At 35.1% G+C, this 288,358-nt stretch overlaps 1 protein-coding gene and 1 pseudogene across 1 annotated transcript; both read right to left on the bottom strand.

Annotated features, from left to right (window-relative positions):
- Window positions 1–91,616: 91,616 nt before the first annotated feature.
- Window positions 91,617–258,382, bottom strand: CCDC7 (coiled-coil domain containing 7). The gene is made up of 35 exons (XM_039839666.1): window positions 258,104–258,382; window positions 256,818–256,910; window positions 250,008–250,091; window positions 229,305–229,325; window positions 228,887–228,919; window positions 214,678–214,844; window positions 211,425–211,486; window positions 210,298–210,354; window positions 200,348–200,423; window positions 191,565–191,595; window positions 191,040–191,129; window positions 182,426–182,511; window positions 180,522–180,573; window positions 169,664–169,729; window positions 166,078–166,296; window positions 161,859–161,896; window positions 150,640–150,934; window positions 148,218–148,329; window positions 131,176–131,283; window positions 120,871–120,978; window positions 118,807–118,914; window positions 116,725–116,832; window positions 114,645–114,752; window positions 112,572–112,679; window positions 108,628–108,735; window positions 106,546–106,653; window positions 104,476–104,583; window positions 102,412–102,519; window positions 100,310–100,417; window positions 98,211–98,318; window positions 96,109–96,216; window positions 95,351–95,458; window positions 94,339–94,446; window positions 92,278–92,385; window positions 91,617–91,705 (listed from the first exon to the last, which is right to left on the bottom strand). Exons 1-35 carry the CDS (start codon window positions 258,380–258,382, stop codon window positions 91,617–91,619), a joined length of 3,678 nt encoding a protein of 1,225 aa, XP_039695600.1.
- Window positions 256,264–256,382, bottom strand: LOC120584160 (uncharacterized; annotated as a pseudogene).
- Window positions 258,383–288,358: the final 29,976 nt, after the last annotated feature.

Here is a 288,358-nt window from a genome sequence, read left to right as displayed (position 1 = left end):
TATATTTCTTTGCAAAATATCATCATCATCTACCCATATATCTATCTTCTTGGAAAACAGAAAACTAAGATTTAAAATCTAAATGAAATTGGTGCTCTCATAAGAAAATGCAAAACATGCTTTCCATTTTAATTTATCTTGTGTTTTTTGGCAATTCTTTTATTTCAAACCTTTCTGAGTCAATTTGCCTTAGGTAAGTATTTCTTAAAAACCTTATTTACTATATTACGTCAATTTTCTAATGCACATTTTTTTGACATTTAACATTTCTAAAATTGGGGTATGTTACAATAGATAGAAAAGAGTGCTGTATCATAATTTAATTGGTAACATCTACATCTTTATGATACTTAAAATAACATTTTTAGTTAATCAACAGCAGCATCTTCTTAATGAAATATAGTAACTGCATTATGAATTTTTTCAAGAAATTTGAGACACTTATTATTTAAAAGGTGATTTTAATTTTCATATTTATTTCAATAAACTATATTTCTTTTACTGTATGTGTTTCATTATAATGCTTTATTATTGTGTCTTAATTTTGACCCCAGATTTTTGTAGACCTTTGTATTTTCTTTGATCTTCTTATTCACATATTGTTGAACACTTACATATCACAGTTCAGTTTTATAAATGGACTACCTTTAAGTAACTAGTAAGTTTGAACTTATTTCTCTATTAATATCAAGAATTCAATCTTGGAAATAGAATTACTTAGTCCTATTAAAGAATGCAAAAGTAGTTACAAAAATCACATACATAATTAAATATATCTCCTTTATAGATTAAAAATCCATATGTAAAAATAAACAAATATTAAAAAGAAAACAGGATAATAGTCATATAACCTTAGGATTAAGGAGACATTTTTAAAAATGAATAAAGAAAGCTAGAAATTATAAAGTAAAATATAAACATATGTGACTATATAAAAATTGAAAAATGCATCAAAATAAAATGTAAAAGATAAAACTATAAATTGATAAAAATATTTATAATCTTATTCTACATATTTTTGCTAATATACAAAGAACCTTTAAAGTTCTAAGAAAAAGCAAACAACCAAATAGAAATGGGAAAAGGATAAAACAAGAAATTAACAGAAAAGAAAATGAAAAGAGATGAGAGTGTATGTATTCTGCCTCACTAGTAATCATAAAAATGCAAGAAAGACAGAAAAACAGAGAGATGATTTTTCAGCCATTACATGAATAACAATGCTATTAACTAGTATTGGAAATATAAAACATTTAATTCAATACTGATGACTAAACACACATATTCAAACTCACTAATATTTCAGTGTTTTTATTACTTCAATGAGTTAGAGTGAAACGTGATTTAGGAGCAAGAGTATGAGTGGAAGTAAAACACATCTAATGTTTTTTTATTTTTAGCTAAGCTAGAGAGATTTGATTAACTTTAGATTTAGCAAAAAAAATATAAGCTTAAGTACGTGTATTAAGATAAAAACTAAGGGCAAATCAAAAAACAGAAAATAAGCTTTAATATGGTAGAGGAGAAAAAATGAAATGAGAACTCAAAAATAAAACATAAAGCTACAAGTGAATAAATAGAAACAAAGAAAAGGTATGCTGAAACAAATTCCGCAATAGTAGCCAGCCGTTAAATTCAATTCTATGAAATAACATCTATTATACTATTCACACTTTAAACTATGCAAAAACATACCATGTATTTTTATGGAATAAAGGATGCATATGAAAATAAGATTAACAGCTATCTCTGAAGGGATGAAAGGTAACTGGTGATGATGGTTGTAGTAGAATGATGGTGTGGGAAAATTATTAGTTTTATATGTAACATTCCAATAGGGAGAACATAGTATATAATATTCATGTATTTACTAATGTAAATAGATGATAGATGATGGATGGATGGATGGATGGATGGATGGATGGATGGATGGATGGATGGATAGACAAATAGATGATAGATAGAGAGACAGATAGATAGACAGAGAGATAGATAGATAGATAGTAGCTAGCTAGATGGATAGAGACAGACAGACAGACAAAAGCTTAATATGATAAATAACAGGCTATTTCTGTGTCCAGGTGGTAGGGATATTAGTGACTATTTTTTTTCTTGGTACTTCTTTTGTTGTTCAAATTTGCCACTAATAAAAGGAAACACAAACATGAGCAGATCTGTAGTAAAGATGAGAGTTTTGTTTTGAATATATTGAGTTTTAGGAGCCTGTGGATTCTAAACTACCTCTTGCAAAGTTGGGTATGAATGTATCAAGATGGATGTCCAGCCAGTATTGTACATACAGCTAAGATTTACCTAAGAGTTTTGCAAATGGTTCCAGTTTCTGTAATTAAAAGATTTTTTTTCCCCCAAAAATGCTTTCCTGACAGAATAAGAGTAGGCAGGTATGAGGGGAAAAGGCATGCCTTTAGAACTGAGGATTATAAAGTGAAATAATAATTAAAGGCAGTATAAAATACTGTTGATGAGGTAAGAATTTAAAGTAAAAGGCAAACACAAACAAGCAAAACCTAGAAAAAAATCCTATATTCAAAAATTGCCTTCTATTTAGTAACTGTGATGATACTGGCCAAATAATTTAACCACTTAAATTTCAAGTTCTTTAGGCCTCTCTGTAAAATGGAATCCCATAGTAAACCATGGTACATAGTAAACATATTAATGAACTCTAATTATTCTCATTGCTCCTTTTATAAAGAGGGATAGGCTGGATAAAAAGATAAAGCTAGACAATACTAAAATAAAATGAATGAAATAAACCGGAGTTTTATAATAAAAGCAGAGGAGAATAATGTGTTGAGATGACATACTGAAATTTTATTTTTGGCTGTAGGTTGATAAAGATATGTATAATTAAACAATGATAATCATGACATATTAATTTCATTAGCCTACTATATATATCTATCATGTTTTATAATTTATTATGTTTCTGACATTTCATAAACTTTCTGCTCTTAGACTCTGGGACATTATAGTGTTATTTTAAAAGGTCCATTCTTTTTGCCATATCAAAATTATAACAGAAATATGATTATTAACTAGTTTTTAAAAAATATGTTTATATAAATACAACATAAATAATATATAGCAAATAATAATAATAATAACAACAAATAGTTTATGGAGCTTAATATTATCCAGGCACTATTTTAAGCACCTTATAATTCCTGCAATAACCTTACAAGGTAGATACTATCTATAGCCCTACTTTTCAAATGAAGAAACAGGAATGGAGAGATTAACTAATTTACATTAAGTAAGAGAGAGAGGTAGATATTAAAGACAATGCAATATATAGATGATGTATTATAGGGTTATACACTTGAAACCTATATAATATTATTAAATGTCACCCCAATAAATTTAATTTTAATAAAAGACAGGCAGTCTATTTGCAGCATCTGAACTGCCCCTATATTGCCTCTCATAAAAAGATAGGCATCTCCTAATGAAAACAACCCAAATATCCACCCAGAATAGACAAATTAATTATGATATATTTATAAATCAGATCATTACATGGCAATAACAATAAATGAACAAGAGCTAAAATTATCAACAGTGAAAAATTTCTCACAAATTTTGAACCAAATAACCTAATTGCTAAAGAAGCAAATAAGCACACTACAGTTTAACCATATAAAATAATAACATAAATCATTTACAGAGACAAACATCTCTAGCAAAAGTATAAAAAAAAATGGGGATGATAAACATCAAAAATTCAGAATAGAAGGAGGTAATACTCTGAAAAAGAAAAGGAAAAGAGGGAACTTCAACATTTTATATATATTATATATATTAAACTGGGACACAAATACATGAGTGCTCATTATGTTCTTATACCTTTCCATGTTTCAAAATAAAATTAACAAATACTTAAAATGCCTGAGTTTTATTTGGTTCATAAGATCAAAGGTAAATGAACTCTATCATATTAAGTTAAAATCCAAATAAAATTTGCTCAAATTCTTCTAATAATGTTCTATTTCTCTTCAAATCCATTTTTAAAGCAGAGAAAGTAGATCAGATAGATAGATAGATAGATAGATAGATAGATAGATAGATAGATAGACAGACAGACACATGATTGATGATGATAGATGATAGATAAAATATATCATTATAAAAAATTCTAGTAGAAAATATATAACAACATCAAGATTAAGTGCCAGTAGATTTTTAAAAATGTTCCTTTCCCTTCTTGAAATTATATAACAATATTTACAGTAAAGCCTACTGAATGATAACCAGTATGTTTTAGCAGGTAATGATACTTGATAAGAATTGAAATGTAAATACTGGGTGAATGTCAGACTTTTAAAAATGTAATAAGTATAATATAGCTCTTAAAATATCTATAAAATTGTTTCCTAAATTGGTACTCCCTGAAACACTATTCCCAGAATAAGAAAAGGCAGGGTTTTGGTCAATAAATTAAAACAATGTAATATAATAGATTATTAAAGACTACGAGAAGTTATAAGTTGTGTTAATAGCGTTACAGCATTTACTAGTTCTGCAGAACTCCAATTTTTGGTAAATTACATTAAAAAAAATCCAACCTAAAGAAAAATTCAACTATAAAGCCATAAATTAGATTCCCATTTAATAAAGCAGATTCACATTTAAACTGTATTTTTAAATTGTCAAGTGTTTTATGACTGCTATTTTTAAATATGTTTATCAATTTCATACATACCTCTCAACCTTTGGGCAGGTAGTTCTAGATCTTCAAGTATGTAACTCTTATCTGAGAGTTCATTCACATCCTTATCTACCAAGATAAGAAAAGCTTTTAGTAAATTAAATACAGAAACTTTTAATACGTTAAATATAGAAACACCACTGAAATCTGTCAACTGTGACCTAATTCCAAGAACATTACAATGTCCAAAGGGTAGGAAAATTTCCCATATGTTACGTCAAGTAAGAAGAGAAAAATAATAAATGTCAGAAAAACAAATTTCAACATCTATTCCTAAGGTAAACAATAATATGAACAAAGGCCACTTTAAAATAGACCCAAGCTGCCATGCCAGAGGATCTGCCTCACAGGTCTCATGCATCACATCTTCAGAATGTTAAAGCAGGGCAAAATAACCTTTGGATGGGCCTAGGCAACCTGTGCTTTGACTATTTGCAAAATAAGAAGAAACAGTTATGACTACTGGACTAAAAATTTAAGACATCGTTTAGAACTAACATCACTATATTATGTTATCAGCACCAATAGAAATGGCTTCCTTCTATTGATATAATTGTTCTCGTTTCCTTTCTCATAAATTCCAATTGTCTTTGTCTCCTAATTGAAACACCATTTGGGCTTCTTCCTGAATCGGTGTGTCCCAAATAGCTATTCTTATCAATATCAATAAATGTTTCTTGCCTCTCACTTTAAAAGGCCTTTCTTTTTAATGTTAACACTAACAAAACTCTTTAAATAGTTAGAATTATAGATTTACTCCTAGACATTTACTCACTTCAATATAGAATATATTTCTATCTCAACCAAACAGCAAATGCCTTGATTTATGGTAAAGTGCCAAAAGATATTCCTATTATAATTATGAACAAAACAAAAATGTGAACCATTTAAACAATACCTAGTTCTGGTAAAGTTGGTAATATATGATGCAGAAATTATGATTTTTAGCTAATATTTCTTATATGACTAAACATATAGATTAGTCATATAGATCTTTATTATAAAATTTTTTTAAATGAAAAAAATACATCTGAGTCAAAGGGACTGCACAGTTTTGATATCATTGATATCTATAAGTATATTTTTAAATATAATTGATATATATTTTCACATAGTTTTCTTAAAAATGTTTAGTCATTACATCTATTTACCTATAATATTCAGATATGTTTCTTCATATCCTTCCCAACTGCTATTATATACTTTTGGTATTTGTAATTTTATACATCATTTTAATTTATTTTATTATTACTATAAACCTATTTGATTAGTGCGTATAAAAAATCTGCCATCTATTTTTCTGTTGTTTGTTTTCTCTAATTTGTTTTAATATATTTTTTTGTTAAAGAACTAATCTAAGTATAAATATTTAAATTTTTTCATAGAAAGTATTTTATATAAAGAATATAATATTGATTTTCACAAATTTTTTTTCAGGTTTATTGTTTGCTTTTTAATTTTGACTTTGGTGCTTCTGTGTACAGAAATTTAAATTATTACTTAGTTAATTTTTAATGATCTTTCATTAAATGACTATGAAATCATGCTTAGCATAGTTTTCCTCAAAACAAGATTAATTTATGTTTTAATTTTTCAGTTCCCAAGAGAGTTATTTATAAAGTTAAAAAGTTATTTAAAAAGTTAGTCGAATAGCGGAAGACAAAAATTCTACTTTATTTTTTTCCCATTTGTATTACTCTCATTAGTTAAAAAATTGATTTTTAAAAAATGACTCATTCTAATGACTATCAAATGATATTCTTTGATTAGTTTCTAGAATTTCTAGCCTGCTCCATTCATCTGAATGTTTATTATTAATTACTACAGCTTTTAAGTAGATCAAATGCCAGTGTCCCAGCTCTACCCTCTTTTTATGTACTGGATTATTTTTATATTGAAATATATTATTCTTTTCAAGATAAATTTTACCATCATTTTCATAAAATTTCAGCTACAAAAATGAAATACAATCACTGGCATTCAACTGGAAATAATTTATTTATATCTTTCACCAGAAGCATGAAATGTCTCACTATTAGGTCAAATTTTCATTTTTGTCATTAAAGTTTTTTTTTTCCATCATCTGAGATCAGCATATTCCTGATGTTTATTGTCAGTTATTTTATTACATTTTTGTTTTTTTCAGCGTTGGGGTATGTAGGAATGTTGTTTTCCTCTGGCAAATTTGTGTTAGCCATTTAGCTGAAATTTCATGTCGACATTACATAGCCTTTTATTTGATTATTTTAGGTTTGAAAGCTAAAAAATCTAATAATCTTTAAGTAACAATTATGTTGCATCATCTCTTCTTTTATAACATGTCATTTTTCTTTTCATATTATATTGCTTAAACATTTTACAATGTTTTCTTTAGCAGCAATTTTCTTTTGTTGCTAGCTTTAATTGGATATTTTATTGCACCATTAAATATGGCATTGGGGTGTTAGAGACATATTTTCTTTATCACATTAAGAAAGAATCATTTGTGTCATTGTTTTTTAAAATCAGGAACAAATATATCTCTACAGGAAAAAAACAAAATTTATATAATAAGCAATTAAAAACACATAAATGACATTTCGCTTACCATTTTATCAACATTTCTTGTCACTTAAAGATTTGAAATTGAGGAACATACTGTCTCCTCCCTAATTGTCATGATAATTCTATGTCATGATATAGAAGCAACCTAAGTGTCCTTGAAAGATGAGTGGATAAACAAGATGTGGTACATATATACAACGGAATATTACTCAGTCATAAGAAGAATGAAATTCTATCATTTGCTACAACATGGATGGACCTAGAGAGTATTATGCTAAATGAAATATGTCAGGCAAAAAGAAAAGATACTACATGATTTCATTTACATGTGGAATCTAAAAAACAAAATAAATGGAAAACAAAACAGAAACAAACTCATAGATATAGAAAACAAACTCATGGTTACCAGATGGGAGGAGTGTTAGGAAGCTGGGTGAAAAAAGGTGAAGGGATTAAGGAACCAAGAGGCTTAGATGCCACCTACTTGAAACCAAAAGAAAAGCACCTTCTATGCAACGGGCTAAAGAAAGACCTTTATATAATAAATCTTTTCGGAAAATAGCAGAATACACTTCCATTAATGCCCAGGTGGAGAAATAGTCCATTAAACACTAACAACCAAGGTGACAAGAGATCTCAGAAAGAAAGAGAAAAGTCTCCAGAAAATAAGCTTACAGACATAGTATTATGAAACTTAAATGACAGAGAATTCAGGAAGGTACTTCTGAAAAAACTCAGTGAGTTCTGAAACAAGTCAAATCAACAATTCAGAAATTGAAAAGACAACTAGATGAGCAGAGCAAGGAGATTGAAACCCTCAAAAAAAACCAAATAGAACTTCTGGATATATTAAAAAAAAAAAAAAAACATACTGCAAGAGTTGAAAAATGAAATAGCAGGCTTTGGAAACAGGGTCGACCAAATGGAGGAAAGGATCAGTGATATCGAAGACAGATCTAGAAATAAATCAGAAGAAAGAAGAGAGGAACCGAAGAATGAAAAATAAGGAAAGAGAAATACAAGAACTAGCTGATACTATCACAAGAGGAAATATAAGAATAATGGACATTATCAAAGGCAAGAAAAAAGAGCAGGGACTAGAAAGCATTTTTACACAAATAGTTGACGGGAATTTCCCAAATCTAAGAAATGAGCTGGTGCTTGGAATTCAAGAAGTCAACAGAACACCCAATTATCTCAACCCAAAAAGGCCTTCACCAAGACATATTGAATTAAAGTTATCAAAAATCAATGACAAAGATAGAATTCTCAGGGAAGCCAGGGAGAATAAAACGAGACTTACAAAAGTAAACCCATTAGATTATCCTCGGACTTCTCATGCAAATCTTATAAGCCAGAAAGGAATGGAATCAAATATTTAAACTATTAAGTGAAAGAAACTCCCAGCCTAGAATAATGAATCCAGCTAAGTTCTCCTTTAGATATGAAGGAGAAATTAAAACCTTTCCAGACGTACAAAATTAAGGGAATTCTTCACTATGAGGCCTGCACTACAGGAAATACTAAAAGGGGTCAGCTCACCTAAAACAAAATGACAAAAAATAACTAGGAGTAAAGTTACTATCTGGCAAATAGAAGCAGAGGAGAGCATTTCTTACTAATAACAGGGTATTATAAGCTTAAATAATAATAAGAGAATTGTTATAGCAAGATAATAATGAACATTTAGTATACATAAGGACAAATTGAGATAACAATGACTGAAAAGGGAAGGATTCTAATATCCAAATTCCCAAAGGGAAATGGAGATAAGGCACACGCAGAAGAAAATGGATGACTGTATGTGTATATATATATACTATATATATATGTAATATATATGTAATATATATATGTATATATATATAGTATGTATATATATATATATATATATATATATATATATATATATATACACATACAGTCATCCATATATATATATATACTATCCTTTACATATTCGTAATGGTAACCACACGCCAAAGATTCGGAACTGAAGTATATAACGAAACCCACAAAAGCCAACCAAAATAAAGAAAACAGAAACACGAGGACAAGGAAGCAATGGAAACACTGAGCTACCAGAAAGCAAAAGATAAAATGGCTATAAGAAGACCTCATATTTCAATAATCACCTTAAATGTAAATGAATTGAACTTGCCAATAAAAAGGCACAGAGTTGCAGAATAGATCAAAAAACCAAACCAAACCATATGCTGGCTCCAGGAGACACATCTCAGCTCCAAAGACAAATATAGACTCAAAGTGAAAGGGTGGAAAATATTTCAAGCAAATGGCATTCAGAGAAAAACAGAGTAGCAGTACTAATGTCAGACGAATAGACTTCAAAATAAAAAAGGTAAAGAAAGATATGAAGGGACAGTTCATAATGATAAAGGAAATCATGCACCAAGAAGATATAACACTTATTAATATCTAATATCTATGCTATCAATCAGGGAACCCTGAAATATGTAAAGCAATTACTAACAGAACTAAAGGGAGAAACAGACCAAAACACTATCATAGTAGGGAACCTAAATACCCCACTGCTGGATATAGACAGATCATCCAAACAGAAAATCAATAAGGAAATAACATCCTTAAATGACACATTAGCCCAACTGGACCTAATTGACATATACAGAGCTTTCTATCCCAAAACAGCTGTTTATACATTCTTTTCTAGTGCACATGGAACATTCTCAAGAATTGACCACATACTGGCACGCAGAGATAGCCTCAACAAATATAAGAGGGTTGAAGTTATACCAACAGTATTCTCTGATCATAATGCTTTGAAACTAGAGATCAACTGCAGAAAGAAATCAAGAAGAACCGCAAATACATGGAGATTAAACAACATGCTACTGAAGAATAACTGGCTCAGAAAAGAAATTAAAAGAAAGATCAAGAGATACATAAAAACAAATGATAATGATAGTACAACATATCAAAAATTTTTGGACACGGCAAAAGTGATCATAAGATCATATGATTACAGGCCTATCTCCAAAAATAAGAATGAGCTCAAATAAACCACTTAATGCTTCATCTTAAAAAAAATAGAAAAGGAAGAACTAATGAAGCCTAATGTCAGCAGAAGGAAGGACATAATCAAAATTAGAACAGAAATAAATGAAATTGAAAACAAACAAAAAAGAACAATAGAAAAAATAAATGCAACAAGGAGCTGATCCTTTGAGAAAATTAATAAAATTGACAAATTCCTGGTTAGACTCACTAAAGAAAAAAGAGAAAGGATGCAAATAAACAAAATCAGGGTTGAAAGGGGAAATTACGACTGACATTGCAGAAATACAAAGAATTATACAAGACTATGATGAAAAAGTATATAACACCAAATATAATAACCTAGAAGAAATGTACCAGTACTTAGAAAAATACAACCTTCCTAGACTGAATCAAGAAGATCTGGAAAATCTAAATAGACCGATCAGCAGTATGGAAATGGAAATAATAATCAAAAACTACCAAAAATAAAAGTCCAGGACCAGATGGCCCACCAGTGAATTCTACCAAACATTCAAAGAATATTTGCTACCTATTCTCCTCAAACCCTTACAAAAAATCAAAGAGGAGGCAATACTTCTCAACTCATTTTATGAGGCCAATATTACTCTGATATCAAAACCTGGTAAAGATAACACACAAAAAAGAAAACTACAGACCAATATTTCTCATAAATGCATATGCAAAAATCCTAAATAAGATACTAGCGAATGGAATACAGCAACATACTAAAAAGATTATATACCATGATCAAGTGCGCTTCATCCCAGAGGCACAGGGATAGTTCAACATATGCAAATTGATTAATATGATAGACCACATAAACAAATTAAAAAATAAGAATCATATGATCTATCAATAGTGCAGAAAAAGCCTTTGACAAGATACAGCATCCATTTATGATCAAAATACTTCAAAAATCGGTATTGAAGGGAAGTACCTTAACATCATACAGGCCATATATGACAAACCCTCAGCTAACATTATATTTAATGGTGAAAAACTAAAAACCTTCCTTTAAGATCAGGAACAAGGCAAGGCTGTCCACTATCGCCACTTTTATTCAACGTAACATTGGAGGTCCTAGCAAGTGCAATCAGGCAAGAGAAAGATATAAAAGGCATTCAAATAGGAAATTATGTCATCACTATTTGTGGATGACATAATTCTCTATATAGAAAACCCTAAAGACTCCACAAGAACACTACTAGAAACAATAAGCAAATACAGTAAAGTCTCCGGATACAAAATCAACATTCAAAAATCCATAGTGTTCCTATGCTCTAATAATGAAGTGTCAGAAAAAGAAGTGTAAAAAATAATTCCTTTTGCAATTACAACAAAAAGAATAAAATACCTAGGAATAAATTTAACTAAACATGTGAAGGACCTATATAATGAAAACTACAAGACCCTATTAAGAAATCAAAGAAGATACAAAGAAATGGAAAAATATTCCGTGTTCTTGGATTGGAAGAATCGACATAGTTAAAATGACCATATTACCTAAAGCATTATACAGATTTAAAGCCATCCCCATCAAAATCTCATTGGCATTTTTAAAGAAATAGAATAAAAAATCATCAGATTTGTATGGCAGCACAAAAGTCCCTGAATTGCCAAAGCCATTCTGAGAAAAAAGAATGAGGCTGGAGTTACCACTCTGCCTGACTTCAAATTATACAAAGCGAGTGTAATCAAAACGGCATGGTATTGGCGGCAAAACAGACACACAGACCAATGGAATCGAGAGCCCAGAAGTAAATACATATTTATATGGACAAATAATTTCAGACAAAAAAGCCAAAAACATACAGTGGAGAAAGGAAAGCCTTTTCAGTAAATACTGCTGAGAAACCTGGAAAGCCACCTGCAAAAGAATGAAATTAGACTGTTGTCTATCATCACATACCAAAGTTAACTCAAAATGGATTAAGGACCTGAATACATGACCTGAAACAATAAAATACATAGAAGAAAAACATAGGAACTAAGCTGAAGGACCTTGGACTTGAAGAGGATTTTATGAATTTGACCTCAAAAGCAAGGCAAGTAAAAGCATAAAAAATGAATGGGACTACATCAAATTAAAAAACTTCTGCTCAGCAAAAGAAAACGTCAACAAAGGGACATCCATCTGATTGGGAAAATATATTTGCAAGCAATGCCTCCGATAAGGGCCTAATATCCAAAATATACAAAGAATTCATATAACTCAATAACAACTACAAAAAAAAAAATCCAATTCAAAAATGAGCAGAGGACCTGGGCAGACACTTCTTCCTAGAGGACATGTAAATGGCCAACAGATATATGAAAAGATACTCAACACGCTAGCTATTTGGGAAATGCAAATCAAAACCACAATGATACACCATCTCATTGAATAGCTATCATCAACAGAACAAGTAATAACAAATGCTGGAGAGGATGTAGAGATATAGGAACCCTCATACATTGCTGGTGGAACTGTAAATTGGTACAGCCACAATGAAAATAGTATGGAGGTTTCTCAAAAAACTAAGAATTGATCTACCCTATAATCCAGCAATCTCTCTACTGAGCATTTACCCCAAAGACTTGAAAACCAATATTCAAAAAAATATTTGCACACCGATGTTCATAGCAGCATTATTCACAGTGGCCAGGACATGGAAGCAACTGAAATGTCCTACGATAGATGATTGGCTAAAGAAGTTGTGGTACATATATACAATGGAATATTACTCAGCCATAAGAAGAGATGAAGTACTGCCATTTGCGACAACATGGATGGACCTCGAGATAATCATGCTAAGCGAAATAAGCCAGACAGAAAAAGATGAAAATCACGTGATACCACTTATATGTGGGATATGAACCTGAAAGCAACAAATGAGCAGGACAAACAAACAGAGACTCATGGACATGGACTATAGGCTAGTGGTTACCAGAGGACTATAGACTAGTGGTTACTAGTGATGTAGGAGAGGAGTGGGGCGGTATATGGGGTAAAGGGGATCAAATATAGGATTTAGTTGGAGGGTGAAGTGGGTAAAGGGGATCAAATATATGGTATCTGAAGGAAACTGGACTTTGGGTGGTAAACACACAAATAGAATATACAGATGTCAAATGATAATGTATACCTGAAAATTATATAATTGTATTAACCAATGTTACCCCAATAAACTTAATCAGAAAATAAAATAAAATAAATAAAATAAAATGTTAGATAGATAGATAGATAGATAGATAATTTAGGGATACAAAAGGAGGACATCCTGCCATTTGTAACAATATGGATGGGCATTGAACACATTAGTCTAAGTGAGATAAGTCAGACAGAGAACAGCAAGCACTCTATGATATCACTTATATGTGGAATCTAAAAAAGCGGAGCTAAAAAATAAAGAGTAAAATGGTGGTTTACAGGAAATAGGGGGAGGATGACAAGGCTGATGTTTATAGGGACAGACTTACAATTAGTATTAAATAAGCTAAGAGATCTAATGCACAATAAATACAGATAATATTGTACTATAATCATCAAAATTTCTAAGAGGTTAGAACTTAATTGCTCTAATTACAAAAATAAAAGATAATTACATAATGTGATAGAGATGCTAATTAGCACTACAACAGCACTCACATTTCATATATCAATTTAACATGTTGTATACCTTAAATTTATATAATTTGTATGCCAAATATATTCAATAAATAAAAAAGAGAAAAATGTATACAAAATAGGCAACTGAGTTATAAGTAATAGAAATTAAACTATAAAGGATATTAAAATGATAAAAATCAAAGTAATGGGAGAACTTCCACTTATTGCCTGAAAAAAAGAAAAACTTTTAAAATTAAATGTTTATTTACACCAATTGAGGTCACAAGTCAAAATGCTACCCCCAAAAGTAAAGAGAGAGATGGATATAAGAAGCAGAAATTTTTGTCAGTATAAGCCCAGGAGCAGAAGCCCACTGCTGGAACCAGTGGAGGAGCACTTAAACTGAAATTGATGAATTGCTGAAAATTCAGTGTGTACTAACTTGAGTCTTAGTGGTGTTCCCACATTATCATGTGTTTAACTCTAGGAACTCAACCAAATTTTCAGGGTAGAGATCTGAGAACAACCTTAACATGCTTCCAAAAGGGGGAAGAAAAAGTAACTATTTTTAAACATGCCCAGGGGTTTCTGTTCTACTTAATAAAACACTGTTCTCAAGGGAAACTATTTTACCAGAGCTTAACCAACACAGGGTTTACAAGAACCTGATATACCTTGGGGAAGAAAAATATTCAACAAGGGGGTAAGCAGATATGCAATTTCATTACCTTCTAAGCTTCCTGTCTTACCAAAGGGGTGGGAGAGACATGGGACACATTTGAGAAGGATGGGGCCCAGAGGCACAGGATTACTAACAGGGAACTCATTGGAGAATAACAGAATGTTTTCCCTGCCCTGATACCTTACCACCACATTAAAAAGACTCCTATATAAAAATAGCAGATTATAGCTTAAAAAAAAAAAAAAGCCAGCTAGCCTTAGACCCTATTTAAGAAGGAGTCTGATGTGCTCATCGATACACTGAACACAGTCAAGAAAATAATCATTGATCTTGAAGATATGTCATTAGAAATTTCCCAAAGTGAAAAGAGAAAATAAATGGAAAAAGTGAACAGAATATCTGAGCTGTGGGACAATACACACAATGAGAATATCAGAAGGAGAAGAAACAATGAAACAATAAATATTTGAAGTAATAATGGCTGAGAGTTTTCTAAAATTAATGACAGACACCTAATCACAGATCATAGAAGCTAAGAACATCAAAAAGGATCAACACACACAAAAATCTATGTCTAATCATATCATATTCAAATTACAGAAAATCAAAGACAAAGAAAATCACGAAAGACTTCAGAGCAGAAAAACTTTTATCTGCAAAGGAACAAGGATAAGAATTACATCATAGTTCTCATCAAACCATGCAAGTAAGAAGAGAATGGAGACCATGTCTAAAGTGTTAAACACACACACACACACACACACACACACACAAAAATTATTTTTTAAAACTGAAAGAGAAGCAATGACTTTTATAGATTAAAAAATATGAGGGAATTTGTTACCAGTAGACCTGCATTGCAAGAAAATTAAAGTTCTTCAGAGAGAAGTAATATGTCATAGATCAGAAATCAGATCTATATAAAGAGAGGAGTGGCATTAGAGAAGAAATAAATGAAAGTAAAATAAAATATTTTCTTTTTCTTACTTTTAAACATGTAACAGATAACAGTTTGTTCATAATAATAGGAACAATGTATTCAGTGATTATAGTTTATAAGTAAATGAATGACAGCAATGTTATAAAAGACAGGAGGAAGGAACTGGGAATACACTATTATAAAATACATGCACTACCAATGAAGTATATAGTGTTGTTTGAAAGTGAACTTAGATTAGTTGTAAATTTATACTGCAAATTCTAGGACAACTGCTAATTTTTAAAAAAGAAATATAATTGCTATGCTAAGAAATGAGAGAATATGGAATCATATTTAATATGCAATTAAAGCCAGAGAAGGCAGGAAAAGAACGTAAGACTGAGAGGAAACAAAGTACTAGGGCACTGAAGAGAAGATAGTTACAAATACATTTGATATTAAATAAAATATATCAATAATTACATTAAATGTGAATGGTCTAAATATATTAATTAAAAGACAGACTGTTGGAATAAATAACTAAACTAACCCAACTATATGTTGTCTACATGAAACTCACTTTAAATATAAAGATAAGGTAGACTAAAAATAAAGGGATGGAGCTTTATGCTAAAACCAATTGAAGTAAAGCTGGAGAAGCTAGACAAATTAGACTTCAGATCAAGGACAATGATCAAGGATAAATAGATACATAATGATAAAAGGGTCGATATACGAGAAAATGTAATAATCCACGAAATATAGTTGAAGTAAGCAGCATAGTCAACCAACTGGATTTAATTGACATTTATAGATTATCCAACAGCAGCAGAATATACATTCTTCCCAAGTTCCCATGGAACATTCACTAAAATATAACATATTCTGGGCAATAAAACATACTGTAACAAATTAAAAAAATAGAAATCATATAAAATATGCTCTCACGCCATACATCATATTATAAATTATATTAGAGAGTAGGACAAAGATGGCCAAAAGACATATGAAAAAAGACAACCAACATCACTAACCATCAGGGAAATGCAGATCAAAACCAGAATGAGATACAATCTCACGCCAGTCAGAATAGCTATTATCAAAATTTCAACAAATAACATGTTGGCAAGGATGTGAAAGAAAATGGAACTCCTACGAATCACTGGTTGGACAGCAAATTGGTGTAGCCACTATGGAAAACAGTATGGAGAATCCTCAAAAAAATTAAAAGTAGATCTACTATATATGACCCAGCAACACTTCAGGGTGTTTATCAGAAGAAAACAAAAACACTAATTCAAAAAAATATATGCACCCCTACGTTCACTGCATCGTTACTTATAATAGCCAAGGTATGGAAGCAACCTAGGTGCCAATAAATAAATAAATAAATAAATAAATAAATAAATAAATAGTATATATTTATAATGGAATATTACTCAGCAATAAACAAGAATAAAATCCTGCCATTTGTGACAACGTGGATGGATCTGGAGGAAATTATGCTAAGTGAAATAAGTTAAACAGAGAAATACAAATATTGCATGATTTCACTTATATGTGAGATTTTTAAAAAATCAAAACAAAACAAAAACAAACTCATAGAAACAAAGAACAAACTGAGAGGAGGGGAGTGGAGGGATGGGTGAAAAATGGTGAAAGGGAATATAGTCAATAATAGTATGATAACTTTGCACAGTGACAAATGATTACTAGACATAGTGTGGTGATCACATTGTGAGATATATAAATGTCAAATTACTATGTGGTACACATGAAACTAATGTAATATTGCATGCTAACTATATTTTAATAAAAATATTAAAATAATTTTTGGAACAATGCTAAAAATAAATGAATTATATTGCCAAATCTAAACAAAGACATTATAAGAAAGGAAAACTATAGACCAATATTTCTCATGAGTAAGATAGAAAAATTATCAACAAAATATTAACAAATTGAATACGACAATGTATAAAAATAATTATAAGCCATAGCCAAACAGTATTTATTCCAGGTATGCAGCAGTGTTTCAATATTTAAAAATCAATATACTCTACCAGAACAATAGACTAAAAAACATGATTAATCACATACAGAAAAGTCATTTGAAAAAATCCCAAACCCATTCATTATAAAACTCTCAGCAAACTAAGAAGAGTGGTAAATTTCCTCAGTTTAATAAAGAATGTTATGAGATGAAATACTGCTGTTTACAACAACATGGATGGACCTTGAGATAATCATGCTAAGTGAAATAAGCCATACAGAAAAAGTTGAAAATCACATGATATCATTTACATGTGGGATACAAACCTAAAAGCAACAAATGAATAGGACAAACAAACTCATGGACATAGACAATAGATCAGTGGTTACCAGAGGGTAGGGTGAAGGGGACAGATGGGAGGTAGATGGAGGAAAAAAATTAAAATCATTTCTTCAATTAAAAAAAAGAATATTTACAAAACCTCAGCAGATAACATCACACTAAGTGCTAAGAAACTAAATGGTTTCTCTCTAAGATCAGGAATAAGTCAAGAATGTCCTTTCTCACCACTCCTATCCAACATCATATTGGAAATTCTAGCTGATATAATAAGGCACCCTCCCTCCAAAAAACAGGAAATAAAAGTTACACAGATTGATAAAAATAAATAAAATTGTTTTTGTTGAACAACAACAAAAATAAAATTCTAGAACTATAACATTATAGCAAAGTTGCCAGAAACAGGTTTATATACAAAAGTCAATTGCTTTTCTATATATCAGAAATAAACAAGAGATATTTGAAATTTAACACAATATTATTTATAGTAGCACCAAAAAGTAAATACTTAAATATATATCTAACAAAATAAATACAAGAGCTATATGAGAGAAACACTCTGATGAAAGAAATAAAAGATCTAAAAAGATGTTTACAGATGAGAAGATTTAATACTGTTAACATGCCAGTTCTTTACAATTCGATTCAATGTAATCCCAATCAAAACTCCAACAAGCTAGGTTGTGGGTATTTACAAACTGATTCTAAAGTATAAAATGCAAAATACCCAGATTATCCAATACAGTACTGAAGAAAAACAAGGTCAAAGAACTGATGCTACCCAACCTCAAGACATCTTATATAGCTACAGAAATCAAGACAATGTGCCATTGGCAAAAGTGTGCACAAATAGATCAATATAACAAAATAGAGAGCTATAGTCATTGGTATTTCACAAAGCAGCAAAAGCAATTCAATGGAGAAAGGGTAGTCTTCTCAATAAATAGTACTGGAAAAACTGGACAGCCACATGAAAAAATATTAATCTAGACAGACGTTACACCTTACCAAAAATTAACTCAAAATGGATCATAGACCTAAATGTAAAATGCAAAACTATAAATCTCCTAACATAGATGAAAGCATAGGTAACCTTAAGTTTGGTGGTGACTTTTTAGCTACAACCTCAAAATCACAATCCATGAAAAAAAAATTTAAAAACTGTCAGAATGGCTATTATCCAAAAGACAATAGATAATAAATGCTGGTAAGGATATGAAGAAAAGGTAACCCCATGCCCTGTTGGTAGGATTGTAAGTTAGCGTAGCCACTATGGAAAACAGTATGGAAATTCATCAGAAAATTAAAATTAGAACAACTGTGTGACCCAGCAATTTCACTTTTGGATATTTGTCTGAAGAAAATTAAAACAATAATTAAAAAAGATATATGCATCCCTATGTTCAATGAAGCATTGTTTACAATAGCCAAAATATGAAAGCAACCTATATGTCCATTGATAGATGAATGGATAAAGAAGATGTGGTACACGTATATTATGGAATATTATTTAGCCATAATATGAGTGAAATCTTGTCATTTGTGACAACATGGGTGGACCTAGAGAGTATTATGTTAACTGAAATACTTCAAACGGAGAAAGATAAATACTGCATGATTTTATTCATATGTGAAATCTAAAAAAACAAAACAAAGAAACAAACAAAAAGAAATAGAAAAAAACTTATAGATACATAGAGCCAATGGTCGCCAGAGGGGAGTGGGTGGGGTTTGGGCAGAAAAAGAGAAAGGGAATAAGAAGTACAAAATTTAAGTTACAAAATAAATTATGGTCATATAATGTACACCATAGGGAACAGAGTCGATAATATAGTAACTATGTACAGTGACAGATGGTTACTAGATTTATTGTGGTGATCATTTTGTAAGATATATAAATGTTAAATTACTATGTGTACACTTAAAACATATAATATTGTATGTCAACTATAATTAAAATTAAATAAAAAATAAAAAATTTTAATTATTATAGCTATCCTAAAAAAATTCCACTCTGTGAAACACACTATTAAAAGAACAATAATACAAGCCACAGGAAGGGAGAATATATGCAGAATATGTATCTGAGAAAGAAAAGTTATTCGAGATATACAAAGAACTCTTAAAACTTGACAATTAGAAAACAAATAATCCAATAACAACATGGGCGAAAGATTTGAACAGACACCTTATCAAAAAAGTCATATAGTGGCAAATAAGCATATAAAAAGATGTTCAACATATGTCATCAAAAATTGCAAATTAAAGCAACAATAAGATACTATTACACATCTATTAAAATGATTAAAATCCAAAACACTGAAAACGGTAAATTCTGTCAGGGATGTGAGGCAATGGGGACTCTGATTCATTGCTAATGAGAATGTAAAATGCTACAGACACTGAAGACAGTTTGTCATTTTCTTACAAATTAAAACAATGAAGTTAAACATATTTTTAGCATATAATCCCACAATTGTGCTCCTATGCATTTACTTAAAACTGTTGAAAATTTATGTTCCTACAAAAGTTATGCAATATCCAACAGGTGCTAAGTTGTTTGTACAAGACATTAAGAAACTGTTGGGGTTTTCTTTTGATCTGTGATAATTATGAAAAAATTACTGAGTTCATATAGGCACCTTAAACTTCTGTCTGAACTATTTACAAAAGACCATCCAAATACTTATAAAAAAGAAAACATAACTGTAATATTATCAGACAAAATAAGCAGTTGGTGAGGGGAGCATTTTTAGAGGTAAAGGATATACCTTTACAGAGGATCCATTTAGCAGGTAAATGTAAGAAGTATAAATTTGTTCACATTTAATAACACAGTTTCCAAATATATAAACCAACCTGGCAAAACTACCAGGGAACAAAGATATCCATAATCACAGAGGGAAAACTTAACACACATCTCTTAGTAACATAGAATAAACAGGCAGAACTTTAGTGAAATTAAAGGAGAACTGAACAACACAATAAACTCATTTGATTTAATAGATGTATACAAAAGACATGATTGATTAAATATTTACAACCTAAGAACAATGTTTTTCTGTATATTTAATTAAAAATAAATGATGTTAAAATTATTATACTTACTGCTTAGTATTTGCATTCTGACAGTTCCAAGTTTCTTAGTTTGAGATTGGCTTTTTGACAATGCAACTCTATCCTCCGGTAAAAGATTTTCATGTAGTAGTATGTCTTTCACTTCAAGAGTTACAAGAGAGATTCTTTTAATCCATTAAATAGAGATCTGGATTTATCTTAATTTAAATATTTTTTATAATTTAAATATTTTCTTTCATTTTTTGAAACAGTATAATCAAATAACACCTTGTTGAGATAGTAAATTATAGAGTATGTAATGTGTAAAAGTAATAGAGGTAATTTTCAAGAGAATAGTTCTATAAAGTATTCACATTTTAGTATTAAGTTCAGTATTTTATAAATATATGGGTGAGGAAAAAATTATAAAGAATATATTCAAAATAAATTGAAAAATCTATTCAAAAACTGATTAGGTAAGAAAGAGAAAATGCTAGTAATGACAAATTTATCTTCAACATATCTAGACTTCTATTAAATGTAAATGTATTAAATGTTTTGTTTAAACCACAAAGGTTGGGGAGGGGATCCAAGATGGTGGCATAGGAAGATCATGAGCTCACCTCCTCCCACTAACATACCAAGTCTACTTATGAATTATTTCCCTCTGAAAAAGATCTGAAAAACTGAATGAAGTGCTTCTCCATGACAAAAGGTGAAAAGACTACAATGAGACAAGTAGGAGAGACAGAAACACAAAAAATTACCCTTCATATTGCAACACACAATAGAGAGAGATTTCACCAGTCCAGCACTTCTAGAGAAGCAAGTGGTTTGTGCCCCACATCAGGTACCCCAACCCTTGGAATCTGCACAAAAAAGACAAGCCTCTAAAACGTCTGGTTTAGAAATCCAACAGGGATGACATACATGGGGCCCAAAAGGCCATGGGAAACTAAGAATTTTTCTTGTAAAGAGCTTGAGTATAGTCTCACTTGCCCTGGGATCCAGCACAAAAGAAGAAGTTTGAAAAATGCCTAGACAATATATGAAGGAGTTTCATTTATTAAATTTAAAGCATCTGCCAGATGAGCAGGAACAGTTGAAACTCTCTCTGGAAATAGAAGCACTGGCAGATACCACTTTTGCTAGGACAGACAGGTGATCTCAGACACAGCAACCTCCCACTGCCTTGCTAGGACAGGTGGGAGCGAGTGGTCAAGGCACTGTCCCACTGCCTTGCTGAAACAGGAGAGCACCAGTTTCAGCACTCCCATATTCTGGCTGGGGCAGGCGAGCATAGTCACGACACTCTCCCACTCCCTACCTAAAGCTGGCATGTGTGCACAGACAAAACCCTTTCCTGCTGCATCACAGTAACCCATGGTCTCATGCAGTAAGGTATTTTCCTGCTGCCATACTGAAGGTGGCAAGTGTGCCCTACTCCCTACATTCTCCAAATGCCTCATTAAAGCCAGCAGGCATGCACAATCCACACAGGGGAAATCCCTTGATTACCTGCCCCTGGTGGCCAAGGGGGCTGGTGCTACTGGGCTCCAAAGGACTATGATAATCTTAAAGACAGTTCTTATTACGCTACCACTCTCAGGGCACTGAATAAAGAGCAAACTAAAATATATCTTCAGTCTTCCTGTGAAAAAGGCCTACTTATTTATCCTAGAGCTTCAGCCTGAGTGACAGCCTTCAGGTTTCCTATATTTTTAGAGGCTACTGAGGAACTCCCAGGGAATATAAACAAAGAGACACCACCCCTGCTTACCCACTTGGTCTCGCTACAGCTCAATGATACCTCCCAGAAGGGTGCTTATACACACTGGATTTTTGTACCTGTCACCCAGAGGAACCTCCAGAACTGGTTTTGAGTCCAGCAGGATTTATGACTACAGCCCCACAGGACTATATATATCTGCATATTTTAAAAGCTACTGCCTGAAGGTCTGGCTTCCAACCAGCCTGAAACTAAATGCTAAAAGAGATTCCTTTCCTTGGAACACTGACAATTCTTGGCATAAAATCAACAATTGAGAACCTATTAAGAATAAATCAGGCTTTTTAGAAATCATAAAGGTTTGAGAGTATAACCAAGAGTTATAGCACAGTTGAATAATAGGGTTCTTAGTCTTGAAGGACACTCCTTCAAGACTGAGACAGGTAACTGTTTTGCCTAATACATATAAACAGAGAGAGTCAAGCAAAATGAGAAAACAAGGAAATAGGTTTAAAAGGAAAGAACAAGACAAAACCTCAGAAAAAGACCTTAACGATATGGAGATAAGTAACCTACCTGATAAGAAATTCAAAGTAATGGTCATAAATATACTTGAAAAGAAAATAGATGACCAAGCAAGAATTTCAACAAAGAGATAGAAAATGTAAGAAAGAACCAAGCAGAAGTCATGGAACTAAAGAATACAATAACTAACCTGAAAAATATACTAGAGGGGTTCAACAGCAGATTGGATAAAGAAAAAGAATAGATCAGTGAGTTGAAAGAGAAAGCACTGGAATTCACACAAACAGCACCAAAAAAACCAAAATTTTTTTAGAGTAAAAATGGCTTAAAAGACTTATGGAACAACATCAAATAAACTAACATTTATGTTATAGGGGTCCCAGAAGAAGAAGATAGAGAGAAAAGTGCAGAAAACTTATTTGAAGAAATAATGGCTGAAACTTTTCTACCTTGAGAAAGGAAAGGTCCGGGTCCAGGAAACTCAGAGATTTCCAAACAAGATAAACTCAAAGAGATTCACACCAAAACACATTATAATTAATAGGTCAAAGAGAAATTCTTAAAAGTAGCAAGAGAAAACTACTTGTTATACACAAAGAAAACCTGATAAAGCTATCAGCAGATTTTTTTTTTTTAAGCAGAAAATTTGCAGGCCAAAGGGAGTGGCATGACATATTCAAAGTGCTGAAAAGAAAAAGCAACTTCCAACTAAAATACTCTACCACACAAGGTTATCATTTAGAATTGAAGGAGAGTTTTCCAGACAAACAAAAGCTAAAGGAGTTCATCATGATCGAACCAGCCTTATAAGAAATATTAAAAGAACTTCTTTAAGCTGAAAAGAAATGGTACTAATGAATTACAAGGAAACATATGAAAGTAAAAATTTTCCTGACATAGGTAAATATAAAGCAAAAATGGTGGATTAAACACTTATAAAGCTAGTATGAAGGTTAAAAGACAAAAGTGGTAAAATTAACTGAAACTGAAAAAAAATAATTAATGAATACATAAACAGATGTAATATATGACATCCACAGCATAACGTAGGAAGTAAAATATAAAGCTTTGGAATGTGTTCAAATTCATGTTGAAATAGAATGTTTTATACATAGGGTATTATAAATGAACCTCACAGAAATCATAAAGGAAAAAATCTTATAGTAAATACAAAAAATAAATAAGAAAGGGATATAAACACAACAAAAGAAAGTGCACAAACCACCAGGAAAGACAAAAAGGAGCAAAAAAGAACTGCAAGATCAGCAAGAAAACAATGAACAAAATGGCAACAAGTACTTACTTATCAGTAACAACTATAAATGTAAATGGCCTAAGTTCTTCAATCAAAAATCCATTGGCTAAATGCATTTTTAAAAAGAATCATTAATATGCTGCCTAAAACAGACACACTTCAGAATTAGGACACACACAAATTAAAACTGAAGAGATAAAATATTTTGATTACTAAAAAGACCTCACATTTGTGTGGGGCCCAATTAACGGAATATCATGGGTTGAGGGAACTCTGACAAGTATCACAGACTGGCCTTCCCCTAAGCCTCTCTGATTCTGATTTACTGTTTAAGTTATAGATCTCAACAACCTCTCAGTTTTTCAATTGGAGCCTAAAGCAGAATGACATTGCTGTAGGTCAAAAGTGTCCACTGGCATAATTTCTTGGAACTTATCATTCCCAGAGTCAGATGAAAAGTACACATCCTTCCAGATACTACTGGAAAGTTATTGAATCTTGGTGGATACTGATTTCATGACCTATGGCTGTGAAACAAATGTGTGACTAGAAATTCCAACCTGAAGGTATTAATGCCTTTGCTTATGTTTTCTAGTTATCTTAAGGTATTCACACTTTAGGTAAGAGTGTAAAATTTTTATAAAATACATGCTCAAGTACATATTCATAAACCAAAAAAAAAGGTTTTTCTGATGACTTCATTTAAAGTCATCCAGAATTTTTATACTTACTATGGTGTCTCTCTCCACCGTAAGTTATTTGTTTTTCTCCTTGTATTTGGAGTTTTGATCTGAATCTTCATTCACAAGCATAAGATTTTTATCTGACACTTTAAAATGAGCTACATGAAAAGATGCATTTAGTCTACTAAGTGAAAAAAAAATCTACTGTGAACACTTTAGATTTCAAATTTATAACAAGTGTGCAGTAGCATTTTCTCTATTTTTATGTTCATGAAAATTGCCATAATAGTAGATATGACATAAAAATGATTTTTTGAAAAGTCTGAATGGGTGCTACTGAATGTTTCTCATTATTTCAAAAATACTCTGAGGTAATAAATATATTTTATATTAATCTCTCCTTCTGGATTATTTATACACTAGGTTAATACACAATAATAGACCAAATTATGAAAATGCATACACACAAGATTATTCCTCACAATATTGCTTGTAACTTCTAAATATTTAAAACCATCCAAATGTTCAAGAATAGGACATTGGTAGAATAAATTAAGGCCTATACTATAAATTATGGTACAGAAATACTATGTTATATAATGTGGTACAAACTGCTTTATACATTTATGTAAAAATGATGAAAAAGATTTCTATAATTTGACATGGAGGAATTTCTAGAAGACAATGTTAAGTGGAAAGGTCTTTTAAAAATATCTATGTTGTCAGCTTTTTGGTGAGAAAGAGGTACCCAGAAAAAAATTAAGGCAGAATTAGAGAGATATTAACTTTACAAAATGAATCATGGGAAAGAAAAGCAAGAAAATAAAGTAGTTGGTTACCTATAAGAAGATAGAGGTGAGAGCGAAGGATAGAGAACACAAGGAAAATGGGAAGAAATGATACTCTTAAGAGTACCCTTTGCATAATATTTACCTTTAGATGTGGATTAAAGTTGTACACATTCCAAAAATGAAATTAAATCGACAAAGATGTAAAGAGAAAACTGAGACTTCTGGTCAAGATGGCAGAGTAGGTAAACGTAGTGCTCAATTCTACCACAACCACATCAAAATTACAACAAAACTACAGAAAACACATCACTCAGTATCACCTGAAGTCTAGCTGAACAGTAATACTAAAACTAAGAATATACCAGAAAAAGCCACTGATAGGAGAGACAAAGACATAGAACAAACAGGTCCCAAACTAATGCATGACAGTTCAAAATTGAAAAGGAATTCTCAGATGTACAAGTCCCCCTGAGGTGCGAGGGGTCTGGCCCCACATCAACTTCCTAGCCTAATTTTCCAGCGCCAGGAAGAGAAGTCCTCACAACTTCTGACTGTGCAAACCAGTGGAGATTGTGGATGAGTGAGAAGGAGGGTAATGGGAGTACTAGAAGCTTCTCTTAAAGGGCTCACCAACACATTTACTCACTGAGGACTCATTCACTCTGAGCTCCAGCACTGGGGCAGCAGTTCAAAAAGTGCCAAGGACTTTTGGGGAAGAACCAAATTGTTTGGCTTCAGGGCAAGGGCTGGAGAAGCAGCTTCCTTCCAGACAGAAGTGCTAGAAGAAGCCATGTTTCTTTTATTGAGCCCTCTCTCCACCCAGCCTGCACACACAGATGGGTGCCATACCTGAGTCTCCATTGAACCCAACTAATGCCATTTCCCCTGCTCTGGTGATTCCCTGAGATCTTGCCCCACCCAAAATGTGGGCACCCCAAACAACTTCCATTGGCTTTTCCATATCAACAGTCTGTCTTAGCTCATGCTGCAGACTTTCCTAGAATTTTTCAAAGCTTCACAAACCCCAAACGAACATCATCTGGGCTCGGCATGCCTATACCTCTTGCTAAACAGCCTCAAGCCTGGCACTAGCAACAGCTACCCTCAGTTTGAAGCTTAGCCTCTCCCAGGCATGTTCAAGCCCAGCACAAGTGGCAAGCATCTGCTGATCACTTCATAGCTCATACAAAGTGGCCCAAGACAGGGCACAGGCAGTAGCTGAACTTGGCCTGAACCAGAGCCCCTCCCAGTACCAACACACCTGGTGACCAGCTTCAGACCACATCAGAGCACTACTCAATCACCTCCGCAAATGACACAGCCAAAGGGCAGACTGAGCAGGTAGGTACAAGAATCTTGCTAAAGCAAATCCTACTCCAAGGGGAAAATCCCTGCAAAATAATTCCACCACTGTGGTCACAGCCAGTCCTCACAACCAATTAGCTTGAGGGTCATTTCTTCCCGTTGACATGCCAACAGCAATCAAGGCTCAACTACCACAGGAGGGCAGGCACCACTCACACAAGGGATATACATAGAGCATCAGGCTCAGGAGGCCAGGGGGACTGAGTCACTGGGCCCTGCAGGGCACCCGTTTACATAAAGCCACTCTACCAAGACCATGACACAAAACAGCTCTAACACATAGAAAAAAACACAGGGAGACAGCCAAATAAGGAGACAAAAAATTTTGTCCCATATGAAAGAACAAAATGAAGCTCCAGAAAAAGAACTGAACAAAATGGAGACAAGCAATCTACCAGATGCAGAGTTCAAAACACAGTTTATAAAATGCTTAATGAACTCAGTGAGAATTTCAACAAAGAGATAGAAAATATAAAAAAGAAGATATAAACCATAAAAACAGTCAGGATGAAGAATACAATAACTGAAACAAGAATGCATTAGAAGGAATCAACAGCAGGTTAGATGAAATAGAGAACTGAATAAGTGATTTGGAAGACAACATAACAGAAAACACCCAATTAGAACAGCAGAAAAAAAATAATCCAAAATTATGAGAATAGTTTAAGGTACCTCTGGGACAACATCAAGTGTACCAACATTCACATCGCAAGGGTACCAGCAGGAGAAGGGAGAGAGCAAGGAATTAAAAACCTATTTGGAGAAATAATGAGAGAAAACTTTCCTTACCTGGTGAAGGAAATAAACATACAAGTCCAGGATGTGCAGAGTCCCAAATTAGATGAACCCAAAAGGCTGACACTAAGACACATCATAATTAAAATGCCAAAGGTTAAAGACAAAGAAAGAATTTTAAAAGTGGTAAGAAAAAAGTAGTTACTTACCTAAAAGGGAGCTCCCCTAAGACCATCAGCTGATTTCTCAAAAGAAACTCTGCAAGCCAGAGGGATTGGTACAACATATTCAGAGTGATGAAAAGCAAGGACTTGCAGTCAAAAACTCTACCCAAGAAAGCTATTTTTTAGAATTGAAGTACCGAGAAAGAGCTTCCCTGACAAGAAAGAGCTATAGGAGTTCATCAAACACCAAACTAGTATTACAAAAAATGTTAAAGGGACTTCCTTAGAAAGGAGAAAAAACAAAAGATCAAAAATATGAATAATAAAATAGCAATAACTACATATCTAGTAACAGTTACTTTAAATGTAAATGGATCAAATGCTCCAATCAAAAAACACAGGGTGGCTGCATTGATAAGAAAATAAGACCCTTGCACATGTTGCTTATAAGAGACTTACTTCACAAAGAAAGACACACACAGACTGAAAGAGATGGAAAAAGATATTTTATTCAAATGGAAGTGAAAAAAAGGCCGGGATAACAATAGACTTTAAAACAAAGGTTATAACAAGAGTCAATGAAGGACCCAGTAATTCCACTTCTTGTTATTTCTCTGAAGAAACCCAAAAGATTAATTTGAAAAGACATATGCATCCATACTTTTAGTGTAGCATTCTTTACAATAGCCAAGATATGGAGGCAACCTGGATGTCTATCAATAGATAAATGGATAAAGAAAAAGTGGTACATATATACAAAGGAACATTCAGCCATAAAAAATAATGAAATCTTGCCATCTGAGACAACATGGATGGACCTAGAAGGTATTATGCTAAGTAGAATAAGTCAGACAGAGAAAGACAAATACCATACAATTTCGCTTGTGTGAATTCTAAAAAAAAAATAAACAAACAAAACAGAAACAGTTCCACTCATACAAAGAATATTTTGATGGTTGCCATATGGGAGAGGGGTTTGAGAGATAGGTGAGAAGGGAAAGGTATCAAGAAGTATAAATTGGTAGTTACAAAATAGTCATGGGGATGTAAAGTACGGCATGGGGAATATAGTTGATAATATTGTAATAAGTATGTATGGTGTCAGATGGTTACTAGACTTAAAGGAGTGAACCACTTTGTAAGTTATATAAACGTCTAATCCTTATGTTGACACCTAAAACTAATATAAGATTTTATGCCAACAGTAATTGAAAAGCAAAAACAAAATTAAGAAGAGTAAATTAAAACTGAAAGCAAATTAATTAGATGAACCTACTAAAAAGATAAAACAGCACTAATCCAATGAGTCATAAATACAGTGTTTGGAACATACTCTCAATCTTGGGCAAGTGTATGGGGCCTGACTACAAACAATTCAGTAAATCTTTTTAGTAGGTTTGTTTTAGTAATGGTATGTGCTAAGTAATTCCATAAGGAATTCAAGGTTTGAATTCAAGAATTCAAGGTTTGAATTATTGTAGGATTTAACAAATAAGATATCTGTCGATGTTTTAAAAGTCAGGATTAACTGGAAGAAAGAACACACACAAACAAAATGGAAGAAGGCAAGAACAAAACATAAGAGGCTAGAACTGAAGTTGAGTTCTCATAATTCTAAAATATGTGTACACATGACATGTGCATGTATAGTCACATATATGTATACATGAATATACGTACATGCATGTGTATACATATAAAGCATATGTGAATAAAATAAGGAGTGCAGATCTAAATAAAAATTCTACATGTGATATTTCGGGCCCAATCATAGAAAAATTATATAAGCTTTACCTGGCAGTTACCATGGGAGAAAGCTTCATACCTTACACTAGATCTAATACAAAGCCAGTATACTGGTCTCTGGAAGTATGTGCAATCACGGCTTCAAGCCTCTCCAAGCCAACCATGCTCTTACAGACATATATGGATTCTCAGCCCAGGGGCTCAACTGAGTCACTGTACTGTTTGTGTGATTCAACTTAGATTACTTTATTAGGGAGCCTTAAAGACAATTTTCTTCTCTTCTGACTTAGTTTTTGGTACTTTTCCACTTTTAACCCTTACCACATCCCCCCACATCCTGGGTCTATAAAATGGCAAGAGCCTCTTGTTTGGAGTTCCTTCAGCAGTGAGACAATCCACCCCCTCCCCTGCCATCCCCTACCACCACTATCACACCTGACATTTCTGATGAAATATCTAACACTTATCTGTTGTCAAAGGAACAGGGATAAGGCTGAGCCATTTCTTGTTTAGTCTCTTGCTTATACTATCACAATAATAGAACATAGACTTAAGTATTACTTTCAGTTTGGCTTCTTATTGTAATTAATCAGCTCAAAGTGGTGCAGTGAGCACGGTGGTTAACAAAGCACACTGCCTTTCTAGAAAAGCAAACACCCTGAAGATCCCATGAGGAACTCTTGGAAGGTATTAGAGAAGTCCATTAGACACTCAAGTGATGGTAGTAGATCATTTGCAAAAGTCTGAGAGTGCCATGGGCACTTCATCAGCCATGCCAATGTCTCAGAAAGTACTAGTGGACACAGGGGGTGCTTTGGAGAGTAATGGTAACTGTTTATATAAGTTTTTCAGGTATAAAGGGACCACTGATCCTTCTCTTTAGCCTCCAACTCCTTGGCCAAACTCAACTTATGGGATAAATTACAGATCCAAAAGGGAGACTCTAGGAAAGCTATGGAAGCAATTTGCTCACTACTGATACAGTCCTCCAGAGATGGGGACAAAATTCATCAGAGACCCTGAATGTTGAGTTGTTCCCCATTACTACTGTTAATGGGTAAGCATGTCCCTGGAACCAAAAGACTTCAACACAGCAAATTCTTGTTGAAATTAATGCTTAAAATGGAAAAGAATGTAGAGCCCTTTGGAATTACTTCACCCAGCAATATGAAACTCTTAGAGACTTGGATAGTTTGTCTTCATGATGAAGGAAGTAATCTTGCTAAACTTAATGAGTGAGAGTGATACCTCTGGGGTGTGTCACTATAGACCCCCACATTTGGAGTACAATTACATGAGCCACTTTACCTAAGGAAAAGGATGAAGAGGGCATTGAGATAAAAGGACTTAAGCACTCAAGATGATCTACATCACCAGCTGGGTATAATGTGGACTCTGACAGATTTGACCACTCATATGATGAGTTTCTTGCCACTGAATAACATGGTTGGATAATCCTTCCAGTGGATGTAGTCTACCTGTGAGCCACCCCAGTGGTCTTTTAGATATACAAATGAGGGGTGAGAACAATAGATGATGAGAATGTTAACAAGACTCAGATTACTAGGTTTGTTCATGCAATCCCTACTGGTTACTGAACTTAAATTAAGCCACCTAATAAGGTCATGTTGATCAGTCTGCAACATAATCCACATAATCATTTACAAGTCATCAAGTTTGTAAAACAGAACTGTTACCCAGATAGCAAAGAATGACCAGCAGAAAGAGCAATAAAAAATGGTAAATCTGTACCCTCTCTTAGATTATTCGTGTTAAGGCTTACCCAAAGAGATCTCTGTGTCTGGCTACTCGACAATAGGTTCCCAGAGGAGACTGATGGGCTAGCTCACCAAGGAACTCATGATCAGGTAGTGATTGGACCATAGGATCTAGTAGGCTCCTCCACTAATGTCTGCAAAATGATGGCCTTTATGATTAACACAAGTGCTATTCCCTCTGCTCTTTCTAGTGAATCAGGAGGTGAATTTGAGATCCCTGTCAACTTTTAACCAGATGTCTCAGCTTTCAAAAATAAACAAGACTAGGGGTTCAGCCAAGGTCCTTATACTTAGTTTAGACTTCAGTGAGAAAGTAGGAGATAATTGCATTTATTGGGTCTTCTTGATACTGGTGCCCAGTTGACTGTGATCTCCACAATCCCTTATGATACAATGAGGGATTGAATTGTGCCCCCTTCCTCCGAAATTATAAAATTTCTATCCCTCTTTATCTCAGAATGTAACCTTATTTGGAAATAGGATCTCTACAAAGGTAATTAATTTAAAATAAAGGCATTAGCTATGAATGGTATCCTTATAAAAACGAGAAATTTGAGCACAGAGACAGACACATACATGGGAAGAATGCACATGAAGATGAAGGCAGAGATCAGGGCAATGTATCTACAAGCCAAAGAATGTTAAGTATCGCCAGGAAACCATCAGAAGGTAGGACAGAGGCATAAACCAGACTTTTTGCTAAAGCTCTCAGAAGGAAAAAAAACCCTCTCAATATCTTATCCTGAACTTCTAGCTTGTGAACTGTAAAACAGTAGGTTTTTGTTATTTAATCCACTCAGTTTGTGGTGCTCTGTGGGAGCCCAAGCAAACCAATACATATTTTTGTTATTTGGAAGTGAGATACTGATATAACAAACATCTAATAATGTTGAAATGACTTTAGAATTAGATAATAGACAGCAGCTATAAGAGTTTTGAAGTACATGATAGGAAAAAAAGCTAGAGTGCTTTTATAGTCTTAGAGAATATATATATCGCCATGAATAAAGTGTTACTAGAAATATGAATGTTAAGCATGCTTCTCCTAACAATACATTAAAAGGATCATACTACATTTTCAGATGGAATTTATTCCAGGGATGCAAGGACGGTTTGACATCTGTGAATCAATCGATGTGACATATCGCTTCAATAAAGTGAAAGATAAAAATCATATGATTATCTCAAACAATGCAAAAAAAGCATCTGACAAAATTCAACATCCACTCATGATAAGGAGTCTCAACAAAGTGGGTAAAAAGGGAATGTACCTCAACATAACACAGCTAAGATCATATTCAATAGTGAAAAGCTGAAAGCTATTGCTCTAAGATCAGGAACAAGACAAGGATGCCCACTCTGACTACTTTTATTCAACACAGTCAAAGTTCTAGCCAGAGAAATTAGGCAAGAAAAAGAAATAAAAGGTATTCAAATTAGAAAGGAAGAAGTAAAATTGTCAACATTTGCAGATAATATAATATTCTATATAGAAAATCTTAAAGACTCCACCAAAAAAAGATCTGTTAGAACTGATAAACAAATTCAGTTAAGTGCAGGATACCAAATCAATATACAAAAATCAATGTCATTTATGTACACTAATAATAAACTATCAGAAAGAAAAAATTAAGAAAATAATTCTGTTTACCATAGCACTAAAAAGTATAAAATATCTAGGAATAAATTTCACCAAGGAAATGAAAGACCTGTACACTGAAAAGTATAAGATGTTGATAAAAGAAACTGGAGAAGGTTCAAATAAAGGGAAAGATATTTTATGTTCATAAATTGAATGAATTAATATTGTCCATATTATCTAAAGCAATCTATAGATTCAATGCAATCTCTATCAAAATTCCAATAATATTTTCAAAGAAATTGAAAAACAATCCTAACATTTGTATGGAACTACAAGAGACCCAAATGGTCAAAGCAATCTTGAGAAAGAACAAAACTGGAAGCATCACACTTCTTGATTTCCAAGTATATTACAAAGCTATATTGATCAAAACAGTATGGTATTGGCATAAAAACAGACACATAGATTGATGGGACAAAATAGAGAGCCCAGAAATAAACCCACACATAAATGGTCAATTAATTTATGACAAAGGAGCCAGGAATATAAATAGGGAAAAGATAGTCTCTTCAATAAATGGTGTTGGGTAGGAAAGATATTTCTGATGAGGCCTCAGATAAAAATAAAGAACACGTTATTTGAAACTAGAGGAAAGGTAGCCCTTGTTATAATGGCAGAGAGCTTGACTAAATTGTGTTTTGTTCAGTGAAAAGTAGAACTTGTAAATTATCAACTTGGATATTTAGTTCAGGAGATTTTTAAGCAAAGTGTTTAAGGCACAGCTTGATTTCCTGCTTGTTATTTTAGTAAAATGCCAGAGGAAAGAGATAAGTTGAAGAAGAAATTATTAACCAAAAAGGAACCAGAAGATGAAGATTTAGAACATTTTTAGCCCATGCATATTGAAAAAAAAAATGAGAAAGCATGCTGTGGAGAGATCAAGAAGCTTGTGCCTAGATAACAGTTCCCTAACGAGAATGGGTGTAAGCTGTGGAGCTAATCAGTCATTTCAGTAGAAACACTGCAAGCTTGGACTGAAGGAGACAGAGATTGGATAAAATAAAGGAAGGCTCGTCAGACATCTAAGATTCTAGAGACAGAAAATGGGTTGATAAAGTTATTTTTATGTAAACACATGTTATCCTACAAGAAAAGAGAAAAACGAGGGCATGCTTAGGTAGTACTAGTGGATCACTTGCATGAGTCTGAGGGAAAAACAGGGCACTTGACCAGTCATGCCAATGATTTTCAGAAAGTGCTAATGTATGCTACAAACTCTCTTGAAGAGTTTTAATGCATTGTTTACATAAGATTTCCAGTTCTCAGGGAAATAACTGATTTTTCCCTTTAGCTCCCAACTCTCTGGTTGAACTGCCATGGTAAGTCAAATTGGAGAACCAACAGAGGGACTCTAAGGAAGCTAAGGAAGCAATTCCCTAACTACTGGTTACAGTTCTCTGATGATGGGACAAACAAGCATCAGAGACGTTGTGAGTTGAGAGGTATCCAATAACTATTTTAATCTCTACACTTGTCTCTGGCACCAAAAGACAGCCCACAAAATAGCGAATTATTAAAACTCATGATTTTAATAAAAAATAGCATAGAGGCCTTTAGAATCACTTTTCCTAGTAACCTAAAGAGACCTTAGAGATTTGGGTAGGTTGACTCCATGATGAAGGAGGCAATTTTGTTAAACTTAGTGAAAGTGGCACCTTGTGAGGTATATGACTATAGTCCTCCTGTTTCAGAGTTTGCCTAAATACAGAGATTAAAATGTACAGGAATATAAAAGAATGCAAAAACTGAGATTTCCTTCATTCTCAGTTGAGAACTATTTGGGCTCTGAAGGTTTTGGTCCATACCTAAGTTCCTGGCACTGAAAAACATATGACTACCTTTCCAGAGAGTACAGTATCCTGGCAAGCCACCTTGGTCCTCTTGGGTACACAGTGAAGAAATGAGAATAATAGATGACAAGACTGCAGACCAGACTCAGATTTTCAGGTTAACTAGTATCAGTCCTATTGATTATAGAGCTCAAGCAAACCTCCTCACAAGATCACATTAATCCATCCATGACACAATCCAGATCTTAACTGACAAAGTTTTGGACATGGTAAAAGTGGCTGCCCCTAGATATCAAACACTGACCAATGTAGAGAGTGACATAAAATGGAGTGACATAAAAATGGCAATCGTGTGCCCTCTGCTAGACAATCCAGGCAATAGCCTTATAGAAGAGACAGATCTGGTTACAGAACAATGAGGTCTCTCAAAAGAATAAATTGATGGAATTTCCACCAAGGACTCATGACCAGGTTGTGAGCCATGAGAGTCCTAGCAAGCACTAGGGGCCATACAGTGATGGCTACTGTGACTAATACAAGTGCTATTTCCTTCAATTGTCTCAGTGAATCTTGAGACTTGGATAGTTTGCTTCCTTGATGAAAGAGGTCATCTTGTTAAACTTAGTAAGAGTGACACCTTGTGGGGTCCATCAATACAGACCCTTCCAACTTATATTGTGTATGACACAATCTCTCTTGAAGAAGTTCTAATGTATCATTTACATAAGATTTCCAGTTCTCGGGGAAATAACTGATTTTTCTTTTAGCTCCCAACTCTCTGGTTGAACTCTCATGGTGAGTCAAATTGGAGAACCAACAGAAGGACTCTAAGAAAGCTAAGGAAGCAATTCCCTAACTGCTGGTTACAGTTCTCTGATGATGGGACAAACAAGCATCAGAGACGCTGCAAGTTGAGATATATCCAATAACTATTTTTATCTCCTAGCATGTCCCTGGCACCAAAAGACAGCCCACAAAATAGCGAGTTATTGAAACTCATGATTTTAATAAAAAATAGCATAGAGGCTTTTGGAATCACTTTTCCCAGTAACCTAAAGAGATCTTAGAGACTTGGTTAGGTCGCCTGCATGATGAAGGAGATAATCTGTTAAATTTAGTGAGAGTGACACATTTTGAGGTCCATCAATACAGACTCTTCCAACTTATATCCAGACCTCTAAACTTTCATAAATGTACGTGAATAGAGGTTAGCCAAGGTACCTATGTTTCCAGTCGGGCCCTAAGGACCTATGCTAAGGCCAGAGTTCATACTAGAAGTGGGGAAAAATTCCATTTCCTGAACTTTTAGAATTCTGATGAACACATTTCTCTGATCTCCACAGTCTCTGACAAAGGATGAAGGGAAAACAGATCATTCTCTGTAATTTTAGTTCTGAGGACATCACCACCAGGACTCTTTTCCAGACCCAAATATGGGTGAATTCTCTTCAGGGTTCTACAAACCCCCCACTATTATGGCTTCTACTACTGAATGTAGTATTATGGGTAGAAATGTACTTTTTATATCAATCAGCACTTGCATTTATCCCTAACCCTTGATTAGACTTGATGAAGTTAGGGTATTTTAGTGGTATGTGGAAGCTCATGACCTACCAAATTATTGGCACCAAGCACAATTGTCTGTGAAAAACAATGTCAAGAGCCTAGGGAATATAAAGGAATGACTGCCCTCATTTTGAGCTTTAAAAGCCCACAATATCTGTAAACTGTTTCTCTATTCAGTAGCTCCATCTGTACTGTGTGCAAGACCTTTGATGCCTAGACTTTAAATTAAATAGGGCATACAAAGTGTTTGAGCTGCATTTGGCACCAGTGGTACCTAACATTGTGACAGTAATAGAGATTATTACCCAAGATAAAGGAACTTGGTATGCTGCAAATGACATCATAAATGCCCTTTTCAGCATCCCTCTCCATGCAGATGGTCAGGATTTGTTTGCTGAATACAAAATGGGTTGCTTTACTAATATCTTTCCACAGACTTCCTAAATTCTCCAACTATCTGTAATCAATATGTAAATCAAGACCTGGAAAAAGTCCCCCTCCTAGAGGGAGTTAGCCTTCTTCTCTATTGATAAAATGTTCCTAGTGGTCTCAGACAAGGCAACATCCAAAATGAATTGGATGCTCTGTTTACCTACATGCAGCATGTAACTGGGATAATATTATCAGTTAGGTACAAGGTCCTAAAACCAAAGTAAGATTCCTGGGACGATATGTAAGGGGCATAGTGCATCATTTCAGAGAAGATGATTGTCATGTTTTGTCCCCTCTCTACCCCCAAAATAAAAATAATATAAGCAACTGGTGGGACTGTGCTGATACTGCCACACTTTCACAGGGACCAGATAGCGCCCATCTATCAGGTTATCATAAAGACATCTACCTTTGACCAGGGCCCCTCATGGACAGGATTCCTTGCAGGCCTTTCAACTATCCACCTTAGCTGCTTTTTTTCTGGTCCCTCTGATTTCCATTTGCTGTTTCAGTTACAGACCTCAGCAACATATCTCTTTGCCTACTGGGGCCTACAGCAGAAGGCCACAACCACAGGTGAGGGGTATTCATTGGGCTTTGGGTCCACAATCAACCAGAATTGGCTAAAAAGAGCATATCCTGTACAAGCCAATTATTGGTCTGTTATTGGCCTGGGTGGATACTAGAGCATACCTTGATCATATAATAATCTTATGACAAGAAATTCCAACTAAAACACATTACTATATTTGCTTTCGTTTTCTAGTTAGGATATTCACACATTAGGTCAAAGTTCAAAATTCTATAAAATATATATTCAACTACATATCATGAACCAAAGAATGTTCTTCTGATATGTTTAATTGAAAAGAATGTAAAATTATCTATAATTATTATACTTACTATTGCGCCTTTCTCCTGTGGAAGATTTTTGTTTTTTTACTTGCTCTTGAGTTTTTGACACTGAATCTTGATGTTTGAGGGTAAGTATTTTATCTGGTACTTCATCACGAACTACAAAAAAGAAATAAATTAAGTGCTTTAATAGAAAAATAGATCTACACTAAAAATCTAGAAGTCGATTTTGTAACAAATATGATTAGCATTATTTACTCTCTTTTATAAAATCACAAGTAAATCATCAGAACTGTTAACCTGATATAAAAATTCTGAGAACTTTTGTAATGGGTGTGTGTTGAACCATCTCTTCATTTTATAAATATCCCCAGCATCAAATGTTTATGTTAGACTCTAATTTTCTTATATTTATTTACACTTTAGTTAATACATATTTATAGACCAATCAATGCATATGCATAGATTAGTCATCACAGCATTATCTGTAACTGCAAAATATTCAAAATCATCTTATTGTTTAAGCATAGAGGATTGTTGAATTAACTGATGTATGTACCACAAACAATAGTATAAGACCTTCCACAGTTTATGTAAGTCAATCATTGTACTGTACATCTTAAACTTCTATAGTGATCTATGTTAATTATAGCTCAATAAAACTGGAAAAATAGTATAATATCAATTACAGTATATAATGGTATGTATGTGTGTGTATAAACATATAGCATAAATAGTATAAAGGGATCTAATGAGGTACAAATAACTGTACATGCAGTGAGACATTCCCCTTCCATCTACACTGATAGTCTGACACTTTCCTGATACCATTTTATAGGAAAATGAAACATTGGTTGAAGCATTGGTGGTGATAGTGCCTTTCATGTTTAGACTCTTGCTTATATTATTACTACAGTAAGTGAATAAAGGCTTAATTTCAATCTGATTTGTTGTCTTAAATGACCATGTTCTCAACTGGCAGCTCTCTCTTTCTCTCTCAGTGACAAATAGTGGCAAGCCAGGTGCCCAATTAAACACAATGTTTTTCTGGAAAAGTGAAAAGCATGAAGATCCCCAAAGGCATATTTAGAAGATGCTAGAGAAAACTACAAGGCTTCTTGGGGAGTAGTAACTGGTCATTTACAAGAGCTTCAGGGTCCAACGATGCCACGTCAATGAGATTCAGGAAGTGTTATCTTAGGAATACCATGGGGCACTCAGAGAGTGCTAGCAAACTGTTTTTGTAAGCTTTTTAAGTTTGAGGGATAACAGTGGTCCTTCTTTTTAGCCCCAGACTCCCTGGCCAAGATGCTTGGTGGGTCAAATTAGAGCTCCAACAGAAGATTCGGGGAAATCTAGATGCAATTCTTTGGCTCCTGCTATTGTCCTTTGATGACAGGACTAAAATTGTCACATATTCTGCAAATTAAGTTGCACCAATGATTATTTTTAGCTCTAATGGGGTCCCAGACAACAATGGACAGCCTACAATATAGCAAGTTATTGAGACTTGTAGTTTAACTGATTAAATAGTATTCTTTGTGATTGCTTTGCCCAGTTAACTCAAGAGACCTTAGAGACTGGAGTTGTTTGCTTGCATAATGAAAGAGGTAATCTTCTTAAACTTAGTGAGCAATAGTGATACTTTGTGGGGTGTATCACTACAGAATCCCTCCTTAAGAGTGCCTTGACAGCACAAATTTTGGTCAAGAAAGCTAAGGGGAACACTCAAATCTTCTTCTCCCCCACATGGTACTATTTGAACTTTGACAATTTTGGCCCACTCATAATGAGTTCCTTATAACTAGAATATATGTTTGGACCAAGTTTTCAGAGGTGACAGAAGCTCTGAACTATACTGGTTGTCCCTTGGTTGTACAATGAGTGAAGTGTCGTAGATGACAAGATTGCTACCAAGACTACCATTAGTGCTATTCCTGCTGGTTATCAAGCTTAATTTTACCTCCTCATAAGGTCCATTCAATTTATCAGTGACATAATCTACATCATAACTGATAAATTTCTGGACAGGAAAAAGAAACTACTTTCAAAATAACAAAAAGAGACCATCACAGTCAGTGACATAAAATTGTTAATCTGGCAGATACTACTGGATGATCTGAATAAGGGCTTTTCTTAAGAGGTCTCTGGGCTGGTTACTAAACAATAGGAGCTTGAAAGAGGGGATTAATGGGCTCTCTACCAAGGAACTGATGGCCATTAGTGGCCAAATGGCAGGCCCTCTCAGGTCTGCCTGGTAATGATCCTTACGACTAATATGAGTGCTGATTTTTCTCCTTCTAGTGAATTCTAAAATGAATCAGAGAGCCCTGCCAACTTTTATCCAAACATTTTGGCTTTTAGAAAAGAATATAATAAAATGGTTGATGTCCCTATGTCCACAGTGAGGAATGGAGGCCCTATGCGAAGGTCAAAGTTCAAAGTCAACATGGGAAAGAACTTCATTTCTTGGAACTTTTGAATAACAGTGCACAAGTAACTGAGACCACCCCAAACCCATGGCATGAGAATGAAGGGGAAAGTGATGTCTGACACCACTACCACCAAGACCCGACCACGGGTATAACATAGTACCATTGTTATGGCTTCCTCTACTGAATGGGTTATTGTTATACATGTGTTGTCTATGTGCATCTTTGATGGTATCTGCCCAAAGCCCTGAAGGGAATTGCTGCAGTTAGGACCATTTTAGTGGGGACAAGTAGAAGACCACAAACCTACCAGACTACCAACACCTAGCACTTTTGTCTCTCAAAAACAGCATCATTTGTCTCAGGGATAAAAAGAAATAACTGTTCTCATTGCTGTGAAATGCTGTGAAATTGCTATTTGTATCACATTATTTACCATACATTTATAAAACATCATAATATATACTATACACTTCAGTTATTTAACCAATCTCCTCTGCTTGAAAATTTATGTGGTTTTGAATATTTTGAAATTACAAATATGCTGGAATGAATTACCTTGTCCATATACATTTTCATTTTTAGTACATATTAAAGTATAAATAACCCAGTAGAGACCATATATATGATATATGTACATATATATATAAAATGCCTAGAAATGTTAGTAATACAGCTTTAATATATACCCATTATGTTCTACATATATCAAAATAAGATTAAATAAGGATAAGGATAAGAAGTTGGAATCAAAATAGAAAGCAAACTTAATTAAATAAAACTGCTGAAAGAAAAATAAAAGCAGTAACTTATCATTATAGTATTTAACATAAACCCCTACTATTGGACAAGAGAGTTGAATAGGGAAAGGGAGATAAACCACAAACAAATTATGAAATCTTTTCAGTTGTTTTGTTTTTCTAGTGGTATGTTGTAAGCAATTCTGAAACTATTTGAGAAGTATGATAGAATTGAGCAAATGAGTAAATATGTTGATGTTCAGAGCTCTAGCTACCTCAGTCCTGGGGTCCATAAAACAGCAAGAGCTTTAGTTTAGAGTTCCTTCAGCTGTGAGACCATCCCCTGCCTCTGTTTTCACTGAAATATCTGACCCTAGTCAGGTGCTTTTCCATGGAATAAAATAAAACATTAGCAGAGCAAGTGCCTTCCCCTGTCTAGACTATAACCTATATTCTATGGTAGTATGTGAATAAAAGTTAATTGTCACTTTAAGTTTGACTTGTTATATTAATAGACCAACTCAAAAACCAGCATGTCTCTCTCTAGCAAATTAGCACAAACAGCAGTGTGGTTAATGAAGCACAATGCCTTTCCTGAAGAGATACTTTGGGAGGTGCTAATGAGTGTGCTGGACATGGTAGGGAGGGAGGTACTACGGAATTATTTGCAAGAGACCCACAGGAAACTTTGCCAGTCAAATGAGTCTCATAAAGTATTAGAGGATGTCATGGAGTTCTCTAGAATGTTATTGTTATTGTATTGTTCACGTAAGTTTTTCAGTTCTGTATTTCTCTTTAGCCTCTGATTTACCTACCAAGATGCCCAATGAGTCAAATGAGAGACTATATATGTGTGCTGGGAAAACTAGAGAAATAATTTTATAGCTACCGATGTGTCTAAAAAAGTTGGAGACCATGCATGCTGAGTTGTACCCAATGACTATTGTTACCTCTAGCAGGCTCCTGAAACTAATAGACAATCTACAATGAGTGATTTACTGAGACTTGCATTTTAATGAAAAAGAATGTAGAGTCCTAAGGATTCCTTTGCCCAGTAACTCAAAGAGACCTTGGAGACTTAGAGTGCTTTGCCTCCATGAAGAATGAGGTAATCTTGTTAAACTTAGTGACAAAGAGGGGCACATTGTAGTGCTCATCATTGTAGAACCCCACCGTAGAACTTGACAGTACCTATATTTCCCAAGGAGATAGAGGAGAAGGGGGATGAAAGACATGAACATCTGAGACCCTTCTCCTTCCTTAGCTAGATACTATTTTGGCTTCAACAAGATGGTCATCCCATTATGAGCAGGGTCACATGAAGTGAGGATAGTAATAAGATTTTTAACCAGACTCAGATTTCTAGTTTCATTCAGGCCACCTTCACTGGTTACCTAGCTCAATTAAACCCCCTTGTAAAGTTATATCAGTTGATTTGCAGCACAATCCATATCTTAAATGACAATTTTACAAGCATGGAAAGAATAGCTGCCAACAAGATAGTACTGTGTGACCAGTGAACAGAACACCCTAAAAATGGTAATCAGGTCTTTCTGGACAATCTGGTTAAGGGTTTTCCTGAAGAAATCTTTAGGTGTAGTTACTGACAATGGGGTCTCAAGCAGGACACTGATGAACTCTCCACCAAAGATGTCTTGGACAGGTAGTGGGTCATGGGTCCCCATACACATCTCCACTAAAGTTGAAATTGTGATAATCCCTATGACTAATAATAATACAAGTGCTCTTCCACCTGCTCCTCCAAATGATACTGAAATGAATCAGATATACCTCCACTGCTTTTACCCAGACCTTTCAGCATTCAAAAATAAACAAAATTAAGAGTTAGGTCAAAATTCCTGTTATTACTGGTGATCTGAAGATGTATGCCGAGGTAAGAATTCAAAGGGGTGGGGTGAGAAAAATTGCATTCTAGGACTGTTAGAATATTGGTTCACAGATGGCTGTGAGCTCTAGAACATCTGACACCAGGTACTAGGGGAAAGAAGGCCCTCTAATTTCTCATCTGAAGTCATCACCAAGGCAACCCTCTGTCAAATACTACTATGAATGTATCCTTTCAGGCCACTACAAAACTCCATTTGTATAGCCCCACTACAAAAAGTATATTGCTATAGATGTATTTTCTTTTCTTTTAAATTATTTTATTTTTCGATTATAGTATACATTCAATATTATATTAGTTTCAGGTGACAACATAATGATTAGACATTTATATAACTTACAAAGTAATCTTTCTAATAACTCTTGTACCCACCTGACACTATACAAATTACAATATTCCCTAAGCTGTGCTTTACATGCCATGACTATTTTATAATTGCCAATTTGTACTTCTTAATCCCTTCATCTTTTTCACTGAGCTTTCTTACCCCCTCCTATCTGACAACCATTTCTCTGTATCTCTGAGTTTGTTTCTTTTTTGTTTTGTTTATAGTTTCCACATAAATAAAATGATACAGCATTTGTCTTTCTCTGTCTGAATTATTTCACTTAGCATAATACCCTCTAGATTCATCCATGTGGTCACAAATGATAAGATTTCATTCTTTTTTATGGCTGAGTAATATTCCATTGTATATATGCACCACTTCTTTATCCACTCATCTTTTGATTGGTGCTTTTAATACATTTACATTTAAATCAATTTTTGATAGATATGTTTATTTCTTGTATATTTCTTTTAGATTTTTGTTTTGTGGTTAGCACGAGCTTCATATATACCAAGATATGTTTATAGCAGTCTATTTTAATTTGATGGTCACTTAAGTCTGAACACATTCTAAAGTCCCTACCATTTTTACTCAACCCTTTCACGTTAATGTTTTTGTCATTATTTTTTACTTCTTGTGTGTGTGTATTTATGTCTCTTAATTTACTATTGTAATTGCACATAACCTTCCTACTTTTGCCTTTTGAACTTTGTACTAGCTTTAGTGTTGGCCGATTCACTGCTTTTCTTATGTGTTCACCTTTGTCAGTGAGAATTATTTTTTGTGACATTTCCCTATTCATATTTTTTTATTTTATTCTTTTTAAGGAAGTCCTTTTAACATTTCTTATAATAGTGGTTTGGTGGTGATGAACTCCTTCAGCTTTTTCTTGTCTGGGTAGCTCTTTATCTCTTTTTTTATTCTAAATGATAGCCTTGCTAGGTAAAGTAATCTTGGTTGTAGGTCTTTGTTTTTCATCATTCTAAATATTTTGTGTCAATCCTTTCTGGCCTGCAAGATTTCTGTTGAGAAATCAGCTGACAGTTTTATGGTAGCTCCCTTGTAGGTAACCAACTTCTTTTTTCTTGCTGCTTTTAAGATTCTCTCATTGTCTTTAACCTTTGGCATTTTAATGATGATATGTTTTGGTTGGGCCTCTGTGGATTCATCTTGTTTGGGATCTTCTTTATTTCCTAGACTTTCATGTCTATTTCTTTGTTTGGGAAGTTTTCTTTCATTATTTCTTCAAATGAGTTTTCAACTCCTCACCCTCTCATCTCTTCATGCACCCCCCCCCTTTGATGCAAATGTTATTATGCTTGATATAGTCCCAGGGGTCCCTTAAACTATCATAATTTTAAATTATTTTTTTTCTTGTTGCTGTTCCAATTGGGTATTTTCCACTACCTTGTCTTTAAAATTGCTGGTTTGATCCTCTGCTTCATCTAATCTGCTGTTGATTTTATCTAATGTGGACCTCATTTCAGTTATTCTTCATTTCTGACTAGTTCTTTTTTATGTTTCATATCCCTTTTTTTATGTTTCCTATATCTTTATTGAAGTTCTCATGGAGGTCATCAATTCTTCCCCTAAGTTCATTGAACAGTTTTATAACCAATGTTTTGAACTCTGTCTGGTATATTGCTTATCTTCATTTTGTTTAGTTCTTTTTCTGGAGTTTAATTTTGTTCTTTCATTTTGGGTATGTTTCTTTTCCTCATTTTGGCTACCTCCCTGTGTTTTTCTTTTTCTACATATTAGGTAGATCTTCTATGTCTCTCAGGCTTGGCGGAGTGGCCTTATGCAGTTAGTGTCTTGTGGGGACCAGTGGCACAGGCTCCTGGTTCACTTGAGACAGGTGCTCCAGGTATGTCTTTTGTATGGGTTGTATTGCTCTCCTGTTGTATTTGAGGTTTAGTTGCTGTTAACACATCAGAGGGTATGATTGACCCTCACTGACTGGCTATGAGGACTGGCTGTGACTACAGCAGACAAGCTTTTGTGTGGGAGCTGATCCTATGGAGAAGGAAGGGAATTCCCTAAAGTAGGAATTCTGCTAAATCAAGGCTCTGGTACCTGCTAAGTCCACCATTTGGGTATGTCATTTGTGGTGCTAATTGGGCGGTGCTTTGGTATGTGCTGAAGCTGACCAACAAGTAAGTTGGTTCTGGGGCCTCTTGGGAGGCACCCAGGTACAAGCCAAAGTCAGTTGTTGCCTTTATCCATCCCAGAGCCACCTGGTAGAAGCTGCAAAGTTATCTGTGCTTGGTAGCTGTCTGTACTTGGTTTAGAGGTGCTTGGACAGGCTATGCTATGAATTAAGGTCAATTGCCACTAGTGCTGGAGTTGGGGATGCCCAGCAAGAGGTACAGGGCATGCTGAGGCAAGCCACTGCTTATTTGAGGTTTATGGACCTTTGAGAAATTATAGGAAAATTCAGAGCATGGGCTGAGGCCAGCCACTTGTGAGGAATGGTCACTAAAAGAATTTGGGTCAGTGTGCAAGTTGGGTATAGTAGAATCTTAGGGAATCACCGAAGTGAGTTGAGATCAGTGTTATCCAGGTTGATGGATACTCAAATTTAACTCCTGCCTTTAACTGCAGGCTGTGTGGGAGGAGGGCTCAACAAAAGAAAAATGGCTCCTGACTGCACTTTTGTCCCTAAGAGATATGCCCCTCCAGTCTCCACCCTGAAACTACACAATTCATTTCCTCCTCACATGTCCCTGGCACTTTTCAAGTTTCTGCCCCTTCACTGGAGCTTACTTAGAACAGTGTTTCTGAGCATATGAGTCTGTGCACAAGCCCTTTAAGAGAACATCTGGAACTCTAGCAGCCCTCCATCTCACCCAGACTGAGTCCCTGATGATTTTCACAGGCAGATATTGTTTGGACTCCTCTTCCCAGTACAGATGCTCTGGCCTGTGGAGCCTAGTGTGGTGTTAGGACCTCTTGTTCCTCAGTAGGGACCTCCATAGCCAAGATATCCCTTCTGATTTTTAACCACCGCACATGGGTGTGGGACCAGCCTGCTTCATGTCTACACACCTTCTACCAGCCTCAATGTGGTTTTTTCTTTACATTCTTAGTTATAGGAGTTCTTTTCAGCTAGTCTTCAGGTGGTTTTCAAGGGTGGTTGTTCTATAATTCAGTTGTAATTTTGATGTGGTTATGGGAAGAGGTGAGCAGAGCATTTACCTACTCTGCCATCTTGACCAGAAGTCCTAGTATAAATGTATTTTCTATGTGCACTTCCACTCACATTCAGCCCCAAGTCCTAATTGGAACTGTTATATTTAAGGCCATTTTAGTAGGGCATGTGGAAGACTGCTAACTTCTAAACTAACAGGGCCTAGCAGCTGTGTCTCCCAAAACAAATTTCTGGAGAGAAAATGAAATGACATCTGTCATTTCTGAACTTAATGAAGCAAAAATTTTCCATGAGACTATTTCCCATTTTAATAACTAAGTTGATCTTTACACATGCCTTGGGTGCACAGTGACTCAATTGATTTTGGTAGGTCAATGCTATAGTACAGTCCTGGGCACTGGTGGTACCTGACATTGTAGCAGGCTACTTTTCAAACTAAAGGAACAGGCTATTTTCCAAAGGAACTTGACATGCAACAACTGGCATCTCAAAAGCCCTTTGTTGCATCCCTCTCCACACAAACAATCAAAGTATTTTTAATCTTATGTGGAATGAGTTGCAATATACTACTAATGTCCTTCACATGAATATCAATACTCAATTATCTGTCATCAGTGCATAGGCCATGACTTATAAACAGCCTGCTCCCAGAGAGAGGACTAGTCTTCACTTAAGTGAGCCAAAACAAGGGCACCACCCAACAAGGAGTAGATGTCCTGTTGACCCACCAGTAGCTCTTGGCTAGGCGAACAGTACAGACAAGGTACAGTTACCTGGTACCCAAGTGAAATTCCTGGGCATTATCTCTAAGGGGTATGACATCTCATCCCAGAAGAGAAGACTGCCAAGCTTTGGCCCACTCAATTTCAACAAATAAAAAGAGGCCCAGAAATTAGTTGGACTCTTTAATTACTTGCATTTTCATTTTACCCAGGTGGAGTCCTTGATGACACCCATTTATGGGGTTACCAGAAATGCTACTTCCTTTCAATAAGGACACAACCAAGAGGATGCCATGAAAGCCCTGTAACAGGCCTCCTTGGCTGCCCTTTCCCTAGGCTCTACTAATCTCCATTTGATGTTTGAACTACAGATCTCAGATATATGTTTGCCAATTGAGGCACATGGCAGAAGGCCACTGCCATGGTCAGAAGCATACCTTGGGCTTTTGTACATATAGTTACCTGGAGTCAGCTGAATAGCACATCACTTTGTAGAAACAATTATTCACCTGCTATTGCCTGTTTATTGGGCTTTGGGGGATACTGAGTATATGTCCTGTGGTCCTGATATTACCTTAAGACCAGAAATATTAACCAAAGGATATTAATATTTTTGCACTTTTTTATCTTAGATATTCACACTCTAGTCAAAGTATAAAACTTCTATAAAATACATATTCAAATGCATATTCTTGAACCAAAATAAAAGGATTTTCTAATGAGCTTAATTTAAAACATTTTAAAGTTATCTGAAATTTACAAAAATGAAACAGAAGGAAATATAAACCAGAAAATAAAAATATTTGGTCACCAAATGTCATTGTGAACACTGCCGTCTGATTTGTACCCAGTGACTATTAACTCTAAGCATTTCTCTGGCAATGATGGACAGGCTATGACAGTTAGTTTTTGAGACTCGTGTATAAATAAAAACAATGCAGATATATCAGTTTTCTTTTACTAGCAATGTGAGGAGATTCGAGACTTGAGATGTCTCCTCCATAAAGGAGGTAACTTTGTTAACCTAGTGAGAGACAGTGGCACCTTATTGAGTGTGTTATGGCAGACTCCCTGGTTCTGAGTTCCATGCAGCAGCCAGTTTGTTCGAGGACAGCAAGGTGACAGGGAGAAAATAAACACAAACACCTGATATACTCTGCTTCCTCTGTTGGCTACCATTTGGTATCTGAAGAGTTTGGCCCACCCATATGAGTTCCCTGCCACTGAAAACATTGTCTAGTTACTCAATAATGGAGTCTTGAAAATAAATATCTTCTGGCCAGGTAGTGAGCTTTTGGAGGCTATTGCCCAAGTTCAGAGAAGTAGATATGAAACAATTCATATTGCAAATATCTTTTTCAACATCCTGTCCACACAGATGATCAGAATCAGTTTGCCTTATGTGTAATGGGTTGCAATACACTCTATAATATCCTTCCCACAGGGCCAGTAGCTGGAAAAAGTCTCATTTTGAGATTGAGCAAAATCTTGTTGATGGAATCCTCCTGTTAGGCCCAGGCAAGAGTACTAACCCATAAGGACTAGATGCTAAGGTGACCCACATTCATTAACATAGCTGAGTCATTAATATGCACATGGTACAAAAACCTTGTACCAAAGTGAAATCCCTGGTAAGGGGATATATGTCTCATTCTAGAGGAGACAACTACCAAAGGTTTGTCTCTCTCAGTCCAACAAATGCAAAAGAGGCCTGGAAATTTGTGGGACTATTCTGCTACTGACACTCTCACATTTTCCTCAATGGGATCCTGATTGCAGCCATTTATTAAGTTACCAAAAAGGCCTCTGAATTTGAGTGGATGCTCTGGAGGCTATACAACAGACCTCCCAGGAGACTCTTCCCCTTGGCCACTCTGATTTGCATGTAAGTTACAGGTCTCAGCAACTTCTCTTCACTAAGTGGAGTTCTTTAAAAGAAGCAGCGAATTAAATTGGGCTTCTCAACTCCTAACTTCCTGAAGTTGACTGAAAGGCACACACCATTTGAAAAACAACTGTCCTATTATTGGCTTTGGGAGATACATGAGCACATGACCAAAAATATTATCCAAAAGTTACAAATACTTTAGCCTTTGTTCTCTAGTAATCTTAGGGTATTCACACTTTAAGTCAAAGTGTAAGATTTCTATAAAATATGTGCTCAATACATATTTGTGAACCAAAAAAAAAAATGATCTTCTGATGAGTTTAAAATAATTTAAAGTTACCTATAATAATTATACTTACTATTGAGAATTTCCCCTTTAGAAATTCTTTGCTTCTTTATTTGCATTTGGGTTTTTGACATTGAATCTCGATGCTCAAGCATAGGATTTTCATCTGGTACTTTAACATGAGCTACATAAAGAGAGGCATTTAGTTCAATAAATGAAAAAAAAAGTAAATATTGTGAATTCCATCCTATCAAATTATTGACAAATGTACAGTAGCATATTCTCTCATTTTTAAAAAGCTGTAAGTAAATTAACATAATGCTAGATCTGATATAAAAATGATGAGAAGAGTTTAATGGATGTGTATTGAAACTGCCTTATTTCATTAATATCCATAAGTTTCAAATATGTTTCAATTTAGTCTATATTTTTCTTACTTTTCTTAATATTTTAAGTTAAAACACAGTCATAGAATAAACAATGAAAATGTATACGTACAAATATATATGAAATTTGCACAAATTACAGCAAATTTGTAATTACAAAATACTAAAAACCACATGGGGGCAAATGTAGAAGATTGGTTCAATAAACTAAGGCATGTGCTATAAACGATGGTATGTCAACTGTAGTATACAGTATGATCCAAACAACTGTACCTGCAACTGTAAAAAGAATAAAAAAGATCCCTTCAAACTGACTTGGAGGAATTTCTAGCACTTAAAGTTCAGTAGAATAAAAAATTGATAGGATATCTACTATGTTGTCTTTTAGTAAAGAAAAAAAAAGAAAAAAATAGATAATTATCTTTACATAATTAAACACAGAAAGAAAAAAAAAACAGAAAACAAAGTAGTGTGTTACCAAAGTCACTGCAGATTGTGCTTGCTGACTGCACTCAATGACTATTGTTAGCACTAAGCATGTCTCTGGCACTGATGGACAAACTATGACACAGTGGATTTCTGAGAAGACTCGTTTTTAATGAAAAAGTATGTAGAGCCCTCAAGATTGCTTTTTCAGTCACATGAGGAGACCGCTTAGATTGGTGTAGTTTGCCTCCATCATTAAGGAGGTAACTTGTAAAACTTAGTGAGGAGATATATCACAATAGACTCCCTCATTCGGAGTGCCCCAGAAGAGGCCACTTTGCCTAAGAAAGAAAAGGAAGAGGGGAGGGCAATGATGTGAACATTTGATAGCTTCTCCTTCCTCAACTCTTTTCTTCCTACCAAGATAGTGTTATACTGCTCTAGCTCAGTAGGTATAGGAGACAGCAAACAGCTTTACTGGTCATCTGCCTGCTTTGATTTAATACACTGGCTTAGTACAATGTTTTATAGAACATTATTGACCAGAAAGCATGGATGTTCCATCTCTAGAAAGAAGAAAAAACATAGCAATTCAATTTCCAATATGTACTTTAGATTATTTTTAAGTAAAAATAAGAATTTGTACTGACTTTTCACTTGCTTTAAATTCTAGTTTTAAAGGCTGAGCTATAGGCTAGGTGTTTTCTATACTGATATGGCACTTATTAAATACTTTTGTACCATGAGTAAAATTTGAAGTGTTTTGCAAGAAAATAAAAAATAAAATAATTTAAAGTTATCTATAATTATTATACTTACCAGTGAGTTTCTCCTCATCAGAAGTTCTTCGTTTCTTTACTTGCGGTTGGGTTTTTGACATTGACTCTTGATGCTCAAGTACAGGAATTTCACCTGGTACTTTATCGTGAGCTACATAAAGAGATGCATTTAGTCCACTAAGTAGAAAAACAAATCTATTGTGAAATTCCTAACTTTTAAATTTATAACAAGTCTATAGCATCATTTTTTCCACATTACTTAATAAGTAATTAAGGAAATTACTATAAAGTAGATATGACATGAAAATAGCAATGTTTTAATGGCATACTATAAATTCTCATAAGTAGTGTGATAAATAAAGATCTCTATAAACTGACTTAGAAGGGTTTCTAGGAGATAAAGATAAGTGGGGAAATAAAACATGGAAAACGAATAACCTATATGCTACCTTCTGGTTATAAAGAAGGGAAATTTAAAAAAATAGAAATAGAAAGACACCTTTAAAACAGGAAACATATAAGAAAACAATATAGTTGGTTACCTACAAGATGAGAATGGAATACTCAGGAAAAAAATGATAATATTCTAAGTATACCTTTTAATTTTCTACTTTTAGAAGTAGGTTCATTTCCATATATTTCAAAACTTAAAATCCACAATTATAAGAAACTAAAATTGAAAGAAAACTTAAAGAAATGGATCTACTGAAGAAAAAGTACTGATCCAAGTAATTCATCAATACACAAAATCTTTTCAGTAGGTTTATTTTTTAGTGGCAACTCTGAAACAATTTCAGAAACATTATAATATTAAACAAATGAATAAATGTTTTGATATTCAGAGTCAGGTTTATACCGTGGAAGAAAGGACATACACACATGAAATGGAGGAAGGCAAGAACAAGTCTTGAGCAAATGAACTGAAATTAAAGGTGGACATGAGAACTCATGATTTCTAAATATTTCTCTGCGTGTACATATACATGTATATGTGCACATGTATGTATATGTGTGTTTAAATATGTATATGAATATGTGCATGTATTTCTATATGTATGTATATATAGGAGTCCAACTCCAGGCCAAAATCCTGTTTACTATTTCAGGCCCAAAGTCTCAACCTAACAGTTCTCATGGGGAGAAAACTTCTCATCCACACCAAATTTGATGCATAGCCAGTGAACTTCAGACACTTAATCAAGGACTAAGGCCCATCCATGCCATATTCTTTATGGTCCACATTCCTAGACAAGATATCTCCATCAGAGGTCTCCTTGTGAAAGAGGGAAGAGTCAGCTAGCTGATACACTGTACTTTGTAGGTGCCTCTGACTAGACCACTTTCCTAGGGGAACCTGAAGATACTTTTCTCAGTTCCAACTTAGTATCAGGACTTTTATACTCCTAGCAGTCTCATATCAACATCTGCAAGGTTCTCGGATTCATAAAAGGGCAAGATCCTTTTGTTTCAGGCTTTTTTGGCTATGAGATAATCTTCCCTCAACCCACTCTTCTCATCTGCACTGATACATTTGGTCTTTGCCTGGTTCAGTTCTGGGGGGGAAATGGAATATTTATATAGCTGGAGTCCTTTCCTATTTATACTCTTGTTTATACTGTTGTAGTACGTGAATAAAACTTAATTGTGGAGGCTCGCAAGATGGCAGACTAGGTAAAAACACGGTTCGCCTCCTCCCAGGTGTGCATTAAAATCACAACCAAATTATAAAATAATTAATGTGGAGAATCACCTGAAATCCAGCTGATCATAACACATTAGTCTGATAATATAAAGAAGAAGACACCTTGAAGCCGGCAGGAGGGGCAAAGTTGCAAACTGGGCTGGACCTGCACCTGCGGGTGGTGGTGGAGCACCGGGAGGGAGAGTGAGGCTGTAGAGGCTCCCCTAAAGGAGAGAGGGGTTCTAGCCCCATACAGGTGCTCCCTAGCCCAAGGTCTCAGCCCAGGAAAGAGGAGTTCCAAAAAACTCTAACTGTAAAAATCAGAGGGATTCTAGCTATCTGGGTGAGATGGAAGAAGACTGAAATCGCAGACGCCCCTTTAAAGGGCCCACACAGGCTCTCTCATCCACGGACACACACTCTGGGTGCCCACAGAGAAAGAGAGGCTCGGGCAATAGTCATATGGGGAAAGACTGCATTACCTGGCACTGGAACGAAGGCTGGACAGACAGCGCCATTGTGCTTCAGTCAGGACGCCCCCCTACAGGGCAGTCTACAGACAGGTGCCAGCTTGTCTGTGCTGATCCCTCCCCCAACATGGCCAATTCTAAAGCTGCACCTGCCTGAAGAGATCAGACCACCCTACCCAACCCACAGGTTGCCTGGGGCGACTTGTCACAGGGTGGCTGCCCCTGTAATGCCCCTTTCTGGGGCCACGCATTCTGCACAGCCACAAACTTTGGCTAGTGCAGTGCACGTATTTTGGAGAAATCAGTTGCAGGCAGACCACTGCTGCCTGCGTAGCTGCAGTATCCTACGGGGGGATCGCAGGAGTCTATTGGACCACCTTAGACAGCAGCTGGTCTCACTGTGATCTGTGACTACTGCAAGAATGTGCGGGCACAAAAGTTGCAGCGAAACAGGCTGTTGGCCTGAGGGCCCTTGTCTCGCTGCAATCCTGTCACACCCAATTCACAAAATGCCCACAGCCAGTTGACAGGCAGATGCCCCCACCCTGCCCCTTTCTGGGGTGCCTTGATAGACCTAGAGGGTATTGCACTGAATAAAATGGGTTGGATAGAGAAAGACAAATATCGTATGATTTCACATACATGTGGAATCTAAAGAACAAAATTAACAACAACAACAGCAACAACAACAAAAGCAGAAATAAACTCATAGATACAGAGAATATTTAGAGGACTACATGAAGCGTACCAATATCCGTATCATAGGAGTACCAGAAAGAGAGAAGAGAGAGCAAAGGATTGAGAATCTATTTGAAGAAATAATGACAAAAAAACTTCCCTAATCTCGCAAAGAAATTAGGCATACAAGTCCAGGATGCACAAAGAGTCCCAAACAAGAGGAATTCGAACAGAACCACACCAAGACGCATCATAATGCCAAAGGTCAAGGACAGAGAGAATCTTAAAAGCAGCAAGAGAAAGGTTGTTACTTATAAGGGTACCCCCATAAGAATATCTGCTGATTTTTCAATGGAAACTTTGCAATCCAGAGGGGACTGGCAAGAAATATTCAAAGTAATGAAAAACAAAAATCTGTAATCATGAATATTCTATCCAGCAAGGCTTTTGGTTAAAATGGAATGTGAAATAAAGAGTTTCCCAGACAGGCAAAGCTTAAGCAAATCATCACCAACAAGCCAGTATTACAGGAAATGTTAAAGGGGCTTCTGTAAAAAAATAATAATAATAAATTTAAAAACAAATAAATAAATATAAATAATAAAATGGCAATAACTATGTACCTATCAATAATCACTTTAAATGTAAATGGATTAAATACTTCAATCAAAAGACTTAGGGTAGCTGAATGGATAAGAAAACAAGACCGATGTGTATGCTGTCTACAAGAGACCCGCTTCAGATCAAACTACACTCACAGACTAAAATTAAAGGGATGGAAAGAGGTATTTCACACAAATGGAAATGAAAAAAAAAAAAAAGCCAGGGTGGCAATACTGATATCAGACAAAATAGACTTTAAAACAAAGGCTATAATAAGAGACAAAGAAGGTCAACATATAATGAAAAAGGGGTCAATACATCAAGAGGACATAACTCTAGTAAACATATACACACAAGGAGCAGGAGCACCTAAATGCATAAAGTAATTATTAACTGACACAAAAGGAGAGATCAACAGTAACATACTCATAGTAGGGGCCTTTAACACCTCATTGACACCAATGGACAGATTTTCCAGACAGAAGGTGAGGAAAGAAACAATGGACCTAAAAGACACACCAGACCAGATGGATTTGATAGATATTTTCAGAGCATTTCATCCCAAAACAGCAAAATACACATTCTTCTCAAGTGCACACAAGACATTATCTAGGATAGACCATGTATTGGGCCACAGAACAAGTATCAATAACTTTAAGAAGATTGAAATGATATCAACCACCTTCTCTGATCATAATGTTATGAAACTACAAATCAACTACAAGAAAAAAACTGGAAAATACATAAATGCATGGAGCCTAAATACAGGCAACTAAATGAATGGGTTATCAATGAGATCAAGGAAGAAATAAAAAGATATCTAGAGACAAATGAAAATAAAAACACAACAACTCAAAATCTGTGAGACACAGCAAAAGTAGTCCTAAGAGGGAAATTCATAGCAATACAGGCCTACCTCAAGAAACAAGAAAAAGCTCAACAATCTAAACTTATACTTAAAACAACTAGAAAAAGAATAGTAAACAAAGCCCAAAGTGACTAGAAGAGAAGAAATAATAAAGATCAGAGCAGAAATAAACTAAATAGAGTCTAGAAAAACAATACAAAAGATCAATAAAACTAAGAGCTGGTTCTTTGAAAGGACTGATAAATCCTTAATCAGACTCATCAAAGAAAAAAGAGAGAGGTCACAAATCAATAAAATTAGAAATGAAAGAGGAGAAATAACTACCATTTCCACAGAAATACAAAGGATCATAAAAAAATACTACAAGCAATTATACACCAATACATTATACAATCTGGAAAAAATGGACACATTCCTAGAAACATATGATCTCCCAAGACTGAGTCAAGAAGGAACTGAAAATCTGAACCGACCGTTTACCACCAAGGAAATAAAATCAGTAATCAAAAAATCTGTCAAAAAACAAAAGTCCTGGACCTGACTGCTTCACAGGAGAATTTTACTAAACATTCAAAGAAGAATTAACATCTATTCTTCTCAAAATATTCCAAAAAATTCAAGAGGAGAGAAGGCTCTCTAACTTTTTTTATGAGGCCACTATTACCTTGATTCCCAAACCAGACAAAGACATTACAAAAACAAACAAACAAACAAAACAATAAGCCAATATCTGTAATGAACATTGATGCAAAAATCTTTATCTAAATATTAGCAAACCAAATTCAGCAATACATTAAAAATATTATACACCGTGATCAAGTTGGATTTATTTCTGGGATGCAAATTTGGTACAATATCTGCAAATCAATTAATGTCATATAACACATTAACAAGTTGAAGATAAAAATCATTTGGTCATATCAATAGATGCAGAAAAAGCATTTAACAGCAAAGTGGAAATAGAGGGAACATACCTCAACATAATAAATGCCATATATGACAAACCCACAGCTAACAACATGCTCAGTGGAGGAAGGCTAAAAGCATTTTCCTCAAGATCAGGAACAAGAAAAGGATGCCTACTTTCACCACTTATGTTTAATATTGTATTGGAAGTCCTAGACACAGCAATCAGACAAGAAAGAGAAATTAAAGTTACTCATATTGGAAAAGAAGAAATAAAACTCTCATTATTTGTTGATGACATGATATTGTATATAGAGAACCTTAAAGATTCCACCAAAAAACTGTTAGAACTGATCAAGGAATTCGGTAAAGTAGCAGGATACAAAATTAACATTTGGAAGTCAGTTGCATTTTTATTCACCAAAGATGAACTTTCAGAAAGAGAATTAAGAAAACAATCCCATTTATAATTGCATCAAAAACAACAAAATACTTAGGTATTTAAGTTAATCAAGGAGGTAAAAGATCTGTTTTCAGAAAATTATAAATCATTGAAAAAGAAATTGAAGAAGATACAAATAAATGAAAGCATATACTGTGCTCATGGGTAGAAAGAATCAACATCATTAAAATGGTAATACTACCCAAAGTAATCTATAGATTCAATGTAATTCCTATAAAAATACCAATGACATTCTTTCAGAGAGCTAGAACGAATAATCCTAAAATGTATATGGAACCATATGTGATCCTGAATAGCCATGGCAATCTTGAGAAAGAATAAAGTTAGAGGTTTCACGCTGCCTGATATCACATTATAATACAAGGCTACAGTGATCAAAAGAGCATAAAAACTGGCATAAAAACAGATACATTAATCAATGGAACAGAATAGAGAGCCCAGGAATAAATCCACATCTATACACTCATTTAATACCATGACAAAGGAGGCAAGAACATATAATGGGGTAAAGACAGTCTCTTCAGTAAATGGTGTTTGGAAAATTGGACAGACATATGCAAAAAAAATGAAACTGGACCACGTTCTTACACCATATACAAGACTAAACTCAAAATGGATTAAAGACTTAAATGTAAGACCCAAACCATACAACTCCTAGAAGAAAACATAAGCAGTAAACTCTCTAATATTGTTACTAGTAATTTCTTTAGGGATATATCTCCTCGGGCAAGGGAAACAAAAGAAAAAATAAACAAATGGGACTACATCAAACTAAAAAGTTTTTGTACAGCAAAGGAAACCCTCAATAAAAGAAAAAAAAACACAACAACCTACTGAAGGGGAGAAGAAGGGTTAATATCCAAAATATATAAAGAACTCATTCAACTCAACAACAAAAAAAACAATCCAATTAAAAAAAAAAATGGCCAGAAGACCTGAACAAATATTTCTCCAAAGAGGAAATACAAATGGCCAGTAGACATATGAAAAGATGCTCAAGGTCACTAATCATCAAAGAAATTTAAATTAAAACCACAATGAGATATCACCTCATACCTATCAGAATGGCTATGATCAATAAATCAAAGAACAACAAGTGTTGGAGAAGATGTGGAGAAAAAGGAACCCTCATACACTGTTGGTGGGATTGCGAATTGGTATAGCCACTATGGAAAACAGTCTGGAGGTTCCTTGAAAAATTAAAAATGGATCTACTTTTTGACACAGAAATTGCATTTCTAGGTACTTATACAAAGAAAGCCAAAACAATTCATAAATATCTATGCATCCCTATGTTCATGGCAGCACTATTTACAATAGCCATAGTATGGAAGCAACCTAAATGCCCATCAACAGATGATTGGATAAAGAAGTTATGGTTCATATATACAATGGACTATTACTCAGACCTTAAAAAAATGAAATCCTATCATTTGCAATAACATGGATAGACCTAGAGATTATTATGCTAAGTGAAATAAGTCAGATAGAGAAAGACAAATACTATATGATCTCACTTATCGGAGGAATCTAAGGAACAAAATGAACAAACTAATCCAAAACAGACTCACAAATATAGAGGACAATCTGGTGATGACTAGAGAGGAGGGAGATTGGGGAACTAGGAGAAAGGGGCAAAGGATTAAAGAAGTACAAATTATCAGTTGATAGATGGTCACAGGGATGGGGAACAGGGCATAGGGGATGCAGTCATTAGTAATGTAATTGCTATGTGTAGAGCCAGAAGGAAGATGTAGTAATCATCAGGATCGTTTCATAAACTATATAAATGTCTAACCAATGTTAGACACTTGAAACTAATAATAAAATAAAATGCTAAAAAAAAAAGGTAGATTGTGCAAGCAATAAATATATGAGTAGGGGGAGGCTGAAGTGGGTAAAGGGGATCAAAAATGTGGTAGCTGAAGGAAACTGGGTGGTAAACACACAATAGAATATAAAGATGTCAAATTATAATGTATACCCCAAAATTATATAATTGTATTAACAAATGTTACTCTGATAAACTTAATTTAAAATAAATAATAAAGTTCAGAGCAAAAAGAATGAAGTTACATAAATGTTTTTAAAAATTCAATTGTTATTTTTAATTTGGCTTGTTACCTTAATTGTCCAAGTCAAAACTGGCAGCTTTCTCTCTGACAAATTGGCTCAGCAAACAGTGCAGTCTCTAAGGTAAAATTACTTTCTGGAAAGAGTACTTTGGGAGGTGCTAATGAGTCCATAATACTCTTTCATGGGATAGATATTACTGGATCATTTGCAAGAGTCAGAGGGTCCCACAGGGCACATCACCAGTTAGGCCAATGCATTTCCAGAAGTGCTAGTGGACACCATGGAGCTCTCCAGAATTTTGTATTATTTACATACACTATGCTTTTCAGTTCTAAGCATGAACAATTGTCATTCTATTTAGCTCCTGATTCACTGACCAAGATACACAGTAGGTAGTCAAATTAGATATTCAATAGATCGGCTTTGAGGAAGCTAGGAAAGCAACACCTTGGCTACTGCTTATTATGGTCCTCTGGCAACAGAACATAAAGTAATTGGAGACCCTTCATGCTGAGTTACACTAATTACTATTATTAGCTTTAAGCATTCTCTTAGTGCTGATGGTCAGCCTATGACTCTAATTTGAGATCCACGCTTTAATGAAAAAGAATGTAGAGTCCTGAGGATCACTTTGTCCAGACACCTGAAGAAAACTTTGAGACTGGGTAATTCCCCTACTCAATACAAGAGATAATCTTTTAAAACATAGTAAAGAACACTGGCATCTATGGACAAGCGAATAAAGAACTCCTTAGGAGAGGCTTGAGAACAGTTACATTGCCCAAGGAAGTGGAGGGAAAGAGGTAAATGAAAGAACATAAATATCTGAGACCCTCTCCTTCCTCAGCTGGGTACTATGTTGGCTGCAAAGGAAGGATCCACTTGTGATGAGTTTCTTCCACTGAAAAACATTTTGGATCACTCTGGTAAAGGCTACAGTGGCCCCCAAATCCTGCTGATGGTCCTTAGGGTCTACAGTGATGGAGTAAGGAGAGAGTAATTGTGAGACTTTTAACTAGGCTATGATTTCTAGGTTTATTCATGTCAGAATTTTGGAGTATCAAGCTCAATTAAACCTCATAAGGTCCAGTCAATTGGCCTACCATACAATTTGTATCTTAACTGACAAATTTTGAGCATGAAATATCATCTACTGTAAAGATAGCAACCACTAGCCAACAAAGAAAGTGATGGGAAAGAATAGTATTTGGGTACACCTGGACAAACTCAGCAAAGGCCTTCTCTAAGAGAATTATGAGTGTGGCTACCCACCAATGGGTTCTCAGATGAGGAGATTGATGGGCTCTTCAAGGTACTCATGAACAGATAGTAGCCACAGGGCCCTCAAAAGCCTGTGCCATTGTGATAGTCACTATGACTAAAACAAGTGTTATAACTTGATTCCTTCCAATGAATCTTGACATGAATCAAAGAGCGCAGCCAGTTTTCACCCTAGCTTTCAGCTTTCAAAAATGAACAAGACCATGAGATAGGCCAGGTCCCCATGTCCCCCAGTGTGTACCAGAGGACCTCTACTTAGGAAAGGAATCAATTGGGAAATGTTATAGAATTGCATTTCTTGGGCCTTTTGAATGGTGGTACAGAGGTGGCTGTAAATCATGACAACCCTTGACAGCACTTGACAGGGAAAGTAATAATGCTGTCTAGCTGTCTAAGGCCAATACCAATGGATCCTTACCCAGACCCAACTACAGGTGGGACCCTTTGGGCCAAAAAAAGCAACTCAACTTTATAGCACCCTAAAATGAATGTATTATTGTTATAGATGTATTGCCTATGTGCAACTCCACTCATATTCTTCCAAGCCCTGATAGAAATTAGGGCAGTTAGGGCCATTTTAAAGTTGCAATAGAAGGTTGTGCACCTATCCAATTACCAGCACCTAGCACATTTGTCCTGCCCACCCACACACACCAAATATGCCTGGGAAAGAAAAAGAAATGACTGCCTTCTTTGCTGAACTTAATGCAGCAAAAGTCTCCTTGAGACTATATCCCCATTCAATAATTCAGTTGACTTGTGCACTTGGCCTTAGAGTTCATAGATACTCAATTGATTTTGGCTATATAATCCACAGGACAGCTCTTGACACTAGTGGTATCTGACGTTGTGACTGCTGTAGAAACTATTATCCAGAATGTGGGAACTTGTTATGTAGCTATTGATATTGCAAATGCCATTTTCAGTATTCTTCTACATGGGCATGATTAAGGTCAGTTCATCCTCACATAAGCAATGCATAGAGCATAATCTGGAAAAGATCCCACTACATAAGGAAGGACTATCCTTCTACTCTATTGCTAATATAATTCTATTGGGTCAAGGGAGCTACCCAACAAGGGCTGGACACCCTGTTGACATCCAGGTAGCAACTTGCTGGAACATTATTATAGATATGGGACAAGTACCTAGTACCCAAGGGAAATTCTTAGGAATGATTTATAAGATATATGGTATCTAATTCCATGGGATAAGACTAGCTTTGGCTGTCTCTGGTCCAGCAATTTAAAATGAGGTCCAGAAATTGATGGGACAATTCATCTACTGGCATTTTTAACCCCATTTATAGGGTTACAAGAAAGGTTATTTCTTTTCAATGGGGCAACAACTGGGAGGAGGACCTGGAAGGCCCCCAGCAAGGTACCCAGGCTACCCTTCCCCTAGGCTCTTCTGATCCATTTTGTCTTTTGAGTTACAGACCTAAGCAACCTCTCTAACTTCATCAATTAGAGCTTAAGGCAGAAGACACTGCCACAGGTCAGAAGCATCTGTTGGACCTTCAAATTCACCATCTCTAGGAATAGCTAGCTGAAAGGTACACACCCTTTCTGAGACAATTATTGGCCTACTATTGGGCTTTGGTAGATACTAAGTACATGACCCATGACTATGGAATAGTCTCAAGACAAGAAGTCCAATCAAAAGTTATCATTATTTTTGATTTTGTTCTCTAATTATCTTAGAGTATTCACACTTTAAGTCAAAGTGTAAAAATTCTATAAAATATATGCCCGAATACATATTTATCAACAAAATAAAAAAAAATCCTCTGATAAGTATAATTTAAAATAACTTAAAGTTATTCATAATTATTATACTTACTAATGAGTCTTTCACCTTGGGACATTTTTTGTTTCTTTGCCTGCATTTCTGTTTCTGATATTGAGTCTTCTTTCTTAAGCAAAAGGTTTTCTTCTGGTACACCATCATGAGCTACATAAAGATAAGCATTTAGCACACTGAACAGAAAAACAGATCTATTGTGAAATTCTTAGAAATTAATTTTATAACAAGTGTGTAGCAGTATTTCTCTTTTTTATAAACATAAAATATAAATAAATTACCGTTATGCTAAATGTGATGTAAAAATGATGAGAAGAATTTTAAAGTGTATTTGTGTTGAAGCAATCTCATTATTTTGTAAACATTTCTTGGCACCAAATATATTTTATATTAGCTCCTACTTATTTTAGATTATTTATAATTTAGGTTAATATATAGTCATAGACCAAACAATGAAAATGCTTATGTACAAGGTTATTTATTATACTACGTTTTTAATTGCAAAATACTCAAAAGCTCCTAAATGTATAAGCATATGAGACTGGTTGAATTATAAGCTATGTACTATCAATTATGGTACATAATGTGGTACAAAAATCATGCATACACTCTGAAAATGATAAAAAAAAGTTCTCTATAACCCATCTTGGAGGGATTGCTAGGAGAAAGGTTAATTGGAGGGTCGGGGGAAACAGAAATAGAAGATATCAATTACGCTATCTCTTAGGAGAAAAAAAGAATAGAAAATAAAAAAAAATAGATACTTATCTTTACAAAAAGAACACAAGAAAGATCAACAAGAAAACAAAGTAGTTGGTCACCAAAAGTTGTATAGACCCTGCACACGGAATTGTACACAATGACTGTTGTTAAATCTAAGCATGTCCCTGGAATTATGAGGTAGCAAATTCTTCTCATGTTTAATGAAAAAATATGTAGAGCCCTCAAGATTGCTTTGCCAGAGACCAAAAACAAACAAACAAAAAAAACCCCATAGAGATTTAGGTAGTTTGCCTCTACTGTAAAAGAAATAATCTTATTAAACTTAGCTAGGGACAGCAGCACTGTAATGTGTATCACTACAGACCCCTCATTCAGAATGTCTTTCAGTGGTCACTTTGCCCAAGGAAGATAAAGACGGAGGCAGGTAGAGGAAATGTCATGTATCCATGAGACCCTCTACTTCCTTAGCTAGCTGCTATTTGGTCTTGGACTGATTTGGTTCACTCATGGTGAATTCATGCCACTGAACAATTTTTGTGGACTACACTGCAAGGTCCTCTGCAGCCACTGGATAGTCCCTGGTTCAACAATGAAGATTGAGAATAGTAAATGATGATATTGTTTAACAGATTCAGATCTAAATTCATTCTTGCCACTCTCATTGGTTACCTATATCAATTAAATCTCCTTATAAGGTGATGTCAATTGATTTATGGCACAATCCAGATCTTAACTAAAAATTTTCCAAGCAAAGAAAAAGCAGCTACTGGCAATACACCAACTTTTCACTAGCAGTCAGAGTGATGTAAAAATGGTAATTGAGTACTTACTCCAGGATCATCTGGTTAAGGTCTCTCCAAAAAAACATATAAGGGGTTTTGTTACAAAACAATGGGGTTCAAGGAGGAGACTGATAGGCTCTCCATCAGATACTTGTGACCAGATAATATCCAACACAGAACCCCACTAGAGTCCACATCGTGATGAGTCATAGGACTAATATAAGCACTATTCCCTGCAATCCTCCTAGTGAATCTTGAGATAAATCAGAGAACATTGCCCTAATTTTATCCAGGCCTCTCTACTTTAAAAATAAATGGAGAGGTGAGGAAGAATTGCATTTCTTGGGCCTTTTGGATCAAGATTAGGGGGAAACAGATGATACTCTCTGGTGCCGAGTTTGAGACAGTTGCCTAGAAGACCCTTACCCAGACCCTTCAAGCCACTAGAAAACTCCATTACTATGGCTTCCATTACTATGTTGTTGGTAATATATGTAGTGTCTGTGTGTGTATTCCTAACCCTCTATCCTCATCCCCAAGCCATGACAGGAAATAATGCAATTGAGAACATTTTCAATGGCCCCACGTAAAAAAATCTGAACTTAACAGATTACTAGTGCGTAATGCCTTTGACTACTAAAACAACTACCTGGAGGAGAAGAGATAGCTTCCTCATTACTGAGTTACTGAGGCAGAAATTCTCCATGAAACTGCTTTCCTCATTCAGTTACCCCATCTGGCATGTGGATTAGGCCTCAGGTGCATGATGACTCAACTGATTACAAGAGGCTCACTACAGTCTTGCTACGCTGAAACACTAGTGTCACCTGATATTGTGACTGCCATAGAGGCTAATGCCCAAGCTGAAGGGAATAAGTATGAAGGAATTGACATTGCAAATGTCCCTTTTAGCATCACTGTCCACATAAATAATCAGGATCAGTTTGCCACATGTATAATGGGTTGTAATACACCTTTAATATCTTTTTACAATGCCATGACCTGAAAAAAGTCCTACTCCTACATGGAGCAGTAGCCATATATTAATGATATCCTCCATTGAGACTGGAGAAAGTCATTACTTAACAAAGAGAGAACACGTGGACTCACATGTGGCAACAAGGCTGGGTCATTAATACAGAGGAAGTACAAGGACCCAGTTCCCAAGTGAAATCTCTGGTAGTAAATTGCAAAGGGACAGTATGTCTCATTCCATAGGAGACAATTGCCAAGCTTTAGTTACTCTAAGTCTCAACAAATACAAAGGAGGCCCAATACCTGGTGGGACTTTTCAGCTATTAGTGCTTCAACATTCACCATGTAGTTATCTTGAAGGCATTCATCTATCCAGACACCAAAAAGGTCTCTGCCTTTTAGTTGGACTTAACAATAGGTTGCCCTGGAGGCCCTCCAACAGGCTTCTCACTGTCCATCCTTTTGGCCCCTCTGGTCCCCACTTGTGTTTGGGTTACAGATCTCAGCAATTTCTCAGTTTGGTGTTTGGAACATGTTGCAGAAGAGTTTTGGTGCCATAATCTTCTAGAGTCAGATGAAAGGTAAAATTCCTTTAAGAGACTATTATGGGCTGTTTTATGGTCTTGATGACCTATGATCATGAAATACTCTTATGACTATAACTACCAACCAAAAGATATGAATACTTTGGCTTTTGTTCTGTACTTATGCTGGGGTATTCACATGCTAAGTTGAGAGTGAAACTGCTATAAAATATGTGCTCAAATATATGCTCAAATACTGATTTATGAACCAAAGAAAAAAATGTTGTGATGAGTTTAATTTAAAATAATTTAGAGAGTGACATCAGAAAGATGACAGACTAGGAGATTCCAGTCCTATAAATCATGGAAACACTGATTTATCAACTATCCATAGACAAAATACATTTATGAGAGCTCAAGAGTCCAACTTAGAGGTTCCAGCACCCCGATGGAGCACAACGTCATAGAACAGCCACATTAAAACAGGTAAGAACAGTTTCACTTTACTCATGTCAGCCCTTTGCCAAGCCAGCACAGCTTAGTACTGAGAGAGATACTCGTACCCACAATTTCTCCCATGGGAGAAAAAGAAAGGGAAGTGTTAGGCTTTCAAAGCCTTTCAGGGTGCTGCCTGAGAGGTTCACTTCTATCTCACCTCAGATAGAACATGAAGAAATTGGCATGGGTAGATTGTCTGTCAGCAGCAAAAATGAAAGATCCCAGATTAAAAAACTTACTTCACACCTCAAGGAACTAGAAAGAGAAAAACAAACTTAGCTCAGAGTTAGCAGAAAGAGGGAATAATAAAGGTTAGGGCAAAAATAAATAAAATAGAAAAACAATAGAAAAAATAAAACTAAGAGTTGGTTTTTTGAAAAGATAAACAAAATTGACAAGCAATAGCTAGATTTAAAAAGAGAGAAGACTAAAATAAATAAAATCACAAATGAAAAAGACATGTTACTACTGATATCACAAATTTAAAAAAAAATTAATAGAATATTATGAACAATTAAATAACAACAAATTGGGCAACCTAGAAGAAAGGAATGAATTCCTAGACACATACAACATAACAAGACTGAATTTAGAAGGAATAAAAAGTTTGAATGATCAATAACAAATAAGGAGATTGAAACAGTAATCAAAGCCACACCACACAACAAAGAAAAGCCCGAAACAAGATGATTTATAGGTGAATTTTACCAAAATTTGAAGAACTAACACCAACTCTTTTTAAACTCTTCCATAAATTAATACATAAAATAATTAATTTTTAAAAAGAACACATATCTTAGTCCCTTCAAGCTAATACAACAAAGTTCCACAAAATAGGTAGCTTATAAACAACATACATTTATTTCAGGAGGCTGGGAAATCCAAGGTCAAGGAGGTAGCAAGGGTCACATTTTGGTGAGGGTCTCCTTCCTGATTCATAGCTGGCACCTTCTTGCTGTGTCCTCATATGGCAGCGGAGGTGATGAATATCATGACCTAAGCATTTCCCCAAAGCCCCACTCCTAATTTCATCACATTGGGCATTATGATTCAAAACATAAATTATAGGGAGACACAAACATTCACCAATAGCAACTCCTAAATTCACTTTATGAGGCCAGCATTATCCTGATACAAAAGCCAAAGATACCACAAGAAAAGAAAATAGGCCAATATTCCTAATAAACATAGATGCAAAAATTCCCAACAAACTACTGGCAAACAAAATTCAACAGCACATTGAAAAGATTGTACATCATAACCAGGTGGGCTTTATCCCATAGATACAGAAATCAATATGATACACCACATTACAGAGAAAAGAATGAAAATAACATGATCATCTCAAGTTACAGAAAAAAAAATGTGAAAAAATTCAATACTTTTTTATGATAAAAACTCTCAATAAATTCAATGTAGAAGGATTTACCTCAACAATAACTGCCATATATGAAAAGCCTACACCTAACATCATACTCCGAAGTGAAAATCTGAAAGCTTTTCCTCTAAAATCAGTAACAAAAATGCCCAATCTCACCACTTTTGTTCAACATAGTATTGGGAAGTCTTAGAGCAATTAGGTAATAATAAAAATACAAGGCATCCAAATTGGAAAGGAAGAAGCAAAACTGTCTGTATTTGCAGATAATATGACATTATATTACAAAACCGTAAAGACTGCACCAAAAAAATGTTAAAACTAATAAATAAATTTAGTAACACTGCTGGATACAAAATAAACATACAAAAATCAATTACATTTATATACACTAAAAATAAACTATCAGAAGGACAAACTAAGAAAACAATCCCATTTATAATTACATGAAAAAGAGAGAAAATACCTAAGAATAAATTTTACCAAGGAGATAAAACATGCATACACTGAAACTATAAGATGTTGTTGCAAGAAAGTGAAGACACAAATAATGGAAAGATATTCCATGCTTATGAATTGAAAGAATTAATATGGTTAAACTGTCTATACTACCCAAAGCAATATACAGATTCAATGCAATCCTTATCGAATTTCCATTGACATTTTTAAACAGAAACAGAATAAACAATCTCAAAATTTATCTGGAATCACGAAAGACCCTAAATGGCCAAAGAACTATTGACAAAGAAAAAATAAGCTAGAAGCATCACACTTCCTGATTTCAAGCTATATTACAAAGCTACCATAGGTCAGAACCACAGCAGTCAAACTGTACACTGGGAGAAACAAAGAAGCTTCCTGTCCCAGCTGGAGCTCCCTTCAGGAGAAGGGAAGGGGAGAACATGCTGTGCATTCCCTGAACTGCCCTGCCTGAGAAAGCTATGAGCTCCACACAGTGGCAGTGACCAGGGATTAGGGCAGAAAACAGAGAAGTGGGGACTGCAGAGAAGTGAGGAAGGCAGAAAAGCAACAGTTGATTACCACCAGTTGTGGTTGCAAAAAACGAGACTGAGCCTCACCACCCATACCTTAACCCAGAGGGAACTACATTGCTGTCTATCACCACACACAAAAATTAACTCAAAATGAAACAAAGACCTGAATATAAGACCTGAACAACAAAATATGTAGAGGAAAACATAGAAACTAAACTCATGGAACTTGGACTTAAAGAGGATTTTATGAATTTGATCTCAAATGCAAGGGAAGTAAAAGCAAAAATAAGTGGATGGGGCTACATCAAACTAAAAAGATTCTTCACAGCAAAAGAAACCATCAACAAAGTAAAGAGACAACCATTCGAATGGGAAAATATATTTGCAAGTAACACCTCCAATAAGAGCCTAATATCCAAAAAATACAAAGAACTCACACAACTCAATAACAACAAAAAAACAAATAATCCAATTTAAAAATGGGTAGAAGACTTGAACAGACACTTCTCCCAAGAAGACATACAAATGGCCAACAAATATGAAAAGATGCTCAACATCATTAGCTATTAAGGAAATGCAAATCAAAACCATGAGATACCACTTCACACCTGTTAGAGTAGCTGTTATCAACAGGACAAGTAACAACAAATGTTGGAGAGGATGCGGAGAAAAAGGAACCCTCATACGCTGCTGGTGAGATTGCAAATTGGTATAGCCACTATAGAAAAACAGTACGGAGGTTCCTCAAAAACCTAAGAATTGATCTATCATATGATCCAGCAATCCTTCTACTGGGTATTTACTTCAAAGACTTGAAAATCCATATCTGAAAAGATATTTGCACAACAATGTTCATAGCAGCATTATTCACAGTGGTCAGGACATGGAAGCAACTGAAATGTCCTACAATAGATGATTGGATAAAGAAGCTGTAGTACATATATATGATGGAATATTATTCAGCCATAAGAAAGGATGAAATACTGCCATTTGCAACAACATGGATGGACCTTGAGATAATCATGCCAAGCAAAATAAGCTAGACAGAAAAAGTTGAAAACCACATATCACTTACATGTGGGATATAAACCTAAATGTAACAATGAACAGGACAAACAAAGACTCATGAACATGGACTATAGACTAGTGGTTACCAGAGGGTGGTAGAGAGAGGTGAGGGGGTAGGTAGATGGGGTAAAAGAGGTCAAATATGTGGTAACAGAAAAAAATCTAACTATGGGTGGTGAACACGCAATGCAATATATATATTCAACAGTAAGGTGTGTGTATGTGTGTGTGTGTGTATATATATATATACATATATATATATACACACACACACACATACACACACCTTACTGTTGTATGTATATATATATGTATATATATATATGTATATATATATATATATTATTACATATATATATACATACATTACGTATATGCATGATGTTATATATGTATATATATATATATATATATATACATATATATATATATATACACACACACACACATACACACACCTTACTGTTGAATTGTACACCTGAATCTTACTGGATTTAATTAACCAATGTCACCATAAGAAAAATAAATTTTCAAATAAATTTTCAAAAAAAGGAAACTTTTGTACACTTTTTATGGGAATGTAAATTGGGGCAACTGCTATGGAAAACTGTATGAATCTTCCTCAAAAAAATTAATAATAGAATTACTATGTGATCCAGCAATCCCACTTCTGGATATGTTTCCACATGAATTGAAATCAGGATCTCAAAAAGGTATCTACCTTCCTATGTTCATTGCAGCTTATTCACAATGACCATAGCATGGAAGCAACCTAAATGTCCATCAACAGATGAACGGTCAAAGAAAATGTGGTATTTACAGACAAACAAAATATTATTTAGTCTTTAAAAGGAAATCCTGTCATTTGTAACTACATGGATGCACCCAGAGGACATTAGGCTAGGTGAAATAGAGCCAGACATGGGAATACAAATACTACATAATCCAACGTATATGAGTAATCTAAAATAGTCAAACTCATAGAAGCAGAGAGTAGAATGGTTGTTACCAGAAGCTGAGGGGAGGGTAAAACAAGCAGGTGTCAATCAAAGGGCACAAAGTTTTATTTAGGCAAGATGAATCAGAGTACTCCACCAACTTTTACCAAGACCTTATGGCTTTCAAAAATAAACAAGACTGGATTAGGCTTGGCCCCATGTACCCAGTGGGGATGTGAGGACTTATGCTAAAGTCAGAGTTCAATGGGGACGTGCAGGAGAATTGCATTTCCAAGCCTTTGGGATATTGGTGCATAAGTGACCGTGATCTTCACAACATCTAACACCAGAACAAGAGGGAAACTAATAATTCTCTTTGGCTTTGGGTCCAAAGCCACCACCAATGGGAATCTTACCTAGACTCGACAATGGTGTGCCCACTCAGGACACTTCAGTACTCCATTGTTATGGCCTTCACTATTAAATGCATTACTGGTATAGATGTATTGTCTACATGAACCCCTACTTGCATTCACTCCTAAACTCTGATAAAAATTGTTTGTTTAGGAAGACAGGTGGAAGACTGTGAAACCAACCATCAGCATCTAGTGCCTTGTTTCTCAAAAATAACTGCCAAGGAAAGAAAAAGAAAAATAACTGCCCATATTGATGAGCTTAGTGAGACAATTTCTCCATTTAATAACTCAATGGATTTGGACATATGTCATTGTGTGTATAGAGATCCAGTAATTATAGGCAGCTCAGTGATATAGAACTGAGGAATTCGTTGTATTGAATATTGTGACCATGAAAGCTACTGTCCCTAATGAGGGTTTGAAATTCTGTACTAGACAATGCCAAGACCCTATGAAACATCTCTGTCCACATGGATGATCGAGATCAGTTTTCCATATGTGAAATGGATTGAAATGCATCACTAATATCTTTCCACAAGGCTACATAAATTCCTTGTCATCAATGCATAGTCATGACCTAGAAACATCCTACACCCAGAGTGAACACTTTAGTAATCAGTGGTCCCCAAACCCCAGGTACCGGTCCATGGCCTGTTAGGAACAGGGCCACACGGCAGGAGGCGAGCAAGCAAAGCTCATCTGTATTTGCAGTTGCTCCCCAGCACTAGCATCACCATCTCAGCTCCACCTCAGATCATCAGGCATGAGACTCTCATAGGAGTACTGGTTCCTGGTGCCAAAAAGGTTGGGGACCACTGCTATTGAGAACATCCTTCAAGTGGGCCCAAACAAGGATATCACTTAACAAGGACTAGATACCTTATTGATCCACATGTGTCAACATGGCTGAACCATTTTTACAGACAAGGCACCTAGTACTTAATTAAAATTCCTGTGAATGATCTATAAGGGCTACAATGGCTCATTCCAGAGAATAAGACTGCCAAGCTAGGCCCATGACCATTCTGCTTCAGCAAATGAAAATGAGGCCCAGCTATTGGTGTAACTATTTGGCTACTTGCAATCTCATATTCTTCATGTAGGTTCTCAAGCACACATCTATTAAGGTATCTCGAAGGCCACTCCTTTCAGTGGGGCCACAATCAAAAGAATGCATTTGAGGCTCTCCAGCAGGCTTCTCGAGCACCTTTCCTATTCACTCTTTGAGATACAATTCTCAGCAACACCTCTGTTTATCAATTAAAGTCTGGGGCAGAAGGCTACTATCACAGGTCAGAGATACCTACTGGGGTTTTGGACCTATAATCTGACAGTCTACTAAAAGGTATAAATCCTTTGTGAGAAAATTATTGGCCTGTAATTGGGCCTTGGTCTTTGAGTGTATCATCTATGCTGTAAAGAAATATTACAATTAAAAATACAAATGAAAGTTACACATACTTTGACTTTTGTTCTCTAATTATCTTAGGATATTTATAACTAAGGTCAAAAGAACTATCAATGTTCCATAAAATATAATCTTAATACATATTTATGAACCAATGAAAATAATATCTTCTACTGAGTTTAATTAAAACAAATTAAAGTTACCTATAATTATTATACTTACTAGTGTGTTCTTCTTCTTTAGACATTTTTTGTTTCTTCACTTGCATTTGTGTTTTTGATACTGAGTCTTGAACCTCAAGCATAAGCTTTTCATCTGTTACATCATCCTGATCTACATAAAAAGAATCATTTAGTCAAATAAATTAAAAAAAGAGATTGTGAAAACTGTTTTCACTTACTGTTCAACTCCTAACTTTCAAATTTATAACCAGTATACAAAAGAATTTCTTCTCATTTTTATAAAGTTACAGGTAAATTAACACAATGCCAGATATAATATAAAATAGAGGAGTTGTAATGGATACGTGTTGAAACTGTCTCACTATTTTATTAGTAATTCTAGGCATCAAATGTACTTCACATTATTCTCTATTTTTCCTAGGATTTTTATACTTAAGTTAAAACTTAATCCTAGAATAAGACAACAGCAAAATGGAGGACTGGGAAGCTGCAGGCCCTTGTTCTCCCATGGTGATACTGAGTTAATGACAATATACAGACCAAAATGCCTTTTTGAAAACTCTAAGAACCAATTAAGAAGCTGTATCACTCAAGCAAATTTTTACCGAGAAAAAAACTGCACCAAAAAGGGTAGGAAAGGTTATGGCATTTTGTCCACCTAAGCCTCAGCTTCTCCCTGTCACAGTGTGCCAGAATCACAAGAAATTCCCCCAGTTTTTAGCTTTCACTCAACTTTCAGACATGTTTAGGAGCTGCCTGAGTGACTGCTTTCTGTCTTGCCTGACTTGAAATGCTGATGAGAACAACTGCATAATTGGATACTAGGTTGGAGGCTACTGAGACCAAAGGAAAACATCATAGCACATTAGAACTGCAGGGATTATGCAGTTTTGCAAATAATAGGAGAGCAAGAGATTACAGGCAGAGGAATAATACAGAAAACAAAAACAAAAGCTCCTGAAAAGAAAATCTTGTCATTTCCTTAGGAGCCTCTTAGGAAAATTAGCAGTTAAATGCAACCATATATACTGGAATAAAAGAGCACACACAAACTCAGAGAAGACACATCCCCCAGGAAGGTTTGAGAAGTATCAGAGCCTCTATGCCATGGTGATTAGTCAAGGTATTCTCCTGCACAAAGCTAATTTGTAAAGACTGAGAGAGGTGACTGTGTTTTCAAATTCCCAAATCTCAACAAAACATGACAAAGTATACAAAAAATAAAAAGGAAAATGTACCCCTAAAGAAACAAAATAAGCTTTAGAAACCAACCCTAAAAAAATCCCACAGGTTTCTGTCTTAAAGATTCTTAGTGAGCTGAAAGAGAACACAGACAACTAAATAAAATTTTTTAAAAAAATGATGCATGATGAAAATTAGGATATCAACGGTTATAGAAATTATTAAAAAAAAAAACAAATTCTGGAGCTGAGCAATACAATAATTGAATTGAAAAATTCACTACAGGGGCTTAACAACAGACTTGATCAGGAAGAAAAAGCAAACCTCAAGACAGGTCATTTGAAAATATTGAGTCTGCAGGGCAAAACAAATTAAGAAAAGCGAAGAGAGAATAAAGACTTATGAGAAAATATCAAGTGGACTCATTATGAAACCCCCAGAAGAAAAGATAGAGAAAAAAGGAACACATTTATTTGAAGAAATAATGAAAAAAACTTCCCAAATTTAAAAAAAAAGAAATTGATTTATAAATTCAACATGCTAGATGAACTCCAACTATGAAGAACCAATGAGACCTACACTGAAACACATTATAGTCAATCTGTCAAAAGTCAAAGAGAAAATCTTAAAAGCAATAAGAGAAAAGTAACATGTCACATACAAGGTAGAATACTAGTGGACTTCTCAGCAGAAACAATGCAGGCCATAAAACAATAGCCAAGAAGTGGAAACAACCTAAATGTTCATAGACAGATGATTGGATAAACAAAATACAGTACATCCATATAATGAAATATTATTCATCCTTAAAAAGGCAAGAAATTTTGTCACATGCTGCTAACGAATAAACCTTGAGGACATTATATAAATAGACATGTCGTATAAACAGAAAGTAGAATAGTGGTTGCCAGGGACTGGAAGGAGAGAGAAATGGGAAAATGTTTTTTAACGGATATAGAAATCATTTTGATCTATTGCACTATGATGTGAATATACTTAACAATATTAGACTGTATCCTTAAAATTATGGTGGCAAATTTTATGCATGTGTTTTATATCATAATTGAAAAGGAAAACAATTTAAAACAGATCAATCAAAATGTATACTCACAATGGGAATCATCACAGCATATTTTTAATTGCAAAGTAAACACTACCTAAATGTATAAGTATAGAAGATTGGTTGGATGCACTATGATATATACCATAAATTATGGTATCTACTATGGTGCACACAGTGATACAAACTGTTTTTCATACAAATGTGAAAGGAATAAGTAAGATCCCAGTAAACTGACTTGAGAGAGCTTTCTATGAGATAATATTAAGTAGAAAGAAACCTGAAAGATATCTAGTACGCTACCTCTTGGAAAAGAAAGAAAGAAACATAAGAAGAAAAAGGGAGATTGATAGTTATCTTTACAAAATGAAACACTGGAAAAATAAACCAGAAAACAAGGTAGTTGGTCATAAGTCTGCAGACCTTTCTTGCTAAATTCCACCCAATGACTATTGTTAACTCTAAACATGTCCATAGTACAATGTGCAGGCTTTGACACATCACGTGTTTGAAACTCATGTTCAATGAAAAAGAATGTACAGCCCTCAGGATCACTTTGCCCAGCATCCGAGGAGATCTTACAGACTTGGGTAGTTCACCTTCACCATAAAAGAGGTAATACTGTTAACTTAGTAAAGGACAGTGGTACCTTGTTGGGTACATCATGACAGACCCTCTCTTTCTGAATGCCCTGACAGTGACTACTTTGTCCAAGGAAAGAAGGTTGGGAAAAAGAATATGAACAACCAAGGTCTGCTTCAGATGGATACTATTGGGTCTCTAAGTGGGGTGGCCCACTTGTGATGAGTTCCTTGCAACTAAAAAAACTTGTTTAGTGAACACTAACGTAAACTATGGACTTTGGGTGATTATGATATGTCAATGTGGGTTCATCAATTATAACAAATGTACCACTTTGGTGAGTAATGTTAATAATAGGGAAGTCTGTGCATGTGTGGAGGCAAAAGGTATATGGGAAATCTCTGTAGCTTCCTGTCAATATTTCTGCGAACCTAAAACTTTTCCTAAAAAAGTTATTAAAAAAAAAAAAAACTTGTTTGGACTGCACCTACAGCCATTTGCAAAGTGTGTGGTAAGCCATCCTGATGGCCCTTGGTTCAATAATGAGGAGTGAGAACAGTGGGTGATGAGATTGTTAAACAGACTCGGATTTCTGGATTTGTTCATGCCATACTTGCTATTATCTAGTTCAATTAAATCTCATCACAAGATCAAATCAATTGGTCCATCACACAATCCAGGTCTTAACTGACAAATTTCTGGACATGAAAATGTGGCTACTGCTAGAGAGCAAAATTTGACAAGTAGAGCGTCTGACCTAAAAATGGTAATTGAGCATTCACTCCTGGATGATCTAGTTAAGAGCTTTTCCAACAAATTTTTGGGTCTAGTTACTCAACAAATCTCAAGATGTAGATTTATGGACTCTTCACCAATAATCTCCTGGCCAAGTGGCAGTCCAAGGAAGACCCAAAAGACAGCCCAACTAGAGTCAGATGATGATGACACCTATGACTAATACAAGGACTCTTCTCTTTATACTTCTCAGGGAATTTTGAAATTAATCAGAGAACCTGTCTAGTTTTACTCAGACTTCTAGGCTTTAAAAAATAAACAATTTTAGAGTTTTAGTCAGGTCCTTATATTTGAGGAAGAGATCTGAGGACCTATGCTAAGATCAGAGCTCAATAGAAACATGGGGGAGATTTGAATTTGGGGGCCATTTGAAAACTGGTGGTTATTTGACATACACCTTCAATCTTAGACAAGAGAGTGGGGTACAAATAAATTCACGAATCTTTTTAGTAGGTTAATTTTTTTTGTACTATGTGCTAAGCAATTCTAAAACAAATCTAGAAATATTATAGTACTGAGAAAATGAATAAATGTGTTGATTCATGCTCTGAAAGAAAGGATATACACATATAAAATGGAGGAAGGCAAGAACAAGCCCCGAGGCATGGACAGGAATGAAAGTATCTGTGAGAACTCATGATTTCTAAATATGTCTGTGCATGTGTATATACATGTACATGTGCACATGTATGTGTATATATGTGTGTATATGAATATGTATATGTGTGTAAATGTGTAAGTACATATGTACATATGAAGAGTACAGCTCCAGGTCAAAATGCCACATGTGATTTTTTTATGCTTGATCATGGACAGTTACAAAGGCTTATCATGGTAATGCCTAATGGGAGAAAGCTACTTTCTCTACATCACACTGGGTTGACAACTAGTGCAATGCAGTCTCTGGAGGAGTTGCTGTCAAGGATTCAAGTCCCTCCAGGCTGTCCAAGTTGTTACGCATATCTTTATTCCTACACTAGGTTCTTGCATTCAGAGGGCTACTTATGAGACATTTGCAGCCTTAGATGAGATATTGTTTAAGTACCTCTGCCAAGACCACCTTATTAGGGGACCTTGAAGACATATTTATCCATTCTAACTGAGTATATAAGTACTTCTCCCTCTTAGGCTTTTCACCTCCTTCTTTTCCCAGTCTGCAGTTCCACTTATTTCTGGGACTCCCTCAGAAGTAAAAAGATTTCCTTTCTGTGCTGATACAACTGGCATTTGCTTGGTGTCAGTCCATGGAAAAATGTGAACATTGGTAAGATGTTCCCATTTCTGTTTAACCTTCTGTTTATATAGTCACAGTAAGTGAATAAAGGCTTAATTGGTACATTGAATTTGGCTCATTGTCTTATGTAACCTCATAGACATCTGGGAACTCTTTCTTGGTGACAAATTGGCACATATATTAGGATAGTCGACTAAGCACAAGTCATTCTGGAAAAAAAAACCAAAAAACAAAAAAACCCGAAATCCCACAGGGTCGCTTTTGAGAGATAATAGAGAAGTCCACAGGGTCTCTTGGGGGCTGGTAGTAGATTATTTGCTGGAGTTTGAAGGTCCCATGGGCACTTCATCAGCTATGCCATGGGTTTTATGAGTTGCCCCATGGACTCTGCAGTTTGGTCTTAGAGAGTACTAACAAACAGCTTATGTAAACTTCTCAGTTCTGAGGGAAACCAGTAGTCCTTCTCTTTAGCCTCTGTCCACAAGACCAAAATGCCTAATGGTCAAAATAGAGATTCAACAGAGAGGCTCTGAGAAAGCTATCAAAGCAATTCCTGGGTTATTGCTTATAGTCCTCTGGTGATGAGATTAAAAGTCATCAGAGAGCCTTGTAAGTACAGTTGTACTTAGTGATTTGTTTACTCTAAGCAGGACCCTAGCACTGACGGACACCCATGATGCAGTTATAGAGACTTGTTCTTTAATGAAAAAGAATGTCGATCCCTTCAGGATCATTTTCCCCAGCTGTCTGAATATACCTTAGAGACTTGGGTAGTTCACCTCCACAATGAAGGAGATAATCTTATTAACTAAAGTGAGGGAGAATGGCACATTTGGGGGCACATAACTATGGGCTACTTTGTCTAAATAAGTAGAGGAAAGGGAGTGGGTGAGAGGAAAATACTTGAGACTCTATCTTTCTCAACTGAATATTAGTTAGGCCCTGAAGGATTTGGCTCACTTCTGATGAGTTTCATATGACTAAAAAACATGTTTGGACCACTCTTGCTGAGGCTATACCAACCCTGTGAACCACACTGGTGGTTCCTTGGTTATACAATGAGAGAATGAGAAGAGTCAATGATACGACTGTTAACCAATAGAAAGAGATCTAACAATGGGAGGTGAACACACAGTGTAAATATATATATGCCTTTCTGTTAAAGTGTACAGATGAAATTTATTGGATTTCGTTAACCAATGTCACCATAAAAAAAATTAAAAAATAAAAATTAAAAAAGACTGTTAACTAGACTCAGATTTCTTGGTCCACTCATGCCACTCCCAATTATCAAGCTCAATTAAACCTCCCTGTAAGATCAGGTCAATTGGTCCATGACAAAATTTGGTCATAACTAACAAATTCCTGGGCATGAAGAAAAGCAACTACTGCCAAAATAGCAGAGAGACCATCAGAGAGAATGACTAAAAAATGGTAATCAAGCACATACTCCTGGAAAACCTAGGCAGTGTTCTTCCTGAACAGATCTCTGGGTTTTTTTACTTAACAATGTTTTCTCAAATGAAAGGAGAGATGGGCTGTCTACCAAAGAGCTCACGACCAGGTCATATGCCACTGAGGGTGCAATAGGAAGCCTTCTTCGGTCTTCAGGATGAAGGCCCTATGATTTATATACATGCTGTTTTTCACCTGTCTCAGTACATCTTGAGATGAATGAAAAACTCTGCCAAATTTTAAACAGAACTCTAAGCTTTGGGACTAAGCCAAGGGCTTTATGCCCCCACTAGGATTAGGCCTTGGGGGCATAAAGTCAGAGTTCAATGGGGATACAGGAAATAATTGCATTTGGGTTCTTTTGGATACTGGTACAAAGATGTCTATGATCCACACAATCTATGACACTAGAATGAGGAGAAAATAGATAATCCTCTATGGTTTGGGATATGAGGCTACTATCAATAGGACCCTTTTGACTACAGGTAGGACATCAGACCACCAATAATGTCCATTGAAATGGTACCCATACTAAAGGCATTATTGGTATAAATGTATTATCTATATTAACCCCTTCTTGCCTTAAAGAGAATTGCTGCAGTTAATGTCATTTTAGTGAGACATGTGCAAGACTGTGTACCTACCTATCTATCAGCACCTAGGAATATCTTTGTCTCTCAAAAATAACTGCCTAAGCAAGAAAAAAAAATACCTGTCCTCATTGCTGTGCTTAAGGAAGCCAAGTTATCCAACTTGCCTGTGCACAAGATTTTGGGTTTCTGGAGTCTCAACCAATTACGGTTTGTTGCTGCAGCACGGCCCTTGACACCAGTAGTACCTGACACTGTGACTTGTCACAGAGGCTAGTTCCCAAGATAAGGGGACTTGGTATGCAGCAACTGACTGCAAATGACCTTTCAGCATTTCTATCCACAAAGATGATCACAGTCATTTTACCCTTGTGTGGAACAGATTGCAATAGACCATTACTGTCCTTCTATAAGACTTTTTAATTTCCCTGATGATCTGATATAAAGGTCATCAAGGTCATGACCTATAAAAAGTCCCACTGCCTTCTAGTCTATAGGTGACATCATCTAAGTGGGCCTAGAAAAATGTATCAGCAAACAAGGACTGAACACCATGTTAACCCACATTAATACAGATAAGCACCTGAAGGGGTACACTGTCTCACATGAGAGCAGAGAGGGCCAAGCCTATAGCTCTCTCTGGCCCAAAAAATTCAAGGAATTTGTGGCACTACTTGTCTACTGTCAATCCACACTCCTCATATAGATATCTTCATGACACCCAAACATCAGTTTATCAAAAAGATCTCTACATTTGAGTGGGACTAGATAAACCTTGTGCCCTGGAGGTTCTCTAACAGACCTTTTAGTCACCCTTGCTCTTGATCACTAAGATCCACAATTTCCATTTGAATTACAGGTTATTCAGCACTTCTCTATTCACCAATTGTAGGCTAAAGAACACTGCTGTAGGTTAGAAGCAACTGCTTTACTTATGGACTTATAACTTCCTGGAGTGAGCAGATAAGTACATACCCTTTGAAAGTCAGTTAATGGCCTATTATTGAGTCATACTGAGTATATGACCCATGGCCATAAAATAATCTTAGTACCAGAAATCCCAACCAAAGGTCTCAATAGTTTTGTTTTTATTCTTAAATTATCTTACGGTATTAATACATTAGGTCAAAGCGTAAAATTTCTATAAAATTTTATAGAAATATTCATGAACCAAACAAAAAAAAGATTATTTGGTGAGTTTAATATAAAATATTTTAAAGTTTTCTATAATTACTATACTTACTAATGAGTTCCTCCCTTCTGAGAGTTCTTTGTTTCTTGACTTGCAGTTGGGCTTTTGATGCTGAATCTTGATTCTCATGCATAAGCTTTTCATCTGACACTTTATCATGAGCTACATTAAGAGATATATTTAACCAAGCCAGTATTAAAAGAAATTATAAAGGAGTTTCTTTAAGAAAAAAAAATCAAAGATATGAAGAATAAATGGCAATAACTACATATCAACCAACAATTGAAATTGTAAATTAATTAAATACTCTAATCAAAGATATAAGATTGCTAAATGGATAAGAAAACAAGACCTTTACATATGCTGCCTACAAGAGACTCACTTCAAATCAAAAGACACACACAGACTGAAAGGGATGGAAAAAGATATTTCATAAAAATGAAAACAAAAATAAAACCTGGAGTAGCAATACTTATATCAGACAAAATAGACTTTAAAACAAAGGTTATGTAAGAGGAGATAAAGAAAGACCCAATAATCCTACTTCTGGGTATTTATCCAAAGAAATACAAAACATTACCTCAAAGGGACATGTGCATTTATATGCATTCGTTGCAGTGTTATTTACAATAGCCAAGATATGGAGGCAACTTGAATGCAATCGATGGATAAATGGATGAAGAAGAGGTAGTACATACATGAAACAGAATATTACTCAGCTTTAAAAAACAATGCAATCTTGACATCTGCAATAACATGGATGAACCTAGAGGGTACTGTGCTGAGTAGAGTAAGTCAGACAGGAAAGACAAATGCCATATGATTTCACTTATATGTAGAATCTAAAGAATAAAATAAATGAACAAACAAAACAGAAACAAATTCATAGATACAGAGAATAAACTGATGATTGTCAGATGGGAGGGGGTATGGGAGACGGGTGGAAATGGGGAAGGGATTAAAAAGTACAAATTGGTAGTTACAAAATAGCCACAGGGATGTAAAGTATAGTGTAAGAAATAATGTCAATAATATTGAAATAACTAAGTATGGTGTCAGATGGGTACTGGAGTTATTAGGGTGATCTTTTTATAAGTTATATAAATGTCTAATCACTATGTTGTATACCTGAAACTAATATAATATTGTATGTCAACTGTAATTGAAAAGAAAAAATTATTTTAAAAAAGAGATATATTTAGTCCACTAAATAGAAAAACAAATTTGTCGTAAAGTGTCTAGACTTAAAGTTTGTAATAAACAGAAGCATTTTCGCTCATTTGTATAAAGTTTTAAGTAAATTATCACAATGCTAAATCTACATGAAAATAGTGAGATTAGTTGAAGCTGTCTCATTGTTTCCTAAATATTCCTAGACATTAAATGTGTCTTATATTAGACTAGTTTTCTTGAGTTATTTATACTTTAATAAATACATATTCATAAATCAAACAACGAAAATGCATATATACATGTTTTTTCACTGCAGTATTATTTGTTATTGTAAAATATTGAAAACCACCTAAATATATAAACATAGAAAATTGGTTGAATAAACTAAGGTATATATTACAAATTACAATATAGTATGTTATAGTTTATAATGTAGTACAAACAGCTGTACCTACTGCTGTAAAAAGAATGCAAAAAAATCTCTAAAATAAATTGGAAGGACTTTGAGGAGATAATGTTAAGAGAAAAAACACTACACTAGACAATGTATATCATGTGGAAGAAAGGAAGGGACATAAGAGGGAAATACATAAAGAGAGGAAAGACGAGATTGGGTGCATTCAGGGTGATATGGCTATAGATACCCAGAGAAAAGACAAATTAGAAAACAATTACATGGCTATTATAAGAGGAGGGTGAGGACTGGGAAAAGTAAGAGAAGAAATGATACTTTATATCTAACTTTTTGGCATATTGATTAATTTTGGGAAAAGGTTTATGTTTTACATATTCTAAAAATAAAATTAAATTAAAAATTAAAGAGCCGACTTAAAATTAAAGCAAACACAATAAAACCACCTAAGAAAAAAATAAGCACGAATCCAAGTAACTCATCAACATTAGTTGATATGACCCCATCAGTCTTAAGCAAGAGAGTAGAGTGAAAAAAAAATTCACAAAAAATTTTAGTAATTTTTTTCCTAGTGGTATCAGCTAAGCCATTGTGAAACAGCTTTAGAAGTATTATAGGGTTGAGTAAATGTATAGATGTGTCGATATTGCTCAAAGTCAGGATTGACACTGTGGGAAAACACATATGCACATAAAATGGAGGAAGGTAAGAACAAGCCCTAAGGGGATTGACTGGAATTGGAAAGTTGTCTGTAAGAACCCATGATTTCTAAATATGACTATAAATGTGTATATGTATATGTATATATGTGTGTGTATATATATATATATATATTATTGTATGTATATATGTATGAATGGATATGTAGGTACATATGCATGTATGTGCATATATACAAATATTAAACATATATGTATATAATATAGACTGATGTTACAACTCCATGTCAAAATTCTATGTGTGATCATTCAGCCCTTACCACAGGCAGTTACAAAGACTTTACCCATCAGTCTTTATGATGGAAAGCTACCTAACCCACAGTGGCTTGATGCACAGTAAATGCCTGTAGGCAGTGAAAAAACTCAGGCTGACCCTTAACCTTCACTCCTGGCTGACTGTGATCTCATGAATTCTAGCCCAGGCATCTCCATTCAAAGGACTCCTTATGAAGGAGGAAGCCTCAACTGAGACATTGTACTGTTCAGGTGCCTCGACCTAGACCACCTGTATCAGGTGGACCTATAAGATACTTTTCTCAGTCTGACTCAGTGCAAAGTACTTACCCATTCCAATCTCTGCATCCTCTTCCTTTCCCTGGGCCCAAGGTCCTTAAAACAGAGGAGATTTTTGTTTGGGGCAGTGAAATGCTGCCTCCCCCCCACTCATGTCTACGATGAGATATTTGACCCACAAGCAGTGCCGTTCTGTGAGGAAAATGATAATCGGTGGAGATTCAGCCCTTTTAAGTTTAGGCTCTTGCTTATAATATCACAGTAAGTTAATGAATACTTAATTAAATTTTGGTTTCTTATATTAATTGACCGATTTGAACTTTTTTTCTTTCTGAAAAATTGGCAGAGTGAACAAAGTGGTCAATGAAACATAATGCCTTCTATAAAGGCAAAATCCCTGTAGATCCTAAAATGCACTTTTGGAGGTGTTAGAAAAGATTTGGAAGACTCTTGGACTGTGGATGTGGATCACTGCAAGAGTCTGAAGAAGCAGTGGGGTACTTTGCCAGTCAGGCAAATGAGTATCAGAAAGTACTAAAAGATGCCACAGAGCACGTTTAGATAGTTCAGATGGGAAATTAAAAAAGACATTCAGTATGGGGGGAACACTGGTATTACAATTAGGTACCTCAATAAATATCATATAATACTTATGAGTAGGTCCTTCCTTTCCAGTCCTTTTATTTTTTTCTTGCATTTGAGTCTTTGACAGTGACTCTTGAGTCTCAAGCACAACCTTTGAATCAGGTACTTCTTCATGAGCTACATAAAGAAATCCATTTAGTCAACTAAATAGAAAAATCAGATGTATTGTGAAATACCTATGCTTTAAATTATACAGTATGCAGCAAAAGATTCTCTCGTTTTCATTGAGTTATCTAGTATATATACCAAACTCTAGCTGAGTTTCCCTGGTGAGTCAAATGAGAGCCATAACTCTAAGAGAGCTAAGGAAGCAATTCCCTATTAATGCTTACAGTTCACTGAGATGAAACCAAAAGCAATTGGACCCTGCAAGCTGGGTCATACTCTATAACTCTTGTAAGCTCTAAGTACTGAAACTGGTGGACAGCACATATACCCACAAACTGTTGAGACACATGCCTTTAATGAAAGAGAATGTAAAGGTCTTTAGAATCATGTTGCTCAGTGACCTGAAGAGACCTGACAGACTTGGGGAGGTTGACTGCATGACGAAAGAGGCAACCTTCTTAAACTTAATGAGTGAGAATGACACCTCGTGAGCTGTTTTACAAGAGACCTTCGATTTCAGGGTGTGCTGACAGTGGCCACTTTGCCTAAAGAAGTGGTGGAAAACAGTAAGGAATATAAAAGGATGCAAACCTAAGACCATCTCTGTCCTCAGCTGAGCACCTTTTGGGCTCCAACAGTTTTGGCCCACATGAGGTGGGTGAATTTCCACACTGAAAACATGGATGACTACTTTTCCAAACAGCGCAGTATCCCGGGAGCCATTCTGGTGGCCTCGTCTATAACAATGGACTGAGAACAACAGTTGGAAAGACTGTTGCAAAAACTCAGAATTCTAGATCTGCTATTATCAATCCTGTGGTTGTAGAGGTCAATGAAACTTTCTCATAAGATGTGTTAGTTGGTAGACAAAATAGATCTTAATTCACAAACTTCCCGGCATGCACCATTGACTCCTGCCTGGATGGAAGAGTGATGTGAAAATGATAATCATGTGCCCCCTACTGATGATGTGGGCAGTGGCCTTACCAAAGACCTATGGGTCTGATTACCACACAATGGGGTCTCAAAAGATATAAACTGATGGTCTCTTCACCAAGGTACTCATAGTCAGATTATGGACTATAAAGGACTAAACATGTAGCCCCAACTAGGGTCCACAGTGTGGTGGTCACTATGAAAAATAAGCGCTAGTCCCTCTATCTCCACCACTGAATCTTGATATGAAACAGAGCAACGCATATACATTTACCCCAATCCCAGCTTTCAAAAATAAATAAGACTAGAGTTTACACCCAGGCAGCCGTGTCTCCAGTAGATATGAGGAAGTATGGCAAAGATAGAGATCAATGGGCAGGTGAAAGAATGTTGCACTTCTTGGCCTTTTTGATATTGATACACTGGGAACTATGATCTCAACAATCCCTAGCAACAGGATGAAAGGCAAACATACAATGTTCTCTAGTTTGGGGCCGCCATTACCAAGGGAAACTTTTTTCCAAGCCTGTCTAAGCAGATTAAATTGTTATTGCCTCTACTATTGAATATATGTATTATTGGTATATAGCTGATGAAGAAGTACCTGATTCAAACATGTGCTTGAGACTCAAGAGTCAGTGTCAAAGATCCAAATTCAAGACAAGAAAATGGGGACTCGAAGGGACGAACTAATTTGTAAGTATAAATTTGATAAATGAGTTCATAGTTTGATTTAAAATGTGAATATCCTAAGAAAACTAGAGAACAAAAGCAAAGTTTTTCATACATTTTGTTTGAATGCTGTGATCCTGAGACAGTTTTATACTCATGATTCATAAAGGACTCAACATGTAACAGCACCTAGGATCCACAGGGTGGTGGTCACTATGAATAATAAGTGCTAGTCCCTCTACCTCCACCACCGAACCATGATATGAATCAGAGTAACGTATATATATTTACCCCAATCTCAGCTTTCAAAAATAAATAAGACTAGGGTTACACCCAGGCAGCTGTATCCCCTGTAGACATAAGGAACTATGGCAAAGATGGACATCAATGGGCTAGTGGGAGAATGTTGCATTTCTTGGGCCTTTTTGATATTGATGCACTGGGGACTGAGATCCCCACAAGTCCTAAAACCAGGATGAATGGCAAAAATATAAAGTTTACTTCTGGGGGGCCAAAACCACCAAGAAAACCTATTTTCAAAGCCAGCCTAAGGTTAATTCAATTTTTATTATTTCTACTATTAAATGTATGTATTATTGTCATATAGATTCATTATGTATAAGATTCATCACTCATATGAGTTCCAAAATCTTACAGAATTTGCTTCAGTTACTGTGTGCTCTAAGGGATCTCCAATCGGACATCCAGCCAGCCATCACCTGGAGCCCACTCATTCCCATTTGGTTGTTGAGCTTCTGGTCTCTGTGATAGCTCTCATCCATCCATTGGAGTCTATTTCAAACAGACACTGACACAGGTCAGTCAGAGGAACCCATTTCTCTTGGACTACTAATTTCCCAGGGTTTGCTGAGAAGTACATACCGTTTATGAGAAAATCATTGGTCTCTTATTGCCCTTGATGAAAACTAAGCACATGAATCATGAGGAGAAAAGTATCAGGATAAGAAGATTCAAACGTATCAAAACTTTGCTTTTGTGCTCAACATATCTAGGATATTCACATTTTAAATCAAACTGTAAACTCATTTATGATATTTATACTTACGAGTAAGTCTGTCCAATAGAGTCCTCTTACTCTTTTCTTGCATTTCAGACTTTGACACTGACTCTTGAGTCTCAGGCACAACCTTGGAATCAGGTACTTCTTCATGAGCTACATAAAGAAGTGCATTTAGTCCACTAAATACAAAATTCAGAAGTATTGTGAAATATCTATATTTCAAATTTATACAAATATGCAGCAAAAGATTCTCTCAATTTCATAGAGTTGTATAGCATACATTCGCACTCTGGCTGAGTTTCCATGGTGAGTCAAAAGGGAGACCTAATACTAAGAGAGCTAAGGAAGCATTTCCCTATTTAATGCTTACAGTTCACCGAGATGAGCCCCAAAGACAGAGGACTCTGCAACCTGGGTCATACACTATGGATCTTGCGAGCTCTGAGGCCTGATGGACAGCACATGTCCCCACTAGCTGTTGACACTCATGCCTTTAATGAAAGGCAACGTAAAGTCCTTTGGAATCACGTTGCTCAGTGACCTGAAGAGACCTGACAGACTTGGGGAGGTTGCCTGCACAACGCAAGAGGCAACCTTGTTCAACTTAGCGAGTGAGAATGACATTTCGTGAGCTATATTACAAGAGTCCTTTGATTTCTGAGTGTGCTGATAGTGGCCATTTTGCATAAAGAATGGAAGGACAATAATAAGGAATACAAAAGGATGCAAACAGCAACACCATTTCTGTCCTCTGCTGAATTCTATTTGGGCTCTAACAGTTTTGTACCACTAGTGGTGAGTGTTCACACTGAAAAACATGGATGACTTTTTCAGAAAGTGCAGTGTCCCAGTAAGCCACTCTGGAGGCCTCTTTGGTCCACATGGAACTGAGAACAACATATGGCAAGACTGTTTCAAAGACTCAGATATCTAGATCTGCTTTTGTCACTCCTACGATTCTAGAGTTCAATGAAACTTTCTCATGAGACATATCATTTGATTTTGACAAAATCAGGTATTAATTCACAAATTTCCAGGCAAGCACCATTGACTCCTGCCCAGAGAAAAGAGTGATGTCAAAATGGTAATCATGAGCCCCCTACTGATGATGTGGGCAATGGAAAGACCTGTAGTCTGATTACCATACAATGTGGTTTCAAAGGGATAGACAGATAGACTTCACAAATGTACTCATGTTCAGATTATGGACCCTGAAAGACTCAACATGTAGCCCAAATTGGGTTCCTCAGGGTACTGGTCACTATGAATACTAAGCCCTAGTCCCTCTACCTTCACCATTGAATCTTGATATGAATCAGAGCAACACATATACATTTACCCCAGATCCAGCTTTTAAAAATAAATAAGACTAGCGGTTATACTCAGGCATTCGTGCCTCCAAAAATATGAGGAAATATGGCAAAGATAGAGATCAATGGACATTTGAAAAAATGTTGCACTTCTTGTTTTTTTTGATATTGATGCACTGAGAACTGTGATGCCCACCAACCCAGGAATCAAGATGAAGGGCCAACATATAATGTTCTCTGGTTTGAGGCCACCACTACCAAGAGAAAATTTTTTCCAAGCCAAGCTAACGTAGATTCAATTGTTACTGTGCCTACCATTCAATGTATGTATTATTGGCATATAGATGTATTATGTTAAAGACACATCACTCGCATAAATTCCCAGGTTCTGACAGAATTTGCTGCAGCTATGGTATGCCCTGGAAGACCTCCTAAGGGACATCCATCATGCCTTCACCTGGAACCCTCTCATACGCATTTGGTTGTTGAGCTTCTGGTCTCTTTGATAGCTCTATTTACTCCATGGAGCCTACTGCAAAGAGACACTGACACAGGTCAATCTGAAGCATGTGTTTTTTTTTTTGGACCAGTAATCTCCCAGAGTTGGCTGAAATGTACACAGTCTTGATGAGACAATTATTGGCGGGTAATTGCCTTTGGTGAAGACTACTTACATGAATCATGGGTATAAAACTGTCTCAGGATCACAGCATTCAAACAAAATGTATGAAATACTTTGCTTTTCTTTTCTAGTTATCTTAAGATATTCACATTTTAAATCAAACTATGAACACTTTTATCATATTTATACTTACGAATCAGTCCGTCCCTTTGAGTCTCCTTTTTCCTGTCTTGAATTTGGATCTTTGACGCTGACTCCTGCGGCTCAAGCACAACCTTTGAATCAGGTACTTCTTCATCAGCTATATAAGGAAACCCATTTAGACCACTTAATAGAAAAATTAGAAGTATTGTGAAATACCTATACTTTAAATTTGGACAAGTATGAAGCAAAAGTTTCTCTCAGTTTCTTAGAGTTATATAGTATATATTCCAAAGTCTGGCTGAGTTTTCAGGTTTGTAAAATGAGATAGCTAACTCTAAGAGAGCTAAAGAAGCAATTCCCTAGTTGACGCTTACAGTTCACCGAGATGAGCCCCAAAGTCAGCGGACTCTACTAGCTAGGTCATACACAATGTATCTTATAAGCTCTATGTCCTGAAACAGATGGACAGCACATGTCCCCACAAGCTGTTGACACACATGCCTTTAATGAAAGAGAATGTAAAGTCCTTTGGCATCTCATTGCTCAGTGACCTGAGGAGACCTGACAGACTTGGGTAGGTTGCCTGCATGATGAAAGAGGCAAACTTGTTAAACTTAGTCAGTGAGGATGATATCTTGTGAATGATATTACAAGATACCTTTGATTTCAAAGTGTGCTGACAGTGGCCACTTTGCCTAAATAAGTGGAGGAAAATAGTAAGGAATATAAAAGATGCAAGACCATGTCCGTCCTGAACTGAGGACTATTTGGGCTCCAACAGTTTGGGCTCGCATGAGGTGGGCGAGTTTCCACACTGAAAACCATGGATAACTACCTTTTCAGACAATGCAGTATCCCGGAGAGCCATTCTTGCGGCCTCTTCTGTACACAAGGGACTGAGAGCAACAGACGGCAAGATGGTTGCAATGACTCAGAATTCTAGATTTGCTATTGTCAGTCCTATTGTTGTAGAGGTCAATGAAACTTTCTCATAAGACGCTTTTGACAAAGTGAGATCTTAATTCACAAATTTCCAGCCATGCATCATTGACTCCTGCCCACTAGAAGAGTGATGTAAAAGTGATAATCTGTGGCCCCTACTGTTGTCGTGGGCAGTGGCCTTACCAAAGACCTGTGTGTCTGATTACCACACAATGGGGTCTCAAAGGGATAGCTTGAGAGTCTCTTCAGCAAGGTACTCATGGTCAGATTATGCATGATGGAGGACTTAAGATGTAACTGCAACGAAGATCCACAGAGTAATGTTCACTATGAATAATAAGCACTATTCTCTCTACTTCTACCACAAAATCTTGATATGCATCAGAGAAACCCATATACTATTGCCTAATCTTAGCTTTCAAAAATAAATAAGACTAGGGTTTATACCCAGGCAGCTGTGTCTGCAGTAGATATGAGGAACTATGGCAAAGGTAGAGATCAACAGGCATGGAAGAAAATGTTGCATTTCTTGGGACATTTTGATACAGAATCACTGTGAACTTTGATCCCCACAAGCACTGGCACCAGGATGAAGGGCAAACATATAATGTTCACTGGTTTAGGGTGACCACTACCAAAAGAATATTTTTTCCAAGCCAGCCTAAGTAGATTCAATTTTATTCCTCTACTATTGAATGTATGTATTATTGGCATATAGATGTGTTATGTTTAAGACACAACACTCGCATTAACTCCCAGATTATGACAAAATTTGCTGCAGTTGTGGTGTGCTCTGGAGACCTCCAAAGGGACATCCATCCTGCTTTAACTGGAACCCTCTCATTCACATTTGGTTGTTGAGCTTTTGGTCTCTGTGATACCTCTCTTTAACACTTGTAGACTAGTGCAAAGAGAAACTGATGCAGGTCAATCTGAAGCATACGTTTCTTTTGGACTATTAATCTCCCAGGGTTGGCTGAAATGTACACACCTTTGATGAGACAATTATTGGCAGGTTATTCTCCTTTGTGAAGAGTAAGCTCATGAATCATGAGCATAAAACAGTCTTAGGATCAGAGCCCCAAATAAAATGTATGAAAAACTTTATTTTTGTTCTGAAGTTATTAAAATATTCACATTTAAAATCAAACTATGAACTCCTTTATCATATTTATACTTACGAATCAGTCCGTCCCTTCGAGTCCCCTTTTTCTTGTCTTGAATTTGGATCTTTGACACTGACTCTTGAGTCTCAAGCACAACCTTTGAATCAGGTACTTCTTCATCATCTATATAAAGAAATACATTTAGACTACTTAATAGAAATATCACAAGTATTGTGAAATACCTATAGTTTAAATTTATACAAGTATGCAGCAAAATATTCTCTCAATTTCATATAATTATACAGTATACATTCCCCACTCTGACTGAGGTTCCCTGCAGAGTCAAAGAGAGACTTAACTCTAAGAGAGCTTAAAAAGCAATTCCGTAGTTAACGCATACAGTTCACCGAGATGAACCCAAAAGCCAGAGGACTTACAATCTGGGTCATACACTATGTATCTTGTGAGATCTAAGTCCTGAAACTGATGGACAGCACATGTCTCCACTACCTGTTGACACTATACCTTTAAAGAAGGCAATGTAAAGTCCTTTGGAATCACATTGCTCAGTGACCTGAAGAGACCTGATAGACTTGGGGAGGTTGCCTGCATAATGAAAGAGGCAACCTTGTTAAACTTAGTGAGTGAGAATGACATTTCCTGAGCTATATTACAAGAGTCCTTTGATTTCTGAGTGTGCCGACATTGGCCATTTTGCAAAAAGGAGGGAGGACAATAATAAGGAATATAAAAGGATGCAAACACCAAGACCATCTGTGTCCTCCACTGAGCTCTATTTGGGCTCCAAATGTTTGGGCCAACCCGCGGTGAGTTTTCACACTGAAAAGCATGGATGACTACTTTTTCAGAAAGTGCAGTGTCCTAGCAAGCCACTCTGGAGTCCTCTTCGGTCGACATGGGACTGAGAACAATAGATGGCAAGACTGTTGCAAAGACTCAGATATCTAGATCTGCTTTTGTCAAGCCTACGATTCTAGAAGTCAATTAAACTTTCTCATTTGTCAATCAGTTTTGACAAAATGAGATTTTAATTCACAAATTTCCAGTCATGCACCATTGACTCCTGCCCGCTCAGAAGAGTGACGTAAAAGTGGTAATTATGTGCCCCCTACTGATGACGTGGGCAATGGCCTTACCAAAGACCTGTGGGTCTGATTACCACACAATGAGATCTCAAAGGGTTAGACTGAGAGTCTCTTCATCAATGTATTTATAGTCAGATTATGGAGGATGGAGGACTCAACATGTAACTGCAAGTAACATCCACAGGGTGATGGTCACTATGACTAATAAGCACTATTCCCTCTATCTCTAACACAGAATCTTGATATGAGTCAGAGAAACCCATATACATTTACCAATTCTTAGCTTTCAATAATACACAAGACTAGGGTTTATACCCAGGCAGCTGTGTCTGCATTAGCTATAAAGAACTATGGCAAAGATAGAGATCAACTGCCATGTGAGAAAATGTTGCATTACTTGGGACATTTTGATACGGAATCACTGCGAACTTTGATCCCCAGAAGCACTGGCACCAGGATGAAAGGCAAACACATAATGTTTACTGGTTTAGAGCGACCATTACAAAAAGAATAAATTTTCTAAGCCAGTCTAAAATGATTTAATTGTTATTGCCTCTACTATTGAATGTATATATTATTGGCATATTGATGTATTATGTTTAAGACACATCACTCGCATTAACTCCCAAGTTATAACAGAATTTGCTGCAGTACGGTGTGCTCTGGAAGACCTCCTAAGGGACATCCATCTTGCCTTCACTGGAACTCTCTCATTCACATTTGGTTGTTTAGCTTCTGGTCTCTGTGAATGCTCTATTACTCCTTGGAGCCTACTGCAAAGAGACACTGACACAGGTCAGTCTGAAGTATGTGTTTCTTTTGGACCAGTAATCTCCCAGAGTTGGCAGAAATGTACACAGCCTTGATGAGACAATTATTGGCAGGTTATGCTCCTTGGTGAAGAGTAAACTCATGAATCATGGGTATAAAACATATTCAGGATCAGAACCCACAAACACATGTATGAAAAAAGTTTCTTTTTATTCTCTAGTTATCTTAGGATATTCACATTTAAAAATCAAACTATGATCTTCTTTATCATATTTATACTTACAAGTCAGTCCATCCCTTCGAGACCCCTTTTTCTTGTCTTGAATTTGGATCTTTGACACTGACTCTTGAGTCTCAAGCACAACCTTTGAATCGGGTACTTTTTCATCAGCTATATAAAAAAATCCATTTAGACCACTTAGTATTAAAATCAGAAGTATTGTGAAATAACTACACTTAAATTTATACAAGTGTGCAACAAAAGTTTCACACAATTTCATGGAGTTATATAGTATACATTCTCCACTCTGGCTGAGTTTCCTGCTGAGTCAAAAGAGATACTTAACTCTAAGAGAGTTAAGGAAGCAATTGCCTAGTTAAGTTTTACAGTTCACCATGATGAGCCCAAAAGACAGCAGATTCAGCAACCTGGGTCATACACTATGTATCTTGTGAGACCTAAGTCCTGAAACCAATGGACAGCACAAGTCCCCTAAAGTTCCTGATACTTATGCCTTTCATGAAAGGCAATTTAAAGTCCTTTGGAATTCATTGCTCAGTGACCTGAAGAGATATGACAGACTTGGGTACATTGCCTACATAATTAAAAAGTAAACTTTTTAAGTTAGTGAGTAAGAATGACATTTCATGAGCTATATTACAAGAGTCCCTTGATTTCTGAGTGTGCTGACAGTGGCCTTTTTGCAGAAAGAAGAGAGGACAATGATAAGGAATGCAAAAGAATGCAAACAACAAGACCATCTCCATCCTCCGCTGAACTCTGGGCTTCAACAGTTTTGGCCCACCAGTGGTGAGTTTTCACACTGAAAAACATGGATGACTACTTTTTCAGAAAGTGCAGTGACCCAGCAAGCCACTCTGGAGTCCTCTTTGGTCCACATGGAACTGAGAACAACATATGGCAAGACTGTTGCAAAGACTCAGATATCTAGATCTGCTTTTGTCAATCCTACGATTCTAGAGGTCAAGGAAACGTTCTCATTAGGCGTATCAATTGCTTTTGACAAAATCAGATCTTAATTCAAAATTTCTAGTCATGCAGCATTGACTCCTGCCTGGAGAAAAAAAATGATGTCAAAATTGTAATCACGTGCCCCCTACTATGATGTGTGCAATGGAAAGAACTGTGGGTCTGATCACCACACAATGTGGTCTCAAAGGAAAGACTCATAGACTTCACCAATGTACTCATGTTCAGATTATGGACCATGAAAGACTCAACATGTAGCCCCAACTAGGGTCCTCAGGGTGCTAGGCACTATGAATAATAACCACTAGTCCCTCTACCTCCACCATTGGATCTTGATATGAATCAGAGCAACACATATACATTTACTCCACTTTAAGCTTTCAAAAATAAATAAAACAGGGATTATACCCAGGCAATGGTGCCTCCAAGAATATGAGGAAATATGGCAAAGATAGAAATTAATGGACAGGTGAAAGAATGTTGCATTTCTTGGGCCTTTTTTATATTGAAGCGCTGAGAACTGTGATGCCCACCATCCTGGGTACAAGGAGGAAGGGTCAACGAGTAATGTTCTCTGGTTTGGAGCTACCACTACCAAGAGAAAATTTTTTCCAAGCCTAAGGTAGATTCAATTGTTATTGCCTCTATCATTGATGTATGTATTGCTGGCATATAGATGTATTATGTTTAAGACAGATTACTCTCATTAAATCCCAGGGTATGACAGAATTTAGTGCAGTTACATTATGCTCTGGAGGATATCCAAAGGGAAATCTGCCTTCACCTGGAACCCTTCCATCCACATTTGGTTGAGCTTCAAGTCTCTCTGTTAGCTCTGTTTACCCCTTGCAACCTATTGCAAAGAGACACTGACACAGGTCAATCTGAAGCCCGTAATTCTTTTGGAAGAGTAATCTCCCAGAGTTGGCATAAATGTACACACCTTTGATGAGACAATTATTGGCAGGTTATTGCCCTTGGTGAAGACTACTTACATGAATCATGGGTATAACACAGTGTCAGGATAAGAGCATTCATACAAATTTACGAAAACCTTTCTTTTCTTCTCTAGTTATATTAGGATATTCACATTTTAAATCAAACCATTAACTCTTTTACCATATTTATACTTACGAATCAGTCCAAACCGTCGAGTCCCCTTTTTCTTTTCTTGAGTTTCGATCTTCGACACTGACTCTTGAGGCTCAAGCACAACCTTTGAATCATGTACTTCTTCAGGAGCTACATAAAGAAATCCATTCAGACCACTTAATAGAAAACTCAGAACTATAGTGAAATATCCATACTTTTAAATTTGGACAAGTATGATGCAAAAGATTCTCTCAGGTTCTTAGAGTTATATTATATATTCCAAAGTCTGGCTGAGTTTCCTGGTATGTCTAATGAGAGACCTAACTGTAAGAGATCTAAGGAAGCAATTCCCTATTTCATGCTTACAGTACACTGACATAGGACCAAAAGCCAGAGGACTCTACAAGCTAGGTCATTCCCTATGTATCTTGTGAGCCTGAAGTCCTGAAATTCATGGAAAATACATGTCCCTAGAAACTGGTGACACTCATATCTTTAAAGAAAAAGAATGTAAAGTCATTTGGAATCTCATTGCTCAGTGACCAGAAGAGACCTCACAGACTTGGGTAGGTTGCCTGCATGATGAAAGTTGCCTACACATTAAACTTAGTGAGAATGACATCTTATGAACTGTTTGAAAAGAGACCTTTGATTTCAGGATGTGCTGACAGTGGCCACTTTAGCTAAAGATTGGAGGAAAAGATTAAGGAATATAAAAGGATGCAATTCTAGAACAGTCACTGTTTTCAACCGAGCACTATGTGGGATCCAAAAGTTTGGGAAATAGACAATGACACAGGTCTATTTCAAACACGCGTTTCTTTTGAACCAGTAATGTGCCAGGGTTGGTGCAAATGGACACATCTTTGATGAGGAAATTATTGGCGGGTTATTGCCCTTGCTAAAAACTAAGCATGCGAATCAGAGGTATGAAACAGCTTCTGGCTCAATGACATCAAAAAATGTATGAAAACTTCGCTTTTCACCTTTAGTTATCTAAGGATATTCACAGTTTAAATCAAACTATGAACTTATTTCTAATAATGGTACTTACGAAACATTCCGTGCCTTCGAGTACCCCTTTTCCTTTCTTGAATTTGGATATTTGAAACTGAGTCTTGGGTGTCAAACGCAACCTTGAAATCAGACACTTCTTCATCAGCTATATAAGGAAATCCATTTATCACTTAAGAGAAAAATCATTACTATTGTAAAATACCGATACTTTAAAATTGTACAAAGAGGCCGCAAAAGTTTCCCTCAATTTCAGAGAGCTCCATTGGAGGATTCGCTCGTCATTGCCTCGACCATTGCATGCATGTATTGTTGGCCTAGACATGGACTAAGTATCAGACACATCACTCGCATGAACTGCCACGTTCTGGCAGAATGTCCTGCGGTTACGGTATGCTCTGGAAGACCTCCTAAGGGACATCCATCTTGCCTTCACTTGGAACCCTCTCGCCCGCATTTGCTTGTTGCTGAGCTGCTTGCTGTTCTCTGTGATAGCTCTATTTACTCCTTGGAGCCTACTGCACAGAGACACTGACACAGGTCAGTCTGAAGCACGTGCTTCTTTGGGACCGGTCATCTGCCAGGGTTGGCTGAAATGTAGACACCTTTGATACGGCAATTATTGGCGCGGAATCGCGCTTGGTGAAGACTAAGCGCATGAATCAGGGGTATAAAACTGTCTCGAGATCAGAGACCGCAAACAAAATGTATGAAGAACTTTGCTTTTGTCCTTTAGTTATCTTAGGATATTCACATTTTAAATCAAACTGTGAACTCATTTCTCAGGCTGATACTTACGAGTCAGTCCGACCCTTCTAGTCGCCTTTTTCTTGTCTTGAATTTGGACCTTTGACGCTGAATCTTGAGGCTCAAGCACAACCTTGGAATCAGGTACGTCTTCGTCAACTGTGTAAAGAAATCCGTTTAGACCACTTAAGGAGACAAATCGGAAGTATCGTGAAATACCTATCCTCGAAATTTGGACCAGTGTGAAGCTAAAGTTTCTCTCACGTTCTTCGAGTGATATGGTATCTATTCCAAGCCATGGCTGAGTTTCCTGGTGTGTCAAATGAGAGAGCTAACTCTAAGAGATCTAAGGAAGCAATTCCCTAGTTAGCGCTTACAGTTCACCGAGATAGGACCAAAAGCCAGCGGACTCTGCAAGCTGGGTCGTACTCTATGACATCTTGCGAGCTCTGAGTCCTGAAACCGATGGACAGCACATGTGCCCACAAGCGGCTGACGCTCATGCCTCTAACGAAAGAGAATGTAAAGTCCTTTGCAATCGCACCGCTCAGTGACCTGAAGACACCTGACAGACTTGGGGAGGTTGCCCGCATGACGAAAGAGGCAACCTTCTTAAACTTAATGAGTGAGAATGACACCTCGTGAGCTGTATCACAAGAGACCTTCGATTTCAGGGTGTGCTGACAGTGGCCACTTTGCCTAAAGAAGTGAAGGAAAATAGTAAGGAATATAAAAGGATGCAATCCTAGGACCATCACCGTCCTCAGCCGAGCACTATTTGGGCTCCAACAGTTTGGGCCCACACGAGGTGGGCGAGTTGCCACACTGAAAACCATGGGTAACTACCTTTCCAGACAGTGCAGTTTCCCGGAGAGCCATTCTGGTGGCCTCTTCTGTACACAAGGGACTGAGAGCAACGGACGGCAAGACTGTTGCAAAGACTCAGAATTCTAGATTTGCTATTGTCAATCCCATGGTGGGCGAGGCCAATGGAGCTTTCTCATAAGACGTGTCAATCGGTTTCGACAAAATGAGATCTTAACTCACAAATTTCTAGGCATGCACCATTGACTTCTGCCGCTCAGAAGAGTGACGTAGAAGTGGTAATCATATGCCCACTGCTGATGATGTGGACAAAGGCCTTGCCAAAGACCTGTGGGTCTCAATGCCACACCAAAGGGTCTCAAAGCGATAGATTGAGAGTCTCTTCACCAGGGTACGCGTGGTCAGATGACGGACCATGGAACACTCGACTTGTAGCCCCAACTAGGGTCCTCTGGGTGCTGGTCACGGTGAATAATAAGTACCAGGCCCTCTACCTCCACCACTGAATCTCGATATGAATCAGACAAAACGCATATACATTCGCTCCAGTTCCAGCTTTCAAGAATGCGTAAGACTGCCGGTTATACGCTGGCAGCCGTGCCTCCAAAACTATGAGGAACTGCGGTAAAGATAGAGATCCACGGACCGGTGAAAGACGGCTGCACTTCTTGAACCCTTCTGGTATTCATGCACTGAGAACTCTGATCCCCACGAACACTAGCACCAGCATGAAGGGCCAAGACATAATGTTCTCTGCTTTGCGGCCACGACTGCCAAGAGTAAATTTTGTCCGAGCCTGCCTAAGGTAGTCTCAATTGTTAATGCCTCGACTATTGAATGCATGCACTGTGGGCCTAGACATGTACTATGTATGAGACACATCACTCGCATTCACTGCCACGTTCCGGCAGAATGTCCTGTGGTTACGGTGTGCTCTGGAAGACCTCCTAAGGGGCGCCCCTCTTGCCTTCACCTGGAACCCTCCCATCCGCATTCGGTTGTTGAGCTTCCGTTCTCTGTGATAGCTCTAGTACTCCTGGGAACCTACTGCAAAGAGACACTGACACAGGTCCGTCTGAAGCACGTGTTTCTCTTGAACCAGTAATCTGCCAGCGTTGGCGCAAATGTACACACCTTTGATGAGGCAATTACTGGCGGCTCATTGCCCTTGCTGAAGACTAAGCACACGAATCAGAGGTACAAAACAGTCTCCGGATCAATGACCTCTAACAAAAATGCAAGAAGAACTTTGCTTTTGTTCTTTAGTTGTCTTAGGATATTCACACTTTAAGTCAACCTATGAACTCATTTCTCATATTGATACTTACGAATCAGTCCGTCCCGTCGGGACCCCCTTTTCCTGTCTTCGAATTGGACCTTTGACACTGACTCTCGGGTCTCAGGCACAACCTTGGATTCAGGTACTTCTTCATCAGCTATATAAGGAAATCCATTTAGACCACTTAGGAGAACAATCAGAAGTATTGTCAAATACCTATACTTCAAATTTGTACAAGGAGGCCGCAAAAGTTGCCCTCATTTTCAGAGAGTTACATAGGACACATTCCCCACTCTGACTGAGGTTCCCCGCTGAGTCAAAAGGGAGACCTAACTCTAAGAGAGCTAAGGAAGCAGTTCCCTAATTAATGCGTACGGTTCCCCGAGATAGGACCAAAAGCCAGAGGACTCTGCAACCTGGGTCATACACCCTGGATCTTGCGAGCTCTGAGGCCTGAAACTGATGGACAGCACATGTCCCCACTAGCCGTTGACACTCACGCCTTTAATGAAAGGCAACGTAAAGTCCTTTGGAATCACGTTGCTCAGTGACCCGAAGAGACCTGACAGACTTGGGGAGGTTGCCTGCACAACGCAAGAGGCAACCTTGGTAAACTTAGTGAGCGAGAATGACATTTCCTGAGCTACATCACAAGAGTCCTTTGATTTCCGAGTGTGCTGACAGCGGCCATTGTGCATAAAGAAGGGGAGGACGCTATTAAGGAACATAAAAGGATGCAAACACCAAGACCATCTCCGTCCTCCGCTAGCTCTATTTGGGCTCCAACAATTTTGGCCCACCCGTGGTGAGTTTTCACACTGAGAAACATGGATGACCGCTTTTTCAGAAAGTGCAGTGTGTCCCAGTAAGCCACTCTGGAGGCCTCTTCCACCCGCATGGGACCGAGAACAACACAGAGCAAGACTGTTGCAAACACTCAGATTTCCAGATCTGCTTTTGTCAACCCGACGATTCCAGAGGTCAACGAAAATGTCTCATGGGACATATCAATCGGTTCTGACAAAATCGGGTCTTCATTCACACATTTCCAGGCAAGCGCCATTGACTCTTCCCCGCGCAAAAGAGCGATGTCAAATTGGTAATCATGAGCCCCCTGCTGATGATGTGGGCCGTGGAAAGAACTACGGGCCTGCTTACCACACAGTGTGGTCTCAAGTGGATAGACTGATAGACTTCACCAATGTACTCATGCTCAGATCATGGGCCGTGGCAGACTCGACACGTAACCCCAGCTAGGGCCGTCTGAGTGCCGGTCACTATGAATACTAAGCCCTAGTCCCTCTACCTGCACCATTGAATCTCGATATGGATCACAGCATCGCGTATACTTTTACCCCAGTTCCAGCCTTCAAAAATAAATAAGACTAGCGGTTATACGCTGGCAGCCGTGCCTCCAAAAATATGAGGAACTGTGGCAATGATAGAGATCAACGGACACGTGAAACAATGCTGGACTTCTTGGGCCTTTTTGGTGCCGCCGCACTGACAACTGCGATCCTCACAAACACTAGCACCAGCATGAAGGGCCAACATATGATGTTCTCTGGTTGGGGGCCACCACTACCAAGAGAAAAGTTTCTCCAAGCCAGCCCCATTGGAGGATTCGCTCGTCATCGCCTCGACCATTGCATGCATGTATTGTCGGCCTAGACACGTACTAAGTATCAGACACATCACTCGCATGAACTGCCACGTTCTGGCAGAATGTCCTGTGGTTACGGTATGCTCTGGAAGACCTCCTAAGGGACATCCATCTTGCCTTCACTTGGAACCCTCTCGCCCGCATTTGCTTGTTGCTGAGCTGCTTGCTGTTCTCTGTGATAGCTCTATTTACTCCTTGGAGCCTACTGCACCGAGACCCTGACACAGGTCAGTCTGAAGCACGTGCTTCTTTGGGACCGGTCATCTGCCAGGGTTGGCTGAAATGTAGACACCTTTGATACGGCAATTATTGGCGCGGTATCGCGCTTGGTGAAGACTAAGCGCATGAATCAGGGGTATAAAACTGTCTCGAGATCAGAGACCGCAAACAAAATGTATGAAGAACTTTGCTTTTGTCCTTTAGTTATCTTAGGATATTCACATTTTAAATCAAACTGTGAACTCATTTCTCAGGCTGATACTTACGAGTCAGTCCGACCCTTCTAGTCGCCTTTTTCTTGTCTTGAATTTGGACCTTTGACGCTGAATCTTGAGGCTCAAGCACAACCTTGGAATCAGGTACGTCTTCGTCAACTGTGTAAAGAAATCCGTTTAGACCACTTAAGGAGACAAATCGGAAGTATCGTGAAATACCTATCCTCGAAATTTGGACCAGTGTGAAGCTAAAGTTTCTCTCACGTTCTTCGAGTGATATGGTATCTATCCCAAGCCATGGCTGAGTTTCCTGGTGTGTCAAATGAGAGAGCTAACTCTAAGAGATCTAAGGAAGCAATTCCCTAGTTAGCGCTTACAGTTCACCGAGATAGGACCAAAAGCCAGCGGACTCTGCAAGCTGGGTCGTACTCTATGACATCTTGCGAGCTCTGAGTCCTGAAACCGATGGACAGCACATGTGCCCACAAGCGGCTGACGCTCATGCCTTTAACGAAAGAGAATGTAAAGTCCTTTGCAATCGCACCGCTCAGTGACCTGAAGACACCTGACAGACTTGGGGAGGTTGCCCGCATGACGAAAGAGGCAACCTTCTTAAACTTAATGAGTGAGAATGACACCTCGTGAGCTGTATCGCAAGAGACCTTCGATTTCAGGGTGTGCCGACAGTGGCCACTTTGCCTAAAGAAGTGAAGGAAAATAGTAAGGAATATAAAAGGATGCAATCCTAGGACCATCACCGTCCTCAGCCGAGCACTATTTGGGCTCCAACAGTTTGGGCCCACACGAGGTGGGCGAGTTGCCACACTGAAAACCATGGGTAACTACCTTTCCAGACAGTGCAGTTTCCCGGAGAGCCATTCTGGTGGCCTCTTCTGTACACAAGGGACTGAGAGCAACGGACGGCAAGACTGTTGCAAAGACTCAGAATTCTAGATTTGCTATTGTCAATCCCATGGTGGGCGAGGCCAATGGAGCTTTCTCATAAGACGTGTCAATCGGTTTCGACAAAATGAGATCTTAACTCACAAATTTCTAGGCATGCACCATTGACTTCTGCCGCTCAGAAGAGTGACGTAGAAGTGGTAATCATATGCCCACTGCTGATGATGTGGACAAAGGCCTTGCCAAAGACCTGTGGGTCTCAATGCCACACCAAAGGGTCTCAAAGCGATAGATTGAGAGTCTCTTCACCAGGGTACGCATGGTCAGATGACGGACCATGGAACACTCGACTTGTAGCCCCAACTAGGGTCCTCTGGGTGCTGGTCACGGTGAATAATAAGTACCAGGCCCTCTACCTCCACCACTGAATCTCGATATGAATCAGACAAAACGCATATACATTCGCTCCAGTTCCAGCTTTCAAGAATGCGTAAGACTGCCGGTTATACGCTGGCAGCCGTGCCTCCAAAACTATGAGGAACTGCGGTAAAGATAGAGATCCACGGACCGGTGAAAGACGGCTGCACTTCTTGAACCCTTCTGGTATTCATGCACTGAGAACTCTGATCCCCACGACCACTAGCACCAGCATGAAGGGCCAAGACATAATGTTCTCTGCTTTGCGGCCACGACTGCCAAGAGTAAATTTTGTCCGAGCCTGCCTAAGGTAGTCTCAATTGTTAATGCCTCGACTATTGAATGCATGCACTGTGGGCCTAGACATGTACTATGTATGAGACACATCACTCGCATTCACTGCCACGTTCCGGCAGAATGTCCTGTGGTTACGGTGTGCTCTGGAAGACCTCCTAAGGGGCGCCCCTCTTGCCTTCACCTGGAACCCTCCCATCCGCATTCGGTTGTTGAGCTTCCGTTCTCTGTGATAGCTCTAGTACTCCTGGGAACCTACTGCAAAGAGACACTGACACAGGTCCGTCTGAAGCACGTGTTTCTCTTGAACCAGTAATCTGCCAGCGTTGGCGCAAATGTACACACCTTTGATGAGGCAATTACTGGCGGCTCATTGCCCTTGCTGAAGACTAAGCACACGAATCAGAGGTACAAAACAGTCTCCGGATCAATGACCTCTAACAAAAATGCAAGAAGAACTTTGCTTTTGTTCTTTAGTTGTCTTAGGATATTCACACTTTAAGTCAACCTATGAACTCATTTCTCATATTGATACTTACGAATCAGTCCGTCCCGTCGGGACCCCCTTTTCCTGTCTTCGAATTGGACCTTTGACACTGACTCTCGGGTCTCAGGCACAACCTTGGAATCAGGTACTTCTTCATCAGCTATATAAGGAAATCCATTTAGACCACTTAGGAGAACAATCAGAAGTATTGTCAAGTACCTATACTTCAAATTTGTACAAGGAGGCCGCAAAAGTTGCCCTCATTTTCAGAGAGTTACATAGGACACATTCCCCACTCTGACTGAGGTTCCCCGCTGAGTCAAAAGGGAGACCTAACTCTAAGAGAGCTAAGGAAGCAGTTCCCTAGTTAATGCTTACAGTTCCCCGAGATAGGACCAAAAGCCAGAGGACTCTGCAACCTGGGTCATACACTCTGTATCTTGCGAGCTCTGAGGCCTGAAACTGATGGACAGCACATGTCCCCACTAGCCATTGACACTCACGCCTTTAATGAAAGGCAATGTAAAGTCCTTTGAAATCACATTGCTCTGTGACCTGAAGAGACCTGACAGACTTGGGGAGGTTGCCTGAACAACGCAAGAGTCAACCTTGGTAAACTTAGTGAGTGAAAATGACATTTCCTGATCTATATCACAGGAGTCCTTTGATTTCCGAGTGTGCTGCCAGCAGCCATTTTGCATAAAGAATGGAGGAAACAATAAGAATATAAAAGAATGCAATGCCAGGACCATCTCTGTCATCATCTAATCTCTTTGGGCTTTAACAATTTTGGTCCACTCATTGTGAGTTTTCTCGCTGAAATACATGGATGAATACTTTTTCCGAAATTTCAATTTCCCAGCAAGCCTTTCTGGAGTCCTCTCCGGTCCACACTTGACTGAGGAAAACAGATGCTAAAACTGTTGCAAAGACTCAGATATCTATATCTGCTTTTGTCAATCCTACGATTCTAGAGGTCCATGAATTTTTCTCATGAGATGTATGTATCAATTGGTTTTGAGAAAATCAGGTTTTTATTCACAAATTTTTAGACTCTTCTCTGCACAAGAGTGATGTCAAATTGGTAATCACGATCCTCCTACTGCAGATGTGCAGAATGGAAAGAACTGTGGGTCTGATTCCCATACCATTTGGACTCAAAAGGATAGATGGATAGACTTCACTAATGTACTCATGTTGTGGTCATGGAACACTCAACTTGTAGCCCCAACTAGTATTCTTAGGGTGCTGGTCCCCATGAATAATAAGCGCTAGTCCCTGTACCTCCACCATTGAATCTTGATATGAATCAGAGCAATGCATATACATTTACCCCAAACCCAGCTTTCAAAATAAATAAAACTAGCGGTTTTATGCTGGCATCCGTGCCTCCAACAATATGAGGAACTATGGCAGAGCTAGAGATCAACAGGCAGGTGAAAGAATGTTGCATTTCTTGTGCCTTTTTTATATTGATGCACAGAGAACTGTGATCCCCGCCATCCCTGGTACCAGTATTAAGGGCCAACATATGATGTTCTCTGGTGTGGAGCCACCACTAACAAGAAAAAATTTTTTCCAAGCCAGCGCAAGGTAGATTTGATTGATATTGGCTCTACCATTGAATATATGTATTATTGGTATATAGATGTATCAAGTTTAAGACACATCACTTGTATTAATCCCCATGTTGTGCTAGAATCTACTGCAGTTACGGTATGCTCTTGACAATATCTAAGGAGTCATCCATCCTGCCTTCTCCTGAAAACCTCTCATCCACATTTGGTTGTTGAGCTTCTCATCTCTGTGATAGCTCTATTTTCCCCTCAGAGCCTACTGTAAAGAGACACTGACACAGGTCAGTCTGAAGCACATGTTTCTTTGGGGCCAGTAAACTCTCAGGGTTGGTTGAAATGTAGACACCTTTGAAATGACAATTATTGGTGTGTTATTGCACTTGGTGAAGACTCAGCACATGAATCATGGGTATAAAACAGTCTCAGGATCAAAGACCTTAAACAAAATGTATGAAGAACTTTGCATTTGTTCCCTAGTTATCTTAGGATATTCACAGTTCAAATCAAACTATAAACTCATTTCTCATATTTATACTTACCAGTTGGTCCGACTCTTCGAGTCCTCTTTTTCTTGTCTTGAATTTGGATCTTTGACACTGACTCTTGAGTCTCAAGCACAGCCTTTGAATCAGGTACTTCTTCATGAGCTACATAAAGAAATCCATTTAAACCACTTAATAGAGAAATCAGAAGTATTATGAAATTCTTGTACTTTAAATATGTACAAGTATGCAGCAAATGTTTCTTCAGTTTTGTAGAATTATATAGGAAATATTCCATACTCTGCCCAAGTTTCCTGGTGTGTCAAATCAGAGTTCTAACTCTAAGAGAGCTAAGGATGCAATTTCTTTCTTAATGGTTACAGTTTACTGAGATGGGATCAAAAGCCAGCGGACTCTGTAAGCTGAGTCATACTCTATGAATCTTGTGAGCTCTAAGTCTTGAACCTAATGGACAGTACATGTCCCCACAAGCTGTTGATACTCATGCCTTTAATGAAAGAGAATGTAAAGTCCTTTGGAATCACATTGCTCGTGACCTGAAAAGACAGACTTGGGTAGGTTGCCTGCATGCTGAAAGAGGCAACATTGTTAAACGTAGTGAGTGAGAATGACATCTTGTAATCCGTATTACAAGAGACCTTTGATTTCAGAGTGTGCTGACTGTGGTCACTTGCCTAAATAGGTGGGAAAAGATAGTAAGGAATATAAAAGTTACAAACTTAAGACCATCTCCATCCTCAGTTGAGCACTATTTGGGCTGCAACAGTTTTGACCCACATGAGGTGATTGAGCTTTCACACTGAAAAACATCATGACTTCCTTTCCAGATAGTGCAATATCCTGGAGAGCCATTCTGATGGCCTGTTCGGTCCTCACAGGACCAAGAACAACAGACGGCAAGACTGCGGCACAGACCTAGAATTCTAGATTTACTATTGTCAATCCTATGGTTGTAGAGGTCAATGAGACTTTCTTATCAGAAGTATCAATCGGTTTTGACAAAATGAGGTCTTAATGCACAAATTTCCAGGCATGCACCATTGACTCCTGCTCACACAGAAGAGTGAGGTAAAACTGATAATCATGTGCCTACTTATGATGTGGGCATTGGAAAGACCAATGCATCTGAGTATCACACAATGTGGTCTCAAAGGGATAGATTGAGGGTCTCTTCACCAAGTTACTCATGGTCAGATTATGGACGATGGAGGACTCAACATGGAACCGCACCTAGGATCCACAGTGTAGCGGTCACTATGAATAATAAGCACTAGTACCCAACCTCTACCACTGAATCTTGATATGAATCAGAAAAACCCATAATCTTTACCCCAATCTTAGCTTTCAAAAATAAAAAGACTAGAGGTTATACCCAGGTATTCATGTCTGCAGTAGATATGAGGAACTATGGCAAAGATAGAGATAAACTGGCATGTGAGAAAATGTTGCATTACTTGGACATTTTGAGACGGAATCACTGCGATCTGTGATCCCCACAAACACAGACAACAAGATGAAGGGCAAACATACCATGGTATCTGGCTTGGGGCCACCACTACCAAAGGAAACTTCTTTCTAAGCCAGCTTAAAGTAGATTCAATTGTTATTGCCTCGACTATTGAATGTATGTATTATTGGTACATAGATGTATTATGTATAAGACACATCACTCGCATTAGCTCCCAAGTTCTGACATAATTTGCAGTAGTTATGGTATGCTCTGGAGGATCTCCAAATGGACCTCCATCCTGCATTCACCTGGAGCTCTCATCCCCATTTGGTTGTCAAACTTTTGGTTTCTGTGATAGCTCTGTTCACCCATTGGATCCTATTGCAAAGAAACACTGACATAGGTCAATCTGAAACACTCATCACTTTTTGACCAATAATCTCCCAGGGTTGGCTGAAATGTACACACCTTTGATGAGACAATTATTGGCTGGTTATTACCCTTGGTGAAGACTAAGCACATAAATCATGGGTGTAAAATAGTCTCAGGATCAGGGGATTAAAAAAAAATGTATCAAAAACTTTGCTTTTCTTATCTACTTAAGATATTCACATTTTAAATCAAACTATGAACTCATTTATCATATTTATACTTACGAATCAGTCCGTCCCTCCGAGTCCCCTTTTTCTTGTCTTGAATTTGGATCTTTGACACTGAATCTTGAGGCTCAAGCACAACCTTTGAATCAGGTATGTCTTCATCAACTATATAAAGAAATCCATTTAGACCACTTAATAGAAAAATTAGAAGTATTCCGAAATATCTATACTTTAAATTTGGCAAGCATGAAACAAAACTTTCTCTCAGTTTCATAGATGTATATAGTATATATTCCAAACTCTGGCTGAGTTTCTTGGTGTGTCAAATGAGAGAGCTAACTCTAAGAGATTTAAGGAAGTAATTCCCTAGTTAATGCTTACAGTTCACTGAGATAGGACCAAAAGCCAGCGGACTCTGCAAGCTGGGTCATACACTATGTCCCTTGTGAGCTCTAAGTCCAGAAACAGATGGACAGCACATATCCCCCAAAGTTGTTGATGCTCATGCTTTTAATGAAAGAGAATGTAAAGTCTTTTGGAATTACATTGCTCAGTGACCTGAAGAGACCTAACAGATTTGGGTAGGTTGCCTGCATGACACAAGAGGCAACCTCGTTGAACTTAGTGAGTGAGAATGACATCTTGTGAGCTGTATTACAAGAGAATTTTATTTCAGAGTGTGCTGAAGTGACTATTTTGCATAAAGAGAGGGAGGACAATAATAAAAAATATAAAAGGATGCAAACACCAAGACCATCTGCATCCTCTACTGAGCTTTCTTTGGGCTCCAACAATTTGGCCCACCCATGGTGAGTTTTCACACCGAAAAAAGTAGATGACTACTTTTTCAGAAAGTGCAGTGTCCCAGCAAGCCACTCTGGAGTCCTCTTCGGTCTACACAACACGGAGAACAACAGATGGCAAGACTGTTGCAAAGACTGAGATATCTGGATCTGCTTTTGTCAATCCCATGATTCTAGAGGTCAATGAAACTTTCTCCTGAGACATATCAATTGGTTTTGACAAAATCAGGTCTTTATTCACAAATTTCCAGGCAAGCACCATTGGCTCCTGCCTGGACAAAGAGTGATATAAAAATGGTAATCATATGCCCCCTACTGATGATGTGGGCAATAGAATGAACTATGGGTCTGATTACCACACAATGTGGTCTCAAAGGGATAGATCGATAGTCTTCACCAATGTACTGATGTTTAGATTACGGACCATGGAAGACTCAACATGTCGCCCCAACTGGGGTACTCAAGGTGCTGGTCACTATGAATATTAAGCACTAGACCATCTATCTCCACCATTGAATCTTGATATGAATCAGAGCAACGCATATACTTTTATCCCAATCCCAGCTTTCAAAAATAAATAAGACTAGGGGTTATACCTCAGCAGCCATGCCTCCAATAATATGAGGAACTCTTACAAAAATAGAGATCAACGGGCAGGTGACAGAATGTTGCATTTCTTGGAGCTTTTTGATATCAATGCACTGGGAACTGTGATCTCCACCATCCATGGTACCAGGATAAAGGGCCAACATATATTATTCTCTGGTTTGTGGCCACCACTACCAAGAGAAAATTTTTTCCAAGCCAGCCTGAGGTAGATTCAATTGTTATTGCCTCTACAATTTAATGAATGTATTATAGGCCTATAGATGTACTATGTATGAGACACATCACTTGCATTAACTGCCAGGTTCTGATAGAATTTGCTGCAGTCACAGTATGCTCTGGAGGATCTCCAAAGGGACCTCTATCTTGCCTGAACCTAGAACCCTCTAATTCGCATTTCGTTGTTGAGATTCTGGTCACTGTGATAGTTCTATTTATCCTTTGTAATCTATTGGAAAGAGACACTAACACAGGTCAGTTGAAGCATGTGTTTCTTTTGGACCAGTAATCTCCCAGGATTGGTTGAAATGTATACACCTTTAATGAGACAATTATTGGCGGGTTATTCTCCTTGGTGAAGAATAAGCTCATGAATCATGTACATAAAGCAGTCTTAGGAACAAAACCCTCAAACAAAATGTATGAAAAACTGTGCTTTTGTTCTCTAGTTATCTTAGGATATTCACATTTTAAATCAAACTATGAACACGTTTAGCATATTTAAACTTACGAATCAGTCTGTCTCTTTGAGTCCCCTTTCTCTTGTCTTGAATTTGGATCTTTGACAGTGACTCTTGTGTCTTAAGCACAGCCTTTAAATCAGGAACTTCTTCATCACCTATGTAAAGAAATCCATTTAGACTACTTAATAGAAAAATCAGAAGTATTGTGAAATGCCGATACTTTAAATTTGTACAAGTAGGCGGCAAAAGTTTCTCTTAATTTCATAGAGTTATATGGCATTCATTCCCCACTCTGGCTGAGTTTCCCTGGTAAGTTAAAAGAGAGACCTAACTCTAAGAGAGCTAAGGAAGCAATTCCCTTGTTAATGCTTACAGTTCACCGAGATGGGACCAAAAGCCAGTGGACTCTGCAAGCTGGGTCATACTCTATGACTCTTGCAGCTTTAAGTCCTGAAACTAATGGACAGCAAATGTCTCCACAAGCTGTGGACACTCATGCCTTTAATGAAAGAGAATGTAAAGTCCTTTGGAATCACATTGCTCAGTGACCTGAAGACACCTGACAGACTTGGGTAGCTTGCCTGCATGATGAAAGAGGCAACCTTGTTGAACTTTTGAATGAGAATGACATCTTGTGAGCTGTATTACAAGAGACCTTTGATTTCAGAGTGTGCTGACAGTGCCCACTTTGCCTAAAGAAGTGAGGAATAATTGTAAGGAATATAAAGGATGCAAACATAAGACAATACTCATCCTCAGCTGAGCACCATTTGGGTTCCAACACTTTTGACCCACAATAGGTGGGTAAGTTTCCACACAGAAAACCATGGATGACTACCTTTTCAGACACTGCAGTACCCCAGAGAGCCATTCTGGTGGCTTCTTCTGTGAACAAGGGACTGAAAGCAACAGACGGCAAGACTTTTGCAAAGACTCAGAATTCTAGATCTGCTATTGTCAATCCTATGGTTATGTAGGTCAATGAAACTTTCTCATAAGACATGTCAAATGGTTTTACAAAATGAGATCTTAATTCACAAATTTCCAGGCATGCACCATTGATCCTGCCCGCTCATAAGAGTGATATAAAAGTAATAATCATGGTCTTACCAATGGTCTTACCAAAGAACTACTGGTCTGATTACCACAGAATGGGTTCTCAAAGGAATAGATTGATAGTCTCTTCACCAAAGTATTCATGGTCACATTATGGACGATGGAAGACTCACCATATAATCTCAACTAAGATCCACAAGGTAATGGTCACTATGAATAATAAGCGCTAGACCCTCTATATGTACCACAGAATCTTGATATGAATCAGAGAAACCTATATACATTTAACCCATCTTAGCTTTCAAAAATAAATAAGACTAGGGGTTATACCCAGGCTAGTGTGTCTGCGGTACATATGAGGAACTATGGCAAAGACAGAGATCAATTGGCATGTGAGAGAATGTTGCATTTCTAGGGATATTTTGATATTGAAACACTGTGAACTGTGATCCCCACAAGAGCTGGTTGCAGGATGAAGCTCAAACATATAATATTCACTGCTTTAGGGCTACCACTACCAAAAGAAATTTTTTTCCAAGTCAGCCTAAGTAGATTCAATTCTTCTTGCTTCTACTATTGAATACATGTATTATTGGCAAATAGTTGTATTATGTATAAGTCACATCACTCGCATTAACTCTCAGGTTCTGACAAAATTTGCTGCAGTTGCGGTATGCTCTGGAGGATCTCCAAAGGGACATCCATCTTGCTTTCACCGAGAACTCTCTTGTTTGCATTGGGTTATTGAGGTTCTGACTCTATTACTCCTTGGACCCTACTGCGAGGAGACACTGACACAGGTCAATCTGAGGCACGTGTTTCTTTTGGACCAGTAATCTCCCAAGGTTGGCTGAAATGTACACTCCTTCAATGAGACAATTAATGGCCAGTTATTGCCTTTGTTGAAGATTAAGCACGTGATTCACAGGTATAAAACAGTCTCAGGATCAGAAACCTCAAACAAAATGTATGGAAAATTTGCTTTTCTTCTTAGGATATTCACATTTTAAATCAAACTATGAACTCATTTATCATATTTATACTTACAAATCAGTCCATCCCTTCAAGTCTCCTTTTTCTTGTCTTGAATTATAGTTATATAGGATACATTCCCCACTCTGACTGAGGTTCCCTGCTGAGTCAAAAGAGAGACCTAACTCTAAGAGAGCTAAGGAAGCATTTCCCTAGTTAATGCTTACAGTTCACCGAGATGAACCCAAAAGCCAGAGGACTCTGCAACCTGGGTCATACACCCTGGATCTTGCGAGCTCTGAGGCCTGAAACTGATGGACAGCACATGTCCCTACTAGCTGTTGACACTCATGCCTTTAATGAAAGGCAATGTAAAGTCCTTTGGAATCGCATTGCTCAGTGACCTGAAGAGATCTGACAGACTTGGGTACATTGCCTGCATAACGAAGGAGGCAACCTTGTTAAACTTAGTGAGTGAGAATGACATTTCCTGAGCTATATTACAAGAGTCCTTTGATTTCCAAATGTGCTGACAGTGGCCATTTTTCATAAAGAAGGAGAGGACAATAATAAGGAATGTAAAAGGATGCAAACACCAAGACCATCTCTGTCCTCTGCTAGCTCTATTTGGCCTCCAACAATTTTGGCCCACCCATGGTGAGTTTTCACACTGAAAAACATGAATGACTACTTTTTCAGAAAATGCAGTGTCCCAGTAAGCCACTTTGGAGTCCTCTTCAGACCACACGGGACTGAGAACAACAGATGGCAAGACTGTTGCAAAGACTCACATATCTAGATCTATTTTTGTCAATCCCATGATTCTAGAGGTCAATAAATCTTTCTCATGAAACGTATCAATTGGTTTTGACAAAATCAGGTCTTAATTCACAAATTTCCAGGCAAGCAGCATTGACTCCTGCCCGGACAAATGAGTGATGTCAAAATGGTAATCATGAGCCCCCTACTGATGATGTGAGCAATGGAAAGAACTATGGGTCTGATTACTACACAATGTGTTCTCAAAAGGATAGGCTGATAGACTCTAGCAATGTACTCATCTTCAGATTATGGAAGACTCAACATGTAGCCCCAACTATGGTGCTCAGAATGCTGGTCACTATGAATAATTAGCGCTAGTCCCTCTACCTCCACCGTTGAATCTTGACATGAATCAGAGCAACGCATATATATTCACCCCAATCCCAGCTTTCAAAAATAAATAAGCCTAGGGGTTATATCCCAGCAGTCATGCCTCCATTAGATATGCAGAACTGTGGGCAGGTGAAATATCTTGAACTTCTTGGGCCTTTTTGATATCGATGCACTGGAAGCTGTGATTCCCATCATCCATGGTACTAGGATAGAGGGCCAACATATAATGTTTTCTGGTTTGTGGCCACCACATTCAAGAGAAAAATTTTTCCAAGCCAGCCTAAGGTCGATTCAATTGTCATTGCCTCCACTGTTGAATATATGTATTATTGACATATAGATGTATTATGTATAAGACACATCACTCGCATTAACTCCCTTGTTTTGACAGAATTTTCTAAAGTTACAGTATGTCCTGGAGGATCTCTAAACAGACATCCATCCTGCCTTCGCCTGGAGCCCTCTCATCCTCATTTGGTTGTTGAGCTTTTGGTCTGTGTGAAAGCTCTGTTCACCCATTGGAGCCTATTGCAAAGACACAGTAACACAATCCAGTGTAAAGAATCCATTTCTTGTGGACCAGTAATCTCCTAGTGTTGCCTGAAATTTACCCTCCTTTGATGAGACAATTATTGGCCAGTTATTACCCTTGGTGAAGACTAAGCACATGAATCATAGGTGTAAAATAGTCTCAAGATCAGAAATTTGAAAGAAAATGTATGAAAAACTTTCCTTTTGTTCTCTACTAATCTTAGGATATTCACATTGTAAATCAAACTATGAACTCATTTATCTTATTTATACTTACGGGTCATTACGTCCCTTTGAGTCCCCTTCTTCTTTTCTTGAATTTGGATCTTTGACACTGACTCTTGAGTCTCCAGCACAACCTTTGAATCAGGTCCTTCTTCATGAGCTACATAAAGAAATCCATTTAGACCACTTAACAGAAAAATCAGAAGTCTTGTGAAATACCTATACTTTAAATTTGGACAAGTATGAAGCAAAAGTTTCTCTTAGTTTCATTGAGTTACATAGTATATATTCAAAACTCTGGCTGAGTTTCCTAGTTCGTCAAATGAGAGACCTAACTCTAAGAGAGCTAAGGAAGCAATTCCCTAGTTAATGCTATGGTTCTCAGTGATGGGACCAAAAGCCATAGGCCCTGCAAGCCTGGTCATACTCTATAACTTTTGTGATCTCTATGTCATGATACTAATGGATAGGACATATCCCCACAAGATGTTGGGACTCATATCTTTAATTAAAGAGAATGTAAAGGCCTTTGGCCTCACATTGCTCAGGGACCTGAAGAGACCTGACAGACTTGGGTACATGCCTGCATAATGAAAGAGGCAACCTTGTTAAACTTAGTGAGTGAGAATGACATCTTGTGAGCTGTATTACAAAAGACATTTGATTTCACAGTGTGCTGACAGTGGCCATTTTGCCTAAACAAGTGGAGGACAACAATAAGGAATATAAAAAGATGCAAAGACCAAGACCATCTCCGTCCTCCGCTAAGCTATATTTGGACTCCAGTTTTGGACCACCCATGGTGAGTTTTCACACTGAGAAACATGGATGACTACTTTTCCAGAAAGTGCAGTGTCCCAGCAAGCCACTCTGGAGTCCTCTTCGGTTCACACAACACTGAGAACAACAGATGGCAAGACTGTTGCAAAGATTCAGTTATCTAGATCTGCTTTTGTCAATCCTATGGTTATATAGGTCAATGAAACTTTCTCATAAGACATTTCAATCAGTTTTGACAAAATTAGATCTTAATTCACAAATTTCCAGGCATGCACCATTGACTCCTGCCCGGACAGAAGAGTAATGTAAAAATGGTAAATATATGCCCCCTCCTGATTATGTGGGCAATCAAAAAACTTATGGCTCTGATTCCCACACAATGTGGTCTCAAAGGGATAGATTGATAGTCTTTTCACCAAGGTACTCATGGTCAGATTATGGACCCTGGAGGACTCGACATGTAACCCCTAATAGGGTCCTCAGGGTCATGATCACTATGAATAAGTGCTAGTCCCTCTACCTCTACCATTGAGTCTTGATATGAGTCAGAGAAACCCATATATATTTACCCCATCACAGCTCTCAAAAATAAATAAGACTAGAGGTTATATCCAGGCAGCCTTGTCTCCAGTAGATATTAGGACCTATGGCAAAGATAGAGATCAATGGGTATGTGGGAGAATGTAGCAATTCTTGGGCCATTTTTATAGATTTATCGTGAACTGTGACCTCCGCAAGCTCTGGCACCAGGATGAAGGGCAAACTTGTTCTCTGGTTTGGGGCCACCACTGTGAAGAGAAAATTTTTTCCAAGCCAGACTAATGAAGAATCAATTGTTATTGCCTCTACTATTGAATATACGTATTATTGGTATATAGATCTATTATCTATAAGACACATCACTCGCATTAACTCCCGAGTTCTGACAGAATATGCTATAGTTACGGTATGCTCTGCAGGATCTCCAAACGGACATCCATTCTGCCATCACCTGGAGTCCCCTCATCCCCATTTGGTTGTTGAGCTTCTGGTCTCTGTGAAAGCTCTGTTCACCATTGGGGCCTACTACAAACAGACACTGACACAGGTCATTTAGAGGCACCCATTTCTTTTGGACCAGTTATCTTGCAGGGTTGGCTGTAAGGTACACACTGTTTACAAGACAATTATTGGCTTGTTATTGCCCTTGGTGAAGACAAAGCACATGAATCATGGATATAAAACAGTCTCAGGATCAAAGGAATCAAATAAAAGGTATGAAAAACTTTGCTTTTGTTCTCTAGTTATCTTAGGATATTCACATTTTAAATTAACATATGAACTCATTTATCATATTTATACTTACAACTAAGTCTGTCCCTTCGAGTCCTTTTATTCTTTTCTTGCAGTTGAGTCTTTGTCACTGGCTCTTGAGTCGCAGGAAAAACCTTTGAATCAGGTACTTCTTCAAGAGCTAAATTAAGAAATGCATTTAGTCCACTAAATATTAGAATCAGAAGTATTGTGAAATACCTATACTTTAAATTTGTACAAGTATGCAGCAAAAGTCAGTCTCACTCAATTTCATAGTTATATAAGATATATTCCAAGTTATGGCTGAGTTTCTCTGATGAGTCAAATGATAGACCTAACTCTAAGAAAGCTAAAGAAGCAATTCCCTAGTTAATGCTTACAGTTCTCAGAGATGGGATCAAAAGCCATTGGCCCCTGCCGGTGTGTCACACTCTATGACTCTTGTGAGCTCTATAATGACACTGATGGACACCAAATATCCCAAAATCATTGAGACTAAAGCATTACTGAAAGAAAATGTAAAAGCCTTTGGAATCATACTTCTCCACACTGAAAGAAACCTTAGAAACTTGAGTCAGTTGCCTGCATGATGAAAGAGATAAACTTGTTTAACTTAGTGAGTAAGAATGACATCTTGTGAGCTATATTGCAACGGACCTCAGATTTCAGAGTGTGCTGACAGTGGCTACTTTGCCTAAAAAAGAAGAAAATCATAAGAAATATAAAAAGATCCAAAAACCAAGACCATCTCTGTCCTCAGCGATGCACTACTTGATCTCCAAAAGTTTTACCCACCTGTGGTAGGTTTCCACACTGAAATGACTATCTTTCCAGACAGTTCAGTATCCTGGTGAGCCATCCTGGTGGGCTAATTCCTGCACATGGGACTGAAAACTACAGATGGCAAGACTGTTGCAATGACTCAGAATTCTAGATCTGCTTTTCTCAAACCTATGGTTGTAGAGGTCAATGAAACTTTCTCATAAGATGTATCCATTGGTTTTGACAAAATAAGATCTTAATTCATAAATTTTCAGGCATGCACCATTGACTCCTGCCCAGACTGATGAGTGATGTAAAAATGAAAATCATGTGCCCCCTACTGATGATGTGGGCAATGGCCTTATCAAAGACCTGTGGGTCTGATTACCACAGAATGGGGTCTCAAAGGAATAGATTGATAGTCTCTTCACCAAGGTACTCATGTTCAAATTATAGACCGTGGAGGACTCAACAGGTAGCCCCTACTAGGGTCCACAGGGTGGTGGTCTCTATGAATAATAAGCTCTAGTCCCTCTACCTCTGCCACTGAATCTTAATATGAATCATAGAAACCCACATACATTTACCCCAATCTCAGCTTTCAAAAATAAATAAGACTAGGGGTTATATCCAGGTAGCTGTGTCTCCGGTAGATATGAAGAACTACGGCAAAGATAGAGACCAATGGGCATGTGGGACAATGTTGAATTTCTTGGGCCTTTTTGCTATTAATGCACTGTGAACTATGATCTCCGCAAGCCCTGGCAACAGAATAAAGGGAAAACATATAATGTTCTTTGTTTTAGGGACATCACCCCCAAGAGAAAATTTTTCAAAGCCAGCCAAAAGTAAATTCACTTGTTATTGCATCTACTCTTGAATGTATGTATTATTGGCATATAGATGTATTATGTATAAGACACGTCACTAGCATTAACTCCCAGATTCTGACAGATTTGCTGCAGTTAGGGTATGCTCTGGAGGTTCTCCAAAGGGACATCCATCCTGCCTTCACCTGGACACCTGTCATCCCTATTTGGTTGTTGAGCTTCTGGTCTCTATGATAGCTCTGTTTACCCATTGGACCCTATTGCAAAGACACACTTACACAGGTCAGTCAGAGGCACTTGTTTTGTTTGGGTCAGTTATCTCCCAGGGTTGGCTAAAAGGTACACACCTTCTATGAGGTAATTATAAACCGGTTATTGTCCTTAGTGAAGACTAAGTGAATGAATCACGGGTATAAAACAGTCTCAGAATAAGAAGATTGAAACGAAATGGATCAAAACCTTTGCTTTTGTTCTCTAGTTATCTTAGGATATTCACATTTTAAATCAACATATGAACTCATTTATCATATTTAGACTTACAACTAAGTCTGTCCCTTCGAGTCCTTTTATTCTTTTCTTGCATTTGAGCCTTGGACACTGGCTCTTGAGTCTCAAGCACAACCTTTGAATCAGGTACTTCTTCATGAGCTACATAAAGAAATCCATTTAGTCTACTTAATAGAAAAATCATAAGTATTGTGAAATACCTATACTTTAAATTTGGACAAGTATGCAGCAAAACTTTCTCTCAATTTCACACAGTTATACAGTATATATTCCAAACTCTGGCTGAGTTTCTTGGTGAGGCAAATGAGAGACCTAACTCTAAGAGAGCTAAGGAAGCAATTCCCTGGTTAATGCTTATAGTTTATAGAGGTAGAACCAAAAGCCAGCGAACTCTGCAAGCTGAATCAAACTCTATAACTCTTGTGAGCTCTAAGTCTTGAAACTGATGGACAGCGCATGTCCCCACTAGCTGTTGAGACTCATGCCTTTAATAAAAGAGAATGTAAAAGCTGTTGTAATCATATTGCTCAGTGACCTGAAGAGACCTGACAGACTTGGGTAGGTTGCCTGCATGATGAAAGAGGCAACATTTTTAAACTTAGTAAGTGAGAATGACATCTTGTGAACTGTATTACGAGAGATTTTTCATTTCAGAGTGTGCTGACAGTGGCCCCTTTGCTTAAGAAGGAGAGGAAAATAGAAAGGAATATAAAAGGATGCAAAGCTAAGACCATCTCTGCCTGAGCACTATTTGGGCTCCAACAGTTTTGACCCACATGAAGTGGTTGAGTTCCACATTGAAAAACATGGATGACTACCTTCCCAGACAATGCAGTATCCCGAAGAGCCATTCTGGTGGCCTCTTCTGTGAAAAGGGGATTGAGAATAACCGATGGCAGTACTGTTGCAAATACTCAGAATTCTAAATCTGCTTTTGTCAATCCTATGGTTGTAGAAGTCAATGAAACTATCTCATAAGACGTGTCAATCGGTTTTGACAAAATGAGATCTTAAATCACAAATAACCAGGCATGCATCACTGACTTCTGCTCGAACAGATGAGTAATGTAAAAATGATAATCATGTGCCGCCTACTGATGATGTGGGCAATGGCCTTACCAAAGACCTATGGGTCTGTTTACCACACAGTGGGGTCTCAAAGGAATAGCTTGATAGTCTCTTCACCAAGATACTCATGGTCAGATTATGGGCCATGGAGGACTCAACATGTAACCGCAACTAAGATCCACAGAATGATGGTCACTATGACTAATAAGCACTATTCCCTCTACCCCTACCACAGAATCTTGATATGAGTCAGAGAAATCCATATACATTTACCCAATCTTAGCTTTCAAAAATAATAAGACTAGGAGTTATATCCAGGCAGCCGTGTCTGCAGTAGATAGGAGGAACTATGGCAAAGATAGAGATCAATTGGCATGTGAGAAAATGTTGCATTACTTGGGACATTTTGATACTGGGTCACTGTGATCTTTGATCCCCACAAGCACCGGCACCAGAATGAAGGGCAAACATATAATGTTCTCTGGTTTGGGGCCACCACCCCCAAGAGAAACATTTTTACAAGCAAGCCTAAGGTAGATTCAATTGCTATTACTTCTCCTAATAAATGTATGTATTATTGGCATGTAGATGTATTATGTATAAGACACATCACTCTCATTAACTCCCAGGTTCTGACAGAATTCGCTGCAGTTACAGTATGCTCTGGCGGATCTCCAACAGACAATCCAAACTGCCTTCACCTGGACGCCTCTAATCTCCATTTTGTTGTTGAGCTTCTGCATGTGATAGCTCTGTTTACCCATTGGAGCCTATTGCAAAAAGACACTGACACATATCAGTCAGAGGCACTCATTTCTTTTGGGTTAGTTATCTCTTTGTGTTAGCTAAAAGTACGTACATTTTATGAGACAATTATTGGCCTGTTAGTGTTCTTGGCGAAGATTAAGCACATGAATCATGGGTATAAAACAGTCTCAGGATCAGAGAATTCAAACAAAATGTATAAAAACCTTTGCTTTTGCTAGTTATCTTAGGATATTCACATTATAATCAACATATGAACTCATTTATCATATTTAGACTTACGAGTGAGTCTATCCCTTCGAGTCCTCTTATTTTTTTCTTGCATTTGGGTCTTTGACACTGGCTCTTGAGTCTCAGGCACAACCTTTAAATCAGGTACTTCTTCATGAGCTACATAAAGAAATCCATTTAGTCTACTTAATAGAAAAATCATAAGTATTGTGAAATACCTATACTTTAAATTTGGACAAGTATAAAGCAAAAGTTTCTCTCAATTTCGCAGTTATATAGTATATATTCTCAACTCTGGCTGAGTTTCTTAGTGAATCAAATGAGAGACCTAACTCTAAGAGAGCCAAGGAAACAATTCCCTAGTTAATGCTTACAATTCTCAGAGATGAGATCAAAAGCCATCGGCCCCGGCAGGTGGTCATACTGTATGAATCTTGTGAGCACTAAGTCCTGACACTGATGGACACCACATATCCCCACAAGCTGTTGAGACTATGCCTTTAATGAAAGAGAATGTAAAGTCCTTTGGAATCATACTTCTCAGTAACAAGAAGAAACCCTAGAACTCGGTATGTTGCCTGCATGATGAAAGAGACAACCTTGTTAAACTTAATGAGTGAGAATGACCTCTTGTGAACTCTATTACAAAACACCTTTGATTTCACAGTGTGCTGACAGTGGCCACTTTGCCTAAAGAAGGGGAGGAAAATAGTAAGGAACATAAAAGGATGCGAACATAAGACCATCTCTGTCCTCAGCTGAGCACAATTTGGGTTCCAACAGTTTTGGCCCACATGAGGTGAGTGACTTTCCACACTGAAAAACATAGGTAACTACCTTTCCAGACAGTGCAGTATCCTGGAGAGCCATTCTGGTGGCCTCTTGTGCACAAGAGACTGAGAACAACAGACGGCAAAACTGTTGCAAACACTCAGATATCTAGATCTGCTTTCTTCAATGCTACGATTGTAAAGCTCAATGAAACTTTCTCATAAGACATGTCAATGGGTTTTGACAAATCAGATCTTAATGCACAAATTTCCAGCATTCACTATTGACTGTGGCCCGGATAGAAGAATGATGTAAAAGTGATAATCCTGTGCCCCCTACTGATGGTGTGTGCAATGAAAAGACCTATGCATCTGATTATCACACAGTGTGGTCTCAAAGGGATAGAATGATAGTCTCTTCACCAAGATACTCATGGTAAGATTATGGACCAACATGTAGCCCTACTAGGGTCCACAGGGTGGTGGTCACTATGAATAATAAGTGTTAGTCCCTCTACCTCTAACACTGAATCTTGATATGAATCAGAGCAACACATATACATTTACTCCAATCTCATCTTTCAAAAATAAATAAGACTAGGGGTTATACCCAAGGAGCTGTATCCCCAGTAGACATGAGAAACTATGGCAAAGATAGAGACCAATGTGCATGTGAGAGAATGCTGCATTTCTTGGGCCTTTTTGATATGGATGCATTGGGAACTGTGATCCCCACAAGCCCTGACAGCTGGATGAGGGCAAATACATAATGTTCTCTGGTCTGGGGCCACCACCACCAAGAGAAACTTTTTCCAAGCCAGCCTATGGCGAACTTAATTGTTATCGCATCTACTATTGAATATATGTATTATTAGCATATAGATGTATTATCTGTAAGACATATCACTTGCATTAACTCCCAGGTTCTGACAGTATATGCTACAGTTAGGGTTTGCTATGGAGGATCTCCAGTGGGACATCCTGCTTTAACCTGGATACCTGTCATTACCATTTGGTTATTGAGCTTCTGGTCTCTGTGATAGCTCTGTTCACCCATTAGAGCCTATTTCAAAGAGACACTGACACAGGTCAGTCAGAGGCACTTGTTTTGTTTGGCCAGTAGTCTCCCAGGGTTAAATAAAACGTACACATCTTTTATGAGAAAATTATTGGCCAGTTATTGCCCTTGGTGAAGGTTAAACACATGAATCATGAGTATAAAACAGTCTCAGAATAAGAAGATTGAAACAAAATGGATCAAAACCTTTGCTTTTGTTCTCTAGTTATCTTAGGATATTCACATTTTAAATCAACATATGAACTCATTTATCATATTTAGACTTACGAGTCAGTCCGTCCCTTCGAGTCCTTTTAATCTTCTTTTGCATTTGGGTCTTTGACACTGGCTCTTGAGTTTCAAGCACAACCTTTGAATCAGGTACTTCTTCATGTGCTACATAAAGAAATCCATTTATTCTACTAAATTGAAAAATCAGATATTGTCAAATACTAATAATCTAAATTTGGACAAGTATGGAGCAAAACTTTCTCTCAATTTCAGAGTTATATAGTATATATTCCAAACTCTAGCTGTTTCCTGGTGAGTCAAATGAGAGACCTAACTCTAAGAGAGCTAAGGAAGCAATTCCCTAGTTAATGCTTATAGTTTATAGAGATGGAACCAAAAGCCAGCAAACTCTGCAAGCTGAGTCATACTCTATGACCCTTGTGAGCTCTAAGTTGTGACACTGATGAACAGCACATATCCCCACAAAATGTTGAGACTCATGACTTTAATGAAAAAGAATGTAAAGGCCTTTGGAATCACATTGTTCAGTGACCTGAAGAGACCTTAGAGACTTTGGTAGGTTGCCTGCATGATAAAAGACGCAACCTTGTTAAACTTCGTGAGTGAGAATGACATCCTCTGAGCTATATTACAAGAGACATTTGATTTCAGAATGTGCTTACAGTGGCCACTTTGCCTAAAGAAATGGAAGAAATAGTAAGGAATATAAAAGGATGCACTCTTAAGACCATCGGCATCTTCAGCTGAGCATTATTTGGGCTCTAACAGTTTTGGCCCACATGAGGTGGGTGAGATTCCACACTGAAAAACATGGATGACTACCTTTCCAGACAGTTCAGTATCCCAGTGAACCATTCTGGTAGCCTCTTCTGTGCACAAGGGACTGAGAACAACAGACGACAAGACTGTTGCAAAGACTCAGAATTCTAGATCTTCTTTTGTCAACTCTACAGTTGTAGAGGTCAATGAAACTTTCTCATAAGACATGTCAATTGGTTTTGACAAAATCAGATCTTAATTCACAAATTTCCAGGGTGCACTATTGACTCTGGCCCTAACAGAAGAGTGATGTAAAAATGGTAATCATGTACCCCCTACTGATGATGTAGGCAATGGAAAGACCTGTGGCTCTGATTACCACACAATGGGTCTCAAAGTGATAGATTGATAGTCTCTTCACCAAGATACTATTGGTCAGATTAAGGACCATGGAAGAGTCAATATGTAGCCTTAACTAGAGTCTACATGGTGGTGGTCACTATGAATAACAAGTGCTAGTCCCTCTATCTCTACCACTGAATCTTTATATGAATTGGAAGAATCCATACACATTTACCCCAATCTCAACTTTCAAAAATAAATAATACTAGGAGTTATATCCAGGAAGTCATATCTCCAGTAGATATGAGGAACTACGGCAAAGATAGAGATCAATGGGCATGTGGGATAATGTTGAATTTCTTGGGCCATTTGCTTGTTAAATTTGTGATCTCTGTGATACCTCTCTTCACCTATTGGAGCCTATTGCAAAGAGACACTGACACATTCACTCAGAAGCATCCGTTTTTTTTGTTTGTTTGTTTTGTTTTGTTTTGTTTTGTTTTGTTTTGTTTTGTTTTGTTTTTGGACCAGGGTTGGCTGAAAGGTACATACCTTTTATGAGGCAATATTTGGCCTTTATTGCCCTTGGTGAAGACTAAGCACATGAATCATGGCTATAAAACAATCTCAGCATTAGAAGATTAAACAAAATGTATCAAAAACTTTGCTTTTGTTCTCTAGTTATCTTAGGCTATTCACATTTTAAATCAAACTATGAACTCATTTATTGTATGTATACTGTGAGTAAGTCCTTCCTTTTGAATTCTTTTATTCTTTTCTTGCCTTTGAGTCTTTGATATTGACTCTTGAGTCTCAAGAACAACCTTTGAATCAGGTACTTCTTCATGAGCTACATAAAGAAATGCATTTAATAGCACAAAAAAAAACATGGTGAAGTGACAGATATCCCCAGATCTCTCTCCTTGAAACAACAATAAGCTGAACATGCAAAACTCAATAAAAAACACCCAATCTGCAGAGCAGCACGTTTGAACATGGGATCTGTGCATAAGAGCTACTACTGGTCAGAACCTTGGGTGTCGGGCAGAGGACTGGTAGATAAAGAAGTTGCCTCTTGCAGCCTGCTCAGCTCCCTGGAGGAGAAGGGGAGGAGTGAAGGTGTGGTGACTTCCCTGAACAGCCCTGCTTGAAAGTGCCAGAACTTATATGCAGCCAGGAGCAAGGTCCAGTCATCAGGGCAGAAAGCATAGAAACAGGGCTGGACCACAGAAAAACAACAGCTGATTTTTACTGGCCCCGGTTCAAAACAGAGGTTGAACTGCAGCCCCCATCCCCATCCCAGTGGGACCCTCCCCCCATACCCACTGAGGCTGATCACGTGGAGCCCCAGGGGAATTTAAGCAAATGCTACCAAGACTGAAGCTACCTCTCGCAGCCTCTAGAGCTCCCTACAGGAGGAGAAGGAGGGGAGAAGGAGCAGCAAGTTCTTGTGGTGAGTTCCCCGAACAGCTCTGCCTGGGAAAGTTGCAGCTCCCCGTGACAAGCTGCGTACAGGATCCAGTTGTCAGGGCAGAAAGCAGAAAAGTGGCCAGCAAAGAAACAACATTTGATTTTTACCAACTGTGATTGCAAAGCCAAGACTGAGCCGCAGCCCTGAAGCCCAAACTCAGAGGGGCCCTTCCACCATACCCTCTGAGACGAAACACCACAGAGCCCCAGGGCAATCTGAACAAATGCTTCTAAAACTGTTGCTAACACTGACAGGGACTGAAACTGAGGGTAGTGAGTGTGATTAAATATCTATCAGAAAATAAAACACATATTTAAAGCTTTATATAAAGCAGAGATCCAAGAGGCTTTGACACTACCCACTGGAAACCAAAAGAAAAGTGCCATCTTTGCAACAAGCTAAAGAGAGAACTTTATATAAAAATCATCTTTCTGAAAAAAAAAAAAGCAGAATACATTTCCATTAATGCCCAAGTGGAAAAATAGCCCATTGAACACCATGAACAACCAAGGTGACAAGGCATCTCAGAAAGAAAGAGAAAAATCTCTAGAAAATAAGATTACAGACATAGAAATATACAACCTAAATGGTAGAGGATTCAGGATGGTACTTCTGAAAAAACTCAATAAGATCCAAAACAACTCAAATCAATAATTTCAGGAATTGAGAAAACAACTAGATGAGCAGAGCAAGAAGATTGAAACTCTCAAAAAAACCAGAAAGATCTTCTGGAGATGAATAACACACTGCGAGAGTTGAAAAATGAAATAGCAAACTTGGGAAATAGAGTTGACCAAATGGCTGAAAGGAACAGTGATATCTAAGACAGAAATCTAGAAATAAATCATAAGGGAGAAGAGAGAAACCAAAGAATGAAAAATAATGAAAGATAAATTCAAAAACAAGCTGATACCATCAGGAGAGGGAACATAAGAATAATGGGCATTATCCAAGGTGAGGAAAAGGAACAGGATTAGAAAGCATTTTCAGACAAATAGTGGATGAGAATTTCCCAAATCTAGGGACTGAACTAGAGTTTGGAATTCAAGAAGTCAACAGAACACCCAATTATCTCAATCCAAAAAGGCCTTCACCAAGACACATTGTATTAAATTATCAAAAATCAGTGATAAAGACAGAATTCTCAAGGCAGCGGGAGAGAAAAAACAGTGACTTATAAAGGTAAACCTATTAGATTATCCTCAGACTTCTCAGAACAAACCTTACAAGCCAGAAAATGAAATCAAATATTTAAACTATTAAGTGAAAGGAACTACCAGCCTAGAATAATGTATCCAGCTAAGCTCTACTTTAGATAAGAAGGAGAAATTAAAACTTTTCCAGACATACAAAAATTGAGGGAATTCTCCACTATGAGGCCTGCACTACAAGAAATTCTGAAAGACATCAGTTCACCTAAAATAAAATGACAAAAAAAAAAAATACATGATTAGAAGTAAAGCGATAATAGGGAAAACAGAAGCAGAAGAGTGCAACTCTTACTAAGAACAGGGCATTAGCTTAAATAATAAGAAGAGAATTGCTATAGCAAGATAGTAATGAATGTTCAGCATACATAGGAACAAATTGAGATAATAATGACTGAATAAGGGGGGATTCGAATATCCAAATTCGCAAAGGAGAATGGAGATAAGGCACGTGCAGAAGAAAATGGACGACTGTATATATAATCCTTTACATATTCATAAAGGTAAGCACACACAAAGATTCAGAACTGAAGTATATAACATAAAACAAGAAGAACCAGAGGGAAAACTCACAAAAGCCAACCAAAATAAAGAAAACAGAAACACAAGGACAAGGAAGCAATGGAAACACCGAGCTACCAGAAAGCAAAAGATAAAATGGCTATAAGAAGACCTCATATTTCAATAATCACCCTAAATGTAAATGGATTGAATTCACCAATAAAAAGGCAGAGAGTTGCAGAATGGATCAAAAGACAAAACCCAACCATATGCTGCCTCCAGGAGACACATCTCAGCTCCAAAGACAAACGTAGACTCAAAGTGAAAGGGTGGAAAATGATATTACAAGCAGACAGCATTCAGAGACAAGAGAGAGTAGTGGTAGTAATATCGGATGAAATAGATTTCAAAATAAAAAAGGTAAAGAAAGATACCTAGGGACACTTTATAATGATAAAGAGAATCATGCACCAAGAAGACATAACACTTATTAATATCTATGCTCCCAATCAGGGAACCCCAAAATATGTAAAGCACTTCCTAACAGAATTAAAGGGAGAAACAGACCAAAACACTATCATAGTAGGGAAACTAAACACCCCACTGTAGGATATGGACAGATCATCCAAACAGAAAATCAATAAGGAAATAACATCCTTAAATGACATATTAAACCAACTGGACATAATTGACATATACAAAGCCTTCCATCCCAAAACAGCTGCTTATACATTCTTCGCTAGTGCACATGGAACATTCTCAAGAGTCGACCACATACTGGGACACAGAGATAGCCTCAACAAATATAAGAGGGTTGAAATCATACCAATCATATTCTCTGATCATAATGCTTTGAAACTAGAAATCAACTGCAAAAAGAAATCAGGAAGAACCACAAATACATGGAGATTAACAACATGCTACTGAAGAATAACTGTGTCAGAAAAGAAATTAAAAGAGAGATCAAGAGATACATAAAAATGAATGATAATGATAGTACAACATATCAAAAATTTTGGGACACGGCAAAAGCGATCATAAGAGTAAAGTTCATATCATTACAGCCTATCTTCAAAAATAAGAACGAGCTCAAATAAACAACCTAATGCTTCATCTTAAAAAACTAAAAAAAGAAGAACAAGTGAATCCTAAAGTCAGCAGAAGAAAAGAAATCATCAAAATTAGAGCAAAAATAAATGAAATTGAAAACAAAAACAATAAAAAATTAAATGGAACAAGGAGCTGGTTCCTTCAGAAGGTTAATAAAATTGACAACCCCCTGGCTAGACTCACTAAATAAAAAAGTGAAAGGACACAAATAAACACAATCAGGGATGACAGAAGAGAAATTACGATCATCAAAAACCTACCAAAAAGTAAAGTCCAGGACGAGATGGCTTCATCAGTGAATTCTACCAAACATTCAAAGATTTAATACCTATTCTCAAACTCTTCCAAATAATCGAAGAGGAGGCAATACTTCGAACTCATTTTATGAGACCAATATTACTCTATTCCAAAACCTGGTAAAGATAACACAAAAAAAGAAAACTACAGACCAATATCTCTCATGAACACAGATGCAAAAATCCTAAATAAGATACTAGCGAACCGAATACAGCAACAAATTAAAAAGATTATACACCACAATCAAGTGGGCTTCATCCCAGAGGCACAGGGATGGTTCAACATACAGAAATCAATTAATGTGATGATACACCACATAAACAAATTTTTTTTAAAGAGGATCATATGATCATATCAATAGATGCAGAAAAAGCGTTCGACAGGATACAGCATCCATTTATGATCAAAACACGTAACAAAATTGGTATAGAAGAAAAGTACCATAACATAATAAAGGCCATATATAACAAGCCCTCAGCCAACGTTATACTCAATGGTGAAGAACTAAACACCTTCCCTCTAAGATCAGGAACAAGGCAAGGCTGTCTACTATCGCCACTATTATTCAATGTAACATTGGAGGACTTTGTGAGTGCCATCGGAAAAGAGAAAGATATAAAAGGCACCAAAATAGGAAACAAAGAAGTCAAACTTTCACTATTTGAGAATGACATGATTCTCTATATAGAAAAACTTAAAGACTCCACAAGAACACTACTAGAAACAATAAGCAAATACAGTAAAGTCTCTGGATATAAAATTAACGTTCAAAAATCCATAGCATTCCTATACTCTAATAATGAAGTGTCAGAAAAAGAAATGGAAAAAATAATTCCTTTTGCAATTGCAACAAAAAGAATAAAATACGTAGGAATAAATTTAACAAAACAAGTGAAGAACCTTTATAATGAAAACTATAAGAACCTATTAAAAGAAATCAAAGAACATACAAAGAAATGGAAAGATGTTCCATGTTCTTGGATTGGATGAATCAACATAGTTAAAATGACCATATTACCTAAAGCATGATACACATTTAAAGCAATCCTCATCAAAATCCTATTGGCATTTTTTAAAGAAATAGAACAAAAAATCATCAGATTTGTACAGAAGCACAAAAGACCTCAAATTGCCAAAGCTATCCTGAGAAAAAAGAACAAGGTTGGAGGCATCACTCTGCCCAACTTCAAATTATACTACAAAGCAACGATAATCAAAACGGCATGGTATTGGCAGCAAAACAGACACATGGACGAGTGGAATAGAATGGAGAGTCCAGAATTAAACCCATGTTTATATGGGCAAGTAATTTTTGACAAAAAAGCCAAAAACATACAGTGGAAAAAGGAAAGCTTCTTCAAAAAATGGTGCTGGGGAAACTGGAACGCCACCTGCAAAAGAATGAAACTAGACTGTTGTCTATAACCACACACCAAAATTAACTCAAAATGGATTAAGGACCTGAATATAAGATCTGAAACAATAAAATGCATAGATGAAAACATAGGAACTAAACTCAAGGACCTTGGACTTAAAGAGAATTTTATAAATTTGACCTCAAAGACAAGAGAAGTAAAAGCAAAAATAAATGAATGGGACTACATCAAACTAAAAAGCTTCTGCTCAGTAAAAGAAATTGTCAAAAAGATAAAAAGAAAACAATCAGAATGGGAAAATATATTTGCAAGTAACAACTATGACAAAGGCCTAATATCCAAAATATACATATAACTCAATAACATATAACTCAATAACAACAAAAAACAAAATGATCCAATCAAAAAGTGGGCAAAGGACCTGAACAGACATTTCTCCCTAGAGGACACACAAATGGCCAACAAATATATGAAAAGATGCTCAACATCGCTAGTTATTGGGGAAATGCAAATCAAAACCACAATGAGATACCATCTCACACCTGTTAGAATAGCTATAATCAACAGGACAAGTAATAACAAATGTTAGAGAGAATTAAGAGAAAAAGGAACCCTCATACACTGATGGTGGGACTGCAAATTGGTACAGCCACTATGGAAAACAGTATGGAGGCTCCTCAAAAAACTGAGAATTGATCTACCCTATGATCCAGCAATCTCTCTACTGGATATTTATCCCAAAGACTTGAAAACACATATCCAAAAAGATATTTGCACACCGATGTTCATAGCAACATTATTCACAGTGGCCAAGACACGGAAGCAACCAAAGTATCCTACGATAGATGATTGGCTAAAGAAACTGTGATACATATATACAATAAAATATTACTCAGCCATATGAAGAGATGAAACACTGCCATTTGCAACAACATGGAAGGAACTCGAGATAATCATGCTAACTGAAATAAGCCAGACAGAAAAAGTTGAAAATCACATTGATATCACTTATATGTGGAATATAAACCTAAAAGCAACAAATGAACAGGACAAACAAACAGAGACTCATGGACATGGACTATAGACTAGTGGTTACCAGAGGACTATAGACAAGTGGTTACGAGTGGGGTGGGAGTAGGGGGAGGTAGACGGGGTAAAGGTGGTCAAATATAGGGTTTAGAGGGACGGCGAAGTGGGTAAATTGGATCAAATAAATGATAGCTGAAGGAAATAGAATATACAGATGTCAAATGATAATATACATCTGAAAATTATATAATTGTATTAACCAGTGTTATTCCAATAAGCTTAATTACAAAAAAAGAAAAGAAATGAATTTAGTCCACTAAATAGAAAAATCAGATGTATTGTGAAATACCTATTTAAATTTGTACAAGTATGCAGCAAAAGTTTCTCTAATATTCATAGAGTTATGTAGTATATATTCCAAACTCTGGCTGAGTTTCCCTGGTGAGTCAAAAAAGAGATCTAACTCTAAGACAGGTAAGAAAGCAATTTTCTAGTAAATGGTTACAGTTTACCAAGATGGGACCAAAAGCAATTGGACCCTGCAAGCTGAGTCGTACTCTATGACTCTTGTGAGCTCTGAGTCCTGAAACTGATGGATATAACATGTCCCCACAAGCTATTGACACTCATACCTTTAATGAAAGAGAATGTAAAGGCCTTTGGAATCACATTTCTCAGTGACCTGAAGAGGCCTGACAGACTTGGGGAGGTTGCCTGCATGATAAAAGACGCAACCTTATTAAACTTCGTGAGTGAGAATGACATCTTGCGAGCTATATTACAACAGACCTCTGATTTCAGGGTGTGCTGAAAGTGGCCACTTTGCCTAAAGAAATGGAGTAAATAGTAAGGAATATAAAAGAATACAAAAACTAAGACCATCACCATCTTCAGCTGAGCACTAATTGGACTGCAACAGTTTGGGCCCATGAGTGGTGAATTTCTACACTGAAACCTTTCCAGACAGTGCAGTTTCCTGGTGAGCCATCCTCATGGCCTCTTCGTTACACATGGGACTGAAAACAACAGTCGGCAATAATGTTGCAAAGACTCGGATTTCTAAATCTGCTTTTGTCAACGACAGTTATAGATGTCAATGAAACTTTCTCATAAGACATTTCAATCCATTTTGACAAAATCTGATCTTAATTCACAAATTTCCAAGCATGCACCATTGACTCCTGCCCGGTCAAAGAGTGATGTAAAAATGGTAATCATGTGCCCCCTACTGATGATGTGGGCAATGGCCTTACCAAAGACCTATGGGTCTGATTACAACACAATCGGGTCTCAAAGGAATAGATTGATAGTCTCTTCACCAAGAGACTCAGTCAGATTATGGACCATGGAGGACTCAACATGTAGCTCCATTAGGACCCACAGTGTGGTAGTCACTATGAATAATAAGCACTATTCCCTCTACCTCTACCAGTGAATCTTGGTATGAATCAGAGCAACGCATATACATTTACCCCAATCTCAGCTTTCAAAAATAATTAAGACTAGGGGTTATACCCAGGCAGCTGTATCCCCAGTAGATATGAGGAACTATGTCAAAGATAGAGACCAATGGGCATGTGGGAGAATGTTGCATTTCTTAGGCCTTTTTGATATTGATGCACTGGGAACTGTGATCCCCACAAGCACTGGCACCAGGATGAAGGGCAGACATATAATGTTCTCTGGTGTGGGGCCACCACCACCAAGAGAAATTTTTTTGCAAGCCAGCCTAAGGTAGACTCAATTGTTATTGCCTTGAATGTATGTATTATTGGCATATAGATGTATTATGTATAATCACATCACTCTCATTAACTCCCAGGTTCTGACAGAATTTGCTGCAGTTTCGGTATGCTCTGCAGTATCTCCAATAGGACATGCGACCTGCCTTCACCTGAAGCCCTCTCTTCCCCATTTGGTTGTTGAGCTTCTGATCTCTGTGATAGCTCTGTTCACCCATTGCAGCCTATCGTAAAGAGACACTGACACCGGTCAGTCTGAAGCACCCGTTTCTTTTGGATCAGTAATCTCCCAGGGTTAGCTGAAATGTGCACACCTTTGATGAGACAATTATTGGCGGGTTATTGCTCTTGGTGAAGACTGAGCACATGAATCATGGGTATAAAACTATTTCAGGATCAGAAGATTAAGCAAAATGTATCAACAACTTTGTTTTTGTTCTCTAGTTATCTTAGGATATTCACATTTTAAATCAAACTATGAACTCATTTATCGTATTTATACTTACAAGTAAGTCCTTCCCTTCGAGTTCTTTTATTCTTTTCTTGCATTCGGGTCTTTGACATTGGTGCTTGATTCTCAAGCATAACCTTTACATCAGGTCCTTCATTACGAGCTACATAAAGAAATGCATTTAGTGTACTAAATAGAAAAATCAGAAGTATTGTGAAATACCTTAACTTCTAATGTATACACGTGTATAGCAGAAGTTTAAATTTTCATAATGTTAAAAATAAATTTACTTAATCTTAGATCTAGACATGAAAATGATGAGAAAACTTTCAAAATTTTTAATATATTATTTCTGAAACACTTCTTGAAATTATATATATTTATACCAGTCTCTAGTTTTCTTGGGTTATTTTTACTTTTGGTTAATTCATAATCATAGATTGAATAATAAACCACCTATGCACAAGGTTTGAATAACCTGAGATATATACTATAAACTATGATATGGAAAATAATGATATATAATGTGACACAAACAACTGTACATACAGCCATAAATGGAATTAAGAAGGTCTCTAGAAACTGACAGGAAATAACTTCCAAGAAAGAATGTTAAGTGAAGGTAAATATGAAAAAGCAGATATCTCATGTGTTACCTTTGAGGTAAGAAAGAAAGGAAAAGGGAGAGAAAGAGATAAAAGTAGAGATACTTATCTTTACAAAATGAAACAGGGAATGACAAACCAGAAAACAATATAGACGATTACTTACAACAGTAGGGGTAAACGGGTTTAAAGGAGAAGGGATTCAGGAAAAAATGATCTCTCTCGCTCGCTCGCTCTCTTGCTCTCACTCTCTCTCACCCCACCCCCACCATTTTTATTTTTGGAAGTAGATTAATACTACATATTCCAAAAAAAAAAAAAACAAATTACATTAACAAAGATAAGACGAGAGCATTAAAAATAGAAGCAACTTAAGAATGAACCCAGTGAAGAAAAAAGCACTAATCTGCAAACTCAGATAAATGTAGTATTGTATCTCCAGTATTGAATAAGAGAAATAAAATCATGAAATCTTCTTTTTTTTTTTTTTTGGTTTGTTTTTCTAGGGTATGAGCTAATCAATTCTAAAACAATTTTAGAGTCTTACAGGATTGAGCAAATGAGAAAATATGTTGATGTGCAAAGTCAGGATTCACACTATGATAAAAAAGAATGTACATATATTAAGTGGAGGAAGGTAAGAACAAGCACTAAGGGGATTCACTGGAACTGAAAATATATATAAGAACTCATGATTTCTAAATATGCCTATGTGTATATGCATGTATACATGTACATGTATGCATATACAGGCATATATGTGTATGAATATATATATGTCTCTCTGTATGTATATACAGAGAGATAGATAAATAGATATTTGTATATATTTTCTAGTCTGACTTCTCAATGCCCTAGTCCTAAATGGGCACCATTAGTTTTCAGGTCTTGATTTCTAATAGCATTTTCCATTTTAAAAAATCAAGGCAAAAAAAAAAAAAGATAAAAATCAAGGCCTCTGAGAAAAATGGTTGGTTTCAGCTACAGGCAAGAAATGTGAATGATTAGTGTGGGACAGCTTAACATAATAAATAGCAGGGAATTTCTTGGTCATGCCATCAGGACACAGTAATTATCTTGAATAAACTAGTTGCAATGATAAGACAATTTTAGAGCTTAAAAAAAGAAAAATGGTATGAGCTATGACACTATAGGAAAAAATAAAATTCCATGATTTAATACCAATAATAAATAAAAAAATAAAGAAATGTAAGTGAAGGTAGGACCCTTGCTTTCAACAGAATGTCAGGTATCAATTGAATAAATGTAGAAGTGGTACTAGAGTGAGAAACTCATCATTTTGGAATCTTCAAAGTAGAAACAAGTTCAGGTAGAACTATGAATGAATACTAAATATAGGAAATTTTGATAGGGAATAGGATATTTGGATAATCTTAAAGTGTCTTCCCAAAGATTACTTATTAGTAGTTAAGGAAAAAATAACAAAGAAATCAGAAAACACTTTGACCAGGTGATCATTATTAAAATCACAAATTAATGTGATGTACACAATGTAGCTCTGGATGTGATACCCTAAGAACAACATAAGACAAATCCAAAATGAGAAACTTTTCTTTAAAGAGACAGTATTTTTTAAAAATGTTAATGTCATCAGAGACAAAAAAAGCTAAAAAAAATCTAGATTAAGAAAGGCTAGAAATATAACAATTATATGCAACACCTGATACTAGACTGGACTCTGTATTGGAAAGAAAAAATATTTCAAAAGATAATATTGGCTTAAATGACAAATATTTAATTATGAATGGTAATTTATCAATTTATCAATTTTAAATTTAATGAAATTGAAAACTGTATAGTGACTATGTAAAAAATATGCTTAAACCTAGGAAATGTGTCCTGAAGTATCGGAGCTATAATTCACTCACCTTACTCTTAAATAGTTCATATATGTGTGTGTATGTGTATATAAGTATAAAATATGTTATGTATACATATGTAACCTACTATATATAAAGGAAAGCAAAAGATAATAACAAAAAAGCAAATGGAGAAAATATTAATAGATTAATATTAATCTAGATGAGTATATAGATGTTCTTTGTACTACTTTTTTTATTTCTCTGAAAATTTAAAATTAATTACAAATAAAAACCTTTTAAAAGACATTTTTAATTAAGAAAGAGATAAAATGAATGTGAAAGTAACAAATATTAAAATTACACAAATGAGATTTAATATATAGATAATAGGAGTCTCAAGAAGAAAACTAAAACAAAGGTGTAAAGGAAAATTTGACTTTCAAGGATAAAAAGAAGAGAGAAACTTATTAATATGTAAGAACTCAAAGAATATTGTTTCCATGAGTCTATTCTGAAAAATCTACTTGAGAATGAGCTGCATAGAGAAATATCAACATAAGGACAGATGATGAACATTAATTATACACATTCTTGTAAAATTATAACTAAATAAAGGTTAAAAGAAAAAGCATATATTATGTAACAGTTTATGCTATGTCAGTATACACAGCACAATTATTAAAAATTGGAGGAAGAATGAAGAAGGCATATTCAAAAATATTTGACTGTTCTTGATAATCATACGGAGTGAAAGTATTAATATTGTTATTTTGAATGGTATATGTATTTTTAAATAAAGCAAATGAATAATTATGAGATTTTCTAATTCTATTATTCTCCATATTCTTGAAATCCAAGGTTCTCAGTATGGAAGAAAAGAAGTACAGAACCAGTACAAAATATCCCTGGAGTCCATCATTATTTTACTTGAAATTGTCAGTAAGAACTCATGAGGTTATTTATTCTTAAAATGAGAGAGAGAGAGAGAGAGAGAGTGCGAGCAGAAAAGAGAGAGAGAAAAAAAATATTTTCCATCTCTGTCCACTGAAAAGCCTAGAAAAAGTGACAAACTAAGAAGCAAAAAGAATGAAATACTATTTCTCACGAAACAAAATAAGGATTCTCAGAAAAACACCTGATTCCAGGTGAGGGCAAGATATATACAAGATAAACTTGAAATATTTTGTTACACCAAATAGCAAAGAAACTATCAGAGATGTATAGGGTCATGTCAAAAGGACTCATGTACAAACTGAAGAAGGTCCCACTGAGCAAAGATGGTACAATTTATTCTTCCAAAAGGATAACTGCAACTGAATAAAATCCATGTTTAAATACCTAAGTTCAGGATGATATTTTTTAAATAGTAATTGGTCACCTTCTGAAAATTTGTTACAATGAAACTGGTATAAAAAAGCCAAGAGAGGAGGGAAAAAATGGCGTAGATGATAGAGGCTCTGTTCATCCCTCTGGCAACCAAATCAAAGTTGTGACAGAAACAAGGAGCAAACACCAAGGTAAAATTGCCTGGGGTCTAGATGAACAAGCCATATAACTAGAGAGAAATCTAAGAAATCACCCTGCCATGGCCAAAGGTAGGACGTGAGGCTGCCTAGTCCCAAATGGCTGAGTGGGACAGCGGCTGAGGCAGTGGCAGTGGCAGAAGCCTCTTAAAGGGGCCGCGCCAATGAGCAGATTTTCACAGTGACGGACCTGCTCACTCTGAACACCAGTGCCAGTTCGGCTGCGCAGGGACTTACAGGGGACACTCAGTTGGAGTGAGGTCCTAAGCGAGACTCACTCTGTTCAGAAGTGCCAGTGGTATCCATTGTTTCTCTGTTGAGCCTTCCCTTCCAACATAGCGAAAATGTCATCAAACTGGATAACAGAGGTTGCTCTGCCCAGAGGATTCCCTGAAACTCCGCCTCTTCCAACTCCGCCTCTTCCACAGCCCCACACAAGCCACATCCAGGTGCAGCCTCAGCGAAACATGTGCTCCTTTTTGAGCAGTGTCTAGACTCACACTGGAGGCAGCTGGCTTCGGTTTCTGGAGTGGACTTTTGAGGCAACTATAAGCACAGCATCTGTGGATTGCTTGCTGAATCTTAACAGGTGTCCCCAGAGGGGCACAAGCTTGGGCTAAATATGATCTACAGCTAAACCCCTCTCAAGAATGTACCACTGGACAACTACTACACAAACTCACACTAATAAGACCGGGAGATGTAGGAGCTTTGCTTAGTACATAGAAACAGACACAGAAAGGCAGCCAAAATAGGAAGTCAAAGAAGCAGAAACCATATGAGAGAACAAAACAGAAATCCAGGAAAAATGGAATCAAGCAACCTAACAGATGCAGAGTTCAAAACACAGATGATAAAGATGCTCGATGAACTTTTGAGAAGTGTAGATGAATTCAGTGAGAACTTCAACAAAGAAAAAAAACACAAAAATGGAAATGGAAATTATAAAAGAGAACCAGAATGGCAAGAAAAAAGAAGACAAGACTATAATAATATTTTAAGGAACCTATGTGACACTATTAAAGGTAAAAATATCCTTGTCATGGAGTGCCTGAAGAAATTGCATATATATTTGAAGAAATAATGATGGAAAACCTCCCTAACCTGGTGAAGGAAATACACATAAAACCCCAAGAAGCTCAGAAGATCCCAAAAACCAGGAACCCAAAGAGGCCCACACCAAGACACATTATAATTAAAATGCCAAAGGTTAAATACAAAGAGAGAATCTTAACAATCAGTGAGAGGAAAGCAGGCAGTTACCTACAAGGGAGCACCCATAAGACTGGCAGCTGATTTCTCAAAAGAAACTATGCAGGACAGAAAGACTTGGTACAAAACATTTGAAGTAATGAAGACCAAGGATCTACAACCAAAAATACTTTATCCAGTAAAGCTATCATTTAGCGTCGAAGGACAGATAAAGAGCTTCCCAGACAAAATAAGCTAAAGGAATTTATCAACACCCAGCTAGTATTACAGGAAATGTTGGAGTAACTTTTTTAAGAAGAGAAAACATGTATCAAAAACAGGAATAAAGAATAATAATAACTACATTCCTATCAACAAGTACCTCAAATGGAAAATAATTAAGTGCTCCAACCAAAAGACAATGGCCAAATGGATAAGAAAACAAGACTCCTACATATGCTACCTACAAAAGACTCATTCCAGATTAAAAGACACACATAGACTAAAAAGAAGAGGATGGAAAAAGATACTGCCTTGATAGACCTAGAGGGTATTGTGCTGAATGAAATGAGTCAGATAAAGAAAAAAATTTATTGCATAATTTCACATATATGTGGAATCTAAAGAACAAGATCAACAAAACAACAACAAAAGCAGAAATAAACTAGTAGAGATAGAGGATATTTACAGGGATACTAGATAGGAGGGAGGACAAAAAAAAGCAAAGGGATTAAGAGGTACAAATGAATAGTTGCAGAATAGACATGGAGACGTAGAGTGTAGCATGGGAAGATTGTTAATAATGTTGTAATAAATACATAAGGGGAAAAGGGTACTAGATTTAGTGGAGTGATCACTTTGTGAGTTACATGGATCCCTGATCACTATGCTATATAACTGAAACTGGTATATTATTTGCCACTGTAAGTGAAAAAAAAAAAACTCATTGAATTGTACAATGTAAATACAAGCAACTAATTGTTTATTATATTTCGATAAAGACAAAAAAAGAGCCAATCATTTATCCTGTTTATACTGTATAATCAGTACTGCTGAGTAACCAATAATACATGACTCGAAGTGTTTCCTTATAAAAGTATTACAATTAATAAATTTTAAAATATGATAAAATTAGATTATCATTTTGCAATCCTCAATAAATTAATAGATATAGGTTTTAAGTTTCAGTGGCTGCTAATATTACAATGAGAGAGACAACCAGACTCCTTTTGTCTTTCTGTGAATGGAAAAACACCACCTATAATACTAAGAAATCAAACCTGAATCTGAAGAACACATGCAAAAATTGCACCATAATTATGCGATCAGGAAAATCCTGATTTTCAGCAAATGCCCTGAGTTATGCAGCTCATAAATAGTAAGGAAAATAAAATGATAAAGGAAAAATTCATGAGACTTAAAAGTTTAAATATGGGTTACACACTGTAGTGTCTACAAAGGCACATTTGTATGATAAAACTAAAAAATGTGCAAAAAAGTGACTTAATGTAAAAAATTAGAAGAGAGGAAACTGTTGTGGAGATGAGAGAGCTATCATCAGACAGATCATAAAGGGTATTCTGGAATGACTTGCAAAGTTCTATTTCCTAATGTGGGTGATAATTCAAGGGTACTTCCTTTAAATATTTCAATAAGTTTCAAATTTATTTTGTGTGGTTTTCTGTATCTGATTTAAGTTTTGAAAGCTAAATTTTAAAAGGGAGAGGAAGTTGCATTAGAGTCCATCAGAAACTTGTGAAAATGCCTGTTCAGGACCACTTAAACTAAATTCTCAAGTTGTATCGTCTCCCTTAATTATCAAAATAATTCTTCGAAGTAGATATTATTCTCTCATTTGTATATGAGAAAACTGAGGCACAAAGAAGGTAATTAGTTTAATCATAGTGATATGATTAGTAATTGGCTGAGCTTAAATTCATACCAAAGAAGTGTAGTTCCAGAGCCTGAGCTCTAAACTACTACTTTTACTAACTCCAATGAATAAAAGAAATACAAAAGGAATATAACCATAGTTAATAGAAGATATTTTTAAATTATAAGCTAATATCTTATATGTTTTTGTACCCTAAAGTAGATAACATTCTAACAAAATGTAAATTATCAAAATAAACTCAATATACTATGCTAAGTGAAATAAGTCAGACAAAGACAAATACCATGTGATTTCACTTATATGTTAAATCTAAAGAACAAAATAAATGAACAAACAAAATAAAAACAGACTCATCGATACAGAGAACAAACTAGGGATTAACAGATGGGAAGGAGATTGAGGGGCTGAGTGAAAAGGTAAAGAGATTAAGAAGTACAAATTGGTAGTTACAAAACAGTCATGGAGATGTGAAATATAGCATAGAGAATACAGACAATAATATTGTAATAACCATGTATGGTGCCAGGTGGTTACTAGACTAATCAGGGGATCACTTTGTAAATGATATAAATGTCTAACCACTACATTTTACACTTGAAACTAATATAAAATAACATTAAATGTCAACTCTAATGAAAAATTAAAATTAAAAAAATAAACTCAACAAAATGTAGAAAACTAGAAAAAACTAATACTCTTAGGGGAAAATATTGAAAATCTCCCACTAAAAATGTCATGAAGACAAAAAATTTTAGGAGGAATTTCTATGAAATCATCAAGGATTTTAAAATATCTATGTTATATAAACTATCAAATTTCTTTTTTAAAAAAAGGATATTTTTCATTCTATTTAACAATGTTAATAGCTAAAACTAAAGAAAGATAGAACAAAATAAAATAGACCAGGATCATTTACCAATTGTATAAATTGAGATAGGTTGAATTACGCTGAAGTAATAAACAATTGTAAACTACCAGTGGCTTAAACACAAAGATCTATTCCATGCTCCTACTACATGTCCATTGACATTTACCTAGAGTTTCTTCTCCTTAACACTCTGGAACTCAGCTAATTTAAATTATACTATGTGCAACATTCCTGGACAAAAAAAGAAATAAAAAGAAAGAAATCCAAACATAAACCTATAGAAAGTCATCAGTACATAAGAAAATAGAATATGAAAGAAACAGAGAAATAGAAAAACAACCAGAAAACAATTAATAAAATGGCAACAACTACATAACGATCAATAATTACTTTAAATGTAAAAACACTAAATACTCCAATTAAGACATAGGGTGTCTAAATGGATTAAAAACACAAGACTAGTACATACGCCGCCTACAAGAGATTCACTTCAGATCTAAAGACACACTCAAACTGAAAATGAAGAGATAGAAAAAGATATTTCGTACAAATAGAAATGAATAAAAGCTGGGGCCACGATACTTACATCAGACAAAACAGACTTTAAAACAAAGGCAGTAATAAGACACAAAGAAGGGCATTTTTTAATGACAAAGGGACCAATCCAACAAGAGGATATAACTCTTATAAACATCTGTGCACCACTATTATAAGCACCTAAATATATAAAGCAAATGTTGATGGACATAAAAGGATAGATCAACAGTAAGACAATAATAGTAGGGGAATTTAACACCCCATAAACATCAATGAATAGATCACTGACACACAAAAAAAATCAACAGAGTTACCTTAAATGACACATTAGGCCAGATGAACTTAATCAATATATCTAGGACATTTCATTCAAAAGCAGCAGAACATACATTCTTTTCAAGTGCATGTGGAACATTTCCCAGGAAAGGCCACATGTTAGATGACAAAACAAGTCTTAATAAATTTAAGAAGTTTGAAATCATATCAAGCAACTGCTCTAAACACAATGGTATGAAACTAGAAATCAGTTACGAAAAGAAAACTGAAAAACATACAGACACATGGAGGCTAAATAACATACTACTAAGCAATGAATAGGTTAATATGGGATAGAAGAAATCAAAAGACACCTTAAGACAAATAAAAATGAAAACACGATGACCAAAAATATATAGAACACAGCCAAAGCAGTTAGTTCTAAGAGGAAAATTCAGAAATAGCATTACAGTACTAACTCAAGAAACAAGAAAATTCTCTAATAAACAATCTAAACTTACACCTAAAGGAACTAGTAAAAGAAGAACAAACAAAGCCTAAAGTAAGTAGAAAGAAGAAAATTATAAATATCAAAGGGGAAATAAATGAAATAAAATCTAAAAAAACAACAGAAAATATCAAAGAAACCAAGAGTTGTTTCTTTGAAAAGATAAACTAAATTGATAAACATTTAGCCAGACTCAACAGAAAAAAGAGAGTCCAAATAAATAAAATCAGAAATTAAAGAGAAGCTGTAACAACCAACATCACAGGAATAGAAAGGAAGATAAAATACTATGAACAACTATATGCCAACAAATTGGATGACATAGAAGAAATAAATTCCTAGAAACATACTTGCTTTCAAGTCTGAATAAGGAAGAAACAGAATATCTGGACAGATATAAACAACTCATGAAATTGAATCATAATCAAAAAGCTACCCTCAAAAGTCCTGGAACAGTTGGCTTCACAAGTGAATTTTACCAAGCATTCAAAGAAGAATTAATACCTATCCTTCTCAAACCAGTCCAAAAATTGAAGAGGTGGGAAAGCTCCCAAACTCATTTTATGAGGCCAGCAAAATCCTGATATGAAAACCAGACAAAGATACACACACACACACACACACACACACACACACACACACACACACACACACAGCATTATTGGCCAATATGCCAGATGAACATAGATGCAAAAATTCTTAACAACATAATACAAAAACAAATTTAGCGATACATTAAAAAGATTGTACACCATGATCACATGAGATTTATCCTGGAATGCTAGGTTTGTTCAATATCCACAAGTCAATTAATGTGATACACCACATAAACAAAATAAAGGATAAAAATTATATGATCATATCAATACATATAGAAAAGCATTTGACAAAATCCAACATTCGTTAATAATAAAAGTTCTCAGTAAAGTGAGGATAGAGGGAATATTACTCAACATAATAAAGGCCACATACGAAAAACCCACAGCTCAACCATGAAGAGCTGAAAGCTTTTTCTTTAAGATCAGAAACAAGACAAAGATGTACACTTTCACCACTTTTATTCAACATAGTATTGGAAGTGCCACCTATAGTAATCAGATGAGAAAAAGAAATAAAAAGCATCCTAACTGAAAAAAAAAATAGTAAAACTGTCACTGTTCACAGATGGCATGATACTATTTAGAGAGAACCATAAAAATTCCACAAAAGAACTGTTAAAACCAATAACTAATTCAATAAAGTAGCAGAATACAAAATCAATATTCAGAAGTCAGCTGCATTTTTACACATCATAACAAACTATCAGAAATAGAATTTAAGAAAATAATCCCATTTCCAATTGCATTAAAAAAATAAAATATCTAGGAATAAATTTAACCAAGGAGGTTAAAGACCTGTACTCAAAAACTATAAGACTTTAAAGAAAGAATTTGAAGACGATACAAATAAATGGAAAGCTATATCATGTTTATGAATAGGAAGAATTAACATCATTAAAATATCCACACTGCCCAAAGCAATCTATAGATTCAATGCAATCCCTATCAAAATACCAATGGTATTTTCATAGAACTAGAACAAATAATCCTAAAATTCATAATGAACCACAAAAGATCCCAAATAGACAAAGTAATCTTGACAAAGAGAACTAAGTTAGAGGTATCATACTACCTGATATCGAACAATATTACAAGTCTACAGTAATCAAACCAGCATGGTACTGGCATAAAAACAGACATGTATATCGAAGGAACAGAATAGAGAGCACAGAAACAAACCCACAGCTATATGATCAATTAATCTATCACAAAGGAGGCAAGAATATACAAGAAAGAAAGACAGTCTCTTCAATAAACAGTGCTGAAAAACTGGATACATGTAAAAAAATGAAACTAGACCACTTTCTTACATCATATACAAAATTATACTCAAAATAGATTGAAGACTAAAAGTGAAACCTGAAACCATAAAACCCTTAGAAGAAAAAATTGCCAAGCTCTTTGACATCGCTCTTAATATTTTTGGATATGTCCCCTCAGACAAGGGAAACAAAAGAAAAAAATAAACAAATAGGACTATATCAAATAAAAAGATTTGCACAGTGAAGAAAACTATCAACAAAACAAAAAGAAAACCTACTGAATAGAAGATATTTGTAAATGATATATTCAATAAGGTATTAATATCCAAAATATATAAGAAACTCATACAACCACCACCACTGAAAAAAAAAAAGTACAATTTTTAAAAAACGGGCAGAGGACCTGAGCAGACATTTCTCTAAAGAGGACACACAGATGGTCAATACATATATGAAAAGATGCTCAAGATCACTAATTAACAGGGAAATGCAAATCAACACCACAATGAAATATCATCTCACACCTGTTAGAATGGCTATCATCAATAAATCACCAAAAAGGTGTTGGTGAGGATGTGGAGAAAAGGGAACCTTCATGCACTGTAGGTGGCACTGTAAAATAGTGCAGCCACTATGAAAAACAATTTAGAAGTTCCTCAAAATTTTAAAAATAGAAGTACCTTATGACCCAGCAATTCCACTTCCAGGTATTTATCTGAAGAAACCCAAAACACTAACTCAAAAAACTATATGTACCCCTATGTTCATTGCTGCATTATTTACAATAGCCAACATATGAAAGCAACCTGTGCTCATCAATAGATGATTGGATAAAGAAGATGTGGTACACATATATACACAATTGAATGTTACTTGACCATAAAAAAAGAATAAAATCTTACCATTTGAGATAACATGGATGGACCCAGAGGATATTATGCTAAATGATATAAGTCAGACAGAGAAAGACAAATACCATATGATTTCTCTTAGATGTGGAATCTAAAAAAAAAATAATAATAAGCAAACAAAACAGAAATAGACTCAAATATAGAGAACAGATGGTTGCCAGATGGGAGGAGGTTTGGGGGTTGAGTGAAAAAAGTGAAAGGGACTAAAAAGTACAAATTGGCAGTTACAAAATAGTCACAGAAATGTAAAGCACAGTATAAGAAATATAGACTATAATATTGTATGTATGGTGTCAGATGGGACTAGACTTCTTGGTTTGAGTACTTTGTAAAGTTTATAAATGTCTAATCACTATGTCGCATATTCTAAATTAATATAATATTGTATGTCCACTGCAATTGAAAAATAGAAATGTAATTAAATAATGGTCCAAAAGATGCTCACAGATCTCTGGAGAAGAATGGATAAACAGAGTGAGAATTTCAATGAAAAGATAGAAAATATAAGAAAGTACCGAACATAATTTATAACTGCACTGAATATACATTAGAGGTTTTCAATAACAGAATGTACAAAATAAATGCACAAATCAGCGAACTGGTAGACAAAGCACACCCAGACAACAACAAAATGAATAAAGAAGTTAAAGAAGTGAGGATATCTTAAGGGACCTCTGGGACAACATCAAGCAGGTTAACATTTGCATTACACAGGTCTCAGAAGGAGAAGACCAAAAGGGCCAGCAAATTAATTAAAGAAATAATGGTTGAAAACTTTCCTAATTTGGGGAGGGAAACATACATAAATGTCCAGAAAGCCCAGAGTATTCAAAATAAGATGAACCCAAAGGGCAAGGTACATTATAGACACCAAGACACATTATAATTAAAATAGTAAAAATTAACAATAAAAATAGAATCTCAAAAGCAACAAGAGAAAACATCTTATTATGTACAAAGAAAACCATATAAGGCTATTAGGAGATTTTTAAGCAGAAACTTTTTTCGAACCAGAATGGAGGGCATGACATATTCAAAGTGCTGAAAGAAAAAAAATTCTAGCCAAGAATTCTCTACCTGGCAATTCAAAATTGAAGGAGAGCTTATGAGTTTCCTTTACAAACAAAGCTAATAGAGTTCACCACCACTAAAACAGACTTTACAAGAAATAGTAACAGGACTTCTCTAAGCTAAAAGGCATTAATTAATAATAAAACATACAAAAGTAAAAACCATACCAGAGAAGGTGAATAATAAAGATGGAGGTATATTAGGATAAAGGAGATCAAACATATGATAACAGAAGGAAATTTTACTTTCAAGTGTGTTTCAAGTGTACAATTCAATATGTCCTATGTATGTTGCATTGTGTGCTCATTGAGTGATGAATACACAAAGCAACATACACAGGACATATTGAATTGCACACTTGAAACATAATTTTATTAACCAATGTCACCCCAATAAATTTAACTAAAAAAGGAGAATGGCATTAGCCATGCAAAGAGCTAAAAAATAAATTAGTTAATAATAATGATGATGATGGTATATCAATCCTATATAAAGTATGAAGAGTAAAAAAACAAAAGAAGTAAAATTACCTTAAAATCCAATAATTAGTTGAGGGATACATGAAATAAAAAGATGTAAAATGTATCACAAAAATATAAAAGTTGGAGGGAGTAAAAATGTAAAGCTTTGGGATGCGTTCAAAGTTAACATAGTATCAACTTAAAATAGAATGTTATACATAGGATGTTATATGTGAATGTACAGTAACTACAACAAAAAGCCTTATAGTAAATACACAAAAGAAATCGAAAATGAAATCTAAATATAACACTAAAGAAAGCCATCAGACAACAAGAGTAAAAAAGAAGGCACAGAGTGGCACTACAAAAAAAAAAAATTAACAAAATGGGAATAAGCACATACCTATCGATAATTCCTTTAAATGTAAACAGGCTAAATTCTTCGATTAAAAGACATAGGTTGTCTGAATAAAGTTTTTTTTTAAAGACCCATCTATATGCTGCCTACCAGGTACTAACCTCAAACTTAAAGACACACAGACTAAAAGTGCAGGGATGAAAAAGATATTTCATGCAAATAGAAATAAAAAGAAAGCTGAGGTAACAATACTTATATCAGATGAAAAAGATTATTAGAAAAGACTGTAACAAAAGACAAAGAAAGGCATTACGTATGATAAAGGGGTCAATTCAGCAAAAGGATATAATATTTGTAAATATTTATGCACTTAATATAGGATCACCTAAATAAATAAATCAAATATTAACAGAAATAAAAGGAGATATTGACAGAAATGTAATAATAGCAAGGACTTAAAACACCCTGCTTATATCACTAGATAGACCGTCAAGACAAAAAATCAACTAGAAATAAATCAGCCTAAAATGACTCAATAGACCAGATGGATATAAACACACACACATACACACATATTGTATATTTATATAATGTACATATAAATATATGTATTGATATTGTATATACGTATATATAACATTCTACCCAAAAGCAGCAGAATACATAATCTTCTCAAATCCACATGAAACATTCTTCAGAACAGATCATGTGTTAGGCCACAAAACAAGTCTCAATAAATTTAAGAAGATTGAAATTATATCAAACATTTTTTCTAACCACAAGGGTATGAAACCAGAAATCAATTGAAAGAAGACAATTAGAAAAAGACAAACATGTGGAGACTGAACAATATGCTATTAAATAACCAATGGGTAAATAAATAAATCAAAGAGGAAACTGAAAAAACACCTTGAGAGAAATGAAAATGGAAAAACAACATTCCAAAATCTTTGGGACACAGTGAAAGCAGTTGTAACAGGCAAGTTTGTAGCAATAAATGCCTACTTCAAGAAACAAACAAACAAAAAAATCTCAAATAAACAGCCAACATTATATCTAAAGGAACTGGAAAAATAGACAAACAAAGCCCAAAGTTAGGAGAAGGATGAAAATTATAAAGATCAGCATGTAAATAAATGAAATAGAGACTAACGATCAATTTAAAAAGGATCAATGAAACTAAGAGCTGGTTCTTTGAAAAGATAACCAAAATAAATAAACCTTCAGCCAGACTCATCAGGAAAAAAAAGAGAATGCCTAAAAAAAAAAAAATGAGAAGTGAAAAAGGAGAAATTACAACCAATACCACAGAAATATAAAGGATCATAAGAGAATTCTATGAATAATTATACACAAACACATTGGACAATTTAGAATGGATAAATTCCTAGACACATAAAATCTTCCAAGATTGAATGATAAAGAAATAAAAACCTGAATAGAACAATATTAGTAATGACAATCATCAGTAATCAAAAAGCCCCCCCCACCCCACCCCGCAAAAAATAAAAGGCCAAGTCCAGGTGGTTTCACAGGTGAATTCTATCACACATTAAGGGTTAATACTTATCCTTATATACCAGTCCTTCGATTTATGTGGATTATCTGTTCTACGTGTCTTTTTTTTTAAGCAAAAGAAAACTGCTTAAAACGAGTCCACCAGTACAAAAAAAAAAGGTCGATATAAGTCATAAAATATTTATTTCACATATTTTGACAAAAATAGGTCGATATAAGTCATAAAATATTTATTTCACATATTTTGACAAAAAAATGCTAATGAAAATTCAGAAAAACAAAAATTTTATTCGCTTTCAATGTCTGTGCTGTAATCTAAAGCAATCAATCTTTTTAATTGGCGCAAAGTCACTGTCTTCATCACTTGAAATATTTGGAAGTACCTATCTTTAACTGAATTATGATGCAATCGGTGTGTGGTGTCAATTCCTATAGCTATTGATTAGTGGTTTTACACTTTATTAAATTAGTTTCAACTGTTACTGATCGTGGTGCGACAATAAATTTTCAAATGTTCCAGTGATAATTGTGTTAGTATTAGTTCTTTATATGTTGCTGAATTAAGCTATTCTTTTTTAGAAAGAATAATTGCCAATAATGGAATGAAAAAGAAAGAACCGTGTAAAGTGAGACCGCATAAATGGAAAACACTGAAAATAGTCCATGTAAATGGTGGGAGGCGGGGGGAGGAGATTATTTACCGCGTATTAAAAAACTTGTGAAAAAAAAAGCATAAATTGAGGGATGGGCATACTATTACAAAAAATCGAAGAGGAAGGAACACTTCCAAATTCACTTTACAAGGCCAGAAAATGAAAACATTAATTCAAAAAGACAATGCACCCCAATTTATGTTAGCATTATTTACATTAACCAAAACATGAAAGCAACCTAAGTGTCCATTGATAGATGAATAGATAAAAAATATATATTTGACTACCTTTTTCACTTTTGCAAATAAAGTCAGTCTTGTTACTTTTTAGATACTCAGAGACATCAATAATTTAATACGGTTAATATTAATAATTTAAAATATTCCCTAGTTTTCTTGGCATACTTATACTTTAGAATGAAGTTTAAGTTTGGGGTATCAGATATGTCTAAGGAAAAATATATAATAATATAAAAATATAGAGCAGAGAGTAAAAGAAACTTATTAGGCAGGAAAAACAGGATGCACAAAAAGTGGTATAACTTAAAACTCTAAATATTAAAATTTGATCAAGTATGATTAAGAATGCTAATTAAAAGACAAAGATATCAGATAGAATTTGAAAAATACAGAACCATAGTTTAAAAAGATACAGAAAAAATTAAAGCAACATATAAAAAGTCAGAAATTGAAAGCTGAATTAATAGCAGGCATGTTAGTTTTTAAAGCAAACAAACAAAAATTATAAAAATGATAAAGAGTCTTTCATTAGAATAAAAGTTTGCCTTCTAGAAATATTACTAATTTAAAATTTATCTGTATATTAATAATAAAGTGTCATAAGGTATAAAGTAAAACTTGATACAACACAAGAAAGAGAAATCAATAATCATAGTGGGAAATTTAACACATCTAACTCAGAAATTATAAAACACAGAGATAAATCACCAATAAAGATCAAGGGGTATAAACAAAATAGTTGTAGACATATTAACTATGGAACAAAGCTCTCCTAAATTTAATTCAAAATGATTTTTAAAGATTTTTAATTAATTAATTACCATTAAAAGTCTCATTTCTGGTAGCTTCGACATTCTTAGTTTGAGATTGTCTTCTTAAAAATAAATCTACGTCCTCAGGCAATTGATTTTCATCAGATACCATATCATTTTGCTGAGTTACAGGAAATGCTAAATAGAAAAAACAAATCTATTATAAAACTTCTAGATAAGCCAAGTAGTCAGCAAAATTTCTTCTTATTTGTGCAAAATGAAAGGAAGAGGACTGCAAAGCTACAGCGGTGAATTGTTTATTTAAATAGACAATGAAAATGAAGTGGGAAATTTGCATGGATAGTTTTCATGAGTGTACATAGAGGCCATCTTGTTACACGACAGTCACTGCCCATGCAAATATCAAGCAAAGCAAGTCAAAGCTTTCACCTTAGTTCTCTAGTTATCTTAGGGTATTCACACTTACATCAAAATGTAAAATTTTTACAAAATATATGCTCAAACACATTTTCATAAACCCCTTGAGAAAGGTATTTTGCTGAGCTTAACTTAAAATAATTTAAGGATACCTATAATTATGATATTTACTATTGTATCTATTCATTCTGGAAGGTTTAGTTGCAACATTTGCCTGGAGAGGATTGACAGTGTTTCATTCTCAAGGGTAAGATTTTCATATGGTACTTTATCACAAGCTACATAAAGAGATTAATTTAGTCTACTAAATAGAAAAGTAGATAAATAGTGATTTTATTAATCAATGTCACCCCAATGAATTTAATCAATATAAAAGAAAAGAAAGAAGGAAGGAAGGAAGGAAGGAAGGAAGGAAGGAAGGAAGGAAGGAAGGAAGGAAGGAAGGAAGGAAAGAAGGAAGGAAGGAAGGGTAAACTTTGATTTTACTCTCATATTTTCAGAAATGGTATTTGTTGATCCTAATGAATTATCTCATAATGCAGCTATCCTTTGAGGAATTAAACAAACTATTCTTTTAAAAAAAAGAATATTTATCTCAGATAACCAATCATCATAGCTGAAACAGTATTGGGCAATCTCATTTCAAATTCAAAGCACAGTGGAAGGGTGATGCTTCTGCAATCTACATCACAACCATTTAATTTTACTTTAAAAGTTAAGACCAAAGCAATAAGATATGGGTTGGTTATTAAAACTATATATGTTGGAAAAGAAGAACAAATTTAACATTGTTTTAAAATATATTTTATATTGTTTTTGGTACAATATTTTGTTAAGAATTCATAACGCCAAATACTATTGTTTGGTTGAAGCAAAGCTATCATTACTCTTTGGCACAGATCTTAGTTGAAATAGATTCTCTGAGTAATATAATATTAACTCACCAAATTAACTTTTACGTATTGGTCAATATATTTCTATATTATCTTTTAACTAAGGAGTTACTTCTAAATTTAATAATGTTTTGTCTTCATTTGTTTATAATTAATCCATGAGAACACATTCACAGTTTTATCTTAGAAAACAGAAAATCTTTTTACCTTGAAATTCTCTTCCTTCTTGGTAAGTTTCTTTTTCAGTCTCACTATGTAATTTCTCTTCTAAAATATCGACCTTAATAACAAAAGTTACAATAAGTATATACCTTAGAACTCTAATTACCTTCTTTTAGAGAGAGAACAAGTTTTTACTCATATCTACAATGTCATTGCAGAACCATTTTACTTTTCATTATTTCCTGAATGTACTAAATTGAAAAACAAGGATAATTCATAGATCTGAGAAGCATTTGGGAACACTTAATAATATGGAGTGAACCCAAGTAATATTACGATTCTCATATATAATTTCTAATAAATCATTTTAATAATTATTTATTATAATTTTAGTTTAGATTTATATCATAGTCCAAATCACTCTCTAGATAAACCCAAATGGCTTACAAAGTTATTTTTATAAGGCCACTTCAATAATGTCTATGACAAAAATACATTGTGAATACATGTCAGATATGTACAGCCTTTCTCTCTTTTGCCAGCAGTTTTGCTCTAAGAATTTCCTAATTGATACCATTTTAACAAAAACAATTCTGATAATATTTTAGGTTTCACTGAAGGTCTATAAAATTATTTCAAGAATTATTATGCTTTTATAATTACCTTAATGCATAAAATTATTTTTTAGATGAACCTAAAATAAAAATTTCCCTGTCTCATTTAGGAATTGTGTATCTTTTCATTTATCTCTAAAACTCTAATCTAAGCCACAGCTTCTTTGTCAATATAAATTAAAACTTTCTTATGTTAAAATATTACTTTGATTCTCAAATATTACAGAAACACTTTAAATATAAAGCAAGTTGTATTCAACAGCAAACTTTTTATTCCCCCTAAGTGAAAAAATATTCCTGTGTCTGTTTAATATTTATTCAAAATATGGAAGGAATCTAGCAATTCAAAGTAAATGGCTTTCAAGTCACCGTACTACATCTTACCTTTGAGATAGCACTATCCATTGACTTTCTTTCAGTAACAAGAGGGGGTGAAATGAATGACGTCTCTGTTTCATTCCCTGGAAGCGATGTTCCTCTGACAGATGGTAAATCTTGAATTTCTTTGCCCTGTAACACTCTTGTAAATGATTCATCATAGGACTCTGATGGAGATGTAGTAGACTCGTCTTCATCAGCTGAAACTTCATTTGAACTCTTTAAAAAAGCTGAGCCATCCTGAGACTTGAGGATCTGTGAAAGATCTGAAATAGCAGGGCTAGCTCTTTTCTTCTCTGATCTTTAGAATTATAAAACATCTGGTATTAGATTATGTGAAGAACATTTTTTATTTGTAACTGAAGAATCATTTTCATAATCTATAAGAATATTAAATAAGCAATTATAATTATTCATAATTAATAGTAATACAAATATGATGTTGAAGCTAAATACCAAGTTGAAGATAATGTATCTTCTGGAATTTAAAATAGATACATGGAATTAAGTTACATTTAAAACATTCGACATAATAGTTATTCAAGGTCTTAATAGGCCACAGAACAAGAAAGATTTGGTCAGCGAAAGTAGAGCACAGAATGGTTTGGAAGTTGTCCTTTAATCACATTTATTACAAAGTTATTTTTTCACGATTTTATTTCTGAATGAAAATAAAAATCTCTCTACAACAGTTTTGACATTGAAAGATCACTGTTTTCCACCAGAGTCAATCCCCAAGCTCTGAGTTAATGTTCCTCAAGGTAAGAGGTATTTATTCTCCACCAGTTGGCACAGGATCAGCTCTCAGGGTTCCAGAATTAGGATGACCAGCCATATGTCATGCTTTGTCTGCAGAGTCTCAGTTTACAATTGTTGTCCCAGCATTCCAGTTGACAATTTAAATAGTCAAACTACCTATGTTCTATAGAACTTAATGAAGCTTTCCTAGCCCTATCAAATGCAACAGAGTTTGATGGTTCTTCATTTTAAACAGCTATTACTCCAGTTAATATACTGTGCCTAAGGTTTATTGTAAAATATCTAAAGTAATTTGAATTTTGGTCTCACAGATACGAAATTTTTAAGTGTGACTGATTTAAAATTCTCCACTCATCCTACATATTTTTAAATTTAGGATGAATTTCAAACAGCAGAGTTTGGATTATTAAAAGGGGGGGCAGGATAGGGAGGACAATTCTGAGAGTAAAAGTGGAACGTAGTTGATAGTTCAAAAGACTTAAGTTATGAGAGACTTTTGTAATGGCATTATAAAACAGATTCTAATAATAAAGAGAATGTTTTAAGAGTCTTTAAGGTTCTTTTTTGTCATCATTCCATTTGAAAACACTACAATATAATTATAAGCATGTATTTTAACTGCTTTGATAGAATCATCTTGACAGCATTCTACATGACAGTCTTCAACACCACTGAGGTGGTTTAAAGAACAAATCTCCTGCTTGCAAAAGCATTTGCTAATTCTGAAGATCTGAGCATTGCATCTTTTACTCACCAAGCAAATAGATGTATAACAGCAGAATCTGTTATGTATCTTATCATAAACACCTCATAATCCTTCTTAATTCATTCTCACTCAGGCAAAATGGAAGATTGCCATTGGATTACTGCCCAACCTGTCCTGTTTTTGGCTTGTTTTTGTTCCAACACTTCTTCCTCAGGAGCTTTCCTTATTAACTCTGCCCATTTTCTAAACGTCAATACAATCCCCAACCCATTCCCCTCCCCACTTAGGAAAAAAAACTCTTGCAAGTAATGATGTATATTTTGAACTTTTAATTATCAATGAAAATATAGAGAAGAAGAGATTTGATATTTTTATCTGTAATAATATAACATGTGGAATGCATTTCTATATATAAGAAAAACAGAAAGATCCAGGATTCGAAGTGCAATATAGTACAATCTAAAATGGATTTTAAAATCATAGAAAATTTCCAATATAGAGAATGTAAAAATAAAAGTAAAAAAAATCAAATATTTTGATAGTATTAAAAATTATAATTATCATAGGTTAAATTCTTCATAGTTTTAGGCTACTCAACTAAAATTAAACTCAAAACATTTGAAGAGGTTTAGTAGAAATGTAAAATAATGAAGAGTCCGTAAATATAAAGTGATAGAATACTTGGAATTATTTCTCTTAGAGAAAATAAGCCTGGTAGATTACTTAAAAATAGTTTGTAAATGTGTAAATAAATGATTCTTACACTGAAAATGTTGACGAGCTACAGATAACATCTCTTGTTATTACTGAAATAACTGGAAACAAGACTTGAACTACAAGTAAATTATATGAGACAAAAGGAAAATTATTCTAACACTAGAAAAAAAAACAAATAATTGGTTAATGAGAATGATGAACATGTTTTTTCCTGAATGGCATCACTGAATATCTCCCTTTCCCCATTCAATAGCTTTGCAGAAACTCAAAATCTTTCACTGATACCTGTAATATTGAAATGCAAACTCTTTCCAGATGCTCTTTTTCCAACACATCTATTTCCCCCTGATCAGAGAGCTTCATAGTTCCAGAAAAATCTGTTTTTCTCTCTTGCAACAGAAGGGAGGAAAACTATTGGGCTGATACAAAATTTGGAATAATCTTAATATTTTTACACAAATGGGACAAACTGAGACTAAGGCTTGAGCTAGAGCCCTCTCTTCTTCAGTTCTCCAAAGGGTAAGACCTCAAACATTCCTAAACTTACTATGTACTGAATCTTGTGTGGTGTTCAGAAAGGAGTTAACATAGCAGTGCTGAGACTTCTATCCTTAGAAAGGCCTGCTTACAAGCTTGGCGCTTGGCTGGCATCTGGGAACTTGCCAAGGCTCCCACTATTCCCAGAAGTGATAAAAGTGGCTCACTGTTCCCAAACTGTACAAACAATGTGGTTTATGATGAACACCTGCTTTCCTTTTGGGAGTAGGAATTTTGAGTACATGGTAGGCAGGGTGTCTATATGACCAGCCACCAGTAAAAACCCTGAGCTTCACTGATAGACATGTCGCATGTGTTTTCACAATTCATTACTGGAATAATTAAGCATGTCCTATGTGACTCCACTGAAAGAGGACTCGGAGGCTTTGACCTGGTTTCTTCCAAACTGTGTCCCATATGCCTTTTCCCTTTACTGATTTTGCTTTGTATCCATTTGCTAAAACATAATAATGACCATATGCTGAATCCTGTGAGTCCTCCTAGCAAATCATGGTACCTAGGAATGGCCTTGGGGACCCCTAGTATCATTGGCACTGGAAGTGGGATTCAATAGAATGGCCTCTGACACACTATGAAGAAAGCATAGTCTTGGGAAAAGGAATTACGAAAGGCTAGGATGGGATATGATTTACTTTGGGTGGCTACGGAGTCATCTATGATATAAAACAGTAGCTGAGCTACTGTGTGTTGCGAGAGGTAAAAGTTACCTCTGAAATTTGAAAATGATACATTCAACTCCAGAATTGGTTGCTGGATTCCCTGGCTGTTTTTATGGTGCTGGGTAAAGTGAGGAAAACAAGATGCAGCTTGGCTAATGTCTTTGGTTTTTTGTTCTCTCCACCAAGTGGGAGGAGAAAAGGGCCTAAAAATTCCCAAAGATGGCTTTGGATGGATCAAAGTTAATAAAAACTGATTCGTAGTTACTCTCTCCTCCTGGTGGAAGAAAAGTTTAAATCAGCTCCTATGGCTAAAGCAAAGCTTTAAATAAACCAGAGGGGAAAACGTGAAGGTTGGGGTTAAGGAGCAGAGGATTCCAGCCTTTTCTTCAGCCTAGCCCTGCTACTACTGTGGCATCACTCCTTCTCTCTTGCATTCCAGGTGGGATTTCCCTGCAGCTGTAACATTAAGCCTGTAAATGATAAATTTGCCACTGGTATAAACTTGTAATAAGGAAAAGGGGGTAATTTTTAAAAAATTATTTTGTAGCTACCACATCTGAATATATGGTAAAAACTGATGTGAAAGTTCTGTGTTTTAATTTCATAAATGCTAGCAGTATCCTGATCGGGGAAATCTGCAAAGAAAACGTGTTATGGAACACAACTTCTTGGCATTTTGCTGCCAATAATGGCTTGGAATTTAAATTCTTTGAATATCGAAAATAGAACAAGACTCCATAATTATGATTTTTGCCAACTGGAGCCTCTGGAAAAAGAAAGGCAAGGGAACAAGAGAGCCAATCCCTAAATGAAGATACACTTTTGGAGTTTTAAAAAGCAGTTTTTAGCTGCGAATAAGCTCTTGTAAAATCAGATGTTTGACTCCCAGAGGATGATGATTTTCTGGCCTGATGTACACATTTATGAATGAGTCAATTTGGGCTCTTAGGCTGACAAAACAAAAGGACTTGAGAAAGACTTGATTGTCACTTGGACACAGAACAGGGCTGTGTGTCTCTATAGGACCTGAGTTTTGCTACTGATAAATATACATACATATATTAAAGAAGAAAGCTAATTCACAGATCTTAATTGTCTGTATCTGACTCTCGACCGAAACCTGATACCTCATACTGTATGCTATGAGCTGTTTCAGCCTTGGCATGGGTTGTTATGAAGAACAAAAAGCAGACATAGGCTCAATTAGACTCAGACAGTTCCAGTTTCTGGGCACCTTTCTTTGAGGTCCTAAACTCTAAAAACATCCTGGATGTAGGCTAGACCATTGAGTTATATACAAATGTCCACAGAAAAGAACTTGTTCTTTAATGGAACCATCTTAAATCCAGCTGCTGATCTACTCTGTATACAGAGACTGATTGCATTCCTAACTTGTCATCCCTGCTGAAAGTTGCAAATTGGGAAAGGGTACATCTCAGAGAATGTGGCCCACTCTGCCCACTATTAATGGATCAGACTGCCAACACCCTCTCTAGATGTCTCACTGATGTAGATTGATCATTGTGTTTGACTTGCTGGATTAGTTGCAGTTTGCAATAGTTGACATACAGCTTAGTAAGGCAGTTTGACTATTAAATATAGCTGTTCCCAGAAAGGAACTGATTTTTTTTCTAGATTGTTCACTGGATAAATGATCAGCACAAAAGGTGTGGAAGTAAATCCATTTTGAAATTAATGAAAATTCATGATTTCTTCTAATCTATTTTTGAACGTGACATATCTTTCTGGTTAAGTTGTAAAAAAATGCTTTTATGAAAAAAATGCTTTTCTCCTTCTTCCATACAACAGCACTTCCAACTGAAAGGTCTGAATGAAAATAGAATATGATTTAGAAAAAATATACAGTTTTGATCACTGAATGGGAACACTGATTTTGCAACACCTGACAAAAAATAAAAAACAAAACTCCAGTACGTTGGGAGGCACTGGGGAGGGGGAGAGCACTAATAAAACTCCCTATGCTGCCTTTCCAAGCTGCTGAAAGCACTTTGAATTCAAACTGACTGCTGAGCCTGAGCTAACAAGGCGTAGCCCAGATCCTATACTTAGATTACATAACTGATATGGAAATTCTGAATTATTAAACGCAGAACAGGTACACAGCCATGCTGGTTGGATAACCACTTTTTTGGCAAAGTACATGAATGTGTAAAAAGTTGTCTTAACTGCCACAATAATTCATTAATATTCAGGGAGGGTAAATATAAATTACTCCCCAGAAAAAAGGTGATGCATGCAATACTAATATGTCTAGCTAAAAAACAAACAAACACAGGGCACCATAATGGACTACTGAAACTTAAACAAGGAAAAAAACAACAGCATCCCTCTTCCCCAGTGTCTGTCACTATACCAACTACTGAATAAATTGCTGCCATACTCTTCAGATGCATGAAATTACAGATACCTGTAAGCAAACTTTTGCTGACTGGAGCTTTTGGCAACAATACTTCAAGTTATTACTCAGCGCCTGGGTTTTTAAACTCAATGACTTCCTCCTACTGCTGCATGATACATGCCTTTTGGGCAGTGACTACTAATCTATTATTGAGCCCTAATGGGACAGATTCTCACTTTTCGACCCAACATTCCTATCCCATAATGGGTCTTCTCTAAACCAAAATCTCTTAAGGTGATACAACTTCAGTGAAATTCTATTGTAAAAGGGAGGTACCATATCCAATCAAAGGCCAGTCCTACTCCTTAAGACTTTAGCCAAATTCATGAAACTTGGCTGCACACTCACTGGGCACAGAGCTACTCCCCTGTTGTTTTAAGCAAACCATTGACTTAGCAAGACTCTTACCTACAAAATTTGCCACCTGACAAGCAAGTATTATTCATTGAAGGAACAGCCTCTCTCAAAGGTCATAAAATCTAATGGAGAGCTACATTTGCCCACCGAGATGACTGTAAATTGTTACGATCCCATGGAATTGAATATTTTTGAAAATCGGGTGAATTTTAGGTATTGTTCATGGTCACAGAGTACACTCTCCTTAGACCGTAGTATAATTTTACAAACACTCATGAGCCATTTCTAATGGCCTAGTTACATGGTCAGGTCACTGGGCCACCCAGGATGAAACTATTAAATACAGACACTTTTCTGAGATACTCCTGCCCAAGGATATAAGTACAACCTAGTAACAAATTCTATCCTTATTTTGTATATGTATATGCCGACAAGAAAAAAAAAAAAGCTAAATCTAAAGGAAAATATCGGTATGAAAAAGTCAGTCAAGAATATATGATCATCATCTCTACTATAGCCTTGAGTCCCTGTTAAAATCCATCTTCTATGAAGAAATAGGATGTCTAATAAGGAAATCATTGTAAAGACACATAAACCACTCTAGATCATCAAGCCTGGTCTAACTGCCATCTAAGCCAGACTCTTCAAAAACAACTTCCACACTGCTTATTGGTCCAGCTTTCCCCGACTGTTTACCAGTTATAGGCTACCATATCCCCACAGCCATTCTGCATTGGTTGAACTCCAAAAGCACTTTGGAATTAGGGGGTGGAGAAAAAAATTATTTCAAGTGCAATAATATATTCCCCTTCTTTTTTTCACCCCCTGCTTTGACCTTAGTACATGGGAGACAGAATATATTGCTCATTTAAAAGATGGGCATTGTTTTTGCATCAGATGGTTCTGTAGACATCCTCTTCTGATCCTGCAGGTGACTTATGATGGCAAAATGGTAAACTTTAGGTCCCTGCTGAACTTATCACTTTAGAAAAATGACAATCTGCCTCATCTCCAAAGAGTATTAACAGATTTCAGTTTGTCAGGTATGAACATGTCTGACTTTGGAAATGATTGGAGGGTGAATATCAAGAAAGATGACAAATAAATTTCTCGTTCTTATCACATTTATTGAACGAACCTTCCAAAACAGTCTTCTTTGCTGTCCGGGAAGTAGAGCCTACCATGTGAATTCAATAGGATACTGTTTCTATACCTTTACCTAACCCAGCTATGGACCTTATTGACATCCTTCACTCAGGCAATACTATGGAAGTTGTTATGATCAAGACAAGGTGTTAGCCAGAGCTAAGAAAGAGATTTATATAAAAGAGACTCCAAGACCAAGAGTGGACAGAGCAGAGACAAATCTTTGTTTTGAATGGCCCTGGTGGCCCTATCCCTTCCCCCATCTGATGGTTTGGAAAAGCCGGTTCACCAGGACTGTTCAATGGAAAAACAGCTCTCATTGATACCAGCGATATCACTATACAAATTGCCTACTCCTCCAAGCGCTCCCTTTTTCTAACAAGGCCACTACCCCAACCAGGAATCAATCACTGTTACATGGTTGACTAGCTGTCCTCTATTTCTTCCCAATTCCCCTAATTTTGTAAAGTGTTATATGAGGAAGAAGTCCCTCTCAGGGGTACTTTCTCCTGGTGAATCCAGCTATACTCAGTCCAAGCATAACTTTACGAAATAATAATAGCTTGGGGGATATTTTACACTCTACTATTTCTTAGTTTGTAAGATTTCCTCTATAAAATCTACCTTATGCCTACGATTTAGGTCACTAGTCCTTGCACAATAGTTAACTGAGGAAATTATGAATTCTCCTCTAGAGCTTTTAATAATAAGGTAAATTTACATTTGTAGAAGTTTATTCTGGTAAAAGCTGGAAACTATTAAAATATTTTAATAGTTTTTTATTTCATAATTATATAATCCCTTTTCATGATAGATAATACCCTTGATCACCCAATCTAAATTATCCTTTCCTGTGACTCCCTATCTGAAAGAGAGTTTTATTGTCTTCATTTATTACTCCCTAAAATTATCGTGTTCATTTATTTTTACTTGTTTATTGCTTATCTTTCCCACTATAGTGTAAACACCACAACAGACCTTATTTATGTTACTTATCAGTAAAACCCAATGCCTAGAAGAATACATGGCATATGAAGGTGACAAAATATTTTTTGAATGAATGATTTTAGTGAATAAATGAATGTATTTAGTAGCTAATCATCTAATCAATGGAGAAAAAGTAGACACGTATTAATACACTTCTTCTTTTGTACAGATATTTTTGCTTTAAAACAAACTTAATTAGCATTGGAAGAAAAAGCCCTTAAAAGGGGGAATTTAGAAAGAAGTAGGATGGATGTGTAACTCTTAAAACTAAAACACCAAGAACCAAGAAATAGTTGACATTTTCATTTCTAAAAGGTGTGAGTTTCAACGCTGTAAGTCATTTAAAAGCTAACAACACAATTGTGCTTGACTAAATATATGCAACTAACTCATTCCCTAAGCCAAAACAAATTTCCAAATGTTGTAAAGCGTGAAAAAAAAATGTACTTTATTGTAAGCAATACCATGTGTCTGCTCGGGTGGGATCTCCTTACTTCGTTCCCATCCACTCTCTGAAGGTTTGGGAGACTTTTCCAAAGTATTTCAGAAATTCTATTAGGATCTAAGAAGTAACCCAAAATGAAGTTTGATGAATAATATTGTGCCATGTGCTTAATAGTTTGAATTTTTTATTATATTTAGCAATAGTCAACCTAAAGCTGTTAGGGCAATTATATAAAACCTGACAAGTCAAGCTGAAACAACCTCTTTCATGTTATATTCCCCATTATTCTCCTCAGTCTAGATTCCAAAAATAATAATTACTGGCCTTTCCATGGCACACTGTGTAGATTCTAAACATCTTTCTCTTTGCTTCAACTGTTCAGTCCACCTGTAACACCTTTTCTTCATATTACCCCGTTAAAATTCAAGCCAACTGTTTTTCTTAAATTAAATGCTACATTATTCTCAATCCAGCCAAAAACTTTTCCTTCTTTTGATGCAGTTTCTTGGTAATTTCATAGATAATGCATCTTCTGCATTATACTATGTTTATTTTTACACGTCTCATCTACCTTAATAGAAGGTTACTGTGCTGAGGACAGGAACCATATAGTTGTCATCTTTAAATGCCCCATGACATCTAGCATAGTTCTTTGCATAGAATGGACACACAGTTCTTATTTTCCTATTTAAACTAAATTGAGTTGAAACAAATTTAAATAATCTTCCTCCTGAAGTTAGGAAACATTATATCAATTAATATCTCTAGAAAATAAAGCCATTTAAGAGGAATTATTTGATATCCATTTTACAATCATTTTTCAGCTTTTGATGTCCTATATGCCCTATCATCTCAGTCTGCAATTCCTCATCCAACAATTCTTCCATTCTTCCACTTCCTATTATCACTCTTAACTGTGACTTATCAATCAAGTAGAATGGGGACTTGCAGGAGCAGTAATTCACAGTAACACTATCATAACCATCCTTCAAGATTTTTCCGAAAGCTCATGGAAAGTAATTGAGATTACCTTACTATGTCTTTATAGAGACTGAAGATTCTCTTTAAAATACTTTTGTTTAAGCCAATGTTTCTGCTTTCTGAGGTTCACCAAATATATAAAGAGTCTATTAATTCAGTAGCAGCAACTAAGTAATCGATATTAAGACAATTTATATGAAGAGTTATCACTTCCTGTTCTTCAGGGTGATAAAGTAATGGCTTTCTCGCATTTTCAAAAACTGCACTTCTCTATGTTTCATAGAAAAAATGTAGTAATATGCCATGTTCTATCATACTCTTAACATGAATATGACTATAATGCTTTATTTGTTTCTATTTCTACATGGTTATAAGCTAGATAAGTTCCATTAACACTGAAGACAATTATTAATACTTTTCCATATACCTTTTTAAATATTCATAATACCAACAATACATATCTATAATGTAAAGGAATAAATGACAAGAAATCTACCCATGATAAGTTTGTAAAACAACAAATAAATAAGCCAATATCTAATTATCTCTTGCAATACTAAAAAGGAATACTTTAAAAAATATAAATAATAACAACAGATATTTAAAATAGACCTTTTCAAAACTTCTGGTCATTAATCATTACATTTATTATCTAATTCTTGCTAATTCATCTGGGTCTGTAATCCAGAAATATTAAAGACAGTAATGAAGCCAAGATATACATACTTCTCAGTAATTCTTTCCTCTTTTTCAGTGTGGCAGTTAAAGTCAAAATTTTATGTATAAAGGGGTGTATAATTAAGAAATAAGTGCCTGATGTACATTGAATTTGAATTCTCATTAATTCAAGCCGATGACCAAAAGAAACAACTGACAATGGAAAGCAACCTAACTCTTATTGACAGAATTTGTTCTTCCACAAATATATCTAAATTAGGTTTTCTATTTCTTGACTGGTTTAAGTATTGGTGTGTGAATCAATTATATGTTAATCAAGCAGACTCACTCACTAGTGAAAACTATAGGTTTAATTGAATGAATCTATTAATTTAATTATTTGTGTGCATATATATATATAACATGATTCAGCAAAAATGAAAGGCAAAAATATTTTTAAACGAATTGTTTGTATTGAGGTCATCCCTCTGAATGATGGTAATTAACTTCAAAATAAGAATCAGTTTCTTACTATCTATAAATTTGATTGTTTTTAGCATAGGAAATGTGGTTTTGTATACTACCCTGGTCCTTAATTTAAAATTTTTATTTAGAATTTTTTATTTTGATAGCATCTAAAACCATTACTCTTTAACACCTGAAGTTTCAAATACTTTCTATTAGAATTCGTTTCAAAGATAAGAGTGTAATATTGTAAGCAGAGATATAAATCAAGGAGTTTTATGATACTGAGTTTAGAATGGCTCTTTTTACCGTTTAGTTATGTAAACTGGTAAAGATAAGAAAAAGAATAAATTTTTTTAAATATTTTACCTGTTTTCAGTTGGGCTTTCATTGTGGACAATTGAGATCTGTAATAAAGATAATACTAAATTTAAATATACCAAATAGGCACATAATATGTTTACATTAAAACATTTTTTTAAATATCATTCAAAGAAGTTTTTTAAAATATGTCAATTCTGTAAGATTAAGGAATCAAAAAAGTTAAGAAATTATCATATTTGATATTAGAAGGGATATAGTAGAAGAAATGCTGCCAATATTTATTTCCAAATAAGAGCAAAGAGAGTTTTATATATAATAAATAAAAATTATTAAGATGCAGTACATATATACAATGGAATATTACTCAGCCATAAGAAAAGATGAAATACTGCCATTTGTGCCAACATAAATGGATCTTGAGATAATCATGCTAAGTAAAATAAGTCAGACAGAAAAAATTCGGAACTATATGATTTCACTTATATGTGGGATATAAAATGAAAACAATCATATGATCATTTAATACACGCAGGAAAAGCATTTGACAAAATCCAGAATTGATTTATGATAAAAAAAAAAAAAGCTCTCAGCAAAGTGGGACAAGAGAGAACAACACATCGACATAACAAAGGCCACATGACAAACCTACAACATACTCAATGGTGAAAAGCTAAAAGCATTTTCTTTAAGATCAGGAACAAGACAAGGATATCCATTTTCACCATTTTTATTCAACATAATATTGAAAGTCCTAGCCACAGAAACTAGACCAAAAAAAAAAAAGGCATCCAAATTGGAAAAGAAGTAAAATGGTCATTATTTGCAGATGACATGATACTGTAAAGAGAGAACCCTAAAGACTCCACCAAAAAAAAAAAAATTAGAACTGATAAATGAATTCAGTTAAGTAGCAGGATACAAAATTAATATTGAAAAATCAGTTGTGTTTTTATATACCAATGATGAACTATCAGAAAGAGAAATTCATAAAACAATCCATTTATAATTACATCAAAAAATAAAATACCTAAGAATAAATTTAACTAAGGAGGTCAAAGACCTGTACTCAGAAAACTATAAGACCTTGAAGAAAGAAACTGAAGAAGATACCATGCTTACGGATAGGAAGAACTAACATCATTAAAATGTCCACACTGCCCAAAGCAATCTACAGATTCAGTGCAATCCCTATCAAAATACCAACGGCATTTTTCACAGAACTAGAAACAAATGATTCTAAAATTTATATGGAACTACAAAGAACTCTGAATAGCCTAATCAATCTTGAGAAAGAAGAACAAAATTGGAGGTATCATGCTATTTAATATAAAACTATACTACAAGGCCGTAGTAATCAAAACAGTATGCTACTGCCATAAATACAGACATATAGACCAATGGAATACTATGGAGAACCCAGAAATAAATCCACACCTAAATGGTAAATTAATTTCTGACACAGGAGGCAAGAATATACAATGCTGTAAAGATAGTCTCTTCAATAAATGGTTTTGGGAAAACTGAACAGATACATGCAAAAGAATGAATCTGGATCACTTTCTTACAACATATACAAGAACAAGGTCGGAATGGATTAAAGATTTAAATGTAAGTCCCAAAACCATTAAACTCCTAGAAAAAAATATAGACAGTAAATCCTTTGACATTACTCTTAGTAATATTTTTTTGGCTATATCTCCCTAGGCAGGGGAAACAAAAGGAAAAATAAACAATTGGGACCACAGCAAATTAAACAGTTTTGCAGAGCAAAGAAACCATCAACAAAACAAAAGATAATCTACTGAATAGGAGAATATATTCACCAATGATACATCCAATAAGGAGCTAATATCCAAAATATATAAGTCATGCAACTTAACACCAAAAAAGCAAATGATTCGATTTAAAAATGGGCATAGAACCTGAGCAGATATTTCTCCAGAGAGGACATACAGATGGACAATAGACATATGAAAAGATACTCAACATGACTAATCATCAGGGAAATGCAAATCAAAACTACAATGAGATATCACTTCATGTCTATCAGAATGGCTATCATAATAGACAACTAGATAAAGAGAAAGTGGTACATATATACAACAGAATATTACTTGGCCATAAAAAAGAAGGAAATCTTGTCATCTGCAACAACATGGAGGGTCCTAGAGGGTATTATACTAAGTGAAGTAAGTGAAACAGAGAAAAAGAAACACCATATGATTTCACTTCTTTCTGGAATATAAAAAACAAAATAAATGAACAAACAAAATAGAAACAAACTTATACACAGAGAACAAATTGATAGATGCCAGGTGGGAGGAATATTAGGAGGCTGGTTGAAAAAGTGAAGGGATTAAGAAATACAAATAGGTAATTACAAAATAGTCAGGAAGATGTAAAGTACAGCATAGGGAATATAGTCAATAATATTGTAATAACTATGTATGGTGTCAGGTGATCACTTCGTAAGTTAAATGTCTAATCACTATGTTGTGCACCTGAAACTAATATAGTATTGTATGCCAACTGTAACAGAAAAATAAAAAATTATTAAACATGAACAAATTAAGTCTATTTTGTCTGATATAAGTATAGCTATTCTAGCTATCTTTGGGTTTCCATTTGCATGAAATATCTTTTTCCATCCTTTTACTTTCAGGTATGTGTATCCTTACATCTAAGGTGAGTCTCTTGAAGACAATATGTAGATGGGTATACAGATGCGTCCTGTTTTTTTATCTATTCAAGCACTCTATGTCTTTCTATTGGAGAATTTAGTCCATTTACACTTAAATCAATTATTGACAGGTATGTACTTATTGACATTTGTTAATTGTTTTCTGGCTGTTTTGTAATTCCTCTCTGTTCCTATCTACTTCTCTTGCTTACGTTCCTGATGATTTTGTAACTTTCTGTAATATTAGGTTTAGATTCTTTTCATTTTCTTCTGTGTAACTATTATAGTTTTGTGGGATTTTTGCTTTATGGTTACCATGAGGCTCATGTATATCAGTGTATACGTATACGTATACGTATATGTATATGTATATGTATATGTATATAAATATGAAGAAAGGGGAACTCTTTTGCACTGTGGATGGGAATGTAAATTGGTACAGCTACTATGGAAAACAGTATGAAAGTTCCTCAAAAAGCTAAAAACAGAGCTACTACAAGATCCAGTAATTCCACTTCTGGGCATTTATCCAAAGAAAACAAAAACACAAAAAGATACATCAAAAAGATACATGCACCACCATATTCATTGCACCATTATTTACAATAGCTTAGATATGGAAACAAACTAAGTGTACATCAATGGATGAATAAATAAAGAACCTGTGAGATAGATATAGAATAAATAATCTGTTTTCTATATATATATTTATATTTATATTTTTATATATATATATATATCTACACACACACACACACACACACACACGCACACATATATATAGAGAGAGAGATCTATCTACATACACATACACACAAAGGAATATTATTCATTCATAAAAAAATGAAATCAAGACAAACACTATATGATCTCACTTATATGTTGTAACTAAAAAAAAAAACTCAGAGATACAGAAAACAGATTAGTGATTTCCAGAGGTCAGGGTTAGAGGCAGGCAAAATAAGTGAAAGGAATCAAAAGTTACAAACTTTCAGTTATAAAGTATATTTACAGTCCAGGTGATATAATATAACTATCATCATGATAGTTAATAATATTGTATTGCATATTTGAAAGTTTCTAAGAGATTAAAATCTTAAAAGTTCTCATCATAAGAAAAAAATTCTGTAACTTAGTATGGTAACATACATAACTAAACTTATCGTGTTAATAATTTTGTAAAATATACAAATGTTAAACCATTATGTTGTACACTGGAAGGTAACATAATGTATATCAATTATATCTAGATATAAATAAATAAATAAATAAATAAATAAATAAATAAATATAAATAAAAAATATTATTTTATATCTGAGAAGTTTGTCTTGGCACAGCTATCCTGAAAATAAAATGTCAACATTTGTATGCCTAAAAAAAAGAAATCACTAACAAAATCAATACACATTTAATTTACAGATTAATATTCAAGATAAAAATGAATATGCCCAGAAATTAAAAGGTAAAAATACAAGCAATAAAAGACATAGAAAATTTTTTAAAGTAATAGATACAAAGTAAATGATAATATAAAAGATTAAGCTCTTATAGCACACATTTCTATATTTTGGTTATTTCCTTACCCGCGGACTTTCTTGGATTTTAGAATTTCTCTTTTGTCCACTTGAATCTGCAACTTGTTCTTTTGTTGTCTCTGTCTCCGATATATATTTCAAATCTTCACCTTTAACTTCTGTTTTATGAATATTCCTTTCCAATGTTGTCTTGTTCTTCTCATCATTTCTAAGCAACGCTCCTTGATTTAGGAAATACTTAAGTTGTTGCTTAGCTGTTTCAGCTTCCTGTTTTTTAAAAAAGAACCATTTATCAAGCATTATTCCTGTGATATTTTCCTGCCAATATTATAACGTTCAGGGATCTGCATATATTCATGCCCATATTACTTCTCAATTTTATTTTTACTGAATTGAAGAAACTTAAGTTAAACCACTAATGTAACCCACAGTTTAATAAATCCTCAAAATTAAAAACTATGAATAAACATCTTCAACTTTGAGGGCTATTTTTATAGCTGAGAGATTCTCCTGCTGTTGTTTTTTTAAAGGCCATAATTATTATATAGGCACAATAAAAGTTAATAAAAGGTATACATTATATACGAAGTGCTGGATTGTAACCAAGATAATTGACATCTATAATAACAAATAATAAAAGAAAATGTGGAAAATAATTGATTTCTTCTAGAATAAAATTTTTCTTTAAGATATTTTTTATGTTTTTTAAATTTATTTAGGAGACTGGTTAATAAATTATATAGGTTTCAAGTGTATCATTCAATAATACATCATATGTATATTGCATTTTAAAATACATATAATATTTTGTGTGAAAGAATATTTAGATCAACAAAATAAAGTTCACAAATAATCTCACCACAAATAGAAAACTGTTTACATTTTGATATTTATTTTTTTAAATATTTCTGAATATAACTAATGCATTTATATGTATTTTTACTTTTTGTCTATATCGGATCATACTATACATACCATATAATATGACCTTTTCATTATATAATGTCATCGATATGTTTTCATGACAACAAACAGAAGTACATTAAATAATATACCTTTAGTAAATTTCTTATCAATGCACATATTAGTAATTTAAAATTTTTGTTATTAAAAATTTTATATTATACATACTTGTGCAAAATCTCTGTACATTTTTTTCTTCTTCACAGTATTTTTTTAGAAGTGGAACTGTTTAATGAAAAGGATATGTTTTTCTAAGTCTTTTGCTCTATACGTTTCTTCTAGAAAAGTACCAATCCATACTGATAACAGAAATGTATGAAAGGTTTCTGATTTCAGCACAAATATCAGATATTTGTCAAAAATATTAGATATTTCTGCTTGTTAAAGTTTTACCAAAATGTAGGTAAAAAAATTCTACACCATAGTTATTCTAAATTGCATTTATTTGAAGAGTGAGGTCGAATATATTGGTTTGTATTTAACGAGCAACGCCGTGTGTTTCTAAATTACCACTTGCCTGTTTGTGTCCTTTGTCTATTTGGGAGGAGGGCTATTTATATTTTTTTATATTTGTAAAATATGTTCATATCAAACATTTTGTAGAAATTTTCCATTTATTTTTATATCTCATGATTTTTTTACCATAAAAATGTTTTAAATTTATATATGAAATATATAAATATATGAACATATTTCTTGGTGGTTTAATACTTAGAAAACCTTGCTCTAGCCAAAACCAGATAATTGTTACCAAGTATTTCTGCTAATATCTTTATAGTTCATTTATTACTTTTGTATCTTAAATCAATCTGCAACTTATTTTGGTGTATCATATGAACTAAGAGACCTAACTATTTTTTCATAGTAATTTACTTTTTGTGACTATTTTATCTTTCTACAAAAAATTTTAATAACTAAAACTATTAAATAATAAATTATTATAGTCATTTGAATTCGTTTCTTGTCTTTTCATTCAGTACCAAATCCAGAACCACATTGCTTTAGTTATTGTAGTTTTACAATATATATTGATTTAAATGAGCAAATCTTTGTTATTTTGTATATTCGCCAATTTATTATCTCAATATATCCTATAATAATTTTGTTAAACTCAAAAATAATTCCATTTATATTTAGAAATAAATTGCATTAAGTTCGTATATCAATTTGGAGAAAGTAGAAAATTGAAATATTTATAATATTATTAAAACTAAAAATATAAATTGCTTCTTCATTGTTCATCTATATCTTTCAGTAAAGTATATTTTTCTTCATCTATAACTCTATTTCTTGTTAAATATACTATCTTAATATTATTAATAAAATTTTTCTACTATATTTTCTAAATGATTGCTTTTGTCTTGTATCATTCTATGTTGTTTCTTTGTTTTTATTTTTCAGTTCCTATACAAAATTAGTTTCGGGTATATAACATAGTGATTAAATTATTGCTTCTAATAAAAAGAAAATCTGTTGCTTCTTATATCAGTTGTCCCAGCCACCTTTTTGAACTATATCATTAATGAATTTGTGTATTATTTTGCATTTTTCAGAAGGAAACTATATAATATACAAATAATATTACTTTTATGGACCCACTTATAAAAATGGAGCTTCTTTCTCTTCTTATTATATCATTTAGCAACAATTTGAAAAAGAGCAATAAGAGCCAACATCCCAGTTTAACTAAGTTTAATCGGAATGCCTAAAGTATTTTACTTTTATGCATAATATTGTTTCAGTTTGAAAGAGATTTCTTTTGTTTGAATAGCAAGTTTACTTTATTCTAGCTTATTGCTTTAGATAAAAATGAATGTTAAATTTTACTAATATATTCCCAGTGAATAAAATAAATATGCTTTAAACCTGGCAAAAGAATATAGACCTATTAGTAAACAAGGTCAAAATTATTCATTTAAAAAGTTCTTTATAAATTGGTACAGCCAAAATGGAAAACAATATGGAGGTTTCTCAAAAAAACTAAGAATTGATCTATCATATGATCCAGCAATCTCCCTATTGTGTATTTATCCCAAGGACTTGAAAACCCATATTCAAAAAGATATTTGCACACCGATGTTCATAGCAGTATTATTCACAGTGGCCAAGACATGGAAGCAACCGAAGTGTCCTACAATAGATGATTGGATAAAGAAGCTGTTGTACATATAGAATATTACTCAGCCATAGAAGAGATGAAATACTGCCATTTGTGACAACATGGATGGACCTCAAGATAATCATGCTAAGCAAAATAAGCCAGACAGAAAAAGTTGCAAATCACATAATATCACTTATATGTGGGATATAAACCTAAAAGCAACAAATGAACAGGACAAATAAACAGAGACTCATGGGCACGGACAATAGACTAGTGGTTACCAGAGGGGAGAGGGAAGAGGGGAGGGAGGATGGGAGTAAGGGAGAAGGTAGACAGGGTAAAGGGGGTCAAATATGTGGTGACAGAAAGAAATCTGACTATGAGAGATGAACACACAGTGTAAACATATATATGCCTTACTGTTAAAGTGTACAGCTGAAACTTATTGAATTCTGTTAACCAATGTCACCATAAAAAATAAATTAAAAATAAATAAAATAAAAATAAAAAATTCTTTATAGATATTTCCTTCACTTGTTAACAATTTTAAAAGGACATGATATCTTTTACCTGTAAAGCTTGCTTCAGTTTTTCCTGAAGGACTTTGTTCTCAGTTTCCAGAGTCCATGCTACTTCCTAGGATATAAGGGGGGAGGGGGGTATTCACTTTTGGTACTTTCATTTTTATTAATTTAATGTTAAAATTATTACCTTTCTAAAATCTATATATAACCATGATGATTATTTGAGCATACACATTTATTGCACACTTCCCAGGCATGAGGGTGGGTAATTTCTGTAGCTATAGCTTCTTATTGTATTGATTTTTCATAGGTAAACTAACTTTAAATCTACCAAATTGTAACTACAGTAAATTAAACATTTAATTTTTCCTTTTCTCTAGGCTTGAAATATTTAAAACACAAACATTTCAAATTTCATAAAAAGCAAATTTACTCTTAACACAAAATAAACATAGTTCTGACTTTGTGAGAATGAGTGGATTCTATTACACATGAAATATCTCAAATATTCTTCATCAGATACAAGGCACTTTGAAAAACCATACCTAAAGTTCCCAGTTCTGTTTCTGGTATAGCAGGGAAAATTCCTACTGGACAACCCTGCCACACATAACAACCATAAACTATGAACAAAATACAAATATCAACCTGGAAAGCAACCAAGAGTAGGTAGATTCTTGAGAGAAGATGACACTGGAAGAAGGAAAGAGTCCTAAGTAATATTCTTATTTTTATTTTTTTATTTTTTGGCTTCTAGTCTTGAGGCCAAACCCTATCTGAGTTGGGCATGGCACCTAATAGCTGATATAAAGCCTGAGATTTTAGATCTTAAAAACCAAACAGCAGAGTTCAGGGCAATCACAGCCACTGGAAAGGTTAGGGGGAAATCACAAAAAGAAGAGAGACAGATACAGGAAGCCCCAAATTATTTTATAAACTCTGCCTAAATCTCCCTCTGACCCCTGAACCACATAGGCAAAAGGAAGATTCTAATTAGTCCGGCAAAAGATTTTTTTTTTAAGTACAATTTGAGTTTTTGTCTAAATACAGAATCTTTATTTTGCATCCAATCCTGTTAATTATATATTAAAGCAAGACAAATGAACAAAAGTAATATTGATCATTGGAAGAATATAGCAAAATCCAGACTTTCAATATGACATTCCTAATATCCAAGATAAAATTTAGAATCACTTGACATTTGAAGAAATAGGAAAATTAGACTTACTCTTAAGATAAAAGAAAACCTACAGATTAATCCTAACACAGCCCAGATTTTAGAATTAGCATATGAGAATTTTAAAGCAACTACTATAACAATATCCAAAGTAAAGGAAAATATACTCGCAGTGAATGTAATTGTGGAACTATCAGCATAGAAATAAAAACTATAAAAAATTAGACAAATGAAAATTGTAGTGCAGAAAAATATATCTGGCTAAAAAAAGGAGCAGATTGGATATTACAGTGTAAATTGTCAGACCATTTGAAGATACAACAATAGAAAATATCTAAGACAAATAAAACAATGATTGGGAAAAAATGAAGAGACTAAAAAACATTTGGAATAATATCAAATATCTAACATATAATTGCATTTCCATAAGGAAAAGACAGCAAGGGAATGGTAGAAAAAGTGCTTGAAAAATTAGTTGAAAATTTCCAAAACTTGGTGAAATTTACATACTTAAGATGCTCAGCAAACCCCATGTTGATGTATATATAGAAAATCATGCACACAAAATTTAGAATCAAACTGTTGAAAACCAAGTAAAAAGAGAACATCTTGAGAGCAAAGTATGATGACGTTCAAATGAAATGATCATTTGAATGACTACTTCTCATCAGAAAAAAATAAAGTTCGAATGAAAATGGAAAAACATCTTACAATATAGAGCAAATATTCTACTTCTGAAACAGAGTTATTTTAAGAAACAAAGGAAAACTTTAAATCTACATTTTTATTCTCATTGAAATTGTAGAGGATGTAGTATCTATAAAAACAGAAACAGGTAATAATGGGGACAAAAATAAATCTTCTAGGCACTGTTCAAGAGATTGCCATATATGATCTATGAGGTGTTGAGGAAACTCATATCCATAAACAGTCAGAGAAATATAATAAACCATCTGATGGGACTGAGTAACTTCACACAGGAAGACCAAATTGAACAATCTAAAGAGGTATCCCTACTAAAACAGAACTAAAGAGACAGACAGAAAATAATTAGGAAGAAAACTAGAACTCTGACGGAGATCTCTGATGTATACAATTAGAGCCATGATTTGGAGTCTCCTGAGATATTTTTAAAAACATGATTTTTTTAACATAAAATTTCAAGAAAAGGTGAAAAGGAGAAAGCCTACTTCTGGGAATAGATCTAGAAATATTGTAAAGTAAATGGAAGAAATATCTCATAACACAGAAAAAAAAACACACTTCTATCTTCTACTAAAAAGATAGAAGACTTAAAGAATAAATCTAGGACTCGTAATATTTAAATATTAGTTCCAGAGGGAGAAAAGAAAGAAGATAGATAAATAATAATGAAATAAATAGGAAAACAATACTTCCCTGAGCTGAGTAAAAATAAATAAATAAATAAATAAAATAAGATCTGGTAAAATTTCTAAACTTCAATGAGAAATGAGAGCAAGAAGTAAGGGGACAGGGTCCCAGAGAACATCAAACTACTCTCCTCACATCTCCCCAAACTTTCGTTGAGAGAAAAATAATATACTATGTTGTTTAAGCAATTAAATTATATGGGGTTCCTTTATATAGCAGCCTAGCCTATTCTCTAACTAGTAAAGATATAGAGACTTAAAATAATAAAACAAATTTAGATATAATTGAATTTTATAAAGAGAGAAAGAGAGAGGGGGGAGAAAAAAGAGAAAGAGAACATATGTAATAGGGGTGACATCAGAAGCATGCCAGATCTTTCTGCTTGAAATAACTATGAGACGAACATCTAAAACTCAACAAATTACACCCAAAATATACACAAGCATGTCTAAGCAGGTGATCTGTGCATAAGAGCATCCAGAGGTCAGAACCGTGGAAGTCAGGCAGTAGATTGGGAGGAACATTCTACCCACCACCAGACATTTGAAGAAGACCGCCTGAATATTCCACGGCTGAATAAAGCCACATGAGTGACCCCAGCTGATACAACAGAAAGCAGGGAAATTATGATATAGTAATTGAGAATATGAAATTCTAAAACAGGAATGATTTTGATTTAGATATAACAATATGTGGAAAGACAACGACTTGAGGGAACAAAGGCTAATAAGAAAAATTCAAGTGCTTGAGTGTAATAGGAGTTTTGGGTTAAGGAGAGGAGTAGTAGGAAGTGGATTTTGAGTAAGAAATAGCTTATTGAAGAGTATTAAGAATGACCCACATGGTATTATTTGTTTAAGATCATTCTGCAAGCTATATGAAAGACGAATTTTGGAGTAGAGATAGAATTTTGCAGTCAGAGAGAACAATTAGAGAGTTTATAATAATTTAACTCAGTGATAATCAAACTAGTTAATTATAAGTTATATGAATTTTTTAGACTTGTAAATTGTAATTCTTGTAATCTAAAGTTTACCACTGCCAAATGGTAAGATTTAATTTTATAAAAATATTAATCTTTTCAAATTTATATAATAATGTAATACATTTCTAATCAGAATTTAAAAAGGACTTTTTTAAAAGGGAGAAATAATTTGAAGATCACATAAAACTTACCTGTAAAATCATCTAAGAGCCATTTTAAAAAAACAGTAGCTCTTTGACTACTTTTCCAATTCTTTTTGAGATTATTGTGCATCTATTTTGGTAGTCTATATTTTATTCATTTCTAATGACTTTTTTTCAGTTTATTGCTTGCAATTTTACATTATGTTATTAGGGTTCAACTTTTCTTTTTTTTTTTTTTTTTTTTTTTGTATTTCTGCTTCTACCCTTTTGCCATTTCTTTTTTACTTACAAAAGCATTTGTTTTTTGTTTTTTGTTGTTTGTTTCTTTTCTTTTTAGTCAAGTTTGTCAAGGGATTACATATAGATTTTTTTCAACTAACTGGTTTTGGGTTCATTTAACTGTTCTACTTTTTCATTTCTTATTGCTGTTATTGTTTGTTTTCTATTTAGTTACTTTAACCTTTATCTTTATTAATTGTTTCTATCTCTTTTTCTTTATTTTTAGTTTCTTTTCAAATCTGCATTAATTGTATATGTAACTTATTTGTTTTTACTTTTGTTTAATAATAAACACTATAAGGTATATATTTTTCACTGAATACAAATTTATTTGTATTTTATAGGTGTCGCTGAGTTTTTATTTATTTCAAAAAATGTTTTTAGTTTACATTTTTAGCTTTCTCTTCAGCTTGAGCTCCCTGCAAGAGGAGAAGGAGAGAAGAAGTTGCAACCTGTTCCCTGAACAGCCCTGCCTGAGGGATCTGTGAGCTCCACACGAGCAGCAGAACACAGAGATTAGGGCAGAAAGTGAAGCGAGGACTAAGAGCAGAGGGGTAACACCTGGTTCTTAGTAGCCGCAGTTGTGAAGTGCTAGGCTGAATCACGGAAATAGCAACCCCACCCACCAAACAAGAGGGTACCCTCCCCCGCATATCCGCTAAGTCCAAACAACTCAGAGCCCTAGGGGAATTTGAGCAAATGCTACCGAAATTATCATTAATACAGACAGGGACTGAGATCGAGGGTAGTCATTATGATTGAATATTTATAAGAAAAAAAAAGCATTATTAAGTCTCAAAGCCAGTATCTAAGAGGATCAGATGACACCTATTGGAAATCAAAAGTAAAACACTGTCTTAGCAACAGGCTAAAGAGAGAACACTATATAATAAATATTCTTTCTGGGCGGGGGAAGCAGGATACTCTCCTATTAATGCCCAGGCAGAGAAATAGTTCATTAAATGGCATGAACAACCAAGGTGACAGGCGTTCAGAAAGAAAGAGAACAACCTCCAGAAAATAAGCTTAAAGATATAGAAATATGTGATTTAAATGACAGAGAATTCAGGATGGTACTTCTGAAAAAAACTCAATGAGATCCAAAATAATATCAACAATTCCAAGAGTTGAGGGGAAAAAAAAAAAAAACTAGATCAGCAGAATGAGTTTTTTAGCATGGAGACTGAAACCCTCAAAAATAATGAAACAGGACTTCTGGAGATAAAGAACACACTAAAAGAGATGAAACATGAAATAGCAAGCTTAGAAAATAGAGTTGACCAAATATAAGAAAGGATCAGTGATATCAAAGACTGAAATTTAGAAATAATTCAGAAGAAAGAAGAGAGAGACTGAAGAAAAAAAAAATGAAAGATGAACACAAGAATTAGCATACACCATCAGGAAAGGAAACATAAGAATAATGGGTATTCCAGAAGGGGAGGGAAAAAAGGAAAGATCAGAGAACATTTTCACACAAATAGTTCATGAGAATTTCCAAATCTAAAGAATGAGTGTGAGCTTAGAATTCAAGAAGTCAACAGAACACCCAATTATCTCAACCCAAAGAAGCCTTCTCCAAGAACATTGTATTAAAATTATCAAAAATCAATGACAAAGAAAAAATGCTCAGTGGAGCCAGTGAAAAGAAGATGGTAAACTATAAAGGTAAACCCATTAAGTTATAGTCAGACTTCTCAGCACAAACCTTACAAGCCAGAAAGGACTGGAATCAAATATTTAAACTATTAAATGAAAGGAACTACCACTCATGAATAATATATCCAGCAAAGCTCTTCTTTAGAAAGGAAGGATAATTAAAGAACTTTCCAGACACACAAAAATTGAGAGAAATCTCTACTACAAGGCCTACATTACAGGAAATACTGAAAGAAGTCAGTCCACCTAAAACGTAAAACATACAATCTCACAAGAAGAGAGAAAATCTGACCAGGCCCATTACTACCAAAAAAATCAATAATCAAAAGCTTCCAAGAAAACATGGCTTCATAGGTGAATTTTACCAAACATTCAAAGAAGAATTAATACCTATTCTTCTCAAATTAATTCAAAAAGTTTAAGAGGAGGGAAGTCTTTCTAACTCTTTTTATGAGGCCAACATTACCCTGATTCCAAAACCAAAGACAGTAAAAAAAAAAAAAAAACTATAGGCCAATATCTCTGCTGAACATTGATGCAAAAATCCTCAACAAACTATTAGCAAATAGAATTCAGCAATACATTAAAGAGATCATATGCCATAACCAAGTGGAAATTTTCCTGAGATGCAAGATTGGCTTAATATCAGCAAATCAATTCTGATATTTGGAGTAATTGTCATACTCCATATAAACAAAATTAAAGATAAAAATCATATGATTATATCAATAGATGCAGAAAAAGTATTTGACAACATCTAATATTCATTAATGATAAAAGTTCTCAGTAGGAATAGAGGGAACATATCTCAACATAATAAAGCCCATATATGACAAACCTACAGCTAACATCACGCTCAATGGGGGAAGACTAAAAGCATTTTCCTTAAGATCAGGAACAAGACAAGGATACTCACTTTCACCACTTCTTTTCAACATAATATTGGAAGTCCTAGTCCAGCAATCAGACAAGAAGGAGAAATAAAATGCATCCAAATTGAAAAGGAAAAATAAAACAAGTAATGCTGTCATTATTTACAGATGACTTGATGCTATATAGAGAGAACCCCAAAGATTCCACTAAAAAACTGTTCAGTGAATTCAGTAAAGTAGCAGGATACAAAGTTAATATTCAGAAGTCGATTGTACTTTTATACAATGATGAACTATCAGAAACAGAAATTAAGAAGACAACCTTATTTATAAATGCATCAAAAACAACAAAATACTTAGGAATCAAATTAACAAAGGAGGTAAAAAACCTGTACTCGAAAATTATGTCATTGAAAAAAAATTGAAGAAGATACAAATAAATGGAAGCATATACCATGCTCATGAGTAGGAAGATACAACACTGTTAAAGTGGCCATACTTCCCAAAGTGATCTATAGATTCAATGCAATCTCTTTCAAAATACCAATTGCATTTTTTCAGAGAACTAGAACAAATCATCCTAAAATTTATATGTAACCATATAAGATCTCAAATAGCCCTGGCAAGCTTGAGAAAGAACAACAAAGTTGGAGGTATCACACTACCTGATATCAAACTATACTACAAGGATATAGCAATCAAAACAGCATGGTACTAGCATAAAAACAGACACACATAGATCAGTGAAATAGAATAGAGAGCTCAAAAATGAACTCATGGCTATATAGTCATTTAATCTATGGCAAAGGAGGCAAGAATACATAAAGACAGTCTTTTCAACAAATGGTGTTGGGAAAACCAAACAGATACATGCAAAAAACTGAAACTGGACCACCTTCTTACATCTTATGTAAGAATAAACTCAAAATGGATTAAAGACTTAAATGTAAGGCCTAAATCTATAAAACTTCTAGAAAAAAGTATAGGCAGTAAACTCTCTGATATTGCTATTAGTAATTTTTTTCTGATATATCTCCTTAGACAAGGGAAACAAAAGAAAAACAGATGGGACTACATCAAATTAAAAAGTTTTTACACAACGAAGGAAACCATCAACAAAACGAAAAAACAACGTACTGAATGGGAGAAGATATTCGTTTATGATACATTTGACAATGGGTTAATATCCAAAATTTATAAAGAACTCATACAACTCAACAAACTCAACAACAACAACAAAAATCCAATTTAAAAATGGGCAGAAGACCTGAATAAGTGTTTCTCCAAAGAAGACATACAGATGGCGAAAAGACATGAAAAGATGCTCAAGGTCACTAATTATCAGAGAAATGCAAATTAAAACCACAATGAGATATCACCTCACACCTGTCAGAATGGCTATCATCAACAAACAGCAAGTATTGGTGAGGATGTGGAGAAAAGGGAACCCTCCTGCACTTTTGGTGGGATTGCAAATTGGTACTGCCCCTATAGAAAAGTAAAAGGAAGGAAAAGGAAGGAAGGAAGGAAGGAAGGAAGGAAGGAAGAAGGAAGGAAGGAAGGAAGGAAGGAAGGAAGGAAGGAAGGAAGGAAGGAAGAAGAAGGAAGAAGGAAGGAAGGAAGAAGGAGGAAAGGGAGGAGGAGGGAGGAGGGAGGAGGAGGAGGGAGGAGGAGGAGGAAAAGGAACCTTTTCAGGAGGGAGGAAGGAAGGAAAAGGAACCACACACAATGCAGCCCTATACCAAGGTATACAGTTGGCAAGTAAACCTTGGCCTAGGTTTCAACATCCATTTATGCTGTAGCCCACTCCCTTGTTCAAGGTACAATTTGCACCATGTAAAGACAGCCTTGGGTCCAAATGAATTATTTTATCTACATACTTTAATGTTAGAATACTTGCTGGAATAATGATCCTCTAAAAGGTAAACTAAAAAAAAAAAAAAAAAACCTGAAATACAGTTTTATATATCTTATTAAGCATTTTATAAGCATTATAATTACTTGGGCAAATAGTTAATAATAATCGTTTCTATTATCCACGCCTGCCTAAAGAAGCAAAACTAAATATATCTTCACAAATTGCTAATGCTGAGAAGGATTCAGAGAGCCACGTTTGCAGTTCAGATTTCACTACCAATTTGTTCTCTAATCCTAAACAAGTCACTTTTATATTCTATTAATTTCTGTAAAATGGCCTAGATTAGTTATGGTTTATAATGGAGTTTTAGAGGAAGGAGATAAATTCCCTTAAAATTTTCATTAAATCTATAGACTTTCCCCAGAAAAAAAATTATACCTACACAGAAAATTTTGACTAAATTTATAAAAAATGTTAAATGACACTAGCTGCTATAGATTGAATGTTTGTATCTCCCCATACCTCAAATTTCATATATTGAAACCTAATCCCTAATGTGACGGTATTAGGAGGTGGGACCTTTGAGAGGTAATAAGGTCATGAGGGTGGTACCTTCATGAATGGGATTAATGACCTTATAAAAGAGACTCCGGAGAGCTCCTTGCCCCTCTACCCTGTAAAGACACAGCAGAAGGTGGTCATCTGCGAACCTGGAATCAGGCCTTTGCCAGATACCAAATCTGCTGGAGCCTTAATCTCGGACTTCTCTGCATCCAGAACTGTGGGAAATAAATATTTATTATTTAAGCCGCCCAGTCTTTGGTATTTTGTGATAGAAGTCTGCTATGGTCTGAATATTTGTGTCTCCCACCCCACTCCACCGCCACCACCACCACCACTACAAAAAAAAAAAAATCATCTGTTGAAATACTAAAGCCCAATGTGATGGTATCATGAGATGAGGCCTTTGGGAGGTGATTAGGTTCATGAGAGCAGCTCTCATGAATGAGATTAATGCCCTTATAAAAGATGCCAGAGAGGGCTCCCTTGCCTTTTTTGCCATGTGAGAATATAACAAGAAGTCTGCCACCCAGAAGAGGTAGCATGCTGATCTCAAACTTCCAGCCCCTAGAACTGTTAGAAATAAATTCTGTTTAAAAGTTAGCCAGTTTTTGATATTTTATTAGAGCAGCCTCAATGAACTAAGACAGAGCCCAAATTAACTAAATCACTAACTTCAAGACTTCTAATATTAATAATGTAGTGAGATTACAATAATTTTTTAAATATATAAAATGCTGTTCTGTATAAACTAAGCTCATAAGTAAGTGTGATAGGAAGAATTCTAAAATGACCTCCATGATCCCCATCCCTGACGTTATGCTCTGTATACTGCATTCCCCTTTAGTGTGGCCTGTGATTTGCTTCTAGCCTATAGGTTATAGCAAAATAATGAGATGTCACTCCCTTAACTAGATTGCATTATATAACTAAAGTGACAAGATGTCACTCTCACGACTGTGTTATATAAGACTATGTCTTAGCAAATATGAGAGACTCTTGGCTGGCATTAAAGAAGCGAGCTGCTATGATGTAAACTGCCTACGGAGAAGGCCACATGGCTGAGTGTCTTAGTCCTACAACTGCAAGGAACTGAAGTTTGCCACACCTGCTTGAGCTTGGAAGAACACCGCCAGTTACACAATGAAATAGAGCCTACGCGATATCTTGATTGCAGCTTGGTGAGCCCTTAAACATAGGACACAGCTAAACCCTTCTCAGACTCCTAAACACTCATACTGTGGGACTATATACATTGTTTTAAGCTGAAAATTTTATGGTAACTTGTTATGTAGAAATAGAAAACTAATACCGTAAAGTTGAACATTTTATATTCAGTATCCCAAGCAGTATTTTCTTCTCAAATTTATGTTATCTGATCTTTAAATCATTCAGATCCATAACATGGGACACAACTTCCGATACTCATTGAAATGAATGGTATGATGCTCTGATGGTTATTTAAAAATTAACTATAACAAAAGAAAAGTATTCCAAAGTGAAGATGAAATAAAGAGTTACTTGTATTCCTTTTATTGGATCACATTAAAAAGGGGGGCTACATAATTTATAATTTCTGAAGAACTTTTTCTTATTTTCTTCCTACCCCTTTTATACCTTCTTGAGATAGATAAAGATATTGTTTTGCCCACTTTAATAATGGAAAACATGAAGTTCAAGTAAGTTAAAGGGACTTGTTCAATGTCACATAACTAGTAAGTCTCTTTTCATTACTCCCAGTATGATGTTCTTTCCTCCAAGATATTACCTGTATTTGAATAAAACATAATTTTCATAACCTTGACAGTAAACATACCTGGATTTACCACCTTATTTTCTGAAACTCACTGAGAAGAGTTAACCAACAAGAAATTTAGTACACACACACTTATATTCACCTACGTAGTAATGTCGTCTATACATATAATTATCAGAGCATTTATTAATCAAATGTTAATATATAGAGAGAGTATGTTACCTGGGCTTTAAGAAAATCTTTTGTTTTAAGCTCTTTGACTGAAGACTTCTTCCTATAATTAAAAATGCTTTTAAATATATCATGATGTTTCCAAATTGCAAGATTATTTTGCTTTCTTGAGGAATACTTAAATCCTTTATAAAAAAAGAAAATTTTCTATAGAAATTCATATTTTAAAAAGCCATAACATCCATATAAGTTAAATGATAAACAATTAAATAACATTTCTCAAACTAACTTCTCATTGGTATGATTAAAATATGGAATTATAAGATGGAGCAAAGATTTTCAAAGTACATTGGTCCATTTTTTTCTTCTCTGGTCATCTTTTCTTCTCTAAGTCAAAGGTGAAGGTCATTTGCCCAATGATTTTCTTTTCTGAATTACTGGAGCTCTATAAAGATTAAATCATAATTTCTTTTTAAACTACATATTTATATTAGGATTTGACCAAGCCAATTCAAAATGCAAAATTATTTTATATTAATAAAGTATTCACTTAATAAGGCCACTGTACAAAAATCCACATATATAAAAAATAGATAATTGTTTTTATAAAATAAATACAATGAAGAAGTTCAGTTAAAAAAAAACAGACTAGGGAGTTAACATACAAGTTACACATTATTGGTAGATCATCAAGGACATGATATATATTCTTTCCTCTAAATTATTTACAGATTTAATTCTGTACCTATTCCTAAATATCTCGAAGTTCATTCTCTTCCCCTTTAGTTCCTTGTTTTTCCCTTCTCAGTTTTCTCCCACAATCATATTTTAGTTTGTTTATAAAACTGTATACAGTTATGAGCAGCTGAATCACAAAGATATGTTCTGAAAAATCCATCATTAGGCAATTTCATCATTGTGCAAACATCACAGAGTGCACTTACACAAACCCAGGTTATATGATATAACCTATTGCTCTCAGGCTACAAACATGTACAGCATGTTACCATAGGCAATTGTAGCACAATGGTATTTTGTGTATTTGTGTACCTAAATATATCTAAACATAGAAAAGGTGCAGTAAAAATATGGAATAAAAGATTTAAAATAGTACACCTATATAGAGCACTTATAAGTTGAGCTTGCAGGACTGGAAGTTGCTCTGGGTGAGTAAGTGAATGGTGAGTGAAAGTGAAAGCCTGAGATATTACTATACACTACTGTAGACTTTATAAGTACTGTGCACTTAGGCTACACTAAATTTATAAAATAACATAAGATTAAATCAAGAACAAGAGAAAATGATGTAATTAAGAGACATGGTAAACGTGAGGTTGCTGCTGGCATAACATGGCATACTGTTTTACAGTAAACAATTTTTTATAAGTAGAAGAAGTACATTCTTACATAACAATAGGAAATTTAACTTTGGGTGGTAAACACACAATGCAATATACATATGACATATTATTGAAATGTACACTTGAAACCTATTTGATTTTATTAACCAATCGCACCCCAACAAATTTAATTTAAAAAGTATAGGATAGTAAATATGTAAACCAGTAATATAATCGTATATTATCATTATCAAGTATTATATACCATTTGTAATTGTATGTGGTATACTTTCATATACTGGAGGCACAGTAGGTTTGTTTACAACAGCATCAACACAAACATGAGCACTGCATTGGGCTATGATATTGAATTGCTACAGTATCACTAGGTGATAGGACTTTTTCATATCCATTACAACCTATGGTACCATGGTTGTATGTGCAGTCTATTATTGACCAAAACGTTATGTGGTTCATAACTGTATTTGCTAATGTTAGGTTTTTTAGAAACCTATTAATAAATTATGTTTATATTACATAACTTATAACTTGTATAAGAATGAAAATATAAATTATCAAGGAAAGTAAATATTAACAGGTATCTTTATGTCTTACTCTTCTGAATCCTCAGATTTTTCTTTGGTATTTTTCTTCTCCATTTTCATAGTTTTTTTTATCCGATCATATGTAGGCTTTGTTTTCTGTGTCTGTTTCTATAAACCAGAAATAGTTAAAGATAACATATTATAAGGAAATATATGATAATATACATTACTAAGATTTCTACTTTATTTTGAGAATCACTATACTGTTTTTCAAAGAACATTATCTGAATAGAAGCCAAACAACAGTCAGAATGTTTATTATAATGCTTTACTAAATATAAGTTGTACATAAGTTAATACATATAAAACTCTTCCAAAATAATCAAAGAGGATGCAATACTTCCCAACTCATTTTACAAGGCCAATATTAACCTGATACCAAAACCTGGTAAAGATAACACAAAAAAAGAAAACTACAGCCCAATATCTCTCATGAACACAGATGCAAAAATCCTAAATAAGATACCTGCGAACAGAACACAGTAACATATTAAAAAGAAATCATCCCAGGGGCAGGGGATGGTTCGACATACACAAATCTATTAATGTGATACACCACATTAACAAATCAAAAAATAAGAATCAATGATCATGTCAATAGATGCAGAAAAAGCCTTCAACAAGATACAGCATCCATTTACGAACAAAACATGTAACAAAATTGGTATAGAAGGAAAGTATCTTAACCTAATAAAGGCCATATATGACAAACCCTCGGCCAACACTATACATAATGGTGAAAAACTAAAAACCTTTCCTCTAAGATCAGGAACAAGGCAAGGCTGTCCACTATCCCCACTGTTATTTAATATAACATTGGACGTCCTAGCGAGTGCAATCAGACAAGAGAAAGATATAAAAGGCATCCAAATAGGAAACGAAGAAGTTGAACTGTCACTATTTGTGGATGACATGATTCTCTGTATAGAAAACCCTAATGACTCCACAAGAACACTACTAGAAACAATAAGCAAATACAGTAAAGTCTTTGGATACAAAACCAACATGCAAAAATCCATAGTGTTCTTATACTCTAATAATAAAGTGTCAGAAAAAGAAGTGGCAAAAATAATTCCTACTGCAATTGCTACAAAAAGAATAAAATATCTAGGAATAAATTTAATGAAACATGTGAAGGACCTATATAATGAAAACTACAAGACCTGATTAAAAGAAATCAAGACTACACAAAGAAATGGAAAGATATTCCGTGTTCTTGGATTAGAAGAATCAACGTAGTTAAAATGACCATATTACCTAAAGCATTACACAGATTTAATGCAATCCCCATGAAAATCCCATTGGCATTTTTTAAAGAAATAGAACAAAAAAAACATCAGATTTGTATGGCAGCACAAAAGACCCTGAATTGCCAAAGCCATCCTGAGAAAAAAGAATGAGGCTGGAGGCATCACTCTGCCTGACTTCAAACTACACTACAAAGCAACAGTAATCTAAACGGCATGGTATTGGCAGCAAAACAGACACACAGACTAGTGGAACAGAATTGACAGTCCAGAAGTAAACCCATGTTTATATGGGCAAATAATTTTTGACAAAAAAAACAAAAAAACGTACAGTGCAGAAAGAAAAGCCACCTCAATAAATGGTGCTGGGAAAACTGGAAAGCCACTTGCAAAAGAATGAAACTAGACTGTTGTCTATCACCACATACCAAAATTAACTCAAAAAAATTAAGGACCTGAATATAAGATCTAAAACAATAAAATACAAAGAAGAAAACGTAGGAACTAAACTCAAGGACCTTGGATTTAAAGAGGATTTTATGAATTTGACCTCAAAGGCAAGGGAAATAAAAGCAAATATAAATGAATGAGACTGCATCAAACTAAAAAGCTTCTGCTCAGCAAAAGAAATTGTCAACAAGGTAAAGAGACAATCATCCAAATGGGAAAATATATTTGCAATGCCTCCGATAAGGATCTATTTTATTTTGAGAATCACTATACTGTTTTTCAAAGAACATTATCTGAATAGAAGAAAAACAACAGTCAGAATGTTTATTATAATGCTTTACTAAATATAAGTTGTATATAAGTTAATACATATCAAATTCTTGAAAACCCATATCTGAAAAGATATTTGCACAATGATGTTTGTAGCAGCACTATTCACAGTGGGCAGGACATGGAAGCAACCGAAGTGTCCTACAATAGATGATTGGATAAAGGAGCTGTGGTACATATATACAATGGAATATTACTCAGCCATAAGAAGAGATGAAATACTGCCATTTGTGACAGCATGGATGGATCTCAAGATAAATCATGCTAAGTGAAATAAGCCAGAAGAAAAAGTTGAAAATCACATGATATCACCTATATGTAATATATAAACCTAAAAGCAACAAATGAACAAGACAAACAAACAGAGACTCATGGACATGGACTATAGACTAGAGGTTGCCAAAAGGTAGGGGGTCAGGGAGGAGGGGGGGAGGTAGACAGGTAAAGGGGATCAAATATAGAAGGGGAAGGGGAGGGTGAAGTGGGTAAAGGGGATCACATATATGATAGTTGAAGAAAACTGGACTTTGGGTGGTAAACACACGATGGAATATACAGATGTCAAATTATAATGTACACCTGAAAATTATATAATTGTATTAACCAATGTTACCCCAATAAACTTAATTTAAAAAATGAAAAAGAAAAGAAAAAAAACAACGCAAGCCAGTAGACAAAAGACCAACATCTTTAGAATATTGGAAGGAAAAAAAAAAAAGTCAACCTAAAATTCGTTATACGGAAAAAATATATTTCAAAACTGAAGGCAAATAAAAAAGGTTTTAGAAATCAAAGTCAAAAGTATATATCAGTAGCAAACCTACACAACAAGAAGTGATAAAAGAATCCTTCAAGCAGAAGAAAAATGGTACCACATAGAAAAAGAAAATACATAAATTAAGAAGAACGCCAGAGGAGAGACGGGAAAACATGGCGTAGATGATAAAGGCTTTTTTCATCCCTCTAGCGACCAAATCAAAGTTGTGACAGAAACACGGAGCAAAAAGCAAAGAAAATCTCATTGGGATCTAGATGAACATAAGCACTACAACTAGAGAGAGAAATAATTATTCGACCTGCAACAGTAGAAGGTAGAAGAGCAAAGACGCGAGCCTGCCCAGACAGAGCGGCTGAGTGGGACAGAGGCTGCAGCAGCGGTAGCCGGAAGCTGCAGACACCTCTTAAAGGGGCCATGTCCGCGAGTGGACTTTCGCAATGAAAGACCTGCTCGCTCTGAGCACCAGTACCCAGTCAGCCGCACAGGTGACACCAGGAACTTATAGAGAGACACTGAACTGTCAGAGTGAGGGCCGGAGGCAAGGCTCTCTCCTGGGCAGAAGTGCTGGTGATATCCATTGTTCCTCTGTTGAGCTCTCCCCCTTCTCAGAGTGTGGATTCAGTGCTGCCATAGCCATGAAGGCATCAAACTAGATAACAGAAGTCAATCTGCCCAGAGGAGTCCCTGAAACTCCACCTCCCCAAACTCGTGGCTCCACCCAAGCCACATCCAGTTGTGTCCTCGGCATGTCCTGTGTCCCTTGCTGAGCAGCTCCAAGACCTACACCGGTGGCAGCTGACTGCAGTTTCTGGCGTGGCCTCTTGAGGCAACTATAAGCACAGCATCTGTGGATTGCTTGCTGAATTTTAACATGTGGCCCTGGAGGAACACAGGGTAGGGCTAAACATGGCTTGCAGCTGAATCTCCCTCAGAACTGTGCCACTGGACACCTACTACACAAAGCCACGCTAAGACCAGGAGAACAGGATCTTTGCTTAGTACATAGACACAGACACAGAAAGTCAGCCAAAATGGAGAGACAAAGAAGCAGAAACCATATGAAAGAACAAAACAGAGATCCAGGAATAATGGAGTCAAGCAATATACCAGATGTGGAGTTCAAAACATTGGTTATAAAGATTCTCAATGAACTTAAGAGAAGTGTAGATAAATTCAGTGAGAACTTTAACAAAGAGATTACAAAAACATAAAAGTAAAAATGGAAATTATAAAAGGGAACCAATCAGAAATGAAGAACACAGTATCTGAGATGAAGAGTATATTATAAGGAAAAAACAGAGTGGATAAAGAAGAGAATCAAACCACTGATATAAAGGATAGGGAAGCCAAGGACACTCAATCAGAATGGCAAGAAAAAAGAAGCCAAGACTATAATAAAATTTAAAGATCCTATGGGACACTTTAAACGTAAAAATATCTGTGTCACAGGTGGGTACCTGAAGGTAAACAAGAAGTTGAAGAGCTATTTGAAGGAATAATGGTGGAAAACTTCCCTAATCTGGTGAAAGAAATAGACATAAAACCCCAAGAAGCTCACAGAATTCCAAAAATCAGGAACCCAAAGAGGCCCACATCAAGACACATCATAACTAAAATGCCAAAGATTAAAGACAAAGAGAGAATCTTAAAAGCAGCAAGAGAAAAGCAGGTAGTTACCTACAAGGGAGCACCTATAAGACTGGCAGCTTATTTCTCAAAAGAAACTATGCAGGACAGAGAACTTAGCACAAAATATTCAAAGTGATGAAAACCCAGTATCTACAACCAAGAATACTTTATCCAGCAAAGCTATCATTTAGTGTTGAAGGACATACATAGAGCTTCCCAGACAAAATAAGCTAAAGGAATTTATCATCACCAACCCACTATTACAGGAAATGTTGGAGGGACTTCTTTAAGAAAAAGAACGTGTATCAAAAACATAAATAAAGAATGATAGTAACTGCATTCCTATCAACAAGTACCTCAAATGGAAAAGAATTAAGTGTTCCAACCAAAAGATAGAGTGGTCGAATGAATAAGAAAACAAGACCCCTATATATGCTTTCTACAAGAGACTCATTTCAGATCGAAAGACATACACAGACTAAAAGGAAGGGGATGGAAAAAGATATTGCCTTGATGGACCTAAAGGGTATTGCACTGAATGAAATGGATCAGATAGAGAAAGACAAATATCACACAATTTCACATACATGTGGAATCTAAAGAACAAAATCAACGACAAAAACAAAAGTGGAAATAAACTCATAGATACAGAGAATATTTAGAGGCATACTAGTTGAGAGAGGGGTTGTGGGGAGAAAGGCAAAGAGATTAAGAGATACAAATGGATAATTGCAGAATAGACATGGAGATGTAGAGTTAAGCGTGGGGAAGATGGTTAATAATGTTGTAATAAAGACGTAAGGCAGGAAAGGGGTACTATATTTAGTGGGGTGATCCCTTTGTGAGTTATATAGATCTCTAATCACTATGCTGCACAACTGAAATTAATATTTTATTGTATGCCAACTGTAAATGAAAAAACTCATTGAATTATACCATGTAAATGCAAGCAATTAATTGTCTATTATATTTCGATAAAGCTGGGCGGGGGGCGGGGGGAAGATCACCAGAAGCAATAATTACATGGGCAAATATAAAGACTCTTTTTCTCATTATTTAAATCTCTTTAAAAGGTACTAGTTTACGGCAATACTAATAACAATGTGTTGTGCAGTTTTATCATATGTGGTAAAATGTATGAAAACAACAACACAAAGCCTGGAAAGAGACAAATGAAAGTTTACTATTTTAAGGTTCTTACAGATGAAGTGATTTAATGTCACTTGAATATAGATGATAACAAAAACAAGACTGTAAACCCTAAAATAACCAATAAAGCAACCAGTTGGACAGCAAATACAAAAATAAAACAAATTTTGCTACCTGACAGTGGGGTACTATTAAAACATACAACCCAAATCTTGGAAGTGGATTTGGAATTGAGCAGTGGACAGAGGATGGAAGAATTTTAAGAGCATTAAAAAAATACTTAGCAAATTATATAAAGAAATATTCCTTAATCTGGAACAACTGAAAAATGTCCACTCTCAAGTTTATTCAATACTATCCTAGAGTTCTTTGCCAGTGCAGCGATGCAAGAAAAAGAAAGTATTAATAGTTGGAAAGCAAGAAAACTTAGTCTATCATCATCCATAGAAACTTTGATTATGCAAGTAAGAAATAATAATCATTATGACAATGTAGCTAGCTAGGTTTCTGGTCACAAATTCAATATACAAAAAATTGTTATACTTCTCTATTAATATTTGAAAATATCTTTTAAAAAATAGCAATTAAAATAGCATAAAATATGAAACACCTAAGATTAATTTAACAAAAATGAATAAAAGCTTTAAGAAGAAAATCAAACATTTGTCATTAAGCATTAAAGAAAACCTTCAAAAACCATTAAAAAAAGATATATCTTGATATCCTAGATGTTAAGTCTCTCCAATTTGATGAACAGATTCAATGCAATTGTAGAATTTGACAAGTTAACTCTAAAATTTATATGAAAGTACAAAGGCCAAAAACAAATAATTTTTTATAAATAACAATGTAGATTGACCTACCCTACTAAAATATCAGAGTTTATTCTAAATCTTTAATCAGGCATGGGTGTAGGAATAGATAAGGTCAATGGAACAGAAAAGAAAGAGCAGAAACAAACCTTTAAGCAATAATATTGTCTAGCAACAGCATACCAAAACATATGCAGCTAGAGGATCCTACCTATTTAGGAAGCTAGAATAGAAAGTCAGATGATAGCACAAATGGAGTAAATAAGGAATGAGTTAACTGTAGGCCAAATCTGCCCTGCTGCCTGGTTTTATAATTAAAGTTTTATTGCACCACAGCTCTGCTCATTCATTTATGTATTGTCTATGGCTATTTTCATATACAGACGCAGGTTTGAGTAGTTGCAAAACCTAAAATACTTACATAGCCCTTTAGAGTAAAAGTAGGCTGATAGCTGGAATATGTAAATGGCTAAGACAGTAATTAGGGGAACATTACCAAGTAGAGGGGACACCAGATATTTGTGCCCAATATCCTTTTTGCCTTCTGTTATTAACAACACCGTGTTTTAGAAGGGTTCTGCACCTTCCTCATTTCAAATTGTCCTGGTGACACTTGACCTAAGCAAAGTCAGTAAGATCCGATCATGTAAGAATTGACCATTGTGGAAGGAAAGCAGTTGGAGCTTAGTAATTCCACAGCCAGTGAACAAAAGAATGGGGGTGGGGGGCTTCCTTTCTAAAAACGCCCTCAAAGGAAAGATATAGTGGCTCTTCATAAACTTCTGTTGTTTTGGCTCCAAGAATCGCCCTGGTTCTAATCCTCACCAAACATGTCGTTCACTTTTCCAGCAATTCTTTGAGTTACTCATCCAATAAAATTCTTGCTTTACATAATTAGGGTCAGTTTCTCCTACTTACAGAAAAAGAAAATAACTCACACAGGAAACTACTGATTAACATTTGCGAGACAAGAATAGGAACCAAATGTGGCTTTTGATGATTAAAATTGGTTGATTACAAAATTAAAATTACCAAAGTAGATAAATTAGAAAAGGAAGCCTACTTTGGAAGAAAATGCATATAATTTGTTATTAGAAATCCTGAGTTCGACATAACTCGTTAGTCATGATTCTCTTCCTACCATCCTGTTATCTCAACTCCCTTCTCTGAAAACAGACTATCACTCAGATCTCTTGGTCATTATCCTCGTGTGTATATAATATTACTACTACTATATACATAGTAATGCTCCTTCTATATTTCTCCTTCACACTTCCATACTTTCTAGGGTTCCACACACAAAACCTCAAGAAACAACTCAAAAAAGCAAAACTGAAACCTGCTGCAACATCTTCAAGTTATGTAAAAAGCTCCAAAGTTTTCTGGATGTATATCTAATGACTAAATGTTGCAAAATTCTTACACTTGACCGGACTACTCGATTATTTAATATGACAATTTACTACTTTATTTCTATTTATTTTAATATTTTCATTTTCTATTCCTACTTGGAACTATACCTAAATGGATCTATTCCTAATTGAAAGTGTGTGACAGCCCTGATGTTATATTCACAACTGTGTAGGATCACTGCTTCTCTAACTGATTAAGTAGCAAATCTCCTAGTACTACTTCTGTTTCCTTTTCTAGTAAGGAAGGAATATCAGCTACTCAACATGAATGGATTTGAGAATATTTTTCTTCATTTTATATTAATTTTATGTTGAAACATATATATTATGATTTTACATAATTAATAAAAATTTGCTTCTAATCCATTTGACTTTGTTATCTACAGTTTGAAATTTATAAGCTATATAAAAATGGCAAAGGAGAAAAAAAATTATCCTAGGTATTTCTATTCACTCTACTTGGTATAGTGAACTGAGACACACATGATATAATTGCAAAGAATACAATAAAATGCATTTAAAGTATATTTGCAATCACTAATATATTGATATTTTAATTAAGTTAAATATTTGGCCTAGAAACATCTTTTGGAATGTTTAAATTATACTCCTATTTTTCATAGCATCCTTTTGGTTTTGATAGTTAATATGGTAATTTAAATATAGTATTATTCTATGTTTTTAAAACATAGCTATTACGAATTATTAATATTGAAAATGTATTCTAAAACATTTAAATATTATTTGATCCATATCCTAATGTAATAAGGCTTTGTAGGTACTGTATGCCATTTTCAGACACTAAAATTTAACTAACCTCCGTATTCTTTAATTTCTGTAGTTCATTTTCTAGCATCAGTTTCTCCTCTGACAACACTTGGAAATCATTTTGCATCTGTTGGTATTTCTAAAAAATATTATAATTTTAGTAATAATGAAAAGCGAATACCTCAAAATAGAAAACTTATTTGAGTACTTTATTGAAGTGAGAAAGTCTTCATTAACTCATGAAAATAATTAACCATTGGTACTAATCTGTATAGTGAAGCCATAATGGAGGCAGAAAGAGGCAAAGGAAATAGAAGTGAAAACGAATGGAAGTTTAGAAGACTGTGGGATGTTACAGTTCAATATTTCAGAAGTGAAGTGTTTCTGAGTTAGAATAAGGTCTAGTAAAATCAAAAGAATAGGCAAAGCTTTCCAGTTTACATACTCATGGAAATTTCTTGAATAAACTTAGTAAGCATAAGATTTTTATTAAAGATTATGTATTCTGACAATTTCTAGAATCTATTAACAAGAAGGGCAAAGTGCAATTTCAAATTGGGAATGCTATACTTACAGTTTCTAACAAAACTTGATCATCCTTAGCTCTGAAAAAAAACAATGTATTATGATTTTACCTTTATGTTTTTATTTATGTAACAGATTTTTCTTTGTAGAAAATTTAAAATGACACAAATAAGGTTAGAGTTCACTTTGACTACCACTCCAAAAATTCAATGCTCTCCCCAGAGATACTATTAGATAGCTGTGTATCTTTCCAGAACTTGTTCCATGCATTTATGTAATATCGCATGTACCTACTAAATTCCATAATTTTTGTTAGTGGGTTGGATGTCTGTTTTATTTTATTTGTCACACAAATGATATCTCTATATATATTATTATCAACTTATTTTTTTCACTTAACACAATTTCTGAGATCTATTTACACTGGTAAACGTAAATCTCACTTCTTTTAAATATCACTTCTCAATTCATAGCAGGATTAGCAAACTTTTTCCGCAAAGAGCCCGATAGTAAGTTTTTTAGACTTTTCAAGCCAAATGATCTCTGTCGCTACTATTCAACTTGGCAAAAACAGCTATAGGTAATAGGTAAATAAATGGATGTGACTATGTTCTAACAAAACTTTACAAAATCAAGCTGCAGACTAGATTTGACACATGGGCTGTGGTTTGCTGACAATTATTCCATAATATGGATAAACTATAAATTTTTTGACAAATGAGTTTTTTACATATTATGATCACAATTTTTAAAGATTTATTACAATATAAGTAACATGCCATATATTTCACTTATTTAAAATGTACAATTCAATGGCCCTTAATATACTTCACCAAGTTGATCGACTATTACCAGTACCTAATTTCAGAACATTTTAATTACTCCAAAAATAAACTCAATATCCACTAGCAGTCACTCCCCACTCCTCTCAGCACTGTTCTAGCCCTGGCAGCCAATAATCTAGTTTCTGTCTCTATAGATTTGATTTTTCTGGATATTTGTATAAATAGAATTATATAATGTGATCTTTTGAGACCAGCTTATTATACTTAGCACTAATGTTTTTAAGGTTCATCCATGTTGTAGCATTTTATTACCAAATAATATTTCATTCATGGATATACACATTTTATGTATCTATTCATCAATTTAAGGACATTTGGGTTGTTTCCACTATTTGGCTATTATGAATAATGCTACTATAAACCCATGTACAATTTTGGTGTGAACATTTGTTTTCGTTTCTCTCAGGTACAAATTTAGGGATGGAATTTCTGGGTAATACGTTAACTCTATACATTACATTTGGAGGATCTGACAATTTTCCATAGCAGATGTACCACTTAAATTCCTCCATCATTGTATGAGCATCCCAATTTCTATACATCCTTGCCAACAACTGTTATTTTCTGTCTTTCTTATTACAGTCATCCTATATCATTATAGTTTTGATTTGCAATTCCCTAGGGAATAATAATGTTGAGCACCTTTTTGTGTGATTATTGATCATTTGTATATCCTGTTTGAGAAAATGTCTAGTTGAACAATTTGGCCATTTTTAAATAGCCATTTTTACTATTGAGGGGCAGCACAAAAGTTTTTCATTTTTATGAAGATTAATTTATCTATTTTTTTTCTTTTCTTATTTGTGCTTTTAGTGTCCTATTTAAGAAATCATTACCTAACTCAAGGTCACAAAGATTTGTTCCTATACAAGAGAAGTTTCTCCTAAGAGGTTTAGAGTTTTAGCTCTTAAATTTAGGTCTTTGATAATTTTGAGTTAATTTTAGTGCATGGCAGAAAAAGGGACCCAACTTTATTCTTTTGCATATAACTATCCAGTTAAATACCAATTATTAAAAAGACTATTCTTTCCCCCACTGAACTATCTTGGCCTCCTTGTTAAAAATCAGTTGACCAAATATAAGAGTTTACTTCTGGACATTCAATTCTATGCCATTGATCTACATAGGTCTATCCTAATGCTAGTACTACGTTGTCTTGACTAGTAAAGTTTTGTATTTAGTAAATTTTAAAATCAGTTAAGTGTGACTCCCCCAACTTTGTTCTTTTAAGATTTCTTTGGCTATTCTGGGTTCCTTATATTTCCACATGAATTTTAGGATTAGTTTGTCAATTTATGCAACAAAATTGGTATTTTAATAGAAATTGCATTGAATCCATTTGGAAAGTATTGTCATTTTAAGATTATTAAGTCTAACAGTCTATGAAGATAGGGTGTCTATCCATTTATTTAGGTCTTCTTCAAATATTTTCAATGATTTTTTTTTAGTTTTCAGTGCACAAGTCTTGTACTTCTTTTATTAAATTCATTTTCATTGCCTTTTGTGTTATTGTAAATGGAATTATTTTATTTTATTTTGGGAATGTTCATTGCTAGTATATTAGTTTTCTAGGGCCGCTGTAACAAAGTATCAGAGTCTGGGTGACTTAAAATAATAAGAATTTATTCTTCACAGTTTTGGAGACTATTAATTTAAAATTAAGGTGTTGGTAAGGCCATGCTCCCTCTGAAATCACTAGGGGAGGATCCTTCCTTGCCTCTTCCAGCTTCTAGTATTCCCTGGCATTCTTTGGATGTGATAGTGTAACTTCAATCTCTGCCTCCATGGCTGTCTTCCTTCTGTGTATAACTAGCTTCTCCAATTATTATCAGGATGCCAGTCATATTGGATTAAGAGCCCATCCTGCTCCAGTATGACTTCATCTTAACTAACTCCATCTATAGTGACCCTATTTCCAAATAATTCATTTTGAGGTACTGGAAAATTAGAACTTCAACATACTTTTGAGGGGACACAATTCAACCCATAACAGCTAGTGTATAGAAATACAATTGATTTTTACTTATGTATTTTGTATATTATAATATTGACATATTAATTATTTCTTCTAATAGTTTTTAGTGTATCCCTGAGGATTTTCTATATACAAGATCATGACATTTGCAAAAAGAGGTAGTTTTACTTCTTCCTTTACCACTTGAATATCTTTCATTTCCTTTTCTTCTATAATTGCCCTAGTTATAACTTCTATTACAATAATGAATAGAAGTGGGAAGAATGCCTTGGGTTTTTTTAAATTAATTTATTTATCTTATGGTAACATTGGTTAACAAAATCCTATAAGTTTCAGCTGTATATTTTAACAGTAAGGCATATATATATTTGTGTTCACCTCCCATAGTTAGATTTCTTTCTGTCACCAAATATTTGACCCTTTTACCCCATCTACCTCTCTATCCTCTGGTAACCACTAGTCTATTGTCCATGTCCGTAAGTCTCTGTTTGTCATGTTCATTTGTTGTTTTTAGGTTTATATCTCACATATAACTTTTTCTGTCTGGCTTATTTCACTTAGCATGATTATCTCGAGGTCCATCCATATTGTCACAAATGGCAGTATTTCATTTCTTCTTATGGCTGAGTAATATTCCACTGTATATATGTACCACAGCTTCTTTAGCCAATCATCTATCATAGGACACTTCGGTTGTTTCTATGTCCAGGCCACTGTGAATAATGCTGCTATGACCATATGATCCAGCAATTCCTCTACTGGGTATTTACCCCAATGACTTGAGAATGTCCTATTTTGTTCCTTATCTGAGAGTAAATGTATTAAGTCTTTCATCAATAAGTATGATGTTAGCTATGAGTTTTCGTAGATAGCCTTTATGAGATAAAGTAAGTTCTCTTCTATTCTCAGTTTGTGGAGTATTTTTATCATGAAAGAGTAATGGATTTTGTCAAATGCTTTTACTTTGCCTAGAAAGTCAATTATATGATTTTTTTCTCCATTATTCAATTAATATCATGTAATGTATTAATTGATATTTGCATTTTGAACCAACCTTGCATTACTAGGATAAATCCTACTTGCTTGTGGTGTATAACCCTTTTTATATGTTGCTAAATTCAATTAGCTAGTATTATGTTGAAGATGTGGGGTTCATATTCATAACACCTTGGTCTGGGTTTCTTTATATTGTTGCCTGATTTTGGTATCAGAGTAATACTAGCCTCATAGAATGAGTTGAGAAGTATTAACTCCTCTTCTATTTTTTGTAAGAGTTTGAGAAGAGATGATATTAAATCCTTTGTAAATATCTGAATTCATCAGGGAAGCCATCTGGCCTGAGCATTTCTTGATGGGAAATATTTTAATCACATGATACAGTTTCATTGATTTTCTAGTTCTTGAATCAGTTTAATTTGTGTCTTTCTAGGAATTTGTCCATATCATGTAAGTTGTCTAATTTGATGTCATGCAGTTGTTCATAGTATTTCCTTATTACTATAGGTTATCAAGCCATATTCCTACTAACAAAAATTGAAATTCTTTCTAGTATTTTACTATTATCACAGCGATGTGAAAAATTTGTCTTTATATATGCCTCCTTGAGCATATTTCTTCCTCTAGGATAGATTAAAAGAGATATGCTGTATCATAAGGTACACATTTTTGTTGTTATTGTTAATAACCCCTACTAAATTGTCCTTCAGAGTAGACAATTCCTATTGTACTAGCATTTTAAGGTATTCATTATACTATATCTCTGTCAAACTTGATATTAGAAAACTCTTACTTTTTATTAAACTGAATGGAGGAGAGAGGGAGTAATGTATTGTTGCTTTTTGCTTTGCATTTCCCTGATCACAGGTCAGATTGAGCATCTCCTAAAATGTTTATTGACCATTTTTTGTCTCTTCTTTAAATTATATATGTATACACTTTACCTGTTTTTTGAGGGTTGTTTGCCTTTTTATGGTTATCACTCCTTCTCTTGTATATGCACAATTATTTTCTCCCAGTCCATGGATTATTTTTTAGCTGATTCATTTTTCAAACAAGATATTTCAAATTTTGATGAGTCAAATGCATTTCCCTATATTTATGATTTTGTTTTCTTACATTTAGGTCTGTAGTCAACATTAAATTCAGTTTTTTGGAATGGTATGAAGTAAGCCTCTGTCATTATTTTTTGGCCAAAGGGATGCCTTTGCCAGTGCCTTACTTGGCCACTGAAATTCACTCAAGAATTTGAATTTGCCACATGGAAGTTAATATGACTCCACCTTTGACATAACATAACTAACTGTGAAACATGTCTTCTTAGAACACAACATCATGATGAATTTTTTAATAGGCTTGCTTTCCTGTCAGGACCACACATGATTCTGGTGATGGGCAGTGTTCTCACCAATGTTGACAACTTCATTCCCAACAATGGACACCAGCTCTCAGCATTCTGTTCATCAAGGAAATAGTATGGTTTCACAAACCATTCTATAATCCAATCTCTAATTGGAATTCCAATTTGTCCCATAATTAAAGAAAAAAACTTTTCAAGGTCCTCTGGGTCTGTTTACTTTTCCATTTCCCACTACCCACAAACAAACAGCTATACCAACAGCGTGACCAGATCCTGATGAATAGGTCTATTAGCTCCCCCAAAGACCAGCATAATTATCCTTTCTTGCTACTGTATAATCCATGCATAATAATGAAATACAATCCTTTTTTATATGTTATCCTATGTTAATATGGCTTTAATCCCACTATATCTGCTCACTACCACATAACTGAGAAATAGACTCCACATCTTTTAGGGGAACCCCTCCTATCCCCAGCCTTCTGAATCAGTATAATTCCTGAGAAACCTTACATGATCATAAGTCTTTGATTAAAGTTGTTTGGTCCAGAAATGGGTACTTGTTTCCAGCTGCACATATGATCTTACCAAGGACATTTAGACTTAGAAAATTCAAATACTACCCATCAGAGTGACTAAAACTGAAAGAGTAAACCTTAGGAATTATCAGCAGTCATGGCTTCTCACATATGTGTAAAAAATTAACAACAAAAAAATATATAGAAGGAAAGAAGAAATCTGCAATAGGAGAAAATAAAGCTCATATGTAGAGGGGGAAAAAAGTGCCCTGATAGTGTTCAAGTTCTGGTTTATACTTATTTCTGAGACTGAGAAATATTGCTATCATCAGATTCATGAGATGCCCAGAATCTTAATAATAAAATGTCTTCTGCTCAGACTAATTTGAGTTGAGATTTTGTCGCAAGCACTCAGCCACGTGGTAGAAGTTCAATAAATACAGTATGTTCTAAGGGTTTTAGTGTACATTTAAGCTTCAATGATTTCAAAGTTACAGATGCTACAAACTAACAAAAAATAAACATTTGAAAGTTTATTTCCATTTGTTTAACATATTTAGTTTTGTGAATTTGGAACAATAAATTAATTTTATTTCAATCTCTCTGGCTGAATATGGAAAATGCTGACTCAAATAAAAATTTTAACCAAAAAATCATTTTAAATTATTATTCAAAATATTTTAAATAAGTGCAAAAAATGTACACAATCAAATTTCAAAATGATGATTTTTAACAGTTGTATTATTGTAGTTCTGAAGTTATTAAAGCTTAAAACCACATTAAGATGTTTGCCACATCTGTATTTATTTTAACAGAATGTTAAGGTATATAAATAAAACAAGTTGTTAAATTGAGGCATCAAATGAGGCCCTAAGCTCACAGTATCACATATCAAAGTAAGAGGTGAGACAGGTGACCATTAGTACCTGAAAAAAAAAAATGGCAGTCAAGAAAGAACACTAAAACCTTTCACCAGTATGAACAATATAAAAGGGTCGGGAAAGAGGATTTAGAAAAGACTATTTCTTTTTAGAGAGCTGTCAGTTGTCTTGAGACCTATCTAAACTCCTTAAGAGAGGGGAAAATATGGTTGCTTTTATCTAAAGCTTAGTGAGAGGCACTTTAAATAGAATATTCAGAAAATTTGTTGTGTTATCTGCAGTTATGGAGAAGGAAGGCAGTGACAATCAAGTAAGACCTTTCCTGTATACCTTACTTTCCTTCCTTCCTATCCCAAACACATGGAGAAGAGAAACTACAACTAATTAGTGGGAAAGGAATTAATGAAAGAGAAAAGTCAACCACACCTTCCAGCAGGTTTTAGCTGGGGTCGGGAGGTGAACAGAAGTCTTTATTTTGAATAAAAATTAAAATATTGACTATAATATTTGACAGAATATTAATTTCTAATTTATGACAGTGTTAATAACTTATATTTAAATAGATTACTATACAAGAGTAATCATAAAAGTCATGGTACTACCCTAATTTTTATGCAAGAGCAGGAGGAAATTAGACTAAATCAGCAAATATAAATGAATACAAAGCGTCCTTCAAAAAGTTCCTTTGTGATTTCATTCTACAAGACATGTTTTTCAACATACCAGTTGTATAACTAATATAACTTTAGCCACCTGAAATGACTGTAGGTCATCCACACTGACTTCCAAGATACTTCTTGACATGCAAAAAAATGTACAAAACACATTCTGACCAGACAATTGTACAAAGCTTATTCTGGGTATAAAACAATTCAAGTTGGAAATTCTCTCCTTTATAGTACTCCTTCAGCTAGTTCTGCCCAGGAATTCTAAAACCACTTATAACTAGCACCAATAGCCTAATCTGAGGAGCTAGAATAAATAATAGTATAGATATCTGCTTTAATACCTTGGTTCAATGGTTTCATGGAAACCAGCCTCCACCTTTAAGAATGTCCCTAGAGCATGTTAAAGTTTTCATTGACAAAGCTGTGAAAGTTCTAACCCTACCCTTCTGATAAGGAGGATTCTAAAGAGATTAAAGGGAGGAAATGTTAAATAGGGCCTAACTCAATTACATATCAAATACCTGACCATCAATTAATACAAGCTATTAGTCCTTTAGCTCCATTTTTAGCAGCTGCCCCAACATTATTTTCTTTACATTAGATAATCTGATCATGTAAAGTTTCCCAATTTTTCAGTGTAGAATCTAAATAAAATTTTTTTGAAAACACTGTGTGATGTGAATTTCCTGAACGTTTCACTTTAAAACATTTACTTAAAAAATAATTATATAAATTTACAAAGAATTATCACTAAATAGAAAGTATACATACAAACCACATTTTGTATGATTGTAATTTTATACTTTTCTAAAATTGTGGTAAAACATACATAACATAAAATTTGCCATTTAACCACTGGCGAGGGTACAGTTCAGCAGTGTTAAGCATACTCACATTGTTTTGCAACCAATCTCCATAACTCTTTTTATCTTGCAAAACTCAAACTCCATACCCATTAAACAACAACTCCCTGTACCCGTTCCCCCAGTCCCTGGCACCACCATTCTACTTTCTATCACTATGAATTTGACTATGCTTTCTTCCTTATATAAGTGAAATCATAAAATTTTTTCTTTTCATGACTAGATTATTTTACTTAGCATAATGTCCTTGAAGTCCATTCAAGTTGAACCGTTGTCAGATTTTCCTTTTTTTAAGACTGAGTAATAATCCATTCTATGTATATATCACATTTTTTTAAATTCGTTCATTCATCATTGGACACTGGGTTACTTCCACTTCTTTGTCATTGTGAATAATGCTGTGGTGAATATGGCTGTCCAAATATCTCTTTGAGATTATAATTTCAATTTTGGGAGCTATGTACCAGAAATAAAATTGCTGAATCATATGATAATTACATTTTTAAATTTTTGAAGAACTGACATACTGTTTTCCATTGTGACTATACAGTGTTACATTCTGTATGATTATAATTCTACGTTTTAAAATTGCACATATAAAAATCAATGTAAGAACACTAAATTTTTTAACAGTGATCTTATTTTCTTCTTTATATTTCCAATTTTTCTAAAATAAATATATACTCAGTTTTATAATTAGGAAAAGGAATTATTTTAAAAGCTTACCTCTCTAACATATTTGACTGTTTTTCAAATATTTTCAACATAACATTCAATCGATTAGGAACTAAATAAGCAGGTTCTCCTGTAAAAAGAAAAGGTTTAAAGGTATTACAAGTGGCAGTTATACCTCTATGCTGATATAATTCACTGTTATATGTGTGAGAACCAGACAAGCATAAAAAGAAGACAGCAGGGTCACAAAAGTATTCAAGGAACAAAATGCTTATAATAAAAAATAGTTACCATTTTATTAAATGTCTATTATGTGCAAGACAATATGCTATTTACATTCTCTTAATCCTCAAAATAAACCAAAATAAATACACTCACCATTTTCAAAAAAAGTAGTTGAGCCTCAAAGAGGTTATATAACATGATCGGAACTATGCATCTAGGATTGCATTAAACGTGGCGAAGTGAGAGACGTCCCAAGATCTCTCCCCTTGAAACAATAATAAGCTGATCATCTAAAACTCAACAAAAAACACCCAAAAGCACACCAGCACATTTGAGCGTGGGATCTGCACATAAGAGCAACCACAGGTGAGAACCCTGGGTGTCAGGGCAATGGGCTGGGAGAAACAAAGAAGCTGCCTCTCACAGCCAGAGCTCCTTGTAGGAGAAGGTGGAGCGGGGAAGGTGCAGCGACTTCCATGAACAGCCCTGCCTGGGAGTGCTGTGAGCTCCACATGGCTGATGGCAGTGCCCAGTCATCAGGACAGAAAGCAGAGAAGCGGGATAGCAGAAAAACGACAGTTGATATTTACCAGCTGCAGTTGCAAAACCGAGGCTGAGCCACAGCCCCCAACACCCAACCCAGAAGGTCCCTCCTCCACACCCTCCAAGACATAAGCAGCAGAGCCCCAGGGGAATCTGAGGAAATGCTACCGAAACTGTTGCTAACACTGACAGGAACTGATACTGAGGGTAGTGAGTGTGATTAAACATCTATAAGGGGGGGAGAGGGAAAAAGACATTATTAAGACTTTATATAAAGCAGAGTTCCAAGAGGCTTAGAAGCCACCTACTGGAAATCAAAAGAAAAACACCTTCTTTGCAACAGGCTAGGAACCATTATACAATAAATCTTTCTGGGGGAAAAAAAAAAAAGCAGAACACACTGCCATTAATGCCCAGGTGGAGAAACTAGCTAATACCATCAGGAGAAGAAACATAAGAAAAATGAGAATTCTCGAAGGTGAAGAAAAGGAGCAGTCATTACAAAGCATTTTCAGACAAATGGTAGATGAGAATTTCCTAAATCTAAGGAATTCAGGAAGTCAACAGAACATCCAATTATCTCAACCCAAAAAGGCCTTCACCAAGACATATCATATTAAAATTATCAAAAATCAATGACAAACGGAGAATTCTCAGGGCAGCCAGGGAAAAGAAAACAGTAACCTATAAAGGAAAATCCATTACATTATTGTCGGACTTCTCAGCACAAACCTTACAAGGAAGAAAGGAAAGGAATCAAATATTCAAACTATTAAATGAAAGGAACTACCAGCCAAGAATAATGTATTCAGCTAAGCTCTCCTTTACATATAAGGGAGAAATAAAGACCTTTCCAGACATCCAAAATTGAGGGAATTCACTACGAGGCCTGCACTACAGGAAATACTGAAAGGGGTCAGCTCACCTAAAACAAAATGACAAAAAATATATACATAATTAGGAGTAAGATGACTAGCAGGCTAGTAAGATAAAAGCAGAGGAGTGCAACCCTTACTAAGAACGGGGCATTATGAGCTTAAAATAAGAAGAGATTTGCTATAGCAAGATAGTAATGAACATACAGCATTCATAGGAACAAATTGAGACAACGATGACTGAAAAGGGGAGGATTCAAAGATCCAGATTCGCAAAGGGGAATGGAGATAAGGCATGAGCAGAAGGGATGACTGTATATATATAACTATCCTTTACATATTCATAATGGTAACCACACAAACATTCAGAACTGAAGTATATAACATAAAACAAGAAAAACCAGAGAGAAAACCCACAAAAGCCAACCAATATAAAGAAAACAGAAACACAAGGACAAGGAAGCAATGGAAACACCAAGCTACCCGAAAGCAAAAGATGAAATGGTTATAAGACTGCATATTTCAATAATCACCCTAAATGTAAATGGACTGAACTCACCAATAAAAAGTCACAGAGCTGAAGAATGGATCAAAAAACAAAACCCAACCATATGCTGCCTCCAGGAGACACATCTCAGCTCCAAAGACAAATATAGACTCAAAGTGAAAGTGTGGAATATGCTATTTCAAGCAAACAGCATTCAGAGACAAGAGAGAGTAGTGGTACTAATATCGGATGAAATAGACTTCAAAATTTAAAAGGTAAAAAATGATACTGAGAGACACTTTATAATGATAATGGGAATCATGCACCAAGAAGACATAACACATTAATATCTATGCTTCCAATCGGGGAGCCCTAAAATATGTAAAGCAATTACTAACAGAACTAAAGAGAGAAACAGACCAAAACACTATTGTATAGGGGACCTAAATGCCTCACTGTCACATATGGACAGATCATCCAAACAGAAAATCAATAAGGAAATAACATCCTTAAATGACGCATTAGACCACTTGGACATAATTGACATTTACAAAGACTTCCATCCCAAAACAGCTGCTTATACATTCTTCTCTAGTGCACATGGAACATTCTCAAGAATCGACCACATACTGGGACACAGAGATAGCCTCAACAAATATGAGAAGGTCAAAATCATACCAACCATATTCTCTGATCATAATACTTGGAAACTAGAGATCAACTGCAAAGAAAAATCAAGAAGACCACAAATACATGGAGATTAAACAACATGCTACTGAAGAATAACTGGATCAGAAAGAAAAATAGAGAGATCAAGAGATACATAGAAATGAACGATAATGATAGTACAACATATTGAACGATAATGATAGTACAACATATCAAAATGGCAAAAGTGGTCATAAGAGGAAAGTTCATACCATTACAGGCCTATCTCCAAAAACAAGAACGAGCTGAAATAAACAACCTAATGCTTCATCTTAAAAAACTAGAAAAGGAAGAATAAATGAGGCCTAAAGCCAGCAGAAGGAAAGAAATCATCAAAATCAGAGCAGAAGTAAATGATATTGAAAAAAAAAATAGAAAAAGTAAATGCAACAAAGAGCTGATTCTTTGAAAAGGTTAATAAAATTGACAAAACCCTGGCTAGATTCACTAAAGAAAAAAGAGAAAGAATACAAATAAACAAAAACAGGGATGAAAGAGGGGAAATTAAGACTGACATCGCAGAAATACAAAGGATCATACAAGAATACTATGAAAAAGTATATAACATCAAATTTAATAATCTAGAAGAAATGGACCAGTACTTAGAAAAATACAACCTTCCCAGACTGAATCAAGAAGAACTAGAAAATCTAAATAGACCCATTAGCATTATGGAAATTGAAACCATCATCAAAAACCTACCAAAAAGTAAAAGTCCAGGACCAGATGGCTTCACCAGTGAATTCTACCAAACATTCAAAGAAGATTTAATACCTATTCTCCTCAAACTCTTCCAAAAAATTGAAGAGGAGGCAATACTTCCCAACACATTTATGAAGCCAATATTACCTTGATACCAAAACCTGCTAAAGATAACACAAAAAAAGAAAACTACAGACCAATATCTCTCATGAACACATGCAAAAATCCTAAATAAGATACTAGCAAACCGAATACAGCAGCATGTTAAAAAGATTATACACCACGATCAAGTGAGCTTTCAACCCAAAGGCACAGGGATGGTTCAACAAATGCAAATCAATTAATGTGATACACCACATAAACAAATTAAAAAATAAGAATCATATGATCATATCAATAGATGCCGAAAAACCTTTGACAAGACACAGTACCCATTTATGATCAAAACACTTAACAAAATCGGTATAGAAGGTAAGTACCTCAACATAATAAAGGTCATCTATGACAAACTCTCAGCTAACATTATATTTAATGGTGAAAAACTAAAAACCTTCCCTCTGAGATCAGGAACAAGGCAAGGCTGTTCACTATCGCCATTGTTATTCAACATAACATTGGAGGTCCTAGCAAGTGCAATCAGACAAGAGAAAGATATAAAAGGCATCCAAACAGAAAACGAAAAAGTCAAACTGTCACTATTTGCAGATGACATGATTCTCTATATAGAAAACCCTCAAGAGTCCACAAGAACACTACTAGAAGCAATAAACAAATACAGTAAAGTTTCTGGATATAAAACCAATGTTCAAAAATCCATAGCGTTTCTATACTCAAACAATGAAGCATCATAAAAAGAAGTGGAAAAAATAATTTCTTTTGCAATTGCAACAAAAAGAATAAAATATCTAGGAATAAATTTAATGAAACAAGTGAAGGACCTATATAATGAAAACTACAAGACCCGATTAAAAGAAATCAAAGAAGATACAAAGAAATGTAAAGATAATCCATGTTCTTGGATTGGAAGAATCAACATAGTTAAAATGACCATATTACCTAAAGCATTACACAGATTTAATGCAATCGCCATCAAAATCCCATCAGCTTTTTTTAAAGAAATAGAACAAAAAATCATCATATTTGTATGGAAGCACAAATGACCCTGAATTGCAAAACCATCCTGAGAAAAAAGAACAAGGCTGGAGGCATCACTCTGCCTGACTTCAAATTATACTACAAAGCGACAGTAATCAAAACAGCATGGTATTGGCAGCAAAACAGCCACACGAACCAGTGGAACAGAATTGACAGTCCAGAAGTAAACCCATATTTATACAGGCAAATAATTTTTGACAAAAAGGCCAAAACATACAGTGCAGAAAGAAAAGCCTCCTCAATAAATGATGCTGGGAAAACTGGAAAGCCACTTGCAAAAGAATGAAACTAGACTGTTGTCTATCACTACACACCAGAATTAACTCAAAATGGATTAAGGACCTGAATAAAAGACTTGAAACAATAAAATTCATAGAAGAAAATGTAGGAACTAAACTCAAGGACCTTGGACTTAAAGAGGATTTTATGAATTTAACCTCAAAGGCAAGGGAAATAAAAGCAAATATAAATGAATGAGACTACATCAAACTAAAAAGCTTCTGCTCAGCAAAAGAAATCTCAACAAAGTAAAAAGACAGCCATCCAAATGAGAAAATATATTTGCAAGCAACACCTCCGATAAGGACCTAATATCCAAAATATACAAATAACTCATACAATTCAATAACAGTAAAAAACAAATGATCCAATGAAAAAAATGGGCAGAGGATCTGAACAGACACTTCTCTCTAGAGAACATAGAAATGGCCAACAACTATATGAAAAGATGTTCAACATCACTAGCTATTAGAGAAACGCAAATCAGAACCACAATAAGATATCATCTCACACCTGTTGGAATGGCTGTAATCAACAGGACAAGTAATAACAAGTGTTGGAGAGGATGTGGAGAAATAGGAACCCTCATACATTGCTTGTGGGACTGCAAATTGGTACAGCCACTATGGAAAACAATATAGAGGTTCCTCAAAAAACTAAGAATTGATCTACCATATGATCCAACAATCCCTCTACTGAGTATTTACCCCAAAGACTTGAAAACACATATCCAAAAAGATATTTGCACACCGATGTTCATAGCAGCATTATTCATAGTAGCAAGGACATGGAAGCAACCAAAGTGTCCTATGATAAATGATTGGATAAAGAAGTTGTGGTACATATATACAATAGAATATTACTCAGCCATAAGAAGAGATGAAATACTGCCATTTGCAATAACATGGATGGACTTTGAGATAATCATGCTAAGTGAAATAAGCCAGACAAAAAAAGATTGAAAATCACATGATACCACTTATATGTGGGATATAAACCTAAAAGCAACAAATGAACAGGACAAACAAACAGAGACTCATGTACATGGACGATGGACTAGTGGTTACCAGAGGGGAAGTGGGAGGGGGAAAAAATAAAATGTTAAAAAAAATAAAAATAAAAAATAGAAAATAAAAAGAAATTCAAAAAAAAAAAAAACTATGCATCTAGTGGCAAAGCTGGATGGAGTTCCAGTGTATGTGACCTACTTCCATTATTATATGTAAGAGGACTCTATGATGCCAAGAGAGAACTTCTTTGGGTGTTGCTGCTAAGTCAATAAGATCTATGTGAAGACTCTAATAACCCTGTTAAATTTCTCAACTGAATCAAATAACACAAAATGTTATCAAAGATGTTACTTAAAAGGAAACCAACATAATGAGGATTCATAATAGTCAGTTAATTATTAGAGTGGTAACACAATCTTGTAATACAAGAATTATATGACAGAAGACAGTCTCCGCATTGTTTGCTGCTAGATAAATAAAACATGACAAGTACAAAGGAAATGTTAAATGACATGAAAGCATACCATAGTTCCTTCCTATCCATAGACAAGAAATACCGCTCCATTTATGTATATTTTCTTTGATCTCTTTTCATCAGAATGTTCTAATTTTCCTCATATACATCTTGCATATATTTAGTTAGATCAATATCTAAGTATTGAGTGTTTTGGTGCTAATGTAAATGGTGTGTTTATAATTTCAAATTCTACTTGTTCATTGCTTATACATAGGGAAGCAACTGTAATAAGAAAACTCAATATTGTTAAGATGTCAGTTTGTGCCAATTGGATCTTTAGATTCAATTTGATTCCAATCAAAATTCCAGCAAGTTATTCTGTGGATATGAACAATCCGATTCTGCCCTTTATATGGAAAGGCAACAGGTCCAAAGAAGCCAATATGATGTTGAAGAAGAATAAAGTTGGAGAACTAATACTATCCAAATTTAAAACTTACTATAAAGCTACAATAATCAAGATAGTGTGTACAGGCAAAAGAATAAACAAATAGATCAGTGAAACTGAAGAGAGATCCCAGAAACAGGCCCACACAAATACAGTCAACTGATCTTTGGCAAAAAAAAGAAAAGGTAATTTAATGAAGAAAGTATAGTCTTTTCAATATCTGGTATTGGAAAAATTGGACATATATATGTGCAAAAATAATAATCTAGACACAGACCTTACATCCTTCACAAGGATTAACTCAAAATAGATCACAGATTTAAATGCAAAACTGTAAAACTTATAGAAGATACCAAAGGAAAAAAATCTAGGTTATCTTAGATTCAAAGATGACTTTTTATTAAATTTATTGGGGTGACATTGGTTAACAAAATTATATAGGTTTCAAGTGTACAATTCAATAATATATGTATATTGGATTGTGTATTCACTCAAAGTTAAATTTTCTTCTGTCACCACTTATTTGACCCCCTTTACCCTTACCTACCCTCTCGTCTCTTCCCTTTGGTAACTACTAAACTGTTGTCTGTGTCTATGAGTCTCTTGTCTTGTTTGTTTGTTGCTTTCAGTTTTTATTACTTCATATTATACTACAAAGTGACAATAATCAAAGATAACTTTAGATACAAAATCAAAAGCACCATTTATGGAAGAAAAAAACTGGTTAATTCAACTTCACTGAAATTTACAAATTCTGCTCTGCAAAAAATAATTGTTAAGAGAATGAAAAGATAAGCCACATATTGAAAGAAAATATATATCTGGTAAAGGACTTGTGTCCAAGATAAACAAAGAACTCTTAAAACTCAGCAATAAGAAAGCAAACAACTGAATTAAAAAAATGGGTAAAAGATCTGAATAAATACCTCACCAGAGAAAATAAACAGATGGCAAATAAACATATGAAAAGATGCACAACATCATATAACTTTAGGGAATTGTAAATTAAAACAATGAGACACCACCAAACACCTTTTAAAGCAGCTACATCCAAAATTCTGATAACACCAAATGCTAAAATGTGGAGTAAGAGGAACTCTCATTCTTATTGCTGGTAAGAATGCAAAATGATATAGCCTCTTTGCAAGACAGTTTGGCAGTTTCTACAAAACTCAACATACTTTTACTATATGATCCAGCAATCACATTCCTTGATATTTACCCAAATGAGTTGAAAAACGTCCACACAAAAACCTTTGTTTATAGCTGCTTTATTTGTCATTGCAAAACTTAGAAGTAACCGAGATTTCCTCCAATAGATGAATGGATAAACAAACTGTGGTACATTCATACAAAAAATTACTATTCAGCAATAAAAAAAAATGACCTATAAAACTATGAAAAGACATGGAGAAACTTTAAATGTATCTTGTTAAGTAAAAGACTGTATAGTTCCAACTACATGACATTCTTAAAAAGGCAATGTTATAGAAACAAGATTAGTGGTTGCCAGGGATTCAGGTGGATGGAGGGAGAGAAAAATAGGTAGAACACAGGATTTTTCAGGGCAGTAAAACTATTCTGTATCATACTGTAATGGTGGATACATGACATTATATATTTGTCAAAACCCACAGAATTATACAACACACAAGATTGAATGCTATGTAAACTATGGGTTTAGTCAATAATAATGTATCAGTATTTATCGATTTTAACATTCTACCATACTAATGTGAAATGTAAATAATAGAGGAAACTTTGTGCAGACGGGTTGGGGGAGACTGGGTATATGGGAATTCTATATTTTCTGCTCAATTTTTCTATGAGCCTAAAATTAAGTAACATCAAGGTTAAATGATAGTCTAAAAAATTTTTTAAAACAGAGTGGAATACGAAAGTAGCTTTTGTTTTGTTAGTCTATGGAATCTAAAAAAATTTAGAGAATGGGAAGAGAAGGAGGGAATAAAGTTTGGCTGAAGAAGATGAAAGAGGATACTTTTAAGAGAAAAAGAGAGAGTATACAAGTGAAAGAGAGCAATATATAGAAAGAGTAGAGCCATACCAATGGAACTCAGGGATTGAATCAGCTGCCAGGGAAAAAGATACAAATTTTTGAAAGGTATGCCCCCATATTGTGCAACGTAACCCTGTCCTGTGTTTCCCTTAAAAGTCATGCACAATAGTTCTACTGTTACATTTTATTCTTTTGGCACTTTATTTTGTGGTTGAAGGATATGTTCCATTGGCCTGTAAGTAGGCACAGCATAAGGAAGAGGAATCCAGAGTCTACTTGAGTTCAGGGACAGAGCTTAGAGTTTGGGGAGCCCGAAGTGGCTGGAATGCACAGGACACAGTACTAGAGAGAAGACAGCTGCACAGATTGAGAGTGAGCAAGCTCCATAGATGTGCAGAGGGTTTGACGTAGAGAAAGGCCTTTACACTCTGCTCCAAAGCCCTAGATACCTTTTTACTCTACCTACTCAGGGTTCTCTTAGAGAGAGAGAATGTATAGCTGTCCTTGGTTTAAACATGGCAACATTAGGGTTTAAATCTGGTGTTGAAAGAGGACAGGATTCTCATCAATTTTTTCCAACCAAATCTTATTTTCCACTTGTAAACTATATTCTATAGCATGCGCTACATGATTGTTACAAAATTCTCTCCATTATTAATATACTAGTTCTAGCAGCTTTAGCTGAAGCTGAGTACCTACCTATCAGCAGCATCAGTGTATATGAGGTGATCAGTAATTCATAGCAACAAAATCTACAAATGATCTTTTCCATTTATCACTGCTCCACCTTAAAGGCTTGCTATCCCTGCAACATTTCAGTAGCATATTCTAATCACAACTAAAAGTCCTCCATTCCAAGTAATACATGATCCTCCTCAAAAATTAGTCTATTTTTGGTAACATGTAGCCTTAACTAGGAATTTCAATACTTGCTTGACAACCAGTTCAGTTGTATGACTCCAAACTTCAGGGAATCTATGTTGTTAACTTAATAATTATTAATTTAAATTATAGAAAATAATGTACTCAATATAGAAATGAATGCACTCAATAAAGGTTATTAACACAATGATGCTTAAATAAGTGGAAACTTACGTGGCTCAGTTGCAGGAACATCCATTAATTCTTCAGTTGAGTGGGTTTTTATGAATTCTGAAATAATAGTGAATTTGTCATAAGTTTCAAATATCAGTTATATATATTGAGTTTAAATTTCATAAACTTCAATAAATTTTATATTTATTTTAATAACTCATCCAAGACAAAAAAATGCTAAGGAAAACAATATAGCTGCCAACACTGTAGATCCCAACAAGTGGTTAATAGCTGAAAGAATGTGTATAACAACTGAGTCATATGAACTTATTACTTTTCCAACAAAACTTGTTTTCCTTCTTATATTCTCTTAGTTAATGTTACCATCACCTAATCTCCCTTTCATATCCAATCATCAAATTTTGCCAGCTTTGCAAGGAAATATTTCTCAAATCTTCCCCTTGTCTTCTCTTTTACCTGTGTTCTAATCTAGGCACTTATTCCACTTCTAAGATACAGTGATAATTTCCCTTTCCTACTTCAAGTCCCCAAATCTAGCTTCTACAATGTGGTCAGAATTATCTCTGTAAAATTTAAATTGAATCCAAAACTGTCAATTCCTTACAATAAATCTTCAATGATTCCCTATTACAATAAACAGACAAACAAACAAACAAATGAATAAGATGTTCCTTAGCACAGCATCCAATCCCTCTGACTAGGCTCTCTCCTACCTCATCCATACCTATTGCTTTACACTCACCATTCCATTTGTAATTCCCAATTCATGCTGTTTATGTTATACCTTGTTCTTAAAATGCCAAATATCTCCCTTCCTCACTTAATTAGGTCCTATTCATGTTTTAAGGTTGCATAAAATCTTCCTGACTCCCTCAAGTGGAACAAGTTGGCTCTTTTCTGTACACTCACTGTAAATTACGCAAACATTTATCACACATTACATTATAATAAAATGAAATATCAGTAACAACCAAATTTTATTCATTTGTACACTCCCAGAATCTGGAACAGAATCATAACTTCTAGTGAAAATATTAAACTAATTATTGAATATATTTTTTAATTTACTATTGTATAATTTTATGGCTATAAGCTTTTAAACTATAAGTCTCTAAATGATAATGTATTTAGGAAATCTTATAAAGCCTAAACATACAAAATATCACCTTCAATTGTCTGCAGTACATTTTCATAACCTTGCATTGCTTCAGGTAGAGTTTTACTATCCCTGTTAAAATGTCAATAAATAAATCAGATTTATTATCAAAGAATAGTATTCTTAAATAAGAACTAGAATGTATGCTCTAGACATATACAGTTTGTAAAATAAAATTTAATTCCTTGTTAAACTTTTATTGATAGACAACGAAGTAAATTATAGCAAGCAAATAAGTATAAAAATTAAAATACGTAATTCTATGAATTCTATGTATTCCATGAATACAATTAGATATACCAAGAACATTAACAACAAAAATAGCAAAAGTAAACTGGGTAGAAGCATGAGATTTCTTTTTACCAATATGTTATTAATGGTATAATCATCAAGAGCACAAGTTCTAGAGTCAGACTACTTTGCTCAAAACCCATTTTACTCACTTACTAATTATGTGATTTTGAATATTTAAGTTACTTAACCTTTTGGAGCTCGGTTTCTTTGTCCATTAAAATTGCGGTATTAGAGTATCTATCTGATAGAGCACTTGTAAGGAGCAAAGGATACGTGTAAAGTTACTAGGAAAATCTCAGCACACATCAGACACTTGAATTTCAGGTATTAATTTTAATATATAATTAGAAATTGCTTTTGTACCTCACAATATATAGCTCAAGGGAATATATCTGGACCTCTGAACCAAGAAGCTATTATGCAACCCCCATTGGAGCTAACTCAAGCACCACTCCCTTTCATTCCTTTAAGTCTCATCATTGACAGATGGACATATCAATAAAGTAATTGCATAATAAAGAATAGCCCCTCCTAATTAGGGGTACTTTCCATTTTAACACTAAAATATAAAAAGTCTTAGTTTATGTTTAATGCAAAAAAAATGGTTGTTCATAAATGTAAAATTTTACTTAGATAAGTTGCTATACCAGATATGATTGAAGTTAACAGAATAATAGAGGAACAAGTGAAAAAATATTCCATGTTCACAAATTGTTAAAATATCCATGCTATCCCCAAGTAATCTACAGATTCAATGCAGTCTCTATCAAAATCCCAATGACATTTTTCAGAGACATAGACAAACAATCCTAAAATTTATATAGAACCAGAAAAGTGATTGACTAGCAAATGAAAACTTGAGAAAGAAAAACAAATCATACTTCCTGATTTCAGAGTACAATAATCAAAACAGTATGGTACTAGCATAAAAATAGACACATAGACCAATGGAACAGAACAGAGAACACAGAAATAAATTCAGGCATGTGATCAACTAATCTTTCACACAAATGCCAAGACTACACAATGAGGAGAGGATAGTCTCTTCAATAAATGGTGCTGGGAAAATAGGATATATGCATGTGAAAGAAAGAAATAGGACCACTAACTTAAACTGTACACAAAAACAAACTCAAAATGGATTAAAGACTTCAGTGTAAGACCTGAATCTATAAAACTCCTAGAAGAAAACATGAGAAAAAACTCCTTGATATCGGTTTGGGCAGTGATATTTTGGATATTACATCAAAAGCACAGCCAACAAAAGCAAAAATAAACAAAATGGATTGTATCAAATATAAAAGTTTCTGTAGAGTGAAGAAAATATCAACAAAATGAAAAGGCAACCTACAGAATGGGAGAGAATATCTGTATATCGTATAGCTCATAAGGGGTTAATACTCAAAATTCATAAGGATGTCATTCAAATCAATAGCAAAAAAATAAATAACCCTATTAAAAATAAGCAGAAATAGACAAATTAATAGACATCCCCTCACCCCAAAAAAAAGACGTACAGATGGCCAACAGGCACATGAAAAGGTATTCAACATCACTAATCATCAGGGAAATACAAATCAAAACCACAATGAGATGTCCCCTCACACCAGTTAGAATGACTATTATCAAAAAAGAGATAAGTGTTGGCAAAGATGTGGAGAAAGGGAACACTTACACTGCTGTTGGCAATGTAAATCGATACAACCTTTATGGATAATAGTATGGAGGTTGCCCAAAAAAGTAAAAATGGAACTATCACATGATCCAGTAATACCTCTTTTGAGTATATATCCAAAGGAAATGAAATCTATATCTTTGAAGAGATATCTGCACTCCCATATATCCTGGAGTATTATTCACAACTGCCAAGATATGGAAAGAACCTAGTTTGCAGTCAATGGATGAATGGAGAAAGAAATGGTAAATATATACAATGGAATATTATCCAGCCATAAAAAAAAAAAACAAACAGGAAATGTTTCCATTTATGACAACATAGAAGAACCTGGAGGATGTTATGCTAAGCGAAATAAGCCAGATGGAGAAAGGCAAATACTGTATGATCTCACTTATATGTAGAATCTAAAACAGTCAAATTTTTAGAACCAGAGACTAGAATAGCTACTTCCAGGGGCTGGGGAGTTGAGAAAATGGGGAGATATTGGGCAAAGGGCACAAATTTTCAGTTATAAGTTGTATAAGTTCTAGAGATCTTATGTACATCATGGTGTTTACAGTTAATAATACTATTGTACACTTGAAATTTACTAGGAAAGTGGATCATCACAAAAAAACAATAGTAACTATCTGAGGTAGAAAAAAATCACTGAAGATATTTTATGATGATGATTTATTCTTCTACTTAATTTCAAGACACCTAAACTTCAAAAATCAAAAATGAGCATCAACAGATAATGGGAATATCAGTGTAATCATTCACTGGAATCTTCCTCCCATTCACCCAAATAAAAAGGCTTTTTTTCAATTTAAAAGTAGGAGTTTATTCTTAGGAACATCTTCCTGATCCTACGCAATTTTAAATAACGATGTTCATGAAAGAAATATTTAATCATATTTTAAATAGTTTCCTATTTATTATCAGGACTATACCTTATGATACTGAGAGAAGAGTTTATAAGCCAGATATTTCAAAGCCAGCAATGTCCAATGGAACTTTCTAACAATAACTACAGGTGGCTACTAAGCACTTGAAATGTGGCTAGTGTACTAAGAAATTGATATTTTAATTAAATTGAATTTTAACTTTAATAGCCACATGTGGCTACTGTCTACTATATTAGTGTTGCTTCAAACTATTTAAAATTTCAAATAGGAACAGGCTTACTAGATCTTCTGATTTGATTTAGAAGCTCTACATGTAGTATAAAATTTGAACCATTATCTTACATTTGTTACTAATTATATATCCACTCATTGATTTTAATTCTATTAACTCATATTTTACTTACTTGGACTTACACACTATGGCTTTCCAAGAGGATCTGGATCCTTCTTTCAGGCGATTTTTCAGTTTTTCAAGTTTTTGCACATGCCTTACTACTTGTGCAATGCTTAAAGTGAGTGCTTTATCAGGTATTGAAAACTCTGCTTCTGAAAAACTTTGATCTTTACTTATCTAAAATAATACAATTAGACAGTTATTTAGGAAATATCCATTTTGTTTCCTTACCTCAATGAAATATGTTTCATTCTTTATCATATCTAAATAATTTTATATTTTTATCAATAGCTATAATCGAATACTAATATTTTACAAATATGTTGATATTAGCAATTACCTAGCAACAGAATTATAGATAAACGTTGACTTTTACATGTCAAAACTCAAATCCAATCTTCTGTTTATTATTTTACTATATAAGAATTTTGAGCAAATATAATAACATCTGTAGCAACATTAGTTAAAGGCAATTTAAAATATTTACAAGAGAATTTAAAGTAATTGCTTCCACAAAATCTTTTCTAAGAATATTTTTATTGTGATAAATCATGGATAGTAATTTGCTCTCAAAAGTAAATATCTTCTATTAATAACTCCCAGAAGTTAACATAAAAATCTATAAAGCTGGCATTCCTCAGTCTGCATGGGGAACACTGAGACCCATTTTGGTGTCTCAACCCTTTTGGAATAGACCAAAGCTACAGAGTATGAGCAGTCAGGAGAATCAGTAAGATCCACTGAATAAGATGACAGACCATAATTGGTATTATAGACAATAAATCTGTTTATAGAAAATTCAGCAAGAATGGGTGCCACGAAAACCACAATGAAAGAAAGAAACCTAGAAACAGCCAATATGTAGAGACATAAGAGAAAAGAGCGACAACTGAGGTCAGAAAGTTCTGACAGAATAGAAGAGATCTACCCATGTAGATGCCTCCATGATGTAGAAGAGATCTACCCATGTAGACACCTCCATGACACCTTATGATGGAAGGGATAGCTGAAAAAAAAAGTAGTAGAAGTCAACGCATAGTCCTAGGACCTAGCAAAAAGAAATTCTAACACTGAGAATTTAGAACAGTCTTCATTTTAGCAATGGATATTTGCGCTGGGATTAGGATATAACAGCACAAGTAAATACTGAGCAATACACTGTAAGTCTGAGATTGGGGAATGTAAAACAGGTGGAAGGGAAGCAGGAAATGTATGGAAACTCTAAGGGCAAGGGCAAGATCTCAAAGAAGATACCAATCATAAGTTGAGTCTAAAAAGTGCTATAGCAGTCAGCTACAGTTATCAATTTATTACCTCTCATCTAGAATCCATTCTTCATTGTCCTGCTTTAATAATGGAACATTTCTCTCTTGATGGGTGGCATGATGTTAACCTTTGTCAGTATAGGGTCCTAGACACTAGGAGAAAAAGAAGCTTTTTCTTCTTAGTTCTGATATGTCTGTCTGTCTGTCTGTCTGTCTGTCTCTCTCTCTCTCTCTCTCTCTCTGCTTAATCCTAGGACAGTGCACAGTATATACCTAATAGTACTCGCCTCCAGTAAGTTTCAACAGCACCATCCCCATGGGTGTCTTCCTAGCAAGGTCACTAGCATGGCACATTCCCAAGGGCAGCTTCTCTCAGAACTTATCAAAATCTACCAGTGTAGAACCTCTCTTTGAAAACCTTCCCAGCATAGCATCTTGAGGACAGCTTCCCAGAGAAAAGCACAGCACTTCCCTGGAAGATGGCTTTTCCAACACCACAGAGTATGGCTTCCCAGGGTACGATTCCCATGGCAGCATCCCAGTGAGTTACAGTTCCACCAGCATGGCATCCCAGCAGACTTTTTTTTTAATTTTTTTTATTGAAATTATTGGAGTAACATTGGATAATAAAATCAAATAGGTTTCAAGTGTAAAGTTCAATAATACATCATATGTGTACTGCATTGTATGTTTACCACACAAAGTTCAATTTCTTTCCACTACAAAATATTTGACACTCTTTACCTCTACCTACCTCCCCCACCTTCCCTCTGGTAACGACTAAACTGTTGTCCCTCTCCATAACTCTCTGTCATGTTTCTTTTGTAACTTTCAGTTTTATACCCCACATATAAGTGAAATCATACGGTTCTCAAATTTTTGTTTGACTTATTTCATTTACCATGATAATCTCAAGATCCATCTATGTTGTTGCAAATGGCAGTATTTCATCTTTTCTTAGGACTGAGTAATATTCCATTGTATATATATGTACCACATCTTCTTCATCCAATCATCTGTTGTAGGACACTTCAGTTGTTTCCACATCTTGGCCATTGTGAACAATGCTGCTATGAACAATGAGAAGCGTATATCTTTGCAGATAAATGTTTTCAAGTTTTTAGGTAGATACCCAGAAGAGGGATTGCTGGGTCACATGGTAATTCAAGTCTTACTTTTTTGAGAAAACACCATATTGTTTTCCATAGTGGCTGTACCAATTTACATTCCCAGCAGCAATAAATGAGGATTCCTTTTTTTCCCACAACCTCTCCAGCACTTGTAACTTGTTTTATTGATGATAGCCATTCTAACAGGTGTAAGATGATAGTTCATTGTGGTTTTGATTTGCATTTTCCTAATAGCTAGGAAAGTTGTGCATCTCTTCGTATGTCTGTTGACCATTTGTATATCTTCTTGGGAACAATGTCTGTTCAGGTCGTCTGCATATTTTTTAATTAGATTGTTTTTTATCATTTAGCTGTATGATTTCTTTATATATTTTGACAATTAGGCCCTTATCAGAGGCATTGTTCAAAAATATATTCTCTCATTCAGAGGTAGTCTCTTTGCTTTGTTGATGGTTTCTTTTGCTGTGCATAATTTTTTTAGTTTGATATAGTCCCATTCACTTATTTTTGCTTTTATTTCTCTTGCCTTCATTAAATCCTCCTAAATCCATGGTCCATGAGTTTAGTACCTATGCTTTTTTTCTGTGCAATTTATTGTTTCAGGTCTTATATTAAGGTCTTTGATCCATTGTGAGTTAATTTTGGCATACGGTGACAGACAGCAGCCTAGTTTCATTCTTTTGTTTTTGGCTTTCCAATTTTCCGAGTGCCAATTATTGAAGAGGCTTTCCTTCCTCCATTGTATGTTTTTGGTCCCTTTGTCAAAATTATTTGCCATATGGGGGTTTATTTCTGGATTCTCAGTTCTGTTCCATTGGTCTGTGTGTCTGTTTTCTGCCAATACCATGCTGTTTTGATTATTGTTGCTTTGTACTATAATGTAAAGTCAGGCAGAGTGATACCTCTAGCTTGTTCTTTTTTTCTCAAGATTGCTTTGGCAATTCGGAGTCTTTTGTGCTTCCATACAAATCTGATGATTTTTTGTTCTATTTCTTTAAAGAATGCCATTCGGATTTTGATGGGGATTGCATTAAATCTGTATAATGCTTTGGATAAGAAGGTTGTTATTTAATTGTGTTGATTCTTCAAATCCATGAACAGAATATATTTCCATTTATTTGTGTCTTCTTCAATGTTTTTTAACAATATCTTATAGTTCTCATGTATAAGTCCTCCATATGCTTCATTAGGTTTATTCCTAGGTATTTTTGTTGTTGTTGCATTGTAAAAAGATTTTTTTTTTCATTTCTTTTTCTGAAAATTCAGTGTTAGCATATAGAAACACTGGATTTTTGTACATTAATTTTGTATCCTAAAACTTTACTATATTTATTATTTCTAATAGTTTTAGTGAAGTCTTTAGGGTTTTCTATAAAGAGAATCATGTCACCTGCAAAAAGTGACAATCTGACTTCTTCATTCCCTATTTGGATGTCTTGTATGCCTTCCTCTGGCCTGATTGCTCTAGCTAGAACTTCTAACACTATATTGAATAATAGTTGTGATAGCAGACAACCTTGTCTTGTTCCTGATCTTAGGGGGAAGGTTTTTAGTTTTTACCATTAAGTACGATGTTAGCTGAGCATTTGTCAAATATAGCCTTCACTAGGTTGAGGTACTTTCCTTCTATACACATCTTATGAAGTGTTTTAATTATAAATCGATGCTGTATCTTATCAAATGCTTTTTCTGAATCTATTGATATGATCATATAATTTTTATACTTTATTTTATGTAGTGTATCACATTAATCGACATGCACATGTTAAATCATCCCTGTGCCCCTGGGATGAAGCCCACTTGATCATGGTATATAATATTTTAAATGTGTTGTTGTATTCAATTTCCTAGTATTTTATTTAGGACTTTTGCATCTGTGTTCATGAGGGATTTTGGTCTGTAGTTTTCTTTTTTTGTTTTATCTTCACCAGGCTTTGGTATCAGGGTAATAGTGGCCTCAGAAAATGAATTGGGAAGTATTGCCTCTTCTTCCATTTTTTGGAAGAGTTTGAGAAGAATAGGTATTAAATCTTCTTTGAATGGTAGAATTCCCTGGTAAAGCCATCTGGTCCTGGACCTTTACTATTTGGGAGGTTTTTAATGATTGTTTCAATATCCTACTGTTAATCAGTCTATTCAGATTTTCCAGTCGTTTGTGATTCAGTCTAAGAAGGTTGCATATTTCTAAGAACATGTCCATTTCTCCCAGGTTATTAAATTTGGTGGCATACACTCTTTCATAGTTTTCTTGTATGATCCTCTGAATTTCAGTTATTTCTGTTGTAACTTTTCCTCTTTCACTTATATTTGTGTTCTTTCTTTTTTTTCCTTAGTGAGTCTATTCAGGAATTTGTCAATTGTGTTGATCTTTACAAAGGACCATCTCTTTGTTTCATTAATTTTTTCTATTGTCTTTTTGTTTTCAGTTTTATTTAATTCTGCTGTAATTCTTATTTACTTCCTTCTGCCGACTTTGGGCTTCATTTATTCTTCATTTTCTAATTTTTTAAAATGTAATGTTAGGTTGTTTATTTGTATTTTTCTTGTTTCTTGAGATAGGTCTGTAATGATATGAACTTTCCTCCTATTACTGCTTTTGCTGTATCCCAAAGTTTTGATATGTTTATTTTCATTCTCATGTGTTTCTATGTATCTCTTCATCTCTCCTTTTACTTCTTCTTTGCCCCAATTTTTCTTTAGCAGTGTGTTGTTTAATCTTCATATATTTGTGTATTTTCCTTGTTGTTGTTGTTTTTCCTTTTCTTTTTTTTTTCAGTTGATTTTCAGTATCAAAGCATTATGGGCAGAGAATATGTTTGGTATGATTTCAGTTCTTAAATTTGTCAAGCCTAGTTTTGTGTCTCAATATATGGTGTGTTCTTGAGAATGTTCCATGTGTACTAGAGAAGAAAGTATAATCTGGTGTTTGGGGATGAAAGTCTCTATAAAGCTGTATTTTGTCCAGTTGGTCTAATGTGTCATAAGGTTGATATTTTCTTACTGATTTTCTGTTTAAATGTTCTGTTCACAGCTGACAGTGCAGTGCTTAGGTCCCCTAGTATATTTGTGTTTTTGTCGGGTTTTCCTCCCTTTAGTTCTGTTAGTAGTTGCTTTATATATTGTTAAGTGTCATGTCTTCTTCATGTACTATTCCCTTTGTCTTTATGAAGTGTCCATCTTTGTCTCTCATTACCTTTGATTCTTGAAATCTGTTTTGTCATATATAATTACAGCTACCTCGCTTTTGTCTGGATGTCATTTGCTTAAAATATCATTTTTTATGCTTTCATTTTGAGTCTATATTTCTCCTTGCAGCTAAGATGTGTCTCTTAAAGGCAGTATACGGTTGGGTTGTGTTTTTGATCCAATCTGCTACTCTCTGCTTTTTTACTGGTGAGTTCAGTCCTTTATATTCAGGGTGATTATTGAAAATATGAAGGTTTCCTATAGCCATTTCAACTTTTGTTTTCTGCTAGCTCAGTGTCTCCATTGTTTCTTTGTTCTTGTTTTTCTGTCTATTATTTTAATTTGGTGTTTTGTTCAATTTTTTTTTCTCTGTTCCCTATTGTTTTATGTTATGTATCTCAGTTCTGGAATTTTTTTGTGTCTTTACTATTAAGTTGTAAGGAAAATTTCATACATACGGTAGTATTTTTTTTCTGCATTTATCTTCATTTCCCTTTGCAAATTCAGATCTTTACTTCCTTCTTTTTACTGTTTTTGTTGTCTCAAATTATCCACATTTATGCTATGTGTTCATTTCTAGGTTGCATTAACTTTTGTCTTCTCATTTTAAATTTTTTTTAACCCTTAACCATTATGTAATATGTAAGCTTAAATACCATGTTCTTAATAAGGGTTGCCCTTTCTTGTTTCTGTCTGTCTGTTAGTCATCTTAATCATAGTTCTGTATTTTTTTTTTGTCTTTTGTTTTAGGTAGAATGGCCCCCTTTAGTATTACCTGAAATGCAGGCCTTGTGGTAGAGAATTTCCTCATCTTCTGTATGTTTGAAAAGGTCTTTATTTCTTCTTCATACCTAAAGAGAACACTCTGGATATATTATTCTTGGCTGATAATTTCTCTTTTAATAATTTAAATATTTGATTCTACTCCCTCCCAGCTCTTAAAGTTTGTTCTGAAAGTTCCCATGATAATCTAGTGGGTTTTTCTTTTTACATTACCGTCTTCTTTTCCTTGGCTGCCTTGAAAATTCTTTCTACATTATTCATTTTTTACAGTTTTAATATAAAGCGTCTTGGAGAAGGCCTTTTTGAATTGAGATAATTAGGTATTCTGTTTGCTTCGTGGATCCATGTCTTTCCATAGGTTTGAGAAGTTCTCATTGACTGTTTAAATAGGCTCTCTGTTCTTTTCTTCCTCCCTTCTCATTCTAGTATAACCATTATTGTTATATTACTCTTTCTGATGGTGTCCTAAAGTTCTTATAGACATTTGTTTTTCACTCTCAAGGCTCTCTCTTCTTCCATCTGAGTCATTTCCAGATATCTATCTCCAATTCTTATTTCCATCTGGTCGGCTCTATTTCCTAAGCTTGCTATTTCATTCTTCATCTCTTTTAGTGAGTTCTGCACCTCCAGAAGTTCTATTTGGTCCTTTTTTAGAGTTTCAATGTCCTTGGTATAGTATTCCTGTTAATACTTGATTTTGTTTCTAGTTCTTTGAACTATTAATCAGAATTTTTTCCATCTTGTTGCATTTTCTCAGAAGTGTAATCTTGAATTCTCTGTCATTTTAATCACATACTTCTATATCTCTAAGCTTATTTTCTGTAGATTTTTCATTTTTCATCTGAGCTGCTTTGTCACTTTGTTTGTTCATGGTGTTTGATGAACTATTTCTCCACCTAGGCAATAACGGGAATTTAGTCTTCAAATGTTCTGATGCACAAATCTCTCAGAAGTGCTTGCGAGTGGGTTGGATGTTGTTGGTTGGGATGTAGGTGTTCAACTCCTTATAGTTTCAAGGGGAGAAATCAAGGGAGATCCCTTACATTGCCATGCTTCTGACACCACTCTCAGCAAAGTTTTTGTCATCCAACAGTGACAGCTGCTACTTCTTCAAAAGATCTGGATCTTAGCTCTGGGGTAGGAGGAGAGAAAGAATGTGGGTACTCAGATATGTTCCTTCCTTGAGTGCTCTGCTTCAATCTTAGAGGTAGAGGCTGCTCCCTATATCTTTAGCCCTGTATTCTTTAGGGTTGTCTTTACCTCCATAGTTGGTATTCTTCTGTCATAATAATTCTCTATGTTAAACTTTCCCTATTCAGATTACTGTGTTATTTTTGTTTCTTGATTACACTCTACAGTCTATTTCCAAAAATGGATTATATTTGAACATGTCTTTTCTGTGAGAAGAGATGATGTCACATAACTAAGGGAATATGGACTAGACAGTAGGATTATCAGCTATAAGGTTTCATTAAAGAGACCTACTGGGCATGGATTGCAGCACAACAGCTCTGAAGCATATAGGCTACATGCTTATCCTACATTTCTCTAGTGCAGTTCACCATACATTCTGAAAACTTCAACACATATCTCTTAGTGCAACAACACCACAGGCATTAACCTTGCCAGCATGTAGTGACAATAAAATGTGTCAGTAATAATCACAAGATTATTCCAATATTCTCAAATGTCAGTGTGTATAATAATCTTCTAAGGGAGTCTGTCAATGGAGCAGATTCCTATCCCCCTCCACACACACACACACACACACACACACACACACACACACACAAAGAAACTTTCATTCGGTAAGTATAATTTGGAGCTCTCAAATGGCCCATTAATTATACTTTAAGAAACACTTCTTGTAAGGTAGAACATAACACAAACACTTTGACAATGTATCAGATACAGCAAATTAAGAAAATATCAAATAATTATGAGTTTAAATGCTGAATAACTTGGAAGTTCAGATCAGAAGTTTAGTAGTATACTGAAGATTCCTCCAGATGAATATGAATGCATAAATCAAGATTTATACTAGAGATGATGGTTATAAGCACAAAGGTGTACACAGTAGGTACAGAGTAGTACACACATTTGACGGCTATTTAGACATAAAACAAAAAGGAATCAGGGACTGGTTGAATATTAAAAATAGATGGAATAGAGTTGTCAAGGTAAATTACCATATCTCTGGTTTACCCAATTGGATAGATGTCACTACCACTCATTGAGATAGGAAACAGTGGAAGAGGTATGAATTTAGCACTAAAAAATTGATTTTGACCCATTGGGTTTGAGACAAAATACTCTAGGGAGTAATTATACACATATCTGGAGTTCATAAAATGGTTTTGAGCAAGACATGTATATTTCCAAATTACCAGCATAAAGGTAAGACGAGTGAAAAAAAAAAAATCTGGATGAGATTGCCTAGAGGAAAAGTTTGAAGTAAAAAAGAAAAAAAAAAAAGATGTAGGATGAAATCTTGAGGCACTTCAACATTTAATGGTTAGGTAAAGAAGATGATTCTAAAAAGGAGATATTCAAAGAGATAAAATAGCCAAGAGAGTATAATTTGCAAACGTCAGAGAAATAGTGTTCTAAGAATAAGGAAATGATCAACCTGTAGAGATTGTGGCTGAATGAAATTAAAGGCTAGGAGAGTCTCAGGTTATCTTAAAGGGCCCACCCACGAATTTACTCACTGATGAACTAACTCGTTCTGAGCTCTAGCACTGGGGCAGCAGCTCCAAAGGTGCCAGGGACATATGAGGAGGAACCAAATTGTCTGGCTTCAGGGTGAAAGCTGAAGAGGCAGCACTCTCTCAGACAGAAGTGCTGGCAGAAGCTATTGTTTCTTTGCTGAGCCTTTCCCCACTTCCAGCGTGCAGACACAGGCAGCCACCATATCTGAGTCTCCATCAACCTGACTAACACCGATCACCTGGCTCTAGTGATTCCCTGATTCCCTACCCCACCCAACTTGTAGGCTCACCCAAACCACTTCCAGTGGCTCATGCCACAGATTTTCCAAAAATCTCTTAAAGGTTCACAAACCCCAAACAAACAGAATCTGGCCTCAGTGTACCCTATATCTCTTGCTGAGCAGCCCCAAGCCCAGAACTAGTGGTAGCCATCTGTGTATTGCTTGGTGGCTTACGCCAGGTGGCTCTGGGCATGGAACAGGATGCGGATGAACTTGGCTTGCAACGGGGCCCTCACAAAAGGCCCTGGGGCCAGCATGCCTAATGGCCAGCTTTGGACCGAGCCAGAGAACTACCAGGGCCGCATCTGAGGTCAGCACTCCCAAAAGGCAGACTGGGAAGACACCAGATCCCTGCTAAAGCAAATTCTGCTCTGTATGGTCTGCCCTACACAACAGCTCTTCCACTGTAGTCAACAACAGTCCTCATAATCAAATAGTTCGGGGGTCAATCCCTCCCATTTACATGGAAGCATGTAAGACTCAACTACCAAGACTCAACTCCCACAAGAGAGCACACACGATCCATGCAAATGATACACCTGGAGCACTAAGCTCAGATGATTAGGGAGGCTGTGCCACTGGGCCCCACAGGATACCTACTATATGAAGTCACTCTACTAAAACCAGGAGACAAAGCAGCCCTACCTAATACATAGAAACAACCACAGGGAAGCAGACAAAGCTAAAAGACAAAGAAACATGTCCTAAATGAAAGAACCAAACAAAGCTCTAAATAAAAGAACTAAACAAAATGGAGACAAGCGATCCACCAGAGGCAAAGTTCAAAATACTGTTTATAAGGACGCTCAATGATCTCAGTGAGAACTTCAACAAAAAAAAAAATGGGAAACATAAAAATAAAGATATAAAACATCAAAAAAAGAACCAGTCAGAAGTAACTGAAATAAAGAATACATTAGAAAAAATCAACAATAGAAGACAAGGTAGCAGAAAACATCAAATCAGAACAGCAAAAACAATTAAAAAAAAAAAAAGCCCAAAATATGAGGATAGTTCAAAGGGTCTCTGGGACAACATAAAGCATAACAACATTCACATCACAGGAGTACCAGAAGGAGAAGGGAGAGAGAAGGAATTGAAAACCTATTTCAAGAAATAATGAAAGAAAATTTCCCTAACCTGGTGAAGGAAATAGACAATGAGAGTTCCAAACAAGATGAACTCAAGGGAACCCACACCATAATTAAAAGCAGCAAGAAAAAAGCAGTTACCTCCAAGGAAGCATCCATAAGACTGTCAGTTGATTCCTCAACAGAAACTTTATAGGCCAGAAAGGATTGGCATAAAATACTCAAAGTGATAAAAAGCAAGGACCTACGACTAAGACTATTCTACTTAACAAAACTGTCACTTAGAATTGAAAGACAGATAAAGAGCTTCCCAGATAATAAAAAGCTAAAAGAGTTCATCACTTCCAAGCTAGTACTACACGAAATGTTAGAGGGACTTATTTAAGAAAAAGAAGAAAAAAGATCAAATATATTAATAATAAAATGGCAATAAGTATATATCTATCAATAATTATTTTAAATGCGAATGGATTAAATGCTCCAATCAAAAGAAAGGTGGCTGAATGGATAAGAAAACAAAACTCTTAAATATGCTGCATACAAGAGACTCACTTCAGATCAAAAGACGCAGTCTGAAAGTAAAGGAAATGAAAAATATATTTCATGAAAGTGAAAACAAAATAAAACAAAAGCTGGAGTCGCAATACTTATACCACACCAGATAGACTTTAAAACAAAGGCTATAACAAGGGACAAAGAAGGACCCAGTAATCCCATTTCTGGGTATTTATCCGAAGAAATTCAAAACACTACTTCAAAGGCACATGTACATTCACATGTTCATTGCCACATTATTTACAATGGCCTAGATACAGAGGCTTCCTGGGTGTCCAGCATTGGATGAATGGATAAAAAAGAGGTGGTACAACACAATATTACTCAGCCATAAAAAAAAGAAAATGAAATTTTGCTATCTGCAACGACATGGATGGACCTAGAAGGTACTATGCTGTATGGAGTAAGTAAGACAGGGAAAGCCAAATGCCATATGAATTCACTTACATGTGAAATCTAAAGAACAAAATAAACAACAATACTGAAACAAACTCATAGATACAGAGAACATTTTGATGGTTGCCAGATGGGAGAGATTGGAGGGTGAAAAAGGGAATGGGATTAAGAAGTACAAATTGATAGTTGCAAAATAGTCATGGGATGTAAAGTATAGCATAAAAAAATAGTCAATAATATTATAATAACTATGTATGGTATCAGAAGGGTACTAGATTTATCAGGATGCTCATTTATAAATTATATGTGTCTAATCACTGTGTTGTATACCTGAAACTAATATAATGTTGTATGCCAACTGTAGTTAAAAAATAAAAAATAAAGTAAGCTTCCCTCCACACCAAAAAAAAGGAAGTGATGAATAATGTTAACTATGGCTAAGGTAAAGAAAATTGCTTATTGAATTTAACAACATACAAATTGCAGAGAACCATACAGAATGTTTTCTTTGTTGTGGGGACAGAATCCTATCTGGGTAAGCTGAGAAATGTTTTGCCAGTAAGAACAGAGTATATGGTAAATCTACACCAGAAAAATTTAGCTCTGACCTGGAAAATATGGTCCTCAACTAAACTGTTAAGGTTTTATAGATAACCCATAAACAACTCCAATATTATTCAATATCCTAGTAGGCTCTTTCAAAGAGAGAATGCTCAATTTAACCTTTTCACTAAGTGCCAGTTTACCAGTTGATTAACACTTCTCAAGAAAAACTCAAGCAGTTTCATCATTTCTAAACTACTTGTAGGGTTTTCTCTCCTCCCTTTTATAAATTTTGGTTGTTACCATTATTTCCCAATAATAACCTAATAAATATTTCTCTTGCATGAGTAAATTTGCATACACAAGTTTTTAAAAATTGGTTATGAAAGACAAAAGAGACATAGGCCTATAACAGAAGGGAAATGTGGCATTAAATTAGAGACACGAGCACATTTAAAAACTGAAAGGAAAGACACAGTCAAATGGCAAAAGTTTAATATACTAGAGAGAATGATTAATCAAATTTCTTGAAAAGTTGAGATGAGATCAGAAACAGAGGCAAAAGAATGAGTTTTACATAGAAGGAACAATATACTCTGATTAACAGGAGGAAAGGAAAATAGAATGAGTATGGATGTAAATAAGTTTTATTTGGTAGCAGGAACTGAAGGAGTTTTAATCAGTAGCTTGTATTTCAAGCATTTCAAGTGACTGACTGATAGTGAAGGTGAAAATAGGACTGAGTGGGTAAGTTTGAGGTGATAGCTGAAAAGAGTTGAAATTAATTTCAGATGCAATAGAACTGCCAGGCAGTATTTGGAGTAATTGTATCTGACCTATTGTGTCACTTTCTTCAGCAATGTTTCACATCTAAGCTATAGGCCTAAAGAGTAAATAATTGCATTTATTCAGGGTTAAATTTTGTTAGGTAGGGGAATGAAAAAAGAAAGAGATAAAGGAGATTAGAAAGTTTAGAAATTTACTGTGATGAATTAGATAGTCTCCAAGCTAAAATGAAAGAAGAGTAAAAAGACTAAAAGAAGATGAAGGAATAAATGAATTGGTGGCCCTGATGAAATCAGAGAGTGACCAGCACAGTATTTAAAGTAATAATGAAAAAGATAGAAATTTCTAGTTTAAGAATGAGTTGCCTGAATTAGTAATTTTTAAAATAAAGCAATTTGGTTAATGATAAGATCCAGAGTATGACTGGAAGTGGGGCCAGAGATAAAGAAGGACACTAGATCTTCAGAGATGAGAAGGTCAAGGAACCGAAAGGTCAAGGTTTTGGATGAGTCTTGCACACTGACACAACTCAGTGTACAAAGAAGACAGTGGGCAAATCCATTAATAAAATAGAATAAAAAGAGGTTGTACATAAAAATAAGAAGGTAGAAGATAAGCTAGACTTCCCAAGTTGCAAAGTACTTATTTTACAAGAGGAAGGGGGAAGAATAGACTTCACCTCAATCCTAGTTCTTCAGAAAGATAATGACCAATCTACCATAATCAAAGAACTACCAGCACTCTTCCAATATCATCCATATCTATCATAAAACAAAGAGTGTAAGACCATGAAAGTATACTCTGGGGCCAGAGGTGCTAGGAGACAGTTAGCATTTCTATCTTTACTCTTTAATTTATACTCCAAGTAAATAAATCTATTTAATGTAAAGTGTCTGGGCTTCGAGAGTGTTTAATTGGACTAAACCATAAGCATAGCCAAGGGAGAACTAAAATAATTCTATTAATCACCGAAGTGACCCTGGAAATCATTCTGCTATACTAACAGCATACGTAAAGTCTTTTCCAAAATAGAATTAAAGACCCTAAAGAGAGAGGCCAGTAGTTTCTCAAACTGGTGGTAAAGCACCTGAAAATCAAAAAGTATTTTAAAAAATCATTAAAATAACATTAAATTTAAAGAACATCAATATATAATTTTATGAGTAAGCATATATTATATTATCCATGATTTTTTAAATATAGGGGAATTTTTAAGTTAAGTTTTCTCTTGTCACTTGTTCTTTTATGTAAATTCAAGAAAGAATAATAATTAAATTTCTAGTGTTCAATTTTCGATTGCCAAACTCCAAATATACCTGATATATGCAGGAATGTAGTGTGTAAATCACTGAGACACTTTTATTCTACCCATTCATTCCTTCTCTATCTAAATCAAGATTATAACCAATGGTTATTCAAAAAATTTTAACTTATACTTCAAATTGGGTTGCAAATGAGAGCAAATAATTTAATTAAGAAATGTTATATTTACCTCTTCCATCTGATTGACCTGTTGCTGAAACCACTTTTTTTTTTTAAAAAAAAGGGGGGGGGAGAAGGAACGAAAAAATAGTTATTGACAAGTTAAATTTCTGCAGTAAAATGGTTCACGCACGCATGCATGTGTATGTGTGTGTGAGAGAGAGAGAGAGAGAAAGAGAGTGACAGACAGAGACAGAGAGAGAGAGAAATTTTTCATGTATCAAATATTAGTACTGAACCAAACATCATTTATCCTGGGGTTCAGAATAGAGTTAATGTAACATACAATTGAAACATAAATTTTTAAAATACATATAGAAGCAGGTTTGAAACTTTATTTTACTTTCTCAAAACTTAGAAACTTACTCCTTTACTTATATTTCTGAATTAAATTTTAGTAGGCTTAAAATGCAATATATTGAACTTACCTTAAAAAGAGATTCCAAAATCTGGAAGATAAAGTTTAAATTAAAACATCTTAAAATAAAATTATTCAAAGTATGTATGATAAAATATTTAATTCAAGTCTTTTGCAATTTTCAATCACAAAAAATGTACAAATTACTAAAATAAAACTATAAATCTATAATCCAAAATCATAATATTTTTATATTTACAAACAAGTTTTAGTACATTTTGCATAGACAACATAGTTCTAGAAAAAAAAGAATTTTCCATATTTATAGATGTATATTAGGAGACCCCCAAATAATTCATATATATAACTTCATGTATTTTTTTAATATAGGTCAGGGATAAATTTTAAATTCCTCTCAGAAGAGTATTTTTTTTTCATATAGCAGAGAGTAAGATAATGAAAAGCATTATCTTAACAAACATTACCACTTCAATGTAACTTTGCTTTGATAATGAGCCTAAAAATCAAGATATAAATTATTATATTACTACTTGATTTTTTTAATGGAAAATGCAAACATCTGGAATAGATGATTGTGAGAGAAACTATAGAAAACCAATACCGCAGTCCAAAGTATCAATATTTATCACTTAAAATAAATGTAATGTTAAAATGATTACGCTTACCACAAAAAAAATTAAACACTCTATCACAACTGAATAAAAATTTTTAATTACAATATTAAAGAAAAATATTACAACATGCATTCAGGCAGGAAAAAAAGTTCAGGCTAGTCTAAACATTCTCTTCTGCAACACTAATTCTAGGTCAGTGGTTCAAAAAGAATGGTCCCACAACCAATAGCATCATTATCACCTCAATAATCAAATTTGTTAGTAATGCAAATTCTCAGTCCCCACTCCAGCCTACTAAATCAAAAACTTTGGGAGTAATGTCAGCAATGTGTTTCAACTAGCCCTCCAGTTGATTCCTTTGCTTCTAAAGTTAAAGAATCAAGCGTATCAATATGGGCATAACTTGCATATTAAGAGAATTTTCAAATTGGCTCAAAAAGCAACGAACATTATGCGATATATAATTGACACACCGTAAATTCAGTGATTCAAAAAGGTAAAAAATAAACTGATGAACAAATATTTACCACAAAAATAGAAACATTAACAAAGTAAATTTGCAACCCTAAAACTAAAACAAACATTAAGCCAAAACAGCATTAAACTAGACAAAGAAGGACACTCCATAATGCTAAAACCTTACATTCCACAATGAAGATATAACATTAAGGAATATCTATGTAACAAGTAACATAATGATCACCTATATAAAACAGTTTAATACATCATGTGGACCAAAAATAAATGATATTAATAAAATCAAACAACTTAATAAAGTAGAACCTTTGGCAATATTTGAAATACATCCTGACTAACCCTGACCACACTCAGACAATAGAAAACATGCCTTCTTTTTAAGTGCACATGAAAAACATAACAAAAAATTGGTTATATATGAAGACATAAAAAAGTAGGTTATATAAAGTGGACATATTATAAACAATACTCTGATCACAACTCAATAAAATTAGACTGTAAAAACAAAATTTAAAAAAGGACCTTCCATTAAGATATTACTGAATAATTCTTGAGTGAATAGAGAACAGAATGTTTGAAAAGTAATGATAATGAAAACAATGTATAACATTATGTATAGGAGACATTTATAGCACTGATCAGTGGGAAACTCATAGCCCTAAAAATAGCAACACAAATACAAATAAATTCAAACTCAAAACACTAGAGAAAAAAGTACACCAAAATATAATATAAGAAAGGAAATACTAGAGATAAAAGGCAGAAATTAATAAGGAAAAGAAAAAAAGTAAATGATATCAATAAAACAAAATCATAGTTCTTTGAAACAAATCAACAACAAAAAAATTCACCAGCTGATTAATCAAGAAATTAATAAAAGCACAACTACATAAAAGAATAAATAGAAAAGGGAAATGTGACTATTGACAGAAAGACATTTTTTAAAAATAAGACACTACTTTGTATACTACTATGCAAATAAGTTTCAAAACCTCAATAAAATAATTTCTAAGAAAAATGATTTACCAAAATGTACCTTAGCAGAGAAAGTTTAAACTGATCGATTTCCATAGAGTAAATAGAGAAAATTATTCATAAACTATTCCATCAAAAAACCACCAGATCCAAATGATTTCATAGAAAATTCTAGCAAATTTTTAGAAGCTAGTCAGTCAAATGCTACACAAATTGTTTCAGAGTCTAGAAATAGAGAGAACATTTCCAAATTTCTTTCATGGAAAATTTAAAACATTGATACTTAATACTGATGATAGCACAAAAATCGTAAACCACTACTTATGAATATCAATACAAAAATCATAAGTGAAGTATTAGGAACTGACTACAACATGACATTGTGAAAATAATACAGAATGACTAAGAGAAGCTGATAACAAGAAATGTAAAAGGATGAGTCAATATTAGAAAACTTACTAGTATAATTCATCATAGTATTAAGTCTAGAGAAAAAACAATATGATTATCTTTATAAATGTTGAAAAAGTCTTTGACAGAATTTAATACCAACTCTAATAAAAACATGGGAAAATAAGAATGGGTAAATTTTTTTACATGATAATGTATCTGTGTGTGAATGATGATAGATAGATAGATGATAGATGATAGATAGGTAGGTAGATTAGACAGAAAGACAGCAATCTTAAAATTCATGAGATCTTACTTAATGGGGAAATACTATAGGCATTTTTAAGAGTCAGAAACAAGGTAAAATTGTCTACTATTTCCACTATTATTTTTTTCTAGTTTTATGGAGATTGACAGACAACTTTGCATAAATTTAAGGTATACAATGTATTGATTTGATACTTATGTATTGCAAAATGGTTGCCACCATAGCATCAGCTAACAACTCCATCGTGTTCTATAATTAATATTTCTTTTTGTGGTGAGAACGTTTAAGATCTACTCTTAGCAACCTCAAATATATAACACAGTTTATCAACTACAGCCATCCCTCCTCCCTTGGCATCCACAGGGGATGGTTGCAGGACCCCCACAGATACCAAAATCTGTGCTCAAGTCCCTTATATAAAACGGCATAGTACTTGCATATAGGCTGCATAAGGGTATGCCTACATATCACTTCATTCACATGGATTCAGCACAGTGCTCAGCACATGGCAAATTCTAGTTCTGCCTTTTGGAATTCTCTGGGATTTTTTAAAAATAAATTTTAATCCACGGTTTGTTGAATATGCAGATGTGAAACCTATGGAAACAGAGGGCCAACTGTATAAGCACCATGCTGCATATTTTATCCCCAAAACTTATTCATCTTCTAACTGGAAGTTTGTACCCTTTGACTAACATCTCCCCATTTCCCAACCCCTGTCTTTGTAATCATTCTACTCTGGATTTCTATGAATTTGGCTTTTTTTAGGTTCCACATATAAGTGATATTATACATTATTGATTTTTCTCTGTCTTATTTATTTCACTTAGCATAATGATCTCAATGTCCATCCATTTATCACAAATGGCAAATTTCCTTCTTACTCATGGCTGAAATAGTATCCCTGTGTTTGTGTGTGTGTACCACAATTTCTTTACCATCTTCTGTGACACTTAAGTTGTTTCCATATCTTGGCTCTTGTGAATAATGCTGCAAAAAAACACCAGAGTGCAGATATTCCTTCAAGATCTCGTTTTCATTTCTTTGGGCTGTATACCCAGAGGTACATATCATTTTCATTTCTAGACCGAAGATGGAGCCACTTATGCATTGGGTGCAACATCAGCAACCCAAAACTTAATTTTAGTGTCCTAGTAAATGCTCCACTTGACCAGGAATGCATTATATCCAGTCAGCCAGTCCCTAAACACCATGCCAACTCTGGGCCTTCTCAACACAAACAAGGTTGACTATGTGGCCCCAGCCATTCAAACAATTTCTATTTTTCAGTTCCTTGTTCTCTTTTATCCTATGAAAGATTCCTGCCTTCTGCCTCATTTTGCACTTCTCCAAAAGGAAACTGTTCACTTCATGAAGTGTTAAATAAAGTTTGTTTGTATCATCTAAAAAATTTTTTTTTGTCTAATAAATGCATGCATCCCCTTCTAAGGTTTTTTCTCCCCTACAGGATAAACATTTAATGATTTAAAAGATCAGAGGGACCTAAATCAGGGAGGGAAGGGACTCAAGGATTTTAGGCTCCTTTGCCTTCCCCTCCCCCAAAGCCATTTCCCCATTTATTCTAACCATTTACTGAGCACCTATTGGTAACAGAAAAGCAAGTGCTAGGAAATTCAAGAAGACTTAAGCCTTGTAGGGAGATTTTCATCTATATTTCAATTCAAAGTAGAAATGTTTGCTAATTCCTTCTCTTTGAATATGCAGACGAAATCACAACTTTAGCTCAAGGAGAGTATTTCAACAGATAAAATAAGAAATAGGAGAGCTAGAAGACGGCATTACAAGTAGTAGGAAAAGTACACAGTCGTACTGGAAAGATAAGGAAGCAATCAGAATGGAATGTAAACTGACAAGATTTAAAAGCTATGTTAAGGAACAGGTTTTAATATACAGTAAAAAACCTGCAGCTAAAAATGAGATACTACTCATTTTCCAGAGGTAAGATTGTTGGATCATACAGTATTCTATTTTTAATTTTTTGACAAACCTCTATACTGTTTTCCATAGTGGTGCACTACATTCCCACAGCAGTGCACCAGGATTCCCTTTTCTTCACATCCTCTCTACGACGCTCGTTATTACTTGTCTTTTCTATAATAGCCATTCTAACAGGTATGAGGTGATATCTCATTGTAGTTTTGATGTGCTTTTCCCTAATGATTAGTAATGTTGAGCAACTTTTCATGTACCTATTGGCCATTTGTATGTCTTCTGTGTAAAAATGTCTATTTAGTTCCTCTACCCATTTTTAAATTGAATTGTTTGTTTTTTCCCTAGGGCTACTAATCCCCTATCAGAAAAATGCTTTGCAAATATTTTCTCCCATTCCATAGGCTGTCTTTTTATTTTGCTGATTGTTTGTTTTGCATAAACTTTTAAGTTTGTAGTCCCACTTTTTCTTTTGTTGCTTGTGCTTTTGATTTCATATTCAAAACAATCATTGCCAAGACCAGTATCAAAGAGCTTTCCCCATGTTTTCATTTAGGAGTTTTATGGATATAGGTCTTATGTTTAAGTCTTTAATCAATTTTGAGTTAATTTTTGTAAGGTATGTTACATGAGTTCCAATTATATTGCATTTCATGTGGTTATCCAGTTTTCTCAACACCATTTATTAAAGAAAAAAATCCTTTCCCCATTGAGTACTCTTAACTTCCTTATCAAATATTAGTTGATTATACATGCAAAACTTTATTTATTGGCTCTTACTTCTGTGCCCTTGATCTATGTATTTATTTTTATGTGAGTACCATACTGTTTTGATTACTGTAGTTTTGTAGTATAGTGTGAAATCAGGAAATGTAATGCCTTTGGCTTTGTTCTTTCTTAGGATTGCTTTGACTATCCAGGGTCTTTTGTGGTTTTATACAAATTTTAGAATAGCTTTTATATCCCTTTAAAAAATGTCATTGGCATTTTGATGCAGATTGCATTGGATCTATATATGACATTTAGTAGTTTGGACATTTTAACAATATCCGTCCTTCTAATACATAAACATGGGATATCTTTCCATTTGTTTCTGTCGGGATCTTGTAGGTTTTAGTGTACAAAATTTTCACTTCCTTGGTTAAATATCTTCCTAAGTATTTTATTGTTTTTGATGCTATTGCAAATGTAATTGTTTATTTTCTTTCTTTTTCAGACATGTCATCGTTAGTGTATAGAAATGCAACTGATTTTTGTGTTTTGATTTTGGATGCTGAAATTTTACTAAATTCATTGATTAATAGCAACAGTTATTTGGCGGAGTCTTTAGGACTTTCTATATATAAGATTACATAATATGCAAACAAAGATAATTTTTAATTCCTCGTTCCAATTTGGATGTCTCTTATTTTTTTTGCCTGATAGCTCTGGCTAGGACTTCCAGCATCATGTTGAATAGGAGTGGTGGGAGTGGGCATCCATGTCTTGTTCTTGATTTTAGAAGAAGAGTATTCAATCTTTTACCACTGAGAGGGATGTTAGTTATGGGCTTGTCATAAGGTATGTTCCCTCTAAACCCATTTGTTGAGAGTTTCTAGCATAAAAGGTGTGTTTTGTCAAATGCTTTTTCTGCATCTACTGCAGTAATCATATGATTTTCACCTTTCATTCTATTTGTATAATGTACCACGTTGATTGATTTGCATCTGTTAAACCATTGTTGCAATACAAGGATAAGTCCTGCTTGATTGTGGTATATGATCCTTTCAATGTGCTGTTGAATTTGGTTTGCTAGTATTTTCTAGAGAATTTTTGCACCTATATTAATCAATTACACTAATCTATCGTGTTTTTCTTTTAGTGTTCTTATCTGCCTTCGGTATAGGGTAGTGTTGGCCTCATAAAATAAGCTTGGGAGTATTTCCTTCTCTTCAGTTTTTTGGAAGAGTTTGAGAAGAATTGGCACTAATTCTTCTTTGGTAGAATTCACCAATGAAAGCATCTGTTGTGTGTTTGTTGTGGGGTGGGTGGTGGTGGTGGTTTTTCATTGCTGACTCAATTTCCTTACTCATTATTGTTTTTTTTAATATATATTTTCTATTTCATGAATTTTATACCATTGTGGTTGGAAAAGGTTCTTGGTATGACTTCAATCTTCCTAAATTTGATAACATTTATTTTATGACTTATGATATGCTATATCCTGGGAAATAATCTGTGTGTGCTTGAGAAGAAAATTTATTTTGCTGCTGTTAAACAAATGTTCTGTAGATGACCAATGAGACTATTGTTCTAACATTTGGTTCAACTTCAATCCTTGTTTATTTTCTGTCTGGATAATCTATTCACTGTAGAAAGTGCAGTATTAAAGTCCCCTATTGCTACTGTATTGCTGTTTATTTCTCCGTTAGTAATGCTAAATATATTTAGATGCTCTGATGTTGGATGTATATATATTTACCACCGTTCTATCTTCCTGATGAACTGAGACCTTTATCATTATATAATGAATGACCTTCTTTGTCTCATAACTGTTTAGGGGCTTAGTTTATTTTGGCTTATATAAATATAGCTACCCTTGCTCTCTTTTGGTTTCTATTTTCATGGAATATCTTTTTCCATTCTTTCACTTTAAGCCTATGGGTGTCTTTAAAGCTAAATGATTCTCTTATAGGCAGCATACAGTTGGGCATTATCTTTTTATCTATCCAGTCATTCTGAGTGAAGAATTCAATTAATTTATATTTAGAGCATAGGCATATCTTGGGATAATGAGGATTCAGTTCCAGATCACCACAATAAAGCAAATATCTCAATAAAGTGAGTCACACAAATTTTCTGGTTTCTCAGTTTATATAAAAAATTTTTTGACTCTATACTGTAGTCTATTAAGTATGCAATAGCATTATGTCTTTAAAAACAATGTATATTGCTTAATTTAAAAATACTTCATTCCTAAAAAATGCTGACCATCATCTGAGATATTGAAGAGCCTTTTTGCTGGCAGAGGTCTTGCTTCTATATTGTTGGCTGCTGACTGATCAGGATAGTAATTGCTGAAGGTTGGGGTGCCTAGGGTAATGTTTTAAAACGAGGCAACAATGGAGTTTGCCACATCAATTGACTTCCTTTAATGAACAATTACTCTGTAGAAACTGTGATGCTTTTTGGCAGCATTTTACCCACAGTAGAATTTCTTTCAACATTGGAGTCAATCCTATCAAACTCTGTGGTTGCTTTATCAACTAACTTTATGTAATATTCTAAATATTTTGTTCAACAACCTTCACACCATCTTCTCCAGGAGTAGTTTCCATCTCAAGGAACCACTTTCTTTGCTCATCCATAAAAAAAAAATCCTCATTTGTTAAAGTTTTGTCATAAAATTGCAGCAATTTAGTCACACCTAATCAGGCTCCACTTCTAATTTTTGTTCTCTTGTTATTTCCACCAATCTTCAGTTACTTCCTCAACTTAAGTCTTCAACCCCTCAAAGCCAAACATGAAGACTGGAATCAATTTCTTCCAAGTTCTTGTTAATGCTAATATTTTGACCTCTTCTCATGAATCGTGAATGTTTTTAATGGCATCTAGCATGGTGACACCTTTACGGAATGTTTTCAACTTGCTTTGCCCATAGGCATCAGAGGAATCACTAGGTATGGCAGCTACAGCTTTACAAAATATATTTTATAAATAATAACACTTGAAAGTCAACATTACTCTTCGATCCATGGCCTGCAGAATGGATGTTGTGTTAGCAGGTATGAAAATAACATTAACCTCATTATAAATCTTCATCAAAGCTCTTATGTTATGAGGTGCATTGTCAATGAGCAGTAATATTTTGAAAGGAATCTTTTTTCTGAGCAGTCTCAACATTGAGCTTGAGATATTCAGTAAACCATATTGTAAACACACGTGCTATCATCTAGACTTTGTTGTTCCATTTATAGAACACAGGCATAATTATTAAGGGCCCTAAGATTTTCTGAATGGTAAATAAGCATTGGCTTCAACAAAATCACCAGCTACATTAGCCCCTAACAAGAGAGTCAGCCTGTCCTTTGAAACTTTGAAGCCATGCATTGACACCTCTTCTCTAGCTAAGGAAGTCCTAGGTGGCATCTTCTGGCAATATAAAGTTGTTTAGTCTACATTGAAAATTTGTTGTTTACTGTAGCCATCTTCATCAATTATCTTAGATCCTCTGGATAAGCTGATGTAGCTTTTACATCAGCAATCTCTGCTTCACCTTACACGTTTATGTTATGGCTTCTTTCCTTAAACCTCATGAACTAAGCTCTGCTAGATTCAAATTTTTCTTCTTCAGCTCTCTTGCCTCTTTAAACCTTCATACAATTTAAGAGAAATAGGGCCTTTCTCTGGATTAGGCTTTAGCTTGAAGGAAAGTTGTGGCTGGTTTGGTCTTCTACCCAGACTACTATAACTTTCTCCACATAAGCGTTAAGGCTGTTTCACTTTCTTATCATTCATGTATTTATTGGAATAGCACTTTTAATCTTCAAAAACTTTTCTTTGCATTCACAACTTGGCTGTTTAGTGCAAGATGCCTAGCTTTCAGCCTATCCTGGCTTTTGACATGCCTTCCTCACTAAGCTTAATCATTTCCAGCTCCTGATTTAAAATGAGACACATGTTAACTCTTCCTGTCACTTGAACACTTAGAGACCATTGTAGGATTAATAATTGGCCTAATTTCAATATTGCTGTGTTTCAGGGAATAGAGAAGCCCAAGGAGAGGGAAGAGTGATGAGGAAAAGGCTAGTTTGTGAAGCAATCAGAACACACGCATTTATCAATTGAATTTACCATCTTATATAGGCATGCTTCATGGCATCCCGAAACAACCACAACAGTGACATCAAAGATCACTGATCATAGGTCACAATGAAAAAATTAATAATAATGGAAAAGTGTAAATATTGTGATAATTGCCAAAATGTGACACAGAGACACTAAGTAAGCAAATACTGTTGGAAAAAATGGCAGCAATAGACATGCTTAAATGCAGGGTTGCCATAAACCCTCGATTTGTAAAAAATACAGTATCTGCAAAGTATGATAACGCAAAGCATTATTATGTTTGTATGCTTGTAATTATTAATAGCTAAGAACTTACTAAGGTCATCTTATTGTTTTCTGGATGTTCCCTTGTTTATTTCTCCCTCTCTTGCTGTGTTCCTCTGTAAATTGATAATTTTCCATAATGGTATGCTTTAATTTCCTTCTCTTCATCTTCTGTGACTGTACAGTAGGTTATTACTTTGTGGTTACCATGAGGCTTACATCAAATATCTTAGAGACATAGCAGTCTATTTTACACTGAAAACAAATTATCTTCAATTACATACAAAACTTTACCCTTTTACTCCCCCTTTTAAGTTTATGATGTCATAGTTTATCTTTTTATATTGTATATTCATTAACAAATTATTGTAGCTATAGTTATTTTTAATATTTTGTCCTTTAATTTTTATACTAAAGTTAAATGGTTAACACTTCACCATAACACAGTATTCTGAATTTGATCAGAATTCTGATCAACTTACCTTTGGTAGTGTGTTGTGTATCATTATGTTTTCATGTTACTAATTAGCACTCTTTTATTTAAGCTTAAAGAAGACCTTTGAGCATTTCTTGTAAGGAAAGTCTACTGGTAAGTTCCATGGGCTACGGTTTGTCTGGGAAAGACTTTGCTTCATTCCTGTAAGACAGCTTTGCCTGGTAAAATATCCTTGGTTGGCAGGTTATTTTCTCTCAGCGCTTTGAATATATCATCCTGCTCTGGATGGTTTCTGCTGAGAAATCTGCTAAGAATCAGCTGATAGCCTTACCTTTCACGTTATAATCTTCTTTTCTCTTGCTGCTTTTAAGATTCTCTCTTCGTTTTGGATTTTTGACAGTTTGATTACACTGTATCTTGGAGAGAATCTCTTTAAGTTGATTTTCTTTGGTGACTTAAAAGCTTCATGAATTTGAATATCCAAATAGCTCCCATATTTGAGAAGTCTCAGTCATTATTCCTTTAAATACACATTCTACTTCTTTCTTTCTCTTTTTCTACTGGAACTCCAATAATTCACAAATTGGTCTTTTTGATGGTATCCCAAAGATCACACAGGCTTTCTTCACTCTTTTTCATTCTTTTTTCTTTGTTCTGTGCCTTTTTTATTTTATTCATTGTATTCAGCAACTCCAGAATTTGTTTTGTTCTTTTTTATGATTTCTATCGGTTAAACTTCCCATTTTGTCTGTGTATTGTTTTCCTGGTTCTGTTTAATTATCTTTCTGTGTTTTCTTGTAGTTCAGTGAGCTTCCTTAAGACAGCTATTTTGAATTCTTTATCTGATAAATTACAGATTCCTGCATCTTTGGATTCAATTACCTGAAGATTATTGGGCTCCTTTCCTGGTGTCATGTTACCTTGATTTTTCATGTTCTCTGAAGTTTTATATTGCTGTCTTCACATTTGAAGTACCAGTAACCTCCTCTAGTCTTTATTAACTAACTGCCTCTGGGAGAGAGACGCTTTCTGTGAGCCATGCTAGAGATTCTGAAGCTATCTCAGAGTTTCTATGAGTATATCTGCTCTACACTTCTTGCTCCCTCTTGTGACAAAATTGTTAAGTTTGTATGCCTTCTCTAGGTCTTCAATACATTAAACCAAGTACTAACAGCCCCTCTTGTTTTCCTAAAGGTAGTGTTAAAACTCAAGTTTGTGTTCTTTCTTTGCTGGCCAGCTGATTCAGCTGACTTTCTAGTGTGCTTGCTCACTAACCATCTGCCAGTCTTGCTTATGCCACTGATGGGATCAAAGACAGGAAGTTGGCCACAGGGTGGAGTGGGGATTGTGAGTAAAACACACAGAGCACTGGGAATGTCAGGGGACCAGCTGAAGAATCTGTAGGTGGGGACTCAGCAGCTCAAGCGTAGGCTTCTTGATGGAATCTGATACAATTAGGAATCACATCCCTATAATGACTTCCAAGAGTTCTATCTGCCACTCTTCTTGCCTATTATGGCACCCCAGTCATATAGCTCATGATTCAGTACTCTTATGGGACAAGAGAGAAATGAGCCCCTTTGGCAGTATCGAAACAGCTGGGAAAGGTGGATACTCACTCACACACTCTTTCTGTCCCTCATAGTATAAATCACAGGCTGTGAAGTCCCTTTCTTAGCTCTAAGCTGTGCTGTGTTGGAGAAGGGGTGACACAAGTAAAGTCAAACTGTTTCTCCTACCTACACACCCCAATTGATTTTTTTTTTTTTTTTTTTTTTTTTTGCTCCAACAGAGTGCTGGAACTTCTTCTTTGTAAGCCTGGACTTCCATAAAGACTCCATACTGCAAGTAATTGTCTAAATCAGTGTTCTCCAGAGGCTCTCAACCATGATAACGGGGATGGATCCAGTTCATGGGCTACTGCAAGGTGCTAAGCTGAGACCAATAGCTGTCTGCATATTACGCAATGCACAGGTAGGTGAGCCTCCTCCCTGGTCCCTTGGCATATACTGATGAATCCCACAGCCCCTCAAAAGCACTTCTGTGGATGATACTGAGTTTTTGTTATTAAAGGGTGACAAGTAAAACGAGAAATGTCTTATGCAGCCAAGATGTTGATTTCACTCCTGCTTATTTCCAATACAATTTAACATTGCTCTGAAAGTACTGTACAATGTATTCGGCTAGTGAAAACAATAAACATTCCATGAGACTCAGAAAAGAAGGAAAAAAGCTATGTATTTAGATTGTATGAAATTTATAAAGGATATGTCAGTATACCTGCAGAACCCTAAAAAGACAATGAAAAAAACTAACCCAGACCAAAGAATTCAGAAAAATAGCAGTATATATCAACAAAAAAAGTCAAAAACACTTATATAAAAATATATATATATTAGGTTAGAAGATATAGTAAATGAGAAAAGCCTAATACAATATAGTCATGCACTGCTTAAGAATGGGGATACATTCTAAAAAATGTGTCTTTGGGCAAACATCACAGAGTACATTTACACAAACCTACATGATATAGCCAACTACACACCTAAGCTATATGGTATGGCGTATTGTTACAGGCTAAAACCTGTGCAACATGTTACTGTACTGAATATTGTAGGCAATTGTAACACAATGGTTAGTATTTATATATCTAAACATAACTAAACCTATAAAAAATACAATAAAATCTCTATTATATTTGAATGAAATCACCATTGTATATGCATTCTGTCATTGACCAAAGTCATGCAGTGCATGACTGTAGCAACAAACAAACAAGAAACACTTAGGAATAACATTTTAAAGTTTCCAATTTATCCATTAGGAGAAAATAAAGCACTCTAAAACACATTATATAAAATACATCCCTTTTCCTTGATTAGGATATCTCAACATCACCAAGATATCAGTTCTTCCTAGATTTATTTATAATTTTAATGCAATCTCAATAAGTTATATCAATGAGCTTTCTTAAGAAACTATTTAACTTGATACTAAAGTTCACATTTTAAAAAATAAAACATGTAAGAATAGGAAGTATATTAGTCTCCAAGGGCTGCCATAACAAACTACCACAAATTTGGTGGTTTTAAACAAAAATATATTCTCTCACAGTTCTGGAAACCAAAACTCCAAAATCAAAGTGTCAGTAGAGCTCTGCTCCCTTCAGAGACTCGAGGGGATATTCTGTTCCTTGCCTCTTTAAAGGTTCTAATGAGTCTAAGCCTTGCTTGGCTTGTAGGTACATAACTCCAGTCTCTGCTCTGTCTTCACATGATCTTGTCCTCTACGGCATCTCCTCTTCTGTCTTTTATAAAGATAATTGTTATTAAATTTAGGACCCACTTGGTTAATCCAAGATGATCTCATCTCAAGACCCCTAACTTAATCATGTGTGCAAAGACTCTCTTTTGCAAATAATATTATACTCACAGGCTATGGAGATTAGGACTTAGACATACCTTTTTGGAGTCCACTACAACTCACTACAGCTAAGAAAACACTAAAAGCAAGAACTGTGAGAAAAGATGAGTTATTCTGGAAGGTATTTAAAACATTACAAGCACTTTTAATTATAATTAATTTTTAAAATGTGTGATATGAATAGATAGACCACCTAACCAAGTAGAAAAGAGAATTCAGGAATAAACAAGAGACCTATAAAATTCTAGTGTATAATAATGATAGAATTATTGGGTCAAAAAATTCTTCGAAACAAATAGTGTTGAAACAACTGCAAAACCATTTGGAAAGAGAAAATTACATCCATTTTTCACATGCTACACAAGAAGAACCTCTGAATTTGTGAGAAATCTAAATATAAAAATGTGAAACTTATAAGTACTAAAAGAAAACATGGATAAATTATTCTATAATATTAATTTAGAAAATGTTTTTATATGACAAAAAATTCATAAACAATAAAATACTCATACATTTGACTATGAAACAAGAAGGAAGAAAAGGAAGAGGAGGATGAAGATTTTAGCATGATCAAAATTATCATAAACAAAGTCAAGATCATATATTATATATAAAAGTCAATATCCCTAATATATGAAGAACTTTTAGAAACTGAGGGAGATAAAAAAACAGATGAAAATCTTATACGAAACTGGCCAAGAGACATGAACACACAATTCACAAAAAAATAAAAATCATACAAGTAGCCCTTAAGCATATTTTCAAATGCACTCATAAAAATGAAATTTAAAACAACACTGATCTTCCATTTCTCACTCATTGGGCTAATAAAATGTTAACATGTGACATACAATCATTTGAAGACGCTGTAGGGAAACAGATACTATCATATATTGTTAATAGAAATTAAAAATGGCACAATCCCTTGATGCATAAAGCTTTCCAAAATCTAACAAAATTCACATGCATTTATCTTTTGACATAGCAAAGCCACTTACAGAAACAACCTTGAACATGCACCTCTAAAAATATTAATTTATAGATACACAAGATTATTCATTAAAGCACTGTCTGCAATTTCAAAATATTGAAAATCACCTAAATGTTTACATAAGAGATTAATTGAATAAACTATTCAATACTATAAACTCTACAGTATAAACTATGGTATACACTATCACACAAACTGCTGAACATACAATTGTAAAAAAAAATGAGAAAGAGCTCTGTAAACTGAGATGATTTCCAGAAGATAATGTTAAGTTAAAAAAAAATTAGAGGTTATCTCATATGTTACATTTTGGGTAAGAAAGAAAGAGAAATAAAAGAATTAGACAGAAATAGAGATGTACTTATCTTTTAAGAGAGAAATATAAGATAAACAAAAAACAAAAAACAATGAAATTGTTTACCTGTAAGAGTAGGCAAAGGGGATGAGGAGCACAAAGGAAAGGAAGAATAAGGAGAAGAATGATGCTTCTCTATGTATATCTTTTTATATTGCTTTTTACTTATGAAAGTAGATTAATATTCTACATATTTCAAAAATAAAATTAAGTCAAGAAAGTTAGAAAGAGGAAACTAAAACTAAAAGCAAACTTAAACAAATAAAACTAGTAAAGGAAAAAGAAAAAGAACTAATCTAACATGAATACAGAATTTAACATACACCCTTAACTCAGTCTTGGACAGAGTGCTGCAGGGATGAGAGGAGGAGGAACAAATAAATCATAAAATCTCTCTGGTAGGTTTGTCTTTATAGAGGCATAGGTGGAGAAATTCTTATTCATAGAAGTATTGTAGGATTGAACAAATGAGTAAATGTGTTGATGTTGGGAATTAGGATTCTCACTGTAGATGAAAGAACATACACATGTGAAATGAAGGAAAGCATATACAAGCCCTGAGGTGAAACAGTAGAATTGAAGGTGTTCATAAGAACTCCACATTTCTAAATATGTCTATTCATGTGTACATGCCTGTATATGTGCACTTTATATGTATGTAGAAGTATTCATATATCAAATATGTATGTGCGTATGTATATGTATACATGCTTGTATACATTTCCTAATTCTGTCTACTAAAAGGACATAGAAGCCAAGACAGTCTAGGATCAATGGGCCTAATTAACTATCATATGTTGGTTTCTAATAAAATTCCCCACTAAAAAGAAGCAAAATGGCAAATAGAAAGTCTGAGATCCTCCTTTCCCCACGAAGACAGGGATTTAACATCAAACAAATTAAATGCCTCTGTGAGAAATCCAGCAATCAGTTAAAAGGCTACTGCACCTCAAGCAAGGACAAAGCCAACTACAACAAAGCCCAGTAGAAAATTTTTACTTTCTCCACCTTAATTTTCCAGAGCTTCTCCCTATCTCTATAGTGTAGCACAATTGGGAGGATAGCCCCAACTCCCATCTTTCATTTGGGGATGGAGAGGAGTAGAACCTATACATTTTTTGACATTTAGGGGGTACTGCCCAAGGGACTGGTTTTACTCTTGCCTCTAGCCAAGTACTAGCTGAGACAGGTTGCCAAACTGAGGATCTCTGAGAATAAGGCAATCAACCATGTACTAAAGTTTGCAACACAAAAGACAGATATTAGATGGGGCTCTAGTACTGTGACTTACAACACCACCAGGGAGACTGCAATATCACAGAGATACCGGAGGAATGCCTGAGTAGAAACCTATAAATCTCTTTAATAGAAGACGACATTTACAAATGCAGAGGGACCGCCTACACAAAAAAAGCGTTTGAGAGGTCTCCAGAATCAAGGGAGGCTGAGTTGGGAAAGTTCTCCATGTAGGAAATCAGATCACAAAGTCTGGGAGAATTGGCTAATTCTTCGGATGCCAAAATCCCAATAAAAAAATAAGAAGACAAAGAAAAAAGGTCCACCAAATATTTAAAGAAACAAATTAAATCTCCAGAAATTAACATTAAAGAAATCAAGATACAGTATATAAATTGCCAAAGAATTTAAAATTATCATCATAGGGGTGTGTAATAAGTTTTTAAAAAGCACTGATAGACAACTAAACAGCAACACACTAATAATAGGAGATTTCAATACCCCACTTTCAGTTATGGATAGCTCAGACACTATCAATAAGGAAACAGACTTGAACAATACTACCAACTAGATAGACATAACAAACATATACAGAATACTCTACCCCAAAACAGAAAAATACATGTTCTTCCCAAGCACACATGGAGCATTCTTCAAAATAGCCTACATGGTTAGGACACAAAAGAAGTTTTAACAAATTTAAGGAGATGAAAATCATGCAAAATATCTTTTGAACCAAATGGAATAAAACTAAAAATCAATAGCAGAAAGAAAACAGAAATAATCTGCAAATATGAGAAAATTAAACAGCATGTTATAAAACAACGCATAGATCAAAAAAATTTTTTCACGAAGTTAATTTAGAAAATATCTAGAGACAAATGAAAAGAGAAATACAAAATGCCAAAAGTTATGGGATTCAGCAAAGGCAGTATTAAAAAGGTTACAGTGGCAAATGTTTACATTGAAAAGAAGATCTCAAACCAACAACCTAAGCTTACACTAAACGAACAATAAAAAGAACAGTCTACACTTGAAGTGGCAGAAGGAAGAAAATAATAAATATTAGAGAGGTGATACATGAAATAGAGAATAAGGGGGAAAATCAATGAAACCAAAAGTTGTGGGTTTTTTAAAAGATTTTTTTTTTTTTTGGCTAGCCTGAAAAAAAGAAAGACTCAAATAGTTAAAATTAGAAATGAAAAAGGAGATATTACAGCAATGTCCACAGAAAGACAAAGGATAAAAGAAGACTACTATGAACAATTATATGCCAAAATACTGGATAATCCGGAAGAAATAGATAAATTCCTAGAAACATACAACCTGCCAAGACCAAACTCTTCCAGAGAAACGTGAAGGATTGAAAGACCGAATCTAACAAACTATTCCATAAAGCCAGCATTACCCTGCTATTGAAACCAGACAAGACACAAGAAAACTACAAACCAATATCTCTGATTAATATTGATGTAAAAATCCTAAACAAAATAACTAGCAAACAGAATTTAAAAGCATATTAGGCTTCTGGTCAAGATAGTGGAGTAGGTAAAATATTGTGCTTGCCTCCTCTCACAACCATATTGAAGTTACAACTAAACTACAAAATAGTCATCATAGGAAGTCACAGAGTCTGACCAGACAGAAGTTCTACCACTCTCAACATGTGGGCCTGCCCAAGCTACTTCCAGTGGATTTTCCACACAAACAGCCTGTCTTGGCTCATGCTGCAAACTTTCCTAAAATCTCTCAAGTGTTCACAAAATCTAAACAAGCAGCATCTGACTCAGCATGCCCTGTACCTCTTGCTGCATAGCCCCAAGCCTGGCACTAGCAGCAGCCAGCCTCAGTTTGAAGCTTGGCCTCTCGAGGCACTTCCAAGCCCAGCATGGCAGCCATCTGTGGATTGCTTGGTGGATCATGCAAAGTGGCCTTAGGAAGAACACAGGTTGCAGCTGAACTTGGGCCCCTCCCTGGAGGCCCAAGCCTGGTATGAGTCAAAGCACCACCCAGAAATACATCTGAGGACAACACACCCAAAGAAAAGACAGGGCAGGCACTAGAGCCCAGCTAAAGTGAATCCTGCTCTGTAAGTTCAGCCCCTGCATAAGAGTTCTTCCAGTTATCACAACCAATCAGCCCAAGGGTTAACCCCTCCCATGATGAGCAAATAGCAACCAAGACTCAACTACAACAGGAGGGCACAAAACCCATACAAGGGATTCACCTAGACCACCCATCTCAGGAGACCAAAGAAGACTATACCACTGGGCCCCACAGCACACCTACTACTAAGACCAGGAGACACAGCAGCCCCACCTAATACATACAAACAAACACAAGTAGGCAGCCAAAATGGGAAAACAAAGAAACATATCCCAAATGAAAGAACAAAACAAGCCTCCAGAAAAAGAACTAACAAAATGGAGACAAACAAGCTCCCAGATACGGAGTTCAAAACACTGGTTACAAGGATGTTCAATGAACTTAGGAGAAGAGTAGATGAATTCAGTGAGAACTTTAACAAAGAGATACAAAACATGAAAGTAGAAATAGAAAACATAAAAAAGAACCAGTCAGAAATGAAGAATAAAATAACCGAAATGAAGAATACCTTAGGAGAAATTCACAGTAGATTAGATAAAGCAGAAGATCAAGTCAGCAATTTAGAAGATAAGGTAGCAAAAAACACCTAATCAGAACAGCAAAAAGAAAAATGATCCAAAGAAATAAGGATAATTTAAGGGGCCTCTGGGACAACATCAAGTGTACCAACATTCTCATCATAAGAATACCAGAGGGAAAACAGAGAAAGCAAGGGACTGAAAACCTATTTCAAGAAATAATGACCAAAAAAATCCCTAACCTGGTGAAGGAAATAGACATATAAGTCTAGGAAATACAGAGAGTTCCAAACAAAATGAACCCAAAGAGGCCCACACCAAGACACATCATAATTAAAATGCTGAAGGTTAAAGACAAAGAGAGAATCTTAAAAGCAGCAAGAGAAAAGCAGTTCCCATAAGACTGGCAGCTGATTTCTCAACAGAAACTTTGCAGACCAGAAGGGATTGGCAGGAAATAGTCAAAGTGATGAAAAGCAAGGACCTACAACCAAGTTTACTCTACCCAGCAAAGCTATCATTTAGAATTGAAGATCAAAGAGCTTCCCAGACAAGAAAAAGCTAAAGAAATTCATCAATGCCAAACTGGCATTACAAGAAATGTTGGGACTCCTTTAAGAAAAAGAAAGTGAATAAAAAAAAAGATTAAAAATATGAATAATAAAATGGCAATAACTATATATCTAGCAACAATTACTTTAAATTAAAATGGATTAAATGCACCAATCAAAAGACATAGGGTAACTGAATGGATAAGAAAACAAGACCCTTAACTATGCTACCCACAAGAGACTCACTTCAGACCGAAAAGACACACTCAGACTGAAAGTAAAGAGATCCAAAAAGATATGTCATGAAAATAGAAACAAAAAAAATACAGAGTAGCAATATTTATACCAAAGTAGACTTTAAAACAAAGGCTATGACAAGAGACAAAGAAGGACCTAGTAATCCCGCTTTTAGTATCCAAGAAATACTAAACATTGCTTTGAAGAGATATGTGCATTTATATGTTCATTGCAGCATTATTTACAATAGCCAATTATGGAGTCAACCTGAGTGCAATCAATGGATAAATAGATAAAGAAGAGGTGGTACATATACACAATGGGATATTACACAGCCATAAAAAAGAATGAAATCTTGCCACCTTCAATAACATGGATGGACCTAGAGGGTATTGTGCTGAGTGGAGTAAGTCAGACAGAGAAAGCCAAATGCCATATGCATTTACTTACATGTAGAATCTAAAGAACAAAATAAACAAACAAAACAGAAAGAAACTCATAGGTACAGAGAACATTTCAATGGTACCAAATGGAAAGGAGATTGCAAGGGTGAGGAGGTGTGAAAAAGAGGAAAGGATTAAGAAGTACAAATTGATAGTTACAAAATATTCATAAGAAAATAAAGTATAGCATAAAGAATAGTCAATAATATTGTAATAACTATGTATGGTGTCAGATGGGTACTGGATTTATCGGGGTGAGCACTTCGTAAATTATATAAATGCCCAATCACCAAGTTGTACACCTGAAATATAATATAATGTATTATATTATATTTAATATTATATGCCAACTGTAATTGAATATAATATTGTATGCCAACTGTAATTGAAAATTTTTAATTATTTAAGATTTCTAACTTTAAAAAAAAATGAATAAAGAAAAATAAATAATGTTTTCTAATGCCCTTTATAACAACTTAAAGTATTGTACGTGGACTTAATACTGACTGGATTATCACATTCGAGTCAAATAATATAACTTTAAACATTTTATTACTAAAAGGATTTTAATAGTAATTAAAATTATATATAGTCAATATTATTTTATTGATTAGTTATTGATTACTAATAATTAAAATTATTAAAATATTAAGTAATATTTTATACTTGGCAGTTTACACTGAATACATACATGATGTTCCTCTTTAACTGCTTCTTCTAACTGATTTGCAAATTGTGAACAACATACCAAGAATGAATTCAGATCATTCCCAACCTTTGAAAAGAATAACAAAATATAAAGTTACTTTTACTTCAGAATTTATATGCATATTCTTCTATATTTTAATACATTTAACTACTTTTAAAAATAATTTTGTGTATGTGATTTACGTTCCTTCAAACATAAGAAACCATGCTCCAAAGCTATATTAGTATATTCTCCCAGAAAGAAAGTGTGAAAGAAAGCACATTTTGGGGAGTGGCTTATATATGACATATACTTAGCTATGTCTCTCCTCTCATCATCTTCTATACAGTTGCAGAAAATCAAGTCTTAGACTCCTAAAATATTATGGGTAGGCAAAAAGAAAAGGTAACCATTGTGTGTGTACTGCATAAATACTTCTTTGTGTTAAAAAATGAATGCTAATTTTGACCTCTCATTATAAGTATATCTCCAAGGAGCTTTATAGTCTTTCACATTCACTTAATAGTCAATAGAAAATTTTGAGCTAAAAATAGTTGCAGATTAAAATGTCACAATGATTGACTCTCTTCTAAAAGAGCAATGATTTGTAAATCATAAAATTGGCCGTGATAAACAAATCTCAGATGCTTATATAAAGTTAAGATTCTCATATAATGTTCTCCTTGAAGAATATATTCCCTCAACACTACCTTTTAAACATACACATAGGTCAATTTTTTTATCATACTAAATATCTATACTTAAATAGAAAAGAGTCAGGGTAAACTACAATAGTCATTCATGAGAGTAGGAAGATGAATGAACTAGAGTTACTAATCACAACGATAAAGTGAGACCATTAGCGTACTGGGGGATATTCTCCCATCCACACTCAGGTGTCACAAACATAGAGAAGACAGAGATCAATCTGATCAGGGTTGCAGTTTTAAAAAAAATAACAATAAAGAAGGACAGGGCAAGAGAGTTAACTACATGTGCGAGGGAGCAATAGTTATGGACCATGGAATTTAATCTAGGTAAGTAATAACACAAAGACAATTTGTGACAAGGCAGTAGGTCCAATGGATTATAGTTCCCAATAGAATCAAAGGATTTTGGAGTTAGAATATTAGATAGACCGAATGGGAAATATAGGAAGCCAGAGATAAGAATGATTAAAATTTTATGGCCAACAAATATATAAAAAAATGCTCAACATCACTACCTATTAGGGAAATGCAAATCAAAACCACAATAAGATGCCATCTCACACCTGTTAGAATAGCTGTTAATAACAGGACAAGTAATAACAAATGTTGGAGAGGATGCAGAGAAAAAAGAACCCTTATACATTGCAAATTGGTATAGCCACTATGGAAAACAGTATGGAGGTTCCTCAAAAAACTAAGAATTGATCTACCATATGATCCAGCAATCCCTCTATGGGTATTTACCCCAAAGACTTTAAAACTCATATCTGAAAAGATATTTGCACACCGATGTTCATAGCAGCATTATTCATAGTAGCAAGGACATGGAAGCAACCAAAGTGTCCTATGATAGATGATTGGCTAAAGAAGCTATGGTACATATATACAATGGAATATTACTTAGCCATAAGAAGAGATGAAATACTGCCATTTCCAACAACATAAATGGACCTTGATATAATCATGCTAAGCGAAATAAGTCAGACAGAAAAAGTTTAAAATCACAGGATATCACTTATATGTGAGATATAAACCTAAAAGCAACAAATGAACAGGACAAACAAACAGAGACTCATGGATATGGACTATAGACTAGTGGTTACCAGAGGGTAGAGGTTGGTGGAGGAAGGGGGAGATAGACATGGTAAAGAGGATCAAATATAGGGGGCTAAGGGGAGGGTGAAGTGGGTAAAGGGGATCAAATATATGGTAGCTGAAGGAAACTGGACTTTGAGTGGTAAATACACAATAGAATATACAGATGTCGAATTATAATGTATACCTGAAAATTATATAACTGTATAAACCAATGTTACCCCAATAAACTTAATTTTTAAAAAATTTTTTAAAAAGGATTAAAATTTTAATTATGGAAAAGTTGGTTATCGGTTATAACAAGGACTAGAGAATACCTTGTCAGTTAGTGGTTGAGGCAGGACAGAAGACAAGATCTTGGAGAAAATAAATTCAATGAACAGAGATATTAAATTATTTGGAAAGCTCTTTTACATGGATATCAAAATGTCAAAAAGTATAACAACAGTAGTGTTGTGAGACAAGTAGAATATCATAATAGAGACAATTAGTCACCTACTTTATATTGATTCTCCCTTACTGGCAGGACCTCTATTTTGTCGGGGATAGCAATGTGCATAGCTAATAATAAAAGTAATAGTAATAATAATAGTAATAATAATAATAATAATAATAATAAATTTCTCAGCCTCCTTTATCAATAATGGCAGCCACGTGTCTCAATTAAGCCAATGAAAAGAAAATAAATTGTTGAACAGCACTTCTAAAAAGATCCTTAAAAGGGGAGTGAAAAATGCTACTCATGATTAGGTTATAAAAGGACATGAGACCTTCACTCCAGTGTTAACATCCCAAAAAGAAAATTATATAAAATAACTATCATACTTTTTCTTGAGGATACAAAAAAAAACTTGATTAATTGAATTCCACAGAAGAGCAAACATTTTGTAGGTGAGCAAAGAACGAAAGCCATAGCCATACTTAAAGGGGATGTGGTGGAGGGAGGAAAGTACTTGGCCTAGTGTGTGCAGTCAAAAAGCAGGCCTGCCATTGAAAAACAGAATTTAGAGGTTGAAGAAAAAACAGCCAAGCCTTTGACAGCCATTTAGGCTGGCAGATGGACTGGAATGAGAAAGAATTCCCAAAGGAAATCACTCAAACAAATCACTTTTCTCCCGGCAGCTCCTATCCCATGTGAATTTTGCTAAGAAAGTGGTGGAAAATGAGGACTATACACCTATTAGGAATAGTCAAAATGAAAAAGACTGACAATATCAATTTTGATAAGAATGTGGGGCCACTGGAACTTTCATACAAGCTGGTAGGGACACAAAATGGTACTGCCATGTTAGGAAACAGCTTGGCAATTGTTCATAAAGTTAAACATATACTTAACAATATAACCCACCAATCCTACTCTTAAGTAATTATCCAAGATTAATGAACACATATGTCCTCACAAAGATTTGTGCACAAATGTTTATAAAAGCTTCATTTATAATAGCCAAAATAGCTACTGGATCCAACAACCCAAGTGTTTACTAACTGTTGAAAGAATAAAGAAATTGTAGTTTATTCAAATGGAATGGAATACTTGTTAAAATAAAAGGACCAAACTACTAACACATAGAATAACATGTATGAATCTCTAAAACATTACAGGGGTAAATAAATAAAGCTAAATACTGTACGATTTTATTTATATGAAATTCTACGAAAGACAACACCATAGTAATAGATCATTGGTTATCTGCAGCCAGAGTAGAAGAAAAGTCACTACAAGAGATACAAGGGAACTTTTGGGGATAATGAAAATGTTTTATAGCTTGATTGAGATGGCAATTATACAACTATAAGACAGGAAAAGCTAAAATGCAGAGAAACATTGCATATTCTTGTGGTAATTGTATTTTGAAGCTCTGCCAGGATTGAATCAAACTATTTAAATGTGAAGTTCAAATTCGTGCCAGCTAAAATACTGTCAAAACCAAAGAAATCAACTTCTCAGGGGAAGCAGCAATAGGCAAGATTATGGATTACACAAATCAGACAAAATAAATAACCAGGAAAATGTGATCCATAACCAAAAGAAAAATAGTTAGTAGAAGCAAATAACTGATGACCCAGATATTAGAATTAGCAGATAAGAAAAAATTTTAAACTCTATTATTATTAAAAGAATTTGCAGGAAAAGATAGAAGGATAAATAACAGAAGGAGAAATATTTAAAATCCCTAAAAAGGAACCAAAAGATAATCCTAAGGGTGAAAATTATAATAGTTCAATAAAAATTTTATTGGCTACCACTTAACAACAGATCAGACACCACAGAAGGGATTGTGATCTTGAAGATAGGGTAATGTATATTGTCCAAACCAAAGCACAGAAAGAGGAAAGATTGAAATAAATGAATAGAGTGTGACTTCTTACACGGTATCAAGCAGTCTAATACATAATTGGAGTGTCATAAAAAGAGAGAAGGCAGGCCGTTCTATATCTGAACAAATAATCAACAAAATTTTTCAAATTTTATGAAAAACAATTCAAAGCTTGATGGACTACAACAGAATAAATATACTAAAGACCTCAGGTAGGTATATCTTATCAAATTGCTGAAATCCAAAGAAAGATAGAGAAAATCTTTAAAACAGAAAAAAAGGGGAAAACAAAAATGTAACAACAATAGTACAAAAACATAAGTGAGATAAATAGAATTATACTGCTACACGGTTTTCACATTAGAAATAAAGTTATATACCATTAACTCAAGATAGAGTGTGATGTTTATGACATATATTGAATCCCTAGAGCAAGCACAAAAAAAAGACAGCTAAAAAGCCAAAAAAAGAAGTAAATAAAATGAAATACTAAAAAATACATAATTAACCCATATAAAACAGAAAAGAGTAAAGAAACAAAGAACATATGGAACAAAGAGAAAGCAAATAGTAGAATAATAAACTTATTTCACATTACATCATTAACATTTCATTTTAACAAATTAAATACATGATATTTAATTGTATCAATTAAATGTAAATGAACTAAATACACCAATTAAAAGAGTGTCAAACTAGATATGAAAGCAAGACTCAACTATATGCTGTTTCAAAGAGACACAGTAAATTCACAGTCATAATTTGAAAGTAACAGTTTGAAAGAAGATATAATATGCAATGACTAATCATAAGAAAACTGACATCAGACAGGGCAGACATCAGAACTTAGAACTATATCAAAGGCAAAAAATAATTTTAGACTTCCAGTTCTGGCCATGATAGACTAGGCCCATTCCTCTAGCCTTCCCTCCTACAGCTAAAATGTCCTAGACATAACACAGCAAACAAACAAAAATTCTGAAATATAGAAAAAGACAGGGATATCAGGACTCGCAGAATAATGAGTTCCTTAGGTTTTCTTTTTATGAACATATAAAATAAAAGGAGCACTGGAAAAGCATTCAACCTGGAACTGCCAATAAGAACAAACCAAAAAAAAAAAAAAAAAAAAGCCATGAGAAAAGCCAAAAGACTGAAAAGGGGTCTTTATCACAACACAAAAATTTTTTGACAATATCTACCCTACTTGAGCAAAACACCAAGAAAAAAACTGCATCATCACCCAATATGTGTGAATATGACTGTGATAAAAATAATGTAGCGATGAAAGTAGGCTTTCCTTACTCCCTGCCTATTCCCCCATCAGAGTGGTGTTGGTGGAGCCAAGCAGAGAACTAAACTTTCACCCTCGTCTGAAAGAAGTAGTCAGAATGAGTCCAGGATATCTGTTCTCATCACTATTATTAAAAATGATACAAGGAGTTAGAGCTAGCCCAATTCAAGAGAAAGAAATAAAAAGTATTCATATTGGACAGGAAGAAATAAAATTGTCCCTATTTGAAGGTAACATAATTGTCTACATAGAAAAACCTCAAAGAATCTGCAGAAAAACTCCTAGAATGAAAAAGTACATTGAGCAAGTTTGCAAGCTATATAAGATCAACACACAAAAATCAATTTCCATATACCAGTAATAAACACGTGGAAACTGAAATTTAAAATATGCCATTAAAAATCATTCCAAAAACTTAAAATATTAATATATAAGCCTAACAAATCATGTACAGAATCGATATGATGAAAATTACAAAATGCTGATGAAAGAAATCAAATAAGACCTACATAAATGGAGAAAGATGTACCATGTTCATGAATTGAAAGATGTAACATAAGTGTTTTATTACCAGGAGCCAAACTCAATCTCTAACTAACAAAACTAATTATAAAATAGATGGAAAATATTTTATGAGTAAAGTGTATTAAAGTACAGTTGAATATTAAGAAATATGTAAAATAATTCATCTCATTATTAAAGGAGAATGACATACTGACATCAATAATTATGTTACTTTCTTTTTTTTTATTTTTTTGGTTTTTAGGTGAGGCAACCCTTGGTTGACCTCACAGATTGCAAGGACCTTGTCAGCTTACAATCCCTTATTTTTTTATTTTTTATGCCTACAGCACCTGGTCTTCCTAGGTGGTCTCCCATCCAAGTACTAACCAGGCCCAATCCTGCTTAGCTTCTGAGATCAAACAGGATCAGGCTTGTTCAGGATAGCATGGCTGTGGACACATTACTTTCAATATATACAACAAAGACATTTATTAAAACTCAATAACCTCTTGTTTTGTTTTTATTTAGCAAACTAGAAATCAAAGAACATTTTGTTAACATGATAAAGATATACATCTCAAACCAACATCCAACTACATGCTTAAAAATTAAACAGAAGCATCAGCATTAAAAATAGGCTCAAAATATATACATACATATATGCACTTACATATATATACATATATAGATATATAAATATATAGATAACATTAATTAAACTTTAAGAGAAGTGTTAGCAGAGAATGGAAAAATCAGCACACCATTTTCAGGTTTCCTAGGAGGATCATTTTCATGGATGGGGAATTCATTCTGTGGACATACACGGACACCAAAAGCAAATTTTAGCTCTTCTCGATGTTAATGTCTCTACATTAGGGTTACATATACTTACAGAAAAAGTTAAATCTTCTTGTTCAGACGTCACAACTGGGTTTTCTACATTTTCCATGCTAACTCCATAGGTTTCTTCCAAAGTAGAAACAACCTGTGAGAAAATCAAAGCAAATTAAGTACCTTCGTAGTTTAAAATTATTATATTAAATGTAAAAAAGATGTTTTAGAAAACCATGTCAGGACTTTTTTGGCAGTAAGACATTTCTGCCAGTGCCATAAATTAAATTTTCCACTTTATGCCCCATCTCATATCATCATGAAGAAGTGATGAGCAACAGTCCTTGACCCTAGCAATGAAGAGAAGCCCTATGACTTCCTAGCAATGAAGAGAAGCCCTATGACTTGTTCATTTCTGTGTTGACAGGTATCAAAAAGGGAGAGGGTCTGTCTATGGATAGCTGAAGTATCAGCTCTACTAACCACCAAAGTATTCCTCAAAATCTGACTGACTCAACTTTCGTCTCTAAAGAAAGTGGGGGAAATAGAGAGATGAAAACTAGAAGCAATACATTTTTAAAGGAAATTCTCTGAACCAACTCCTCAAACTTTAAGCAAACGTGTATTTTGGAAGTTTGACAATCTATATTCTTCTTTCATATTTTTGCTATTCTCCATTGTTCTCACTTGGTATTTGGTATATTTACAATTCAATTCTTGATCGCTGTGCAAAAAGAAACCCAGAGAAAGAAAGATTTATTTCCCAGCACTAAAAGTTAAAGATTCTAAAGCACAGAGAAGAATTAACAGAGCAGGGATGAAACTTAGAAAAGCTTGTCATTCAGAAGATCTGTTTGCCTCTCAGAACTTGGATTTCAGGAGGGTTCCCACCATTCACTAACTAATAACAGTGGCTCACTGTCCCTAAACTGTCTGTACAAGCAATGATTTATGCTGAGCACCTGCTTTCCTTCAGGAAGTCTGGAATTTTGATACATGACAGGCAGATAGTGTCTAGGTGACTCCTCCAATAAAACCCTAGGCACTGAGTCTCTAAGGAACTTCTCTGGTAGACATTTCACATGTGTTGTCACAATTTGTTGTTGAAGGAATTAAGCATGTCCTGTGAGGCTCTAAAGAAAGAGAAATCTTGGAAGCTTGAACCTGGTTTCCTCCAGACTTTTCCCATATGCCTTTTCCTTTTGCTGAGTTTGTTCTATATCCTTTCACTGTAATAAATCTTAGCCATTTATGACTATATGCTGAGTCTAATGAGTTCTCTTAGCAAATCACTAAACCCAGGGAGAGTCATGGGGACCCCAACATACGGACCAACAAGTATCTTACCATCTTCAGATGTTTGGTAATTTTCCTGAGCAATTCATCTTCTGCTATTAACTCCTTTGTCTTACTTGATGGAATGGGCAAAGCATACCTCACAATGGATTCTCCTGTTGGTGGAGATCTTAAGACCATTGGTTCAATTTTATCACGTACTAATTTTGCACTATGCTTTTCCTTTAGTTTAGGTGACGATGATAAATTCAATAGTCCTTTTTTGTAACTTGGTTCCGGAACACTTGCCAGTTTATTACTAGAGGTCGACAAATGCTTTACTGGTTTCATTATGTTATTTGCTTAGTTTCCAAATTACAGATGAAAAAACTTTTATTCCTCCCTGTGAATAAAAGATGAAGAGTTCAGATTTAAAATGATGGCAGGATTATCAATTGTCCTGAAGATGGTGGATCCCAAAATCGACTCTGGAGAGAATACAAAATGAAAAGGGAAACATTCCTAACAAATAATAAAACAATTTTTCAAAAATGTAATAAACCTCTAGAGGTGATTGATTTCTGTATGGGCATTTAGGATGGGGGCTGGTGAGAAGGAAAAAAAACAGTGGCAGCAGTGAGAAAATATATTTAGAAAATTTAAAATTTTTATTCTTAGCTTTCCCCCATTTGGGGGCTATTAAATACCGTGTGTGTGTGTGTGTGTGTGTGTGTGTGTGTGTGTGTGTGTGTGTGTGTATACATATATATTCAATCATTATTTCCATAGAAGTAATATCCCAGGCCCAGAGTATGAGCAGAGTAGTATCAAAGTAGCACCAGAGCCATGATGGGGTAAGGAAGTATTTGGGCAGGGCTTAAACCTTTCATTCTACTTCTTTCTCTCCAAAGCTAATTGATTAAGACTTGGGACAATGCCTCTTCTCAAAGAGTTTTAAAATATATACCTGACCATGGAAGTTATCTGGTAGACTGGCAAAATTAAGATAGAACAGTATTGGTTCTGTTGTCTGAAGCTCTCCACACCTAGACTAGTCTTCTTGTTGTGGGTCGAACAGTGCTCCACAAAAAGATATCTTCAAGTCCTAAAGGTTATCACTTGAAGATATCTTTTTGTTCACCTCTGACTAAGACCATATTTGAAAATACGGTCTTTGCAGATGTAATCAAGTTAAGATGAGATCATATTGGATTAGGGTGGGCCCTAAATCTAATGACTGGTGTTATAAGAAAGACATGTGAAGACACATATACATACACATACAGGAAAGAAGGCCATGTAATGACAGAGACTGAAACTGGGGTGATGTAGCTACAAGCCAAGGAATGTTAAGGATTTCGAGCATCCACCAGAAACTAGGAAACTTATGCATATTCTGACTGATTCAATAGAGAGCAAAATATATGAGTGGTAGGAAAATTGCTGGGCTGATATCCTTGAATAAATAAGAAGAAATGGGCTTTAATGCACGAATGGACTAACGTACTTTAGATAGGCACAGGGAAAGTTTATCTATAGCAGCAGACAGGAAGGCAGAGATGTGGACTATTTCAAGAAACCAATAAGAAAAGAATGGGACACTCCCCAGGTGCTAGAAAATAACCTAACAAATGGATCTAGGAAGTTCACATAAATATAAAACTTAAGTTACATGCAGTGAATACTTATATTTACTTCATTTAAAGCCCTCCTAGCAATCCTAGAAGATTGATATTATATCACTATAAATTGGTCCAAATTTAACAGTCACTTTCCACCACAAAAACAAATATTTTTCAGTTTGCCTTCAAGGATTAACTTGATAGTCATTTCAAACCTGTAATAATACAGTATACAAAATTGGGGAAGGAATAAGGTAGGAAAAGTATGATTTCCCTGAGATTCTGCATCAAAATAAGCATGACTGAGGTCACACAGTGGGAATATTAAGAGAAAAAAACAAGGATGTTTTGCCAGAGACTCTAATGAAAATTCACAATTTGATGAGGGAGGTAGCTCACCAGTCTCCCCTCCGAGGACTGAGTATACCTGCCGAGGCTGCTGGAAGTTAGGTCACGGGGTGGTTCTGCCTTGTGAGACTGATTCTAAGGTGACCAAGTTGGAAATTCTGAGCCTTCCAGACTTCCTTTAAGACGGAAGCCTGCAAACCCTCCAGAATCCACCCCTGCTATTTTACAAACTGACATTTGTGCTGAAATGAAAGGCCCGGCCTCAGCACCCCTGGGCGGTAGCAATGACCGCAGGGCGCCAGCCGCCAGGTCGGGCCGTTGGCGCCACGTCACCGGTGTCCAACGCCTGACGCTGCCACAGGCGCAAGCTACGCATGGAAGGTATGCCATCCCTGGCTTCCCTCAAGTGGAACAAGTTAAAAATTTCGGCAACTACGGACACCTCTTTTTCTCATTCTCACCTGTACAGTTTCTTCCAGGACGCTTCACAAACGCAGATTCTTTCAGGCATTTGGCCTAACGAAATAAAACATGTACCCATTCAGTAGTTTGAAAACGTGGCCATCACCAGCAAAACCTGAGCCCCAGGTCCTCATCTGTACTATCTAAAGCTCTTTTCAATGCGACCTTTCATGGATTCCATTTATCAGACTCTGCATTCTCACAGAATTATGCAGCAGCTTGGAGGTTTTAAGAATAAAGTGCACTAGAAAGATTAATTGTGCCACACAGGCAGTCTGTTGCCATCAGTTTCCATGGTAGAGTTATTTGGGTAGTTTGACTCCAGGAAATTAATTTTGTTTTTTAAAAATTGGGATTACTAATTTAAAAGTCTCCAGATAAAGTTTTGTTGACGAAGTAAAATGTTTTATATTAAAATATATTAACTTGATATAACTTAATTATTAATAACAGCTATGTTTAAGAACTGCCTCATCAAATTCCTGAAAACTTAACAATCAGCTCTCAAGAGCTGGAGCAAGCCACCTCCAGTGTACTATTGGTGGTTACCATTGGGATAGATCGGAAAGGGATGCCGAGAAATCTTCTATATGCCAAAAATGTTTCCTGCTCTGACTTTCTGGGTGTGTTCAAAAAATCGTGAAGGTTTACAGTTATCATTTGTGAACTTTTCAGTATGTATTATGTCAATAATAGGGAAAGATATACATGCAGTAATCAAATTTAATAAGTACTACATCAACATAAAAAAAGTTGGCAAAAAATTTAATCTGAGGAAATTGTTTACAAAGAATTGAATCACTAAATTCAAAATCTCTGAAAACCATTATAAAAAGAAAGTGTAGGAAAGACAGAACTAAAAATCAAAAGACATTTAATCTTAAGAAGATCTTCAAACTTTCTAAATTTGACAGCAGATTTCTACTATTTTCCAGAACCCTGGAAATTGATTGTATCTAGTAACTTTTAATTTTTCTGGCAAAATCTGAATGGTCAAGTTGTCAAATTACCTGAACAAACCACTCAGCATGAGTCAAGTCAAAATTCTAACATCCTAATCTCTCAGTGGCCTAAATATTCAACTTAGCTGGGAACCAAAGACAAGTATCAGTGCTGGTAAAGCAAAAATGAAGAAGTCTAAAAGGTGAATAAATTTAAGCATGGAATGTCAAACTTGCCAGTGGCCCAACTCTACAACATGAATGATATGAAAACAGACAAGCAATACCTAGGAATAGGCAAACTTTTTCATATGATCAAGGATATCTATGAAAATTCTACAGCTAACATGATATTTAATGGTGAAAAATTGAGTAATTTTCCCTTAAGATTCAAACAAAGAAAGAATATTTACTCTTACCATATCTATTCCATGTTATACTGGAAGTCTTAGCCAATGCAACAAGGAAAGAAAAATAAAAGACATTATCATTACAATGAAAGAAAACTGTCCTTATCCCTAGACAACATAATTGTATTCAAAGAAAATCTAAAGTAACATTTAAACGAACTACTAAAATTAATAATTAAATGTATCAAGGTCATGAGTTGAAGGTCAATATACAAAAATCAACTGTATTCTTACATACTCACAACAAACAATTGAATTCCTTCACAGACAGAATATAAGCTTTATTAAAAATCATTTATACTATGACCAAAAATATCAAATATTTAGGAACAATTTTAACATAAAATATGAAAATAGATAGAAATAAAACTATAAAACATTACTGAGAGAAATTAAAGAATACTCAAATAAATGGAGCTAGATATCATGTTCCATGGATTGGAAGACTCAATATTGATATATTATTGGCCATCCTTAAGTTAATCTATGTTTATCAACATTAAATTTATAGATTAAATGAAATTCCACTCAAACTCCAAGAAGACTATTTGGTAAAAATTGACAAAATAATTTTGAAATTTATATGGAAATGCAAATATCTAGAATAGCCAAAACAATCTTTGAAAATGAACAAATTTTTAAATAACTTACTCTATGTGGTTTCAAGAGTTATTATAAAGCTATAATAATCAAGGCATTATAGTATTGCACAAAGATAAACAAATACATTGATGAAACAAAATAAAGAGTTCAGAAATACACCCACTCATATACAACAGTCACAACTTATGACAATTTGACTTAAGATTAACTTTACAATGGTGTACGAGTGATTTGCGTAAGTAGAAAGCATACTTTGAATTTTGAATTGATCCTTTCCTGAGTTAGCAATATGCAGTACAATACTCTCTCATGATGCTGGGTGGCGGCAGCAAGCCACAGCTCCCAGTCAGCCAAGTGATCATGAAGATAAACAACCAACACTCTATGGTGTATTCATTCTGTTAGATGACTTTACCCAACTGTAAGCTAATATAAATATTCTGAGCACATTTAAGGGTAGGCTAAGCTATGATGTTCAGTAGGTTAAGTGTATTAAATGCATTTTCAACTCATAATATTTTCAGTTTATGCTGGGTTTATTAGACCATAATCCCATCATAAAACAAGGTGTATCTGTCATTTTCAGTTTATGCTGGGTTTATTAGACCATAATCCCATCATAAAACAAACACTTTGATGGGGAAAGAAAAACCCAACAAATAGAAATAGAACCACTGATATCATTATGAGAAAAAAAAATTATCCATAGCTCCTGGTTAATGCCCTACCTGAAAATTAGTTGGAATTGGATCATAGACTTTGCACCATGGACACGTACCACTTTTATCATTCTTCAAAGAATAATGTGAAGATTTCTACTTCCAGCCAAGATGGAGTGATAGGGAACTGGATTTATCCTCCTGACTGGAAAAAAAAAAAACTAAAACATCAGGTAAAATATAAAAACAATTGCTTTTGAGACATTGCCTATGAGGCGATGAATGACAGTGGTCCTGGTGTAACAGGAAACAAACAAAATGAGCCCTATGATTTCCTAAGCTTACTTCCTAAAAAGAGGAGTTTTCAAGTCATAATACAAAGAGAAGGGAAACCTGGCAGATCCCAGAAGTTGGCATGAGTTGAAGAAAAGAAGATGACCAGCAAGGCCAAGGAAGCTAAAGTTAAGAGGAGAAAATACTGGAAAAGATACTGAAGAACAGAGAGAGCTTCATATATCTTTAGAGGGACCCCTGATTAATGATCACTGTACGCATGCAGGGAAAGAATCACCTGAAAGCATTATAGTGTACAATGTTCAGAGCTCATGAAGAGCTGGGAATATTTTATATTCTCAACATGTAGAGTGAAAAATTTTATAATTCATAGGTGCTCAAAAGTACTCAGAAGGGAACTGACTCAGGAGGATGTCGAAACTAGTCTTACACTGTACACTCCTCTGAACGTACCAAATAAAGCTTTAAAATAAGACCTGGAAAGGGCAAATGTTTCAAATAATTTGACCGAGACCCAGAACAAAATATCAAAAATATTTTTTAAGCATACCAAAAGTCCAGTACCCAGCAAGGTAAGAATCACAATGTCTAGATTTCAATCAAAAGTTGCAAAGCAAGCAACGTCAGAAACATGGTGGAGTGAGAAACGTCCCCAGATCACTCCTCTTGAAACAACAGTGAGCTGAACATCTAAAACTCAACAAAAAACACCCAAACTGCACACCAGCATGTCTGAGTGTGAGTTCTGCACATAAGAGCTACCAGGTCAGAACCCCAAGAGTCGAGTGGTGGGAGAAACAGAGAAGCTGACTCTCACAGAGGAGCTCCCTGCAGGAGGAGGGTAAGGGGAGAAGCTGCGGCAAGTTCCCTGCACAGCCCTGCCTGGGATAGCTGTGAGCTCCCCACAGTGGAGGTGCCCAAGAATCAGGGCAGAAAGCAAACAAATGGAGATGGCAGAGAATCCAGGATGGCAGGAAAACAACAATTGATTTTAACCAGCTGTGGTTGCAAAACCGAGGCTAAGCTGGAGCCCCCATCCCCCAACCCAAAGGGCCCCTCCGCCGAATCCTCAAAGACTGAACACCCTGAAGCACCAGGAAAATCTGAGCAAACACTAATGAAATTGTTGCTGACACTAACAGGGACTGAGACTGGGGGTAGCAAGTGGAATTGAATATCTATGAGGGGAAAAAAAAGGCATTATTAAGGCATTATATAAAGCAGGGATCCAAGAGGCTTAGATGCCACCTACTGGAAACTAAAAGAAGAGCGCCTTCTTTTCAGCAGGCTAAAGAGAGACCTTTATTTAATAAATCTTCTTTCTGGAAAAACAACAGAATATACTTCCATTAATGCCCAAGTGGAGAAATAGTCCATTAAATACCATGAATATCAAGATGACAAGGCAGTTCAGAAAAAAAAAGAAAAGAAAAATCTCCAGAAAATAAGAGTGCAGACATAGAAATATGCAACTAAAATGACAGAGAATTCAGGATGATACTTCTGAAAAACTCAATGAGATCCAAAACAATTTATTTCAACAATTTCAGGAACTGAAACAATAACTAGATGAACAGAATGAGTTTTTTAGCAAGGAGATCGAGCCCCTCAAAAAGAACCAAATAGAACTTCTGGAGGTAAAGAGCACATGGCAAGAGATGAAAAATGAAATAGCAAGCTTGGGGGATAGAATCGACCAAATGGAGAAAAGGATCAGTGATATCAAAGACAGAAATAAATCAGAAGGAAGAAGAGAGAAACTAAAGAATGAAAAATAATGAAAGAGAAATATAAGAACTAGCTGATACCATCAAAAGAGAAAACATAACAATAATGAGAATTCTCGAAGGTGAGGAAAAGGAGCAATGATTAGAAAGCATTTTCAGACAAATAGTGGACGAGAATTTCTCAAATCTAAGGAATGAGCTGGAGCTTGGAAATCAAGAAGTCAACAAAACACCCAATTATCTCAAACCAAAAGGGCCTTCACCAAGACACATTGTATTAAAATTATCAAAAATCAATGACAAAGACAGAATTCTCAGGGCAGCCATGAAAAAGAAGACGGTAACCTATAAAGGAAAACCCACGAGATTATTGTCGGACATCTCAGCACAAACCCTACAAGCCAAAAAGGAGCGAAATCAAATATTCAAACTATTAAATGAAAGGAACAACCAGCCAAGAATAATGTATCCAGCTAAGGTCTCCTTTAGATCTGAAGGAGAAATAAAGACCTTTCCAGACATATAAAAATTGAGAGAATTCTCCAATACAAGGCCTGCATTACAGGAAATTCTGAGAGGGATTAGCTTACCTAAAACAAAACGACAAAACAAACAAACAGACAGATAGATAGATAGATAGATAGATAGATAGATAGATAGATAGATAGATAAATAAGTAAATAAATACATACATACATACATACATACATACATACATACATACATACATACATATAACTAGAAGTAAGGTGAAGAGCAGGTAGATAGAAGCAGAGGAGTGCAACCCTTACCAACAACAGGGCATTATAAGCTTCAATGATAAGAAGAGATTTCCTATAGCAAGATAGTAATGAACGTTCAGCAGCATACATAAGGACAAACTGATACAACAATAACTGAAAAGGAGAGGGTTCAAAGACCCAAATTTGCAAAGGGGAATAGAAATAAGACACACAGAGAAGAAAAAGGATTACTATATATATATAAAACTATCCTTTACCTATTTGTAATGGGAACCACATGCCAAAGATTCAGAACTGAAGTATATAACATAAAACAAGAAGGACTAGAGGGAAAACTCACAAAAGCCAACCAAAATAAAGAAAATGGAAACACAAGGACAAGGAAGCAATGGAAACACCGAGCTACCGGAAAGCAAAAGATAAAATGTTTATAGGAAAACCTCATATTTTGATAATCACCCTAAATGTAAATGGACTGAACTCACCAATAAAAAGGCATGGAGTTGCAGATTGGATCAAAAACGAAACTCAACCATATGCTGCCTCCAAGAGACACATCTTAGTTCCGAAGACAAGTTTAAACTCAAAGTGAAAGGGTGAAAAATGATATTCCAAGCAAATGGCATTCAGAGAAAAGTGGGAGTAGCAGTACTAATATCAGACGAAATAAACTTCAAAATAAAAAAGGTAAAGAAAGATACTGAGGGACACTTCATAAAGATAAAGGGAATCATACACCAAAAAGACATAACACTTATTAATATCTATGCTCCCAATCAGAAGCCCCAAAATATGTAAAGCAATTACTAACAGAACTAAAGGGAGAAACTGACCAAAACACTATCATAGTAGGGAAACTAAATACCTCACTGTCACATATGGGCAGATCATCCAAACAGAAAATCGATAAGGAAATAACATCCTTAAATGACACATTAGACCACTTGGACATAATTGACATTTACAGAGCCTTCCATCCCAAAACAGCTGCTTATACATTCATCTCTAGTGCACATGGAACATTCTCAAGAATCGACCACATACTGGGACATAGAGATAGCCTCAACAAATATAAGACGGTTGAAATCATACCAACCATATTATCTGATCATAATGCTTTGAACCTAGACATCAACTGTAAAAAGAAAGAGGGAAGAAGAAATAAATGGAATTAAACAACATGCTACTGAAGAATGACTGGGTCGAAGAAGAAATAAAGGGAGAGAGATACATAGAAACGAATGATAATGATAGTAAAACATATCAAAACTTTCGGGAGAAGCAAAAGCAGTCGTAAGAGGAAAGTTAATATCATTACAGACCTATCTCCAAAAACAAGAACGAGCCCAAATAAACAACATAACACTTCATTTTTAAAAACTAGAAAAGAAAGAACAAATGAAGCCTAAAGTCATCAAAATTAAACAGAAATAAATGAAATTGAAAACAAAAAACAATAGAAAAAGTAAATGCAACAAAGAGCTGGTTCTTTGAGAAGGTTAAGAAAAATGACAAACACCTGGCTAGATTCACTAAAGAAAAAAGAGGAAACAAAAATTGGGGATAAAGAGGAGAAATTATGACAGACACTGCAGAAATACAAAAGATCTCACAAGAATACTATTCAAAAGTATATAACACCAAATTTAATAACCTAGAAGAAATGGCCAAGAACTTAAAAAGATACAACCTTCCTTAACTGAATCAAGAAGAACTGGAAAATCTAATTAGACTGATCAGCAGTATGGAAATTGAAACAATCATCAAAAACCTACCAAAATGTAAAAGTCCAGGACGAGATTGCTTCATTAGTGAATTCTACCAAACATTCACAGATTTAATACCTATTCTCCTCAAACTCTTCCAAAAAATATAAGAGGCAATACTTCCCAACTCATTTTATGAGGCCAATGTTACCTTGATACCAAAACCTGGCAAAGATAACACAAAAAAAGAAAACTACAGACCAATATCTCTCATGAACACAGATGCAAAAATCCTAAATAAGATACTAGTGAACAGAACACAGCAACGTCTTAAAAAGATTATACACCACGATCAAGTGGGCTTCATCCCAGAGGCACAGGGATGGTTCAACATACACAAGCCGATTAATGTGATACACCACATAAACAAATCAAAAAATAAGAATCATATGATCATATCAATAGATGCAGAAAAAGCCTTTGACAAGATACAGCATCCATTTATGATCAAAACACTTAAAATAATAAAGGTCATCTATGACAAACCTTCAGCCAACATTATACTTAATGGTGAAAAACTAAAAACTTTTCCTCTAAGGTCAGGAACAAGGCAAGGCTGTCCACTATCACCACTGTTATTCAATATAACATCAGGAGTCCTAGAGAGTACAATCAGACAAGAGAAAGATATAAAAGGCATCCAAATAGGAAACAAGGAAGTCAAACTGTCACTATTTGCAGATGACATGATTCTCTGTATAGAAAACCCTAAAGATTCCACAAGAACAAGAACACTACGAGAAACAATAAGCAAATACAGTAAAGTCTCTGGATACAAAATCAATGTTCAAAAATCCATAGCTTTCCTATACTCTAATAATGAAGAGTCAGGAAAAAAAATGAAAAAAAAAATAATTCTTTTGCAATTGCTGCAAAAAGAATAAAATACTTAGGAATAAATCTAACAAAACATGTGAAAGACTATATAATGAAAACTACAAAACCCTGTTATAAGAAATCGAAGAAGACACAAAGAAATGGAAAGCTATTCCATGTTCTTGGACTGGAAGAATCAACATAGTTAAAAATGACCTTATTAGCTAAAGCGTTATACAGATTTAATGCAATCCTCATCAAAATCCCATCAGCTTTTTTAAAAAAAATAGAACAAAAAAATCATCAGATTTGTGTGGAAGCACAAAGACCCCTACACACCAAAGACATCCTGAGAAAAAAGAATGAGGCTGGAGGCACGTTTAATTTGCCCAACTTCAAATTAAACTACAAAACAACAATAATCAAAATGGCATGGCACTGGCAGAAAACCAGACACACAGAACAGTGGAACAGAATCCAGAGTCCAGAAATAAACCCGTATTTATATGAGCAAAATATTTTGACAAAATAACCAAAATCATACAGTACGAAAGGAAAGCCTCTTCAAGAAATGGTGCTGGGAAAACTGGAAAGCCACGCAAAAGACTGAAATTAGACTATTGTCTATCACCACACACCAAAATTAACTCAAAATGGATTAAGGATCTGAATAAAAGACCTGAAACAATAAAATGTGTAGGAGAAAACATAAGAACTAAACTAATGGACCTTGAACTTAAAGAGGATTTTATGAATTTGACCTCAAAGGCAGGGGGAGTAAAACCAACAATAAATGAATAGAACTACATCAAACTAAAAAGCTTCTGCTCAGCAAAAGAAATCGTCAACAAGGTAAAGAGACAACCATCAGAATGGGAAAATATATTTGCAAGCAACACCTCCCATAAGGGCCTTATATCCAAAGTATACAAAGAACTCATATGACTCAATAATAACAAAAAAAAAACAAATGATCCAATCAAAAAAGGAGCAGAGGACCTGAACAGACACTTCTCCGTAGAGGACATACAAATGGCCAACACATATATGAAAAGATGCTCAATATCGCTAGCTATTAAGGAAATGCAAATCAAAACTACAATGAGATACCATCCCACACCTGTTAGAATAGCTGTTATCAGTGGGAAGGGGGAAAATAAAAAAATAAAATGTTAAAAAAAATAGCTGTTATCAACAGGACAAGTAATAACAAATGTTGGAGAGGATGCAGAGAAAAAAGAACCCTCATACACTGCAAATTGGTACAGCCACTATGGAAAACAGTATGGAGGTTCCTCAGAAAACTAAGAATTGATCTACCATATGATCTGACAAACCCTCTACTGGATATTTACCCCAAAGACTTGAAAACTCATATCTGAAAAGATTTTGCACACCGATATTCCTAACATCATTATTCACAGTGGCCAAGACATGGAAGCAACCAAAGTGTCCTACAACAGATGATTGGATAAAGAAGCTGTGGTACATATATACAATGGAATATTACTTAGCCATAAGAAGAGATGAAATACTGCCATTCGTGATAACATGGATGGACCTTGAAATAATCATGCTAAGTGAAATAAGTCAAATAGAATAAATTGAAAACCACGTGATTTCATTTATATGTGGGATAAAAATGTAAAAGCAACATATAAACAGGACAAACAAACAGAGACTCATGGACATGAACAATATACTAGTGGTTACCAAAGTGGAGGGGGGGAGGGGAGAGGAGAGAGGTAGATGGGGTAAAAAGGGTCAAATATGTGGTGGCAGAAAGAAATCTAACTATAGGAGGGGAACACACAATGAAATATATATATATCTGCCTTACTGTTAAATTGTACACCTGAAACTTACTGGATTTCGTTAACCAATGTAATCAAAAATAAATAAATTAAAAATAAATTTTAAAAAAAGTTACAAAGCATGTAATCAGTTGAAATGGTCCTAGATATGACAGATGATATGATAGTCTTAGTAGACAAAGACAATAAAAGTTATTACAACTGCAGTCTATATATTCAATAATCTAGAGGAAATATTGAACACATTAAGCAGAAACAGAGGAGGCAAAAAAGCTCTCAAATCAACTTTCCAGAAATGTAAGTCACAATATCTGAGATGAAAAATGCGCTAGATGAGAGAAACAGTAAATTAGCAATTATGGAAGAAGAGATTCATGAACCTGATGTCATAGCAGAAAATATTGTCCAAAAAGAAAGATACAGAGAAGATATTGGGGAAAAAAATTATCTGGATTCTGTGAGCTATTAAAATACTTCAAATGACATAATATACATGTCTGTGGATTCCCAAATATTTTTCTAAGTTTGATTAAAAGTATTAAAAAAGCAGTACCAATGTAGTGAAGAATTTAGAACAGATATAAGATATATGACAATAATAGCACAAAAGCCAATTGGAAGAAGTAAGAATATACCATTGCAAGGTCCTTATTTTATGTGTGGAGTAATATAATACCACATGAAGGCAGGCTGCGATGTAGGCTGGATAATAGCCCCCAGATATCTTAGGTCCCTACCACTGGAGCTTGTCAATGTTATCTTATATGGCAAAGACTTTATAAATTAATTTAAGGATTTTGATATGAGGAGATTATCCTGGATTATCTAGTTAATCCGTCAATGCAATCACAAGTGTCCTTATAAGAGAGAGGCAGAGGGAGACTTGATACAGGCAAAAATGCAATGTTACCATCAAGGCAAAGATTTGAGTGATGGGGTCACAAATCAAGGAATTCCCCTCTAGGGCTTCTTAGTGGAGTGTGACCCTGCCAACACCTTGACTTTAGCCCAATGAAATTTGTTTCAGATTTCATGAGAGAATAATTTTCTTTTGTCTTAAGCCACCAAGTTTGTAATTTGTAACAGTAGCCATAGGAAACTAATGTACATGATAAATTAAAGATGTATACTGTAAAACCTAAAGCAAGCAATAAAATTACTGAGAAAAGAGTTATAGCTAATGAATCAGAAATAAAAAGGAGATAAAATGGAACTTTAAAAAGACTCAGTCTAAAAGATGGCAGAAAAAGAGAACAAAGGGAACAAAGAACAAAGGAACAAGTAGAAAATAGCACAATGTTTGCATGAAGTCTGACCATATCAATAATCAAACCTATCCAATTATTGCCCCAAAAAGAGAAATTCTCTTTATTTTCTGATCGGAAACAATTTCAGCCCTATGCTCAGGTTGAAGACCCTATATCTATTCTCCAAGGCTGTTTGTTAAATAAATATCCTTTTTAAAAACATAGTCCAGAACAAAAGCAGAAACGAGAAGTACAAAAATGTAAGAGACCCATGGAAAACTGCTTCCCAGTAGACATAAAAAGAGATCCCATGCTAACACTAATCAAAAGAAAGCTATAGTTGTTATATTACAGAAAAAGTGGATTTTTGAATAAAAACTACAATGAGGCATAAAGTGGGTTATTTCATAATGATAAAGAAGTCAATCATTAAAAAGACATAACAGGTTCCAGTCAAAATGGCAGGCTAGGTAAAAAGCAGAATTCACCTTTTTCCATGACCATGTTAAATTTACAACCAAATTATAAAACAAACAACTTGGAGAACCACTTGAAATCTAGCTGATCATAACATATCTGAGTTCGGAAGGTGAGGCAAAGACGCTAAGTGGGCTGCACTCCTGTGAGGCGACTGAACAGTGGGAGGGAGAGTGTGGCTGCAGATGACCCCTGAAGAAACGAGGGGCCCTAGCCCCACACAGAGGTTCCCCAGCCCAGGGTTCCAATCCTAGAGAGAGTAGAGTTCCAATCCTAGAGAGAGTAGTTCTCACAAAATCTGATTGTAAAATCCATTGGAGACTCTGGCCATCTGAGTGAGACCAAAAAAAAAATACCTGAAAACCCAAGTCCTGTTAAAGGGCACATGCATGGACTCATTCACTTGTAGACACTCACCCTAAGCTCCGGCTAAGGGTCAGCGACTCAGGAGATGTGGCAGACATACAGGGAAAGGATGAGTGGCATGGTGTCAGGGCAGAGGCTGGAGCCACAGCCACCACTGTTCCTCTGTCAGGCCCCCTTCCAGGCAGTCTACAAATAAGCACCATCTTGCCTGTGTTGAACACCCCGCCCCTCCGCCCCTGCCACTGAGCTGACACAGCCAATTCTGAAGCTGAACTGGCCTGGAGAGATCAGCCCACTTCAACCCCAGTCTCTCTGGGGCCTCATCCCACCCAGCCCACAAATTGTCCCCATGGCCCATTGTCAGGCACCTCTATCCTGCAGCTTCCCTGAGCTGCAAATTTATTGGCAGCCAGCAGTCCTCAGCTCATGTGGCCCACACACAGCTACATGTTTCAGAGGAGACTTTCGATGGCGAGCCACTGGTGCCAGCCCAAGCTGCAAACAGTATCTTTTGCATGGATCATGGGGGTCTGAGGGCCTGAGGAGGACAGTGGCTGGATTTGCTGCAATCGGAGACTTTTACAAGAAGCCGCAGATTCAACACTGACGTGAAACCTGACTCTGCATTGGCCAGGTGAAATTTTTTCACTTTACCCTGGTGACTCCCTGGGACCCCGCCCCACCCAACTCGCCTACCCAAATGCTCTTCCAGCTGCAAAGTCAAACGGACAGCTGGCAGGCAGCCTCAGGCCTTGAGGTGCATGGGTCCTTTTACTAAGCCTCCCTAGGATCGATACAGAGAATAACCAACCTCAGCACACAGCATGATCTCTCTCACTTGCCTCCAGATACAGTATAAGCAGCAAGCAACTGCAGATCGCATGTTAGCTTCTACTAGGTAGCCCCCAAGCAAAGGCAGTAGCTGAACTTGGCTTACATGGGAGGCCTTCCCAAGGGACTCCAGAACCAACATATACAAAGGCTGGCATCAGACCACAACGGAGCACCACTTGACTAGCTCCATAAGCAGCACACTCAAACGATGGTCTCAACAACACAAGACTGCTGGAGTGAATCTCACTCTGTGGGATCATCCCCTACACAGCAGCTCATACCCTGTGGACATGGCCAATCCCCACACCCTGTCAGACCAAGAGTAAATCCCATTTACTGACATGCGAACAGCAATGAAGACTTAGTTACAACAGGAGAACACACATAACCACACAAGGAACACAACTAGAGCCCATGGTGCAGGTGATCGAGGAGACTGTGCCACTGGGCCATACAGGACACCTATTACATAAGGCCACCTGGCTAAGGCTAGGAGATGTAACAGATCTTTCTAATACATAGAAACAAACACAGAGAGGCAACAAAAATGAAAAAACAAAGCAATGTGCCACAAATGAAACAACACGAGAACATTCCAGAAAAAAAAACTAAATGAAATAAAGGCAAGCAACCTCCCAGAGACAGAGTTCAAACACTGGTTCTAAAAATGCTCAGTGAACTAGGGGGAGAATAGATCATCTCAGTGAGGACTTCAATAGGAAGATAGTAAGCATATAAAAAGAACATAGAAACCATAAAAAAGAATCAGTCAGAAATGAAGAATACAATAACCAAAATGAAGAATACACTAGAAGAAATCAATAGTGGATTAGACGGAGTGGAGGACTGAATCAGAAAGTTAGAAAACAATGTGATAGAAAACACCCAGTTGAAACAGCAAAAAGAAAAGAGAATCAAAAAAATGAGGAAAGTTTAAAAGATCTCTGAGACATCAAACATACTAACATTCTGGTAACATAGAGGTACCAGAAGGAAAAGAAAGAGAGCAAGGGATTGAGAACCTACTTGAAGAAATAATGATAGAAAACTTCCCTAATATGGCAGAGGAAATAGATATACAAGTCCAGGAAGCGTAGAGAGTCCCAAAAGGAAGAACCCACACAGACCCAGACCAAGATACATCATCATGAAAATGCCAAAAGTTAAAGACAAAAAGAATCCTAAAAGTAGAAAGAGAAAGGCAGCTAGTTACTTATAAGGGTACTCCCATAAGAATGTCAGCAGAATTTTCAATAGAAACTTTGCAGGCCGAAGGGATTGGCACAAAATATACAAAGTGATGAAAAACAAGAACCCAGCAAGGCTATCATTTAAAATTGAATGTAAGATAAAGAGTCTCCCAGACAGGAAAGAGCTAAAGTAATTCATCACCAACAAATCAGAATTACAAAAAATGTTAAGGGGACTTTTATAAAATAAAATAAAAAAGGGTGAGGACATAAATATGAATGATAAAATGACAATAACTATGTACCTATCAATAATCACTTTTATATAAATAGATTAAATGCTCCAATCAAAAGACATAGAGTAGCTGAATGGATAAGAAAACAAGACCCATACATATGCTGTTTACGAGAGACCCACCTCAGATCAAACGATACACACAAACTGAAAGTAAAGGGACAGAAAAAGATATTTCACGCAAATGGAAATGAATAAAAAGCTGGGGTAGCAATAGCTATATCAGACAAAATAGACTTTAAATCAAAATCTATAATAAGAGACAAAGAAGGGCGTTACAGAATAATAAAGGGATCAATACAAAAAGAGGACATAACCCTAGTAAACATATATGCACCCAACATAGGAGCATCTACATATATAAAGCAATTATTGACCAACATAAAGGGAGAGATTGACAGTATTACACTCAGTCAGAGACTTTAACACCCCATTGACACCAATGGACAGATCTTCCAGACAGAAAATGAATAAGGAAACAGTAGCCATAAATGACACACTAGACCAGATATATTTAATTAATATTTTCAGAGTGTTTCACCTCAAAGCAGCAGAATATACATTCTTCTCAAGTACCAATGAAACATTTTCCAGGATAGACCACATGTTAGGCCAAGTCTCAATAAATTTAAGAAGATTGAAATTGTATCAAGTGTCTTCTCTGACCACAATGATATGAAACTAGAAATCAACTACAAAAAAAAAAAGCTGGAAAATACACAGGCTAAACAACATGCTATTAAACAATGAATGGGTTAACAATGAGATCAAGGAAGAAATCAAAAGATATCTAAAGACAAATGAAAATGAAAACACAATGACTCAAAATCCATGGGACACAACACAAGCAGTCCTAGGAGGGAAATTCATAGCAATACAGTTTTACTTCAAAAAACAAAAAAAAAATCTCAAATAAACCACATAATGTTACACTTAAATGAACTGGAAAAACAACAGCAAACAAAACCCAAAGTGAGTAGAAGGAAGGAAATAATAAAGATCGGAGCAGAAATAAACAAAATAGTCCAGAAAAACAATATAAAAGATCAATGAAATAGAGCTGGTTCTCTGAAAGTGTAAACAAAATTAAACCTTTAACTAGACTCATTAAGAAAAAAAGAGAGAGGGCCCAAATATAAAAAATCAGAAAAGAAAGAGAAGTAACTATGGACTCCACAAAAATACAAAGGATTGTAAGAAAATACTATAAGCAATTATATGTCAACAAATTGGACAATCTAAAAGAAATCAATATATTCCTAGAAACATATGATCTCCCATGACTGAGTCAAAAAGAAAGAAAATCTTAACGACCAATTACCACCAACAAAATCGAATCAGTAATTTAAAAATTCCAGAAAACAAAAGTCTTAGACCAGATGGCGACATAGACTTGAATTTTATCCAACATTCAAAGAATTAACACCTATTCTTTTCAAACTATTCCAAAAAATTGAAGAGGAGAGGAGCCTTCATAACTCTTTTTACATAGTCACCATTACCCTGATTCCAAAACCAAAGACAATACAAAAAAAGAAACTTACAGGCAGATATCCCTTATAAACATTGTTGCAGAGATCGTCAACAAACTATTAGCAAACAGAATTTAGTAATAAATTTAAAATATCATACACCATGATCAAGTCGGATTTATTTCTGGGATGCAAGTTTAGTTTAATATTTCCAAATCAATCAATGTCATATAACACATTAACAAATTGAAAGATAAAAATCATATGATTATATCAATAGATACTGAAAAAGCATTTGACAAAATCCAGCATCCATTTATGATAAAAACTCTCAGCAAAGTAGAAATAGAGGGAATATACCTCAACATGATAAAGTCCACATATGGCAAACCAATTGCTAACAGCATACTCAATGGAGAAAGGCTAAAAGCATTTTTCTTAAGATCAGGAACAAAACAAGTATGCCCACTTTCGCCACTTCTATTAAACATAGTATTGGAAGTCCTAGCTACAGCAATCAGACAACAAAGAAAAATAAAAAGAATACAAATTGAAAATGAAGAAATAAAACTGTCATTATTTGCATATGACATGATACTATATAAAGAAAACCCTAAAAATTCCACACATTAAAAAAAAAATTGTTAGAACTGATCGATGAATTCAGTAAAGTAGCAGGATACAAAATTAATATTCAGAATCAGTTGCATTTTTATACAGCAATGATTAACTATCAGAAAGAGAAATTAAGAAAACAATCTCATGTGCAATTGCATCAAAAACAGTAAAATACCTAGGAATCCAATTAACCAAGGAAGTAAAAGACCTGTTCTTGGAAAATTATGTCATTAAAAATAAAATTGAAGATGCAAATAAATGAAAGTATATACCGTGCTCATTGATAGGAAGAATCAACATCATTAAAATGACAATACTATCCAAAGCAACCTATAGATTCAATTCAATCCCTCTCAAAATGCTAATGGTATTTTTCAGAGCGCTAGAACAAATAATCCTCAAATTTATATGGCACTATAAAAGACCCCAAATAGCCACGGCAATCTTGAGAAAGAAGAACAAAATTGGAGGTATCGCATGACTAGTTATCAAACTATACTATAAGACTACAGTAATCAAAACAGCATAGTACTGGCATAAAAACAGACACATAGATCAATGGAACAGAATAGAGAGTTCAGAAATAAATCTATGACTCTATGGTCATTTAATCGATGACCAAGGGGGAAAGAATATAGTCTCTTTAACAAATGAAACTGGACCACCTTCTTACACCATATATAAGAATAAACTCAAAATGGAATAAAGACTTAAATGTAAGATCAGAAATCATAAAACTTCTGTAAGAAAATATAGGCAGTAAACTCTCTGATATTGCTATTAATAATTTTTTTCTGCTATATCTCCTCAGTCAAGGGAAACAAAAAATAAATAAACAAATGGGACTAAATCAAAAAAATTTTGCACAGCAAAGGAAACCATCAACTAAATGAAACAAAAACCTACTGAATGGGAGAAGATATTCACCTATGATACATCTGACAAGTGATTAATATGCAAAATTTATAAAAAAAACTCATACAACTCAACAACAAAAAACAAGCAATCTAATTAAAAAGTGGACAGAAGACCTGAATAGGTATTTCTCCAAAGGGGATATACGGAAGGCCAATAGACTTATGAAAAGATGCTCAAGGTCACTAACCATCAGAGAAATACAAAATAAAACCACAATGAGATATCACCTCACACCTTCAGATTGGCTATCATCAATAAACCCAAAACGACAAATGTTGGTGAGGATGTGGAGAAAAGGAAATCTTTGTACGCTGTTGGTGGGATTGAAAATTGGAACATTTACCAAAATAGACCATATTATGTGCCTTAAACAAACCTCAAAAAATTTTTAATTATTTAAATTATGTTTTAAAATTTTTTTTACTATTGTGGTAATGGGCATAATCTAGACTTATTGTGTGGTGATGATCACCTTGCAATATATAAAAATATTAAATTTATGTTGTACGCCTAAGATTAATATAATGCTATGTGCCAATTACACCTTTTAGAGTGGCTATCATCAAAAAGAGAAGAATCAACATGTGTTGGTGAGGATGTGAAGAAAAGGCAAACTTATGCATTGTTTGTGGGATTGTAAATTGGTGCAGCCACTATGAAAAATAGTATGAAGTTCACTCAAAAAATTAAAAATAGAACTACAATGTGATCCAGCAATCGCACTTCTGGGTATATATCTGAAGGATGTAAAACACTATATTGTAAAGACATATGCACCCTCATGTTAATGCAGCATGATTCACAAAATATGAGATATGGAAACAACCTAAATGTCCATCAATAGATTAATAGATAAGAGAAATATGATCTATATAAACAATGAAATATTATTCATCCATTAAAAAAAGAAGAAAATCCTGCCATTTGTGACAACATGGATGGACCCTGAGGGCATTATGACAAGTGAAATAAGCTGAGTGAAATAAGCTAGACAGAGAAAGACAAATACTATATGATTTCACTTATATGTGGAATCTAAAAAAACTAAACTCATAGAAACAGAAAATAGATGTGATTAGAGCCCGGGGTGGCAAGGTGGCGGGGGTGTGGGGCAGGGAGGCGGCGGTGAAGGTCTTCAAAATGTATAACTTCTAGTTATAAATTCTGTTCTAATGTACAGCATGGTGAGTGAGTATAGTTAACAATACTGTGTTGTATATTTGAAAGTTGCTAAGAGAATAGAACTTAGAAATTCTCATTCGAAGGGGAAAAAATGTAATTATGTGAGATAATGAATGTTAACTGAACTTACTATGGTAATCACTTCACAATATATACATATTTCGAACATACTGAACACCTTAAGCTAATATAAGGTTATATGTCAATTAAATCTCAATAAAACTGGAGGAAAACAAATGTTGACCCATTTGGGGAATTCTCCACAGATGTATCATTCCTCTCCAAGAATACCCCATCCCCATTTCCTCATGAAGCAAAGGGAGAAAAGAAATCGTTTTAACAGTTACAAAGGGTGAATAGTAGTTGCAGAAGGATGAATCTGAGAGACTATTTTCTACTAACCACTGAGACTGCCTTCTGCCTGTTTTCAAGGGGCCAGCTCTGGGAAAATTAGCAGTGCATCTGCGTTCGGGGAAGGTCTTGGAGGAGACCCAATTCACCACATTCAGAAGAGTTCCAGGAACTCTGGGAGGCTGTATGTTCCAAATAGAGAGGGGAAAAAAAAAAAAAACACAGAAAGCAAAGCTTGAAGTGGAGCCCAGAAAGGCATCTAGTAACAGGAGGCATAAGTGTAGAAAATGAGCATTTTAAAGTTGCTCAGAAATTCTCAGAATCAATATATAGTCCACATACTTAATGTTTGAAATATGCTTTTTTACAGTATTCCTTTCTGTTCATTAAACTTCTTAATACAATTCTGAACAAGAGTGCTGACAGAGAATAGCCAGTGGATGAGAACATTGGCTGATTGAGGGTAATAAATATTCCCATGCATACATACATATGCCAAACAAAGTCAGATATTCATAAAGAGCACACTAATGACTAGAGGATGCATTCTAAGCACATGGTACACTTTTTACAATTTCACAATAATAATCTGCAGTGTTAGAGCCATCTTTATCTTTCAGCACATAGAGAAATGTGATTTTAAACAAAATCTAGAAATTTTGTCAAGTATATCTTAGAAAATTTATTTTTAAAAATAAATCTATCAAAAGAAATTCTGACACAAGGTATCATACAGATGAATCTTAAAGACAATATGCTAAGTGAAATAAATTATCACAAAAAGAAAAACGCTCTATGATGATTCCACTTATATAAGGTACCTAGAGCAGTCAAATTTATACAAACAGAAAGTAGAATAGTGGTTACCGGGAGATGGAGGGAAAGAAAATGGAGAATAGTTGCTTAATGGGTATAGAGTTTTAGTCTTGAAAAGATGAAAAAATTCTGGAGATTAGTTGCACAACAATGTGAATATACTTTACAATATTGAACCATACACTTAAAAAAGGTATAAGATGATAAATTTTATATTATGTTTATTTTATCACAGTTATTATGTGTATTTTACCACAGTTTAAAACTTTTTCATCTAAGATCTTTCACTTTTTAAGCGATTTTTTAATTTTTCCATTATAGTTGAATATAATATTAGATTAATTTCAGGCATAAAATATAGTCATTAGACACATATAACTTATGAAATAATCACTCCCAATAAATCTAGTGCCCATCTGACAACATATACAGCTATTACAATATTATTTACTATATTTCCTATGCTATACTTTACATCCCCATGACTGTTTTGTAATTACCAATTTGTACTTCTTAATCCCATGCCTATTTTCACCCAATCTCCCAAATGTCCTCTCATCTAGCAACCATAAGTTTGTTCTCTGTATCTATGAATCTGTTTCTGTTTTCTTTGTTAATGTTGTTCTTTAGATTCCACAGTGAAATCATATAGTATTTGTCTTTCTCTGTCTGACTTATTTCACTTGGCATAATACTCTGTAGGTCCATCCATGTTGCTGCATATGGCAACAGTCATTTTTTTTATGGCTGAGTAATATTTTATTATATACATGTAGCACTTTTTATCCATTCATCTATTGATGGACACAGGGTTGCTTCCATATCTTGGATATTATAAATAATGCTGCAATAAACATATGGATGCATGTCTTTTTGAATCAGTGTTTTGAGTTTCTTCAGATAAATACCCCAGATGGAATTACTGGGTCCTTCTTTGTCTCTTGTTAAAGCCTTTCTTTTAAAGTCTATTTTGTCTGGTATAAGTATTGCTACCCTATATAAGTATTTCCACTTTCATGAAATATCTGTTTTCTATTGCTTTTTTTTATTAAAAATTATTAGGGTGACATTAACAAAATTAAATATTTTTGGTGTATCATTCAACAGTAAGTCATATATATATTGCATTGTATTTTTACCACTCAGAGTTGGATTTCCTTCTGTCAGCAAATATTTGACCCCTTTTATCCCTGTCTACCTTCCCCTCACTGCTTCCCTCTGGTAACCACTAATCTACTGTCCGTGTCCGTGAGTTTCTGATTATCATGTTTATTTGTTGCTTTCAGTTTTATATCCCACATTTGAGTAATATAGCGTGGCTTTCAACTTTTTCTTATTTATGAAATATCTTTTTCCAATACTTTACTTTCAGTCTGTGTGTATCTTTCAAGCTGAAGTGAGTCTCTTGTAGGCAGTATATGTAAAGGTCTTGTTTTCTTAGCTAGTCAGCCACCCTATCTTTTGATTGGAGCACTTAATCCATTCACATTGAAAGTAATTGTTGATAGATATGTACTTATTGCCATTTTATTATTTATATTTTTTATCCTTTTTTCTTCTTTTTCTTAAAAATTTCCCTTTAATATGTCTTGTAATACTAGTTTGGTATTGCTTTTTTTCTTGTCTGGGAAGCTCTTTCTCTCTCCTTCAATTCTAAATAACAGCTCTGCTGGGTAGAGTAATTTGGGTTGTTGGTCCTTGTTTTTAATCACTTTAAATATTTCATACCAATTCCTTCTGGTCTCCAAAGTTTCTATTGGGAAAATAGCTGACAGTCCTATGAGAGCTCTCTTGTAGGAAACTAACTGCCTTCTCTTGCTGCTTTTAAGATTCTCTCTTTTTCTTTAATCTTTGTCATTTTAATTATAATGTGTCTTGATGTGGGCCTCTTTGGGTTCATCTCATTTGGGACTCTCTGCACTTCCTAGACATGTATGTCTATTTCCTTTGACAGGTTGGGGAAGTTTTCAGTCATTACTTCTCCAAATAGGTTTTCAATCCCTTGCTCCCTCTCTTCTTCTGCTACCCCTGTGATTTGAATGTTCGTATGCTTAACGTTGTCTCAGAGGCCCTTTAAACGATCCCCTTTTTTTAGATTTTTTTTTCCCCATTTTGCTATTCTGACTGGGTGTTTTCTGCTACCTTATTTTACAACTCACTGATTCATTTTTCCATTTCATCTAATCTATTGTTGATACCCTCTAATATATTCATCATTTCAGTTATTGTGTTCTTTATTTCTGACTGGTTCTTTTTTACATTTTTTATCTTTACATTTATGTTTCCTATCTCTTTGTTGAAGTTCTCACTGATATCACTGAGCATCCTTATAAGCAGTGTTTTTAACTTAGCATCTGGTAAATAGCTTGTCTACATTTTGTTTAGTTCTTTTATTTGGAGCTTTATTCTGTTCTTTCATTTGGGACATTTCTTTGTTTCCCATTTTGTCTGCCTCTCTCCGTTTCTATGTATTAGGTAAAGCCGCTTTGTCTTTCAGTCTTGGTAGAGTGGCCTTATGGAGTAGGTGTCCTGTGGAGCTCAGTGGTGCGGTCTCCCTGCTCACCTGAGCTGAATGCTTTAGATATGTCCTTTGTGTACCCTCCTGTTGTAATTGAGCCTTAATTGCTATTGGCATGTCAATTAGAGGGATTGACTCTGAGGCTAATTGGTTGTGAGGATTGACCATTGTTGTTCATTGTTACAGTGAAGTTGCTGTTATGCAGGGGCTGACCCTATGGAGCAGGAATCACTTTAGCGAGGCTCCGGTGCCATCCAGTCCTTTGGGTGTGTCGTTTGTGGAGGTGGTTGGGTGTGCACTCTGTGATCTGAAACTGGCCCCCAGGTGTGTTGTTTCTGGAGCCTTTTGGATGGTGCTCTGGTGCAGGTCAAGGTTAGCTACTGCCTATGCCCTGCCCAGGGCCACTTGGTATAAGCCACAAAGCGGTCTGCAGATGGTTACCATTTGTGCTGGGCTTGGAGGTGCCTAGGAGAGACTAAGTTGCAAAATGAGGCCAGCTGCCACCAGTGCCGAGCTTGGGGCTGTTTAGCAAAAGGTAAGAAAACATACCAAGGCCAGCTGCTGCTTGTTTGGGTTTTGCAAAACTTTGATAGATTTTAGGAACATTCACAGCATGAGCCAAAACAGGCTGTTCATATAGAAAAGCCACCAGAAGCAACTTGGGTGGGCCCATAAGTTGGGTGGGGCAGCATCTCAGGGAATCATCAGGACTGGGCAATCAGTGTTAGCCAGGTTGATGGAGACTCAGATATGGTAGCCACTGAGTCAGCATGCTGAGTTAAGGTAGGGCTCAACAAAGGAACAATGGCTTTTGCCAGCACTTCTGGCTGGAAGAAAGCTCCCCCTCCAGCTCTTATACTGACAACTCAGTTCCTCCCTGTATGTCCCTAGTGTCTTTCAAGCTGCTTCCCCATTGCTGGAGCTCTGAGCAAGTGAGTTCATTAGGGAATAAGTTCATGTGCGGGGTTCTTTAAGAGGAATACCTGGTACTCCAGCTGTTCTCCATTTCACTCAGTCACAATCTCCACTGGTTTTCACAGCTAGAAGTTATGGGGACCTCTCAGCATTGGAACCCTGGAGTGGGTATGGAGCTGGGACCTCCACAGCCAAGATATTCCTCCCAATTTTTAACTACCACACATTAGTGTAGGAAAGCCCCATTCCGCATCTCCACCCCTCTTACCAGTCTCAACATGGCTTCTTCAATATAGAAGTTGTAAGACTTCTGTTCAGCTAGACTGCAAGTGATTCTCAATGCTGGTTGTTCTGCAGTTTAGGTGTAATTTTGATGTTGTCATTAGAGGAGGCAAGCACAGAATCCACCTACTCTGCCATCTTGACCAGAAACCTAGAAAAAAATTTTGAGTAGGAAAAAAAAAGTAAGTCCACCAAATACCTAGGCTTTCTGAAAAGCAGTTGCAGAAGGACTGAATAAACCTTAAAAGTAAATGAAATTTAATATTTTTAAGTATGCAGTTGGAATAAAGATTAAAATAAATAGGCAATTATTGAGTCCCAATCACTGCATTAGATTCTTTTTCATATATTGTATTAAATTCTCAGAATAAAACTGAAAGTAAATATTTTAGTCCTGATTTTGATATGCTAATACTGAAAAAAATTGGGGTAGAAAAAGAACAAATACATTGGGTAAGTTCTCACAGCTGAGAAGCAGCTTTGGGGAATAATTGATTGTCTATTACTGGAAAATGAAGTTTATTACAATGAAAGTTCAGAGAGCTGAGAGAACTATTCTACCTTTCTACCTCTCTATTTTTACTTTTCTTTCTCATTTACTAAATCCTGAGAAGAAATTTAAAAATGAAATCATCTAGCATTTACAGAGAAAATTGCAGGGAAAAACATTGAGAGTTTCTTAATTAGCATAAAATTTTAGAACTGGTAGTAATATCAAGTTACCTGACAAAGAAACAGTGCCCTGAGAAAGGTCCCACAAGCCTGAACATGCATAACAGAAGCCTCCAGGCAGGGAAACAAAATCAGGTTAGGAGCCATGCACATTTTCACATATGTATGTTTATGCTTTCTTTTGGTATAAAGTGTGTCAGTCAGAACACCAGATTAAATTGAACTTCTGTCACTTCATAAATACTTTTTATAAAATTTAACCAAGAAATTTGTATCAGTCAAGGTCGCAGCAGGAAACAGATGATACACTTAAACTGAGCAATTTTGAGGAGAGTTTACTAAGGGGCTATTTATGAGAGTGCGGGCAGGGTATAAAGAAACCACAAGAAATAGTGCAGTACTTAGAGCTAGTGACCTCAGGGCTAAGGAAAGCCCTAGGCCTACATGGAAATGGGGAGTGAGCTATTATGGATATGCAGAGAGGGCTGCCTGGCAGATGCTGTGTCCTTTGACCACAGGATGCAGCCAGCTTGCAGTGACCCAGCAGGGAGAAAGTCCAGAAATTAAATATCCCCGGCCCCACTTTCCTCTGTTCCTCCTTCTGCTCTCCTGTCAGTGCTCCTTGTTGGCCAAACCTTATTTAAGTCTCTTAAGGCACAGAGCAAGATAAGAAAGTGTGGAGAGTGTTTTGGTGGAGCAAACAAAAGGCATCCAGCATAGATACTGACTGATATTTTATCGGTCATGTGTGAAAATAAATTTAAGGAAGAAATAATAACTGGAGTGAGTTCTCTGTTTTGCTTTGTTTCTTAATAGAATATATTAGAAAAGATATTACTAAGTTTTGAAAAATGTTATGTTAGTCAAGTTTTACTGTCATAATACAGCATCACAAACAACCCCAAAATCTCAGAGGCTTCTAATAATAAACATTTATTCATTCTCAAGTCTACAGATCAGTCATGGTTCAGAAACATTTGGCTAAGTTAGCTGGCTGTTCCTCCAGGCTGAAGGTTGGGATCAGGTGTGCTTTACACATCTTATTCCAGAACTCAGGTTAAATGATCAAGGATTACCTAGAGCATGGCATATCATGGCAGTACAAGAGTAAAAAAGAAACCATAGCATCTCTTAAATTTGAACTTGTAACTGGCATGCTATCACTTCTGCCATATTGAATCAGCCAATGAAAGATTTCAATCAAGCCAATGTCACTGGGAGCAGAGGGGTAGAGTGAATATTTTGTAAACAATAATAAATCTACTACACTTGGTAAAACTGCCTCAGAAAATATACTTTAGATAGAATCATCCAGGCATTATACATACAAGTAGGTTTTACCCATTAACTGTTTATATATATATGTATATATATACTTTTTTCTTCTTTAAAGTATCACTTGGTTGTGATTATACATTCTCTGCCAATCACATTTACCTTCTACATTACTAAAAGGAACTATAAAGGTAAACACTATTAACAGAAATATTAACCTGAAAGCATGTTATATATACCTTCACATATAGGTTTAAACCTCTGCTCAAAGCACCTAGAGAAGAAAAGCACTAAAGTTTGTATATCATGTAGTAGTAACTTATTCAATATTACAAAGCTATTCTGTGACCCTTTCTAATTCATCAGCAGAATAGATGAATTTTTACATATTAATAACGATTTTTAAAGATTTTTATATTCAGTGTTTCCTTGCTGCACATCTACACTTACAATGTTTTTGTTCCAGCTATATTGATTGAAATTGACATGTTACATTGTGTAGGTTTAAGTTGTACAACCTGTTGAATTGGTACACTTATATATCACAATATGATTACCATCATGTCACATAATTACCAATTCTTTTTTTGTGATAAAAACATTTAAGGTTACTTCCTTAGATCTTTCAAGTACATAATACAGTGTTGTTAGATATAATCATCATGCTGTGCATTAGATCCCCAGAACTTACTCATCCTCTAATTGGAAGTTTGTAATTTTTGTCCAACATCCCTTAATTTCTCCCAGCCCATAGCCACTGGTACCACCATTCTACTTTGTTTCTACAAGTTTGGTTTTTTTAGATTCTACATATAAGTAAGTTCATACAGTATTTGTCTTTATCTAACTTATTTCACTAAGCATAATACCCTCAAGTTCCATTTATGTCATAACATTGGACAGGATTTCCTTCTTTCTCATGGCTGAATAACATTCATATATATCCACATCTTCATCCATTCATCCTTTGACAAACAGGTTATTTCCATATCTTGGCTACTGCGAGTAATGCTGGAATAAACATGGGAGAGCAGATATCTCGTCATATCCTGTTCATTTCCTTAGGACATATACCCAGAAGTGAGATCATATGGTAGTTTTGGGTCATATGGTAGTTTTATTTTTAATTTCTTAAGAAACTTCCATATTGTTTTCCACAGTGGCTGCACCATTTAATATTTCCACCAACACTGCACAAGGCTTCCTTTTTATCTACATCCTTACCAACACATATCTCTTATCTTTTTGATAATAGACATCCTAATAGGTGTGAGGTGATATCGCATGGTTTTGAGTTGCATTTCCCTGAAGATTAGTGATGCTGAGCACTTATTCTGTTGACCATTTCTGGGTCTTTCGAAAAATGTCTGTTAAGTTTCTCTGCACATTTTAAATCAGATTATTTGTGTTTTACTGTGGAGTTATGTGAGTTCCTTTTTTTGGATTTAAGCCTTTATCAGATATGGTTTGCAAATATTTTCTCTAATTTTTTTTATTAAATTTATTGGGATAACATTGGTTAGTACAATTATATAATTTTCAGTTGTACATTATAATTCGACATCTATATATTCTATTGTGTGATTACTACCCAAAGTCCAGTTTCCTTCAGCTACCATATATTTGATCCCCTTTACCCACTTCACCCTCCCCCTACACTCTTATATTTGACCCCATCTACCTCCTCCCTCTTCTCCCATCCCCTACCCTCTGGTAACCACTAGTCCATTGTCCATGTACATGAGTTTCTGTTTGTTTTGTTCATTTGTTGCTTTTAGGTTTATATCCCACATATAAGGGATATTATGTGATTTTCTACTTTTTCAGTCCGGCTTATTCACTTAGCATGATTATCTCAAAGTCCATCCGTGTTGTTGCAAATGGCAGTATTTCATCTCTTCTTATGGCTGAGTAATATTCCACTGTATATATGTACCACAGCTTCTTTAGCCAATCATCTATCGTAGGACACTTTGATTGCTTCCATGTCTTGGCCATTGTGAATAATGCTGCTATGAACATCAGTGTGGAAAATCTTTTCAGATATGGGTTTTCAAGTCTTTGGGGTAAATACCCAGTAGAGAGATTGCTGGATCATATGGTAGATCAATTCTCAGTTTTTTGAGAAACCTCCATACTATTTTCTATAGTGGCTATATCAATTTGCAGTCTCACCAGTAGTGTACGAGAGTTCCTTTCTCTCTGCACCCTCTCCAACATTTGTTATTACTTGTTCTGTTGATTACTTGTTCTGCTATTCTAACAGGCATGAGATGGTATCTCATTGTGGTTTTGATTTGCATTTCCCTAATAACTGGTGATGTTGAACATCTTTTCATATCGTTGGCCATTTCTATCTTCTCTAGAGAGAAGTGTCTGTTCAGGTCCTCTGTCCATTTTTTGATTGAATCATTTGTTTTTTTTATTGTTATTGAGTCATATGAGTTCTTTTTATATTTTTGATATTAGGCCCTCTGGAAGGCTTTGCTTGCAAATATATTTTCACATTCTGATGGTTGTCTCTTTACCTTGTTGATGATTTCTTTGGCTAAGCAGAGCTTTTTTGTTTGATATAGTCCCATTCATTTATTTTTGCTTTTACTTCTCTTGCCTTTGAGGTCAAATTCATAAAATCCTCATTAAGTCCAAGGTCCTTGAGTTTAGTTCCTATGTTTTCTTCTATGAATTTTATTG

Source organism: Pteropus medius, unplaced genomic scaffold (assembly GCF_902729225.1).
Source record: "Pteropus medius unplaced genomic scaffold, Ma_sr-lr_union100, whole genome shotgun sequence".
NCBI classification, from domain to species: domain Eukaryota; kingdom Metazoa; phylum Chordata; class Mammalia; order Chiroptera; family Pteropodidae; genus Pteropus; species Pteropus medius.
This window is presented reverse-complemented; position numbering and strand designations above follow the sequence as displayed.

Bases quoted from the DNA above. Each gene is read 5' to 3' on its own strand.
- CCDC7 (XM_039839666.1), bottom strand. From the start codon at position 258,382: ATGAAACCAGTAAAGCATTTGTCGACCTCTAGTAATAAACTGGCAAGT. The intron at 228,920-229,304 runs GTAAGTTCAATA...AAAAAAAAAAAG, and splicing joins TTTTGGAATCTCTTTTTAAG to TGGTTTCAGCAACAGGTCAA. The intron at 166,297-169,663 runs GTAAAAGATATC...TTTAAAAAACAG, and splicing joins AACTGAAGCAAGCTTTACAG to GAAGCTGAAACAGCTAAGCA.